This window comes from Buteo buteo, chromosome 4 (assembly GCF_964188355.1).
Source record: "Buteo buteo chromosome 4, bButBut1.hap1.1, whole genome shotgun sequence".
NCBI lineage: Eukaryota > Metazoa > Chordata > Aves > Accipitriformes > Accipitridae > Buteo > Buteo buteo.
The window spans coordinates 4883599-5170388 of NC_134174.1; the positions used below are offsets into that span (position 1 = coordinate 4883599).

The 286790-nt window shown below is 43.4% G+C and overlaps 5 protein-coding genes across 22 annotated transcripts; 4 read left to right on the forward strand and 1 right to left on the reverse strand.

The window, feature by feature from the left end:
- Positions 1-5610: 5610 nt before the first annotated feature.
- ITIH2 (inter-alpha-trypsin inhibitor heavy chain 2) lies at positions 5611-33304 on the forward strand. Its single transcript, XM_075024621.1, has 21 exons — positions 5611-5801; positions 7374-7448; positions 12331-12366; positions 13093-13265; positions 13979-14083; positions 14414-14576; positions 15863-15970; positions 17176-17304; positions 17954-18070; positions 19317-19485; positions 20886-21011; positions 21889-22070; positions 23216-23401; positions 24421-24560; positions 25119-25291; positions 27272-27403; positions 29438-29551; positions 30343-30541; positions 31238-31410; positions 32167-32278; positions 32736-33304. The coding sequence occupies exons 1-21, from the start codon at positions 5718-5720 to the stop codon at positions 32881-32883; spliced, it is 2844 nt and encodes a 947-aa protein (XP_074880722.1). The 5' UTR covers positions 5611-5717; the 3' UTR covers positions 32884-33304.
- Positions 33305-34950: 1646 nt separating this feature from the next.
- Positions 34951-51023, reverse strand: KIN (Kin17 DNA and RNA binding protein). Of its 5 annotated transcripts, XM_075024624.1 has the most exons (14): positions 50845-51023; positions 48300-48394; positions 47375-47418; positions 47122-47244; positions 45977-46158; positions 44502-44550; positions 44123-44180; positions 40488-40611; positions 39944-39994; positions 39199-39267; positions 38021-38120; positions 36894-36994; positions 36736-36789; positions 34951-35919 (listed from the first exon to the last, which is right to left on the reverse strand). In XM_075024624.1, the coding sequence occupies exons 1-14, from the start codon at positions 50956-50958 to the stop codon at positions 35857-35859; spliced, it is 1227 nt and encodes a 408-aa protein (XP_074880725.1). In that variant the 5' UTR covers positions 50959-51023; the 3' UTR covers positions 34951-35856. The 5 variants fall into 5 exon arrangements, with proteins under 5 accessions (XP_074880725.1, XP_074880727.1, XP_074880724.1 ...); XM_075024626.1 differs by lacking the exon at positions 36736-36789 and having other exon boundaries at positions 40488-40608; XM_075024623.1 differs by having other exon boundaries at positions 34951-36789; positions 40488-40608.
- A 27-nt stretch (positions 51024-51050) lies between these two features.
- ATP5F1C (ATP synthase F1 subunit gamma) lies at positions 51051-58382 on the forward strand. Of its 3 annotated transcripts, XM_075024627.1 has the most exons (10): positions 51051-51160; positions 51733-51767; positions 52726-52857; positions 53504-53708; positions 54173-54316; positions 54713-54777; positions 55401-55556; positions 56701-56797; positions 57641-57678; positions 58220-58382. In XM_075024627.1, exons 1-9 carry the CDS (start codon positions 51117-51119, stop codon positions 57645-57647), a joined length of 885 nt encoding a protein of 294 aa, XP_074880728.1. In that variant the 5' UTR covers positions 51051-51116; the 3' UTR covers positions 57648-57678; positions 58220-58382. The 3 variants fall into 3 exon arrangements, with proteins under 3 accessions (XP_074880728.1, XP_074880729.1, XP_074880730.1); XM_075024628.1 differs by lacking the exon at positions 57641-57678; XM_075024629.1 differs by lacking the exons at positions 57641-57678; positions 58220-58382 and having other exon boundaries at positions 56701-56801.
- A 4690-nt stretch (positions 58383-63072) lies between these two features.
- On the forward strand, positions 63073-184292 carry TAF3 (TATA-box binding protein associated factor 3). 5 transcript variants are annotated; one of them, XM_075024631.1, is made up of 7 exons: positions 63073-63327; positions 75203-75445; positions 153981-155797; positions 160753-160835; positions 177381-177636; positions 181313-181419; positions 182175-184292. In XM_075024631.1, exons 1-7 carry the CDS (start codon positions 63162-63164, stop codon positions 182287-182289), a joined length of 2787 nt encoding a protein of 928 aa, XP_074880732.1. In that variant the 5' UTR covers positions 63073-63161; the 3' UTR covers positions 182290-184292. The 5 variants fall into 5 exon arrangements, with proteins under 5 accessions (XP_074880732.1, XP_074880736.1, XP_074880733.1 ...); XM_075024635.1 differs by lacking the exon at positions 63073-63327 and adding an exon at positions 122152-122273 and having other exon boundaries at positions 75223-75445; XM_075024632.1 differs by lacking the exon at positions 63073-63327 and adding an exon at positions 122152-122266 and having other exon boundaries at positions 75223-75445.
- A 23012-nt stretch (positions 184293-207304) lies between these two features.
- GATA3 (GATA binding protein 3) lies at positions 207305-236286 on the forward strand. 8 transcript variants are annotated; one of them, XM_075024636.1, is made up of 6 exons: positions 207305-207489; positions 216466-217072; positions 219830-220366; positions 223334-223479; positions 229026-229151; positions 235214-236286. In XM_075024636.1, the coding sequence occupies exons 2-6, from the start codon at positions 216832-216834 to the stop codon at positions 235496-235498; spliced, it is 1335 nt and encodes a 444-aa protein (XP_074880737.1). In that variant the 5' UTR covers positions 207305-207489; positions 216466-216831; the 3' UTR covers positions 235499-236286. The 8 variants fall into 8 exon arrangements, with proteins under 8 accessions (XP_074880737.1, XP_074880739.1, XP_074880738.1 ...); XM_075024638.1 differs by lacking the exon at positions 207305-207489 and adding an exon at positions 213579-213839; XM_075024637.1 differs by lacking the exon at positions 207305-207489 and adding an exon at positions 215408-215876.
- The last annotated feature ends 50504 nt before the right edge of the window (positions 236287-286790 follow it).

The following is a 286790-nucleotide window of genomic DNA, read 5'->3' on the forward strand; positions in this document are numbered from 1 at the left end:
AGAAGGTGGTGGGAGAAAGCTGGAGGGAGGCTGGGGCAGGATGCTTCAGGCTCCCAGTGACACCCCAAATGATTGCTGTGCTGATCTGGTCCCTGCCAGAAGATAGTCAAGGCATTATCTTGAGCTCCTCATCATTTCAAAGGGAGATGGAAGAGGGCTCAACCATCCAGTTGGGAATCAAGAGAGACTTCAAAGCAATGTTTCAGGCTGAGACCTGGTTTAAGGACACACAAAAAATGAAGTATTTTTCATCTGGGTCCAGTTTGTTTCAGCTCCTGCATGTCTTGTCTAGCTTAGACACAGAAGTGCACTGCAGTAGCATAATAAGTAGGGCTGCAGTCTCCTGTGCTCTCACTACTGACAGTACGGTGGGCTGCTTCTCAACCTGCCCTGTCCATGTTTCATTAACTGGGGACATGGATGAATAAAAGTCTTGCAGCATATGCTTAGAAATGCTGGAAATGGGCATTTAAAACAATACATATATGATGATTTTCCTCCTGTTTTGGAAAACCTGGAGGAAACCAAGGCACCCCTGTAAAAGCAAGTCAAAACTACCCTGCTAATCCTAGAAGTAGCAGTAGTTCCTGGGCAGGAATGGGAGATGTTTGCCAGTTTGAATGACCATTGGGCAGTCAGGAGGCATTTGGAAAAATATCCAAATCTCACAGGCTATCACTCTGCCTCCTGATCAGTATTCAGCTTGTTTCAACAGCCACTCTGCTTCTCCCATTGCACAGGCGAGGAGCTGAGGGCCAGAGTAAATCAAAACAGTGAGACAGTGCAAAGATATTGCAATGAATCTGCTCTAAGCAAAGCTGGTGAAAGGAGGATATTCAGACCAAAACAGGATCCTAGACCAGGTACAGGATGGTATGAGAGAATGAGCTGGGGAAAATGCTGCCCTTCCCAAAGTGATTAGGAGCAGCCAATTCTGCTCATGCTCTCCTCAGCAAGGGCACATAAGGACACAGCATGTAGCTAAATAAGACCAAGGTGTATTTTAACATAGTTCAGATGTGGTTAGGTTCGGTGAGTGAACATTAAGCCTGGGGCCTTGATTGTTCACATCATCCTCTCTTCCCCCTCCTTGGAATACAGCATCCTGATTTTGGGGGTAAACATGGCAGGCACTGTTCTGGGGATGCTGTTGAAGACCAAGATAAGCAGTTACTCAGGTGTGTTCACATTAGACATGTTTGATGCTGACTTTTGCCGACTCAGCAAAAGGAGCAGCTGTTCTTTGGGTGGGAGCTCAGCAAATTAAATTGCTGGCATAAAAACTGGCATGCCTGCGGCCAATATGAGCGGAGACATTGGTGAGAGGCATGATCTGACAGCTGAGCTTCCACACACATTTCACCTGGAATTGATCATGTTATATCAAGGAATCTCTCTGTGTTGGCCCACAAACACATGCACCTTTGTGATGCTCTGCCTTCACACATCTGCATCCCCCTGTTTTTCCATGCAAGGCTCATGGGTAGGACTAGTCTTCCTCATTTTCACCATAAATAAACCCTGTAGGGAGTGTTGAAGCTAAAGAAAATGTTGGCACCTTCTAGCTCAAGAGCAGGGGTTTTCCAGACTCCAGACTGAAGCTGAGGGAACAAGATCAGAACTGCATTTAGTCATAACATCAGTGCCATGGCTGCATGGATTCATTAATTAAAGATTTCCTGTTCTCTGTTCTTCTAGGTAGAAGAACGGGACACCAGACACCCAGCTCGTGCAGAGGCACCTACATTAAATGCCCAAATAGAAGCATCTGAACCAGGAACTAAATCTACCCAAAGCACTAACAAACTGTAGAATTTAGTGGCATTCAAAGCCAGCAATTTGATCAGGAAATTGGTAAGAGTCCCAAAGGATTGCACAGGCATAGACACAGATAAATATCCAGAGGTAAAATTAATTACGGTGAAGTTCAGGGAATTACATTAAGTATTTTCTTTCAGGTCTTAATCTAACCAGTTTCCTCTGAAACACCTGGATAGGACCCGATGGTCCCAAGTTCTGACACTATTTGGGGGGTGCCTGTGTTTCTGAAAGTTCTTTTCTGAGGTCCCAGTGGCTGCTGATCTCCCTGTTCCCATTAGCTGTTCTTACCTGTATCACTGAAGATTTTCAGATAAGAAGTTCAATATGGGAAGGGGAAACTGCCTATCTCATAAGACACAGAAATTGTGAGCATCTCTCCCCGGGTGCAAGCCAAGTTAACACCATTTAATTATTCTAAATTAAATTGCTGGACTCTGCCCAGCAGTAACTCCAAGTGCTTCAGGGAGGACAGTGCATGAAATCTTCCTTCCAGGGAATCCCAACCACGAGAGGACAACTCATGAAACAGCTCAATGGACACATACCACAAAACATCTTACTGACATGCTGTCCTCCTCATGAAATTCCGGGGGAGTTCACCTAACCTGATAGGAAATAGTAGGGCTCTGAGCATCCTCAGCACCTACTCCTCCCATATATTTTTCTGTACCTTCTCCTTGAGAAATTTCAGCTTTTTGGACTCTTTTGGACAGTATATTTGAGCAGTTTGTGCCATCTAGTGGTCACACTGATTTCCCAATCTTGTTATTTTTACCAAAAAAAATTAAGCCACATTTGGTGGTTATGAGAGGACAGAAATAAGGGATTACAAAATTAAGGTTTAAATTAAATTCTGTTCTAAAGGGACTTTTTCATCTCTTCAGAACAGCAGTGATTATCTTCCCAGTCCAGGGTCCCAGATACCTCGAGAAGAGCTGTCTTAAACTTTATGTTTCTGATGAGAAAGGGCTGGTCACTCTGAGCTAGGGGAACATATGTGAACAGAATTCAGCTTAGACAGAAAATTCAAGTTACAGTAGATACTGTCAACACAGCAAAGACTGGGTGCCCCATGCCTGCTGCTCTTGCAGTCCTGGATAAACCCTGTCATAGCCAGAGCTCCAAATGCAGTGATGGAGGTGTTCCTAAGCTAACTTTAAGGTAGCTAACCCCCCCAGCAGGGGCAGGTTTCATCATCCCATTCTATGGTGCGGCAGGTAGTTAGTCAAGCACCATATGGTCAGAAAAAAATCTCTTTATTTCCATGGACTAAAAAGGGAGACAAAGATGTACAGTAGGGTAATCCCTTCCCTCATTACGCTACGTTGGTTGACAGCCAGCTGAATATGAGCCGGCACTGTGCCCAGGTGGCCAAGAAGGCCAACGGCATTCTGGCTTGTGTCAGAAGTAGTGTGGCCAGCAGGAGCAGGGCAGGGATTGTCCCCCTGTACTCGGCACTGGTGAGGCTGCACCTCAAATACTGTGTTCAGTTTTGGGCCCCTCACGACAGGAAAGACCTTGAGGTGCTGGAGCATGTCCAGAGAAGGGCAACGAAGCTGGTGAAGGGTCTGGAGCACAAGTCTTATGCGAAGTAGCTGAGGGAACTGGGGTTGTTTAGCCTGGAGAAAAGGAGGCTGACAGGAGACCTCATCGTTCTCTACAGCTACCTGAAAGGGGGTTGTAGTGAGCTGGGGGGTCAGTCTCCCAAGTAACAAGTGATAGGATGAGAAGAAATGGCCTCAAGTTGTGCCAGGGGAGGTTTAGGTTGGATGTTAAGAAAAATTTCTTCTCCGAAAGGGTAATCAAGCATTGTAACAGGCTGTCCAGGGGAGTGGTTGTGTCACCGTCTCTGGAGGTATTTAAAAGACATGTGGATGTGGCACTTAGGGACATCATTTAGTGGTGGACTTGGCAGTGTTAGGTTTTATGGTTGGACTCGATGATCATAAGGGTCTTTTCCAACCTAAATGATTCTATGATTATTCAAAAACTCTGCTCCCATCCTCCACATTCTCCTCTTGTACACTCCCCTCCTCTGTGCACACCACTTACCCTCACCTCCATGGGAAGCTGAAACACAGAAGACGATCTGGAGTAACATCGGGGAGGGGAAGACTGGCCAAGTCATGCCAGTTGGGCCTGAGGGATGCAGAACTGCTTATCAAGTGATCTCTGCATTCAGAAACTGTCTCTTCAGGAGAAGCAGTGTTGCAGGCTCTACATGTGCACCGTCTGAGAGCTGAACCAGAGCTTAGAAAGTAGTAAATAGGTGATGTGGGGAACCACTGTGTGGATGGATCAATGCAAAAGCAAGATGCATGTGTTGTGAAGGCTGTGTACTAGTTTGAGTACAGCCTGCAGGCTCCTAAGCTTTCTAGCAAACCTGGAGCCATGTCATCTCCAAGTTCAAGATCCAGGATTGCCCAAAAGATTGTGGGAGAGGGCAAATTAGGACTAATTATTCAATGCCTCTTCCAGCATAAAATCTGTAAAATGGTATATGGAGCTATCATGTGACAGGTTCAAAGCGATGATCAAAAGGCCATGGTTCATTCTATGTACAGTTAAGGCATGGAACTTCTTCTCCCAGGATGCTATGTATACTAATTTTTTATCCAGTCTCTTCAGAGGAGATGATAGGCTTTGGGAAAATAAATTAACTAAGAACTGCTAAATAAATGCAAACCATCTCCTGATCAGGATGTACCATAACCACAAGTAGCTGGAGACTAGGAGGGTCTTTGGAAAATACCTTATGTGCTTGCTCCAGTTCTTACGTTCTCTCCTAAGCAGCTTTGGGAGCTCTTACATGGCAGTGAGCTGAAAGGTCACTACTCTGCTTGCGTTCCTTGTAAACCTCTGAATGTAGTTTCAGGTCTCAGCCTGCGAGACAATCCGTTGAAAAGATGGAGGAAGGATGTGTGACAGCAGACTGGTGCTGAAATGTAATGTAACATAGGGTAAGATAACAGAAGAAAAATAATATAATGCAGTTAATATAATATAATATAATATAATATAATATAATATAATATAATCTTCACTGCTGTTTTGTCCCAGGGTTCACATAGTAATTCAGTCTTTTCCATTGAGGTTGCTAGGATGTCTGCAAATTCCCTTTCTTCCTGGAAGAGTGGAAGAGATACCCCAGCTCCTTTTGCCAGAAACCTGCTTCCTCCCTTTTTTCCCCCTTTTGCTTTGCTGGCTTACTTTATCCCATCTCTTGAAGTATCCAGAGGCAGGGAGGCCAAAACAGTTTCAAAAGCACCCAGGAGCCATACAACATGCATCCGAAAACATCATCGCATTTTTTCACATGACTAACTGAAAAACTGGAACTATCCCACCACCAGCTATGATTCTTTCCCAGCAGAGTGGAAGAAGGGTATTTGTGTGGGTCAGGATCCAACCCAAAGGTATCTGCCAACCCCTGTGAGACAGCTGGGTGGGACAGCACTTGGAGAGGTACAATTTTGCTGCCTCCATCGCTCTGAGAACCAGTCTTCACCTCATTTGCTATAAACAAACAAGCTATGAGTGAGTTCTTGCTTTCATCTTTTGAAGTTTGGGATACTCCAAGGTCTGCGCCTAGCAGGAAATTAGTCAAACATCATGGGAAGCTACAAAAGCAAGAAGTGAGCCTATCCAAACCTGAGCTGTTATCGAGGGCAGAGGCGAGTGAAGACACTATTTGGATAACCCTTGCTCAGGCACCACAGCTCAGACTTACGTTGCAAGGCAAATATTTACCTATGGCCTAAACAAAGTCAGCGTTTCAAAACTTTGTTCAAAATACTGCATAACCCTGAGCTGTTTCCTTGAACTTGTCTCAGAGAAGGAAAAATCTTGCGTCTACTACCTATGCGGGCTGTTCTCAGGAGACAAGAAGGAAAAAAATGAAGCATCTGATCTACTTCCTGATTTTGTTACTTGTTTCTGGAGTAGGAAGCTTTGATCTTGTCATCGACGAAATCCCAGATGTGAGTATTTCAAGGCAGGGCCTAGGTCTCCCTTCCTTGCTGATGTCAATGTTGGAGCTGCAGCTGGCTTCGGTTGGAGCAGAGCTGGGTCATTGCTTTAGAGCTCTGCTTGTATCTCAGGAATTCTCTTCTACTTTTAGCTGTAAATGGGATGGTTCTGATAATTGGGTTTCACCTGTGATTCATAGCATTGCTTTTTTAATATTATTAAAGTTGGGATAGTATGGGCATAACTCCAAGTTTCTTTTCAAGCAGGATTCATATTTTTGCCCCAGCTTTGCCTTTTCTGGTGGTTTTAACCTTTAAACATTCACGTGGGCTTGTATGCTCAGATGTTCGGTGTATTTTATATCCTGTTTCCCTGGAATAAGTAGAAACAGAGCATCAAGATATCTGTGTGGACGGTGTCTCCTGTATAGACCACTATGAACTTCAGCAAAGCTTCATATGGTCTCAGGTTTTTGTTAACAAGAATTCAAATACAGAGTTAAGATCCTATTGACTACACTTCCCTCAGCAGAGGGATGATGTTATTTATAGAAGAGTTTGTAATTTCTTAGGATAATACAGTGATGAAATGAAGTATAGTTATATCTTTGACTCTGAAGCTGAGTCCAAATTTAAACCCCCAGACTCAGGTGAATTTAGATTTGTGTGTCTACACCCATTTCCACATTGCCATACTGCAATATTTCTGTGAAGTCAGCAGGGATGGTGTGAAGCTTTCTTTTCCTATGCAAGATTAATAAAAAGAATTAGTGAGCCAGGATATCTTCTTTTTCATTATTCATATAGCACTTTTTATACTGAGTTTGTAATTCCCAGGAAAGATACTCCAGACCTGTGGTCCTTTCTAACCATAGATGCCATATCAGTTTAACACCAATGTGTTTAAAGAGTTTAAGTTAATTTTGTGCAAACCTTTGTGTGTGTGCTGTCATATAAGTTGTAGAGCAACTCATGTACTTAAACTTCTTTATTGCCATAAATTAAACCTCTAACAAAATTTAATTAAGAGTTTTGCTGTGGTGTAAGAACCACGCTTCCAATTGAATCAGTGCAGCTTTGCATTTGGAAAACACCTGATGTTCCTTTACTGTCAATGGGACAAATTTAGTTCTCAGGTATACTAGTATAAAACCAGAGACAATTTCTACTGGTTTGAGCAGAAATTCTCTGAACTTGCTGGTTTAAATGAGATCAGTATCTGAAATGCTGTAGTTACCATGGCTAGACCCATCCTAATGATAATGTGCCTCTTGCTCTTTAAAGTCATTTCAGCGTGTTAAACATTACTCCTTGTTTCAGAAGGAAAGGTTGTAAAATGATGGTAAAGGTCATGATCTTATAAGAGTATATAGAGCTAGTTGGCCACAGAGGGAAACTGAATGTGTGAAATGCAGCATTTTGGTCTGAGATGGCTTGTGCCTCTGCTCCCCATTTGCACCAAGGGGAGGTAAATTGCCTTTGGAACTCTATTAGAGTGCTGATCAACAAAAAAATCAAGTGATAAATAAAACAGTAAGGCAGCAGAAACACCTCTTTCTTTCTTTCTTCTTCTTTCGCCTCTAGGAAGTGGAAAACCTGATTGACCTAGAAGTCGATGGATTTCCTTCAAGCTCCAAGACAAGAAATGGCAGGTACCAGGTACAGTACCCAGAAATGCTTCAAAAGAAGGGAAACAAGAATGCCTGGGAGCTCTCGCCAGGTGGTTTGTTCTGTGTCAAGGGTTGTGAGTGTGCAATCAGGTGGGACCAGCAGGTCCTTATATGCATTGAGACCTCCGTATCTCTTGTTGGGATAAGAACTGCTACTCTTGTTTATGCAGTACCTAGCACAACAAGGTTTTGTTCCATATCTGCGCTCCTAAGGACCATAATACAGATGCTAATCAATGGAGATACTTGTGTGTCTAACTTCATGTGTGGGAAAAATCCCATTGATACTGGTGAGGCTTTTCAACGAGAAAATGGAAAAGTACTTCAGATACTGGCAGTGTAGGCTGAAACCTTTCAGTCCTGCAGGTAGTCCATTCATTCATATTTAACTCAGCTCAAAAGAGTGCAGCACATGTCACACGGGTAATGAGCTGGTGGAGTCTGAGACCAGGGAAAAAAAATTGTTTCCAGCATGCTGATGGGTTGCAGATTATTATAGTCTGTTGGCTTCTGAAACAGAAACATTTAAACCAGCATTGCGGGAGTTTTCTTGTGACTTACCCACTAGTAATTAAAAATAGTAATCATGGAATCAGTTTTTTGAAGATATTAACTTTTATTACACTGCATGAAAGAAATGATCAGAGTGGACTTTGTCCTCCACCAAGCTCTGGTGCTGCCTTTCTTGAGCTTGTTCAATATAGTGAAAACAGAAGATCCTCTTGAGTAAAGTTGGATTTCCCAGCATCTTCGAAGTTAAGCACAGGCAAACATGATTCTTCTTTATACTAAGGCTTTTTGAAAGGGGCCTCACACAGAGCGTAAATGTGACTTACTGATACCGAGAGCCCCCATTACACTGCAAGAAAAATGGAAGATTTCAGCATAAATATGAATCAAGCCAGCTCACATTTGCCAGACCAGTATTTAAATAATTTAGTCATGATCTAAGCAGAAATCCCCTCTGGCTGCACTTCTTCAGGGCATCTTTTCTTTCCAACATATCTGTATTAGTGCCATATGTATTATGTTGCCTCTGTTCCCCAACTTTCCAGATACATTGTAGTATAGACAAATGCATGCAGTAATTTGCAATTCTACTAGTGGTTTTATTATACCAGTTATTCCTTATATTCCCATATATTATTTCTCATCCTTTACCTAATAAATGAGTCTTTACAAACCAGGAGAACTAAGATCTCAGCTATAGGATGAGCTACGCTTATGTTAGTTGAGTCACAATAAAATATTAATAAATGAGATTAAACTGAACTATGTGAAACATCTTGAGACAGTAGCTCTTGGCCAATGGTAGCACACAGTTACTTACTGTTAATCACTAGAGGAAGGCTGTCTTCCAAATTACTATTTTAGCACTATGGTTTTCTACAGTGAGGTCACTAGCCCATTGGCAACAAGACAACAGAACTCGGCAGACCCTACTGATTAGCTCTAAATAGAAAGAACTGCTTTCTAGGTCCAGATCAGGTATTCTGGTGAAAAATATTTGCTCCTGAGTAATTCCAAAACCACTGTGTCTCAGGTATGTGAATGGTCCTCGTGACCACAGAAACAGAGCGCCCCATGGGCTGGAATGCAGGTAACCTTGTGAACCTCTATATGATGGTGCACTGCCATTATCTCTGTTTTAGAGGTAGATAATGGAACTTCTGTCTAGACTGTGAGATGGGATGTTCTGTAGCATGCCTCCCAGTTTTGGTCCTGATCTCTGGCTGTCCAGAGCCAGGTGAGATCACACTTACTTCCTTACTGCCTTGCCTGCATGGTTTCCTCTCCATGAGAACCAGCACAGGAAGAAAATATGGAAGAAGAGAGAGGGTGGCATCAGCTGGCTGGAGAGCCCCCCAGCTCCCAGGGTATAAATGCAACCAGAGAGACCAGGATCTATCTGCAGAACTGTGAAGACAAACTTTGCCAAGCTCTTAGGTTTGAAATGGCTCTTCTTGCACCTCACAGTAAGGATTATGATCCCCAAAATGAGTCTGAAGAGGCTGCAATGAAATTGTGGTGTGCTAAAAACTGCTTAGAAAATGAATCTGTGAGGAAACAACACCTCAATGAACTGCGAGGAGATGCCAGGTAGATCCCATCTTCTTTCTAGTTTCTCATGCTGGGCATCTGCTTTTCAACCTTTTTCTTGCCCCAGTAGAAAAGTAATTTCCTTCAAATGCAGTATAACATCTCTGACTCTGCTTTCCTTGTTTTACTAAGTCACACCTCAGAGTAGCCTGTGGACTGCAACTTGAAAGCAATGGTAAGCTAGATGATGTAAAAACTGCAAACTCTTGTAATGCATCACCTCTTGTAATGTGTTCCTCCCTTAGACACCATGGCTTCTTCCTCCACAGACAGGACAGGAGGAGTCAGGGCCAGCAGCCCTGGATAAAAGTTAGCTTGAAGTACCCAATATTTTCTTGACTGTAGAGTGCATAGTAGCAACATTCATGCACAGTGATTTGAACAAAGATCGTTATGGAGGGCTAAATATCCATAACTTGCTCAGATGTCAGGGGAAGACAGGTCTCAGTACCTGAAGATAGCGCCCAGCATTTGTGAAGACCAGATCCTTAAAACAGTTCCTGAGGCACTTGTTGTCTCCACCCTAATTAACAATTTGCCACACATTAGCTATTGTACAAGATACTGTTTCTATGCAGTGCAGTCATCAGCAGATCTGAATGTGATTTAAAGGCAAGGATCAGCCATGAAATCCTCACGTGAGAAATAGCATGAGTCTCACGTGCCACAGAAGCCCCTACAAAGCCTATGTTCTCAGTAACCACACCAGCACTCAAACTTGATGTATAGTTATCTACAGCTCTGTCCTCCTGACCTGTTGGAGTGGCTGCCCTCTGCAACCTTTGAGATCCCAGCAGGATGATTGGCTTGCCCCATGTCTGATCTCTAAAAACAGCAGTGGGAGGCACTACATGTGCAAGTGATAAGCTCACGTCTCCACCAGCGCCTCCCCCTTCTCCACCCTCACAAAAACAGACAGGAAGAAAACCTGGGCATCTTGAAAGCTTTAAGCATCATTCATAAAGTGAGTCGGGAACTCTAAGCTCATCTGAGAACCAGAAAAGTACCACAATAAATCAAATTGCCTCTGTGCTAAGGTCTTGGTCTTCATCTTTTCAAAATTAGATTCATTTCAGCTAAGGTTGGTTTAGTCTTAATTGCTATTCATGCTGGTGATGTTTCCTATGCCATGGGTATGTGTGGGGACAACAGTCATTCTTCATGGTGTGGTTCTTTATCAGATGTGAAGGGTCCAGTTCACTGTACAGTGATGTTTGTGGGGTGTCGGGATGGACTGAGCAAGCATCAGTCCATCAGGGTTTGCAAAGGGGCTCTAGAGAGCCATAAACCTCCATATCTTGAAATCCCAGACGGAATGTTTCAGATGGAGCCTGTAGAGCTAGTGAAAACCCACATTTACTCTCAGGCAGGTGGAAATCCTGCAGTCTCTCTACCTGGCTTTAAAGGATCCTTAAAATCATCTCATTAAAATGATCTTGCTATGACCTGTATCATCTCTTATGCAGCCCAAGATTTTCCTAGTAACAGTATATTAATTAGCTTCAAATGAACTTAGTAACTGTATAGCAAGCCTTATATGTACCATGAAACTAATGCAGTTTTCGTGAGCATCTTCTGTGGTTTTGGGTCCCCTTGGATTCAAGTGCTACTGAAACCTGAGATGAGATTGGTATGTTTTGGTACATTTTTATAATTTAGCCATCAGTAGCTGAACTAGTCTCCCTAAGTTCCTGCTCATCAGCAGTGGAGTTGAATAGCTCAGTTCACTTGCCTCCGTGTACGGATCTAGCAGGGTCCAAGACATCTTACTGGGTGCCAGATATCATGCAAGACCTACAAGATCCTCATGATCTCCTGGAGCCCCAGCTGAAGGCCAGGGTGGTAACCTTGGGTACCCACTCCTCTAATCAGTACAGTCAGCATGGTTTAGGGCAGGACTCATTCAACCAAATGGAGGTATCTATTTTCAGATGAAAGGGGTCACTCCATGGACTGTGAACAGCTGAGCTTGCCCAGCTGTGATGATAACACCAAAGTAGATATCTGCATTAAACAATTGCACCTCCCCCTACAACTAAGTGAGCCAAATCCCATCCCAGGATTACTTATGCAAGTTTAAGTTTTAGGGAATTAAACAGAATGATTCAAATGGCCACAAGATGTCACCACCTTTTCAAAGATATTTCCAAATGGAACTATTCATAGGCCAAGGGAAAAAACCGACCATTAATGAGCTGTATCAGCTCTTCTAAACAGCGCATACATAGCTAATTTTACATATATACAAGTATATAAATGTAATATTGATTACACAATAGGGGGGTTTATATATACATGTTGCATATAATATGATAATATATATTCTAAAATGTAAATGAAAACAAAATGAGCTAAAAAGGTTTTTGAGTTTTTTTCACTTGTCCCAGAAAAAAAAAAGATAATATTTCTGTTAAAATAAAGGGTTTCTGAGTATGACTTTTTGCCAGCATGTTTTGCTTTCAGGAAGAATGTTTTTGTTCTAGAAGAGAATGTTTTCTAAAAAAAATAAAAGAGAGAGGAAGAGAGTTGTCCTTCTGGTTTTGATAGCCTTGAAGTCGCAGCTGGGAGATCACGTGCTCCAACATCCCATGTCTAAATACGTAAAATAAGACAAAAGGCATATGCAAAGTCTGAGAACTCAAAACAATTCTCATGATCTTGGAAAGCAGCTTTTAGATGTTTGTTACCACTGTCTGATCCCTGTCTTGAAACAGCCACAGTCTGTGTTCTTAGCTTTGCTGAAATACATTCTCCATATTTTTCTTTTCCAGAGAAGCACATCCGACTGGGGGTATGTTGGAGATCTGGTGAGTTTTTTTCTTCCTCTGTGGAAAATAATACTGAACAAAGTGATTTTCTAGTTAACCATTTTTTGGAAATCAATCCTTTTGTTTGTTCAGTTCCTTGTTTTTACCACTGGTTGGGTATTAACCTATTTTCTTTAAACACAGCACTGTTTGCACAATGCTGTTTATACAACTGCTCATGGAGGGAGAAAGGTATGGCAAATATGAAGAAATAAGCATCAAAAGTGATTAGACAAAGACAGTATCTTAATATACCGGTTTAATACTGTTCTCTCGCTGCCATGGTTTAATCATTTACAAGACTAGGTCAGTAACCAATGCTTCAGGTCTCCCTTATTTAGGACTTCTATTGGAAATGTACGTGCTCTCCTCCTCAGTATATGATGTTGAGGATTACTGTGCACCCTTCTATACTGGATTGCACCGATAGGGTCATTCCAATGACTGGTTGCATTGTCAAAAGCAAGGAAAACATTCCAGCTTAATAAATTTCATCTTTCAGCTGAAATGTTATAATGAACTATATTCACATGAGTACCCTGCCACAATTGCCAGGCAAAACATGGAGGTGTCCTGAACTTGAGTTTGTGTCCCATCTAGCTGCCATATTGTAAGGAACAGCACTTGAAAAAAAGGCACTGAGACTATAAAAGGAGTTGATATTTCCCTCTAGGGCACATTTTCTAGCTGTGTCCTAAATTTATAGAGTAATTTTCTCAATTACAGGTGGAGGACGATGACAAGATAGGTCTTTACAGCTACAAAGTTCAATCCACTATAACGTCACGGTTGGCCAACACAATGATCCAAGCCAAAATGGTGAATAACGCCAAACGGTCCCAGCACATATTGTTTGATGTACAAGTCCCCAAAGGAGCCTTTATTGACAACTTTACTATGTAAGTAGCCTTGTGGTCTAGCAGGGTTCAACGTGGTGGCAGAATGTGGTGGGAGGGAAGTATTTGTACAAGCAAAACACCTCTTATTATTTTCCAGGTTCAGTGTAATTTTAGCAGACTTTCTCAATGAAAAAAAGCTCATGTCATCATACTGTCTGTCTGTCCATCTCTTCCTTTCCAGTAATTATTGGGCCATTGGCCAACATCAGCAAAATTTGACAAAAGGACAGAAGTCTCAACTAGACTAAGCTCCTAACTCTCTTGTGCAAGTTGGCACCAGATCAAAGGAGAGAGAGAGAGACCCAGATAAGAGCCCTGGCTGAACAAAAAGGAACTAGCCTCGTTCACTACACATTCAGAGAAGAAGCAGCCAGCAAGCTGGTCAGGAGACATGTCCTGATCCATGTTCCAAAACAGGCATGACATCAGTAACTGCCTGCTCTGCCCATAGAATGGGGAAAGTGTGAAGGAGGTGGGGGAGAGCAGATCCTCCTCAGAGTACAAGAGTGCTGGCTACTTGAAATAAAAAAGCAGGTAGGGAAAAAGATACAGATCTAGTGGAAACCAGACTTCGTTACTTTGGGGTTAAACAAGAGCCTTATTATTTCATTTCCCACCAGCTTAGATTTCACTGATGTTCTTCTAAAGTGAAGAAACAATCATCAATTGTAAAGTTGTTTCTTTTGCAAACTGACTGTGCTTTTCTCTCCTAGGGACATCAATGGTATAACATTTACCAGCAGAATTCGGGAAAAATCTGAAGCCAGAAAAATGTACTCTCAAGCAAAAGCCAAAGGCAAAGCTGCTGGAATAGTAAGGTATAAAGACTTTGGCATATGGGTATTGTACTGAACTTATTCATAGGAGAACTGAGGTGATCCAGCCCAGGAGAAGATAGATGAAGGGGGAACCCTGGGAAGGAAATGGGTTGCTTGCTTACAGCAATTCTGATACTTAATTGTCAAGGACTTATCTTGTGTTTCTGCTTTCAGCTTGATAAAACATACTGTGCTAACAGACAACAGCAGTTCCCTGATATAGGCCACAGTTAGAATCAGACCCAGCAAATGCATAAATCTAAACCAAATGCAAAGAAGCTCTCTTTCTCCATGTATTTTCTCAAAATAACCCCACAGCTGACTTTTCAGGAGCAATGCCTTGGATATGGAAAACTTCAAAACTGAAGTGAATGTGCCCCCAGGAATGAAGATCCAGTTCGAACTTCACTACCATGAAATGATTCGAAGGAAACTGAGCTCCTATGAGCATGTCATCTCTGTGAGGCCAGGACGCTTGGCAAAGCACATGGAGGTAAAGTAGAGCTGGTGTGTGTAGGCAGCACCCCACAGGTGAATCCTCACTGAAAAAGCAGCCAAGGTTCCTACAAGCCCCACAGCAAGACGCTTCATCTACAGCTCCTTCCTTTCATATGGGCTTGGTACAAAGAGCCTCAAGGTCACTGTGTAGACCAGCATGAAACACTTCAAACCAGGAGCCATGTAGCTACATGAGTGAGGAGCAAATGTGTCCTGCCTCGTCTTGTACTAACACAGTTGGGCATCTCCTGAATCGTGACTGACTCACGTCAGAACCACTTGGACAAACAAGCTTTGGCCTATATATACCCTTGTGTAAACTTGCCTTGACTGAAGGAAAAAAAAAAACAATGTTTGCTATTTATTTGGAACAGTGCTTTTCACAATAATCCCAACTTCATGAGACAGTGTCCTATGAGAGCAGATGTTCTCTGAATGACAGTCCCTCCACAACTGTCTGCCAGAAGATGATTTGTCTTATTCTTACCCTCTTTCTTACACTTGCATATGCAAAGGTGTCCTCTGACATCCATCAACAGACACAAGATACAGGGCTAGCTGGACATTTCCATCTGGCCATTCTTATGTTCCTGTTTCATAAATATCTTCTTCAGCTTTCCATGGCTTCAGCACAAGCTGTATATGAAAGTTTGCTGCTCACATTTCCTTGGTGCAGGCTGTGATCTGCTTCAAGCTGTCCAAAGGCCTGAGTCAGCCCTACTGAAAAGGACACCATGTCCTGCCTCCTAGTAGTCTTACGAACTATGCAGAAACACAACCAGAAAAAGGCCTTATCTCAGGCTGACAGGATAAAACCTTTATTTTCCAAATAACCTTGGTTAGCCAAACAAAAGCAAAAATACTCTCTGTCCTGTCAATAGCATGAGTAGAGAGGGAGAGAACTCATCACCGAGTGTTCCCCTGGCCTCCTAACCCAAAGCAGCACTGAGGCAGAGTCACTTCATGCTTCTTTTGTGATTTTAGCCTAAACGATGATATCACCCTTGACTCCTATCCCACCACTTGCCCCAGAGGGTGAAAAAAGAGGAAGAATGAGCATTACCACCAAATTCTTTCTATTCTTTGGACACTTTTTTTTTTTTTTTGGCCTTTCCATTGTGGGGTATTTTCAGCATTGCATGGATCCCCACCACAAATAAGGCTAGCCTTACTGGCGCGTTCTCTCATCCCCCAGCTGGAGTTTGCCTGTGGAGGGTTCATAAGATCCTAGTACAACGCTGGCACTGCTCCATACTAAATGTCCTCCCTTCCTGCCTTTAGGTGGATGTCCGCATTATTGAGCCACAGGGACTTCGCTATGTGCATGTTCCTAATTCACTAGGAGATCATTTTGATGGAATCACCACCATCTCCAAGGGAGAGAAAAAGGTAACAGACACAGACTGGAAATAGCATGAAAACTTCCGGTTTTACACTTGTTCTTATGCAGTCATGGCATTTTTTCTTACCTGCTGGAAGCATGCAAAAATATGGCAAAAAATATAGTGTCTTCATTATTGATACCTAAATGTACAAGATGCTCAAATACTACAGTGACAGCAGTATAGAAATAGTGTGTAGTCCATTCATCTTTGTGCAAAGCTTTTAATTCGTAATTCTGAAAGAGCAATGCACTGAGATTGCTGAATGTGAAAAAGGTAAGTGAGTGATGAATATCAGGTGGAATAACCATTCTGGAATAACTCCACAATCTCAGTTTAAACCGAGAATATCTGCATAGGGACTTATTTTAGGACTGCTCTTTTCCTTAACATTCTTACCCTAGCTTTCTCCGGCATAGCTCTTGAGTATAAGTAAACCCTCCAACAGTAGAGAAGTTTTTCTCAAGAAACTTCAAGCAGTGACTCTGGGAGGGTACACTTCTTCTCACTCTTACATAGACATTTAATACAGGATATGTGAATCAGGCCCAAAATGTCTGTCTATACTACTATAATAATATATCAGACAGTATTGTTTCTTAATATCTAGGCTCAACTTTATGTGTCATTCACCCACATTCCTAGTTCAGCAAATTATTTCAGAGGTAGTGTGTGACTATATATATTATGTCTTATCTTCTCAGGAAATTTCAAGTTATACAGTCAAAGCAGAGAAATAATGCCATAAAGTCTGCATAACCAATCATGTGACTAATGAAAATGATTCCTAGTACTCAATTTACAGACAAATTACAAGCTTTCATTTGTTTGAGAAAAAAATCAATTAAAAAGCTATTTTAAATGTTGATAAAATTATGGATAGTTTCAAGTAGGTAAATGTTAAATAAGCCAACATATTACTTACTAGAAATGCTTTGCACAGCTCTAATTGAAATATTTGGTGCTCTAGATGGGTCATCTTATTTGTGCCACAGTTGCTACTACTGAATCAGCATATCCAGGCAAACCTTAATGCTGTTTTCCTTTTGAAGTGACAAAGTCCATTTTCCACTTAAACTAAGAGTACAAATAAAGAAAGAAGAAAAGCATTCAGTGAAATAAGATATTTCATGAATAGATGAACTCCTTTTGTTTCAATGATCCAGCTTTCACGCAGCATCTGACTGACCGATGATCACTTCTCATTTCAAGGCTCATGTTTCTTTCAAGCCAACGATGGCTCAGCAAAGAAAATGCCCCACGTGCTCATCCACAGCAGTAGATGGAAATTTTGTGGTGCAATATGATGTGAACAGAGAAACCACGGGTGGAGAATTGGAAGTAAGTGTTGCTGTTTAACTGGGATGGGGGATCTGTGAATAAAAGAATTGCTGTCATTAAGCAAACTGTGCTAAATAAGCTTCATCGTTCAGGAGAATAAGCATGAGAAAGAGCTCTGTATCCAATTGAAAGAACAGAGAGGTTTTAAGTGGGCAGAATGGATTTACTTCATTTATGGCTAAGACATGGTCCTACATATAGTCAGGAGCAGATTCCTGTCTTGTCCAAAATACAATGTCTTTTATACCTAGCAACACTCTGGTGATTTAATGATGAATCAGAGGACAGAGTCATTGGACGTTGTACCAACACATCACAAGGAGACAACCAGAACATCACTATTTTTATGTAAACATGAAGCAGAATTATGGTGTTGAATTATTACAGACAGAGCAGTCTTTTTTAATATGTTTTTCATTCCTCCCTATGCTAGTGCATGGCAGTTGTCTGAGAACCAGGCTCTGCTTTCCTTGAAAAAAAGTAAAGACTGTGGAGCATAAATGGTGTAAGGCTACAGAGACGTGCAGAGCTGAAAGTTAGAATTAGCTCATAAAGAAGAGTAACATTTTCTGCTCTGTTATTGTCCTGAGTTTTCTGACATCTTTACTATAGCTCACTTTACTGTGAATATTTTTATTTTATTTTGCAGATTTTTAATGGCTATTTTATTCACTTCTTTGCCCCGGAAAATCTTGATCCTCTGCCCAAAAACATTTTATTTGTTATAGATGTCAGTGGCTCGATGTGGGGACTGAAAATGAAACAAGTAAGTGCTTGACCTCTATTGCAAAGTGAACCTCCTGCCAACTTTTTCCATGTGCCTTACCATACAGTTACGTAGCAGATTGGCACTCAAAATTACCAGCTTAGTTCTTTACGCTTCACTCCATCAAAAGCCTCACTGAATCTGAAGAACATTTGGTGAATCAAAGACTTCATGATTTTACTCTTTATTTGTAATGCTCCTTCCATGTTGTAAGGAAGAAGTGATGCCATCAGAACACAGATTTTAGCTCTAAATTAAGATTTTAATTGACAGATCACAAAACATTTTGCAAAGGCTCTGATCCCCTTTTTCTCTAATCTCTCCTACTGAATCCTGGGAAAGTCTCAGTGGGGATACTACATCCCTGCTTTCAAAAAGTTGTGGACAAATTGTTGACAGCCCACTGAAGAGCCGTAAGAATTGTTTAGACAACATAACCCATAAGGGGAAAAAAATACAAAAAATAAGATGTTTTAGGCTGCAAAAGAAAAGACTTGGAGAGACATAATCAGCCTCCAAATATGTGAACAGTTGTTCCAAAAGGGAAACTCATCAACTGACATTCATGCCCACCCAGGGTAGAATAAGATGGAATCAGATAGATTTCCAGTGGGAGAGATTTATATTAGATATTAGGAAAAACTTTGTAGTGCTGAGAGGGGAGTTCAGGAGATTTTAGATCATGTGTCACTGAAGGTTTTTAAGAACTGGCTAGACAAACATTAGCTGGGAATGATCTAGGTATATTTGAATTTCCTTCCAAGCACAGTACTAAGGTGTGGCAGATTGCTTCCTTGGGGAAATCAATGCTGCAAAACTGTGGTACAGGCTAATTGTCACTTATTTAAATCACACATCTTCAAACAGATGCTACGCAGCCTGAAATGCCAGCATTGCAGACAGAGCTAAGTCTCCTGAGCTGATATAAGCAATTCCTCTCTCCTGAACCACAATGTCTCACAAACTGCTTCTCTTTCTCAACTTACTCTGTGTTAGCAGGAGTTAAGCAAAGATGGGTTGAGTCACATGGGTTTGTTCTTGCTAATTGCATTTTTTCTATGTTTCTTTGGTGAAAAGTTCAACTTTAGCAAGAAGTGCAAAAAAAGAGAGATTTGGGTAGCAGATCCTATTTTGGATTCCAGTGCTCATGTTCTTATTCATTAGAGGCATCTGCCTGTAGTCCCAAGAAGATGCTTTCAGCAACTGGAAGCATAAACTCATCTTCTCTTAAATTTCTTCTTCTCAGACCATCGAGGCCATGAAGGCAATATTGAGTGAGCTCCGTGCTGCTGATCAGTTCTCCCTTATCGACTTCAACCACAATGTCCGGTGCTGGAGAGATAATCTAGTCTCAGCCACCCCAGCGCAGGTTGAAGATGCTAAGAAGTACATCCAGACAATCCATCCCAATGGGGGTATGAGGTTTTGATTGCAAGGTTCTCATGGTAGTTAGATATCACAGGAATGGGTACCTCAGACAACCTTCAGACTGGCAGAGTATTCCTAACAAAAAGTCTGATTCCCAACATGGGAAAAGTGTGCCCTGGGGCTAAAGGAGAGCAAGGATTCCAGTTGATTGTGTTAGGGGATGAGATGGCATTTTCTTCTACTGAATAAGCTACGACAGATAGAACATAGATCATAGAACAGCTGCCTTTAATACATAGGTCCTACCTCCAGCCTCACAGATCCCAAATATCCTTGAAAGACAAAGGCCATCTCATGCCTTTGCAAATCAGATCGTACGCAGCCCAACTCCAGGGTCTCCCCTGGCTATAATTTGTAGGCTACACCATGATCTACTAAATGCCACCCTAGGCAAACTGTTCATCCTTTTCGTGCCTTCATTTCTTGTCTGATAAAAAAGGACAGTTGCCTTTTTCAGCCTTACAGCACTTTGGATGCTTCATTTGTTAGTGTTTGAGCAATTTGTACAGAAGGGGCTCATGATCATTTTAATCTACTGCTCTCTGAAGTGCAGTTCTGGTTTAGTTGTTCAGTTATTTGTATGCCGATAGTGTGTAGAGGGTCTCCCCAACCTCAGACCCTTCTGATGCTGTGGCACCTTCATTTCCAGCAGCTTTCACTGGCAACATGTAAGGTAGAAGCAAGGTGAAGTTATGGACTTGTCCAAGATCATCAGTGTGTTGGGAATAGAAAACCATGTTGGATAAATGAGTGTCTCATAAGCCTGACTTTGTTATCCCAAAACAATTGAGAGATAAGCTAAGAGACCTGTTCCCATCCAGCAAAGCCAGTTTGCAATGCAGCATTTTATTATCCTGACTCTGGAGCCACTAATTTTTTTCTTTCTTGACAAAGAAAATACCCAATTTTTTGACTGCTCAGCCTTCCTACTCCTGTTCCTTTCATATCAATTTCTTACTCTGTCCCTTCTGTGCCACAAGCCAAACCTTTAGACAGGCTCAGTAAACATACACCTCTTCTTTTCCAATCAAGATGTCCAAGGAAAAGGCTGATGCCAGAAAAGAAAGTTTCATCATGCTCTCATTCAATCATTTGCCTGCAAACCCACTACTTCTCCCCACAGCAAATAGTTCCCAACATCACAAATGGTCCCACTGGAATTAGTGAGGGGGAATGGGGGGGGCCACATGAAGATGACAGCCTGGGATGAAAAAGGGAACCAGAGTGCAAGCAGATGTACTGTAAGCATCACAGAGGAGGGGTTTTGCTGCCTTGATCTCAGGCCTTGTCCATGCTGATTAATTCCACTAGAATCTCAGAACTGATCTGGATTCAACAAGGGGCTCGACAAGAATCAAACTTGTTTTCTTCATTGTGTCTTTGGCAGGCACAAATATCAATGAAGCTCTTCTCCGAGCCACATTCATCCTGAACGAAGCCCAAAACTTAGGCATGTTGGACCCTAACTCAGTCTCCATGATCGTATTGGTGTCTGATGGAGACCCGACAGTAGGTAAGGATCCTGCTTTAGGTGAGAAGAAAGGCCTGTGGGGTTAGCCTGAGAAAAGCATGCAACAAGTAGACGCTTTGACAGTAAGTTAAAAAAAATCTGTTTCCCTTTCTTCCAATGCCTGTCCTGCTTTTGCCAAGTGCTATAGGTGCCATGGGGCTTTGCACAGAAGCTTTCAAAAGTTGAGCAGTTCATGTTATACAAGTTATGTACTTCTTGCGATTACAGAGACGCACAAGTCCTGTAGGAGAGGTAATCACAACACCCTTAGAAAATGTTTCCTCTTCCAATGACCTTAGCCCAGACAGACCTACACAGCCCCAAGTGTAACATCAAAATCAGGAAAATAAAGTAGAAAGCAAATTAATTTGGATTGTATTTGGTACTGGTCAAAAGCAATCGTTTACTGCAAGATGCCATCCCAAAAAAGGCTGCCATTAAAAATAAAACTGAAAAAAAGTCAGTTCCTATGGTGGCAGAGAACATCTTAAGTACAAGAAACAAAGTAAAACCTTTATGAAGATGTCTTAGTCTGCAGACACCTTGAAGCAGTAATTCTGGGAGAGGTCTAGATGTGTTACAAGTACAAACTCCCCAAGAAGTTAAGAGCCCTGGATATACAAAGAATATGCATCAGATAAAAAAAAAAAAGAGTTCAAAGGAATCATCTTCAGTGGAAACAATTTGTTAATCTCCATCCAGGAGAAGCTCAAATGTCACTGTAGGCACTGCAAAATGGAGATTTGGCATCTGAGCTAATTGTCTAGATTTCCCTTATATTAAGAGAGAACCAGAGACACTGGAAGAGCATGAATGCATCTACCTTGACGGAGACCTCCTCCGTTGCTCAGATGGATGTCACCCTTTATGTGTCTCCAAGGTGAGCTAAAGCTGACGACGATCCAGAAGAATGTAAAGCAGAGCATAAAGGACGAATTCTCTCTCTTCTGCCTTGGGATTGGGTTTGATGTAGATTACGATTTCCTGCAGAGAATCGCAACTGACAACCGCGGCATGGCCCAGAGGATTTTTGGAAATCAGGAGACTTCTGCCCAAATGAAGGTGCGTTTCTGGCCCATTGCCTCTGAAACTCTCCAGTTCTGTTCACAGCTGTGGAGATGGGTAACTCCACTAGCAAGAGCAGAGTTACTGTAGGTTCACAGGGGTGGTCATGAAAAGTATCATTTCTTCTGGAGAGTCCTGCAAGATGACTATCATGTATTAGCTTAAGTGCTCCTAGTTACAATTTTTGTAGTATCTATAATACATACTTTACTGCTCTTTGTGGCATTAATATTCTATAAAAAAGCTCTAACCATAAAAAAAGATTTCCTGAATTAAAATTAAGGCCTGGATTTTATCTCAGGCCTCTTCAGCACTAACAAAAAGCATAGATATAAATGCTAAATGATAATCCATGCTTTCCTGGTGTGAGAAAAAGTTCAATTCTAGGAGGCTCTGGCTCCAAATCTGTGCAGCAATTGCTGATGAACAAATTCTCACACCCTTATTCTGTTTCTATTCATCGGTTTCATCACCTATGCAGGCTTCTCATACTTCTTCTTTCCCAACACAAGTGTGATAGGACACACACAGGTGTGCCAGGACACACTACATGGTGTTCTGCCAAACGGAGCAGCTCTGACAGCGCAGCCCCTCAATATGAGACAGCCTCCATCCATAGCACCATATGGGTACCTGTTTTCACTCTCTGATTCCATATGCTAAACCCAGCTGTGCACACATCCCAGTTCACACCAGCCAAGTACAACAGGGTCAGAAAAGGGTAGACAGTCTACAGCATAGAAGCAAAACCAAGTGAGATACAGGTCTAGGTTTTGGCAAGAATTAGGTGGGAAGCAGCTGTGTGGCTTATACAGTAGCCAAGAGCTAATCCACCTGATAATAGATTCAGGCCCATATACACCTGTATTAAAGCCTTTTAAGTCTAGGAGGAACACAGCCCAGGGGTTTCTGACCATCCTTTGACTTCCACAAGATTTGGGCCAGACCTTCTTGCTGTACCCTCTTACAAGTGTACTAGAGTCTAAGTATAAAGGAGTTTGCTTTCTCTGGGACAAGGGAAGTCCTACTTACCCATTAGGGCTCCAGGTTTTGTCACCTGCTGTCCTTTCAGTAAGAGTGACACATGTGGAAGGGTTGCTTTGGGTACAACAGACTCACTTCTTTGTCTCCTTCCATCTCAGAATTTCTACAATCAGGTTTCCACCCCGCTCTTGAAGAAGATTCAGTTCAACTACCCCCAGGAGTCAGTGTCAGATGTCACCCAGAGCAGCTTCCACAACTACTTTGGTGGCTCAGAGATAGTAGTGGCTGGGAAGGTTGACAAAGAAAACCTGCAGCACTTAGAAAGCATCGTCACAGCGACAGCAGTGAGTGAAGGTGTCCCTCGGATACCTTCTCCTGGGGTTTGGGCTGGTTCATTCACTCATGTGTACGGTCTTCTTGGGGGGTTATTGCCAGCAGAGTGCTTTGTCCGCTTGGGTTCTGGGTCGGAGCATGGGGAAACTCACGGGGGGGGGGGGGGGGTGTCCAACAATGTTTCACAACAGCTTCAAGTACAGTCACAAATAGTCACTGCCTGCAGCCTGCCAGAGGAACTGCCTTTTAATAAATGTACCGTACAAAATTCAGTTGCAAGCCAGACTAAGACTATGGAGTCCTCCTTCACGCTTTGTGAAGGTGCAGGGGAGACCCCCTAAGGTAGCTCCTTTCATGGCTGAACCTCCCATTGTTGGGGAGTTCAAGCTGGTGGGTCTACAGTGTGTCAAGTCCTAGCCCTGTCCTTTCATGCTCTGCCTTGTGCCATATGTGATGAGGCTTTACCCGTGTTTTCAGGACTGCTCTTCCAGGTGGAGTGGGATGGGGTGGGAATACTACATCTAGATCCTTCTTTCTGAGGAGGAACTGAAATATCCACACTCTTATAGGGCTTAGGAGTTGCCATGTGTTAGTTGCTGGAAAAAAATCAAACATTCAATATTCTTTCCTGCCAAAACACAGTGCAGTCCAAGGGTCTGTGGGAGAAGTAGAATTTGGTTCCTGTTCCTCAGTAGGAATTGGATGTGAAAAAGCCTGAGGGGAGGATGGCAGAGCTCTGTTAAGAGCCTCTTCTTTTGGCATGTGGTAGCACCCTCTTTGGCTACTGCTGACAGCTCCTTTACCTATTTTAATCCACTGTCACGAAAATGTCTTTAACAGAAGACCCTCTTGTCACAGCTCTCCTCCCCATGGCAGTCAGGCCAATGGTGCTGGGACTTTCTGATCTAGAAGTGACCTTGGCCAGAGCCAGAGTGGGGCATTAATGACAACCATGCTAAGAGGGGAACTCAAAGCCACCCCATTCTCCTGGCTTACCCTCCATTATCTTTCTCTCTCGTTGATTGCATAGGCAAATGCAGAGCTTGTCATGGAAACCCTGCGAGATGTTGAAGAACTGGATGGCTTCATGAAGAAAGACAAATACGCAGATCCCGACTTCACTAAGAAGCTGTGGGCCTATCTGACTGTCAACCAGATGCTGGCAGAGAGGTGAGGACAAATGTGGTCTGTGGTGGGAAGGAAGAGAAACTTGAGAGCGATCTGGTTCTCTCTGAGACAACAGCTATGAGGCTGCCCTCAGGGTTTCAAATGTGTAAGGTAAAAAAATCAAAATATAGGTAGGTGATATCTTCAGCCACATTCCTCCTATTTTTAGCACTCGCAGATATCAGGGAATAGAGTTTGGGAACAGTTAATTAGAGGAATAAGGGTCAAAGAGATCTGGCTGTGCGGTTGAATGAATGAAATGAATGGGAGATTTGCCTTACAGAGCCTGAGTAAAAGCTATGGAAAGGTTCAGGATGAATCCCCAAGCAGAAAGATGTCTCCTGCTGAGACCAGGAGATAGACTGGGCTTCTTCGAGTCCAGGCCAAAGCCCATAGAAGCCAAGAATAGTCTTCTTAAGGAGAGTGCATTCACACAGGCCCTCGGCCTTTCCTTTTTGCAACACGTACCAGTTTGGCTCTATGACAACTCTGTGGAGGATTTGTCATGGCAGCTGCCCTGTAGAGCTGCTAACCATGCCTTCTGTTTCATTTTCCACCCAGAAACACAGCCCCCACTGCAGCTTTGAAGAGGAACATCACCAAATCCATCCTACAGATGTCTCTTGACCATCATATTGTTACGCCCTTCACAGCCATGCTGATAGAGAACCCTGAAAAGGATGAAATAATGCTGGCAGACCAGCCCAAAGACCCCAGAAGGGGCTGCTGCCCAGGTTAGTGTCTCAGTCTGTCCATTATTCTACCTCTCTTTTTTACTTTGTTCTTCTTGTGTTGGAAGAACAACCATGTTCGTTGTTCACTCCAGGTGTTTGTGCTTATAGGATAACCTGTATTTTCAGTGAAAGCTGACCAAACCTTCAGCCAGTTTGAGACCATCCTGTTACACAAGTGCTCTTTGGAGCTATTGGCTTCAGTGAGGACTCAATGTGCCAACATCGCAATAATGAGGTTTCCAATAAGCCTACAAAGTCACAGATTGAATGTCTTCTTACTGGGACAGATAGGTCTAGTTCCCTGCACTGAAGCTGTAGAATTGACTGAACTGTGTTTTATCACCACTTTTAAGCCTTGGAAGCTTCCTAAGATTGTTATCAATCAGCCACCAGCCCACACGGGATCTTTGTTGTAACAACAGTCCCTTATTAATTAAACTTCTAGATTTAAATCTGTTACTTCAATATGTGTTCCAAGGTCCTTGCTACAGCCAAATGAAGCAGGGTTGGCTTGGTCTGGCATCATATGGTAGAGTCAGTCTCAAAGCAATAGCTGTCGACATCCGTGGGTGTCTAGTGTATCCAAAGTCATCCCTGCACAGCCATGTGCTTCCAATGAAACTTAACAGCAGCTAATGTGCGCCCTCACCAGTCAGCGATTTGGAAAAGCACAACTGCTGCTGTCACGAAAACGTTGCCAGTGCGATGCAATGGAAGCACTGAAAGTAAAAGATCAGCTCCTTGAACAGCAGAGTCTGGTGGTTTAAAACCTATTAATAAATGGCAGAGTTTACAACTGGTTGTGAAGGAAAGAAGCAACCTACATTACACCAACAGACAGCATCATCCAACTGGCATTTCACACTGGAAGTGATTGTGACTTTGCTGAAACTCCAAGCACGTGTCCTGCCTGCTCAGTTCTCATGCTCCTGGATAACTAAAAAAAAAATGTCCTGGTGATGGCTTAATGAAATGGGGTTCTTATGTTTATTAATAGTTATTTTTAGGTTCATTTCTTCTTCCTTTCAGTTTTAAAGTCTGCAGCTGAGACCCAAAGAGAAATTAAATAGTTGTTATTTATACTACAACTCACAACTGCCAAACAGTTCAGCACAGAAATAGCATATATTGCATTCGTGTATAATGAATTCATTATACATGGCACCAGCTGACTAATTCAGACCATAATTATGTTGATTTAGATGATGCAGAGGATTTAAGTGATTTTAATATAGGTTCTTGTGTCTTTGTGTTTGATGGAATAGTCAAAACTTAACAACACTGAAACCAGGGTCATGGCATCTATGGATTTCAGGGACAGTGGGATGTGACTCTTGAACCGTGGTAGAGGACAGAGCTTGTAAAAATAATATCAAAGTAAATCTGTGCTTAGGATTGTGCAACACATGGGCTGTACCAAAAAGTTTGCATATACAAGGCATGGAATGGGTAATCTGAAATAGATTTTTCTGTCTGTCCTTATACAACTTTCATCAGAGCTGCACTGTTTTCATAGACAGAGACCATGTTTCTTCCACTGAAATCACTCCTCAAAGGATTGTCTGATTGTTCTTTTATCATGACAGACTTATTGCAAAACTGAGGAGCCAAGTCAGCAAAGCTTTTACTACCTACTAAATTTTTAAAATTCAGCTTTTTATTTGGCAAAACACTTAAGCCCTTGCATTGGGGGCTTTGCTAAAGTGGGGCCTGTTTGTATGAATAAGAATTAAAAAGTCAGGCTTCATTTTTCACCAATAGCTTATAGTTAGCTCAGCTGGCCTGGGAACTCGTATTCTTCTGGTAGAGACACTGGAGTAAATCCATCCTAGCTTCATTATACAAGTCTGTCTGTTGTAAACGGTGTTGCGCCTGCTTTACATTGGTATAACACCAAATGATCTGCTGCATTACTTTAAAAATTACACTATAAAATATGTCAGCACTAACAAAAACCTAATTATGACTGTCATTTAACAGGTACTCTAGGATTAACTCCAAATGCACCTAATAATAACAAAGGTATCCCAGCCTGGGCCAATGACACAATTGTACCAGCCAGTTTGCCTGAGCAAAGGAGTCCTCCTACGTCCTCTCTGAGCATAAACAGAGGTAAAAGCTACAGTATTGTTCTTCAAAGAAACGCCAGACAGCAACACTCCTCACCTAATACACAAATAAATGTGATATAACCAAAGTTATTGTGCAATTTGGGAATTTCAGCTTCTGTGACAAGATGCTAAACCCAGTAATGATGGAGGAGTCTATCAGTTGTCCTAATTTTTCTTGTTGAGTTTTCTGAATTGTTGTAAAAACTGTATCTTCATTTAGGGGCTAGTCCACAAGACAATACATCAACTGCTGTGACTAGCTGATGAAGCTACTTCACTGCTGTTGCAGAGGACATCAGTGTGAAAGGTCCTCGATACAGCCCCCGCTGAAGGTCTGAAAAATATCCTCTAAGCTACAAGCATGAGACTAGTTTAGATCCTGCTAGGCTCCCAGCAACCCCATCTTCTGCTGTGTGCTTCCCTGAGGCTGAGGCTGCTCGCTGAGCTTACATTTAGCTTCTCTGCAGTAGCAAAGCTAATGTAAAGTTACTGCCATTGTAAATGACAGATGAATGTTCTGTGGTAGATAAAAATCTCTGAATGCCCTGATGACTGATGGATCCTGTTAATGCTTGGGCCTTTGCCACAGTTTAGTGCCTACTTAAACAAACCAGCTGTGAGAACCATTGCCTATAAAAGCAGTACAGCTACAATAACTCTGGGAGTGTGCCTGTGTGTGGATGTGTGTATTTACGTAGCTATCAAACAAAGAGCTATCAAACTCCTTCTCAGCATAGCTCAAGGGTTAATCCAAGACTTTGGATAGTCAAGAAACTGCTTGGAAAAGAAGGTGAGCAAGGCGAAGTTACCTGTCTAACTTGTACATGTATTTCACACTGGAAATTCTTTTGTTCCTGGAAATGTTGAACAGAGCAGGCCTTGGCATCAAGTTGAGGAAGATCAAGCAGTTGATGAGAACAAGAAAAAATGATTGAGGGCTGTATCTAAGAGACTCAATATATTCAAAGATTCAAGACATTCAATAGCTTCTTCACCCCTTGGATGGTACCTACCCCACCATTTCCTGTGAAGACAATCCTGGTCAAGGGTCTAGGATTTGTCTAGTGCACAAGAAGAGTTAAATACTTCCAAAAGATGAGGAACACCAGTGAATGACTGGAAGCTGGCCTGGCTATCCCCATAGGCATGGGGCATGTCTCTGAATGTTGACAGGGAGATGCCAACCACCACCAAACCAGCAAGAGCTGGGCAGTGATTTGAACTTCAAGATGAGACTGGAGGCAGCTGCCTTCAGTGACTGGCGGAGGTGTTTGGCTCATTTGATGCCAGTTTTAAAGAACATATGACTTTCAGAGGGACCCAATACTACCAGGCTGTTAAACATTCTGTGAGAACAAGTCCTGGACTGTATTCCTCAGGGGAGTTCGTAGGCAGGATGTATCTTTACCCAACATCAGTATGGTGGTTTGGACTTGTAACGTGTCTGAGACCTTCTTAGTTTCAGAGAGTCATGTCCTGGGAGTGTGTCACTTCTAGAATTAGGCAACAGCTGGGCATGGGGGGTGTTGGATATTAGTTTTAAACAGAGGTGTCACCCAAATCCTGCTTTCCATGCCATAGGTCCTTTCCCGAATCTAGGCCTCAAAGATGTGTCCCTGTCTGTCTGGTGTCCAGATGGGTCCTTGGTCTCACCTGGAGGCTGGCTTCTATCACAAAGAAATAAAACTCAGCTTCTAGAACTCCAGGTTGAGCCTATGGCACCCTAGTGTGCAGCTGACCAGTTAAACCAGTAGTTCACTGCCCTTGGTAGTGTTCCACAAGCCAATAATGTCATATCATTTCCTTTTCTTAAACAGGGGAAGTATATGAGGAGAAAGTGTCTGAGAGGCTTTTGTGAGGAGCATCTGAGAACTTTCTTAGCTACTGCAGGGGTAGAAAGGGCCCTGGTCCTACTCTGAGGAGTCCCAAAAAGTGCTTGAAAATCCCCCGAGGAAAGCGTCTCAGTCTTTATGTCCCTTACCTCAAGGGCAGGTACTGGCCTGCTTCTCATGCTTGTTTCTTTTCTATGTTTCAGTTGACAATGACCCACATTTCATCATACACCTGCCCAAAAGCCAAAGGAACATCTGCTTCAATATCAACTCAGAGCCTGGAAAGATCCTAAACTTGGTTTCTGACCCTGGTACTGGTAAGGAAATAAAACGTGGTTTACTTTACAGCACACTTTTCTTCTCTCAGGTGTGAAAGGTGTTCAGAGGGAGCAGGGGAATAATCACCTAATCAAAAGGTAAAGATGGAGCCTGACACATCTTCAAGATGCGTAGCTAATGGACAAGAGGCAACAGAAAAAAGTTGCAACAGGTGAAATTCAGAGTAGGAGTGGGGTACTAGGAAAAACTTTTTCACTGTAAAATGGCCAAACCCTGGGAAAGGAGCCAAGATAGGCGAGGAAATCTCCATGATAGGTGAGGATTCCCCTTTCTCACTTGTACTTTTAAAGAACAAAGTGGAAGGTAGATACAAAGAGAAATAAAACTGAAGGCATTCCTGGTGGCAGGCAGAAAAGATGCGTAACTACCTATGAGCATTTCTTTAACTCCTGGGATATATGTAAAATGCAATGAGCATTTGGAAGCAGGTTAAGCGGGGCTGGAAATGCAGTACCATTCCTCCACTGCCCATCTGCCCCATGCCTTTCATGGATAGTGAGGGACTGAATGCCTTATGAATCAGATTATACTACCATCAAGACCTAACAACAATTCCCACCAGATTAATATCCTAAGGAATGAACAGTGACATCAGGAGGTGATTTAATAAATTATTCTCTTCTCTTGGCTGGCAAGATGAGAAAAAACAGAGGGGCAGAGGGGTCCCTGTTTCTGCTGATCCCATGGTACTCCCTGCTGAGATCAGAACTCCAAGTCTCTAGGTGGTGTGCCAAGATTTAGGCAACGTCTGCTTCTCTGCTCTTCACAGGAGTTGTGGTCAATGGGCAGCTCATTGGGGCCAAGAAAACAGAGAATAAGAAACTCAACACATACTTTGGCAAAATTGGTTTTTATTTCAAAAACAAAGGCCTGAAAGTGGAGATCACCACAGAAACAATAACACTGAAAGATGGATCTTATGGCATCACACTGACCTGGTCTGACACAGGGCATATCATTCGGAAACAGTAAGTTGCTGAGTATTTATTGTCTGCCCTATGGAAACTGTTTGCGACACAGCATTGGACTGACCCAGCTATGGGTGCGATTCAGGTCACAGGGTGCCTACATCTGTGCCCATGAATCTTAGCTAGATATCTGGGCTCTTGTTATAGTTAAAGAAATTAGGCAGTAGGGCCAAGAGAGCAATTCAGTTGACTAGACACAAGTAGAAAGAGATGAATTCCTCTCCGTACTGCAGACTGCATTAGCTAAGACCAGGATTCAATTGCCTAAACGCAAGCACCTAATGTTATTTGAGATACCTTCCGGGTTCCTGACATGATGGGAGACATAACTCACAACATCCAGGAGACCTTCACCTGCAGATTAACAGCTAGCAGCCATGTTGGACACCCTACAGCACTAGACACCTGTTTAGGCAACAGGATCACTTCCAAAATCTCCATTCACTGTAGCAAGAGCTTAAATTTGTAGGGCAAGCTTTGGTTGCCTGAACATGGCCATGAAGTGTCTGTCCTATTAGGCACCATCCTGCCAGACCCCTGGGTACCACTGCCAAGGCTGTGGGTTTCCGATGGATCCTCTGCCGTACCTGCCATCCCCGTGTGGGTGTTCTGGGTGCTTGAGAGCATCTCAAGGGGCCTGAGAACTTAATGTGTGGGCAGCTGAGCTGAGCCCTTCCTTTGGTTCATCTCTGCTAGGCTTCTCATATCTGTGATGAAAGAAAGCAACGTTACTATCACCGTGGGTGAGGAGATGTCCTTCATGGTTTTGCTGCACCGTGTGTGGAAGAATCACCCAGTTAATGTTGACTTCCTGGGAATCTACATTCCCCCTGAAAACCAGTTCTCTCCTGCAGCTCACGGGCTGATAGGTAAGGGCTGCGGGTCGGGTGGTGGGAATGGTGGGGTACTAGGGAAGGTTTTTTGCTAGATCTTTGAGTGAATTCATTGGTGTGTGTGTCCTGATGGGAAAGGTGTGAAAATTATTCAAATAGAAAATGGGGGAGAGTCCTGCGATGTCCTGGAAGCCCCAAGGACATTGTAGAACATCAGAGACCAGGAGATTATTCCTCGTCCCAGCTGGGGAGGGTGTTTTCAAAACAGGCCTGACTAGGTGACACTGCGACAGGGCTTTCCCAGCCTGGCCAATCCGCTGCGGGTAGAAAATAAAAAGACTGAATGAAACAAACGCCTCAAACCTTCTTTCTGAGAAGACTTCTGTGCAAACAGTTGTAATTCAGCTCTCCCTTGGATGACAGCCCTTTTCTGGCAATGATATAAAACAAAAGCAAGGGCTCAGTTCATGGGGAAAACCAGCCCTCCGAGCCCTGGACCCACCCAAGGCTCCTTTTAAGATGTGGGAATCCTGAGCAGCAGACGTTGTTTTCCCAAATACTCTTTGCAGCTCCAGTCTGCTCTCTTAGAAGAAGTTTTCTGGCTCAAAAGCAGAGCTTTTTACTCTCCAGGGTGGGTGATGAGATAGCGCTGGAAATACGGTGCCTGTGATCCGTGCAGGAGGGGTTTGCCTGCTGCAGCTAGCTTGATTTTCCAAAAGTGCCCGGCAGCAGCTTACATGAAAGCCTCAAAGGTTAGGACGTGTGAAGAGCTTTAAACCTCTCTTTGATCAGGTCAGTTTGCATCTGAACCAGAAGTGTATATCCACCACCAAAGACCTGGGCAAGCTCCAGAGAAACCACAAGCCACCATGGAAGTGAAAGGCAACAAGCTCACTGTTACCAGGTAATAATGTGCTTTATTGCTCTCTTTCTAAATCTGACTTCTTTTTCTTTTTAATGACGTCAATGACTGTAAGCTTATTAACTCTCAAGGATCTCAGGGGGGGGAAAAAATCCCTCTGTTTGCCCTCTGCTAATAATCTGGTTTTAGCAGTTGGCAAAACACTTGGGACAAGTTGGGTTCTTTCCTATTTTTGCATGAACAGTTCTGACCGTATAGCTGCCCAGCATCTGACCTTGGACAGGCTGTGTAAAAGTGCCTGGGACTCCCACAAAAGGGCACACGAGGTCGTAGAACTGTAAAATTCACTGCATTTTGTGGTTGTTTGCACTCCCTGCTGGTGGAAGACGCAGATCTCGCCACTTTGGCAGAGCAGCGCCATGAACAAGCAGGATTATCGATGTCTTCTTGTCTACCTGTCATGCCGTGACCTTCCTTTTCGGTGGCCTTTTCCTCACAGGGGATTGCAGAAGGACTACAGGACAGACCGCGTGCTTGGGACTGATGTGCAGTGCTGGTTTGTGCACAACAGCGGGAAAGGTTTCATAGACGGGCACTACAAAGATTACCTCGTTCCCCACTTGTACAGCTTTCTGAAGAAACCCTGAATCTCCAACATGGAACCAGTTTATTACAAAAAATTCTTATCTGCTCCTTCATGCCCAAACAACTCTTCCAAAGAGTAGCTGTCAGCCTATCAAGCCAGATCAACTGAAGGTGACTTCACCACCATTTGCTTTATAAATGATCAGTGTTTCAAAGCAATGTAACTCCCTTTTCTGTTAAAAAATGAAATCTGTAATAAAGTGACATGCTGGGCTGTAGTAGGTATCTCGCTCTTGCCATGTCTGATTTATTGGATAGTAAACTCCGTTAAAAATTTCAACTGTTTTATAATATACATTTCAATAGTAGACTTGCAACAGCATTGTGGCTCCTGCAATGTGGGTAAGACACACAACCAGATTTAATACTTACACCTTTGCTCTTTCAGACCGCTGGGAAAGTGTAAGTTCATATACTGCTGGACTGGGCAAAAAGGAGCATGTGCATTAGATGTAAAAGAAATTTAACAGAAAAGGAACATGGACTCTGGAATGGGTATCGTGGGGAGTCTCCTGTCTTTAAGGGTGGGTTAATCAGTGGCGAGGAACGTCCTTGAAATAACTGATGCTGCCATATTGCAAGAAAATCAATTACATGAGTCTGAGACAACCTCCAGCCTATTTTTCGTGAAAATTTCAACATCACAGTGAAGTTCACACACAGATACACATTTGGGAAAGCAGGAAACATTCAGACCGTGTAGAAATCACCACCAGTAATAAAAGCTTCCCTTCCAGTGGGATTAGCTCCCAAAAGATGCCTTACTCTTCAAGAGTATTCAGCAATGAATGAGACCAGTAGTGAAACAATTATGCATGCATATGTATCTAGAGCCAGATTTAAAACTCTGCTTTCGGCAACCTTAGAAAAAAAACGTTGGCCAAATTCTTCTCAGCAGCCCTAATCTGGGAAGGGGGCTCAAGTAATCTACTTGCCATTCTGAACTTTAGTTTCCTTCACTTACGAACTAAAGGCTGGTACGTGATCTTTCCTGCAGCCACGGTGTCAGGATCAGTGTGTTTTAGGTGTCTCTTCAAAGTAACTCTCAGAAGTGCAGGCAACTTCCCTACAAACCATTCACCGTTTCTTTGAACTCTTTTATTAGCTTTGGGCCCAACACCCTGCAGCAGTGAGTTCCCCAGTTTAACTAGGCCATGGGGCTGGGGAGGAGAAACCCGTCAAGTGTGTTTTTAAATCCCCCAATCAGTAATTCCACTGTCTGTTTCCTAGCTTGTATGTGAATACAAGCAGTGAATAATCATTCTCTGGTCTTCTCCACACAATTTGTAACTTCACATGTCTATTATATTCACTTTAATTTTTCAGGCTCCAGAACGTTAAGTGCAATTATTTTCAGTGATACAGAAGCTGTTCTGTTCTTTCACTTATCCTCATTACTCTCCTATGTACCTCTCCTCACTCAGTACCTGTTCTCTGAGAAAGGGCAGAGCTGTTTACACAATCTAGGTTGCACAAAAGAGCCTGAATTTACAGACAAGTGTGTCTTCTGCCTCCAGTTCCCTTCCTCACAATTCTCCATTCTCTAGATGCTGCCTTACTGCTCGACTCTGCCTTGCAGAGAGCCATTTGATGTCCTGGTCCTGTGTGAGGTTATTTCAGGCTACTCCAGACAGCAGCTGTTCCACCAAACCTCTGCAGTCTTTCAGTTTTCCTGCAGGGGTCCCCTGGAAACCACAAATCACAAGACAGTGAACCTTTGAGGCAAGGAAAGGGACATCCAACAGTGAGGCGACCCTGAACTTTCAAACTGCAATGTGACTGATGTGCACATCAGGACGGATCCTGCCCTCTTCAGCCCTCAGCAGAGATCTCCTCTGAAAGACACGGGGGCTATCGGTTTTCTTTCCATCAGGTTCCACAGACACACAGCCTTGCCAGGGGCAGACTGGACCATCAGGTGATGGTTTGTATTTTGCCTGGGACGACTCACATCCTTCTTTTACACAAATAAGGCAGTGCACCAGCTGGGCGCTTTACTGTGCTCTTTGGTGGATATAAACCAACAGACGCCTCACGCGCTTGAAAGGTTGATAAGAAATACACTCACCTAAGAAAGGTTTATGTTTATTCCTGAACTGCCTTAGAAATTAAACATTGTACAAAATGTGACTATTTTTAAAAAATTAAAAAGTAATGTTACATCATTTAGCACAAGTAATGTTACTCCTGTAGCAGAGCAACAATGGAAGCATGAACAAAGGAAAAGGCTTTGGAAAACCAAACCAGCAATCACCAATTTGTATCTGCACACACTTCAGCTGGCATCCTAGAAACCTCACAAGTAGGAGTCCCTATGAAGACAAATTGCATATTAAATTATTAGGAACCCTGACAAGCAAGATGATGGAAGAGTGATGACTTGCACAACTCTACTATTGCTGATGTGCTAACCAAAAGTAAGTTGGTGACAGCACTTAATAAACCAGAGCATTCTTACAACGTGCAGGAAAATAATCCCTTGCAGCACTGTTACCTTCCCGCTATTCTCTTAATCCCTTCCCTTGTTTCTGCAGCCAGAACTCAATTTTGGCTGCAGATTGAGAAGTGTGTTATTTAAACTCCACTGGCTCCGACACACACTGCCTGCCTCAAGCAGCTATTTGTAGGTTATTCTCTCTTTTATAGAACTGCTAACATACTTCAGTAAATAAAATACTCCAGCTTGCAGCTATCTGCTTGTATTTTACAAAAGGAAATTGAACCAAATATTGTAACTTTGATATAGAATCAGATGAAATATTTCCACTGATAATATTTCCACAAACACTTTATCTAACAAATCCGTAGTGATCTTTAAATAAATCCAGTATGCTTGTGGTTAATTTCTATATACATTATAAATACACACACACACACAATTAAAACCCTGACATGGTAGAGTCTTGTGTCTGCCTGCAAGATGCCAGAAAGATGTTTTGGGGAACCAAAATCTTCTCTGATCCATGATTAGCACCTCAGGCGAGTTTGGAGATGTCTTCGTACTGGATATCTTCAACTCGACGTCCTTTTAAAGGTCCCTGGAGAATAACGTAGCGTAAGAAATAAGATCAAAATATAAACTTGTTTGTTTGTTAAATTCCCATTGGGGAGTTTAAAATAAGATAGCTAAAGGGACTGTACAAAATCTCACCACGTTTTGACATTTTTTGAGAAGCACAACCAAAGTGAATAGCACTGGAAATCACAGGCATTAGCGTTTTCACTTAGGCTGCACACAGTAAAAGCACAACAACTACTTCTCTGTTTAGCCAAAGCTCCTTCCGTGGTTAGGACATCTGCACAGTTTCTTCTCAAGTAAATTCTCCAGAATCCAACGTGGGCTGAATTTCTGCAGCCCTTCTTTTAATGGGATCTTATCAGCGTCTCTCTCCTGCAAGCTGTTTTAAGAAATTTGACTTTGACCCAACATCCTCTCTGCCGTATCAATGAGTTTAAAGATTGGTTTTGCAGAGGAGAACAAAGAAGTAGCCACACAGACAGACATGATGACATGGCCTAATTTTAACCCAGAGAAAGGTGATAGGTAAAAAGCCAAAACAACAACAACAACAACAAAAGAACTGTAATTGTTAACCATGAACAAGACAGCAAATAAGCACATAAGCCCCACATTCAGTCTGGAAAAGGCAGGAGAAAAACCACCTCCTTGCATATTTCACATTTTTTACCTTCCCACAAAATAGTACAACAGCCACGTTCAAAATAAACATACAAAATATTTTGCAAGTCTCTTTCAAGTCCAAAACTTGGTAAATTCAGCATCCTGGCATCTTTTTAAAGGCAAACAGCAGAGCATTAGTCTGCAATGGGGAATTATGTGGCTGTTTTCCTACCGGTTGGGAATAGGCTGGGGGTGACCACAGCACTTTGCACACCATAAATCCCACCTGTAAGACAGGATTAATGATACCATCTTTCTTTGTGAAAGCTCTCCAATGTACAGATGAAAAGCGCTCTACGCAAAGGAGATCATGCAGTGTTTGATACTTACAGAGTCGATGATTATTGTCGCTGAAAACCTCTTTTCGTTGATAGATTCCAAGATGCCTTCATTTCCCCTGTAACCACCATTTAACACCATCACTTTCTTGCCTGAAATGAGAAATAGGAAAACAGTTACACGACAGGGCTCCCAGCTTCTTTTGATGCAGTAGTGTTCAACTCCACCGACAGCTGAGGAAGAGCAGGTTTCTCCCAGCAGCTCCAGCAAGCAGCACCCAGCTTTGCCTTACAGCCCACCCACTTCCAAAGCGCACCTCAGTTTACCGCCCCAGGCTACACTGACACTGCAGGCAGAAGCCACTGAAACTACATCAGGGAAAGAAGCCAAAGCTGTTTCTCCCACATCCCATTCCCCATGCTAATGGCTCAGTGTACCTCTTTTTTCTCCTTCTGCCTCACACAGGCAGTCCCCTCAGAACATCAATTCTAGTGCAAGGGTGGGCAGAGCTCACCTACAAGTACCATTACGCTGAAGAGCACCCACAGACACCATCAACCAGCTCTCCACCAGCTGCAGAAATGCAGAATGCATCATGTCTGCTGAAAAAACTGTGAATCCCAAGATGCTATGCCCTTTTTCCCCCTACGCTGACACTATTCTGCTTAATGCTACTCTGACCATTCCCTGAAATACTGATCACATGCTACACACAAACATTAGTGTGTACCAGCCACAGAAATGCCAGTGAACCAAACAGGAGACGAGGTAAGCTTTGCCAAGTGTGCACAGCTATTTGAGGCATGACTTTGGAGGGAAGATACAGGATAAATATGACCAAGGGCCCTGTAGGGCTCCAAGAGATGCTTCCTGGCAGCTGAAGGGAGATGCTTTCATCTCACCAAATGAACTGATTCCTAAAGCACTTCTATCTTCTCAGAAAAGAATCTAATTCTTACAAGAAGGGACTGTGAAGACTCAAAGCAGAAGCAATTTAATAATTCCCTGGAAAGTAACCAGAGGTTATTTGGTAAATGATCAGACTAGCTTACAAAATGCTGTCCCAAAAGCAAGAGGGCCCTTGTTATGGTACTTTCAAGTGGATGAATCATACTTTAGAACTGAAACATAAGTTTTGCAGTGACAGCTGAGCTGAAAAACAAACAAAACAGCTATACCTGGTGCAGGTATTACGGTTTCCAGATGCGTCTGATCAAGCTTCAGTTTGTCTCCAGAATCAATCATCTTCACAACTGCTGTATATTTGTCAATCACTTCCTGTTGTGAAAGGTAGAGGCCAATCAGAAAAAAAATAAAATTCTCTGTATTTCAAAATCAGCGAATCAGGACCACGAGTCTGCACCTCTACATTTTCAAAAGCAGCAAGAACTTCTGAGCTGTCCTAAAGGCACCCAGCTTTCACAAATTGCCGACTGGCCCTGCTCTGAAGCTAAGGCTAGATTAAAAGGGTTCCTCTTGAACATCAATGACTGGTCTAACCGACCACTAATTTTGTTGGTCTTGTCTGAAGGTTTTGTCAACCTTCAGGTTAGCTATCTTAGCTATTCTCTCAAAGATGGAGAGTAAATTAGAGGCTTCTTTCCCCCATGGGAGGTTAAGCTGGCTGGAAGCCACACAGTGACAACTGGGATACTACCTCTCACTGAGGCGAAATGTCACTGATCATCTTTGTGCCTAGCATAAACCATGTTCAACCTCTCATATTCAGAGCTCAATGGAAGACAGCTGCTGGGACTCATAAACCTGCCCAGATGTCTATCAAAAAAAGCTGTGATTCTGAGCTCTATACACTCTTGTCAATTATTCAAAACGCACCTGGCTGTTGTCTTTGGCACTCTTGCCAGAGACTGTTGAGCCCTGGACTACCTAGTACAACATCATTTCACTGGCAGTGGCTAAAAGAAAGCATTTCCAAACAACAGAGCAAGGCTTACAGCTTGAAGATTTTGTACGCATTTAGGATCTTGCTCAAAGGCAGCATGCTGCTTAAATATCAGTGCAAAACTGACTAGTCTTGAGATCAGAACACAACTGCACTGCTCTTGGTCATATCACATTGACAAAGTGACTGTTCTCTAAGGTGGATGTTTTAATAGGGGCAAAATATGCACGACAAGACCGTACTTAAGAAAGGATCACTGAGTAAATGACATTAAACCAATTCAGAGATTCACCCCCTGCCCAGAACAAGTCCCAGTACAGTTAAGGTGACATTTCAGCCCCTGTCAGTGGTGACTTAAGGCTGAACAACTTCCACAATGAAACAAAATTTCAGAAGGCATCTGATACCAGAAAAGCTTAACCAATGCCACATGCTTCTATTTGCACCCTTTACCTTAACAACTGCCTTCTTCTTGTGGTACTTCTCTCCAAGCTTTTTTGTTACAATTTTTACAACGATTTCCTGAAGATTTGAAAGGAGAAAAAAAAAAAAAAGCCAAAATATAAACAACTACACAACGTAAACTAAGTGCACATTCAGTTCGCTCTGACTCCAACCACAGACTGTACAGCACAGCCCAGGAAGCAATGATAGTATAGACTCGGCTTTCAGGAATTTGTCTTTATCCTCGAATTACTGCCTCGAAGCAGCAGCTCTCAAGACTTTTTTTTGTTTTACAAATACACTTACACTTGAATTCAGATATAATGTGACAGCCCACAATGGGCCAAGGGCAGGACTTCTTGATCTAGAAGTCCAGTCAAAAAGTAGAAGCTGAGATGAGGTCTCTCAGCTTAAAGGCTGATGTTGAATTTGACACCTCTATGAGAGTCAACTACTGTGTAGAAAGAAGAGGGCTGTAATACCATGATTTAAACATCATCACAGTACCAACTCTTTAATTAGAGGATTCCACCCCATCTGAGATCAGGCATACGATGCTTCAGACTGCAGATCACGCTCAACCAGAAGAGTAATTCCTCCCAGATACTGTAATATTTCACATTTGGCAGCTTGGAAAATAAGAGTGAATTTAGTTTGGAATCTGCTTTTGGATCTTTACACAAATCAATAGTGGCTTTAGAGATGCAGAATTGGTTGTATTTGGTATAATAATAATAATTTTTAAGACACTTACAGGCTGCAACCAGTAGTCTCTTCGAGATGTTCTTTTCTTCTCCTCTTCAAGCTACAGAACAACAACAAATAATCACCATTTACTTCCTCCTTTCACTGCAGCTTTCCCATGCCTTTGAAAAGCTGAATCAATTCTCCAGGCCCACATCAAGCGGGGAATAAAAAAAAATACAAAAAACAAACAACTAAATAAGAGTAAGTCAGTGTGTGCTTGCTGCATAAAAATCAATCTGATGAGATCCAAGAATCCATGGTAAAATTATGGAGATTTGTATTTGGTTTTGTCAAGTGTTTCTAGATATTTTCTTCTCTTCCAAAATCTGTATTTCTTTACTTCCAACATCTCAGTCGTCTGGGGAATAGGCACAGATGAGCAGAAGAAACCAGTTTTAACAAGGAAGTGAAACCATTTTGCCTGATAAGATATGAAAGTCTGAATTCCACATGAACCGAAGGTCTGAGGTCACTTCAAAGGGACGCCCTGGTAAAGTGGACATTGCCATAGGCATGGGGTTACAAAGACACAGATCCTGCATGATTATTACCTCCATAATCTCATCCAGTGCAGATTTCTTCTTCTTCTCTTTGGACTGACCAGAGCTATGAGCTGATTCTTTTCTTTTAACCGCCCCTTCCACCATCTTCAGTGCATTTGGTCCAAGGACACTGCTGGAAGAGTAAGATGGTGTTTTCACAGCAGACCTTACATTGTTTCCTCTACCAAGATGCATCTGAAGAACTGGTTGTGCAAAAAGGCCTGCTGATCTATTTAATTTCAGTTGTGCAAGTCACCTTCCAGACCCTGCATGCCTCCTTCTCTAGGACTGCATTTGGCAGCTAGAACTGGTCTCCTTGAGGTGTAAACTCCATGTTCACTGATGTTCGCTGCTAGCAGTCCAGCAGAATGAAACAACCTAACGATCGGTTCACCAGTGCAAAAATAAAGAGTTGATTGGGGACTTGAGTTCAGTGGAGAAGACAAAAGCAGGTCTGCAAATACGGTTTTCAAATTCAAAAGGACAAACTTGTGGCTTTAGAGAAGCCACCTGGACAGAGCAACTCTCAAACGTGGTAGATGTCTAGAACTCCTTCCAGACAGAGATATTTAACCTATCCGGCAATGGGAGAAAACACATGGGAATCTGTAGAAAAGGGTTCCACACCCAACAAATAAAAACCATCTTCACAATCATATTCAAAATAGGCAAACAGCCTACAACTTATGAAAGAAAAGAGCAATTAGCACATAAAGTTACCTCTCAGGGATCAGGGAACATCTAGGTAAAGTGAGAACTGCCTAAAGGCAGCTTGAATTAAGCCATTTTTATAAAAGACATTTGAATGCAGTAAAAAAATTTAGGTGTTGTCTCATCCAGAAAGATGAAGAAGGCTGCTGTGAGGTGGACAGTAAGGTAGTAGTAATATGGTCTTACAACAAATCGCATGTTCTGCCTGTGGTGAAGATGTTGGATATACTAGCAAAGGGAAGATATGTAATGGGAATGAAGATACAGAAATGGCAGTAGAAGCAAAACTGAGAGAAAAATTGTATTTCAGAGGAAGTCTGGATAATCTCCATAGCAGAGTTCTAGAAGAAATAGCACATTAAATCACAAATCAAATAGCAAGTACTTAAAATAACATCTCATAAAGGGTAATGTACAATTGAAACATAACTGCAGTGCCTATATTTAAGAAGGAAAACATATCTAGCTGTGAGGTTACTAAGGGATTCCTGGGTGTCAATACTAAAACAAATCTTATTTAACATATTCAGGGACAAAGAGTGAGAGACCACCAACGCTGTTTGGGTGTGTCATCAATATGGAGAACACAAGAAAGAACTGGATGCCAGAAGGGACTGGTTTATCTTGAAAACCATGTTTTAAAAAGCACAAAATTCAACAGCATGTTACGCAAGCTCACATACTTTGGAAAGTTTACTCTGATTACCTTCTATCTACTGGGAGCTGTTTAAGAACAACAAAAGCAGAAAGGGGTCTGGCTATAATCACAGATGACAGCTACCAGTGTGGACCAGTCATGAAAGAGTCAAATGCAATCCTAGGAAGCATCAAGACAGACAAGCATTAGTGCCTTGTATAAGCCATGGTGACATTTCATTTGCAGCATGCACAAATTCTATCAGCTCCCCTGTTCAAGATTAGCTGAAACTGGAACAAGGACAAGGAAGGGATATTCAGCAGATCAGGGGAATGGGGAGATAAGGCCAGCACTGTGCAGACCTGCTTGTACAGTACACTGAAGGCTGGGAGGCTAAAACTTCTCTACAAATACATTGTCTGAGAAAGCAAACACCAGGGAGAAAAAGAACTATTCATGTTGAACGCCCCTACCACCACAAAAGCAACTGGTATAAACTGGCCATGACTATGTTTACCTGGGAAATCACAGACAAGGTCCTAACCATCAGAACAAACAGGTTTTGAAGGATGTTCCCTTGGGATTATAGGACTAGGGAGACCCTAACTGGGTACAATGAAGGCTGATCAGTGTGCAGACAGGACTGTACACTGGTAGACTTGCAATACTACAGACAGGAGTCAGTGACCTTGATAGTAGCTTCTGCTCATTCCTTAATCAGAAGTAATTCTAATCTTACTTGTCCACTGAGTGAGTTAAGCAGGGATTTAAGGATGTAAGCTCTCAAGGGAAAAAAGTAAGCCCAGGGCTCCCAGTTTGCTCAAGGGCAGTCAGCATCAGAAGCCGCGTCTGCAGCAGCAGTGGTGACTCCTAGCTTCATGTCAGACACAAGGATTTTCAAGGGAAGGCACACCTTCCCTCACCCTCCCCTTTCAGCAAGGCTCCAACTCCATATCTGTACCCAACTACCAGTATCCCCATGCCCTCAAAACTCTACCATCCACTACCTATGATCTCCTGGTCCTAATTCTGTACTCTGCTCAGGAAATACAGGTGCCAGGTTTCTGTAGCTTGTGCTGGGAGCATAGAAGGTGGGAGGCCAGGAAGTCCTACTGCATGCTGTGCTGGGGTACTGGACATCAGGTTGAACTTAACTGATCCTCAGTAACAGCCAGCAGCTGCAGAACACACCGTTACGCTGACACAGGGAAGCAGTTTCCATATACGACTCTGATGTGATTCCTGTATCACCAGTGACATTAAAGTCACTGTCTGGTCACTTTAACATGAAGTGGGTATCCTAATTTTGCTTCTACACTACTATTACAAAGTTTACAGACAAGTATCTCTCATATGCTATGAGAAAAATTACACTGCTTGATATGTGATTTCACATTCAGCCAAATTTTAACAAGCACCTTAGGTATTCCTCACTGCAACTATTCAGGCGAGCATCTGAATTAAGTTTCAGACTCATCTTAAGCACAACTCAATGCTTAGGGATAATTTACAAGTCTTCCTCAAAGCCTGAAATCTGTATCTATTATTGCAAAGAACTACTTTATTGTCTCATTTTCTGCCTGGCATATTTCCCATCAGATACCTTATCTAAGAGCTGAGCCTGTGATGAGAGGAAAGCTTTCGTTTTACCCGCAATACATTTAATTACAATATTGCCTCACATGAAAAGAGGTACTGCTCATCAAACAGTTTCACAGACTGCTATAAGTCAGTATTGTTTGCGTTATTGATCCCTTTTGTCCTGTGTTGCTTGTGGTTATATGACGACAATTAAATTCATGAACTTCAGAAAGATTTACATCAGGTAGATTCAGCTTCTTAAATGATGATCAGAGAAAGTATTACCTCCAATTAGACAAGGCAATCAAACCTTTTAGGAACCAAAATTAACAAGTCATGAATACCCATTCATAGAAGGCAGCTGGAACTAGATGGCATTCACTTCAAATACTTTGACTGGATCCCTTATCCACCCTTTGATATAACAGTATCTTAGAAGAACCTATAACTGCCTATTACTTTATGGGCATCTGCCACAAACCATAGAAAATTCAAGAAGGCTCCTCACAGCACACATTTAAGATATACCCATTCATCCATTTTAAATACAAAAGGAACTATGAAGTCACCTAGCAACCCCTCCTGAATAACATGACAGGATGAGATATCAGACTCCACATATTTCAGGACAAGATATATTTTCCTGCCCATACAAACATCATTGTCATATAAGAGCTTTGCAACAGTAAGGGTTGCCCTTAAATTCTTTTCTCACCTTGTTTTAGAAGATGCTGCTATTGAAGTACTTGCTCCTTTGTTTAAATTAAATGTAACTAAAAAATAAAAAGACATTACTCTATTTCTATCTTTAAATATAACTGCATTGAAGGATGTTACAATTTTTAAAATCTGTGAATGGAAAAGATCATAAATTTGAAAATATTTCTTAATCCATGTTTTGGTTCAGCTTTTAAAATAAATTACATTCAGCATTATAAGAAAGAATATTCTGTATTTCCATATTCCAGTGCTCTTTATAACTGATCTCAAAGCACTTTATGAAGCACTGAGCAGGCCTCAGCGCTCATCTCGTTTTAATCACAAAATCAGCTTCAGTAGATTCTAGAAAATTACATACATCAAAATCTGGTTACCTTTTTCTTCTTCGTTTTCTCTGCTCAGTTCAGTATAGACTGGCTTTTCCTGCCAAAAGAACACAAAACACATTTCAAGAATCAAACAGAAAACTGAGCCAAGATATCATTTTTTGGTGATCATTGATTAGCTCAGTTTTACAGACTACTGTGAGATTATTACAAGGAACTGTAATATTCAACCTGGCTTGATTCATAAGAAGATTATAAACTGAAAACATTATCTCATTACAGGCTGCTGTGCAAAATTCTCTAATTAACACTCTCTACAGAGATGCTGTCTAAACTTGCTTGATTCCAGCATGAAAGGAAAGTGGCCTTACTGTAACAGTTTTCTCTATTTGAACCAGCATGATTAGACTGGTTTCTGGACAGACTGATAACCCAAAGAAGGAAATTCAGGAATCTTTCCAAATTTTTAGCACCAAAGGCTCAGACCATTTAAATTTCAATTAGTTTTAAATTAAGAGAAAGATAATTGTTTCCAACAGCATTTAAATGTACCTATCAATACCCAGGACCAAATGGGAGGTTCCAGTCCCAGGCAACAACATGTATGGAAGTCATGGAATGACACCAAATAAACAGATCCCAAATACCACACCCACACTATCAAAATAAAACTTTTCACTATGCTGATTTGATTATGTCAGCCCCTCCTGGTTATTCACCTCAGCCTCCCCGTTGTACAAAGTATTTGTTATTTGCCTCCCTAAAAGCTGTGAAATACCATAAATGAAGACACATCATGCTGGTTACTGTATTGTTTCCTTTCCTTTCCAAAATTGAAGAGTGATTTTTGCATCACTAATCACTTGAAAAGCAGCAATTATCACTCTTTTAGTACTAAAGCAAGCCAGGTACAAAGTAACTGCAAGTTTTCCTCCAGAGCAGCTTATAATCTAAGATAACTGTATAGCAGAAAATTCAGAACATAAGTGATGTGGTGATTCAAGTATGGAAGAAGACAGTCTAAATCAAAGCCTGAAATGGCCAGGATCAGACACTAGGGCCACAGGATACTATTCTAGTACATTTCAAAATCACATCAAATCTAAAAGGAGCTGAAACCTTTGCTTTCTTTTGGTTTTTTTTTTATTTTTTTGAAACTGTGATTCCATAGAGGACCTTGCTGTTCATCAGATGTAAAAACCACCAGCAAGCTGGTTAGTCAAGGAAACGTAACAAGTTGCATTTTCAACAGAAACAAGTTACTCAAGGCTTCTATCAGAAGTATCTGCAAGAATACTATTCCTTGTGGGTTAGAATGAACAGCAATGCAGCCAAATATGCCCACTGTTCCTCAGTTTGAACTGGTGATGAGCTTGTAACCTGAAGCATGAAGCTTACTCATCACCTTCTACTGATTGCAAAGGAAATACCAGTGCAAGGATCCCAGCAGCGCTGAATTCACCGTTAACTTAACCAACGAGAGTTTTGAGCTGAAGGTTGACATACAGTGCAATTTTCCTCACCAGTTCTTTCCCCTCCAGACCTCTTCTAACTTGTTGTTCAATGAATTTAGCAGTTTTTTCTTCATCGTCAAGGTCCTGTTTCTTCTTCCTCTCTTGTTCTTGTTGCCTGCGAATAGTCTCTGGGTCCCTATCAATATATTGAATATACCAGCCTTTTGGAGTCTCATCAACCTTGCAAAGACCTAAAAAGTCAATGCAAGATAAAGTCAGATTAATACTCACAAAAGCAAGTAAGGGACAAAGAAAATATCAAGACCATTTTCATGTACAGTCCACGTTCACTGTAACAACACAGATACTTTCCCAGAAACAATGTACCCCTTACTGGCCTGGTAAAATTGACTTTGAATCATCTTTAGTATGTGTTTCTGCCCTTCAGCTAGCTGGTTCTATTTGGAAATAGGCCAGAGTACATAATAAAGTGGACGGAGTGTTTTACAACACTTTCCTTATTAAAGAAAATGTTTCCTTCCCATTGTTTTAACAAGGAAGAAAACAGAAATCTAACATATATAAACAATACACACTAAGAGCATCATACTAAAGGAAACATTACTATGCTACGCTATTGTTACTATCTCTCACTAGAGTGATTTTTCAAACACTGTATGACTCATGAATGTATCCTGTAAGACACAGGCAATCAGGGCCAAAGTAAACTTTCTGTCATACCACAGTGCCATTTAATCGCTCTTCCTCTCACTGAACACAAAACTGCAGATCTCAAGCTTTAACCCTTTCACTAGGCCAGGAATGAAAATGACTGCTCACTTCTTGTCACCTTAAATACGGAAGGATTCTGTAGTCATAAGAAATGTTCTATCATAGTTTTTAATTTTTAAATGGCAACTGTTGGAAGTTGATTTAGAATTTAGCAATACCTCCACTAAATATAGACCAAGAGATGAAACAAGGAAAGGTTCATGACTGATGCATTTATCCCAGACTTCTGACATTTTTCATAAGCAAATTCCTAATGGTTAGCACAGAAATACATTTGGACATCTGTTAATATATATACAGGAGGGGAGGGGAAGAAAGAAAAAGGAAATGGGAGAACTAACGTAAACATTTACTGATCACTTATCAGCAATCCAATTACCCAATAATTTTAAAACTTCCCAACCCCGAGCAAGTACATTTACCTTCTCTCCCCAGCCATTTAGTAAAATCAGTCAGTGTCTCCCACTGTGTGGCATTCATGTGGATGTGTTCTCGATGACTGATGTATTCATTGTACACAATATTGTTGTGGACTCTTTTTGTTCCTGAAATGCAGAATTATTATTACTAAATATAAATACTGGACCTAGGAGAAAGCAACCAAAACGTCTTGCACTGGACTAATAAAAGACATTAAAAACAAACAAACAAGCAAATGAACAGTAAAATGTTTACCAAATCGCCTCCTGAGCAGTTCTAGGAAATCATTTCGGAATTCCCTTAGGGGATAAAAAGAAAGTATTTCAGTAAAACTTTAAAAAGTACAAAGTAATTTTCTATTGTCATTAACAATTAAATATCTGCAGTATAAACGAGTATTCTGTTGAACTGAGCATGATGAAATTCAGACAGTCATTTCCCTTTTTCAATAAAGTAGCATTAAACGCAGTATGCATGCACAAAGAAACACAATATGGTACATGCACAGACAAGTTAAATCTTCAAAAGGATAATACCCTTTCAAAGGGATAAAATGGAAAGAATGAAATCTAAATACTTCCCACTAATTGCTGGTATTTCATTACCAGGTATCTTCCCAGGTTGACTGACACAAAACACAGGGCAGGACAAAGGGCAGCAGTGGTAGATGGGGTAGATTGATCACTCATCTCACTGCTAATTCAAGGGCTTGATTATAAAGCCTCACTTCAGGCTCGTGCTGACGACAGCTCCAGTCAACCCAGCTGTCATGTAGGTCAGCTGGACAAAAGACTGGGGAAAACTGCGGGACATTAGTCACACCCCTGACTTGTTATCTCTCTGTAATGGTTCTTTTTTGCTCTCTGTAACTCTGCACGTGTGGCAGTCACTTAGCTGGGGCAAAAGGGTGACGTACTTTGTAACATAGAGCAACTTAAAACGGGACTCAGACTCGGGATAAAACTGTCAAATTTGATTGAATATCATGGCTCCCTGAAACTTCTTACATATGTTCAAAAGTGGCATTGCCTAAATTTTCAAATTGCCATTGAAAAAAGAGCTGACACTAAAATGTGTCAGAATAAAGTGTCTTCAGTGGGACATGCTGAGCCTTAGAGGTATGGCTGTGCAGATCTGATACAGGAATGAAGATGTGGGTAAGAATATATAGCAAACTTACTCAGAAAAGTAATCCATGAATTGCTGAGGATTTTCAGAAGCCAGCAGCAATTGCCTCTGGTGGGACTCAGACATGCAATGACATTTGAAGCCATTCTATAAAATAAAAATAAATACTTTGTCTGTCCTTGCCTCAATTTGCAACACTCACACAACTGAAGAGTATTAAAAATAATGTTTTGCAAGTGAAATTTCTTGGAGGCTCCATAGAAAACAGCTTAACTCAGCCACAGCCTACACAGAGTAGTTATTCCTCCTGACCAGACAAGCTAGAAACAAAGCTCTTCCCAAGGCCAAGAGCCTCCAGATGAACCATGAAAAGGGTTACGAGATAGGACATTCCAGCAGTCCTCTTCATCCCTTGTGGAATGGGATAGACAGGGCACCACCCAGGTCCACTCAGGACCCATCCAGGCGCTTCTGGGAGAGCACTGAAGTATTTGCTGGCTCCCTACCAACCAACACTGACACCAAATGTGTGTAAGGAAAGGATGGTGTGCTGGGAGCGCTAAAGCTATGGACTGTGATAGTTTGGCCACCTCTGGCACAGGGTTGAAGTCATCAGAGCTTCCCAAAAAGCACCCAGATATAGGACATTTGACCGCATCCTTTTATTGCCTAATGCTCTTTCATCACAGTATGATTAAAACTGCAGCAAATTTCATTCCGTGGGAGCCCCACCCCCCCTTACAAAAAGATCTGGTTGTAAAGCAGTGAAGTTTTTTTCCTTGTAGTCACTGGGAAGAGAATAGGATTTGAGCTTCTTGGGTGAAAGGGAGAGGGGGGCAGAAACAGCTGAAGAACAATACAATTAAACATCCACAGGATGCTTTACTTCCCTAAGGCACATTAAAGAGGCTATTCATGGAGAATGGAAAACTAAAAGCACAGTTAGCCCAAGTGAAGGTACTTTTGGAGCACAACTCAGGTGGAAAACACGAAGAGGACATTCACATCCCACAGGCATCTGAGTCCAAGTGAATAGACAAGTGAAAAGAAGAGGGGGAAGCTTCAGAGAATAAACATCTCATCATAACAGGAGAAGAGGAGAAGAAGCCAAGCCAGAATCAGAAGGAAGGAGTCATCAGTACAGGAAAGACATGGACCTGTTGGAGCAGGTCAAGAGGAGGGCCACAAAGACAATCAGAGGGCTGGAGCACCTCTCCTATAAAGACAGCCTGACAGAGCTGCGGTTGTTCAGCCTGGAGAAGAGAAGGCTCCAGGGAGACCTTATAGCAGCCTCACAGTACCTAAAGGAGGCCTACAGGAAAGCTGGAGAAGGACTTTTTTACAAGGGCATGTAGTGATAGGACAAGGGGTAATGGCTTTAAACTGAAAGAAGGCAGATTCAGCCTAGATATAAGGAAGAAATGTGTTATGACAAGGGTGGTGAAACCCTGGCACAGGTTGCCCAGAGAGGTGGTCGATGCCCCATCCCTGGAAACATTCAAGGTCAGGTTGGATGAGGCTCTGAACAACTTGATCTAGTTGAAGATGTCCCTGCTCATTGCGGGGAGGGTTGGACTAGATGCCCTTTTAAGGTCCCTTCCAACCCAAATCATTCTGTGATTCTATGAAAACAGACCTCACAGTGCTCCTGACATGCATCCCCTTGTGCATGTCGCTGCACCCACGCTTCCCCCAGGGAAAATCATGGCTACCCTCAATTCCCCTCTAAGGCAGATGGGAGCCACCTAATTCTTAGCCCCAGTGACCTCTCAAGGTGTGTCTGAAGGAATCGCCCCTCTGGGGGGTTTGGGGCCACCCTGTGCTCCCTCTCACCCTGGGCTGATCAGTCATTCTGCAGGGGACTGAACGTCCCCAAAGATGGATCAGGGCCAATACACTTCCTCGGAAGTGAATGAGGACTTCTCCCATGGGGGTCTGGTGATCCCAATAAGATTGCCCCATCCCCAGCAACTGGGAATCCTCCCGGTCGCACCAATCCACCCCCAAAGGGACTATGGTCCATACAAAAGTTAGCGGGGATCCCCAAAGGAGAATAAGGGCCCTCTCCAATGCTCCCCTAAAAAAGAGTTGGCTCCCAGCACGTGAGGCCAGGATGCTCCCTAGAAGCATCGCACCCCACAGGTGGGATCAGAGGCCCCACAAGGAGACTGAGGACACTTACAAGAGGAATCTGAGCGAGCCCTATACCCCCCACAAGGGAGCTGGGGAACCCTACAAGGTTATGAAGCCACATATCCCCCAATGCGATCGCAGCCCTCCCCCCGGAGGATTGGGGACCCCAACAAGGGCGATCGGAGCCCCTCCGTGTCGCCCTCAATGGCCCTAGGGATGCTTACAAAGGAGATGGGAGCCCTCACAGGAGGACTGAGGATCCCAACCCAGGGGATGTGACGCCCCCCCCCCCCGCGTGTATCTCCCGCGGATCCACCCCCCTCAAGGAGACTGGGGGTCCCCACAGGAGGGTCGGAGACCCCCGTGCTCCCTCATGGAGGATCGCCAGCCCCCCCCCGCCAAGGGATGGGGACCGGCCGCGCTCCCCCCGCCACAAGCCCAGCCACCACCGGGGCGGTCTTTACCTCATCGCGGCACTGCTTCTGGCACATCTGACAGTACCAGCGCAACTTCTGCAGCCCCTTAGACTTGATGCGGTTGGCGATGGCCTTGGGGCTGAGGAAATCCGACTTCCCCATGGCGGCGACCCTCACCCTCCGCCACCCCGCTCCCTCACACCCCTCCGCCGGAAGTGACCGCCCGCCTCCCCCCGGAAGCACTTCCCGCCGGGCCGGGCTGCGCGCATGCGCGGTGCGGGCGCGCTGACCTTCAGCCGGGCTGTGGTGGAGGCGCCGCCATGTTCGCCCGAGGGGCCGTCGTCGCGCTTTACCAGCCGCAATGGTAACGGGGAGGGAGCGCCGGCCGGGGAAGGGTCCTGTGGGGATGTGTCGCGGTGGTGGGGGCGAGCGGCGGGGCTGGGGTCGGCACCGGGGTGGGGAGATGGGAGCTGGTCGGGAAAGGGTGCTCAGCCCTGGTGGGGGGGGGGGGTGAATGGGTGAGGCAAGAGGAGTAAAAAGGACAGCTTCGGAGGTGACAGGCGGTGCAAGGAGAGTCTGCTCTTGTCAGGAAGTGGCGTGGCCTCCTCTGCTTCGTTTTAAGCGTTTTTTAAACAACACGTTTTTGGAAGGTCGGACCCTTCTGATGCCAGGCTGTCTGGCCTTCGCTTACATTGCACTGTTTTCTAAGGCAGCGGATAATGTGTTCAATGATACATGGTGTCATAGGAGATAAGGAGAAAGAAGGAAGGTCTGGATACAAGGCATGGTTTAGAGCGCCTTGTCCCTACTACAGATGTTTTTCAAGAAACAGCAGTTCTTACTTTGTCATCCCTCTGAAAGGGACCTGCCCTTGACAGATGTTGGTTTGCTGGAGAACTAGTGAACTATCCTAATTTCTCCTGCGTTCATTTTTAGGGGCCAAGTCAGGAATATGGCAACTCTAAAGGACAGTAAGTACTGCTTTTGTTTGCTCTTGAGAGAGGGAGGGTGTTGCAGGAAAACCATAGGTTAAAATATAAATTTGGTTAGCCTCTGTTGGATGAACTGATTGTGATACACCATAACATTGATACATGAGCCTCCAGCACTTCTTAGATTAAACAAGTGTCCCTCAGAAAAGGCATTGCTTAAAATGGTTTTAGCGCTAATTTAGATGTAATTTCAGCAAACCAATATAGTTTAACTCAAATGTATTTTAAAAATAACTTTATCGTATGTGCTGAACCAGATTTTTGCTCACCTTTAAGAATTAATTTATTTTCTGTTATGTTTATTTCCCTGTGTGTTTCTCCAACATTGGGGGAAAGAAGGTTGACTGTGTGGTTTCAGTTTGATAAGCTGTTAAGCCATTCCTCATAGGTTTTTATACAGGGATATTATCTTGGAATTGTGCTTGTCTGTAGGACACCTATTTTGTTTTCTTTTTACATCAGTATTTTTACGAATCTCATTTTGCCACAATCTAAACAGAAGAGGAAGTTTATTCTGTCTCCTTATACTACGGGGTCTTTCTTTTTTTTCCTCCCCTTGTCATCTAGGAAAGATGATAATATATCTCAAATGATATATCTGTGAAACGTGTAGAAATGGAAAGAAAGAGAATAGTAAATAGATCTTATGTTGGGCTAAATATTAAATAAATGTTATGTCTGGGGGGGGGGGAAACATACCTGTTGTAAAGATAAATTTGGGTTAGCCAGGTTACTACTCTTACTGCTTTCTTACTGTAAATACTAAGGGTATGTCTTTTATGAGGTTTATTTGTGCATTGTTTGTTTGGTTTTGGGAGTTCTTTTTTTGAGGAACTTGGCAAGATATTTTTGGATGGCAGTTGCTAGCATTTTATTGCTTGTTTTTGATGTCATTATGCCCAGTACAGCCTATGACCTTCAACTATTAACCTTGTAGTTACCAGGCGCTTGAAGTCCATCAAGAACATTCAGAAAATTACAAAGTCCATGAAGATGGTTTCTGCAGCAAAATATGCAAGAGCTGAGAGGGAGCTGAAGCCTGCTAGAGTCTATGGAACAGGAGCACTGGGTGAGAGAAGACTCTTGCACTGTGTGATGTGGGAACAGAATAGGAAGGCTTTCACGGTGGTGATAAAATGCCTAGACTTTTTTAACCTTTTTGGTGGCTTTTTCCAAAAGAATTCGTATCTCTAGGCCAATGTCACCTTGAGTATTCCTTATAAGTCATTTACAGAAAGTGATTTTTAAGAGTTCTAATGTGAAATTTGTTATGATTTCCAAGTCCTTTTTTAACTTTGTGTGGTTGTTTTTGTTAGTCATAAAGACACCACATCTCAGAATTTCTGGCCTGCCTTTATCTGTTAATGGAATTGTGTCCTATCTGTAGCATCTCCAGCTACTGTCAAACCTTCTTGCACACTCTTGGGCTGCGCATGCTTCCGAGGCAGTGGACTTGCACAGTGAACTTAACTAACTAATGATACTAGTTGTGTGATACCTGCTGCAGAGATGTGTCTTGCTTTGAACTGTTTCTTTGTCACCTCTGGTCAGATCACATGCAAACTTGAATGATTGTGTGGGAGATAAAATTCATCTGGCTGTGATTTGGAACTCTTCTAGAAATTGTTTTAGTCAGAATAATTCAAAGATATTTTGATATGACGTATTTGCTCCCTGGCACCCTTGAATGAATAACTTATCCATCTTTTTTTTAGCTCTCTATGAGAAAGCAGAAATAAAGGCACCTGAGGACAAGAAGAAGCACCTTCTTATTGGTGTGTCCTCTGATCGAGGTCTGTGTGGTGCTATCCATACATCTATTGCTAAAACCTTGAAGAACGAGATTACCAACCTCTCAAACGCAGGGAAAGAAGTTATGGTGGTTGGAGTAGGTGACAAGATCAGAGGCCTACTTCAGAGGTAAAAAGGAGAAAGAAGTGTTTGGTTTGGTGGTTTTGGTTGTTTTCTGTGGGAGAAATTTCAAGACTGTTTGCAAAGCTGTGTGGCTTTCACAGGCAATTGCATTTAATGAAATTGCTAAATTGAAGTTCCTTTTAAAAAAAAAAAACAACAACACCCAAACCTGCAAATGTGCTAAGATGGCTTTTGGTTATCTGGACATTTATGAAACTGTTGCACAGTATTACTATATTTTTGGAATAAAAGTTTGAAAGCTAGCAACACTAACACTGCTACAAGTGTGTGTTTATCATGAAGCTATCATAATTTAACTAAAAAAAAAGCAAAATTTATCTCAGACCCTAATTCAATAAAATGCTTAGTTCTGAACACTGGTAAGTTACTGGACTCATTGCCTGTTGGTGCCACATAGTTGTATATTAGAGCATCCACTTGATTCTAACACAGATTTGACGTTACTGCAGGACACATGGCAATTACTTGCTGCTGACATTCAAAGAAGTGGGACGGAGACCTCCTAGCTTTGGAGATGCTTCAATCATTGCTTCAGAGTTGTTAAACTCTGGGTATGAATTTGATGAAGGCTCTGTCATCTACAATCGGTTCAGGTAAGATTAAACTGAAACTGCACTGGAAAAATATTGGGTAGAAGGCTTCAATCAGCATGTTGGCCTGATGAAGTAATACGAAAACTGACTGTGACTTGTCATGTTTACTTTATTTCTTGAGGAGTGAGTGCATTTTGTTATGTGTGAAGAGCTGTTGTTTTTCTGTTTTTTTTTTAATAGTTGTGGTTGGAATTCTCTTTCTACTTGTATAGCGGGTGCTGTTATATTTACAGTCAGCACGTCATTATGTCCACGTGGTATCTGAGATCTCTTCATTGGGATTATAGCAGAACTTTGTGGAGTTTGAAGGCCAGAAGTTGTCTATTCTAATTTGATTTTAAGCATTCCATTTAGGGTTAGTTGAATCGAAGAGCCTATTACACTGTTTTTATACAGGTCTGTCATCTCCTACAAGACTGATGAAAAACCAATCTTCTCCCTTGAAACAGTTGCTGGTTCTGGTAAGTAGTGAACTAGAAATCACCAGTTACGTGAAGTGATAAATCACAGAAGTAGTACCCTGAACATGGCAATGTGGTTTTAAAACATCTTAGTATGGTGCATGTATCATAAGTTCAACAGCTTGTTTTGTCTTGGCAGTCTAAGGCTGACCTATCAAGGTGCTGTGGAGCAAGGAGGTTAAAACGAACGGTTGTACTAATTTTGATTTCAGATTCCCTCTCAAGCAAGAACTAAGCATATGCAGAACTCTGTGAGTTCCAGTGTTTTCAGCACTGAAGAGCATGGGTATTGAGTGACTTTGCACTATTCAGTAAAAATACCCCAGTATGTTCCTGCAGCATTGTATGGGAAGATTAAACATAATACACCAGTAATATATTTGGCCTTCATCAGAATCTGACTTTCCTAGTGTTAAATTGAATGAAAAGATGTAAAATACTTAATCTCTCTGCTCCTTAAAATTTTGTTATGAAAGTACACATGGTACATAGAGAAAATCCCTTCGTGCTGCCTTAAGTGGAGACACAGGCTAGCCTAGTAGTCTTTCATGTGGCATTATGCTGTTTTGCTAGGAGTAGTATATCTTGGATTTCTCATAAGTCTGCTCTTTCATATTTTACAGAAAGCCTAAGTATCTATGATGATATTGATGCTGATGTGCTGAGAAACTACCAGGAATTTACACTAGCAAATATTCTTTACTACTCCCTGAAAGAATCCACCACCAGTGAGCAGAGTGCTAGGATGACTGCTATGGACAACGCTAGCAAAAATGCTTGTAAGTCTACACTGTGGGCTTCCCAGAACTTCAGTAGTTTAGCATGAAAGTGCTGACCTCCCTTTGTGTAATTCTTACCTTCCAAAATGATAAGAAGTGAGTTGGTTTCTCTATTAATTCCATTTTGATTCTGGTTATTTTGAGCCAGTTCAACCAGGATTCTTTTCTGAACCTGTGAACCTTATTTAGTCCCTGGAAGAGGAATTGCTGTCAAGTATATGAGAAACAAGACTAGGTAACTGGAAGTGAAATAACAGATTCTTTGATAAGAATATGAAATACTAAACTAATCTTTTAACGGCCAAATACTCTGTACGGTCTTCTCCTGTGGCTGGTCTGAGGATTTCCAAAATTTTTATAAACCTGTACCTACTTGTGAGCCAAATGTAATTAGTACTGCACCAATTTAAAGGTGAGGAAACTGAAACAATGGTTAAATACTTTACCACCTGTCATGCAGCAAGTTGAGAATATACAGGTATTCCTTGGAAGGTGTCCAAACTGAGTGCAGTGCAGAGAGTATGCAGTTGGTATTAGTGGGAGACAGCTAATAGCTTTTAAAGTGGCATGGCGATAAGACTGCAGCCCTTAAATGGTAGTGTTGCATGAAGGTTACTGGTGACTGAGTGAAGCTGATGGGATGTGCAGTTGGGCTACCTGGAACTGCAGGCATGGTGCTCTGCTGACTGCCTTATCTTGAGAGAAAAAGGTGATACTTACTGCGTTTTTAAAAAAAAAAAAAAAACTTGAAGAAAAAAAAATTTCAAAAAAATCTGGCTCCCTTTGCCAGAACAACAGTAACTTGAAGGAAGTACTAATGTAGTTAATTGACAGTGAAATCTAATTTAAAAGCAAATAATGTGTACTTGTGTGATGTTAAAATAAGCTATGTCATACCATGGTATTTACTAGTCTGTCAGCTGTTCTTCAGATGTTTAACTCTGATGCCTCAAGGCAAATTATCAAGTTTCTAGATTGTCTACTAGTAGCGTTATCTGTAGGGGGAAAAAATGAAAAGTGCAGTAAGCCTCTTGATCGTTTGCATGGATTTACAAGACTATTTGATCTTCCGTTCATACAGCTTCTCTTTATCTGTATTTGAATACTTACTATATGTTTAAATTCCAACCTTAATTTTTTCTAGCCGAGATGATTGACAAATTGACCTTGACTTTCAACCGTACCCGTCAAGCTGTCATTACCAAGGAACTTATTGAGATCATCTCTGGTGCTGCTGCTCTGTGAGTACCTGTACAAACATGAAGTAGGAGTTGTTGCAAAGTCATGTAATGCTTGTACGTCCTGCTTCAGTCAGGTTAACAGGGAAGGTTAGGGCACGTAGGTCCTAAAACCGAAGGGAAGACAATCCATGGCATGACTCCCAAGATTTTCAGCTTGTGCAGTTCTACTAACAAGTGTGAAGTTGGCAGTCTTTTTTGGCCAGATAAAGTTAAAAAGCTGGTAAAATAGATCTTTAGCCTCAACACATATCCTTGCCTGAACAGGCAGTGGTTTTCCTCCGTTTTGGCTTTCAGTGGATTTCCCCCTCCTCCCTTCTGCCTGGGCTTCTCCTACTCTGTCTGCTCAAAGAGCCCCGTAGTGTTGGGTGGGGGAGAGCATTTAAGTTATGCTTTTTGGATAAATCAGCCTTTGGTGGTCTTCAGAAGCTGAGAGTTTGGAGGTGGGGTTGGAAGGAGGAGAGAGTTTCCAGATTCTGTTCATACTGAATGTGTATTTTACTTTAAGTTCAGTATTTTGTTTATTTCCTTGAGAAAGAAGTTTTGTGAAGGTGTGTATGGCAGGTTACAAACGTGTGGGCTTAGACCACCATTTGTAAGTGCGTGTAGCTAATATGTATTACAGCTAACAGTTAAAAATCTGTGCTATACTTGGATGCAAATACATGTGTTAATATCCTGTGTGTTTACAAAATGCCTGGAATACATGCCATAAAGCAGTTATGTGCTGTATTGTGCTCCTCACAATACATTTGCGGTTATAAATACATGCATAGTTTTGCCTGAATTTGCATGAGTTGCTTCCTAACCTGCTTGTTCTGTTTTTTCTCGTAATACCATAACCAGGGATTAATCGGAAAAAGCGGTTCAGCCAAATCCAAGAGGTAAAGTTATGACATAGAAACCAGATTGGTTTTTAAAATGAATTAACACGGATTATCTTGAAGTCAAATGAGGAAGTCAGAATTCAGTGTTGGTCAGACAAACTGCTCTTCCCAAAACGCTGGGACAACTGTCCATTGCTAGTTTGAATCTGTCTGAACAAGTTCTTAAGTGTCAATAATTTTATGCAAAATAACATCCATGGTAGCGTACATCCACATTTGACGTAACTTTCTGTGGTATATTCTGGGTTATTGGATTAATTTGCAATTAGTGTTTTAATATTTTCATAGTGCCCTGACCTTATGCAATGACTTTAAAATGTCTGTATGTAAGATGTTATTCCTAAAGAGGTTTCTCCTGCAAAATAAGCATATTCAAAATTTAAAACTTCAAGGAGAAATAGACTTGATGAAGAGTTTGAGGAGGGGGGGAGGGCTAAGGAATATTAGTGAGTTGAAGGATTCAAATTGGAGTAGACAAAAGTTTTTTAAAAACCCAAATAATTAAAAGGGATTTAATTTGCTTCAATTTTTCTTACAGGTGAAGAAGAGCTCATCTGAGCACATGGCTTAACCTGCCTGTGTCTATGTTAACAGGACTGCTCTGTTATTTTGTGAAGACGTGATAAAGCCCCAGAAATCTGTAAATTCTTAAAATAAACCACCTACATGAAAAAAGTGTTCTTGGTTGTCCATGGAGCAAATGAGCTTGTTGTCTAAATATCTGGATTTGACTTGGTTGCTCTCTGAAACATAATTTTTAAAAGCTGTGCTCTACATTTTGTAATGTATCTGGCATGCAAAAATACGTAAGCGGGTGTTTTCTTCATTTGAAGAGTGCAAGAGATTGCGTGTCTTCACCTTGTGTTTAAAAGTGTTGGTCTGTTTTATGCACGTTGTACGGTGTGCTGAAGGAGGAGACTGGAAAAACCTCTCTGCGTTGTGCAGTTGGAACACTGATCTCATTTGAATACCATATTATTACTATTTCTAGATGTTCATATTCTAAAATGAACTGATCTGATTACATGAGTCATTTTAGCGTTTATTTAGAATGCTTGCTGTTTATATCGTGGTCAGTGTGTGTGTGTATATATTCTATCTGCATGCTATAAAATACAGTAACGTCACAGTTCTAAGCCCTCGCTGGGCATGACAGGGATATGAGAAAGGATAAAATGTGGAAAAATAAGAGTCTAGCAGAAGTGTAAGAAACAAATGCTAGTGGTGCAGTGCAACCATAGAAGTAGAAAGCTGCCCCTCCCGTGTGTGTACATCGAGAGGTATGCGTGCGTAAGGGAAGCACTATCACCCCTGAGGTGGGATTCAGGGAAAAGGAGAGAGAGTCTCTTGGAGCAGATTTGTTACATACTTAGAAAACACTTCCAATGACTTCTTTTAAGGAGCTGTGGTTCTAATGCTGCTGTTACGCATGCAACTGGAGCGGCAGACTGGTTAGAATGGGTGAATTCAGGGAGTACTAAAACATGGGAATACACACGAGCCACTGGATGTTGTGATAGTGATCTATGCAATTGCCAGTTCTCATAATCTGAAGCCTGTAGTTCTTCAAGCATAATTTTTACTTAGAACCCCTTTTAAGTCATGGTTTGTCTTGTTTCCTTTTCTACCGAAGTGTAGGAAACACTGCTTTGAAAGCGCAAGCCTAAAAAGACAGTACATTGTAATTTACTCTGTTGAAGTTGAGAGCTAGCCCCACTGTTTAAACAGCTTCCTTTTTTTTTTTTTGAGGTAATCCTGACGATTTATGTTGCCCTTTCCTCTTGATTTATCCACTCTCTCTGTTCTCTTCCATGTGAAATTACATCCCCGCTAAGGAATAATTTAAGGCTGCTGCTGGCTTTCTAATGCAGTTCCCACCACGTTCCTGACCTGATCGCATGTGAACCAAGGGCCATACCCCTAGGGCCAAAGCTTTCCCACAGCATCTTGAGGTTTTTGTGGCTGCCTGGCCTGCTGCCACCACCTTGCAATGCAGAGTGTGCAGCTGGTGGGCTCAGCGGGACTGGCAGCTGTCTGTTACTGTCGTCCCAGATGAGAGGGATGACACATGTAACACTGAGCATAGAAATGCTGCTCTGTGTACTGCCTGGTCCGTCGGGGACCCTCCTGCTGTCCCCAACCCATCTGACTGTTCCCTTACCCCACACACAACATCTCCTTTAATTCCTCTCAGGTAGGCAAGAAAATCCTTTCTGCAACGTCCAGCGTTCTCTTCTTCCCCCTTTCAAGACACAAAGGCGTACCTCGCATGCAGCCTGGGCCAGGTCGATGTACCTAAGGAGTCACGTGTCCACAGAGGGAAGTTCTTTCCAAGTCCTTGAATCCTATGTTCATAGAATCATAGAACAGTTGGGGTTGGAAGGGGCCTTTAAAGATCATCTAGTCCAACCCCCCTGCAACGAGCAGGGACATCTTCAACTCGATCAGGTTGCTCAGAGCCCCGTCCAACCTGACCTTGAATGTTTCCAGGGATGGGGCATCGACCACCTCTCTGGGCAACCTGTGCCAGTGTTTCACCACCCTCATCATAAAGAGTTTCTTCCTTCTATCTAGTCTAAATCTACCCTCTTTTAGTTTAAAACTATTACCCCTTGTCCTATCGTAACAGCCCCTACTAAGAAGTCTGTCCCCATCTTTCTTCTAAGCCCCCTTTAGGTGCTGGCAGGCTGCTATAAGGTCTCCCTGGAGCCTTCTCTTCTCCAGGCTGAACAACCCCAGCTCTCTCAGCCTGTCTTCATAGGAGAAGTGATCCAGCCCTCTGATGGCCTTCGTGGTCCTCCTCTGGGCTCGTTCCAACAGGTCCGTGCCTTTCCTATGCTGAGGACCCCAGAGCTAAACGCAGTACTCCAGGTGAGGTCTCACCAGAGTGGAGCAGAGGGGCAGAATCCCCTCCCTCGACCTGCTGGTCACGCTGCTTTTGATGCAGCCCAGGGTACGGTTGGCTTTCTGGGCTGCGAGCACACATTGCTGGCTCATTGTCCAGCTTTCCATCCACCAGTACCCCCAAGTCCTTCTCCACAGGGCTGCTCTCAATCCCTTCATTCCCCAGCCTGTATGGATACCGGGGGTTGCCCCAACCCATGTGCAGGACCTTGCACTTGGCCTTGTTGAACTTCATGAGGTTCGCACAGTCCCACCTCTCAAGCCTGTCCCTCCAGCACGTCAACCGCACCACACAGCTTCGTGTCACCTGCAAACTTGCAGAGGGTGGACTTGATCCCACTGTCTGTGTCACTGATGAAGATATTAGAACAGCACTGGTCCCAGTACAGATCCCTGAGGGACACCACTCATCACTGATCTCCATCCGGACATTGAGCTGTTGACCGCTACCCTCTGGAAGCGACCATCCTACCAATTCCTCATCCACTGAACAGTCCACCCATCAAATCCATACCTCTCCAATTTAGAGAGGAGGATGTTGTGGGGGACTGTGTCAAAACTTCAAGTGAATTCCCTTAAGAATACTTGTGAAGTTTCAAAAAGGGGGCTTGTGCATTTACAGCTTTCCAGAGCACTCAAAAAAATACGTTTCTAAGATGGGAACTGTAATGACAGTTCAAAACTGCCCAAAGCTTCTCAGTGGGCTGAAAGGAGTGAGCAAAGACCATCCGCCTGTCCTGAAAAACAATGAGCTGCAGGGTTTTGTCATGGGTCCAGCTCCCCTCTCAGGTTGCAGACTTGAGATGTGACTGATAGAAGAGACCAGGCTGTTTATTGACTAATCAACACACTACTAATGGTCTAATAAATCAAAGAGCTAATTTGTGAACTAATTCACTTCTAATAATAGACTGCTATTATTTACAATTCTGTCCTTCACGCTCTGATTAGTTACACACAATTACAGAGTTACAGTTTAGCACTTGTGTTATTAGTGTATACACAGGCACAATTAAGTAACAGCTCTCTTGCTCTTCATTCTACTTCCCACACCACTCAGTGACTTATTTTTGTTTCTGGATCCTCCTTTTTGCCACCATAGTTTCCCCCTTTCCCTGCTTGTTTTTTTCCCCAAATAAACAACTCGCCCATAAACACTTTCTCCTCATTGTTGCCAATTTTGCTACACCTGCTCCCAAAGCTGATGTTTCTACTGCCTAGGCAATCTTGGCCTTATATGTAATTATTTATATACCTGCCTACATACAGGTGACCTTGCAAGGTTCTGCTTCCCTTAAAGATCCCCCAAACTTCCCTTCAATTTGGCTCATACTGGCTCTCAAAAATGATTTTTTTGTGTGTGGTTCCACCACGTGCAAAAAACTGCAGCTGCGAAAGAGATTCACAAAAATGGTCTTTTCCTTAGCTCTGGAGGAATTACTGAAATTAGGAGAGAAATGTAACAAATCAGCCTTTTTTTTTTGCTGCAAAGGAGAAATATCCCCTACAAGTCTTCTGGCATTAAAGTCAATATTGTTTTAAAGTGTCTTAAATCAGCGCCTTCCCGTGTCCTTGAGAAGCCTCTCCACTGTCAAAGGAGTCTCTCTGTTACACCAAAACGTCCTCTCCCATTTCTTAGATTCCCATTCCTCACAGCACCGGCCTAATCCTGCAACTTCCACGTGAAGACAGGAGGTTGCTCCAAAACCAACCTGATGCAGTGTTGGCCATACGTGTGACGCATACGTGTGACATGTATGGCAACATGCGTGGCAAGGCTGTACAGCTGTAGAGTGACGCAGTGCAACCTGACAGCCCAAAACTGCGATCTCCAAAAGTGACCGAGATGATTAGTGTGAAGAGTAATTAAAGGGCTTCACCCAAAAGTAAAGATTTAATGGCAAGGTCTTGACAGCAAACATTTGATGTCTGTGGGTATGAGCCACCTGAGGATGCGCTGGGTCCCACAGCGGAAGGGAAACCCACTGACAGCGATGGCTGCAGACATCCCACTCCTCTGCCCAGCTGGGAAGAAAAAAAAATAAATTTAAAAATAATCGAACAGGGCTTCGGTTAAACCGTTTCGGCGAAGAATTTTCAGCTTTCTGGTAACACGTGGCACTGCTGCTTGTTTAAATGAGGTGCCCGGGTTCTGCTCGCCGCTTTGGGCCTGCGGAGGTGAGGGGACGGCGGTGGTCCCTCGCTCCCGGGGAAGCCCAGCCCAGGGGGTTCCCGGAGCCCCCCGACACCAGCTTTTCCTCACACCGTTGTAAGAAACCCCCATTTTGGCGTGGTTTTTTTTGGGGGGGAAAGAGCTCGACGCGCTCCGCTCCCAGCCCGCCCGCCGCCGCCACAACCCCTTCGCCCCGCCCGCCGCCTCCGCCCTGCCGACGGCCGAGCGTTCGATGCGCCGCGTCCCGCTGGCGGCGCTCGATGCGCTCGGTGGTGGAGCGGCGCGGCCTGTGGCGGGCGGTAGGGAGGCGCGGCGCCAAGATGGCGGCGGCGGCGGGCTGTGTGTGAACCTCCCTCGGCCCTCCCGGCCCTGGGCGGGCGGCACCGCGCCGAGCCGAGCCGGCATGTGCGAAACCTACTCGCGGTGGCTGCTGCGGGTGTCGGTGGCGCAGATTTGCCAGGCGCTGGGTTGGGACTCGGTGCAGGTTTCGGCCTGCGACCTCCTCACCGACGTGCTGCAGCGGTACCTGCAGGGGCTGGGCCGGGGCTGCCACCGCTACTGCGAGCTCTGTGAGTGCCGGGGCCGGGCCGGGGGCTGGCGGGCAGTGCTGTGGGGAGAGGGGCTGCGGCGAAGGAACGTAAGGGGTTTGCCGCCTGGAGGCTGTGCTGGGAAGCCGGCTGCGGGTGGCCCTGCTTGCTGGAGCAGGGGGGCTGGACCGAGCGACCTCCGTAAGTCGCTGCCGGCCTCGGCCGTTCTGTGGAGGGAGGTTGCGGAGCGGTGCTGTAGGCCGTGGGGAGGGGAGTCGGTCTGTGGGGTAGCGCCGTGGAGGCGTCAGGAGGGCAGCTGTGGTTGTGGGAGGCTGTAGGGCGGTGCTGGGGGCTGAGGGGTGCTTTGTAGGGGAGATGCGGGCTGTGGGGCAGTGCAGGAGGGGATGGGTAGGTGAGCTTTGGGCAGCGCTGGGGTCTGTGGGGTGGTGGGTGCGAGGTGTGTGCGTGGGGGAGATCAGGCTGTGGGGCAGTGTTGTGGTGGTGGGGGGAGGTGGCCTGTGGGGCAGTTCTGTAGGGAAAGAGCGTGGGGAAGTGGGCTGTGGCAGGGAGGCGAGGGCAGGGGGGAGATCAGGCTGTGGGGCAGTGTCGTGGTGGTGTGGGGAGGTGGCCTGTGGGGCAGTTCTGTAGGGAAAGAGCGTGGGGAAGTGGGCTGTGGCAGGGAGGCGAGGGCATGGGGGAGATAAGGCTGTGGGGCAGTGTCGTGGTGGTGTGGGGAGATGGTCTGTGGGGCAGTTCTGTAGGGAAAGAGCTTGGGGAAGTGGGCTGTGGCAGGGAGGGAAAGGCATGGGGGAGATCAGGCTGTGGGGAGGTGGGCTGTGGGGTACTCTGGGTGGGGGAAGATCAAGGGGAGCTGGGCTGTGGGGCAGTGCAGGGGGCCGAGAGGATGAGGAGGTGTCGTGGTTTAACCTCAGCCAGCAACTAAGCACCACGCAGCTGTTCACTCACTCCCCCACCACCCAGTGGGATGGGAGAAAGAATTGGGGGAAAAAAAAAAAGTAAAACTCGTGGGCTGAGATAAAAACAATTTAATAGAACAGAAAAGAAGAAACTAATGATGATAATAATAACAATAATAAAAGGATTGGAATATACAAGTGATGCACAGTGCAATTGCTCACCACTTGCTGACCAATGCCCAGTTAGTCCCTGAGTGGCGATTCCTCCCAGCCCCACTCCCCCCAGTTTATATACTAGACATGATGTCACATGGTATGGAATACCCTTTTGGCCGGTTTGGGTCAGCTGCACTGACTGTGCCCCCTCCCAACTCCTTGTGCCCCTCCAGCCTTCTTGCTGGTTGGGTAGAAGAAGCTGAAAAATCCTTGACTTTAGACTAAACATTACGTAGCAACAACTGAAAACATCAGTGTGTTATCAACATTCTTCTCATACTGAACTCAAAACATAGCACCATACCAGCTACTAGGAAGACAACTTTATCTCAGCTGAAACCAGGACAGGAGGGAAACCATGGGGCAGTGCTGGCGCACAGGGGCCCTAGTGTGAAGAAGAGGTGGGCTGTGGGGCAGTGGGCCTGGGGTGTGGGGAGATGGGGCTGCTGCCCTCCTTTCTCTGGCTAGAGCGTGCAGGGTAGTAGGGTGCATGTGTACAAGAGGGGGAGATGGGACTGTTGGCCCTGCTGCTGGGGCTGTAGTGTTCTGAATCTGGGAGGGGGGTGTACTGGGAGGGGAGAAGGGGCAGCAAGCCCTCTTGCTGGGTGGGATGTGTACATGAGAGGATGTGATGCTGCTGCTGTGTTGTCCTGGCTTATCTCTGGGTCAGGGTCTGTGCCCTGGTGCGAATGCTGAGGAGGCCGTAGGGGTCCACTGTAGGTGGGGATGTGTGTGTAGCGTCCAGGATGTGGGCACAAGGGGAAGTGCTGAAGCTGTAGGGCACAAGGTTTGGGCTGGGTGTATGGGGCAGGGAGGCGGGAGGTGTTAACCCCTGCCATGGGAGGTGTGTAAGGAGTAAAGAGATGGAGCTGCAGTGTGTGGGGTCTGAGAGGTGTGCCTGGGGGGAGTGGAGTCACCTGCATGGGGAGAAAGAGATGTGGCTGGAAGTGCTATTGCTGGAATGTTCTGGGTTGGGTACATATGTGTAAGGGGGCAGTGGTTTGTGGGGCTGGAGGTACATATGTGCGAGGGGAGGTGTGGGGCTTTAGTGCTGGCAGGGAGTGCATATGTACTATGCTGTGTGGGGTCAGGGATGTATGTGTATAGGGTTGACATGGGGCTGCGGTGCCTGGTATCAGGGATGCACATGTATGGGAGTGGCCAGGGGGCTGTGGCAGGGATTAACACATACCAGGGCAGCATGGGGCCATATATGTGAGGCTGGAGATGTGTGCATACAGGGGGATCTGATGGTATTGTGGGGCTGCAGTGTGTGAAGGCAGGGATGCATTAGAGTGGTTTTGGGGGGAGACAGAGCTGTAGTGTGCAGGATGTGGGAAGATGACGGGGCTGCACGTGGGAAGTGTGGAGTATGTGTACGCAGAACAGGAGGGGTGGGGCTGGGGATAATTTTAGTGCATGTGGCATGAGGCGTGAGTGTCCTCACGTGGATGCAGTGGAAGAGGTTTGGCTGGGTATGTGGGGGACTGGAGTTAGCCAACACTGCCATTGAGGGGGCATGTGCAGAAGGAGCTGGGAGTGATGGTAGGGGACAGGATGCCCAGGGCCTCGCTGGATTTGGGGAGGGAGCATGGAAGGGGTGGGAGCGTGGAATGGGTGAGTTTACACCAGCTGGAAGAAGAGAAAGAAAAGAGGTCTGGGACTGGGAGGACTGCTGGCTGGGTCACATAGGAGTATGGAGTGTGCGTGGATGGGATGGGGAAGGGGCAACAAGTATCACTGCTGGGTCTGGGTGTGTGACAGGATGAAGTCGTGTGTTCCTCGGGGTTGTCTGCATCCCTGCAGAGTCTGCAGTTAAGGTTCTGAGGGGGCTGATGACCTGCTGGTACCTGCAGAATATGGGGTGAGGGAGGATGGGATGTCCAGTTGCTTGCTGGGTCAGTAATGCCGACTGGGGGGTTGAGAGGGTGGAAGGGGTCTGCTGGGTGTGGGAATGTCAAGAAGGGGGTGCTGATGTCCTGTTGGGTCAGGGAGGGTGTTGGGACCTGGCAGTATGCGGGGAGAGGGAGGCTGTCAGAGTCACTGCTAGGTCTGAACACAGGGAGTGTCGCCGGGGGTGTGGAGCAAGGCTCAGGCTGTCAGTGTGGTTGGAGGGTTGTGAGTCTGTGTGTGGAGGCCTTTGCTGCCCTACGTGTGGGGCCAGGAGGGTGTAACATGGTGGGGAGGACAGCAGTGATGTGTGTGCAGAGATGGGGCTGCCAGTGCTGCTGCTGGATCTGTAAGTATTGGGGGGGGGAGATGGAGGGGACATGCACATAGTGGAGAGGCTGGGGGGAGCGAGGGTGCCCTGTAGAGGTGGGTGTAGACTGTGTGTGCATGGAGAAACAGGGCTGCTTTTGCCTCCTGTGCCAAGAGGGACATGTTCCCCCTTCCTTTGGTGTGCTGGGGGGCTGTGGGCTGCCACTGCTCCACTTGTCTGTGTGTACTTATGGAGGGGGAAGTCCTGCAGAGCCCCTGGGGCAGAGGTCAGAGCCGCTGCAGTTGGGTCTGGCAGCGGGGAAGGCGTTAAGGAGGAAACAGGGGTTGAAGTTGGGATGGATAATGTGATTGCTCGCCTGAAGTGCTGAGTGAGGAGAAGGTGACTCACTGATGGTGGATTTGGGGCTACTGTAGCCACCACCAGTTCAGAGAGTGTGCTGGGGACTGTGGGAGGTTTGGGGAGAGGTAACAGGGATGGCAGCCCCGAAATGGAAAAGTTTGCCAGCACTTCTGTCCAAGTTGTGGGAGCTGTGCTAATGAGGGTGTCACAGCCATGGATGAGAGGAGTATCAGAGGCATGTTGCTGTCAACTGGTGGTGGGTGCAGCCTCAAGATCAGAGGAACTGTGAAGACTGGAGGTGTCAGCTTCCCCTGCAAGAGTGAATCTGGAGTGTGTGGACCAACGACCCGTGAGCTGAGAAGCACAGCATGATCGGCTTGGTCGGGAGAGGAGCAGCCATGGCCTGAAGGTGCTGCTGCTTGTGGTCATGTCCCTTCTCTGAAGCAGAAATTCTCACTGCTGCCCTGATAAAGCAAAGTGATGAGCTGAAGGTACCTGATACCTGGCCCTGCCTCTGCTTTATCATTTCAGGAATAACTGAGATCGAGTCTGGCACTGCCAGTGTAACTGAACTTAGGGGAGGGAGTTAGTGATATTGCTGCAAACTCCTTGGATTTCATTTCTAGGTTGAATAGGTTTCCTTGTACAAGTTTTTCCCAAATTAGAGAGCTAGTTAGATGTCAAGCTGTTTATAGTTAGTGTGGGATTGGGACTGTGCAATATTAACCCGTATCTCCCAGCAGCACAAGTGCAGCTGCTGCACCTCTGAAGTCTGTATCTCAATCCAAACACAAACTATCTGTAAAGCAATTAAAGGGGACAACAGACAGAGTTTGGGAGAATTGAGTTATGGGGTGAAAGAGGAGCTAACCTAGGCTTGGTCAGAGCCGTCCTTTCATATGGTTAGTACAAATACTAGGGAAGATGCTTTTGTAACTGGATCACTGCTTGTGCAAGAGATGAGTTGTTGAGCAGCATTGCCCCCCTAGCTCAGCTGCCTCTGCCACAGGTACTGCAGTGTTAGTAGGACTTGGAGGAAAAGACACAGAGATGGTGAAAATACAAATTTTTCCTGTTGGTGCTTGAGGAATTGGAAATGCGTAGAACTAAGCTATCCCTCTCTTGCTTTGGGTGTGTTTACTGAAAGTGGGGAAAGCAATTTTTTCTTCCCCTCTATGAACAGAGAAGGAAGTATAACAGTCTTTTTTTTTCCTTTTTTCTTTTTTTTTTTTAGGGGGGGAGGGAATATGCTGTTTTCGTGCCAGTGATACGGTATTTTTTGTATTACCTCTCTTAAAATGATTCCTGTATTTCTTTCTTTAAACGGTTTGTAAAAAGACATCTTAATGCAGAGCTGATGTCTCCCTGCTTTTTCAGAATTGTTTCCTTTTGCTCTTAAAATAAGTTACTGTACAAACCCAGCTCTGGATGAATGAGTTGAATTTTGCCATGGTTTTGCATAAGTAGAATTAATTAAATTCCAATTGTAGCATCTTCATTGTTAGTGTGTTATCTCGGAGTCAAACCAGTGGGGTTTGAGTTAGCAGGGTTGTCAGCTGGAGGGACATAATCTTTGTATTCGAAACTGAATGGATTTACTCTGACGTAATTGAGACAGTGTGGTATTGCTCTGAAAAGCATGTCATTGCTGTTCACGTATTTTCTCAGTTGCAAAAGAAAATGATGGCTTTCCCAGCTGTGTTAGATCTTTGTTCCAGCTGTTACATCCCATTAGGAGAGCTACATTCAAGATTTTCCTTACTTTTCTGCTGTTGTTTCTTTGCATTTGCAGTAGCTGTAGTTGATGGGAGCTTCTGTGGCTGCAAAGAGAAGGCAAAAGGATTTGCAAAGCGGGCTTGAGAAGTCTTTGATGCTGTGAAATGCTTCTGAATACTGTGTTGGGGGTGGAGGAGAGAGTGAATTTACAGGGGAGAAAATAAGGGTTTTCCTGTTAAAGTACACCACATTATACTGTTCAGATTCATGGAAAGCTTGTAAGAGGAAGGCTATTCAATATGCCGCACACTCCACACATGTTGTTATCCTAAAATTTAAATAAAATATTTGAAAAACAGTGTTGGAGTTAATAATTAAGTTATTGAACTACAAAACAAACTGACGTCATGTGGTTTCTGAGAGCAGAGTTCTACATTTTTGTTGTTGCTGTTTGTTTTAAGCAGAGGTGAAAAGGGAAAAGTTCTCTGTTATGTCCACTTCATTTTGCACTCACCTTTCATGTGGTTCGATAGAGCTGGTAGCACAGCTGGTGCTTTGGATTAACTGCTCTGGATTTTCTTGTGTATGTTGGGTTTTTTGTATTGGGGAACTGTCCAGTGAAGACAGACTGGTATCTGCTTCATTTCTGATGAGTTTAGCTAATGCAGCTTGGCAGTGGGAGGGTTGGTTATAGACAGGCAGAATATGTCACACTTTACCTCTTAACTTAGCACATCCAGTAAGAGAGTTTAGTTTCCAGTGTATTTATGTGGATGGTGCAATTCATGGGAGGGCTGAGGAGGGGAGTCATGGTTTATGCCCCCAAAAGCCTCATTTTTCTGTTACATTGCTTTAAAAAACAATCAGGTAGAAGCTACTTAACTTTAATCAATGAGGGCACCTGGGCATATTTCAGCAGGACAAAATTAGATTATCTGCTGCTAAAACTGGAAGTGTAGTAAACTAGATAATTAACTTTGAGGTGTGTTGGCTCTAGAAGTGAGTTTTTTAGTACTCTTTCTGTGAATTTTCAGTGTTGAGCATATGCTTGGATATGTTGTGACTTTTTTATTTTTTCTGCTGAGATTTCCTACAGTGAGGAAATGAAGTTTAAAAGTTGCTCTTTAGCTTCATATTGTGTGACTGCTTTTTTGAAGATTATTTGTATGTAACCGTAGAATCATAGACTATCTCAAGTTGGAAGGGACCTGTAAGGATCATCAAGTCCAACTCCCTGCTTCTCGCAGGACTACCTAAAACAAATTTTATATATATATATATATATATATATATATTAAATATAAATAATATTCTGTATTAAAATTGATTTTAATAATGCAACTGTATTTATGTTAAAAAGGCAGGTTCTGATCTGGTGAACACGGCATTGTAACTGGAAGCAAAATCTTGCAAAATGTTTTGTCGAGATAGAGCTGGCTCAAAACCTGCTCCAGTGTCACTGCACAATCTCCTGTAACAGAAAACTTAACTTCATTACAGCAAATCTTTTCTTTGGAGAATGCAAACAGCACACTAGTATTTTCATTGGGAACAACCACAGTGGAGACAATTGACCTGGCATCAACCAAATTTTTATTTCTTTCCAATTAAATGTCAAATTTACCTCATACGTTTTTTCACTGATGTTCTTTTTTTTTAGTTACTTCACTCTTATCGGTATATAATAATAATCTCAGTCAAAGTGTTAGATTTTGATGATCAGTCTAAATGAGCTGATTCCCTATACTGATGCTGAATAACTGTTGTAACAAGTATCTATCCAGGGCCCATAACATTTGTTATAAGAAGTGTACCTCTTTATGTCCTGATGACCTTAAACATTGATGTTTTTTGAGCTAATTAACTTGTTACTGGCTACCCATAAACAAGGACAGCTTGGTTTTTTGCTTAACGTTTATGAGGTTACCAGGAAAAGGAGCAGACTTTGAGCAGCAATAGCAAGGAGGTGCTTTCGCCTGACTGGTGACTACATTAATAGGACCTTTTGTCCCCCACTTAAATGCACTCAAGTAAGGCATAAATACTTATTTAATAATCTACTGTGTATGCTTCTGACTGTTCTTGTGGATGCTGGATGGAAGCAATGTGTTACCTGCTAGAAAGAGTTATCTTGAAGTAACTATTCAGTGTAGATGCGCGGGTATTTAATGCGTGGCAGGGTTGTGTCATGCGCTGGAGCACAAGGAATCTGTTGTAGAGCCTGTTATAAAAATACTGAGGAGCTATACCTAATAATTTCCTGGTTAAAATAAAATGTAAAAAAATCTCTTTTAGAGCAGATATGAGGGTGAATGCTGAGCTATTTATAATAGACTGTACATGTTGCATGGCTAGTGACTCATTAATTTTTCTCAGTGTATTTATTACAGAGCTGCAGTTGCTTCCTTTAGAAAACCTGGCATGAAACTAAAAGCTCCTCTGTTCTGTACTTACTCGCTTGCTAAATTTTCACTGATTCATACGAAGTTTGGGCCAGGAAGGAGGAGGTGATGGGGGTGAGTTTGACAAAAGTAAATCAGCTATTCCTAAAACTGAATTTAAGGAAAGATAGTTTTTCCCTAACCCCTGCCCACCCCCTCGCAGTTTCTTTGGGTGACGTGAGCATTGGTTAGCTTGTTTGCTGGAGGGCTGGAGGAATTCTTGTGACTTTTGCAAAAATAACTAGGCTTTAGTAGCTTCTAAAAATGCCTTTTCCCTGCAAACCGAAAGCGAGCTTTTATTGCTTGAAGGGGAGTTAGTGCAGTTATCTGCAGGTGATGCTGAGGTGCAGGTTTGAGGGCTGCATAACTTTCCACCCAAATACTTGGCTCTGCATGGATTCTGTTTACCCATAGTTTCGGTGCTGTACTTTTTTGGGGATCCATTTCTGTGTGCAGATTCCTCCTCTTCTGGTGTTTGTTCTCATGCCTAGGGAAGCTGAGAGTATCGTAACTGCACGGCCATTCCCACAGGTTTCTGGTGAGCTGTTTTGAGACCGAATGGTCTTAATTTAGTTCTGCTGTTTGCCGCAGCTGTATCAGTTTCGGAGCACAGTTCCCATTCAGGGAGACAGTACAACTTAAAAGCTCGTGAGAAGGATATTTTCTTAGTTCACTGTTTGCGGGGTAAGGAGGAGAGTTGTAACTTGCTGGATGAACTATTCCCGCCTCCTTCCATCTCTCCCCAGTCCTGGACAACAGATATTCTTTGAAGTGTCGTGGTACAGGGAACAGCAAGAGGCTGGACACCAGAAGTTCCAAAGCTGTTTGCGGTCTGGCGCTAACTTGCTGTGTGACATTGGATTAATTATTTCACTGGGAGGCTTCAGCATCTGAATTTTTAAACTGAGGATAGCACAAATATCTGAAGAATATTGAGACGTGTTCAGTATGCACAAATTATTTTTTTTTGCGTCATTTACTTACAGAAAAAAAGCATAAGACTAAATGAAAGACCAGGAGAGAGTGTTACATGTTTGTCAGCATTCTTTTTCATGTGTCTGGCTTCTACCATTTTAGTGAATTTTTATTAAACCAGAGAGAGGAGAGGAATGCTAAACTGTTCAAATAAAAGTATAAAGCCTTGATTTGATGAATCACCTGAAGTTACATTTAATGCATTTTTGTGCTGTGTATATTTCCAACTGATAACTGTTTTGATTTAAATACAGACATGAATACAGACCTGAAACTTTTATTGTACACTTTTACCACTGAGGAAACACTGTCTTAAAAAGAAGAGGTTAACTGATCAGTCCTTTCATCCCTCTGGCAGTTGCATGTTTAAAAATTTTTTTAGCTTTTAATCAATCTTATGACTTGGCATTGTCTCTTTGGAGGCAAATGTCAAAGATATGGGAAAATTGAATCTTCTTCAGGGTTTTTTTTGGTTACCTTTTGAACCTGCTTTCTAACACACACAATTGGTTTTTGATATGGTTCCTTAAATACTTCCATGCTTCCCTTATGCTTAGTAGTTGCTTCTCTGCCATGTGTTTGTAATAAGCACTTGTAAGAAGTAGTCCTTTTTAGTACTCACCACTTGCTAGTCACATCTGTACACATTTTTGGAAGTTAAAGAGATCACATGCAGATCTAGCAAAAGACCTTTTCCTATCGCAGTGATAAACTGGACTAAACTTTTGCCCTGAGTACGTGACAGTGCTGGTGTCAAGAGGTGCACACTGAGCAAGGTACTCAAAACACCTCCACAGAGCGCCAGTAAAATGGGGTAGATGTTGTGGTGCATCTTGCAGTCCTGAGCCCCAGGTTGTCCATCTGGGAAACCTATTGCAGCGTTTTCCCTGCCTGTACGCTTGGTTTTTCTTTCAAGGGAAACCGGACACAAGCACGGTGTGTGTCCGTGCCTGTCGGTATGCTTTCCAGGTCTAGGCAATGCACACCTGGGAATGAGTGCTCTGAGGCTCGCCACGAATGCCCCTGTCCTGCAAACAGCACAGCCAGTGATTTCAGGAGTGCCTGGGGAATAAATATGCTGTACTTCTGGGCTTGTTGAAAAGTTTTCCCCAAGTTTTTCTTTTTAACTGGCTGTCTGACTTGTATCTGTTAAGTCTTGACACCTTAGAAAATGGTTCAGTAAGTTCAAAGGTATCTTTGTAGTCTGAAGAACAACTACAAGTGACAACACACAATTTCTCAGCTGTGTCAATTATCTAAATTTAATTTTTTAAGGATAAAACACTCTTCCGCCTGCCTAATAACTATAGAGGTCTCATAACTACTCCAGGGTGGTGATATCCTACTTTAATTATGTTTTTGTAAGTCTCCACATTTCTCTGTCCCTAGAGTCTGCAGGGGAAACTAGTGTTGCACTTGTACTAGATATTATACAAACACAAAATCCGAGATGGTTCCTGTTGTACGGAGTTCACGTTCTAAATACAGACGGACAAAAGAGGCAATAACTTGGTCTGATCTCCCTTTTAGCTGTGGAGAGAATTAAAACACAAGCGACTTGCCCAGAGTCACACAAGAGGCCAGTGTTACGGAGCTGAGAATCAAAACCATAATCTGAGTATTACCCTTATCTTCACCACAAGACTAAGAAAAGAAATTCTAGAACAAAATTCTTATTTTCTAAATGTACCTGCAGGCGTAAGTTGGCTGGGGGTTTGAATTCATCCAGTGATGTGAGAACCAGCCTGCTCGACTGCTTCGGCTTCAAGATAAACCAAGAAGAGATTAGGTTAAAGAACAAACAAAAGAGCATCCCCCCCGTTCTCCAAAGCTGAGGCTTCACAATAGCGTTTGTGATCCTTCAATAAGCACAGGCTAGTTTTCCATAATTACTTTTTAAAGTAAATCACAGCTTGTCATCATGTAGGGATGTAATATCTTCATAAGCCAACTATACAGATCTTCAATAATTCAGTATAATTTTATTGAATTAAAAAAAAAAACAAACCAAAAACCCAAACAAACATGTTTGGGGTATAAGGCATCTTTTTGTGTGTTATTGTTACTACAAAAGGTTAGGATGAGACTCAAAGTGGTGCCTTGGCTACCAAAGCCAGGTGTCCAGTTCTCCCTCCGGAAGCCTTCAGAGGGATTTCCCTCTGTCAGGTCAGGGAAACTGAGGCACATGGAGGACTTCTGTGCTGTATAGTTTAAATCTTTGAGCCAAATTATATACGTAGAACAAACTGCATCCTCACTTGGACTGTTTTCTTGAAGGTCATATCAAATAAAGATCCTGACTGCTTTGCCAGTGGTGTTTCACTATACTTTTTGTAAGGAAAAGAAGATTTTTGCTGTAGAGTCAAGCTTAAATTGCACCCCAGGAAATCAGCCCCTGAAGCTTAGTATAAAATATTTTCTTCTCATCAGACTGCTACTTAGTATTCCTGTGTTTCATCCAGGAGATACATCTAACCAGTAGGTAAAGTGACTCATAGTTTATGAAGCCTGTAGATTTCTTCTGGTGGAAAGATATTATGTGAAGTATTTTTGTTATCAAGAGATACACTAGATACCTTCTCTTTTTGTTACCCATAAACTACAGTTGGTTCAACAAAATGAAATTGTTCCTTTTCTGGGTTGAAAAAAAATGTTTGGTCTGTTACATGCTGGTAAAGGGACACTTTCTGCATATTAAGGTCTTGTTTCATTCATTTGAATTTACATTATGAAATTGAAAACTATTTTAAGTGGTGTTGCATTATGTTAATTGACTGTTGCCAGCTAAAGCTGCCTGTTTCTGCTCCCTAGGTTTTGCTTGATTTGCTTCTTGAGGTGCAGTTCTTTAATGGTATGAATAGAAACAAAGTGATACGGATCAAAACAAAATGCTTTTAAATGAGAACATGTTCTTAGCCTGAAATGTCGTGTAGCCCGATGAACAGTAAACCTGGTAGAACTATGGGGCAGTAATCTCCGTTACAGGTGGTGAGCTGTGGTAGATTGAAATCTCTAAGGGTAGATCTGCGGGTCAATTTTTTTAAACTGGATTTTTGCAAAAACGTTGTTCTTTTGTTGTTTTTTTGTTACAGATGGCCGCACAGATCCAATTTTGGATGATGTAGGTGATGCCTTCAAGCTTATGGGGGTTAACCTGCATGAGCTAGAAGATTATATACACAATATTGAACCTGTCACTTTCGCACATCAAATCCCTTCGTTTCCTGTCAGCAAGAACAATGTCCTGCAGTTTCCCCAGCCGGGAAGTAAAGATGCGGAGGAAAGGAAGGAGTACATCCCTGATTACATGCCACCTATTGTCTCCTCTCAAGAAGGTGCGAAATTAATCCTTTGCTTTAAGTTTTGGTCCCTGTGTGTTTGCATATTTGTTTGCATCCTCGAGCAGTTTGAGTTGTGTTGCCCCATAGCAGTCGCTCAGAAAGGACCCACTGGGTGTTACACAAGCATGGTTTCAAAACAGATAGCAGTGCTGTGGCAAGTTTATTTTCCACTCTTTTACTTTCCTCCAAGATTAACTGGTGTCAAAATACACTGCATCAATACATGTTTCTATAATGCATTTAAATTTTAAGTTTTCAGATAATAATAGAAATTAATGCTTTACATTACCTTTTATGTGTTAGCCTCCCTCTTAGATATACTGCAAGAGTTTACATAATTTGGTAAAGGTAGAAGAAGGAAGGCTGGCGAGACTGGCACAGCATTCCCAGCTCCTGACAGCTCTTTCTCCTTCCTTTGAACAAATTAAAAAAAAAAACAACAAAACCAGAAAAAAACCCACCAAAAAACCACCACCAACCAAAAAAACTCTTCCAATTAAAATGAAGTCGGATTTAAAATAAGGAAGTAAGAGTCGGTTAGAGGCACAGTGGTTGCTTTTAATTCTCTTTGCTAATGTTGCTTGGGGTTTCATCATTACTGTTCCAACTCCTCTCCTTCCCTTTCTTGTGTAAAAGTCCGATGGAGGCAGGGGTTGAGGATCACTGTAACAGTGAGACCAACTATACAAATGCTACGAGCTGCAGTTAGCCTGAGAATTTTAACAGTTGCAGTGGAAAACGCAAAGTCTTTTTTTCTATTTTCAGCTACATGAGACTTGATGGCTAATAAGATAAGCCTTTAAGAAATGCAACCTAGTCTAACATACCCTTTGAATAGCGAGCATCACACAACTATACTTTGTGGGGGAATAAACATATGTAACTTTGTGGACCTGGTACAAAAATCCCAGACAGAAGAACTTTATTTTCCAAGAGAGTGTTACAAACAGGTGCAATCCTCACAAGATACTTACTTAATTTATAATTTCCGTGGGGACAGAATGGATGTCATGTTCTATTATGCATATTCTTCTTTTTTAAGGACTAAGGCCTCAAAGTCTGAACATTGAAATATGTGTAAAAATTCTGCCCGGTGTAAAGATGAACATAACTGACATCACCTTATTGGGTGAACGAAATCCATTGCTGTGCTGCTACAAATGTCGCATGGTGCAGTTTTTCAATGATTTAGTAAGCTGTAGTAAGTGTAGGTTCAGTCTTTCATACATCATGTTTAGCTAGATAGATGCAGTTACTATGTGCTCCAGTTAGACTTAGTGAAATTATAATCAGTAACAGGTATCTGAAGTGTAAAGGGCTATCAGACACAATGGTTTCAGTGTGTTCAGAAAAAATAGGCTATTTCCAGTAACAGTGTGAGGACTTACTCATACTGATGTATATTTCTCAGGCTCTGTAGACCTGACTTTTCTGGTTTCTTTAATTGCATAGAATACATAGTTATTTTATAGATCAATAGCATTTTAATGTCTCTTGCCTTAATATAACCCAGGAAGTGAAACTGCTGGGTTTCAGTGAAACTGCAGAAATATTTTATTGGATTGATAAGAAGGTACTAAAATCTCCCCTTTGTGAAGTTTGTTAAAAGGGTTATTTTAAAAATCTAAAAGTGAACTCTCTTAAACTAGGAAGAGACAAACAGAATGTAAATATCATATATGTAGACAACAAGAAAGAAGTAAAGAGGAAGAAGATGTTGGTAAGTGAATAGGGATTTTGGCTACCCTGTTCTGGCTGCTTTCTTGAAACATGTTAGCCTGATTTTTCAGGAGGTAAACAAACACCATTCTGTCAGAGAAATCCAGCATCTTTGAAGTGTAACAAGTTACCCGGCAGTTTTGTGTTTTGGGGTTTGTTTGGGTTTTTTTTTACTTGGAAAATCATACTTTAAAATTATGCAAGAAAGATCAAATTCAACAAGGCTGAAAGCAGCTGTAGACAAATATCTAAACATGAGGAGTGAGAGATGAGAGTATTACAGACTCAGTCTGGCGATACATGACATAGAAAGAGAGGCTAAAAATTGAAATGGGGACAGTTGTGTGCTTTTTTTGTATGTAACTTTTTATACTCTTTCTCTTGCAACTTAGATCCAGGAGTTAGATTTTAGCAGTCCTTATAAATAATGTATGAATCCTTTTAACACCTGAAGCAAGAAGATATTATTTCCAAAGTTGGATGAGAACCAGGAAAACTTCTAATGCCTAAAGCTAGTGTATCAGAAGACCTATAGACACAACTTCAAAAAAATGAATACAACATTTTTTTAAATGGAAATTTAAAGTAAGCATTAAATACAACTGCTAAATGCAGGTTTGTAATAGTTGATTTAAAATACTTATAGTTGAGGACATTTTAATTTTGAATTAAGTGTTTTCTGAAAATGCTCTTTGTAATTTTGTGCCCTACGGGTTTTTTTAGAAGGGGTGAGGTGGATCAAGAAACTCTGTTGTATGTGTTTTGTTGTAATTTACTCCAAGTAAAATTTGGAAGAAAAACTTACTTTTGCAGATTAAAGGAATGTATTGTAAAAATACTCAAGAAGTGCAGAAGTTGTTTGAATAGTTTTCAGATCTTTATAGAGTAGAAAAAAAAAGTGCTGTACAAACATTGTGCAGTTCATAACATTTGAGTTGCTTTGAGTAGGCAATGAAGATAATTAGTCAGTAATGAAGGAAGGCTTCATGCATGTTACGATGTATAATGTAAATCTTTCAGTCACTTAAAGGAACTGTCAGGAAGACTCGTTATGTCCCATTTTATATCGAAGCCTAGAGCGCAGCTCATGTTATGAATATTTATTTACTGATGTGATTCAGAAATTACTAGTGCTGATATATTTTAGCAATAACATAGCCATGACGGTCCAAGGGTATGAGCAGAACAAGATTTATTGGGAGAGGTAATATCTTTTAATTTTATCAGTTGATCTGATTAGATGTATCATGTCTGGTGACAAACTGACTTTGCAGGTAATTTTAGCTAGGTGCTTTAATAAGAAAAAGGGGTTTTTTTTATTGTTCATTTGAAAAAAAAAAAAAAAAAAAAAAACAGTGTTCAGTATGCACCATGACCAGTAGGTGTTGCTAACCTCCTTCTCAAAATTCATCTAGTTCTGCACATGTAACTAACTTATTTCCACTTACTCTAGAACTGGTGCTGTTGTGTTCAGAGTATACAGTCTACCCAGCAGCTTGTGTGATGTCTTAGTTATCATTGCCAAAGACTTGATAAGAGCAAAAAGTCCTGTCCAGCCTGAGAGGAGCTGTTTCCTTCATATGTACTCAATAGTAAGAAATGCTGAAACAGCTCTCCGAATGATTTCTGAAGTTGTTGGGGAAAAGGAGGAAGGCAAATAGGTTTTCAGGATCTGTAATTTGTGTCAGTTGGAAGTTCAGTTCAGTGGTACAAGTTTTGTTCCAAGAAAGCAGAAAATGTTTTCTTGCCTTAAATATGCTGTGCCTCAGTTCAGTAACATGCACTAACTAAATGATCTGGTGCAGATTCCAAATGCTTGCACTGCGAGGATCTGCATATAAAAATTATATATTTTATAAAACAATCTGACTCAGTGTTGCCATGGCAAATGTTGGGTTTTTAGCAGTATTTTTACAAAGGACACTGAAGGGATAATTCTATGCCAATGTATCATGATGTTCGCTGTCTGCCTAGTTTTAATTAGTCTCCTTTTTGTTTTTTGAGTTATTTTAGCGCTCTTGTCACTAAAATGTCATGGTAAACTTGTAAGATAGATTAAAAAAGGAGAAAAAAATAAATTAGTTGCAAAACATGATGGTCATGCTTTATTTCTTGTGCTTTAATGTGAAAGAACATACATTTTGCAATAATACATCGACTTCATAGAATTTGTTGATTGCATTTGAAACAAAACAGTACTGTGCTGAAACTAGGCCAGTTGAGAAAGCCCAGATGCTTTTCCAGAGCTAATAATAATTATCACTGTTACATTTTGTGATAATGTTGAGAGCCCTGGGTCCTGATGCTTTAAGAACATGTCTCATTCTCCATAATTAAAACAAAGAAAAGTGAAATGTGAATCCTACACGTGCCATGGTAACCTTATTTTTAAGCTTCCTGGAATGAATTTCTACCTGCACTTGCTGCCTCTTGTTATTACCTTTTTTTTTAAATAATAATAATGATTTTAAAAAAACCAAACAATCAAAGAAAAAACAAGCCATATTTTATGTCAACTGCTTTCTTTTTCTGACTTTTTGAAGTTACAGGTAGTCCCTCCCTGTTTCTCTGACTGGAAGACCAAAGAAAACATGTTGCTTCTGTGTATGCAATACTGTTCATAGTATATTATATTTGCATTAGACCCTCATTCCTCTCTCACACTGTAATTGTGCTGGGGTACATCAGAAGGATATGAGGGAAAAGACATGAGAGTCTCTTCCCAGTAGTTGAGATTTTTTGTGGGGAGGGGGGAAGCTTTTAAGGAGTCAAACTTCCTCCTCAATTCTTGCTTCATCTTTTTTTTGTCTTCTGCTTCATACCACTTCACTCCCACTTCATAGAGGTTCAGCTCCTTTTCCTTAAAGATGATCTGGAAACAAATGTAGTTTTTACCGGGCATTAAGTTTTGTGGTCTTTCTTTCCTGATAATGTGTGTTCAAGCCCTGACATTGTATTTCTGATCATTGAGTCAGGACCAGTTCTTGGCACAGCATACAAATTCGGATTTATTTGTAGCCTTTTCTGTCAGAGCATTTTATTTCCCTGGCAGATCAAAGCACAGAATCGTTGATCTTTTTACAGTCCTGCCTTTTCCCCTCTTTGCTGTTTTTGTGATGTTAGGACCTGTTACCCACCAAAACCTGATGTCTGCAGCCACCTGGAAGCGTGGAGACGCAGCTGTCAAATTATGCATAATCTCAGAACATCTCTAGTTTTCTCGTACAGTGTTAGTTGCTAAAAATCACATTTGAATTGATGAGAATAGAGGGGTGGGGGGTGGTGAAGCAAGGTGCTAATCAAAATAACATGATTTTTGCATCTGATATCTAGGGTCTACTGGTGCTAGAATTGTAATTGTATAAAGCATTAAGCATCACGGTGGTATAAAGCATTAGTGTCTAGCTCCAGTGGCTAGATATATCAGATTTTAAAATTGTCACTGGCCCCTCGGTCTAGCAGTGCTTTCTTTGGCCTTGGTCCAGAACTGGATGTAGCAAGTCTTGGATCTCAGACCAGCGTCATTTCAGTCTCTGGTTTCCTCAAGGGTTAAACAAAGCCAATACCTCTTTCTAAATTAGTGCGTGATGGTCTTTAAAAAGGATACTGGGATATCGACTTTGCCATTTTGACAACAGAGGTCTCACTGTTGTCATTTTTAAGCCTTTCTGCCTTTCCCCAGATCTAGTTTAATCCCACAGACTAACTCTTCTTCACTCTAACAGCTGCACCAATGATCTTTTCAACAGAGCTTTTCCAGTATACTTGGTTAGGAAACCACCACCCATCAACAAACAGGTACTGTGTAGTCAACCAGTTTGAAGAGTTAAACCCCTGCCAGACTGTGAACACTTTGCTCCTGGCTGCTAACCGTGCCTGGTTGCTGAGTATTTGCAAGCATCCTTTAGCCGTCCGTGCAGTATGCTGAGTGTTAGACGCTGATTGCTTTTGTGCGAATGAGTCTTCACGTATGCATCAGCCTAGCAAGGAAGAAGCAACAAGAGAAACAGACAAAATGAGAAAGGCAGCCAAGCTTGAGATGCAGACAGAAGAAAGGCATTGGGAAAGAGCCAATAGGAGAGGCAGGTTTCAAAGAAAAAGGAAAATATGAGACAGGAACAAAAAAAGTGTACAGAAAATGTGCCTGGGTTAAATCTTGCCATTAGACAGAAAAATAACTCTTTTATAGAAGGCATGCCGATAAAGCTGTAATTGGGAAGACAACTGTATCTTTACCTTTTCTTAAGAAGTTGTATCATAATCGAAAGCATAATTTCCAGTGAAATACTGCAAGAAAGGATTTAATGACGAAGATTTTTTTTAAAAAGCTTAAAATGTGAAGCTAAATAGACTTTCACCGAAGAGCTTCATTTAATTTGCAGCACTTGGGGGAAAAAAAAAAAAATCAATGTAATAAGTGCCATAGTAAAACTTTATCCATGGCAGAAACCGAATCACATAGCTGGGATCCATAGACTATGGAGGCAGAAGCATACACTGTTTTATATTCTGTAGGAGACTAGTACCTAACTTCTCCTAATCATTCATGTCTTTGGAAAAAAAAAAAAAGCCTCTTGCTATTTTTGTAAGAAGCATAGTGGCAGCTGGAAGTGGGGAATGGAGGAAATGGATTAAAAGTGTTTGCATTAGTTATGAGAGAGAGCTTGTGATGGGTTTTCAAGTTTTTGTTTGTTGGGGTCTTTTAAGTGTTGTGTCCTTCAGAACAAATAAACTAGCTGGAACCTGGCTGTACCTGAATAAGCAATCAGAAAATATATTTTATACAGATGCTGACTCCAGTTTTTTAAAAAGTAATAGCGAGGAGTTGGTATTACTAACTATAAAAATTCAGCATTGTGAAAATGTATTTCTTTAGCTTCTTTAGCTATCTAGTTTTATTCTCTGCATATAGCAAATGAAATGAAGTTAATGTGACTTTTCTTCAAGGGGATATCATCCTTTTAAAACCTTCCCACAAAGATTTTTCTGTTTTTTCAGACCTGTTTAGATAACTTACAAGTTGTTAGTGATTCTTAAGGATTCAAAATAAAAACGGCACAATGCAGAAGTTGACTCATAAAAGCCAGCCTTTTGCAGTAAATTATTTACATTGAATTGGAACGAAAGTCATGGATTCTTTCACTGCATTGTGATGTGCAAATTGCAATTTTGGCTATAATAAAACCAGAGGAGAAAATGGGACTTTATGATAAAAGGATTGTATTGTCTTCTGTATTTAGAATAGAAATGCTGTCATGATTTTAATTTCCTACTGATCCTTTTTCAGCAAAACTTTTGTCACTTGTCTTGACTCGTCATGTCAGATCAGTTTTTTCCCTTTTCTGACAATGTATGACTTTGTTTAGCGCCTGTGTGGCTTCCTGCACTGTCTACTGCTACGATACTTGAGGATTTTATTTCATCTGCATCATCAGACACCTTTGTGCCTTTGAAAGCATAAGTTTCAAATTAGGTTATCGTCTGATAGTTGTGTGTTACTGTTCTCAAGTGTTTCAGACTTTCCCTTACTGCACTGAGTATTTTTGGTGACTCTAGGGGAGAGGGTGGGAAACGGAAAGTCTAGCCACCACTTAAAGCAGGATAAAAGAGAAGCACAACTGGCCTATTTTAAGGGCTGACCTTGTAACTTTATTACTTTTCAGTGCTTTTGCCTCATGCAGGAGCCTTTCCTATTTTTCTTATCAACAAATGCTTTTATTTTTTTCTCTTTGACTTTTGCCACCAAGGATGCTTTAACTTAATAAAAACATTAAGGATTACTACCAATTCCTGGCATTTAAAAAGCAAATAAAAATTATTTTAGCTACTAGGAGCAAAACCACAAATTTGATTGTTACCCCCCTGTGCAGGAATTTGTGCCAAACTTTCTGAGAAATGGCTCGTAACCCAAGCAAGCCTTCATGTTGTACTGTATTTGAGAGAATCGTTTGTGAAGGACGTGGAAGTAGAACATGCTGGTTGAGACCTCGTATGTATATCTGATTTTGAGACATGGACTTAAGTTTCTCCAGCAATGCCAGCATCCTCCTGCTGCTGATTAACAGCTGTGGCGTGTACGTGGACACAGGGAAGGGTCCACGCCTGAACTTCTGGAGTCAGCACTCCAGGTAGTTGTTCTGAGTAACACTACTGTCCAGAGAAGACTTACTTGCAGAATAACTTCTTTCAGTTAAAACACTTTTGAAGTGTCTGAAAGATTTCTTCCCTCCTGTGAAAAATATCCATGCTTGGAGCTCTTCAGGAACACACATTGCATGGTGTTTACACGCACATTTTCAGATTTAGCTGAGTCTAACCTCGATCTTAGCATCAGAACAAGCTGTTGTCTACACAAAGATCACTAGTGGATTACGGGACCCGTATCTCTCTTGCATTAATCAGGTGAATGACTCATTACAAGCTTCTGCAGACAAGTATGTGGTAGAGTCCAGGTTAAGACCAAGGAACTCTGCCTTCTAATTTTTAAAATTATGACTAAGAAAGCTCATTTGAATTATTTGTCTTTTGCCACACACAGATAAGCACTACAACTTTACCATACAGCTCTAACTTCAGCGTCTTCTTCCAGTCTTCACCTTTGGTACACGTTCCTGTTTTCTCCAACTCTCAACTAAAGGGAGTATTAGTGAGTGGGTAAGTCATTAGGAAGGGATAACTCATTTTTGTGTGTAGGCAGTTCCACTTCATTCTGCAAAAGCCTGAGAAATGTGAAGTTGGATGGATAACAGGGAGAGTTCAAATTAGAAAGCATTTGGAGACATGATCCTGGTTCATGTAGCAAGATGCTTGGATAATTAAAGTTCATCTGTAACTGACTGGTTTTTCGGCATCTTTCATTTTTGAATTGCAGTCATTAGAAACAATAATGACTTTCTGATGACTTGACAAGACGGTATTTTTATATATTTCTTTAGTTTCTTTAGTTTGGATTTTTTTCTTTGAACAGCTGTGTATTGCGTGACTAGGTAAAATGTAATTCTGTGTGCATGTTGTGTATAAATGTATATTGTTTGGATTGGTTAAGCAAAAGCTACTATAGCATACCTGTGTTTTTGAGAAGCAATGTCAAACTTGAGCAGGGCTGGATCTGGCTTGTATTTAGCCCAAGGCTGAAAAACATAGGGTCTTCAGGTGGTAACACAGTAAGTCACAAATTTCTCTGACTTGGTTTGAGATTAGTGTTTCAGTCATGGTTATAAGTGATGACGCCACGCTGCCAGAGGTGGTATATTATATGGAGAGATAAATTGAAGTTCATCCCTGCGTGTGTGTGTTTAAAACAGTCTGATAACAACTTAAATGGCCTTTATTCTGGCCACTTTACAATCTGCAGCATTCTGCTTAATTTATTTTTCTTTGGTGAACTTGTTTGCCCTCTGCATTTGCACTGTTGATGTCTGCTGCTTTCCCATTCCAAAGAGTTGTGTTAAAGGAAGACTCTGTGTTTCATGTGTATTCTTACAGTTGGGATGAAGCATACTTTTCTTCAAACGTTATGAGCTCTTTTCCCTGAGGGGAGGAGGATGGTACTGATTCTGTGCGTCTGAGAGGTACAGCTTAACAGATTGGCCAAATAATCCATCCTGAATTGGAGAGTGAATAATTTTAATACCCCTTATCTTGCATAGATTTTTGTGGATATTCATCTCAGCAAATGAACTTTGCATTTCTAAATGTTTAGAGCAGCATGTTCGTTCAGGTACAGCATACTTGAATCTTAATATTCTCCAAGTTTCTCCATGTTTCTCCAGGTTTCTGTACATGTGGGACTTTAGTTCCAGGCATATTTAAACAAATGTTTTGCGCTTGTGTGCGGACAACGCTAATTACCTCTGACAGTCACAATTGGGAATAGCATGGAGGAAATAATAGTTCTTGACCAATCGGTAAAACACAGGAAGTCCCGGTGCCATAGGAAGGGAGAGAAACTCACTTTTCATTTCCTTTTGAGTCCAGTGTGTTCAGAGTAACTTTAAAGGGAGCTGAGATGCAGCTCTGAGGATTTAGTCTTCAATCGTGTGCTACCTATGTGTGGAGCCCATCTCAGCAGGCAGTTAGTCACCAGCCAGAAAAGCTCTCATAGTTCAGCTGCTGGGTATCCTATTGCAAATTAAATATGAAACAAGGATGCGTTTGGTTTTGCATGAGAAACTTTTAACACATTCATTAAAGAGGCTTTCTTTCTCTTCTGAATATTTTAAATGACAATATTGCTGAAGGTGATAGCTCATCTGTAATCTCTCAGAGATAACTAGTTTCTTTTGCTATTTTAAAGAGAATTGATGGATTTTTACCATTCTTATGTGCAACAGTTTTAATTTTACAGGCTTTGCCTGTTCAGATCAGCAAGGTTTATTGTAATTCAATTACCTTTTGGGGGGTATAAAATATACTACAAACAAATGTTTGCAACGTGATCAAAAACATGCACATATATTCATTTTAATTTTTTTTGAGATAAAAACTATGGTTAAAATCACGTATCCTTGTCCAGGGAACTTGAGTTGGGATGATTTTTTTAAGAGGCTTTAGAATTACAAGTGAAAATCTATTTAGATTTTGGTGAGATTTAGCCATCCATTTATCCCCCTTTAGCATCATACTTTAACTTTTTTTTCAGAGTTCTTAAAAACATGATACAAAATCACATTGGTTGTGATGAGCTGAAAAATCAGGGTGGAATTTTATTGTTACTATAGTGTTGCTATATAGTTCCATTACACTTACAAACTGCAGCATAGGAAGGGCTTAGTGCAATACTGCATGTATTGACACAATTTGACGTATTTTTTTTAGGACTCTTGGGGAAAGTAAACTTTATGTGAATTAAAAAGTGGTAAGTATCTTAATGCTTACGTTGCAGGTAACAACCTTCTCTTAGATGAGCTGATTTTCACAGAGTACAGCTTATGCATATTATCTCTTTAAAACTTAAGGTGATTCAGGCTGAAACACTGAATTTCTTCAAAGCCTCAGTGTAAACCTCAGTTTTATAAATGGCCCATCTGTTTAAGGAGTTTTTCCTTCACACAGACATTCCTTCTCACGTGAGCTCACCAAGCTGAGCTCCTTGCATGTATTTTTGGTCCGTCCCTGCTGTGCAGAGGCAGAGAGCTGGGTGAGGCGAACTCCCAACACACCTTCTAGACCCCCCGGTGTAATTTCATACAGATGGGATGCCGGTGTAAAGCTGCGGTCTTAAAAAATCTAGCCCTGCTGCCTGGTCAGAGACAAAATGCTTCCACTGGTATGGGAAGTGAAGAATGTTAGAAGAAATTGGCACTTGAATTTTGCAGTATCAGTGGTCCATACATCCTGTGTGTGGGACATCTGTCCTGTGCCCTGCCATAGCGGGCTATGATTTTCCTAGGTCACAGGCTAAGCCAAGCAGGGTTGCTGCAGTACTCGTAACAGCAGACATCCAAGGCAATCCGATGAAGCAAGAAATAGTGTTGATTAGTAGATGGCATTTTATAAGAAGCTTGGTCTGCTGTTGAGACTGGCATATTTCAAATGAGATGAAAAATTAAGTCCTTGCCACTTGTGGTGATTAAAGCCTCAGTGGCTCACTTTTCAAGAGCAGCATGTTAAACCTGCTGGCGTGGTTCCAGTCGGGTTATAGAGTTCTGCCAACCTAAATGCCCTGAGCAGTTTCAAATTCATGGAGGAGAAACCGCTCAGCACTGTTCTGTGCCACTGAATAGCCGCTGCATCCTCCCACCAAGATTACTGCATTTCAGCGGTAGTTGAGGTGATGCTGAGTTGAGGCCAGGTCCTATTGACTGAATGCATGCAGCAAGCTTTTTTTTTTTTTCCTTTTTTAAGGGTAAATCCAGCAGTGCATGCATGTTTTCTAGGTTAGCGTTAGACCCGTATGCGTGAATGATGATAAATAAATGCAAGGTCATTACGCTCTTCCAGGGTAGGGGGTAGAGCCCATCCTGGTATCAAATCTGTGTTTGAAGAGGAGAGAACCATATGTGATCTGCAGGTGCTGCTAATCTACTGAAGAAACTCAGGCAAATAAACAGAAATGTTGATTCCTTTTATCTAAATAGTTTTCTTCCTTTCACACGCATATGAGGGCTGCTTTTGTGTATAATATAGATAATAATTTCCATGCAGTATTTTTAGCAGTCAACGTAGAGAAAAGGTGTGCAGGCTGTTAGAGTAATTAGATGCAAAGACCCAAGAAGAGGGATAACTGGTTATAATCTGCTGTGAAGGAAAGGCACGTGATGTGGGAAGGTGATGCTGGCAGTGGTGTGTGTGCCACCAGAAGAATGCATGTTGGGGTTAAATAACTTACAGTAGGATTTTGTAAAATGGAATAATTCTTATCAGCCCCTGGTAAAATGGCTAACACTTGTGCTGCTTTCAGACACCAGTGTTACACATGTGCTTATTCTATGCAGTAGCTATTGGCCTTATCTAAATGGAAAAGCCTTTCCAGCTTGAGAACAACTTAGCAACTTTTTAATATCAAAAAGAGCACATTATACACAACACATGTACAAGACTCAAAGGAACATGTATGCTGCCTAAAGTTTTTTGAGCTAGTGTGTGTGTACGCTAATCTCCTGAGAGTTCATTGCTCCAAGCTTTTATCGAGAGCAAAGGGAGTCAGAGCCGAAGACTTCTGTGCACTGCCACTCCATCTGAAAGAACCAGCTCCTTTTTCCTTAGTTCAAGGCAATACGCCCAGAAGTATGTGTACATCATTCCTATCAATGCAGTCACAGGACTCTGACTTTCTTTTCAAGTGAAAATAAATGAAAATATTTTCATTCTGTATTGTTAAACGGCGGAGGAGGTTTCTGCTGCAGTCTAATTGTCTTAGATCTGTTTCTCAATGCAGTGCATCTTTGCATTAAGCTGTTATTACCTTTTAATGTTGTTTAGAAGAGATGAAATAGATTGGTAGTATCTCAAGGGAAAGACTAGATGCTGGTTTTATGAGGAAAAGCTTAGATGTGGTTTAAAAACCTGCTTTCTTCTGGTTGTCACTGCAGTTCAAACTACTCGGAGTTACTGCAGCCCCTAAAAGTCCAGTTTTGCAGTTTCTTTTCCTTAATTGGTGTAAGTTTTGTATTCCCAGATAATCTTTTATGAAAGGGCAGTGAGATGAGGGAATAAGCGAGCTTCAGAGTGAGAGATCCCATCAAGAAGTCGTGTTCACTTAGTATCGTGTTAACAGGGAGAGAACACACGAGCTATCAGATAACACGCTAAACACTATTCTCCAGAATTAGGTGACTTTGTTTCCTTTCCTGCACTTAGTGTCCCAGCGTCCCGCAAAGGTCGGGGTTACTTTCTGAACAGCCAAAGCTGCTTTAGTGCCATTCTTTTTCTGAAGAGTAGTTCATTTCTTTCTCTAGCATTAAGACAGCAGCTGTAACCTTTTCATTTTAATGAGCCAAAGCTTTGTTAAACCAGGGACCTCTCCTGGTCATAGGTAGCATGGTACATGAACATATTTATGACAATTCAATTTCTGTAAGAAATGGTATGCAAAGAAAAGTCTTGCTTCCTCATGCAAAGAGCCGGATTCCTAATTACAACGGAGTTGACAAAGAATGACATTTGGCAAAAATCCAGAGCAATACTCAGCCTTGTTGCCTCTTGTTGCAGTGTGAGGCACCTTAACTGTTCAGTTGTCACACCTTCTGATTTAATATAAGGGAAGTTAGAAATATAAGTGGAGATTTTCAAGATTTCCCCCCACACACACTTCTATTTGAGAGCATATTTAATACTGTACTCATGAAGGTTTTACACTTCTTTAATATTAGCTATCTGGATTGAGTCATATCACACCTACCTTCACTCTGCTGATGCAGTATCAAGGCTGAAACTTTATTCTACAAAACCCAAGTCATTTCTCTCAAGCTTTTATTTTGCCTTTTATGTGCATGTCTCATTTACAGCATTCATAGCAAAATATGTGTTGTTAAAATAACAGCAGCATAGTCTGGTTACATATGGCAAGGGAAATAATATGAAGAATCGAGGCTTTCTCTAATCTGAGTCCGTATAGTATCTTATATTGCTACATGTTATGTGGCTATAAAATGCATTGCACAAGTGGAATATTTTAAGCATTGTGTTAAAATTTGCAGTTTTTAAAAATTTAGCATCACTAAAAGACTAGTAGTAATGTTTACTGCATTTTAATTAAAATTAATTAAATGTGTTTATTCCTAAGTTTACTTGAAATTGCTTACTACCTCTTTCTACTACCTCCTCTTTTCTTGCTCAAAAACAAAACAAAGGAGCATATATCCAGAGAGGGTGATTGCTTGTACACCACACGCTGGCTTTCAGGAGGGAAGCTGAGAGAAGCAAGACGAGCAGATGCAAAGAAAATTAAATGTTTCAGGCCGATCTGAGCAATGGAGAACGGATAAGGACAGTCGTGGTGTATCTTCTTGGAGATTGTAGGAGTAGTTCCTATGCAGTAATCTCTACTAAAGGACAAGAGCTGAGTGTGTGGTACACCTGGCACAATTTGGAGCATGAGGTCCAGCGGTTTGCTCCTAGCGATCTCTGTCCTTGGGAGATAAAAAAAACGAGACACCAAAGCAGTCTGGCTCTAGCAGTTGGTATAGTTTGGGGGAAAGGGAAAACAACTAAAACACTATCCACGCTAGTGAAGAACATGTTCTGCCGTTGAGTTGAACCAGAGCCATCAGGGCACACCAGGCTGTCAGCAACACCATCGCCATTCCTGTTGCAGCTCTGGGAAAAGCACAGGACCACAGCCTGTCTCCAGTTGCACCCCCCATCAGTTTGAGGTGCTGAGGACATGGTGACGCTGGGGGAAAGGAGTTGACAACTTGGAGGGAGCCAAACCCTTCCCCAAAACTTGTTGTGGTAGTGTCGTTCTGGTGTATAACTCAGAAAGGGGATGTTTTTGTGAGTGATGTGAAAGATGTAATCCAGGTCTTGAAGTGTGTGCCTAAGGTCTGTTGCAGTGACAGATAATGGTGACGGTGCTAAACAAATTGGCGTGGGTATTAGAAACAGCAGAGCGATGTTAACAGGACACTTTATACGGTTGACTGTCAGGTCAATTTATACTGTTGAGAAGAATCTAAGCCCAGCTGTGCTTGGCAAGCTAACTTCTGCTTAGACGGGTGCCCTGTATTGGGAGCGCTCAGAGAATGCTTTGGATCAGAACTTGCACGATACCCTTTTATGATGCACATGTGTAACGATGTCTGCTTGAAGGACTTCTTTATTCAGAGACTATATCCACGTCTTTTTGCTTGATGTTCCTTGATGGATCCGTCTAAGGAAGAGCAGAAATCCTTACTGAGAAGCAGAATACATCAGTCCAGGTGGAGTGCAGCGTTGAGGGACTATACTAGCTCTGCTAGCTGAGCAAGGTTTTGAGATACAGGTACACCACTCTCAACTGGTTCTGAGATGTCCTTTCTCCCTGCAAAACAAGGGGGTCGGTCAGTGTTAGGAGTCTGCTAATGAGCCAATTGTACAGAAAATACATGTTCCGCTGGTTTTTCTCTTCATCAATCTTCGAGATATCCTGGAAAATTAGATATTTTCATCTTCCTTCTTAAAAGTCAATCAGATGAGATCAAGTGTTTTCCAATAACACAGCTGTGGTTTTTCACCATAGATATCATATCTCATTTGCTGCTTAATGCAAATTTGATAATCACATTGGTTCAGACTTCTACACTGACTGCATCGGTGTGTTTGTGACAGTAATATTTTACAAATCACTGCAGAAATGTGTAGGTTGTACACTATTTTCAGAGGAATTTCCAACTTGAAAGCGTGGTAAGCTTTCTTAATATTAGCTAGAAAATCCTGAGGTGTAAAAGCCCAAAAGGTCTATATCACTCTTCTCCCTTCAGATACCACACGTGCAAAAATTTTATAGCATCGTTCCAAGCCTCAAGTTGGGAGAAGTTATGACTTAAGGCTATTGAACATGTAGTTTTCAGACAGCTGCAAGTTCTGCTATTTTTAAACACTTCTTCACATGCATCAAAAGCTCTAGTTATTATGTGCAATAATGTATTCAATAAAGTTTGATTTAAAACATTTTTTATATTTTAGCTGCGTTTTGCTAATAACAAAAGGAATGTGGAAGGAAATATTTCGTGAACTCCAGTAGCTGAAGTCGTATGGCAACTTTCTCACAGAAATTCAGCTCCTAAGTGGAATCCATGCATAAGATGTTGTATTTCTAATAGATACAATTGTTCTGGGTTTTTTTCCCTGAGAATTATAAATGTCTGAGCCATGATTTAAAATGGAAATAGCATTGTAGTCTTCACCATCGTGTCACTATCAATTTGCTACAGTTAAACCATTCGGGGAGATAAAATAGATTCAATAGAGCTATCAGATAGTATCTCATAGTCTTTTTATTTAAATGCGCTTCACTCAACGCAAAAGAGAGCATGTATATATGTGCCTATATATGTTACTGAAAGGGACTAAAGAGACTTAAGTGCTGTTGGTGCTCAGTGAGTTTTGGTTTTCTCTCTTAGCGAGTTTTTTTGCAGAGCTCATATACTCTTTTCCCTTATCTCAAAATTTACATATGTATTACTTTGCTAAACTGGCGTTTTTAGGAATTAATTTTTTCTCTCGCAAAGCTCAGTCTTTCCAGCATTCTGGAATTTTAAATTTTCCTAAGCTCCTTCTAATTTGTGTGCCATTTTCCCAGCTGGAAATGGAACCTGGTTTTGACAAATGGTTCTATACTGTTTCCATGCAGTGTTGTGGGTCTTCTAATATTAAGACTGACCTAAATGCTATGGTCAAATTTGCTGTGCCTTTTCTCTCTGGCAGTGCATGCCTCTTACTTGTAGTTACCACTCCTAAGTATTCCATGCTTCTCTTCCTAATTAACAGGTTTCTTGAAATGCATTAAATATTTTTTTTCTGCCTGCCGAGATCAGCTTACATGGTTCTAAGCATAAGAGTTTATTCGTGCATATATTTCTCATAGCTGTTGTTTTCCATGAACGTTTGTGCCACACTTTCAATGTTATACTTTCTGATAAGTGTCATTAAATGGGATCGTCCTTGTTTTTAGAATATGCCACAATAAGAGCATGCCTAAATTATATTCTTTTGGTTCCTTACTAGATAGCTCTCTCCACTTGTTCATTACCACTTGTCTGCATTCTTTCAGCATGTTTAATTTTTTGTCCAAGACTTTTCAAGTAAGATTTCCTGATACTGTCAGATATCGAACTTTAAAGCTTCTATTATACTTTCCAGTTATCTATTATTTTTGTAGTTCTTTCAGAAGAATCTGAAAATTGATCAAGTTATCTTTTTTCTTTTTTTTTCTGTCTAATCTTGCAGTGGTTTTTTTCTTAATACGTCCTAATTCTGTTATGGGTTGAAGTGGTAGTTGTTAGGGTCACTCTTTTGAAGTATGTGTATATTCTGGACTTAATGATAATATTAATTAGATACATGTAATAACAAGCAGCTTTAGGAATTAGTGAACTCGTGATAGAGACAGCACAGTAGTTTGAGATGTGAATTTTCTCGAGCAGCAAGACAAAATGATCCAGGTGCTCCTTGTTTCAGTATCAAAACAATGCTGCCTGCTATGTACAGGTTTCTTGAGTTCGGGATACATGCTGTTTGGTACCGACTGGCTGTTTGTAATTCTGGAATTTGGTAGTGATGGTTACAGTCTGAGACTACTCAGAATGGAAAAAAAAAGCAAAACAAAAATATGTTATGTGGGTTTTACATCACTGAAAAAGCTTTCCTTCTGTACAAGTTTTACTATAGAAATGTGAAGATATTATTAAGTGGGCAGAAGCAGCCAAAAATGGAAACTGCCCAAGAAGTTAAAAAAAATCAGCATGAAGTACAGAGAAAGAGAGAGGCTTAAAGGGTTTGCAGTTTGTATTTCCATCCCTGTTCACCTTCCTGGAAACTTGCCCTGGGTTCATTCTTGGGACCAGCTGCGTGTGGTAGCTGATACAGAGATGTGGCTGTAACCCATGGCCACCCTGACAGGCAAATGTTTGTCTCCACAGTTCTTGCTAAAGGATAAAAACAGAATAATTTTCAGTCTTTTCTTACTAGAGTTTCCTTTTGTTTCCCTAGTTTGTGTTCTTCTGAAAAGGCAAAAAGGTTTTCCTTGCATAGCTGGACAGTGCAGGAGTCTTTGAATGTTAATTTGGCTGGCTGGTTTTATATCCAAACTCAATGGCTGCTGTGGTGCAGATTTAACATGTCTTAGAGGTTTGAATGTTTGTCCCCTTAACATGAAAAAAGTTTTGACATGTACCTTGACACTGTCACGTCAGTGCTAACTGCATTTTTTTTAAATCAAATAGAAGATTTGCTATTATATGCAATATTTTTCCCTATTAAATGTGCTTGTCTTGGCTTACATACCCCTTGTCCTAATTGTCAGTAAGAGTCTCATCTATTTCCTTATAGGTAAAGCCTGGTGTGAGATATTGAGGGTACAAGGAACAGAAGTAACAAGGAAAAATGACTGAAAATGCATAAAGTTCACTTTTACCGGAAGCACATTTAAGGCAGCAAATAGTTTTGTGGTTTTTTTAATGAACAACTGGCATAACTTTTATAAACAAACTTTTGTGCAGATGTCTAAAAGACAACAAAAATTTGATGACTTTGCTGGTGGAGCAGCCTGCTTAATCACCTTGATCAGATCCTAGGGGAGGTTTCTGAAGCTTAGGTAGTACAGTGGGCAAGAATGCAAAAAGCTGGACATGACCATCAAAGGTTACTTTCACCCCTGGTGCTTGTGATCTTACTGAGCATCTTGTTGTCTTGCTGTTCTCGCTGCTTTTGCAGAGCAGCGGTGCTGTGAGTAGGTCCATCGAATGAGCAGACTCTATTGTTAACAGTATTTGTTACCATGGTGTATAAATCTAAAGGAACAAATATACTAATAATATTAAGGTACTAAAAAAGTAAGATGTTCCCTATAGGTGTCTTTTAGCAAAGTTCTCACATCACATTTAGTTCCTTCTTCAAATTACTTCTTTATATTTGTGATGTTCTTCTCTGTTTTCTCAACTTTCAGAATTTTTTCTGAACCTTTTAGAAATCTGTCAGAGGAGAATGATGCAATTTTGATTTGTTTGACACCCATCATTGTTTGGCAAGAGCCTTCTACGTATATATGCAAATTATTTATACTCTGAAATGAGAAATTTGGGGATTATATTGTTTCCTGAATTTGGCTAACACTTTAACTTGGAAATAATGTGCTTCTCTTGATCCTTTTCATTAGGTGTCCTGGTTTGGCTTGGGTTTTTTTGGAGGGAGGAGAAATCAGATTTCAGTGCATTTCAGTAATTTTTAAATCACCCAACTTAAAGCATCTCTTTGGGCTAATACTATATGTATACAAAAAACTTTGTTTCCCTTACCGACCAAAGTTTAAATGTGCGAACTCCATTAACTTTTGCAGGAGCGATCCATGGGTAAAGAGTTCTCAATTTAGTGCTTTGTTAGTGATATGCTGTTTTGGAAGATGTCTCTTGTATTTGTTTACTGAATGTAAAAAAGTGTGCCTGTAAGATCAGATCTAATACGCTATCACTGATTTTCAGGTTGTGGAAAAAGTAACTGTAAAAAATTAGTTTGAGGCAATGCATGGTCTATGGTAAACCCATAAATTTACTCTTGGAAAAAAATCTGCTTTGCATATTTTAGCCTGAATTCACCATCATAATAAATAGTAATCACAAAAGAATTAAGACATGCTTTCTGATTTTCATTGAGCAGAGAGCTAAACAAATCCTGAGCAAGTGCTGAAGAAATGCTTTTAGGGCAGAAGCCAAGATTTTTGTGATTTTGGGAAGGCTACTTTGAAAAGTTACTGTTGTATGCTGTGAAATCTGTGCTGTAGGTGTAATAAAGTGTGCTGAGCATGCAGAGGAAGGTGGGTTTATACTCTCCATTTTTAGCTTGCTTTGACATCTGCACATCCAGTCTGTCTTTCCATATGAATCTGTGGACAGATTGCTTGTGAGTAAAGTATGGTTTCAGCTTTTTTTCCCCTGGTTTAAAAAAAAAAAAAAAAAAAAAGTTTGTTGGGGGAAGGGAAAAAAAAAAAAAGGATTTGTCCCTGAAATGGGCTCCCTTATTCTAGAAACAACTTGAATTTGCACAGGCAGCTTTCCAGTTTGTACAGGCAGCACTGATCGGTTGCGGGGGAGGCAGGCACTCCTGCGTTACTCTGCTTCGCCTTTCCTCCCCTCTGCTAGCTCCAGCCTTCATTTTCTCCTTATTGTAGTGACTGACAGCAGATACTGGAGGAGGGAGAGAGCCGAGAGCCTGGTCTCTTCTGAGATGGATCTCACAGATCAGGGGAAACTCTAGAAAGTTATCAGTGCTTAAACCCCAGGTGGCAAATTTATTTGCGTGGCTGATCTGTCCTTCTGTGGCACCCAAATGGAGAATTCCTGAAAAATCTGCATTTTCAGATGAGTGAACAGATAGGTCTGTAGCAAATTAAGGATATGTATTCTCTTTATTTGTCTGCCAGTTTAATTACCCTAACCTGCTTAAACTCTCTGTAGGAAAAGAAGGTGGCCTGATCTTCCCATTTTTAGCTTCCACGTCTCTTTAAAAAACTTCAGTTTAACACTTAGAGGAAGAAAATACTTTTTTGCCTTTATTGCTTGCTGGACATCTGTAGCATTTTGTCCACTGAACTGTCAAACCTCTCACAATTCTTCATTATTGTGATTATTCAGAAGACTATGCAATCATCTTTTAAGTTTTGTTGACAAGGAGATTAGCTTGTGCCAGGGGACCTTTGTGAATTACAGCCTGTTGGATTTTCTTAGAAATACACACTGAATTTAAAAGTCCCCCTTTGGGGAATGAAAAGGAATAACTTAATACAGTTAGTCACTCCTGGCACTACCTGTCTAAAACACCTGGAAGGCAATGGATTGAGATTTTTAGATTGTACAACTGTCCTGCAAAACTAACGCTCCTTTCAGAAAGGCAAAAAGCAAGCCACAGGCAGATATTGCATTAAGGCTACAGATTTAAACAGACAGCAAATGGACCTTTAGGATTCAACAATAACAGTAAATCTTCCATCTTTTGCATAGCATTTTGAGTAAGCAAGTGTTAAATGTTTTTGTCTAGCTTGAATTTATGGGAATATTACACATACTTGATATTGCATTATTAATATGCTTTTTTTTGTTGTTGCTGTTATCACACTGATGTGGCTTAAAGTAATTTTATCACCTCCATTCAACCTCTGGTGTGCATGAGTTTAAATGTATGTCCAGAGGAGGCTCACCTGCTGTGATCTGTGCAGTGGTCTCTTGCGGGGGGGGGGGGGGAGATAAACTTGTGAAAATTAAACTCACAACACAGATTTGAAATTTAAATAAGTGGTGTGTGAGGACAGGTGCTTGCCTCCTCAAAAAGACACACTTGATTTCAGCTTTTTCTGTACTACTGTGTTTAAGCAATTAATTTTTCAGGACACAGTTAAGCAAAAGTACCCCAGCTTTGCTGATGTGAAACGGAGGCAAAAGAAAGGTAAATCTGGATGCAGAAGGCCCAGGGCTGGTAACAGTATGTAGTAAATAAAAAGGCTGTCAGGATTACTGAGAACTCATATCTTTCTTTGAAATTAGCAGCACCTGTAGGTACTCCCAACCCTGAAGTTTTATACCTAGTTTTAGCATCCTGATTTCAAACCATCGTGCTTGATAAAGATCGCAGGAGACGGTGTCCATATCAAAGCCTGCGCGAGCATCCCACGCTCATTCTCCAGCATCGCCATCTAGATGAGTGTCTGATAGATTGCCACCTCTCAGGAGGCTTGCAAGGTGGTGGAAAAGTTACTGTAATCTGCAGTATGTGCAAAAAAACCTCACTTCAGGACTGCCAGCCTGCATATGTGTTTTACGCTGAATGTTCTCTGTCATTTTAAACCACATAAATTTACGATTTCTCAAGAATAGGTAGGATTTTTGAATTCCTACTTTTAAAAGGAAAACAGGAAGATCACCATTTCCCCCGGTTTTATCAAAGGTGTCACTAAGGTAGAAGGATGAGAGTTTTAACCGAGTCTCTGTTTGCCCCTTCGTGCCGTCCATCCACCTTGCTCCTCTGCGTACCCGGCGAGCGCAGTGTCTGCAGTGGAGAGGAGCCGAGTTCCAGGGAGCTGCTGGTAGGAAACGGGCTTATACAATTCATAGCCATTTTGGCATCGTGTGCTTCCTGCAGCCATAAAATTTGGATAATTTACAATCTAATCTAAAATATCTAGGTGCTTTCGGCCGTTTTTCTCACCTGCAAAAAGCTACTATTTGCAAATTAATAGTTAGAGAGCTATTGAATAACTAGTGAATTTGGGGAAAAGGCAATGCTCAGACTTGCAAAATTGTAGGTCATTTCTGTTAGTTGAAATTCTTAAAACTTTGGTCAAAGAAAAAAAACCCCACGAAGGTGGAAGCAAATAGCTCTTCACTCTTTTTATTCTCCCAGATGAAGGTAGGAAAGCCAAGGGGATGTAAAGGAGGGTCTTCTGCCTACCTCATGTTTGCAAGACGTCAGTCCTGAGAACTTCCACTTTTATAGCTATAAAATTGTGCTGCTGCAGTAGTTTCCCCAAACACATAACATTAGAACGATTGCACCAAAACCAGATTATGAAAATCTACTCTCTCAGGAAAAGTTTACTTTCATTTGGTCCTTTTAAAATCCCAGTTGTAATGGGAGGGGGGGGGTGGGGGGGTGGGGTGTGCTTGTTTTTTCTTTTTATTTTCTTAAGAAAAAGGAACGGTGAGGGAGTTGTCAGAAATCTCTGTGCTACTCTTTTCAGTCTTACTAAGATCCTTTGCCTCCCATTTCTGTTTCCTCTTTCCCTTTTCCACTTGGCCATCTGAAACTGGAATTTTGAAAAACACCGACCAGTCTCCCCTCAGTGCTTAGGATGGTGTTTTGTTTGCTGGTTTACTGGGAGCCAGACAGCAGTATTTTGGGGGTAGTTACCATCCAGAAAAAAAAAAAAAATCAGTTCTGTTATTAAAATGTATTGAATAATGAAACAGATATTTTTTTTAATTTGGTTTAGGTTATTTCGTAGCCTGTTTGCTTTCAAGGTGTTTCTAGTATCATCTAGTTGTATCTGTTGTAATGCATAAGCAAATGAAGTTGGATCTTAAGAAAAGCAGGGTTTTAGTACGGGATCCTAAACAGATTAGTCTTTGGGAATATCCTCGCTAGATGGATCCTGTGAGTGAGAACGAAACAATTCAGACCTCAGACATCTCTTTTTAAATGTCTTTGAACTATGACTGTCTTTGAAAAGATTAGTTGCAATCTCATTGAAAAATGCATGCCTACCACAATGCCACGCTGGCCTATTCATCCTGTGGAAAGTTGGCTTAATTTGATTTCGTGAGGATGCCTAATTTTAAGCAGAAACGATCCCGAAATACCGATGCTTGGTTTTGTGTCCTGTTTGGTGTTTGTGCAATAATTCAGCATTATTTTGATCCCTCAGCAGAGGGCACTGTTGTAGCATTAAAGGCACTTGAAAGTCTCATCTCCAGCTTTTCTTGATTTTTTTTTTTTTTTTTTTTTTTTTGGAAAGTGTTTAATGTTCTCCATGTAATTAAATTCAGTTCCCTGTATAATTAGCAATGGAGCCTTATTCTTTGTGCCACTGCTGTGGATAGTATTATTTTTGTCTCTATTTGCCTTCAGTCAATGCAAAATACCGTTGCCTATCAAAATGTAGAAAGTTTTATTGCTATCTCTCAAAGCTAAGCAATATTTAAAGGTGGAAATATAAAACTGTGTAGTTACTTTCATTTAGTTGCTCAGAGTAAATAGGAAACCTTTAAAATTCCTGGTCATGGCTTGGGAAATAGCAGAGTTAATGCGCCATAATAATTTTACCTTTGTATCTGAATGTGTACTGTAGTATTTTTGGATTGTCAGTACTTTCAGGTTGTTAAAAATATATACGCAAACCCATAATATTTAATTATGTGGGAAACCTATTGATTTTATTTGGCAGATTTTTTTTTCCCCTCTTTAATTTGTTTTCCTCTGTATCTTTTCAAGAAGTTGTACTGTATTGGTGCAGTTTAGCATATTGAAATATTAATTACAGAGTGATCAGGCATAGTTATTTTTCATTAATTGCAAATGCAAAGTAATTACTGTGACCTAGAAATAGTTTGCTTGTCCAAATACCTGTAAACATCCTAATTTTTTTATAATTTATGAAGACTAGCTACAAAACATTGTGTCAGAAAGAAATAATTTTCTGAGGTACTAGAGATCTTAAATCTTAACGCTTACATTACATTAGAATGCTTTTACAGCTTGTAAAGAGAAGATATTTGGAAGATGGAAGTCTATTAATATTCTGATGTGTTTGGCTCTTAAATTGGCAAATACATACAGAACTAATTACAAAAAACATGTTCTAGTTTTCTTTCCGAAAGTGACTCTTTGTCCGTAACTGGTTGAGTTACACAAACAACCTGGAGAAGTTTGAATTAAAGATTGAAGGATACGCTCTGCCGCTGACTGGCAGGATACTCTTACATTCATTTAAAAATCAACCACAAAAGACATCTCCAAAAATCTCCGTTGCCTTAGAAATAGTGGGGAATCTTTTTTATTTTTTTTTTTGGGTGGTTGAAAATGTTAATTAAGTTATCGTCAGCTAAACACAGTCGGGAGGATTGCGAGGAGAGGAGCACCCAAGAGTTTGAAACGAAAGCGTTTGGTACGGCTCTTCCTCCGCTTCTGGGGCTTCCATGGGAAATCCTGGGGTCGGGGCCCGATCCTGCTGCCGACCTGGTACCCTCGTGGTCTGTAGGTTCTCCGGGACCGGAGGGCCCCTCGTTTTGCAGGATTTGTCCGCAGAACGCCCGGCTGCCTGCAGCAGGGTTCGTGTCTCAAGGCCAATGCCGCCGTCTGAAGTCGGCGCTGGGATTGCAGCTGGAAACAGCAACTTGAGATAACAAAGGCAAAAGTTGGTTGGGTTGCTTTTTTGTCGGTGCGGTGCCATGCAACTGGCTTTTACTTTCACAAAGAGAGGCGATTGCCTCCCCCCCTGCCCCCTCCCCCCCCAAATAATAAAAAAGCATACTCAGTCATATTGCTGTGCAGCGGGTTGTAACGATCTGGTGTTACATATGTTCTAAGGGGACTAATATTGTGCCCAAGAAGACTCTAATTAAATGTAGGGTGTTGTTCTTTAAAGCTTTCTTTCATATCATTTCCTACTTATTACTGTCTCCTTACATCTGCTCGGTAGGCTAATATTCAAGCAAATTCTTGTTTCGACTGAAACATTAATACTGATGTACTGCTCCTGTATCATCTCTGTAGCTGTTATCTGTTGTATGTTTTCCCCATGAGAGGCTATCGCAGGTTTTTAGTCCAGACTGTTTGTATTCGACAAGGTCAAGATAAGTTTTATCTCTATAGATAAGTCAAGTGCATTAGGATCGATACACTTACAGTAAAATACATTGGCAATATTTATTGCCAAGATCCTAATGAATTTTTAAAGCTTGTAAGACTCTGTCAGTGTAGTGTGGATGCCCTAAATGGCTGTTTATAACGGGGCCTATGCAATTATAGAGTTAGGTACTTTTTAAAAATGAGGAAAACCAACTTTCTGTTTTTTAACGGGGATGGAGCTTTATGCTCCTCCTCCCCCAAATCCAAACAGATTCTTAGGACACAATCAAAATAAGTGTTTACTTTCCATTCACTTGGGTGTCTGTATAGGGATTTATGAGGCTTATCCCCAAGTTACCTATTACGATTATAAAGTTGCTCTATTTTGGGGGAATTTTACCTTCCATTTCTTACTGACAAGATAATTGTCTTTGTTTTGGCTTTGACAGAGTGGCTTAGGCCAGTTTCATTTGTGATATAAATTTCCCTAGGTACATATTTATGCAGTTAAATCAATAACTATTTCATAATCTCACTAAATACTTATGTAACTTAATAATTCCAGCCATTATGATGCATCTACTTAAATATGTATTTTATGTAGGGGCATTTAAAAATGCAAATTATAGGGATTATTTTCCTTCAGGCTTTGTATTTTTCTGTTGCATCAGATAGAGAGTAAGAAAATTAACCCACAAAAAATCCTACTAAAGTAATAATGAAGATCTGACTTATATCCGGTAAAGATAATTTGTTGATAAGACTGCATGGCTCACTTGAACTCATTTTGCTTTCTCTGTTTTCTGTAGTTGATCTTTTAAACGCAGCCATGGTAGCATAAGGACTCAGTTAGGGAGAAAGTTTCCACCTTTGCCACAGTCACCTACTTTTGGGTCTTTTCCTAATGACGCATTGTTGTCTTTTGTAGGTACGTTTTCTACCCCTCCTGGCTCCAGAGCACCCAGAGATTCCTTCTTTTTATTTTTAATACTTTGAAATTCAAAATTGGGATTGATAATACTGTGTTGGGAAGCTGCTGTGTAGCTTCTCTTCGTCTTTACCACGGAGGTTTGATACCTGACACTTTTAATTTAATTTAATTAGGGAGGCAGAACCCCATCTTGGTGTTCATTAAGGGGATTATTCATCAAAGTTATTGCTTCCTTGATGGAGAATAACAATATCACTCGCAATGGCTGATGTTGCTCTCATAATTATATTACTTTCTACTATTTTTCTCTCCAGGGCTTTGTACTTAGTCTCTTTATTTGAAAATTTTAAATTGAGGGAAGCGTAAACTTCTGGTATAGCAAATTCACGAGGGCCACATTTATTTTAGTCTAGTAGCTTTATGTCGTGTAAATGCTGCGTAGAATTTTTTTTTTTTCTGCTTTTTATTGGTTCTCTGCGCTGTCTTTAAATATTTGTATTTCTTTCAAGCTTAGCTGCACTTCGGCTCAGGGCCTGAGGTTTCTGGCTGCCTGTTTGCTGATGTAGCTGAACTCTGCCGTGCTGAAATCCTGCAGAGCTCGCTGTAGTAAGGAAGCCTGGATGGAGCAGGGAGTCACCATGGGGTTTGCTGGAACAGAGTCGAAATCTAATGTAAAATTAATAAGGGGGGGGAGAGCAGACTGTTTGCAAAAGTTATCTTTTGTAACGCAGCCCTAATCAAATATTCAGAAAATGACAGCTTTAAAAATAGAACAATTGTCCTTTTAAAACATGACTAGTTTGGTTAATTTACCCCCAAGTATCCGGTGTCTGTGACTCAGAAAAACCCTTATCTACTAAAGGGGGGAAAAAAGAGCATTGCAGAAAAGGTGACAAGTTTTCACCTCTTCCCTCAGAGAACATTTTAATTCCACTTTAATCAGCCTGCCAATAAAAGAGTACTTGGCTTTCAAGGGGAAACAAATCAAAATATGCATTTATCAGTCATGAGGCAGAATTCAATCGCTCACAACTGATGAACTCCAAAAGGAATGAAACTAGTACTATCACGCTGCCTTGGTGGGTTGCTTTGTACTATCAAAGAACTGGTACTATCTTTTTCTGCCACATCCACTGTTTGTCTGTCATCCCTAATTATGGCCTTTCAAAAGAAACGCTTCATAATTGCTGTTAATGGTTAAAATAAAAAATTTTGCATCTAGATAACTAAATAACATTCTGGTGTGTGCAGATTTGTATGCTCTGCAGCTGCCAAAATAACTAAAGGAAAAAAAAAAAATTAGCCAGAGATGAGGCAGAGGAAAGAGAAAGAGGTTGCAAAGTGGTACTGTCAGTGTTATCGTACAGGGCTCCTACAAGAGCATGTCACGGGCCTGTCTTATTAAAATAAAACTTTATTTTCTACTAGAAGGGGAGACTTCAGGTTCCCGTAGTGCTGCACAGGTGGGCTCTCATTTCAGACTCCTCTCTGCGGCTCTGGTTAAGAAAGAAGAGCCTGAAGTGGAAAGCAGTTGTGGGGTTTGGTGTTGTTTTGGGTTTTATTTTTTTGCATCGAAGCAAAGTTGGATGCTGTTTCGCGTATGGGTGTTTCTAGGTTGTGGGAATTGGTTGCTCTGGGTTTTCTGCTTGTTTAGCATGAGGCGAACACATTGCTCATTTTATTGATATTAAACAGAGTCGTCCTGATGGTTACAGTAGTTAGACTACAGCATTATACACAAAGCTGAATCTTTCTGGTGAGAGAAACTGCATTCTTTGAGCTTATCTTGCTCCCTGCGCTGGAATTTACATGCGTAACTACCAGTGCATCAAGATGAGTTTTTCGCCTTTGTGTGGTTTGCATCTCAATGAGGGTGGAGAGGTGCAGTCTGTTTAGCTTTCCTTCTCCCTGCCCTGAAAAATGGTTAAAACTCACCTCATACTTTATTTATGCTTTGTTCCATCCGACTTCTCTTCTGCTAGTAAGGATTTATGAGGCCAGAAAGCCAGAGCCAAACTGCTCTTCTGTTTCATTTTCTCCATTTCTCGTCCTTGTTTGCTTTCTTTTCGATTTTTTGCTCCCTGTGCAGAACACGCTTTCCCCTGCCTGACTGCGTCCCCCTTCAGGGCAAGGCTCGGGCACATCCCCAGACGCTCGGCTCCCCTAACACAGCACCATGCCTTGTCAAAGCCCATGCCTTGACTCCGGTGTCCTGGGATCGCAGCCTGAAACTGGTTGGGCGAAATACCAACCTTGGCGTGAGTTTGATGTGCAAAAACACCGGGATCTGACCTCTGTTCTCTCCTTTTCCCCTTCCTGTGGTTCCACAGTATCTCGCTTGTGTTGCCCCGGTCTGGGGAGCTTTCTGCTCTCCTCCGTCCCACTGAGCTCCATCCTCTCTTCGGATCTCACCTCCTGACCTCCTTTTTTTTTTTCCCCGGGAGTCGATTAGACAAAGGAGGTACGTTGTCATGTGGATGGTACATACAAATAAATTGCATTGTATTTTTTCTCTTTTACGGTTGATTTTAATCTTGTGTTTCAAAAGCGTGCTAGTAGCAGTTGCAGATAAAAGAAATACAAAGTAGGAGTGTTAAAGTGCCTGTTTGGGTCACGCATTTGTGAAAATGAATGTGTTGATACTGCTTGAACAGATAGGACAACCTGTGATACTCTGAAATTAAAAAGCGAGGAGAAACAAGGTGGAAACGCGATGGTGGGGGAGAAACTTTCGTCTCTTCCTTTCGAGAGTGCTTACGTCAGTCGTAGGGTAGTAGGAGTAAAGGGGTTTGTGTGCTCAGCTATTAATTTCAGGACTGCTTATATTTAATTGACGTGAAACCAAGTGTGCTTGATTTAAAAGATATGTTGCACCGCTTCGGAAAATGAAGTTTAGGAAAACCAAGTCAAACTGTAAATAAAAATAAGTTTATAAAAATACTCTTATGGCTGCTGATAAATGATTTAGGATTATAACTTGCTGTTGCTTAAATAAACAATTGACTTTACAAACAACAGATAGTACAGAAACAAAAAGTTTTCAAAATAACCTTCATTTTTAAATGAGAGCTCAAGGAGAATCATAAAGCCTTGCATGGGGCTTCTTACATTTCACTTAGGCATTTGCATTCATGCTTTTGTCGGATAGACCTTCGCAGACTTCGTGCTCTCATACATGTTGCTTGAATTCTTGCCCCTGTTGCCCAATTTTCTGATAATGTACTGCACTCAGGAAATACTTATATGTTCACTCTGGGAAAACATGGAAACATTATTCCTCTGTTAGGTAATTTTGCTCTAGAAGTAATCTGCTGAAGGTGGTAGTGTATTATGTATCTGAACCACTTGGAATATTGTATATACAGGCTACTAAAGTCTTAAATTAAAATGTTCTTACTGCTATGTGTGAGTATAGATAGTTCTGTGTTTTCCAGAGAGCTGATGATGAGAAAAATGGTAAATCATTAGTGCTAAGGAAGGTATGTCACATGAAGCTTGGAGGAGGAGGAGGAGTACTAGGTAAAGGATGAGTCAGAAGCTGACAAAGTTCTTCAGAATTTGGTAATTAACAGAAGTGAAAGTAGGAGTCAGCAGGAGCTGGAATGACAAAGGTCTCTAACTTCTTTTAAGAATGCAGAAATCCAGGTGTTGTAATGTCGGGTCTGTATCCTGATAGAGGATTTGGTTTGTTATCCTGTGTGTGATAGGTAAATGCCAAGTATATTGCAGAAAAGTGTGAAATGTCCTTTGGAGGACCACTGTAAATATCTTACCCTCCCAAAAAAATGTGGTTTCCCATACCTCTCTCTGTAAGCCTTGTGTGCTGAATCATAAGGACTTAGAAATTTTCTTTTTATTAGAGCTTTGGCTAGTCTTATTAAATGTATCAAATTATGTCCAAGTTTTAACGAACTTTAGAGGAGCTTAGCAACACAGTTTCAGCATTTAGTGGTACACTTTTGGGATGGGGGAAAAAAGATGCATTTTTATATTGTCGTATTTGGCAATTAAATGCCTGATCTATCTTTACCTTCTCTGTGCCTCTACCTATACAGCTTTTCTCCCCCCACCCACCCCCCTTTTTGTTTTTTTTAAGTAAGCATGTAAGATGACCAGGTACTTGTGTCACGACTCTGGCCAGCGAATTCTGCCCTTGCGGGTCTAATTAGCTGCCCTGTTATATTGCCATATTATGTTGTATGGCATGTAACAGCCACCTATTGTTATTATTTTTTCCTGACCCTCTTATAAAGGGAAACCACAGTAATTGAAGGGGCCTCTGATTTTGTAGCCCTTTTGCCAGTGCATTTGTGTATGTTACTTCAGTATTCTCAAGCAATTTTTATTACTCTTCTCATGGCCAAATCTTGTTCTCCATAAGATTGGTAGGAAGTGTCCCCTTTATTTCTTTGGGGGCAGATTTTGTTACTGTGCATTTATAACTTCAAAGACAGCAATAAAGAGCTGGTCCCTGTCGTTGGAGCAAAACACACTTGAGTGAAAGGTCAGAAAGAGGTAGCAATGCTAAGAAATGTCTCTGAATGTCAGAATTAATTAAAATATTACTTTATTTAAATTACTGATTTCATGGCATTATTCTAATTCATGGAGCCTTTTAAAGCCATGAGTTCTTTTTGGTAATATTAGCACTAAAAAGCACTGGGTGCCCAAAAGCTGTGGGTTTGGGAGTTTTTCTTACTATTTTTTTTAGGAGATGAGTAACTTGGAGTCTGTCTAGTTTACGAAAGCATAGATGTTAGGCATGAAGGAGAGATTGATTCAAGACCCTTTCCTTGCTGCTTTTTAATCTTCTGGAATGACTGTATATTCTTAACCTTATAAGTAAATGAAGTTGGAAACTCAGCTATCCCTTAAAAAAAAAAAAAAAAAAAAAAAAAACAACCCACAACTTTGATGCGTTGGGTTTCAGTGAAAGACGCCACCGCCATCGCCTGCAGTGTGGTGGTAACCTAAGGGTCAGGAGAACTTGAACTGCAGCATTAGGTCTGTCGTTACGTCTATCAAGCTTTTCCTGTGAACCGGCGCTCCCTGCACCGCTGACTCGGGCTCGCACGCTGCTGCCGCCGCCGCCGAGTTTTCAGAGCAGCTCCTTCCTGGGGTGTTTGGCACGAAAGAGAAGAGAAATATGTATCGTCCGCTGGTTTCGCCTCCTCCGGTCGGAAGGAGCTTTTACCTTCCCATTTCGCTCGCTGCCGAGAACTTCGCCTGAGCTATTGTGGTGGGAAGTAGGGCGATTTAAAGAGAAATATGTTTTGGCATGCCATGTTTATCTTACGATAGGAGTTGTTAAGTGTCTAGCATGCAGCTTGTTTTTACCATGGACTAAAAAACTCAATGCAACATTTCAGATTTTATTTGATCCAGCACACACATTTTTGATGCTCAATGTTCAAATCAGTAACAGCAAAATCCAACTTTCCATAAGTAACTACTAGCTCTTAGCCTCCTTTTTCAGATTGTGTTGTTCCATACCGCTTTAAAATATGGTCTAATCTTTGTAGGAATGGCTCTGTTGTAAGCGTTCATATACTAAGCATGTGCTTCATTCAAAAGCTAGTTTAAAAACCTAGGTGGTAGCTGACCTGGAGGACAGACAGGTTGCCTTTCTAAGAATTTCCCCAGTGTTGTTATTTGGGTTTGCTTAAAACTTAGTACTTTCCAAATTAGACAAGAATACCAATTAAAAAAATGAGTTTCGTGAAATAGTAGCTCCTGGTTTTGAGCATTACAAACCCAAGGAGCCATTTACACTTTGGATTTTACAGTTGTGATGATGCACAAGATGATTCAACCAGACTGAACCTCCAATCAGTTTAATGTATTCAGGGGTTTCTTTTTTTAAGCCAGAGGAATCACTATAACATTTATTTCAACCCTCAACATAATAGGTAATAGATTTCTCATTGGCTTGCGTTGTATGGAGTCTGGGATGTTTGGAATTTTAAATCTTATTTTCCCCTCTAATATTGCCTGTGTGCACCTCTTGCAGCAGACAAATGCTTTCACTGGCAGGGCAGGCTAAGGAGCACTTACTGATAAGGAAAAGTGACAATGAACTTCAAAAGAAACAACAACAAAAAAAAAACCCAAACCTAAAATACACAGTGTTTGAAAGCCTGACCTCTGCTAACTTGACCGTCTGTTTCAGGGCATTTTGTCTGTATTGGACGCGAAGGGGTGGCTGCGCGTCTGCAGCGACACAGCAAGTGAGCACCGAACCCCATAACTGAAAACTCAGTGATTGAGACTTCATTATTGGAATATCTTCATTATAGTTTTTATTATTTTGTTCCTTTTGATTTTTTTTTAACTTCTAGATGTGCTTAAAGCACACTACATTCATAACCGTGAGAACTAGAAAGTGTTTACAGGGAAAGCCAGGTCCACTCATGCAGTCTCATGGACCTGCACATAAAGTCCAGAGAGAAACACAAAATACCTCTTTTTTTAAAAAAAAAAAAGTGGTCAAATTTAGAAAACTTCTAATATGCTTTTTTCTCCTCTGTTATTTCCCTTAGCTTCTTGGATTAGGGAATTTACTTGGGAGAACTATATACGGTTTGTATTTTTAATATTCTCCCAGACCATTCATGCCCTTCCAGGGATTTCTCAGGAGTTACGAGGGGACACCCCCCCAGCATGAACAAAGCGTTTGGTTATTTTGGGAGAAATTTCTCATTCCGACAGTTGGAGCAGGAGCAAGACGTGGGCTTTCTTGCTCTTGCTGCCTTTTTTCTTGGCAAGGCGGGGAAGGACCAAGAAGGAGGGGGAGAGGGAGTACCTGGTGGCTCTCAGGTGGTGGAAGCCGGGGATGGAGATGCACGATATCGTTAGGACCGTAGGGAGGTGTTTGGATCTCAGCAGCAGATGCTGAACGACAGCACCGGTCCGGTTACTTCTTCTGCCTCACTTGCGTGAGAGAGTGTCTTACGCAACAGTTTGTTTAAACGAAAAGGAGAGAAACATTTTTGTGAAATGGGGAGAAGAGGTAGCACGGTGTAGCGGGACATCGTAATAGAAATTGTCTTTTAAGTGTAGTAGATAAAGGAAGTGCTGGGGGTGCAGGTAGCCTAATCTGCTGGAGATCTCGGTGAAATGCCAGTTGTGTTTGGTTTTGTGTTTGTGTGTATGTTCCCTGCATTGTTAGATGGTTCTGTGTCTGAAGGAGTGCTAGCTGCTGCAGGAGCTTTAGAGAGGTATGAAAAACATTCCTTCTAAAAATACTGGGAAGCTCCCTCCACCCCCATTGTTTATTGGAAACTTTTCCCCCCTCTTAAGATATTTGATTATGGTGTAATGCAGCTAATTTAAGCATCTGTTTATCACTGCCTGGCTAGACTGAATGTGAAATTTCAATTGAATTACCTCCCAAGAGAGCTTTGAGCTCTGAGGGTAAAACAAATCATTTTCTCTCCGTTCCCCTGGGACTGTCAATAAAAAGAATTCATCTAAATAGTTTACATGCGTTTTGAAATGTTGCATCTACTAGACTTGGTTTTGTTGTTAGTGGAAAATTGCCAATGTGAGTAGAATATCAGCTTTAACTCGACTATGGCAGTGTTATAGCATGGTAGTACAGTGTCTGGAAAGGCTACAGCTGTGAAAGCATTTGCATTTAAGTAATTCATATTTGATCAATAAATGTGCGTGCTTTATTTTAGAACAGAAGATAGTGTATAAACCTGAGCTTACTGCAACCTCAGACATAAGATGCCACCACCCCAGTAGATTCTCCAGCTCTTACAGTTGGCATGTTACAATAAGGTGAATTATTGCTGCGGGCTGCTGGTGGGACTCTGAGCCCCTCATCACCACCGCAGCTTTGTCTGCTCCTAAATATTTGTGTGTGCACACGTTATTAAAAATATTTCCGCTTCCACAAGAAACAGTAGATTTTCTCTTTTATTTGTCATCATGTCAACAAAGATCTGGGAGAGGGCAGAGTACAGGTTTTTCTTGCTCTGCAAAAAAACTAGTTACTAGGTTTACATCTTCTCTGTCATTTTGGTAGTGGGAAGAGAGGAGATTTTTCCTTCTAGTTTGCCTTACTTAGATTTGAAGTGAAACCTGCTGCCATCCACATGCAGAACACCTGCAGATCTGATTTGTAGGTGCTTTTACCCCAGACTGGGCTTCTCTGCTGGGGGTCAGGTGCTGTCTTCACTCAAACTGGGACATGTGGACATGTCTGTGAGCTGCAGGCAGCAATCCACGTACTGGTGATGCCCCAGTGTCTCCCCGCTGCTCTCCCTGGAGGACAAGCAAGTTCTCCTCCAGCTGAGTTTGCTGACTGGGAAAGAGCCCTAGACTATCTCAACATAAATAACTGTGGGCTACATTTCCAGATGCAAGCGAGGACAAAAAGATTGGGTTTCCTTATGGGAATATCCACGCTAACCTTTGTGCCCGTCACCTGAGTCTCACCAGTGGAACACCACTGTACCCTTCAGCTCGGACCTTTGGGCTTACTTGGAGCTGCAGAGTACAGGTTGAGGGTAATTTTATTCAAGCAGGAAAACCACAGTCCCAAGAGTAATAAAATTGAAAGGCGTCATGACAGTGTGAATGCTTGTACCCCAGCTATTGTACCCCAAACCAGCGTGCAGGTAACCTAGACAGTGAGCAGACCGCAGGGAGGTGGATGGCAGAATTTGTTTTGCTAACACCTCTCCTGTTGCCAGCAATTCCAGCTAAGAGTTAGAAGAAGGTCCAGCTAGCAGTAGCAAGATGCTTCATCAGCGAACACCTTTACACCAGTTTCCCTTTTATGATGTGGATAGTTAAAATTTGCTCTTGTACAGGTATTCAAGCAGTGAAGAAAAACTTCTTTAAAGATCTTCTAGTAGTGGTAGCAGTAAGAAGATTGGAGGTACCCGTGCAGAGCGAATGCCTGTTGATTATTTTGGAGTGGAGACATGTTCAGACGTGCAGGAGCTAGCCCAGGTTAGCAGCTAAACTCGTGTCATTGCCCTGTTACTCTTTCAGTCTTCTGTCCTGGTTCTATTTTTATTGATTATAAAAACCATCTCATTATGTTAACTGGGATCATTTTAGATGGCATAGCAGTTGGGATGACAAAAATCAGAGTCCAAAAACTGCGCAAACTTTTGAATAAAATAGATGAAAGCTTGTAAGAAATTTTAAGAGTTGTTCAGGAGTTTGGTGTTTCTGCGGTCATTCAGGTAGTTGGTCATGTTTAATGGCAAAGCCTAAGGAAGTTAAATGCCATGTACATAGCCAGTATATTTTCATGACAGCTGTCAGCCGCAGTAGTTTCTACAATCATCACAGGGAGGGTTTGAAGAGAGGGTCACGATATTGCTTGTTTACTTGTCAATGTTTTCTTTAGTATAGGGGATTGACTGTTTAAAGTACTTGTTTGCAGAAGCAGTAAAAGTTATTCACAGATTGCAACAGTCTACGAATGATTAAGGTTTTAAATTATGTCAATATTCATCATGAGCCGCAAAGGCGTAATCATGGTAAAGACCATTCTGGCTTTTTATTCCAAAACAGTAGTAGACCAGAAGTCTGTGGGTACGTTAAAGCTTTGGCCCATGTTGTGAGATGCTAATAGTCCATATTTCCTTTCTGGCTCTAAATACGGAACTGTTTTGACAGTTTAAGTATACTTTAAAACGATTAATCCTGACAGGGTTGATAGTAACCTAAGAAAAATTTTTTTAAACCCCAAAACTGCAGTTTATCATAATGAGTAGCTCACACTGTCAACAGCAAAGTCCCGTTACTGTGTGTAAATGGGGTTTAGAGACTATCACGATAAGAAAGGACAGGTCTTGTAATTTTAAAGTACATGACAAGAAGTAGAGTTAGCCCCTTCTCCACAGCCATCCATAGTCTTCCAGTGTGCCCCCAGCCCAAGGTGCTTCACCTGTGCCTCTCTCACCTTGCTTGTAAAACAACATTAGGAACAAATTTATTTTTGAGATCCTTGAACCAAAGTGGTCTTTTAGGAGAGGTGTGCAAAGATACCAGCTGCTTAAGATAAAATAGATACAAGAGTTTGTGTAAAGTTAAAAGCAAGCAGCTACGTGGGAATAGTCTTGGAGTGTTTCCAAATACAAATGAGTCCTGTGTCACAAAAAGTCAGAAGTCTCCCTTGAGTGAAGATCATTACCCTCAGGGTGCATGTTGGTCACTCTTTAAAATTCTTATAAAAACAAAGAAATTAATTATCCAGTATAAAAATGGGGCATACGTCTCCTGGCAAACATTCAATTAACTTTTTAGTGCTTGCTACTTAATGTTGTGTTTGACCAGTCGAGCATTGAGAACGACTTTCCTTTGAAGGGGAGCTGGGGTGGAACGTGGCATTGCGCTGGAGCTTTGCTCCGGCGGCCAGTTGTGGCTGGTCATCGACATTTTTCCCATGATCGTTGAGTGTGGAGCTAGTTATATTTTACTTATGCATGTGAGATGTAATTTGCTTTGGGACAGGTTTTTTGTAGGCTGGATGATGTTTTATTGAGAATATAGTTTAGCTAGTTTTGCAATCATAGACTGGATTGCAGTGGTAGAGCATGAACTACCAATTAAAAGTGACTGTATAATACTTCTAATTCCCATGACTAATGGGCTGAAAATATGGAGCTCTTTGACCTGGATCCAATCCAAGCTAAAGATGAATTATGTCACATAGATCACATTTTGTACTGTTAAAATGGCAAACGGTGCAAGTGTAAACCCCAAAATTTAAGAAATATTGACTTCCAAAGGATGAGGTGACATGATGATGAATATATTTTGAGAGTAATGCATGAAAAATACTTGAAGAACTATTTTTTTTTTAACTTCTACCTATTTGTGTACCCATCGATACCATTTATAATCTCCTTTCACCATTAATCTCCTGCTGCTTTGCTAACAAATGATTGTGTACTGAAACAATTGGAAGGGAAAGATTCTCTGGGGTTTTTTTTTATTGAGTGCCCCATGTCCTTTAGATTGGCAGTATAAATCTCATTGTCACAAGATACATCTTTTTTTTTTTTTTTAAGTGTACCCTGTATGTAGAGATTCTCAAATTGATCTTTGATCATCATATATGTTTTATATTTTTTTTTCTTAAAAGGATTGCTTATACTGTTAAATTTAGTGTTAAATCCGGTAATCTAAATAGCCAAGTTTTGTTGTTCTTGTAGCAGAACAAAATTAAATATCTGTGGGTTACACTTAAGGCTGGTTGGACTGCTAAAAGCTGTATAAATATGCAAGGCGCCAGAGCTTATGTGAAGGAAAGTGCTCTGCTCGTCAAACGAGGGAGTGATTACGTGGCAGGGCAGTAGGAGTTCTCTTGGAAACAGGGGAAATTATCAGCGTACCAGGACAGAATGCAAAGGTCGATCTGCTGAATACAAATAAAGTATTGAGCACCAGGTTCTGCCTCATGGAGCTGGCGCTTTTGGAACCGCTGTGATAAATGCACTGATAAATTCGAGGGAATGAGTGCTATTGCAAAAGCCTGATGAAGGCTAGAAAGTGTCCAGCTAGTAGGAATTGCATTGCTTGGTCAGGCACAATGAAATTAAATAGAATTTGCTTTAGTGAAATTGCATCGAGGATGATTAAAGGTGCTGCTGGGAGAAGGTGGTGATCACCTTTCACTAAAGCCACTTCAGTGACTCCGTCACTTACTCCTTATGTCCGTTTTGTTTTTTTCTCCTTTGCTTATTTTCTCGAACTTCAAGGCTCCTCTCCCTCTGCTGTTCCCTTCCACCGTCGTGTTGTGCCCCTGCCCGAGCCTGGAGGTGACACCAAGGCAGCTTCAAAGAGCAGGGAGCTCGTCAGCACCGTTCCCTGGGATCGTGAGAGTTTGCCCAAATGCGCCAGGTCCTGCGCTTGCCCCTTACCATCACACAGCGTTCTGCATTCCCCTGTTCTTTGATAATTGCGTTTTGGGTCAAGATTTGGCTTTTTAGCTTTGCTGTCAACAGCTCCAAAAAGCTGATCTGCATAACGCAACACCTTCTTACCTAGGTGAGCCCGAGACGTGCAGGTTGGAGCTGCTCTCCGCTCCATCCACAGCTCCGCTGTTCGGATCTGCGGTCGGGATTCGAGTCGGTAGCTCGTTTCCAGCTGAGTCACCGAGCGGTCTCTGATCCCCAGCTGCTAAAACCACCTCTGGTGCGGTATTGCGCGCTTCTCGCCTCTGGGGCTAAACTCCTCTTTGGATGTTTTCTTGATGCAGAAGTCTGCAGAAGAGTCCAAGTCAAACTCCTGTTGGTTTTGCTTCAATATTTTTGCATTTTGCATTACTTTTTAGGGGCCTTTGGCCTCATGGGTGTCGAACAATGGATTGTAAGAGAATTCACATCTTTCCAGTTGTTTTCCTTCCCTAAAATATGATGGCAGAGCAGTGCCCAGCAGCCGCAGCTCCGCTGTGTTTGCGGGGGAACTGCGATACCAGGAATGTGAAATTTGAGTGACTTGAACTGGGTTTTGCCCCAGATGGGCTGACAGTGTAACCAGCCTTTTAAGGTAAAACAAAACACATATGCACGCAGAAATACACACACACATATATAACTACGCGTTGTTACCAAGATGAGACAGTATCTCTCTGACTTTTTTGTTTCTGTTTTGATATTTAAATGGTCCTCTGGCAATGGGGCCGGAGTTACATACTCTAAATAAAGACACCTTCAAACTCATATAAGAAGACCTTGGTACTGTAAGTGGAGCCTATTTCCTCACTGTATGTGTTTTCTTAAACAGTTTGACGTTGTACCTCTTCTGCTGCTGGTTATTGCTAGACTAAGAAGTGTAAGGAATATTTTTCATGATTACAGTTGTTGGAGCAGTGCATGCAGAGCTATATTCGGTCATTTATTCCCTCTTCATTTTTGTAACAATTGTAGCATGAACTAATTATTTTCTCAGCTTGAGATGTATGGGAGTTGCGTTTGATAACTGTTTACTTTACAGACTCTTTTTTGAAGGAGTGACCTAAGCGTGAACGTGGGGTCTTCTGCTCTGTTCCCTTCAAAGGCGTAGGGAAGATCAGGGGCTTTGCCGAGGGGAGAAGAGCTCGGGCAGTAGATTGGTACGCTGCCTTCATCCACGTATGAATATCCAGGTGAAAAGTTAATGCTGCCACTAACGGGATTATCTTCTGCTCCATGCTGGCACGTCCCTTGCATTGCCCAGACAGCAGCAGGGGTAGCCAAATGGAGCCGCGTGGCTCTGAGGAGGTGGGGAGAGAGAAAAGCAGAGATGTTTCAGCAAAGAAATCAGCACGCCGTTGGGTTTAAACCGTTTCTCTTTGCTTATCCCGGGAATCGGAGCCACCAAAATGCTATCTTCTTTCTGCCGTTGACTCCCTTCCAAAGGATTTGCTGTTGGCTGGTACGAAGGAACCTCACATACACTGCGGAGCTTGAGATTTGCACCAAAATGAAGCTGTATTAATAATAATAATAAAAGAGTTCCAGTTTCCTAGAGATTTAAATTGGCTCAGTAAATTTGACACCACGTTTAGCTTCTGAGGTGATAATGCATCAAATTACACTGTGTGGTTATTTTTCATGGCATGTCAGTAAAATAGAAACTAATATTCTATATTGGTATTTCAGAAGATGTTTCTTCAGAGGGGTAAGCTTTCAATGAGGATTTAAAGACTGTTAATGTAAATGTGACCGTTCTGTGTATTTTTCAATTCAAGCAGCCTACTTCTATTATGGAGAGAATGTTAACAACTTAATATTTTGGTTTAGAGTTATAGATGGTAGAGTTTTAGAACATAAACAGATGCTCTGTATGGCAAAAAATATTTGAAATAGCCCTTGAAAGAGTTCATTATCTTCATACTTCCATAACTTCATTAGTTCCCTAGCTTGCTTAGTGCTCAAGCAGCACTTGCTGGGTGCTTCGTATGCACACAAAGGGGCAGTTTTTGCCCTGAAAAGCTCAGTCTTGGGGCATCAGATGTAGCATTTGATAATGCAGGAAGCAATAAACGGTGACCAATTCTGTACAGTTTTAACTGTAACAGATGGTTAAAAAAATTCGCAAGCTATTCTTTAACAGAAGATGAGGTTCTCAGTTGCGCTAATACTTTTCTTGAAGGGGATTTTGCTTTCTGTAGAAAACTACCTTTTTGTGGTAAACCAGAAAACTTTTTTTTTTTTCCTTGTAGGGAAGAGTTCTTTGCAGGAAACCATTTTCTGACCAGCTTTAAAATACAGAGATTGCAAAGACCCCTTACAGTTTTTTCTCATCATTCCTAAGGAAACTAAATGCTAAACTATCAACATTATGTAAGGTTTACTGAAAGCAGTAAACGTCCTCGCTTTTTTATCCTTTTCCTATATCCCAGAAGAGGAAGAAAATAAAATAAAATATAAATACCAGGGTATTTTTGCCCCCAAAGTTGTTATTGAGAGCTTTAGCTGCTTCAGTGCTTTCCTGTCTTCTCTCCTCTGAAACTGTGCTCATTGGTCCCGCTTACAGCAGCCTGCATGGCGATGGCAGCAGCCTAAAAATTTAAAAATGTGTGGGACGAGAGGAGGGAGAACAGGAGGAGGTTACGTTGGCTTTTTCCTGGAAAATGTGACATTTTCACCAAACGTTGATACAGCAAAAGCTTCTCAAGAGAGAAACCAAAGTTTCGATTTGGAAATGCTGCTGTAACACTGCATGGAAGTGGTCTCTGGGTTGACTTTTGTCCTTTCTCTTCCTGGTTTGGGTTCCCTGGGTGGACTTCGGTTTCTTCATCCGAATAACTGTGTCTTTTCATTAAACCAGAGAAAACAGTCTGGTTGGAAAGTTGCATGTATAGAGAGCAGCAAAGAGGGGGGGAAAAAGAGGCACTGAACTGCAATGCCTGTGAGATACAGGGACGGTGGCTCTAGAAGGCTACATTGGGTTTTCATCTTCTAATCAAAAACCAACCTCGTGCTTGCTATACTAGCACTTAGTGTTTGCTGAATTGTGTGCTTGCCTGCTAAGCTTCCTTTACCATACGTGCAACATCATTTGTTGGTATTAAAGCAAAACAATGTCAGAAGGTACTTCATTAATATAATGATGGGTCTCTTTGGATCACCCTATAAATATTTGTCGCTTCAATACCAGGTATCATTCATCATCTTTGTTGCTGCAATACCAGGAATCATTCCCAGACCCTGCTGCAGCAGCTTAGGTCAATTTGTGTAGCAAATCAGTGACCAGACTAGTGTTGGCACATAAGATTTCTTGATTCCTGGCCTCTTACCTGACCTTAAAGAGCAGGCTAATAATTTTGAAACAATTGGTGTTTTTTAGGGTTTTTAATGAAAAAAAAATATATTTGCATATTTTTCATTTTGGCAGTCATCTGTTCAGAGGTCTCAGCCCAAACAAGAAAAATCAGAGTTATGATAGATGAATAAACGACTTTGTTGATGTTCGCAGTTATTGGCAGTTGCTATAGCAATAGGCTGCCACAGATTCCCGTATAATGGTTCTGGTACGTGGCTGCTCGCCACATCAGTCAGGTCGGAGGTGCATCCTCCTTGGTAATGGAGATGGTAAAAATATCTTAGCTATGCTTAAACCATAAAATTGGGTTTTCATGGTACTCAGAACGGTAAAAGTTGTATGCCCGTGTGTTTGGGGTTTTTTTCTGTAGCAGTACAAAGCACGAATCAATTCCCAGAAGTTTGTCCAGTGGGGTAACTCCAAGTGAAGTATTTTTTTGTTACAGCATCCTTGTGCTTGGTCTGCCTAGTGCCAAAGCAACGCAGCTGTGTAACTGTGGTGGAGGGATCCCGTTTCGCAATATGTTTTTAAGACCTTAAAACTTTATTTGAAGGGCAGGAGCAGAACTCTTGGAATGTACTTCCTTATTCTTAACCTCAAAGTCTCAACTCCATGAGCGGTTTGATGGCATGGGATGGTTTCTTCTTTCTGGCTCTATACAGTGGCTTTTCCCAGGTTCTAGCAAGTTTTTCGCCAATTCTAAATTGTGTATTTACAGGCTGCTCGTGGTGCATATTTCCCTCCTCACCAAATGATAGCTTTTCACGTAGCAAGGTGTAGCCCTCTGGATCTTCACCTCCAGTGTCATGGGAGCGTGTTTTTTGGAGCGCTCAATGCATCAAAATTTGACCCAGCTGTGTTTATTTCAGTGTGTGGTCTTGTACAAGGGTAAGGACATTCAGACATAGCCAGTGCCTTCATTCGAATCTCACGTTGCTCGTTCAAATGAACTGTGCCGTGTCTGAACGGCTGATCAATAGCAGGTCGGTCCCTTCCTTAGACAGGAGGAAATCCAAAGGAAAAATTGATTATTAACACGATGCAGTAGAAATACAAGGACAGAAAAGGCAGAAAATCAGGCTTGGGGTTTTGGTAGCTGTTTTAATTCGGCTATGTAGTCCATAAAATGTCCACAAATTAAATTATGTGCTTTGGTTGTAACATGAATATGGATTTTGGTATACCAAACTCTGCATGCATGGGAAACCTGGGTTTGGCCATGGAAGAGCTGCACACAGAGCACAAAACACTTGCGATGGATAGATGGGGATATGCTGCCTGTACAGGAGAGTTTATGTCGAAATATATACTCAAAAATAAACCCAGAACAAAGTCATTTCAGCTACAAAGTGTATTTTCAGGCCTTCATATGGTTGCTTGACTATAATCTCATTAACTTTTTTTTTTAATTGAATATGAAGGCAGACTTAAGCTCTGAAATTTAGGCCTAAATATTTTTTTTTTTTTTAAATCAAATCAAAATTGCTTCTGTTGAGGGATTTGGTTCAGGATCCACTTTATGTATGGGCATATTCACACTGGCTAATACAGGCTAACACAGATATGTAAGTTATTTGACAAGTGATTACAAATAGGAATCAAAGATCCCTATAAAGCCATTGAACAGACAGACACCTCCAGGAAGATGATTCAAAATACTGGGTATCTAAACTGGATGTCTAAACAAAATTGTATAAATACCTCAGATTCTCCCCTATTTTCCTCCCCACCGTGTTCTTCCAACAGAGACTTGTACTAATCCATTAGCAAAAAAAAGGCTGTTTCCCACTTTGTTTCACAGATTGTTTTGGCCTTAAACACAACCCAATCTACAAAAATGCAATGATTTAAGTTTTCATTTTTAATGTAGCTCGTCATTGCTAAATTGAAGAACCGGGGATTAAAAAAAGCACGTAATGTGAATTAAATGTGGTGGTGGACAGTGAGTGTTTTTGTTACAGCAATACTATCACAGGTTCATTTCCTTTGTATATCTTACTTCAGTTTTGCAAACTAGGATGGGGGTTTTCGAGCTTTTTCTGTATACTTTTCCAGGGGCTTTTGTTTCCAAAGATGTAAATTGAAAGGGATGACATTTCCACGCAAAGAGAAGAAATGTTTATTTTAAGAACACACAAGTACCCAGTTACAATATAACTTGTTGAATCCTCGATGCCAGACTGGCCTTGCTTGGAAGATGAATGTGAATTCGAAAAGGACCCTGTCAAAGTAATCGGACTTTACAGCTTACTCCTATTAGCCAAATCTTTGCTTCACGCTCCTCTGTCTTTTAAGCATGCAGTAGCAACTTCTAAGAAAAAAAAGTTTGCAGCCTTGGTGCATGTGATGAGGTATTTTTCATGGTTTAGGTACAGTTCGTAAGTATGGACCAAGCCTTCCCCTCTGCCCCCTCCCTAAAAGAAGGAAAGAAGCACCCATAAAACTCGATACAAGCGAAGAGAAGCAAAATGAGCAAAACCTCAGAGGAGTTTTGGTTAGAGGGTCGTTGGGTTTGGTTTTTTTCCCCTATGCCGATGTTGCTGATTTGGTGGGGACGGAGATACTGTCCCTGGGCACGGCAGAGATCGATGCCGACTCGATCACGCTTTCAGCTTGCCTGGAAGTGGCAACTGGTTGTTTAAAACAGGCTACCACCTTTTCGTCATGCCTCCTTTCACTGCCAAAGTTGTACGGGTGCAGGGAGTGAGAATATCCTCCTGCCACCTTTCCGGAGGCATTTTTATACCTGTACTTCACTGTAAATCAGAAGAGCAGTAAAACAAGGGAAGGGGACAGTGTAAGGATCAGCTGAGCTACAGCTGTCTCTTCTTGGGGGTCCTTAACCTTGCATATATTATTTTCTTTTTGTCTAACTGTTGCATAGGTATCCGCAGAAAACGTGCTGTTAGAAAAATTAGAAGTGGGGATTAAATACTGTGCTACAGGGTGATAGGGCAAAGCTGAGGATTTCTGGTGTAACTTTGCAGAAACGTCCTGCTTTCCACTGATCTTTTATTCAGCATTTAGAGATGTAAGATTTGCAGTCCTTTTCCTGGCATATTTTTTAATACCGGTATGCTTCTCGCACTCTACTTTCCTGTTCGGATTTCTATATTTCTAAATGTGATGTGTATGGACGAGGGTTCATAAATATATATGTTCCTTGACGGTTTCAGTTCATGCATGCGTATATGAATATATATCCCTCGATGGGGTTTCAGTTCTGCTGCAGACGCGATGGATTTCTCCCTCTTTATCAGTGGCACCATTAGTAGAGATAGAAATGGAAACTTTTTCAACTAAAACCAGCTGGGATATCATTGATCAAGATACAGTCTAACCCAGGAAAATGGGGTGTAAGTAGTAATTGGAGCTATAATGCAGTTGAAATTATGTTTTTCTTGCTGTTTGTTTTTAGGATATTTCATGACCCATTCATTCATTCATTCATTCATTCTTGCTCTTTTCCCTTAAAAATATAAATTTCTCAAAGATAAAGACGGTTTTAGGGCTGCTGAAACAACAGATAGAAAGGTTATAATTTTGTTCTTTCAGAAAATATTTAATAATATATTAGAAGTTTATAGAAGGGGAAATACGATTCTCTGAGGAATTTTCAAATCAGTGACATCTTTTTCCTTTAATGTGTTATACTTAACATTGCGGTTTAAAAGCATGGAATGAGACTTCATAGGTTTGTGGCTTGTTTTTTTTTAAAAAAAAAACCCAACAACAAAAAGCCAAACCTTCCCCAGACACTGGATTTACATTTTAAAAAGAAAACACGTTACAAAGACCCTGCCGTTAACTGTACAGAAATGAGCATTTGATGATGAGTTTCAAAGGAAACAGATTAAGTGGTTAGCAAGTACTGTGGCATTTGGCACGTGTGCAGATTCAAGCAGTAAGTCAAAAAGACACAGATAAAATATTGTCAGGGAACTGGCTTTGTTGCATCTGTTTTGATGACAAAGATCTAATTTTGAATTATTTTGACAAATTAGAAATGCAGTTTACACCAGCAAGTATTTTTCCCGTAAATTTCGTGTGCCAGGCAGACAAAACAACTTGCCTTGACTATTTCCTTTTCAATACTTAATCTCCATAACTAAGTTCCAGAGTCAGCTCCGGAAACTAATTTACTTTCCTTTCTAAAACACATTTTAAAGACAAAAACTAAACTGTATTAAATATTTACATGTCATCAGTCACTGTAATTACCATAGTGTTTATATTCTGTTTGCAGAGAGTGAGGGAGGTGGTCATGCAACATCAAGAGGCAGTTGATATTTGGGAGACAACTTCTATCGTAGCGTGATCACTGTGAGGATACTTTGAGGCAAGGAAACACTTTTTCCAATCAAATGCATTTTATTAGAAGATTCAATCATCAATCCTGCCTTGCAGTCCTCCTTTCGCAGTTGGCTGCGTGGACATTATTAATTTTCACTACAGGTTAGCCCAGATATGGCTCAAATTTTACCAGTTTCTTCCCTCTGTAATTCTTTCCATTCTCTCCCTCATCCCAAGTACTTCTTCCCAGCATATGCCAATCGTTTTTATACTCTTCTTTGTAGGAAGGTGATACTAAAAGAGTATTATAGCAGCCCGTATTAAATGTGGAGTCTGCGTGTATTGATTACATGGGATTAGTGATTGTAGATATGTATACACACAAAAATAGTTGTTATATATCTTTGGCCATTGACCTCACTGCTGATCAGTCTCCCTTTGGATTTCTAGTATTAACAGCTCTGTAAGAAATTCAGAAAATTGCTTTTTTATTAATTAGTATTCTGGAAACAGAGAAGTTCTCTCCTTTCTTACTCAATTTTTGAAAGATCCTCTGCAGTTCTTCCTCTATAACACACCAAAGCAGCATCCATTCCTAGAGCAGTGTTTAGGTTCTGCGTACCATGACAGTACATTATCCCAGTTATTCGGAAGGGGTATGGTGTACCAAATTTTAGCTTCTGTAGCTCATAATTTGTCTAACAATGTTGATGTACAAAAAAACTGTTTCCTTTTAAATGAACAAAAATTGTAACAATCCAAGAAGTGTTTCTGTCCATTAGAAGTTTGACAGTAACACCTTGGCTGTGAACAGCTAGAAGAAATTTTAAAAGGTCCGAGTCATTTTTATAAAGCTGAACTATAATCTTTATTTCTAAATACGTGCACACACACATACGCATCACAGTTGTGCTTCAGCTTCTAGCTTCACCCCCTGAAAATGCAATCATCTCAAATCGGGCCAGGAAAACGGTTATGCAGGTATTTTGTATGTGCTCATTTTCAGACATAAACCATGCACGCAGTATCTTGTTTTTGTGCTGCGGGAATCCTGAAGCATCTGAAAAGTCACACCTGCATGAGGCTACATGAAGATGCAGTAGAGCCATCTCTCGTGAAAGGTAACAGGTAGATGATTCACAGCCCTTTGCCTAAACTTTGTCCTCCCGCACGACAGCATGAAGGACTTTGTCTTACACACCCTAGTGTTGTGAAAATTGCAATAATAATTTAACATCTGAGCAGAGTAAGAAAGCTTGTTTATTTTTGCCTTATTTGCAGTCCCTCCACTCCTACATAGATGCATCAAGCTCCACAGCAGTTATCTTAAAAGGATGAAAAGCAGGTTGGAAATCCCATTAGGATTCCGCACAAGGGTTTCTGAGCACTCCGCATCTGCAAAAAGATTGAATGTTTCATCCCATCCCTTAGGATTGGAGAGGTAGCACCGCTCCTTGCGGTACAGAGATGCTTGTACTGTGAGTTGCTGTTTTTTCCACCTACCCTGGCTGCGAAGTAGTGAGAGTTTTTGGCCACGGTACACACAGAGCCATGAGACCAGATAATTGGCATTTAAAAGTATTGCCAGGATCATGGAAAATTGTGTTTTATTTTCTCATCATTCAGGAGAGTTGTTTATTTAATTTTTTTGACGGTGGCAGTTATAATAAATGTGCTAGTGTTTCAAAAAGCATAATAATGCATTGTTTTTATGGGGAAACAGAGCTCCAGAGGAAATGATGGTTTGATTTTGTGCATATTTTCTGCACTAAACATTTTTTGCATTCCTCTTTTTTTTCCTTTTTTTTTTTTTTTGAATATTTTTCCTGCTTGGTTTAATGCAGCATAACCTCCTCTAAATTTAGTGGGAAGTGTAAACGTATGTAATGCTTTTTCTGTGGTTAGAAAATACATGTAGCATTAAGTTATTAAAGCTTGACTTTAAACTATGTCTTGGGCTAATGATTTTACAGTATAATTGCTTTAGTTAATTTGAAGGCAGGTATACATACAGCTTATTCCATTTTGGCACTATAAAGTTTGCCATTGGTATTATACCTCATTTTTTATATGATTTACATAATTTGTGAAACAGATTTAATATTTTGTGTGTGAGCTAATTAGTTTCTGGTTTAGAGCCTTCATTGTATGTTCACTGGGTTTTGAACACCTTTTACAGTAGCACAGAAGGTCATTGTTGGATCTAAATTCTTTGTAGAGCAATCAATCCTGTTTTAATAAAATAAGTTGCATAATTTTTAATGTAATTAAATTGGGTTACACGGAATTGTTTTCAGCTGTAAATTTGCTGAATTGGAAGAAATACGGTAGTGATGTGTTAATTACTGCGCTGTGCTCTTTCTCTCGTTACGGTATAGTTAGAGATTACTGGACTGTAGATGAGCACAATTTTACGTGCACCTCCAAGGAGCTTTTAAGGGGTGTCCAACTTTTCCTGGGGGGGGGGGGGGGGGGGAAGAAAAGGAAAGTTTCTGCATAATCTTTCTGCATAATTTGCAGAAGATTCAATGCTAATATGTCGCTAGCATTTCTTAGTAACTGCCAGCTGACTGCAATGCCAGCACTTGCCAAGCACTGAGCTCTTTGGCAGGTGGCAGCGAGGTTGGGTGGCTGAAATAAATGTCCCTTTTCCAGTTCCAGGGGCGCGCCGGAGAAATGGAGCCTCTCCGTGCACAATAAGCATCTTAGAGTCACGTCACACGCCAGCCCAAAAAAGTTCTTTTCCTCTGGTATGTGATTCCTACATGAGGGCACATGCTGGCTGTTTTCCTCTCCAAGGAATTGTTTTCTTGGCTGCCGCCATCCAGTGTTTAACAGTACTGTGCAGCTTTAACGGCTCCTGGCTTATTAGGAGTCTAAACAGTCTCCTGTATCCTTTGTGTCAAAATGAGTGAAAGCGTTGGAAATCATTTTGGGATTCATTGGGCAGGAAAAGGAGTTGCTCGAAAGAGTCAGACCCTGCAGAAAGGCTAACTTTGCAAGTTAAAAATGGACAGTAACAATTCCTTTCCGAAAGTTTTTTGCGTCCATTCCTTGTGCTAACTCAACCTCTTGACTTACTCAGATTATTTCTGAACACAGATTATTTCTATTTTGGATTTTACTTGTCTGTTGCTACCTCTCTTACTACCTGTGTAGCTCACACATGTGTGCTCATGCTTTTTTTTCCTTAGTAGAATAGTTGCACTTAGCACAGAGATAAATTAAAGTTAATGAGAAAGAACCAGAACATGGTGCAGGTATTTCCTTTCCCTCTGTTTGTGTGCTGTTAGGAACTGGTTCTGGGATTAAAAAAAATAAAAAAAAATAAAAATGCAATCGGCCACAATGCAAGTCCGTATCTCATGGGACAGTTGCTGTAGGTTGTACCCTGTGTATAACCCTGGATCTGCTAAACACATTTTGTGGTAGAAGCAAATATTAACAGTTGCCTTCGTGCTCTTTGCAAACGTGCATCTGATTTCATTTAACAGCGTAGATGAACAGTCTCTCATGCAGACACGGCCATAGATGTTTTTTGATTATTTCTAACAACCTTGAACGAAGGCTGTGTTTTTCTGACATGTTTATATGTATACATAGCTATAAAAAATGAAGAAAAATAAAAAGCTGACTTTTTATTGTTGTATTTGCAGCCGTTCTTGCTCAGCGTAGAGTTGTTAGACCTTTGCAATACAATTATACCAGTGGAAGCCTTTAAGGCATTTATTTCCAAGTGGGAATACTGTTTCTCCTACTTTAAACAATTAGATGAAGTGTAATCTCACTTTCTTCCTGTGGAATGCCACACTTTTATTGCTATCATTTATCAGTTACGAGATGTAAATAAGACATAAGCTTAGGAGCCTGGCTCAAATAAAACCAGATTGTATTGATTCTTGTGTGGTACAGAATGAAATGGAAAATCATCTGACATCCACTCGGTGTTCATCGAAGCAATTTTTAAAGAATAAAGGCTGAATACATACAATATAAATTTCTTATCTTGTTTACTTGATATACGCATGCAGTTCGAAAGTCAGAAACCTGATAAAAATCGTAGCTAATTGTGTGAGATAGCACCTATTATTTTCATTATAGGTGTAAAACGTGAGATGTCGTGGCTTAGTCTAAAAGCAGCTTCAAAGTATGCAGAAACTTTGGAGATGTGCTGACAATTTATTGATGGACGCTGAAAGACAGGGTGAAAAAAAAAACAAACACAAAACTTTCACATCACTGACAACAAATGAAACGGACTGAAAAACTGAGGTTTTGTCCATGCAGCAAGTTAATGATTTTCTTTTTTTTTTAAAAAAAAAAAAAACCAAACCCTTTCCCCATCCCCCTGCACTGCCAGGGAGACAAGACGGCTGCTGATTTCTTAAAGCCTTAAAGTTAGCTGACCTCCTAGCTGAACCCGACTTTAATGTAAACATTTTCTTGAGATGGTTCGTAGCAGGGCCAGCAAATCTGGAGAATATTAGTGGCGCTGTGTTTGCGGGAAGCAGGAATCCCTTGGTAATTCTCGGGAGCTCTTTTCCAGGCCAAGGCAGCCTGAGACGGAGTTGTGTTTTCAGTTTTGCAGGGTTCGTTGGTAATGCCCTGTGTATCTTTTAAAAATATAATTAGTAAAACACATAATTAGTTTTTGCTTTGAAGTCGAGTTTTTCTTACTTGCTTTCGCTCCGTTAAAACTCTTTATCTTCCCCCACCATAGGTAAATAATATGATAGCATAATATTCGTGTTGCTTTAGTCGTCAACGTTTTGGCGTTGGTATACGAACCTAAACAGAAGAGAGAAATTAGAGCAGGGCTTCCTTCAGATCGCCTCTCTTTGCAAGAATATTAAGTTCCTTTAATGCTCCACGCTTAAGTGAAATGTGCGGCTGCTGACTCGACCCCAGTATTTTGAAGAAAAGTTTTATATTTCTTTGGGTGTTTGTTGGCACTTTCAGCATCTTCTTGTGTGCCCATTCTATACAGTATGAATTGGTTACAACATCTGCGTGGTGCATGATCATGTCAGGTATTTTGCAGGCAGAAACTCGGGGCTGAATTTCTAAATATTTCTTACCTGCATGCTTTTTTTTTTTTTTTTTTAAGATATATTGTGTTTAATGTAAGCTTGAGCTATTGTTGAAATGACATGCTGAAATGGGATATAACACTTAGCACTTAATTCTTGCTTTTCAGCTTCAAAGCATTTTTCACACATTTATTGATCTCCCCAACATCCCAGTCTGCCCAGTAGTTGCTGCAGTACAGCAGCATGCCTGGACTGGGTGCACTGGTGGGCAAGAGTCTGACGGACATCAGTCACTTGTACTTATTACATCCTAGCATATGCTCTGTGTGGTATTACACCAACTATAAAAATCTTAATTTTACTTGCACAAAAAAGCATGTTTACCCATAAGAAACCTGTGCCTGTTGCAGGCAGTTGATTGCTGTCACTGCATGTTGCATGTTACACTGTACTCCAAAAACTGGGCTTAATCTGTTTACCCATTAGGTGAAAAACCTTGATAGAATAGACAGATTGATGGAAAGAAACCGTGTGTGTAGTTGATATTTTTTTTTTTCTGTGAAAAAAAATACAGCAAAATTGCCTTTTTGATTCAGAAGGAAACCTTACAATTTTTCTATTATAGAGTGTCAGAAATCCAGTTTTCACTTTCAGCACAGGGCGGCAGAGATGGAAAACTCCCTTTAGATCTTTCATTTAAATTACTGAGCAAACTTGCAGAAAGGAGGGGCGGGGAAAAAAGCTAAAGACTGATGTTTTCGGCTTATATTTTTTTATTTTAATTTCAGCAGTATGTACCGTTGCTGTCTTGAGCAAAACTGCCATGAACAGCACAAAACCGGTGCTTTTGCAGAGTTAGAGCAGAACCCAGGCAGAACATTACCAACATGTGCTGGTTTTCCGAGATGAGTTGCATCAATTAATTGTTCTTCTCTTGCCCTTCTACCCCAGCTTTCTGTAGTCTTTGACTGTGCCACGCATTTTCTGGAACAAGGTTTCACTTCGTTTATCTTTTTTGTAGGTTGTAAGGTGCTTTGAACACTCTGGACGCTAGTTGGAGCATGTGTGACTTCCTGAAATATAAATAATAGTGTAAAGGGTTTATGTTATTACATAATAATTTGATTGACGTTTCTCAAAGTTGGGGTTTTTTTCAGGTTTTGATCGCATACATGTTTAATTGGTGTTAAAATTGGCTGTTGTGTATGTTCATTGTCATGGCTTGTTTAATACCTCATGTTTGCAGTTGTCCTAGTTTTACCATCTTGAAAGATGGTTTCTATTTAGTTCCCTTAATGTTTTCCACAGTTTGTTTTAAAACCCACAAATTTAGCTGAAGTGTTTGTTTTTTTACTTAAGAATGTTAACTTTGGAAATAAAATATTTCCTGTTTATCAGCAAAAGTGTTTCTTCCCACTTGCTGGCATGATTTCGAAGATGGATTTTTTTATTTCCTTCTCTTACACCGCCTGCCTTTCTTGTGCTAAACATAATAAACCCTGAGCAATGATAAAGCTTATTTAACCCAAATATACCTGCCTCACCTCAAATAAATACAAAATAAATTGGGCAAAAGAAAGAGATAATATTTTTGAATCAGTACACAAACATTGCTCTCTGTAAGATATTCATTGTACTGCAATAAATGGGGAAAATATATTGAATTTATGCACACATGATTGACTTTTCATACAGTGAACCCAGGTTAAACATCTTGAATATGGAATATGAATAGAGCTAACATTTTCATATGAAGCAATAATGAAAATGAACAGAGCTCCATTTCGACTGATAGCAAAGAACATTTGATACTCCAAGGCATAAAATGTGTTTAGTACTTGGGTTTTGTTAAGCTTGACAGAAGCCAGGAAATGGGACGGTACAACTGCTGCATAAAGGCTGCTTCTATACCCGATGACAGGCTTGAGGATGTAACTGGGTAAAAACAATAATGCCACCCGACCGCTCTTCATTCCCTACAGTAAGAGGAGAAGGTATTCATGGCTGCCTGTCGTCAATGGCTTCGCCTCGGAAAATACCGGTCGTTAGGACGTGGGTTTTGTTCCCTGGACCGAGCCTGGCGCCAGGCTGCAGGGAGAGGGGCGGGAGAGAAGGGAAGAGCAAAACTCCTTTTCGTGGATTTTACAGGGTGGACAATGCGTGTGAATTTTTTATTATTATTATTTTATTTTATTTTTTTTAATTATTTTTTTTTTTACTTTGTTTTGTTCCATAATAGCCCTGGATGGAACAGGTTTTAGTCCAGGTAACGGGAAGGCTCTTCTGGTGCTTTCCTGGTTTAGTGAAGAGCATGGCTTGCAAACCAGCTGCGGTTTAAGAGTTACCAGCATTACTTGCTCCGGGTTCCTAACCGTGGTGGTCCTTTCTTCTTCCCCATGCCAGCATCTCCTAGTCGAGCAGCTCCGACAGAGGATAACAAGCCTGTATTTTCAGGATTTTTTTCCTGCGGCGATTTCAATCCCTGATGAGCTTTACTTGTTGAGCCTGTGTGTGTTACCGTTTGATAGGCAGAAAAATCAGAAGTCAAAATATGCAGGTCATGCAAGAACTACCCGAAACTTTCTTTATGTTCCCTTCCCTGCCCACCTACCCCTTTCACTTCTAGCAGAAGCTCAAATTGCTTTTCTCTTGCAGCTCTATAAAGGCGCTTGTTTCCTTAGCTGTAACCCTATAAATGCTCTTGTTTAACATAGACTGTGTTTGAAGAGTTGACCTCTTATTTGTTTTTAGTGTTTTAAATTAAAAGTTTAAAGGTACCTAAAAATCAACTTAAAGAAAAACTTGGCTCACAATTAAGGTTTGACGTCTGAGTCTCTCCAGCTCCTGCATACAAGCAAGGAAACTTTCCTGAAGAGTCGCACAAGGGAGAAATTCGTCTGATCAGTGGATACAGAGCCCATATAGCTCTGAAGGAAAGCTTGGCTTCCACTCAGTTAAAATAGGCTCTTAATTGATCCTGTGCTAACCCAGAATAGGAGCTTTTTGCTTTTTTTCAGAGAGATGGAGGCAAAAATAAACTAACAAGGACACCTGTCGGCTTCCAAGCTCCGGGTGTTTTCAGACTATGTCTGCTGAAAGGGCGTTGCGATGCTTATGGTTTAATCATCATCATGATGATTTACATTAGCGGCTTAAATATATAGAACTTCCCAGTGAAACCAGAACTAAACCTGTACTTAAATTCTTTAGGACTGCCCTAAAATATCTTGATATTCTGTATTTTAAATACAAATGCCGTATCAGCATCCAGGAGAGTTAAAGAGTGACTGGAGGGGTGGCTACTTCTGCACTAGCCTAAAGGTGACCTGTTTTACTGTTCTTCAACTTCATCAGCTTCAGGCAGTGGAAGTTGAAGGTCTTGGACCACTTATCTTTGCAGTGACTGTTTTCTGTATTGTGGATACTGTTAAATGCGTTTTAAACGGGTTTCTCTGCACATCTTGCAAGTTCATGATTGTGAATAGAGAGTCCTATTCAAGAGCTCTTTGAATTTGTGTCGAGCCTTCAGCTGATCCAGAGAACAGTCGTATTGTGTCATTTATTCTCGGTTTGTTCACCTGTGAAATGGGTGTTTTAATCACTTAGTGTGATGCAATTCTTTAAAAATGCACTTAATACACCAGTATAACCTGCAAATAAGTAGAGTTATGTATAGAGAACTTGCTGCTGGATGGTGGGGCAATGCTATATGCTAAATTTTCTGGACACAGAGGGTGAGAAGGCAAAGTACAGTTCTGGGTTTTGAGTATTTCGTGAGAATAAAACATTTTAGTCCACCAAGGAAGATCCTGTACCTCATTTAAAAAGTCCTTTGAGATCCTGCACAGACTGTTGGAGCTCTATTTTCCAAACCAAAAAAATTGAGACAAAATGGCAAAGGGAGAAGTCAACTGAAGATTTTATCTTCCTATCCTTAAAATTATCATTGTTGTCTACAGCTGTAAAACTGTTTTTGTTGCCTTGCCCGACAGGAGCCCTGAGCTCTCCTGGTGCAGCATCGACCTTGCTGTGCCAGTTCCTCGTCTCAGGAGGAAGATGAAGAACAGTTTTGCAATTAGTGCAGTGGACTGGGATTCGGAAGATCGGGGTCAGACTTGCTTTGTGACCTTAGGTAGGTCACTTCCTCCATAAATCAGTATTATTACAGTAATATTTCCTGTCCTTCATCTTAGGTATGTCTTCCGTATTTGATTTGTAAACTGTTCTGACTGAGGGCTTTTCAGGTTAAGTCTGGACAGCATCTACCACAATGGAGTTCTGTTGTTAGCTGGGGTCTCCAAGATGCTGCTTTATTAAAAAGAATCATAAATTCAGTGCTACTACCATGTTACATCTTTATTTTAAACATTGAGATGTATGAGGTTATACTTGTTAAGCTCAAAAAAGTCAGGAAATACCAGTGGTGAGGTTGGACAAAGAATCTTAACATGTCATTGCCCCAGTGTGTTACCGTCACAACTTATTCCTCAAGTGCACGATGTCATTAATACTTGACTGATCAGAACTCTGTAAACAGGAAAGGATGCAGCATGAGGTTGTGCGCTCAGAGCAGTGATTTACTGGAGCTTGGTTTGGCAAATCTGCATCTACAAAACTACAATATATTAGTTTTGCTTGATATTTACATCTGGGCACTTAGTATCTAATTTAGTCATCGGCGTATAGTGTTGTAGGTACTCGTCATTGTGTATGTATGAGATTCTTTTCTGCTTTAATTTTATTCACTTGTAATATTATACTTGACATTGAATATTTCAAAATCCAGAGGAGCATTTTAGAAGAACAACAAAATTTTAAGCAGTATATGTCATGTGAATGAATTTACAGCTGAAGCCCAGTACAAGTGATCTGTGTACGTCCAGCTTGTCCAGTGCTTCCCAGTTTAAAGCTGACTGTGCTTTCGCAGCCCAGCCTGTGTGCCCAGGAAATCCCTGCTCATTTCTGAGCAGACCTAGGAAAAGAAAACAACGGGAGCGAGACACCTTGGCCAGGGCAAGTCATTCAGCCTGCTCTGAATTCCCAGGTATTCCCCAGACGTGCTGCTGTAGAAGAGTGGGCAGCAGATTGGTTTTTCTGTTCTGGCAAGACGTACACAACCAGCAGATCATCTCTCAGGTCCATCTGCACTGTCAAAGATATGGAACTCAACTCAAAGCACTTCCAGTCTTTTGAGAGTTGGTAGGCATCCCTGTCACTGTCGCAGGATGGTTTTACGTTAAATTTTTTGGATATTTAAAAGAAAAAAATAAATTAAAGGATTAATTTTGGCTGCACGCTACCAGATTGGTCTGTTCTGTACGTGACCAGAGTTGTGCCTTGCATCAAAGCTTGCATGGATGGGGAAGGGGGTTTACTGCTGTAGGAGAGACTGTAAGTAGAAAATTGAGGTCCAGAAAATGCTGTCCTAGATCATTTCTGCAGAGTCCAGTTTTGTTTGCTTTTGCTTGATAAGGAGTGAGGCAAAGATCTAAAAGCCTTGACTTGTTTAAGTAGGAAACTTAATTTGTACTTGTGGAAGTAGGGCCGATTAATTCACGTATATGCCTGGTACAACACAGCTTCTCGGAGGATGGTGTCCCTCTGTTTCACATTGCTTGGACAGCCATGTAAATTCTCACTTTATTTTATACTTTATTGAATGTACATGTGTGGTTTCAATGATACTATACCTAGTTTTCACCAAAAAATTCCAAAGCACCATTAAAAGAGGTTGCTTAAGTGGTTTCCACCTCTTCTCTGTCGCCCGTGGGGCAGCAGAACTCCAGTTACTTTTAGTTTTGCTCTACTTTCCCATGATTTGAGCAGGTGTAAGCAATATGTCCTAAACTTTTTTTTTAAAAAAAAGGTTATGACAGGCCAGCCCTGATAAATTTTAGCATCATAGGGAAAGCTATAACCTGCTGAAAATGGGGGTTATAATTAAAAAGTGTAGGCACCCTGAATTATAGCTGTTGTGAGTGTTCCAGCTATAGTAATAATTGAAGACCTTTTAATAATTTTATATGTTCTTTTTCTAGCTTGGCCTTGAGCTTAGGCAGGACTTCAGTTTCAAGATAATTTTCTTGTCTTCAAAAGTTAAATTGCTTTCTTTAATATAAAGCATACAATAAGGAGTGCAATTGAAAAGCTGCATGCCTACTGAACCTGCTCTTTCAGCGTGAGACTCCACTTGTTAGGAGCAGATCCAGAGGAACAAACACTCTTTTATTATTAGATGATAAATCCCTGATGCCGTATCACTGTTTTGGCTTTCAACCTTATTGAACTTTCAAGAGAAATGCCTCTGTTTATACCATGAACTGCCCAGTAGCATCCAAATATCTGTCACTGTACTATGGACTTGAATTTTTATTCAGTAAACTGTAGTGTGCTGTGTTGTTAATGGCATGTCTGATACTATATGACTAGGATCTGGCTTATATCCTGATGAAAAGCTGTAGAATGAGATGTGAGGTTTACCATTTTTATTACAGAATTTTCATTGCAAGTTAGAACTTCTAATAAGTTTTAATTAAAGGAGTTGGCATATTAAGGTAGGTTCTTCTGAGTGCCTAAGAAATATAAAATAGTATTTCTGCTGAAAGTTACTGGGATTGTTACTCCTAGACTACTGAAGTGCTGCTGAGAACATGGCCCTGAGTTCACAAATATCTATGCTGAAGGCGAAAACCCATGTTCCTTAGAAAGTATTATTTACAACCATGTAGAAATATCTAAATTAATAGTAATACCTCTAGCGTTACTTTTCTGCATTGTTAGACGCAGAAAGCCTGTTGGAACGGAAGAGCAATTGCATTTCTGCGTGTGTGCACATACGCGTGTTTAGTAAATTATGATTCCGTGAATGCACAGTTCTCAGGTAGGTTCTGCGGTCTCTAAAATTGGGGAAACTGAGGCAAGGCTCTGAATTTATTTTGCAGGCAACTTAGTTTAGAGGTATCTGTGGCAAAGCAAAGATAAAAGTTGAAATTCACTGCCTGCTGCATCGGTGTCTTAGGTGCAGGGTTGCCTGTGAAATTTGCTTCCAAATCATTTCCTTTGAGATACCCAGCATGTTGCTTCAGCAGGAATCTTTGCTTTTGACACAGCAGTGATATATTATGCCAAGAAACATTTTTATAATATTGATATCTTAGCCCACAGTACAGTATTTGTTTAATATTTGGTAAGGGCTCAGCTGCAACAGCCAACTAGCAAAAATTTTCTTCTCATGGGAGCTTTCTACTGAGTTCTAGTAGAGAGTCAAGATCTGGTATTTTATAATGCCAAGAAATGTCATTAAAAGGCCTTATAAGCTATCAGGCTTTAAGCAGTGTTTTCTGCTGCAGAGTATCAAATTGATAGTCAACCATAATTTGGTTTTTAAGTTTGTCTGTTGAATGAGTACCAATTTGTATAGATAATATATTGTGTGTTAAAGTGAGTGCTCCGCTTTTGTACATTCCCTTCCATTAAGAAGATGAGACCTCGGATAACTAGGAGTTTCAGATAATGTGGAATCAAATACATTAGCAAGTCATACTGTAACAAATCAGCACAATGACTATTTTATGTTTGAAGTGGAGATCGTGTTTGGAGTGCCTGTAAATGCCTTGTTGGAAAAATCAATTCTGAGCATCCCCTTTCTTTGCGTTTTGATTCATTTTACCTCAAATGTATTTTGACACTGAAAGTTTCAGTCCGCTCACATGCAGGGCTTAACTCTCTTGGCTTTTTTAAGCTTAGTCCAGATTTACACCAGGGTAGCTGAGAATAGTGTGGTCTTTTGAAGGGCACATTAACCAGTGCTTAATTACTGTATCTGAATGGTAAAACAGTATAAGAAAAGCATGCACAGAAGACATCTGAAGAAGAAATCAAACAACATATCACACTTTTTGTTTCCTCAAGACATCTCACTAGACCTCAAACTCCTAATATTTTTGGACGTCTCCATTTTTTTGGCAGACTTGCACCGTATAGAACAGTAACGCTATAGCATCCTGCCCAGTAGGATTGACAGAGCTTGTTTCATTTGGGGCAGGCAAATGAATAAATAAGGCTTCCTGGTACACTCAGAGAGCTCAAAGCACTTGGGGAAAAATACCAATAATCCCCATTTGATAGAGGGTGGGAATAAGGTGCAGAGCTGTGTCTTGTCAAGCACTGCCGAGCTGGTCACTGGCAGAGAGGGGCCTTCAAATCTGCTTGAAATAGGAAAGTTGATGAGAGAAAGAGATACGGGAGGGCTATTCCAACCGGCCGCATCGGAGGAAGAGGTTTTATAGAGAGATGTAACGTGTTCCTTAGTTTGATTTATTTATTTTTCCTCTCTAAGGAGAGAGTCTGCAGTATTCCACGTTAGATAGTCTTTGCCCTGGGTGCAATAAGCTTTTGCATTTTCTGAAGGGATATATTGGTAGTATTGTGAAAATGTGGCTGTGACCTATTTAGACGGGTTAGAGTGGGGTACAAATCTCTGCACTAGGAAGAAGTATCATTTTCCAGCTGGGCAGAAAATCGCATTTCTTCTGTAATAGAACACAAGAGCTCATTGAACACCGGAGTGGAGTGGCTGAGCTGTCAGCGCTCCGCCGGGGGAATGAAGTCTCCGCTTAAATATTCCATCAGATAGCAGAAATCCTGGGAGTCCGAAGAACAGAATTACTGGCTTCGGCAGATGACCAAAAAGTTCTTCTTTTTCGCAGGAGAGACTGCTCGGCTGCGGCAGGGCATTGTTTTTAGAGGAGCCACAAGATGCTTTCTGTATATGTTTTTCTTGCTATTTGTCAAGGGCTGAAAATAAAGAGGAAAGTATTATACATAAGCGTAACCCTGGACTGGCAAGAAGACCATGTTCTGAGATTCATGCACATTTAAATGAGCCTGTCTTAGAAACGGGAACTTTTGAATCAAAGGCTTCTGTTTCTCAGAAAATCCACTATTTAACCTAAACGCTCAGAAGCTGGGTAGGGGGACTACCCTAAATTATTAGGGGTGGGGCAGTCCAATATTTGTGTTGATAATGTTGCAGCCAGCATCAGAGAGTTTGTAGGAGGAGATAGTATCTCCTCTTAGACCTCCTGTTGTGGTCAGGAAAAAAAAACAAAGCAAAAAACTTTCAAGCACACAAGCCTCTGTCCTAGTGAATAGCTTGTGCATCCAAAACTACGTCTATTTTTTCCATTTCTTCTTACTAGTCTAATAGGAGATTGCTTCTCCTTATAAACTTAGACTTTGCTGCCTTTCTTCAAGAATACTTAAAGATGGTGAATTTCTAAAATTTATTTAAAGAAACTTCACAAATTCGCACTGTAATAAAAATATTAACGTGCAAGACTTTGTGAATTTGGGCGATGTCACGTCATTAGGTTTGTGCAGGTGCTCTGAAGTGCATCACAGTTATTAAATTTCATTGTGCGAGATGGGCAAATCTTATCTTGGCCTCATGCTAGCGTCACAGCAGTAAACTTGTTGAATTCCCCTAAGTTAGGGAAATATCTAGTGTAGAACCTAAACTCTGTATTACAAGTTTTGACACAACTCTGTTTCAACCAATGGGGAACATATATTATTTTCTATCCTTCAAAGCTGCTTTTCTGTAGAGATAACATTGGCAAGGATAGCTTCGAAGATAGGCGCTCACTCAGTGGAGGAACATTTCTGTATTACTTGCAAAGATAAGGCGGTATTAAGAACTTCCTTGGAGTTCTTACCAAAAATCAATTCTATCTTTTATAGTTCTCCAGAGATAATTCATCCCTCTCCCCATCCTAATCCGCACTTGGCGGTGGGGGGAGGCAGGGAGAAGGATGTACTACAAAATGTGGATGTTACAGTCTCACAGACCTTTTGCGATGTATTTGAAAATTTAAAACTATACCTTTTCTGCATGGGGCATTAGCCACCAAGTGATGGTCATTCCCAAATCGATCATAGCCCAGTGACCAAAGTAGCTAATGAATTGCAAGAAATTAAACTACTCTTTCTGCCAGAAGAAACTACAAGCGGTTTCAGTGGCAGGAGCAGCTTGTCTTTCCTAAGGAGAGACACAGGATCATGCTGCAGATGAACAAACACCATTTCCTTTTTTTTTAAGGTATCTCCCCTAATCTAAGGAGTGAGAGATGGACTCTTTCTCCTTCTGACTGTATAAAAAATATCTGATTAGCCAGATTACACCTTCTCTTAAGTAAAAGGTGAGCTGGTAGATTCAGTGTTAGATTTCCAAACTCGTCCTATACTTCTAATTTTCAGCTCTGCCACCAGTATTTTGTGTGACAGTGACTATGCATAAATAGTTTGTTCTTTCTGAGCCGTGTTTGTTTTTTCCTGTGTAAGATGAGACCCCTGATTCCCCTGATTTTGTCTGTGCAAATTCTTTGCCATTTGTGGATGAAGAGCCTATAAAAATATGTGACCATGCCATGAGCAGGTTGTCCTGAAATATCTGGTCTTAGTAATAGAAAATTCTCAAAGCAGTGGCTTGGCAAAAATATTATTCCTGAGCAAAAATGAATTTAGACTTTTATTCTGAATCAGGTATCTTGTGTCTCTAAATACCTGCTATTCTTGAGCAGTCATAGAGCTTATTAATCATATTGCTTATGATAAATGATACTTTTTGCCACTCTGTCATTCAGCATGTCTGGTATATGTCAAGGGTAATACTCTCTCACAGTGGTGTAGCATATTGAAAATGGAAATAATGTATTTACAGTTTCTCAGGTGTCCTGACTAAAATTGTTACCTGTCTTTTCTCCTCCCAATTCTTTATGCTTTTGACCATAACTGACTATATTTTTTCTTTTGTAATTTGCAGAAGGCATAGATGCGAGTCGTGACAACACCTTTCTTCCTCAGAGGATTAAGAAGGTGTCCTCGTTCTTGGTCACAGATTTTATGGTTAGATTTCTTCCTCCCTGTAAGGCACCTAGATTTTTTAAACAGTTTTCCATGCAGATAGCTGAGTAAATCTTAGAATTTTGTAGGAAACCTTTAATAGCCAGAGCACAAGATATTTATCCTATGGTAGCAGATGTATCTTAGAGACCCATAAAGAATTTATGGCAAAGGGAAGCAAGTAGTTACTGTATTAGAATTCCTGATGCTTTATTTTTCTTGTTACTTCATCCCACAGTTCTGGAGGTCATTGTGATTGAACTTAATGAGTTCCTGGGTGTACACAGGGTGCACCAATGTTTTGTGTTTGTTTCTCTAGCCTAGAAATGGTGGAGGAGGGGGCAGAAGCTCAGAAATAAAACAAGAATTTGATGTCCGCCAGGGTCTTATCAAGCACTTGAAACAAACTCAAATAGTTGTGGTCTGAAATTCTTTTAGCTCCCTGCAAAAGAAGTGGTGGCAGGTCCTTTTTGTATGTTTCAGTGATATTTCATCTTTGAGAGGGATTTCTAGGCACTATCTGAAGTTCTTCTGCTGTCTGTCTTTCAGCTCTGAGTAGTGACAGTTCTTCATGGGAAGGAGAGAGGGAAGTGTTTTCCTTCTCGCACTTTATTAGGGAATAATATGGTGTAAAGAGAGGGAAACAAAACAAGGTAAATTGAGGAGCGATCTCTGCTGAGTGAAAGATGCCATTCAGGAAGAATAAGTAAATCTCCTGCCCCAGTTGGAAAAAGAATCCTCTGCCTTACTGCAAAGTAAGAGATCTGAATAAGTCTTCTCCTGAACTTTCTCCATCTGCAGCGAGAGGCTGAATCTGTACACAAGCATCCGTATCTACCCTTAAGATGAAGGAACCCCTACCTCACCTGAAAGGACTCTTAAGTCTCCTAAAATACAAAAAGCAAAGTTAGCAACCGAAATCGTGTAGGTATACTGTGATACACTGACCTTGAACGTTGTGTTTTCATCGTGTGCCGTTCTTTTAAGTCAGAGGACTGATAGCCCCACGTCTGACGTAGGCTGCTGTGTGCTGGGTGGAAGGTTTATCTGCTGTACCTGTGGAATACGACCAAGAGGAGCAGGCGTGCTCCCATCTCTGGCTGGTCATTTCTCCCCCTTTCCTTTGAGTTGGTTAAGCAAATTGATTAGGCTAGAAGTTGTTTTTTTCAGGGAGGAGGGAGAGGAGGATTTGGCTTTTCCTTCAGCTCACTGAACTGATCTGCCCTGTGGCTGCACAGCCACTGGATGCTGGGGGACGCGTGTCAGAGCATGGCTCTGCTTGAAGCAAGGGTAACGTGCAGTCACGCTCTAAGGTAGTCTACGTGAGACGGTGTCGGTACCCCGTGTCCCAAGCTGCTGATCGTTGCAAGCAGCTTCATCCTCTTGAGCATTCTATTAGAAACCAGAAAAACCCAAGAGATTGTAAGCTAATTCATCTTGGCTGTAGTGCTAGACAGATGTATTCTCATGGTTTGGCACGGTGACACTGAATTCACCATTTTAAGCAAGACAGTCTGTAACTTAGTGACCAAACTGGGATTCTTCAGCTATTCCTGGTTTCTACTATAACATACAACATATAGCAGGATCTGCAAAAGTTATATATCTAAAAGTTAGATATCTAAATCCCTTCTGAAAGTAATGAATGCTTCATGAGAATATAAGGTGTATACTTTTTAATAACTGCTGAGATACGTCACACCTGAACAGCTTCTTATCTAAGAGTATCCTCAGGCATTTTTTGTTTTTCTGGATGTGCATAAGAAATGAAGCCACAGTACCTGCAGTGACAGGTGTGAGATGGAAGAACTCAGGAGTGAAGAGACTTCCCCTAAATGAGTGTTCGAGGACCAAAACTTGCAGGATTTAGCATCATGTGATGGAGAAACCCAACTAGCAAGTGATTGCTGCCCATTCACATTCTGGCTTGTTCCACAGCCACTTTGACTATGCATCCACAACATTCTTACTTGTCCCATCTTCCTCATTTTGCCCCTGAAATACTTCTTTAGTGTAACTCCTCTTTATCTCCTCTTCCTCTTCTTTCTGCTTCTTACAGTCCCATGTTTCATGGGCTTCCTGGATGTTTTGTCCTTTACTCTTTGCTTCAGTCTTGCCTTTGGCCACCAGTCTCCTTCCTGAAAATATCCCGAGTGACATGAAAAGCAAATGTGTTCTTCCCTCTTCTAGTTTTTATCTTTCTGCTAAATGCTAGCAAAAGAGGAAGCTTAGAGTGAGAGCCAGGAAAAGGCAGAAAACCTGTAAAAAAGGGAGAAAAAACTAGTATTTTCTGGGTTTTGGAAGGGGCAGGCAATGAAGACCAATCAAAAGGAGGAAAATGCAAGAGAAAATGAGAGAAAACAGAGAATCAGAACAAAAAGAAGAAACAAAGAAATGGGAAAGAAAATCTTCAGTGCTGTTTTTGTTCATTCAGCAGTGTGGGTGAAGGTGTGGGTGAAGGTGATGCTTTACAAACACAATTCAGGTCCCTGCCCCGTGAATTTGCAATTTGAACGGGGAGGTGGGAGAAATTAATGCAGAAAACCTCCCGCATCTCAATTTATTTCTCTGTAACGCATCCTGAAGCATATTTCATTTTGGGGAGAGGAGGTAACGACAGATTGTTGTTGCTAATAGGATTTGGGTCAAACTGCTGCTTACTATTTGGCACGTAACTAGATTAATAGGAGGGTGTTCTTAAAAATTACATGCCACGGCAGGAAGATAATCCCCTCCCCACCGAATTTCAAGTCCCCTTCATCAGCAAAGGTGTTTGGCTGAGCGTACTCTGCAACAATTTATCCATTAAAACCCAAGCTTCCCTACCACTGGCTTTAATCCTAGCTTGGAAGGAGCTCCCTCGCCACAGCTGAGCACTCTTCGTTCTGCCTGAATCCCGAGAATACCAACAGTTTGTGCTCACTCCCATAGATAAACCTCCCCTCCACCCCCCAAAACTCATGAAGACAGAGGTGGTAAAGGTCTGAGTTTATGGAAGCCATGTGGAAGCTTTATCTGCGTTAGCCAAGAGCTGGAAGACAGTCTCTGTCTAGAAAATAGCTTATACGAGGTATTACATGAGATCTGCTGGAGCTGGAAGGTTGATGGGCTTTTAAAAATAAAGGCTCTAGGTTTGTTTGACAGTGGCAGTTTTAAGAACAGGGGTTTAGAAAGTGTGGCAACAAGAAGATCAAATAGTTACAGATTAATTTTGCATCAGCTGTAAATGCTTTTGCGGCGTTTGATAGCTGAGGGAAGTTTTGTATCTCAAGATGAAAAAGTTGTCTTTCGTTTGTGGCTTCTTCGTGGGTCTTTGTAGAGCATCGGCTGGTATCCCAGGGAATTTCAGTTCTCTCCTGTCCAGGAGTCACCTGGTAGTGTACCACTGTCAGGTCCCTGAAACAGGAAGATTACATGGGAACCTGACAACTCTGAAATGAAGGATTTTTTTTTTTATGTCTTGAGTGGAAAGTTAATGTTACGTAAAACTGCCTACTGAAGCCAATTCCTTCACTAAATTTGTTTTCATAGGTTTTTTTCATTTCTCCTGTGTGTCCAAGAAAAATATTACTTAGCTAAAAGACATTAATTCAGTTTAAATCAGGGTATCAAGCCCTCCGAGTCTAGTACTGATGTGTGTGCACCAGTTTGTTTAAATTAAGCCTGCTGGTTACTGGCTCTTTGTTTGTTTCTCCACTATCCCTGCTTTCCCTGTATTCAGGATGCTTATCTCATAAACTGCTAGAAAACTAATGGCTGAGTACCATTTTTTAAATAATTCAGATGGAAAAGCAATATCCTGCAAAATTTCTGTAATCAAGTATGTATACAATCCAGCTTGTGCAGAACCTTGATCAAAATAGATCCTTAACTCCTAGTTAAGCCTAATTAGGTTTTTTTTTTAAAAAAAAGCAGAGTTCAATACAAAACCACTTCTCATTTTCCTTTGCAATCAGCACATCATTTTTGTTTTGTTAAAGGACACAAGTTGCATCCTTTAGATATACCGCTTGGGCAAGCTTTGCAAAACAATTAGTGCATCTTTCACACAGTCTAAACTTGATTGAATAATTACTCAAATAATGATGGTCAGTAATGGAATACATAGGGTTATCTCGTGGCTAATCCTCAGGTAATGGAGTTGGTGTATCTCTGATTTTTCTCTTAGCAGTTCCCAGTGAACGGGAGACTGAGACAAAAGTGATTATGGGAAGTATAGGGAGTCACTGGAGGCCAGCAAGGAAAAGGAGGCCTTATCTTAAGCAATTAATCAAGAAAACTCCTATTGTGGGACAATTATTCAAAGCTAATTCTAAAATAGCTTTAGAGCCTGAGGTCCTGAAGGTTTTTTTGTGTTTTTTGGTTTTGTTTTTGTTTTAAGAATTTTGCCAAGGTCATTGGGAGCACTGGGGCAGACCTTGCATCAAAATGAAGCTGCTGCGGACTTAAGAGCGAGTTGAGAATAAAGTGCAGCATCACGCAATGTTGTCTTTGAGGTGATTGTCGGAGCTGTAATTTTTTATTTCAAAAATGGCTTGGAATGTTTCTAGACAGAGACAATATTTTGAAACTTGCCTAGTGTTTCCACAAAAACCATCCTCTGTTATTTTGCATCCATTGCAAGCGATACCGAGAGGAGGGTATCACAAATCATTTCACCTTCGTGCCCAGCTCTCCTAGTGTACATGCAGGACTCCGATATCTCTGAATCTCTCTTTTATTCTTTTTCTCTGAGTTTTTTTGCACTGCTTTTTACTTAGCTTAATTGTCCTACAAAGGCTTGCAGTAAGTGCAGAAGCGTAGGATTGTTTCATGGCTGTGGCTTTGCAAAAGACCATGAGGTCTTTTCAATTGTCCCCCAGAAAAGCTCTTGTACAGTGAGAGCATCTAGCAGACTCCTTTACTCTGTTTTTAGCCTGTGAGCTCCCTTGGAAGTGAGATTTATGTGAAGATGTTGCTGTGATCCATGAGGTCCTATGGAAAGAAGCAATAGATTTTAGCAGCTGTCCCTGAAAAATTATAAGGTCGCCGGAAAAAAAAAAGCAGAGGTTTTAAATTGGATGTGGTTTAAATTTTCCTACAGCCTCACGAACTGGGCTCCTTGCTGGAGTGGAAAGCCGCCCGCAGAATTATTACTCAGCACAGTCACCCCGTGCTCTCCTAGCACTTCTTTTCCAGCGGTGCTGACAGCAGCATTTTGAACCCGCCGTAGCGTAGGGCTGTCCGATCCGGTTTCAAATGGCTGTTGAGTGCCGCCCGAGAAGTGCTGCTGTGTAGGTGATCACGCTGCCCTGATTAGTTTTCTCTCTGCCTATGGGCACCTTTTGCAGGGCAGGGTTACAAGGAGAGCCAGGGACACACATGTGCTCCCATACGGAATAAAGCAGAGAGGCTGAAAGACAAAGAGAGTCACTAATTGGATTTGTAGCTGTAAGAAAAAAACCTCTTAAAGTAAACATTTTCCTCTCTTTAAGTCTTTCCTTGGCTTCTTTCGTGAAGACCACTTGAAAGTATCTGTTTCGGGGGTGAACCCTTCCCAGCAAATTTAATTTTGAGGCTTGTCAAGCTTTATTAAAGCCTTCTCATCAGTGATTTCCTTCTCTGCTAGATCAAGAAGATTGTATTTGTTATGGGATTCATATTGTATCTCAGAATTCTTCCCAGCAAATGTGGGTTTTCACATATGTACCAAGACACACCACTACCAAATCAGAGTACTGAAATCCCAGGGTGTGTGTTGTCAGCACATATTTGGGAAGACTTTGGATGCTGTTCAGACAAAGTCATAAGCTGGAACTGCATTTGTATTTCTGAGTTAGCAATTGTTTGAATAAACGCATCACTCTGGACGGCAAAAGAATTCCTAATTGCCGCTGGTATCCTTAAAGAAATGGGCTGATTCCAACCTATTCCCAACAGTTGGAATACTTGGTAAACACTTTCAGATATGGTGTGGTGTGCATACATATATTAAGAGAGAGGGTGAATACATGCCTTTTTTTACTTTGAATATGTAGTAACTCTGTTTGCATTAGTGGGAGTTTTCAGTCAATGTCAGGGCTTTTTTTTTTTTGGCTTTTTTTGGCTTTTTTTTTAATTAAATTTCAGCAAGTTATGTTCATTTGTGCCACTGTGGATAGATACCGCAGATCAGGGTTTGCCTAACAGTGTAGACAGACTTTTTCCACTTTATTCTAGAGCACAGGATCTGGTTGACATTTTTATACATCTCAATTCATATATTAAAATGAACTTCTCCCTCCCCCCCTCTTTCTCATTGTTATAAAATATTTTTTGTTGCTGACAAAATGCTTAATTTCCCTTTCTTATCCAATGAAGACAATCAAATAGATGGAAAAGTCTCTAAATAAGCGTTCTCTTGTTTTGGTTTTTTTTATAGTGCCCAGAAGTAACCAAAGCACTTTGAAAAATACAGATACGGTTCTTGCCCTGAGCAGCTTATCATTTGGTTTCGAACGTGCCCTTGCAATTGCAAGTAATGCACAATAGGAAGAGGAGAGGAAAGGCAATTAATGGCCAAATGAGTTGTGGAACTAAAAAGTTATTTGAAGGTGATATAAACACTCACAGCCTTTTTATGATGGCAAAGGTGCATCTTTGTCCTGCATAGCAAGAGTGATGATGGTCTTTAAGTTGTGTTGAGCCAGAGCTTCCTTCTGATAATGCATTTTTGCAGAAGCTCCATCACGTGAGCAAGTATACAACAGATTAATACCCAAAATAGCCCAGATTTACTTTCAAGGGAGTAAAGCAAGTCACAGGCAGACACAGGTAATTGTAGCTGATTGCAGACCTTGTCAGGCAGAGGTGTTCTCTCTCCACGTGGATTTTGTGGCACACCTAGCACAGCGGTGTCCATGCTATCCTCTGAGCTTTGAGATGAGCTAATCATTCAATAGGAGACCACTGTCTTTGTATTCCCATTTCTTCCATGCGACCACTTAGATGTCAAATATCTTCCCTGTGCTGATCAGTATTGCCGCTGTCTCCCCTGCCATCTCTTCTACCTTTGCCACAAAACCAATCAGGTCACTAATGATCGCTGGGCTGAAGGGCATGTTAGCTATTTATAGCAGCAATATAAATAGAAATATGCTTATTAATACAGTCTAAAATACCCCATCGTGCCACCGTGTCTGTCTCTTATTTGCTGTCTCTGAGACTCCTGAGAACAAGAAATGCAACTCTTCAATTCTAGTACCTGTGCCCTAAACCTCAGTTCTGCTGCCATGGGTGCATTATACAGAAAGCAAAGCTTTTGGGGTTTAAATTTTGAACTTTTGCAAAGGAAGGGTGAGGTCTGAAGTGATATGGTAAAAGAAATACGTGATGTCTATGGGACAATGATGCCTTACTATTTCTGGGGTTCTTTAGCTCTGTTACAAAATAAGATATTAAATAATCACTGTATTTTCTTACTTCCAAATCCAAGTACCTGAATGCGTACGTAGGTTGCAAATCTGTGAAGGACAGACAAATTCTGCAATGCCAGGTAAAAAATATTAGTACAGCAGAGGTACAGGTACCCCAATGTAATAAATACTTAAGTTTGTTCCTCTGCTAGGAGGTACAAATAGTCGCTTCCTAAAATATTTGTAGAAGTCTGGGGTTTTTTAGCAGAGGACTTTATTGAAGGTAGAATAGTGTATTTTCTTGTACAAGACCATACTATATAAAAGGAAAGGCACTGTAAAATCCTTCCAAATGTTTATATAGGTTCAGTGGTTTTGTTTTTAGTAAGATTTGTGATACTTGAAAAGCTGGTTTGGAAAACTCAGCCAGGAAGATTAGATATGGAGGTGCAAAGTGAGAAGACTGACCATCGGCTTTCCTTTTGTCAAGAAAAATACATATAAACCCCTCGTATTATATTTGAGAATCATTAGATACAGATAATACGATGTGGATTTTGAGTCTTTAGATCATAAATTCGATCTTTGCAAGAGGAGCGGTGCCGAATCTTAGTTGTAACAGAAATTCTCATCCAGAAATACTCCCGGGAAGATTATTAAAATACTACAGGTACTGACATCAGCTACAAAGATCTACTTGTGCATATTTCTTTAAAGGGGGGGAAAAAACACCTTAATACACAGTATTACCATAGCTAGGCTCTATTATACTATTGTAATCATAGCTGAAGCAAGAACGGTGATTAACGATGGCAATTTATTGTATCTGACGAGGGGAGAAAATAGGAGATGTTGTCGTTATCATAAATCATATCATAAATAACCAAAGAGAAGCACTCAGAAAGCTTGTGTGGTGTCAGCAGCAAGCCCTTTCAGGCACGTTAGCCCAGGATGTAGCCATAGAAACCCCAAAGTCATATTGTTATCTTAGTCTTGCTGCAGTTATGTGATACAACAGTATTAACATATAGATTAGGCCATTTATAATACTAGGTGTCATTTCAGGTTGGCTTGCTTATATAGCATTTTAGTTTTTTATTGTGCCGAATGTTAGGGAAATGCTGCATTTTTACAGGTCAGTATAGAGCCATTTATAACGTATCGGCTTCACACCTCTGTCAGTCTTGCTAATGTACTCTGTTATTGATTGGTTGTACTCTATGAATTGTCATTGCCTAATTACCTTGTCTTTGCTAATAATTTCATTTTTTAGAAGTCAAAATGTTCCTTTAAAGAGAAAACCTCTATGCCCGCACGCATACTTCGGGGCGAGTTTCCAATTCTGTTAAGGATAGTACACCCCAGAGGGAGTAAAAAGTATCATAAAAAGCATGTAGATTTGTCCAGATTTTATTACGGAAGGTTTCTGTCCCTGGCTGTATGTTTTGATCAAACGGCGGTGGTTTTCACATCACACTCTGTTCTGCAGATTTCAGGAGAGAGACTCAATCACGGGTAATTCAGAGCAACACCAAAGTGACTGAACCAAGGCTTCCCTGCTGATAAGGAGCTGGCTGGTTCTCACGCATCTTCTCGCTCGATCACTTCCTAAAGATGCTTCTGTGGTTGTTTTTACTCTCCATCCAAAGTCTGCATAATTGCTCCAGACACATTAGCATAGCATTGCCACGCACATGCATTTATTTGTGTAGATACCTGTGATCCACAAAAACTGTTGAGCCGCTATTAAAAAGTCAAAGCAAAAATGAAGTCTCCCTCTTTGTATTTAGACAGAAACACTTTTTTGCTTGCTATATGCAGTGCAAATGCAGGACTGGTATTTTGTCGGGTCAGAGAGAGTTTGCAAGTGTAGCTGATAACAATCTGCCAATGCTGTTTTTCTGTCTTCAGCAGGAAGCTGGGTGTGTCATTTTAAGAATCCTGGGTAGTTCAGCTTCATAAACATTGCGTATTCTAAAAAGTATTATAATGAGGACTGCCACTAGTAAGTATTTAAAAGTGTTATTCTCATGGCATCCAGTATCCTAAATCGGCACTGGAAGCCCACGTTGGACATTATACCCTAAGTCAAGATCTGATGCCTGAAGAGTGATGCTCCGCACCTCTCTCCTCTTCTTTCCCACAACCTTAGGCTTGCGTGATCCTGAGGTGGGTTTTTTCCTTTGCCAACTGGACAGAAAAATACTTTCTCTTTTTTTTTTTCTTCCACCCCCACCTTCCATCTGAGTTAACCCATTAATTCACTTCACTATGGAGACCCTTCATCCATCTTCAAGATGATGATATATAACAAAGGAGGCGCAGGACTTTCCTCTGGCTTGTTCTAGCCCAAAAGTTTGAGTAGTATCATGACAGACCAGATTGGTGATTTGAGTTCAGACTAACAGATAATCTTTCTTATTTTAGCCTTGATTAGTTCCCCATTCTGCACAAATGCTTGAACCCGGACAGAAGAAAGGATAGGGCAGTTTCTTTTTACAGCAACTCTGTGATGTAGAACTACAGCTTTAGTAGTTGTGGTTTGTTTCTGGCAAACTATCAATATCATATTCTCATGCTGGTGTTCAAAAGTTCATCTCTGTTGGTTTCATACCAAGAAATGCCTACTCAAGAGTGTGAAGCAGTTGTTCAACAGGGTGGAGAGATAACTGAATTGGTCTGGAAGTTTGTGAATCCTGAACCAGATTATTGCTATCATCCGTATTTCAAGATGGATGGATGGATTTTGTCATTAGGGATGGAGGGGAGGGTTGTTGACCACTTGTATCTTCTTGTGCAGGTCAATAACTACTTCTGGAGTGATTGATAAATGTGTACACCAAGTCTGTCAGTCCTGTTGAACACCTCCAGGTTCAATCCTAGCTAATAGCAATTGTTGAAGGCACCAGCCAGCCATTTGGGGCAAAATTTTCCAGTGTGACTAACAAGTCTGGATGCTTAACATCAGGCACCTTTAACATCCTTGTTACAGTGTTTCAGTTATGTATGCAAAATCACTAGCCACACCTGAAAGCTCTTTTTTTTTTTTTTTTTTAATCTATTTGTGGTTTCTGCCTTTTAGAACATACCGAGAAGGCACTGGAATGAACTTGCTGGCAATGTCAGTCAAAAAATTTGAGACACATGGAAGATGAGCTCCTTGATGGTGCTCTCCAGCTCTCTTGCCATAGAAAGTGTCAATTGGAAAATGTCAGGGTTTGGTAATAGGTTGGCTGATGTCCAGTGAAAGAGAAATCTGTTGGTGTATCACCTGTTTGGTAAACAAGTCACATCAGTGATCACTTGTGTTCATATGGAAGAGAAATTATATATATAATTATATATATAATGGAATATATAGACACACATACCTATATAAAACCTGGCATTTTAAGCTCAAGTATTGCAGGTATCATAGTGTGGGGTATCAGGATATCGGCCTGTAGGATATCCGGATTGAATTTTGTCATTCTTCCATTAGTTTCCTTTATGGACTACAAGCACACTTTCTGTTTGTTTTTGGAAAAGGCCATTGTTATTGCAAGTTAAAGAGATAAAACCTATTATGGCATAAGAAAAAAACTTTTCACTTTTAACAGAAGTCGAAAGCCCCCACTTAGTAGGATATGATAGGGATGTTAAGCTCTTGACTTAGTGACTTAAAATTTCCCAAAAGATATCTTTGGCTTAATCTCATGCTTTATCTAGACAATAGGAAAATTATTCTGGAAGTCTGCAGGAAGTTTTGTTTGGGGGTTTTTTTTTTGCTAAAAAGATTCGTATGTTGGGTGGGAACGATCACTTCCCTTCTTGCATTTGAGAGGCTGAGCTGGCTCGTGTATAAAACCTTCAGCTCGATATCCATGTGGTCCTAAGGAGCATATGCTTGCAAAGAAGGATGGTTTGAAGATTTCAATGCAGGCACTGCCACATTGTTTCCTTTCATGCGTCCTAATTTTCCTTTAAAACCCTGACCCTTTCAACTTCCATACTTAGCCACTTGGTAGTATGCGGTGCAAAGGAGTAGAGAGATCTGATATGAGCAGAACTATGTGTGAAAGAAATGCGTGGTCTACTGATAGATTTTTATTTGGCCATTTTGCATTCCATTAGAAAACAAAATGTTCAAATCCTATATAAAAAGGAAAAGGTTATGGAAGAAATTTAATTGCTGAAAGGAGGCCTGTATGAGTTGCATGGAAACATCTGCTCATTCAGAATTGTATCCTTAATGGGTTTGCTCTGATAGCTGATACTGTTTATCTGCCGTACTAAAGTTAATATCAAATACCGAATGCCAAAATCTTGCATTATTATAATAACAAGAGTTGGCTTCCGCAGGAACTGTTACCTGCCAGAGCTTTGTGCAATTAATATGTTAGCCTTTGCATCGGAGGTAAGAGGCTGCTGTTACTAACGTCACATTATGCTTTCTTCAGCAAGTGGTGTCCAGCGTCAGGCCAGCATGTCTGACTCTGCTTCATCTCGTACCTAAGAAATACTGGTTTATTCTTAGGTCTCCAGGTCTTAGCCAGATGGTTTTATCCCATCATCACCCTGTGACATAGGGAAATATTCATCCAGTTCCCAGAAGAGAGACTGGAACTTTGCTTAAATTAAATACCAGCCAACAGACAGCATAAGTTTTTGGCAGGACCAGGAGCTGAGCAGAGATCTTGTCTGTCCCAGTCTGTGCCATGTTCTCTAGGACATCATCTAGCTGTAAGTGCTTATGCTGCTATCTCTGAAGCTGCCAAGTAAAAGTCTGGTAATGACCAAGATGATGACAATTTTGGTTTTATGTATTTATAGACAGAGATATCTGTATTAAAAAAATAGGTTTTCTTGTCTGAAGAATGCCTGTATGTAGGTGTCTTTCTTTTCGATCAGAAAAGTTTTGTATCTGTTTTTTCCTGCCTTCGCTTTCATCTGACGTGTTCTTGAAAGAACAGTGTGTGCAGCCGCCTCTAATGAGACAGCCAGGAGAGCACGATAGCGTGGTATGGGTGATTGCACTTCTTTTTCTGCAATAAAGGCAGAATTTCTGTTCCTGTGTACCCCTGTGTCAGTTTTAGGGACAAATAGACCCTCAATCATCGTGAACGTGGAAGATCATTACCGAAGTGTTGAGTATTGCTGTTCTGAAACTGAGCTGTGGCCAAATTAAGAAGGTATATATTCAATAAGCTGTTGGTTTTGGAGTCCCTGCTGTGCTGCAGGAACATGATGTACCAAGAAAGAAATGATGTGCTTCTTTAGTGGGTTTTTCCGTAAAAAGGTGCAGGAGTTTCAGTTTCTTGCCTGAACTCTTCAGCTTAAGAAATTTTCCAGCATTTGAAGTGGTGACAGATCCCCACAGCTTGCATTTGGGATTCTAATGCTTTCTGTCCAGAGATCCCAAGGAGCTACGTATTTATCAAGTTCAGGTTTTTACAGCATCCTCTGTGAGATGAAGTTATCATCGCTTGTCAGATGGGAAGACAGGAGTACATAATGTGACCTGCCCAAGATCACACTGCAGACCCGTGTCAGGAGAGGAGCGGATTCCTTCCTCCCTTAACTTCAAAATCATCCTTTCATCAAAGTGAAGAACTTGCCTCGTTACATAGACACAGGCAACGTTACGCATCCTAAGATGCTCCAGTAAGAAACCCTGTCTTAACAAACAGTTTTCTCATAAGCAGCAAGTTAACAGCTGTCAGCTTGTTTTATTTCGGCGGTGGACAAATTCACCTTTGGGGCTGCGCTGTGATGGCTGAACTCATCCCTCCTGGAACCTGTGCATCATCTGAACCCGGGCCCTGCACATGGGGCCGGCTGACATAATAAACAATTGCTCTGTATAGCTTTAGTAATGTGAGCATTAATATTGATCCAGCACAGACTTCTCTAACAACAACCAAAAAAAAAAAATGTATCTGTTATCTTGAGAAACCTCCCAAACAGCTCTAGTCTCCTTTCATTACAGGAGAGAGTTATTAGGGCAGATGGCCGAGGTGATATCCATTTGACCTATAGATGCTAACTCAAGAGTCGGATCATTAATAAGGTGGCCGGAGATAGGGAGAGATGGCAGTAAAGAGAGTTAAAAAGCAATCCTGTGCACAAAGGATTGCACGTCGAGAAGTGCCGGGTAGCGAATGAGATGGACAAAGGTGAAAAAGTGGCCACGCGGTTTTAAATGCTCATCGCCAAGTCAAGCAGATTAAGCGTAAAAGCTGATGTTTTCCCATATTTGGTTCCTCCTCCTGTGTGAATCCTTCTGGAGGAAAAAGAGCCTATGGCTCTTGAATGTAAGACAGAGATTTCACTTTCTCTGATTAACCCCTCCCCCCCCCAAAAAAAGTGCTTTATTGTTTTCTGCCACGGCCACAGCTGCGGTGGCTCAGGTTTGAAAGCCGCTGCCTGGCAGAAAACCAGTCCTCGCTGAGGATCAGACCGTGGCCTTGTTCCAAGAGAAATTTGGATTTCATTTGACCACGATAGGATTCCAGATTGTCATCTGAGCATGTCTGAAAAGTGGTGAATGTGTGTCAGTAGTTAAGTGCTCGTGAACTTCCTTAGTCCCTGGATTGTTCAGGACTGACCCAGGCAATTTTTTCCAGATGTTTTGGGGAATCCAAGTCCATATAAAAGGGATGGTAATGCTTCTGCTTCCTTACTAAGTTGTCTTTGTGGCTTGCAGGAATGTGCATGAAAGCTGGAGCCAAGACACCCCAATTTCTAGTCTCACCTCTACAAACTGCACTTTAACCTTTTCTGCCCTTCCCTGGCTTCTCCACACAAGATCACAGAAACTTCGTGGGTCCGGTGCAAACTTTACTTGGCCTTATTAAAAAAAAAATAAGCATTGCTCTTTTTTTATTGTACAAAACGCCAGTCCCTGTTCTCCAAACCTCCTCTGAAATTGTTTTTTCGCCTTTGATCCAGCAGCTGCTGGTATTCTGCAATCCTGAGTAGGTAAAACATGAGAAGCACCTTGGGATGGGAAGGAGTTACAAAAATATGAAATATTGCAGTGCACTTCCGTGAGACACGGTATAACAGAGTGGCTCTTTAAGTGGACACCAGGCAGAAATCTTTAGCAAATAAATGTTCTGATTTTTCTAGTAAATGTAATTTTTTTACTGTTCGTTGCAGTCGTTTCTCTTCCACTTTATTGACTCTTTTTATCACTGTGTTTTTTATATTAAAATGGTTTATGTTGCTGTCTCTAAAGTCTGCATGATCAGACCCTGTCTTTCCCAATGTTTGAATTTGCCTGCACTTTTCATCTTGTAGCCGAGGCAGAAGACTTCTCTAAATCCCAGTTTTAAAGTATGGTGTTTGTTTTAAATTTTATCCCTCTTTAAAATTTTAAATGAAAACAAACTCTCAGTGGCGAACTAGGTTGAATGGAGCTGGGAAGGAATTGCTCGGTAGCAACCGGTGCTGTATGACATCCGATGAATGCTAATTCTTCGTCCCCAAGACAGTTTTGAGCAGATGAAGGCAGCTGATTTCTGCAACAACTTAAACAGAGATTGAAATGTCTTCCATGATCTGGAAGCAGATTTCCTTCCGCCCCATAGCAGGTGCGGGCTCGGTCCACAGTGATTTCTCAGTTATACTCTAACTTTGCAGTTTAAAAAATTTAATGTCAGTGCCCAGCCAGGCAAAACCTAACTCCCTAACATTTCTGTTTTTCACGGAAGGCTAAGACTTTATCCTCAGGCAAAGTCTCCTCTCTGGGCTGGCTGCTGTAAATCCTCTGGGCCCTGGCAAAAGCCAGAGTTGCTAGCTCATTTTACTTAATTTGTGATGCTGGCAAGATTTGTGCTGCAGCCCAGGGCTCTTGACTCAACTCTCCTAAATCAGAGCATTGACACATTACAGTAGAGAAACACCAGCACAGAAAACCTGAAAATAAATGCCTTGAAAAGAGATATTTCAGAAAGATGCTGTCTTACAAAGCTTTAAATGATGTTAGTGTAGCGTTATAAGTTTCTCGGTGTTTGCTTCTTTAAAACCACCTGCTCATTAAGAAGTTGGGGTTTAGCTGCTGTCATAATAAATGTTTTTTACTACGTATTTCATGTGAGGATCTTAGGGCACTTGATATCTTTCCACAGAAACCCTGCTAGACAAAATGTCATGCGTTTTTGCAGATGGGTAAATGGAGACATGGAGTAAAGTGAAATGAGGTTGTCTATGCAGGAATGTTAACCAGCATAGGTGCAATGATGTAATTACAGCAAATGTAAGTGTGTCAGGTTAACGCCAGTGTGGACGATCTTATTCCAGACTAAGAATCCTTTTTCCTGCTTGGATAATTCCATTTTGAAAGTGAGGAAGTGTATCCAAGAGGATAAAGTGCTTGACTGTGGTTGGGGAGATCAGAGGTTCTCTTCTCCTCAAACCTGCCATGGATTTGCCAGGAGATCTCAAGTGAATTTTCCCCTTTCTTTGCACCGTCGAGTCACATCTAGGACAGAAGATGGTCATATATGTAGGGAAGAAAAAAGTAATTGCTATTAAACAGAAAAACAGAGCAATCACACAGGTGATGTCCACGCTGGCTTGAAACAGTCGGTGCCTGATGTCCACACTGCACATGTTTCAGTCTTTATTTTATTTTTAAAAGCTGGTTTTTTGGTCTTATAGCCCAAATGCCCAGCTGCACATTGAGCGTGTTAGGTGTATTCCTCTGGCAACACAGCTTTCATTTTGGTTTCCCTATAGCAGGAAGCCAGCATATGCACTCCAGGATGGCTCCATGATGCAAACAACACAACAGTAAGCGGGGATGATGGGGAGATACATTTCAAAGGTGTGCTCCTCATCCAAACCAATGCGCGCACACGCGATGCTGGGGTGTTCCCATATAATCATAACAGATAACGTCTGTGTGCAGCAAGCTCTTAAGATGGTATCAGAGGTAGAACCTGGCAGGTTGAATGGGGCTTAGTCCTCTGCTTTAACCTTCAGCCTGTGCTGCTTCAGGAAAAACAAACCAGGTTTAGAAAAACATTTCCCTAGTAGTTAATCTGCAGTCAAAATTGTGTGATATACAAGCAAGACAGCTAATTCCAGTGAATTTTACTTTGATGTATGCTTTGCAGTCCACGTTGTTACAGAAAAAAAAAGCTTCAACCTCTCTCCCTTTGTTTAAAATGAGTGCAGCAGCAGGTTTGTGTTACTGTAATCCCAACAACTGCAGTAAGAAATAATCGGGATGTTTTTAGGTAGAACTGCCACTTTGGGCCTGCCCCACAAGGTCTACCGTCCTTGGTGAGCTCTACCCTCCTATCCTCTGCTCATGGGTTTGACGTTACACTGGGACGAGGGCATCTGCCAGTTGTGATGGTGGCTGATGTGAGGCAGAGGAGATGCCACTCTTTCCTTCCAGGTAGACCAGTAAGAAGCTGTTAGGTGGCCAGTTATCTCTTATGGGCTGAGATGCATGTGAACATTTGCCCTGATGCTTGTTTGTTTCTGTAAAACACATTTTTAATTATCCTAATGCTTTTTTAAAATGTTCTGTGTTACAGAAGAGGAAGAGGAACAGGTGCCTACCGATGGAGGTACATCTGCAGAGGCCATGCAGGTGCCACTGGAAGAAGAGGGAGATATGGAAGAGGATGAGGCAATTAATGATGAGAACTACTTGAGCAAGAGACCGTTGGAAAGTCCTGATGCTGAGGAATTTCCACCTGTGAAACGGCCAAAACTATCTGTTTCTAAAGGGGACACCTTGGACGGGGCTTTGGAACCACGTGAGCCTCTTAGCTCAATAAATACTCAAAAAGTACCACCAATGCTTTCTCCAGTTCACGTTCAGGACAATACAGACTTAGCCCCTCCTTCACCAGAACCACCAATGTTGGCTCCCATTGCAAAATCGCAAGTGCCAACCCCCAAAACTTTAGAGGCAAAGCCGTTTGTGCCCAAAACAAAGTCCAAAACAAGTTCTCCAGGACAGAAGACAAAATCACCTAAAACTACGCCCTCGCCAGTGGTAACTGGAAGTCCCATACGTTCACCAAAATCTGGATCCAAAGAAAAAAAGTCACCAGGTCGCGCCAAGAGCCCAAAAAGTCCTAAAAGTCCAAAGGTCCCTGCTCATGTTCCCCAACCACCTGTCAAGCCTGAAACACCAAGTAGAACCCCTCTGGCTGCATTAAGTGACAAGATAGGAAAGGAAAACATTCAAGTAAAACAAGGACAGACACCACCTGAGCCTGCCACCAAGCCAAATATTGAAAACCAGACTAAGAAAGTACCAGTAATGGACAAGACCATTGATGATTCAATCGATGCTGTGATTGCTCGTGCATGCGCAGAACGAGAACCGGATCCCTTTGAGTTTTCCTCCGGCTCTGAATCAGAAGGGGAAATTTTTACCAGTCCTAAAAGACTTTCTATTTCAGAGACTACAACTCCTAAACCTTCTGTTTCTGCCAATAATGCAAATAAGGCAGGAGCAACTCCGATACCTCCCTCGGGTGGGACTTCAAGTTCAGACATTTCATGGACAATGGATGACTCAATTGATGAGGTCATTCGAAAGGCAAACATGGGGACACCTTCTAATCCACCTACCAACTTCACTTATTTCTCCTCTCCTTCTGCTTCACCACCGACTCCAGAACCTCTTCTCAAAGTGTATGAGGAGAAAACCAAGTTGGCTTCATCGGTAGAAGTGAAAAAGAAATTGAAAAAGGAGCTGAAGACAAAAATGAAGAAGAAAGAAAAACAAAAGGAAAAAGATAAAGAGAAAAACAAGGAGAAGAACAAGGAGAAGGAAAAGAACAAGGAGAAGGATAAAGACAAGGAAGGAAACAAGGAAGCAAAATTTCAGTGGAAGGAACTACTCAAAGATGATGATCTTGATCCCTATAAATTCAAACTAAAGGACTTTGAGGAAGCTGACACAAAAGTAAAGTTGAAAGATGGCAACACCAAAAAAGAGAGAGAAAAACATAAAGATAAAAAGAAAGAGAAAGAGAAAGGCAAAAAAGACAAGGATAAGAAAGACAAAGAGAAACTTAAAGATAAAGGTAAGGAAGATAAGATAAAGGCTCCATCAGCACCTCTTGTGTTACCTCCCAAAGAAATGTCTTTGCCCTTGTTCAGCACACCAACTGCCATGAGGCTTCCCAGCATGTTACCTTCCTTGTCTCCAATGCTTCCTGAAAAACTGTTTGAGGACAAAGAGAAACCAAAAGAGAAGAAGAAAGACAAAAAAGAGAAGAAGAAAAAGAAAGAAAGGGAGAAGGACAAAGAGAAGGAAAAGAAGGAGAAGGAAAAGGAGAGGAAAGAAAGAGAAAAGAAAGAGAAAGAAAAAGAGAAACACAAACATGAAAAGGTAAGCTGTTTAGATAAGTTGAGATGGCATACTTGCTTGAAAAATGCTTATGGATTCCTATATTTGCTGCTGAGAGTTGTTTAAGAGCTTTGAGGAGATGTGTGATTACAGGTTTGGTATTTTTGGAAAGTAACAGCTCCAAGGAAGACATCCCCTAAGAGTTTCAGGGATTGTCCCACCTTTTTGGAAGACAAAACAATGGAAGTTCAATTCTGTGAATTTGAAATGTGAGATTGTCCTGGTTTTCCTCGACTCACTTTTCACTTTGAAAAGCTGGGGCTCAGACTCAACAGCAGCACACACACAACAAATGTATGTAGTATTGCAAAGCGCAAATTTTGTTCTGTAGATTTCCACCAGTAGGGCCAGCAAACCTAAACCTTTCATATAAACTTTAAATTCCGTTTCTAAAAGTCTACTGTTTCAAAGCTTTGTAGAAGCCAGTAAATTACTAGGTGGACAGAAATGAGGAGCAGACTGCCTTCAAATAAACAAGTTCACCAATTATCTCAGATGTTCAGAAGAGCTGCTGAGTCCTCTCTTAGCAAGCCCGCCCCCTTGTTGTTCCAATGTGTTTGAAGTAAGAAAATTGTTTTCAAATTTTGCTCTAAATGTTCAAATGTCACCTTTCGTTTTGAGTCTTATGCTTGAGAGAGAGAAGAGGAGAGCTAGTTTTCAAGTGGGTTGAGCTCCTTCCACTCCTGCAACTCTTACTGATTTACATCAGCCAAAGATAATTTCTTCTTTCCACTATCATCTACTCTTGAAAATATATTTAATATTTAAGAAATGAAACCAGCATATTTGCACGTTATCAGATTTTAAATCCCATTAGAAACAGCTCCCCTAATTCAGGGTTTGCTCTAATTTTTTGTCACTTCACCTTATAACACGCCCTAAATTGTTAATATTAAAAAAAAGAAAAAAAGAAGAAAAAAGAAGAAAAGAAAGAGATTGTCTTCATATGTGATAACCTTGAATACAGGATTTCCTAAATCTCTATCCTTAGCATTAGGAAGCACTGTATAAGTTCTGATTTTACCAAGATGCTCTTTACATCCTGCTTTGAGTGCAATACTCAGTTTGTACAAGCTCACATTTGGGACGTTCCTCACTTTCCTTTTTTGCCACTGTACCTTGTTATGCTACCTGCTGGACTTGAAACAAACTGCTGACTTCAAAACTTGCCGTATTTTTTAAGTTGATGAATGGGTTTTCAGTGCAGAATCTGGGTGATCTGGAGAACTAGCATTTGTCTGCTGTGGATGAGGCGGTGATCGACAGGGTGGTGGTCCAGTTGTCCGTGTTAATTTAATGTCTGATTTTAGACTGCAGCAACACTTTCATGGATTCCCCATTTTGTCTGTCTGCTCTTCAAGCCTGAGATGTTTTGTCAGTATTTCACTGAGAATTTCTGCAGAGGTTTCTTTTTCAGTTAAATATGTGTGTGTATATAAAATAGAGACAACGAGTGGCTTGTTTCTCATACATTCAGTTTTGCATTTCTTCTGCAAATCTCTGTATCTAGTTTGCTTTAGAGCAATGTAACAGATACACAAACAAATACAAACTGGTAAAGCTTTGGTATAGACTGAACATATATATATATATATATATTAGGAAAAGGAGTTCAACAGTAATAAAAACTTGGACAAATTAAATTGACAAAGCTGCCCATTACCTTGGCAAAAAGTCCCTGTCAAAAGAAACTTTAAAGCTAGAATGCATGAAAGAGTCCCCAGATAGAATTAAAATTTAAACTGATTCTTGATAGATAAGCTTTTTTTAAATCCACCTCTTTGCTGCAAGTCAGGATTTTAAAAATAAATTTCCCCTTTAAATCTCTTGAGCGATTTTCATTTTTTGCAAGGCCGCACTGCTGGTGTCCTGGAAAAATGGAGAGTTAGAGCTTTATCAGTTGGTGCCCTGAGGTATGTGGCAAAGAAGCTAAATCCTTGAAGATTAGCAAAAAAAATGCAGCACATGGCAATAAGGGGCTTATATGACTACTAGTATTAGTTCAGGTGAAAGAAGTATTGCTTATACATAAAACTGGACAAATCCACTGACAATGTATTTTTAGTTAGCTACAAAGGAGTCTTATATTGCTGGACTTTACCTCTTTGGTGATTTGGGAAGCTTAGTAATCCACTGTAAATGCTCTTCTGCTGGCCCCAATTCCCAGTATTACTCCAGAATGCTTCTCTTTCGTTTTAACCCCTAAAAGTACACGTTTCCTTAATTTAGCTTTTAGATCACACAATGTCTTATTTAGCCAGCAGTCGTGCCATAAGAGTAAATGATCGAGTTACTGCTCGGACACTTAACCTTCCATGGCTCGTCCGCTTCGGAGGCATATGTGCAGCCTGAAGGATGAGTTCGTGGGCTAACTGCAGTTTCAGCTCTTGACAGCCAGTAGAAAATGCCAGATTTCTATTTCTAATATTGCTATACTTAAACAAAAGAGCGACTCAACGGTAATGTTTCCATTTTTGAGTATCGTTATACTTATTACCTAAGCGTGCATCCCATCCCGTTGGGGAATCGAAGCTTTTTGATCAAGTTTTTCCCTGTAATTTTGCCCCGAGCTACTGGAGGACACAGAACAGCAACCAGTATTCTGCATAAATGGCAGAAAGCAGAAGCTGAAGGCTGCGTGCTGGAAGCGTTCGGTGGTGGCACCGAGCAAGAGAAGCTTTTGCACTGGGCTTGCCTGAAGCTCCGTGCCCCGCAGTAAGTGTTGGTTGAAGCAGTTACACCCCATTTCTACTATGGAGATTACCGGGCGTGTTGTAGGAGCGACTGAGCAGCTCACGAAGCAGCTGCTGACCCAGTTTCAGCTAACCTTAATACGCTGAGCTGTAAACTAAAGGAGTTGAGGTACTGCTTCATGAGAAATGGAGCCATCCTTGCGCTGGGGCAGGGCTCAACGGAGCTGCCCCAAAGCAAACGGCCCTTACTCGCGAATCAAAATCCTATCGTCGATGTCGAGGAAGACCAGGCTATGCAGGATATCACTGCGAATGCTCCTTCATTTTCTCTCTGCGCTGGTCATGCAAACTCTCCGCGCAAACCCGTGTTGCAGAAAGATGCTTCCTCTCCTCTTGTATCAAAGGATAAGATTTAGGATTGTCGTGGAGCCCAGTTTTCCTCTCGCAGCAGACTGCGATGTCGGTTATCTGAGCATAAAGAAGTGTTTTATGTGCTTTTCTGCTGCCACACGAGCCCCCACCAGCATTGTTTAGAACATCTTGGTGGGATACAAATAATAATACAAAGGACCTTTTTACAAAGGACGGATGACACGGGTATCTTTCTGTGCTGTGTGCTGGAAGCTAAGCAGCAGTGCCTGTCCTAGGAGCTTTGTATTCCAAATAGGCACCACAGGAGGAGGAACCCGCGGGAAAATAGGTAAGATAATCTGTGCAAAGCCCTGTGCCCGAGCCTCCTGTACCCAGGGTTCAATTCCGTGTCTCTATCCAGTGGACAATGCTACAAGTTGCTACAAGGGAAGGCAGTTAAGAGACTTACCTGTGGAAAGCGGCAGTGAAATTGTTGCAGGCCTTAAGAGCTTCAGAGGAAGAAAGCTCTTGCAACACTCCAGGGGAATGACGTAACAAAAAATGGTGCTATATAAACAAAAGAGGAGAGAGGGACCTGTGAAATAGGCTAATGCACATCCATGGAGACCTTCATTGAAAAGCACGGTTAACTGCGTCGAAACAGAAATACTACTCAGGCTGCAGCCCTTCTCTCTCTGGAGTAGACATCTCCCGATGACAGCTCCAATTCTTTGGGCAAGGTGCACGGCACGGGACTCTGTCATTACCGTTCCTCAATGTAAGTCCTAACTGAGTCCTCCCACTCTGGCCTGCTGTCTCCGGCGCTGCTTTCTGTGCTTTGAATTGATTGTTCGCCCTCTCTTTCTTTATGAAAGCTTTTTAAAACAGCTTTCTCCCACTGAGAGTTGCTCAGGTTTCCGTTTAGTGTATGCAAACTATCTTCGTCTCTTTAAGTTCCTGCACCAGATTCAGCTAAGTGGTTGTTTTATTAAATATGATGATGCACGTGCTCAAAATGAGATCAGTCTCCCTCTCTTTCTGTATATATTCACATATATATATAACCTATATACACTTCTCATATATATGGATATAAGTGGAGCAACTTACGTATGGAGAATCATTACAATGTCAGCTGTAAAATCTGATATGATTCTGTACAGGTTTTGCAAAGCAGTAGCTTCATGGGAGTTGGTAATTTTGGCAGATACTGGTTCAAGGAGGTTAAGGACATATTCAGGTGGTCTAAACTCCACCAGATACTGCGGTTGGAAACCAGGCCATTTGAAAAATAACCATTAGAAACCTCAGCCTAATTGCATTAAAAAACAGTGATTCTGTTATACCTATGTGGATAAGCGCTTTCATAAAGTATTCAGTGTTGGTGCTTGGGGTTTATTTGCTTCCTCTGTGTCTAATTTTTATTCAAGAGGGTCACAGTACATTCACATGATGAACCTGGGAAATAATTTAATTTAAATCTCAGAAAAAGATGCAAACACCACTGGGCACCTACCAAGTTTGAGTACTAAGGTCAAAGTATTTCACGTCACTGTTTAGAAACATACTGGGGTTTTTTGTGTCTCTGGGAAAATACTAAATCAGGAAGACCTGTTAACAAAGTGTATGAGCAGGTACAAATGCAGTGAAGTTTCAAGTTGATTTTTTAGTCTGGAATTCATATTTGTGATTTGCTATGGCTGGGAGCTCCCAACAAACTCTGAGCGCCCATGCCACAGCACGAAGCGTGAGAGCGGTGATCAGTCTGTCATAGGTCTGTCTCATTAAGCCAATATACTCTGTTTGGTTAACTCCATTGATGCTTTCATGTAATTAATATATTTTGGGAGTCTGCTTGCAGTCTTTGACTGATGATTGTGTTCCCTTGTACAGATAAAGGTGGAACCAGTTGTTCCGGCTCCATCACCGGTTATTCCTCGGCTGACATTAAGAGTGGGTGCAGGCCAAGATAAGATGTAAGTACAAATAAATCCATCTGCAAGGTGTACGCTTACCACAGTTCATCCTCTGTCACTTGTGGTAGCTCTTATTTTCAGTGGGAAACGCTTAAAAATTAGTGGCAAATGACATCCATACAGCTATGACATCTTTTGACTATGCTGATGAAAAATCAAGCAGAATGCTTACCAATAGAAACTTTTTGGACATTTTGCCGTTTTTTTTCTACTCTCCAAGCGGGACCCATCATCTTCTATCCTTTCTACTGTATTTCTCACTCCGTGCGTTTCGAGGGCATGGATTACAAGACTCCATCTAGAGTCACATGATGCCTCCAGTGATATTTAGTGAGGTTTCCATAATGGACGGTTATCCCTAGTGTAACCTACAGCTAAGTTTCATAATGTTCTTCAGCTAACAAGTGTTTTATGCTTTAAAACATAACAGTTGAAATTCCTTTATACGCGTCTGTTTTATTATAACTGTTGATGATTATTCATGAGTGTACCTAACACATTTCAAATGTTGGTTCATTAGCTCCCTAATTATTGGGTGCTGTTGTACAAATAATAGTTACTTTGTACTGTATGAGTGTAAATAGGATGATCCCTATCCTGAGATCATACAGCATAAACAGGTAGCTGGAGAGGCTGGGGAAACCATGCGTCACTGGGCTTTTTAGGCTGGTCCTGTGTTGTACGGGGAGGGTTTCTTTTAACTGGGTTTTTCATGTTTTTAATGGCACAGAGCACACTTTCATGTCTGATGGTAAACATGAGCACCAGATTTTTTTTCCATTCATCACATTAAATATTGCTAATGTAGTTGCTTTTCTTTTGTAGCCATACTGAACTAAATGTCCTAATTGCTAATTTTTCTGCTTTATAAGTTAAATTGCATCTTTGACGATTATTCTGTTTTTTCTGTGCTGACCTACTCTTCAGTAGGTGAGTTTTACTAGTTTGAAGTTGCTACCGGACTTTAGTCATTTCTTGGTTTCTATGGGACAGCCCCACCCCAAATATCAGGGCTTCTTCCTGCTCTTCAACCGTTTCTGCTCTTTTCCTTTCACAGTATTTGAGTGTGATCTAAGATTTCTGTGCCTCAGAGTGCTGTAGGAAAGCTCCTGCTTTCTCAGAACAGTTGTCTGTCCTGCTGTGCAAATTTGAATGTGCACGGGTGGACAGACTGTCCCTTTAAAGCCCACAAATCCATTTTCCTCCTTGAGGAGCTATGGATACTTTTAAACTCCTCTTTTTCAAGGACAGTACTAGTGTTTGTTTGGAGAAAATTAAGTCATATTTTCAAGGCAGAGCTTCTAAATTAAACTTCTGAAGCCATATTTTAGCACCAGAGAGTTGGCTTTGCTTCCCGTCTTATCTCACCCCAGTCTTTCTCATACCCACACATATTTTGAGAAGGGACTTCAGACTCCATCTGCTTGCTACAAATCATATGGGTACATCATCGTCAGCCCTGCCAGCCCGTGGTGGGTCAGAGATACTGAAATCTTGTTTTATGGCCTTTTGGGAAACTCGCTTCAATCCCGGTTTCTTTTGTGCATCTTTAGTGGCACCCTGACCTCCATCTGAGGACCTCAAGCATTGTGATCCTTAGCACAGCAGAGCCTAGAGTTTAAACCCTGACTCCAGGATGGGAGATACACAAAGCTGACTTAGCTCAAAGTTTCTAGGCAAATTAGGGGAGAATTAAACACCAAGGCTGAGATCCTCAGGGGCGGGGGAGTCCTGGAGGCAGCTGGTAGGAAATGCTAAAAAGTGGTTTTGCTGCAGCTCCCTGCAGCATCTGTACTGCGTCTAGGAGGGGAACTTCATCTTCTCCACATGACGCTCGTCCTTGAGATTGCTGTAGGATGCATGACCAAACGAGGTTTGAGTCATTAGTATTCCATCTCTTTGCTTACTAGTTTCCCTTTTCTACCTTAAATATCTCCTCACTGCCCACCATGCTGGCACCCTAAAGTTCTCCCAGTGTAATGGCTGTATCACCCAGTTGCACCTTCTGGCTGATGGCAGACAAGAACTTAAAAAGCTTTTTAATAGCTTTTAGGATTTGTCATAGTTTTCCAAGGCAAAATCCAGGAAGAAATTTGCTGTTATACAGTTTGCGCCACGTGGCTCTGGGAACTGTTTTGTGTTGTGTGTCGATCCAATGTCTAATGTGGCAGGGCTCACAGTGGAGCTGTCCTACTCTAATACTTTGCTTTCATGCTCAACAATTAATATTCAGCCTGAACTCAGAGCATATTTTAATTTTCACGTGTTGTGATTGTTATGAAAAGGACTGGTGTGCCTCTGAGGCAAAGCATTACATAGCTGCCTGTGTGGCTTGGAGCTCTGAAGTAATACCAGAAGTCTCTGCAACCTCTATTTAAAGTTATTAGTTGAAAAGACCATAGTAGGATCATCAACCTTTTAAGCAGCTGGTAACAGGCAGAAACAAAAGCTTTTGTGACGTGTTATGGTAAGGGAAAACTAAACTTACGTTTCATCTGTGTTGGTAATGGAGTTCTGAATATCTGGTAATTATCATATAGAAATGTTGTGTTTCAGTTAGCATGTCTCTGGAGTTCACTAGCACGGGATTGTTTGAGAATACCATGTATTGCCATTGTGGTGGGTTGACCCTGGCTGGACGCCAGGTGCCCACCAAAGCCGCTCTATCGCTCCCCTCCTCAGCTGGACAGGGAAGAGAAAATATAACGAAAGCCTCATGGCTCAAGATAAGGACAGGGAGAGATCACTCACCAATTACCGTCACAGGCAAGACAGACTTGACTTGGGGAAATTAGTTTAATTTATGACCAATCAAATCAGACTAGGGTAATGGGAAATAAAACCAAATCTTAAAACGCCTTCCCCCCACCCCTCCCTTCTTCCCAGGCTTAACTTCACTCCCAAATTCTCTCCCTCCTCCCCTCCAGCAGCGCAGGGGGATGGGGAATGGGGGTTGGGGTCAGTTCATCACACCTTGTCTCTGCCGCTCCTTCCTCCTCAGGGACAGGACTCCTCACTCTTCCTCTGCTCCAGTGTGGGTCCCTCCCACGGGAGACAGTCCTCCATGAACTTCTCCAGCGTGAGTCCTTCCCACAGGCTGCAGTTCTTCACGAACTGCTCCAGCATCGGTTCCTCCCCCGGGCTGCAGTCCTTCAGGCACAGCCTGCTCCAGCGTGGGTCCCCCGCGGGATCACAAGTCCTGCCAGAAAACCTGCTTCAGCGCAGGCTTCCCACGGGGTCACAGCCTCCTTCGGGCATCCCCCTGCTCCGGCGTGGGGTCCTCTCTCCGCAGGCTGCAGGTGGAGATCTGCTCCCCCATGGACCTCCCTGGGCTGCAGGGGGACAGCCTGCCTCGCCGTGGTCTTCCTCACGGGCTGCAGGGGAATCTCTGCTCCGGCGCCTGGAGCTTCTCCTCCTCCTCCTTCTGCACTGACCTGGGGGTCTGCAGGGCTGGTGCTCTCACATCTTCTCACTCCTCTCTCTGGCTGCTGTTTCTGTGCCTGCTGCATCTTTTTCCCCTTCTTAAATCTGTTCTCCCAGAGGCACTACCACCATCACTGATGGGCTCGGCCTGGGCCAGCGGCGGGTCCGTCTTGGAGCCAGTTGGCCTTGGCTCTGTCGGACATGGGGGAAGCTTCTAGCAGCTTTTCACAAAGCCACCCCTGTAGCCCCCCTGCTACCAAAACCTTGCCATGCCAACCCGATACAGCTGTGGAGAGGTATGAGAAAAGTTTTGGGGGATTCATAGAATTTGATGAGTAAAAACTAGATGGAGTAATGAGTTATTTCAGTTTCCTCTGTTAGAGAGAAGAGCTGTTTGGAGGCTTTTGGAAGTACTTAAGTACCTATTCAGCTGGAGGTTGGTTTGTTTGGGGGAACTTCACATAAAATATTGTCTTTAATGGAACTACTTACAGATCTTGGTGAGCCCATGAAGTCTTTTGGGTATCTGAAGAAAAAGTGTCAGATTGATGGTGCTTGAAATGGAGGTTCATGTCATACCATAAACACAGCACAACAACAGCAACACAAATTTACTCAAATAATGCAGCAGTGGTGAGGAAAATGCCTTTGCAGTGTAGCAAACTGTTTCTTCTCTATCATTTTACTTCTTGGCTCCTCTGCTTGAACCAACGTACAAAGTAGTGATGGTAGTGTCAGAGAAGTCTCCTTCTTTCTTGTTTCTGTGAATACGAGTCCATATTGCTCCTAGCTTCCAAGTGATACCTGCATTCGAGCTTGTCTGGTGTGCAAATATTCTTACAACACACATCAGTTCAAAAGAGACGGCTATTAATAACGTTAGGTTAATAGACACAAAAATGTACTGTTGCTGAAAGATGGATAAACCCACATTGGAAAAACTGTTCTACTTTAGGTTTTTTTTGCCAGTGTTTTAACTGCACAGTAAAACATGAAGAAAGTAGATTATAATCAAAGCATTTCCATCTTAGTTGTAAACAATTACAGCAATACTTGCATGGATGCCACATTAGAAGAAATTTACTGGATTCCATTCTAATGCAATTAGAGCTAATTTTGTTCTTTAAATGAATAAAAGGTCAGCTAGTAAATCTAGTTTATCTCAAGTCCAGGCTTCAATAAATTGTTTTATTTAATTTGTTGTAAAAGATCTTATCCTTAATGGGCCTAGCTCTTATTGGTTTGCTTGGGTTCTAAAATATTTATGACCACCTTTTTAGATATGATTTGAATGATATGTTGGAAGGGTTTTTCACTGGTTTTTTTTTTCCACTCCAGTGTTATCAAGGTAGATTGCTAACTGAGTTAGCATAGGAAGGAACTAGAGATGCTATCTTTTTTTAAAAAAACAAAACAAAACAAAAAACCACAGCTAGTATAGACTTCTAAATTTTAAATCGACTGCAAATGATGAGCAGAATTTAATACTTTTATTCAATTGCACCATGGTTTCTTTTTGTCTAGTTATTTTTTCTTAAGCACAATCATTTTTTATACCCATAAGTTTTTAAAAAGCATATCTATTGATGAGGTGTTGACATTCCAGCTACTACCACAGTTGACATAAACTTCAGCAAAAGTACGTGCTGTAATTTTTAATACTTCAGATAAATTGATTCTACATTTAAATACAGTTTTTAAGAAAAAAACATGTGGCTTCTGACACTAGTGCCAGACCACAAAACAGAGTACCACTCACCGGTTGCTGTTTCAGTGCTTCTGTGACTTAGGAGCAGGATATATATTTTTTGTGAAATCAGGTCTCCAGATCTACCTTAAAATTTCAGGCTTTTCTCCAGACTTGTACTGCATCATATCATAGCTCTGCCATCAGCAGGGAACCGGGAAACAAGACATGAGAAGGGGAAAGACAGGTCTTTTAACAGTGTTTAACTTGTAAACCTGACCTGCTGCTCTAATGAAGTTGCCCCTTATCTTACATATTTTTAAAGCGAGTAGATACGTGACTTTCTCCAAAACCAGTTCGCACACATGCTCAGATACGTATGCGTATGTGTTTATAAAAAAATGTATATTAAATAACCTGTGGATTGTAAAATAAAATCCTAAAAGGATTAAGGGATAGAAAAATTTTTGTTATCCAGATATTTAATTGACTCCACTAAAGCTTTTTATCGCTTGGTAGGATATTATCAGTCCAAAGCCTAACTTACATTCGTTTGGAGGCTCACTCGACTGCATGATATCCCCACGACAAAAGGCACCAGCATAGCTAGCTGACATCCTTTGTAGGGAATCTCAAAGCCAAGTGGCAATATAGACCAAACCAGAACCTGTCCTGTCGCTTTCTGTTTTATTACACCGAGTTTCTGTGATCGTCCACCTGAGAACTTCTACTGCAGTAAGGTGCTCATGGCACGTAATTTTATAAATAAGCAAAATAGCATGCGTCTGAAAAAATGGAAGCCTGAAAGGAAATGCAGCTTGAGAAAATCTCCACATTGAAGCTATAACTCTACCTGAAACACAGCTGGACTGTTGGAGGAGTTTATTTTTCATAAATTTACATGGTTTGGGTCATCACTGCTACTTGCTCAAGAGTTTGTTATTTTAAGTGCAACCACAGCTGGGCAACAGAATTGCACTAAAACAGTTCTTTATTCATACTTTTTGAAATTCTGTAAAATTTCATTATCTAACCTGCAGCATGCAGAGTACCACCAAGTTTATTATAGGGTAATGTTCTCCAAAAACCAGATGCCTAAATGATGGATCTTCTATCTGCAACAAGCTTTAATTTATGTAAGAGTTGAGCTGCAGACTCTCCAGAGAGTGAATTTTCTTGGGAAAACTACACACACACATACACAATCAGACTTTATAAAGGTAATGGTACCAAGGGAGGAGAGAAGACGACGGTATTAGCAAATCCATCAATAGCTTTTTATTGACCTGGTTGAAGACAAGAAATTAGACAAGGACCATGGTGGTATTCCCCTAAGCTCACTGGGGATCTGTAGTTGCTGCTGCAACATGAATATGTATTTTTTTGAAAACTGCTCAAACTCCCTGGGGAGTTGTGAAAAAAAGCTAGATACCTAAGAAAGGACTTTGCTATTAGCTTCAATTAAACTAGAATTCTGCCCTATGTAGTTTCCAAGAATGCATCTTATTTTTAAAGTATCATCTTTGGTGGGTATTCAGGATCTTTCATTTTTAATAGGGTTGTTCTCGTACAGATAAATCAGACCATGTGAAGAAACTTTGAACTTTGAGTGCTATTTAGTGGAGAGCTACTCAGACTTTGATAATTTAGATGACTGTCTTCATAGTGTTTGCCCACAATAGCTGAATAATGGGGTTCATTAACCTTCCTGTGTAGGCATACCCAAATTGTTTGCCTCTAGCCTTGGCTCCCTACGTGTGGCTGGGGAGGAAAGGATTGGCTTTTTATTGACTTGTCAAGCCGTAGGTTTGCATTACTGGCCAAGTAGCTCATGACCCATTCCATTTATTTCACTGTTTTGTGGTGGGGAAACAGGTAAAGGAATCCTGCTGGAAGCCCCTCCTTCCGCACGTTTTTATGAATAAGAGCAGTGTTTGGAGCAGTTAAGGCACCGTGACCAAATCCTCCAAAAGACGTAATGCAAGCAGCATGGGGCTATTGTGGGACACAGCTGTGGGCGGTGTTGGTTACCCTGCGAGACGTTGCTTATTCAACAGAAAGCTCTGGAGGAGAACTTACTGTGGAATTAAAGAGGAGGGAAAAAGTGATACTTCGGGGAGAAAAATGTAGAAGGATAAACCACTGCTTGGAAAAATTAAACAATAGAGTCTGGGCAGCAAAAGTCTGTGTTTATTGCAGTACTAATGGGTATCCCAATTATTTTACAGTGTAGCACTTAGCAGACAAAGACTGTGTTAACCATGCGTTAACAGAATTAATGCTCTGGGTGTCAATCCAACTTTTGCTGTAAGACAGAAAAGAGCACGTAACGGTGAAATAATTTTTTTATATGATCAATAGACCACCTAAGTGAGGGGGCAAAGGAACGGGAAATGATCTTGCTCCTCTGCAAGGCTGCAGAGGTGTGCGTAAGGAATTCCAGTGATCTTTACAGCTTTCATAAATCTTTGTGTGTGTTTGTGTGTGTATATATACATACCCACATTTTTCTGTTCTGTAGTCTTTTAAATTGTAAGAGCTGGAGGACTGATTTTCAATGCCTTTTTAAATGCTGAATGTATTTTAATGAAGATATTGTCTTGGGTATGATTCATATCCCCTTCCCAATTGTTCTTTTTTAGTGTAACATATTGGCCCTGATCCTGCAGTAAAATCCCCATGTGTGGTCTTGTATCCATCCAAAAGTCTCCTTCACTTCAGTGGAGGTTCCCCAGCCTCTCCCTTGCTGCAGGATTGCAGCATTTACATGCAAAAAATGAAGAATACCGTATCCCTTTTACCAAAACAAGTAAATGATCATTTTTGTTTATATTTCTAGAGGTGATTTAGAAGAGTTTTTTCTTCCTTGAGTGTGAGTTATTTCCAACTTCAGATGTAGTCCTTAGTTTTTTTCTTCTTTTTTTTTTTTTTTTAATTACTGAAGCCACCCCAACTAATTATTCATCCTGTTTATTGAAGGTGGTAGGCTGTGGCAAATTATTTTCATTTTGCTGCTGGCCACATTGGGTGATGACTCCAAAAGTGAATCCGTAAAAAGGCTTGAGTCATTAGAAAACAAAACAACTTACTGTGAGATTCTTTGATTTTGCTGCTTATTGCTCAAGAGTAAAAAAATTGTACACTGTATACCACAATTAAAAAAAAAAAAAAAAAAAAGAAAAGAAAAATACTTCAGGCAGGTTTAGACACATAAGCAAATTGCTTGTCTAAATGGGCATGAGCAGCTGCCCTTATAAAGCACAACAGAAACCGACCAAATATGTGTGAAAGATTAGAAAGGCAGATGGGTATTTGTTTAAAAAATAGGATTTGCTCTGTAGAAGATGACTGCAAGAGACGGATTTGTTCTTGTCTTTGACAGAGGTGCTTCTTTTTATTCACTCTTTTCTTGAAGTTTTTACACAAAAGTGAGGAAACTGTACAGACCCACGGATTCATGTTATAGTTCCTGGGAGCTGGATGTGGGCAAGAGAGCCGTAAAGAAGTAGCCATCCATAGACACAAAGAAAAAGGTGGTCCTACCTGAATTTAGTAGAGTTGTCCTGTGAGCAATTGATCTCTAGTTGTACGGAGCCTCCAAGTTCAGGACTGACCGGCTCGCTTGGTTCTTTCAAAAACACGTCTCAGTAACAAGCTGGAAATTACAGTTTGCTGGCATAATTTTGTGGTAGTTAATAAAATTTGTATTCTACACTAGCTCTCATTAAAGAGAGTAGATGTAGGATTGGTTTATGGGCAAGCTTCTAGATCATGCATCCCATAACATAGCCCAAAACAAATGACAATAAAGGGCACTTTGCAAGGAACACATAAGAGAAAGTTTGCAAAGAGCTCATTGGCATAAACATGTTTTACCAGCTTCTGGTTTTGCCGTTGAGAGCTCAGCAGAAGGGGATAATGCCAGGTGGTTTTCACATTGAAGCTCTGAGCAGCTTGTTATTGATGATAAGAGAGGAAAGAAGATGAAAGATACCAAGACGCCACGCTACCAGCTCAGTTTTGTTTTGTCAGACTGGCAATGAACCATCCGGAGATGTAAGTCAGAATGGTGAGAAAGAATGGGAGAGAGATTTAGGAGTCACCGGCAGAAGGGTGTTTGTGGTTGTTGGGAGAAATACCCTGCTGTAACAGATACGGAGGGCGGAGGCCAAGGGCAGAACTCTGTTTCACTTAAAGTAATGGAAAAATAAACAGTAGAAAACCTGTAATTCAATTTCAAGAGTGCAAATGCCTATAAACCAAAGGAGTTACCTAAAAATGTCAGCTGGACTGAAGACCTAATGGATTCAAAAGTGGTGTTTTCTGCCTGTGGGAAGGGGGCACTTGTAGCAAAATGACTACAGAGTGAATTGTGTGAATAACTCCTTCGAAAAGGATGTTAGGAATAAGCATCATACCTCTAGGAGAAAAAGTCTGTTAGCAAAGAAGTTACGTCTTCAAGGCCAAAGACTGTGGAGGTGAAGTCAGGCTTGGCAGAAGTCAAGCTGAATTAAATGTTGTAAAGGATATTGAGCAAATAGGAAAAGAAGGGAAGAAGATGGACCATGGAAATGAAGACAGGGAGAAGATGAAGGATGATATCGGTATGAGAAAAGAACAGAAAGAATACTTTCCTTCTGATCCTATGCTCATTCTCTACTGAGAACTGGGACAAGATGGATAACAGAAGTAGGTTGACAGTGGTGGAAATTACCATAATGAATTGGGAAGTAAAATATAGGGACCTTTATGCCCTGAAGTCAAGGAATGGGATAATCTTTCTCCCAAGTTCTAGAAGAACTGGGTCATGAATTTGCAGACTCAGTGACAGGTAATTTTTAATATATTTCTTTTTATTTTAAAATGCAATGTTTGTTAGATCTATTTTTAATAAATAATGTAATAAATAGAAGTGCTGAAGAAGGGAAGAAAGGGAAAGTGATTTAGACACCCGCTGACAGCAGTGCACATAATTATAAAACAAATTTTGGAGGAAGAGCTGATTAAAGGCTTGGAAGTAGTGGAATAAAACACAGAACGGAAGTAAACCATGCCAACAGGCTTGATACCAATCTTTGATAAGTAACTGATTTTCTAGGCTAGCCTAATCCAGTTGGCAGTCCCTGCAAGAGATGCAGCTGGCAACAGCTGATTTTTTGCCGTGCATCTTGGGTATTTGTTTCCACCACCAATGCTGAGAGCAGCTACCTCCACCTCCCAGTGTGGAGTGATTTCTTCTGGACTGAGGAAGCCGTCTCTGGGTGCAGGATCAAATCGCTTCCCTTCCAAGGGAAAGTCGCAGCTGCGGTGGAGAAGAGGTGAGACACTGGCACGTGAGTAGTTGGAATACAGTTGACATCTGTCCTACCATTGAAAGAAGGAGTGCTCTCTTCTGGGTGAATAGAAGCTGGCAAATTCGAACTGGATTTCAGGAAAATGTTTAATACTATCATGCAGGACATTCATAGTGAAGCTGGCGAAGATGGGATTAGCAGAGGAACTGCTCAGCAGTAAAGAACTACCTCAAAGGAAGGTAGTAACTGAGAATTGTAAGAGAGCTTATATGACCGGAGAGGAGGTTACTAGTGAACGTGCTCAAGGATGTATTTCAGGACTGGTTTGATTTAATAATTTCATTTAAAATTTTGTCACAGAAGGAGGTAGAACACTGAAGCTTTTTGTTGGCAGTAAGGTTGAAGGAGCGTGTCAGTACAAATGAGGATCTGATGATTGTCTGGAAAGAACTGGATCCCCTTGAAAGGAAAAATGGTATTTAATTCAGTAAATGAAAAATTGCCGTTAAGGCTTTGCATTTGAAGTGTACCAATAGAAACTTCAGCCAGAAGTAAAGAGCTGATCGGTAGGTGTATCGCTACGGTAGGTGCATTAAGTGGGTGAGGGATCGTTAGTTGATCACAGAACGACAAGAGTTGCCAACACGATACAAGTGTGACCGTAGGATGCATTGCAAGAGGTAATTTTAGCAGAGACAGTGAAAGTGTCCGGGCCATCATATGAGAACCTGTTGACACTTCATCTGAAATGTTATATTCAATTCTTGAAGGCAGCTTGTCTTCAGGAAGGATGAATTGGGAAGAGCAGGTGCAGAGGAAGGCTTGGAGCGCTGTTAGGGGGAGCACAGGGGAGCCCGTGTTAGGATAGGAGAGGGGAGCAACTTTGTGTGTTTAGTCTAGCACGTGAAGAGGGGATATGATTGCTGGCTACAAATACCTTAGGCAAGTAAACATTTTGGAGGGAGAAAGCAATTTAAGCTAAAGAACAACGTTGGCACAAAAAACAAACGGGACTTAATTGACTATGAATGTAGGCTGGAAATTAGAAGTTGCTCTGCCATCAGAGCGGTGAGATCCTGGAACAGGGTAATGGTGGGAACAAAAAGCTAAACTGGTTTTAAGGTGAAGCTCAATAAACTTGCGAATGGGATTAGGTGACACGATGCCTGTAAAATCACTAGACTCATTTGCCCGGGAAGGGATGTTTGCGGGGTTTTGCCGTAGTGATGAAATGGAGAATGGGCTGTTGAGCTCCATGTGCACCATTGAAGGTCAACACTCTTAGGTGGAAGTTGTGCCGTTTGTGTGAGACCAGGCAGTGTCCACGAAAATGGATGATATCTTGGAATAAGTGTTCAAAGTTTATTTTCCTTGATAGAGAAGAATATCACTTTGCAGGCAATTTATCACATGAAAATATTTATATTTTTTTAATTTCAAGCTTAAGCACTGAAGTCTTTCCACCTGCAAAATTGCTAGGGGCTCCACTGGAGGTTTGATACATTTTGGCACTCTGCAAATGCATGAGTTGGTCATACCGTGTATTTGTGAAGCTTGTATTTGCTAATATGACCTGTTGGCACAGAATAAAATATTCAGCAGGGCATAAGCGATAAAAACTAAATTTGCCTTTCTAAAAGTAATATGGGAATTAGCCTACATTACAGAGCTTAAATTACACTGATTCTTCTCCAGGGTTGGAATAAAATTTTCAAAATCACCTCTAATCTGTGAAGAATCGAAACCATATGGAAATCTTCCTGATTCCCCTGGGTGGTTTTGACACTCTTACCCATAGGTCTTAGACTTTTCCATTTTTTTCTGGTGCAACAATCTCAGTTCCAGGTGTGAGACTGTTGCAGTGATAAAATAGTTACACCACTTAACTTTCTAGCATTGAGGAACTTACATCAAAAAGGGAATAGCAATACTAATAGATAATAATACCACTCGTAACAATCCAAGTGAGTTGTACCAGTTTTGATTACGTCAGTGCAGTGATGGTGTCATTTTCCTACATACAAAGACCCCTTTAGTTCCTGCTCCTTACTTAAAAATGAGTCATGGGTTCAGAAAAGAATTAGGACTTTTCAAATGTTGGTTTTCCTTTGGGCAGAGAAACAGCTTCTTTGGAGCTCTGCCTCTGAGAAACAAAGATTCCTGTGATTTTTCACTAGACCTTTCAAAGTACTGATACAGCGGTTTTTTGGAGCTCATCACCCGTAGCAATCACTCAGCCCTGTGGCTCATATCCTATTTTTGAAAAGCCATTTCCTTTCGGTGCACATGTCTTTTCCCTGTGTTTATATCAAGCAGTCAATGGGGCTTTCAGCCGTAAGGATCAGAATGAAATCAAATAAATTACTTCCAAAGATAGGAAACCATTTCACACCTTGGAGCCTCATTTTGCTCCAGATGTAACGTGTTACGGCTCATGCCAGTTAGAACTGATTATAAACCAACTGACCTTGTTGCGACACTTAAAATCTTGGTAGAATTTGCACTTTGCCTGCAAGTCGACACCTCATTTTCATCCTGTTTGGGTTTGGATCTGTAGCTGTGAACGGGGTGATTGCCCCAGAGTAATGATTAAAATAGGTTTTCATTCACCCTATCGTTATGAAGAAGTGCATCACTACATGCGTTCAATTATAAATGCACCGAGGTTCTGTAAGAAATACAGTTACTGCTAGCATTTAAGAAGAAATCCAAAGTGAATTTAGGTTGCACACAACCAGATACACAGTGTTTACATTAATTCTGTTTTTTTCTTAAAGGGAGTGGTAGCCTTTAGTTATGATTTATAGAGACTTTTATTACCACATCTATTCCAAGGGTTCTCTCACACCCCTTCATTCTGGAGGAACGATTTTGCTTCAAAAACAACTTTAATTGACTTTTTATCTTTTGGTGTAGAATGTGTTTGTGATATATTGTCAGGCAAGCAGCCTGCAGAGAAGTGTAATTCTTGTCTCAGGCCTCTGAGTGTGTTGATGGTGGATGATGTTCATTTGTATTCGCTTACCTCAAAAAATACTAACCCAGCCTCAGTTTTAGAGCTTTTGGATTAGGGGGGGAGGGAGGTGAAATTTTGTCTTATTTAGTATTGTACTTACAGACTTTTAATATACAAGTGGTGATTTTGGAAGCATATGAAAAGCATACTTGGGAAAGAAGGTAACAAGATACGTATGGTGATGTCCAAAAGCAGAGTTTAAATCCTAGCAGGGACCTAGGTACCAGGAGGATCGAAGCTTTGCTGTAGTGAGTACCGCCTTCTTGCAGTGTGCTCTGTGCCTCACTTTTCCTGTCTATAAAATAGAGCTCATAAATCTTGCCATCATTTACATAGTGTTTTGATATTAGGTTTCTCTCCAAGTCTGAAGTAACATTAATTATTAGTCGTGGGACTGCTACTTCCCTTTGATTTCTCCCCACCTCCATATTGCCGTGTATGCAGCCCCTTCTTTGGGACAGAGGACAGGCTAAACCACCCTCGCTGAGATTACTCCATCACCTCTAATGGTGTAGCACAAAGCCATTCATTTCTCCACTCTGGAGTCTGAAGTCTCTGAACTGTATTAGCCCAAGGGAGTGGTAGGCCCAAGCGTGCTCCAAAATGCCGATCTCCTGTTTTGATAACTGAGCTCTAAACCTAAGATAAACAAGCTGCCCTATATACTGAACATGTCCTAATTGCACACTTCAAGCAAACCAGCCAATTGATGAGTGTGTGTCGCCCGCTAATGAATATTTGTAGTTTTGGAAGTTGTCGTATGTGTTATACCTTGTAGCTTCTGCAGTTGTTAGCAGAGTGGCTTTGAAGACCCTGTCAGGAGAGGAACCTGCCTTTATCTAGACCAAGAAACTGTGTAATTTAATTTCATATGTTAGCTGGGCATGGTCACTCTTATTCAAATTGTATTAGCTAATACTGCTTTTAAACTGTTTACACTGTGTGCAAAGTTGTGTTTAAAATCCTACTAGCTAATACATTTCTTAGTCTAGACTTGGGGAGGGTTGACTCCCTGAAGAACTCATAGCAGGGCTGTTTACTTGTAGGGGGTAGAAGAGTGAGGCGGGGAAAGAAGCAGTAATGATGTTTGAAACCGTCCAAATGACTTCTGCTGCGCCAAATATTTTGCTGTCTGTCCTTCTCCTCGCTTTTATTATTGCTAAGACTTTTTTTACTGAAAGTTGGCTCTCAAGTCGTGAGGGTGACTTTGCAAACCATGCTGCCGACCAAGGTCTTAGGCATTCAGCGTTGGGAGCCAGGGCTCTCTGTGGGAGCAGTGGAAGTAGGAAGGCACAGAAGAAACATCTGAGTTGGGGTGGCCAGGCTGGCAAGAGCCCCAAGGAGCCTCCCACTAGGACTTCCATTGAACCAGAAACGCATCGTGGACATGAAGAGCCAGAGAGAAGACTTTCTTGGTGGGAGAGAACAGTGGGTTTTCAGATGTATCCCACTAACAGGAGAAAGAGGCTTGATCTGATGTGTAGGTTGCTCCCAGGATGGCCTGATAATAGGACTTCCTTCCTTCTGCAGGTCACAGACAACCTAGACTAGGAGTCCTGTACTTTGACTCACAGTCTAGCGCGTTACTGACACGTAGAGCCTGACCTCCCAGATGAGGTACCTGACGCAATCACTAGGACATCAAGTGGTGTGAATGTCTTCAATGTTGCTGATGGAAATTCATCTAAAGCCTTTTAGATTCTGCTCCACTCTAAGTTTCTAAACTGCCTTGGGTTTGGTTTTCACCTAGTCCTCATAGTAGATCGTGGGAGGTAGGTGTGATGCTACAGTTGGCAGGTTAGGCAGGAGTACCAAACCCAGTGCTGTTCCCTTTTACTAAGTCTGGGTTTACTATAACTTGCCACAGTTCTGATTTAGTAGTGCAAGTGGCATATCTTGGGAGAAAAACTCTATTATCTCAGCCAAGCATAAATACTGTATAATTCCAAGCCCTTCTCAAATGATGGCTTGGATTATTGACTTGAAATGCAGACAATGTCTCCGATCATAGTGGTGCTGCCTTTTGAATATCATAAGAGAGTTGCAGTAAACTCTCAAGTTGAATGTAAAATTCCCATTGACAGTGGAGCTGGACTTTCCTGGTTCTCAGGAGTTGTTGGAATTTGATTTTCGTCATGGTTTTCCTGCTGATGTCTCTGTTTTTTTGCTTTCTTAAGATAGCCTCTTCTCTGGAATGTCTAACCTTTCTTTAAATCACCTTCTTCCTACAGTCCCATCACAAATCAATTGCACTCCCACAGTTATCATTCAAATATAAATAAGTTAGTTAAATGATTTATCAAAATGTGGTAAAACAAATAGACCTATCCTGTGTTTTGTTTGAGGGTTTTTTTGTTTTGTTTTCTAAAACATCCTTTTCCTTCTCTTTATGTTTCTAATCTAGAGCCTTATAGTAAGGGCTTTTTCTGTCTTGTCCGTTAAACTGCATGCACATCAATAACGCTGTGTATCAACATTCGTTAATAAATGTTGGGTCCTCTATGTATCCCCCTTCCTGGTCAAGATTATTCTATACTGTGTATTTACTAGAGCTACATCCTGTCTACTTCAGCTACTCAAGTAAGTAGCAATATTTTAACTGCTGAGTATATAGTGTGCGTCATTTATTTGTCCTGGCTAGATCCACTGCTGATTTCATAAACATTTGGGGAAAGAAATACCAAACTAGCAAATATTTGGAGAACCCCCTAATGTAGGAACTTAAGAGGATGATACTGTCTCTCAGTTTGAAGATTAAAATCAGTGCTGTTCACAGCTGATTAACTTTCCTTTCTAATATTTCCCACAAATTGAGCTAATGTAGTAAAACTTAACGAAACAAGGTTTAGTAAAGCCACAGAGAATATTTATATGACAGAGAGCTGCAGAGCGGTTCAGGCTGTGCTGGCGTTCACTTTGTAATGGCTCGGTGCTTCATCCTGTCCCATGGATGGATGTAGCAATAACAACAGTCCTTGCGTTGGATTGAAACCCAGCCTCTTTACTGACTGAAAGGTGATGCGAATTAGCTGCACTATATTTTCTTTATGTCTAGTCAGTGATCGATCGTTGCTTTCTTTCCCATCAACTCTTAACAATCCTCATTTTTGGTCTCATTTTGACAGAGTCATCAGCAAAGTGGTGCCAGCTCCAGAGGTCAAACCTTCTACTCCCGTGAGCCGGCCCAAAACACCTCCGCCCGTGCCATCACCAGTACCAGCTCCCGTTCATGTCACCCCTCCTCCAGCTCCAGCTCCTCCTCCTCCACAGCCCACCGTCTTGCCGGTCCTCATCCCACCACCCTCTCCAGCCGTCTCGGCAGCCGGAGGCTCCAAAGCTCCAGTCAGGAGCGTGGTGACCGAGACCGTCAGTACTTACGTGGTAGGTAACACACACTGCCGCGTTTTGTCCCGGTGCCGGTGACGTTCATCTCTTGGATGGTTGAGCCCCTGGGTGACTCATCCTCTCCAGCTGATGGTCCCTGGATTCGTGATGTTCCTCTCTATTTAGCTACGCTTTATTCGGCCCTTGCTTCCATGCATGTGTTTTGAGGGGTTAATAACTGGAAACACTACTTCTTGGACTGAACTTTTTTCTGTGTTCCCAGTTCAATATTTAAGTTTCTTCTAACAAGTTCAGTTATATCCCACTTGGTATTTTCTGCTAACTGAGCGAGAGCATTTATTTTTGGAGGTGGAGATTTTTTCATAGATGCTTTCAGAAGTGCTGAATTGAAACCTCAAATGTCAAACTCACCATAGATTTTGCTGTCAGTCAGGTCAAGTACAAAACCCTCATACAACATCAAGAATTTGACTTAGCCCTCATTTGAAATGTGGAGAGTCCGCTAATCTCTTTTCTGGGTTCCTCAACATACAGAAATTGCAAATGTTTGTGCACCTCAGGAAGTCTGTAGATAGTTCATTAGTCTGCAGTTCATTAGTCTGTTTGACATACGCTCTGGACTTGGCCCCTATCTGGCAGCATTAAGACTTCTTCATTCCTTTAGAAAAGTCTCCCATCCAACATGATGTAGGAACAACATTCTCTAAAAGAACATGGACGTACCTCTGGGCAGGACTAGGATTGCTGTGCTACTGGAAATTTCTACTTTGGATGCAATGTAAAATGGAAGTCTGTTTCTGATCATTGAAGAGCAGCAGATACCATTAAGAACAGGAGCAGTGGTGTTATCCTTCCTGACCTGGCAAAGTTCCAGCATGGTTGGTGACACCTTGCTTATCTGTAGTGGGTAGCAGTTTAAAAATCTGCATTTAGAGCATTTAAAACACCCCAAACTTGCTTTTATGACAGAGTTTCCTGTGCTTTAATTGCAACATATGCATAATTTTTCTCCTTTTTAATTCCTGTTTTTATAATGGTTCCTAGTGTAAATCTACCTCTCCATTTCTAACGGAAAAGGTGCTCTTCTCTTGCTGGACTTAAACTGTTGTATCATGTTACTGGTCACTATTTAAACAGCTGCTACATTTCACTCCTGAGTTACTTACAGCACGAGAGGACCTCACATAGGCTGTGCATATCTTTAGGGCGCAGGATGCACATCCTCACCTTCTGTCTTGCAGGCATAAATGCAGTGTCACTCTTAACGTATTACAGTAGTGCCCAGAAGCTTGGAAATTCACTCTGAGAGAGAAGCGTTTCCAAAATACTGTACTGCATCCCATTTTCTCCAGTAAACATTAATAGCAAATAACTTAGAGATTATGTTAGTTTAAAGGAAAACCTAGAACTTTGCCTAGGTACTTCTGGTGGCAGCACTCTTAGCACCTTATGGAGGATTCAGAGGACGGGTAGGCTCCAGTTTATTTCTTTCTTTTACAACATTATAGTTGAAACCAGGGCTTTGCTGCATTAGGATCCTACAGGCAGAGAGATTCCTCATGTAAGACATTTGTAAGTCAAAAAGCTGAGAGAGAGAGGCTGGGGAAGAAGGGAATAATTAATAACTATTAGCCTCTTGTATGAAGGGAATCCAGGACACAGAATGATGAAATGGCTTTCCCCAAGTCGCACGGGAAAGCTCTTCTAGAGATAAGATTGGAGCCAGTGTGACAGAGGTGCGCAACTCCCTTCTGCAGGGGAGGACAGGAGGATGATTTTATAGCTTTAAAAAAAAAGATATGATGTGGGATCTCCCTGTAGGATAGCATCTCAGCCAGTGTGCTCAGATCATTAACTCTCAGCGGTTTGTACTAAAATAGCATTCAGCAATCACGTACTGTCCCTCCTTCCAGGACCCTTGGCTCATTAAGGAATGAGAAGTTAGGCAATATTTTTAATTTAATTTAATATTTTATCCTCATTCAGCAGCCCAAGTTCTTGTTTAACGAACAGGCAGAGGTTTCAGTGATTATAGACCACCCTACCCCTCTCCAGCCCCTGAAAGCCTGAGACGGGTATTCCACAGACAAACATCCTCCCTGAAAAAAACTAAAGTTTGGAAAAGTCAGGGTATATGTCTCTTCTCGTGGGACACCACGAGGCAGCGCTGCCTACACCTGGCAGCCCAAACCTGGATGGGATGCCTGCCAAGTGCCGGCACCCGCGCCGGAGGACGCTGCGGGCGCAGCCAGGTCGCTCGAGCGGGGCGCGAAGGGCTGTAGCTGTCAGCCCCACCGTGTTGCTTCTCTCCAGCACCCTGGCATGGCAGGATTTACCCCACAGAAAGGGCTGCTACGGACCTTTTCACGCCGGCTGCGGACGGTTCACCCGCGGAGCAGACGCTTCTCTACCAACTTAAAATGACTTTGCCAGATGTGAGATTAGATGCGTAGATAGGGATGATTATTGCAATCAATCAGCTTTAACATCGAGTTTGTTATATGACATTGCCTCCTCTGTATCGCTGTTGGGAAGGGGATTGTTCCCTGCTTAATATTCCTGGGCTTTGTATTTTCCAGTTTTAAACCACAAAAAAGATTCAGGGCTTTAAGAGGAGTCAGTCAAGAGTGATGTGCTGGTTGCAGCTCTGGTACATTCCTATTGATTTTTCAGGAAGTGGTGTAAGATGTACAGACCACCGTGTAGTGTTTGGGTTTTTTTTTCCTAAGAGCATTTGGTTGGGGCTTTTCGTCTACTTTTTAATATCATTTTTCTAAGTTGTACAGATAGCAAAAAGTTACTGCCTTAGATACGTGTAAATGCACAAAAGCTGAGAACAGAACAGTTTGTATTTTTGAGATTCAGTGAAAAAGTGCCAATTTTCATAAAGAAATGACAAAATCAGGGTAATACCCCAGACGTTTTGTACTTTGTATTGTTAATTGCACTTCTTTGAGTGGATTTCGTGACATTTCGCATGTATGTTTTTACAAAGGAACTGTTAAAGAAACCACTTGAAATTTAAAAATACAACTAATGGGTCTGGCAGGATATAAACATAACAAAATTTCATAGAGCTCTGATTATGGTAAATCCAGTAAGCAGCTGCCTAATATTGTAAATGATCTGCCTTTCTCGTTTCATTCACCCTTTAGTAAATTGTACTGCGACATAAATGTCATAAGGGGAATGGAAAGTTACTCAGTAACAACTTTTTTTATATCCTGATCTTATCAGCTAGTTGAAGTTGAAGACTTTGGCTAATAAGTAATACGGCAATATATACACATGGCACTGTATATTTTACATGCATATAAAACTGTTATCTTACGCAGGAGGCTGCTGTTGCTCCTTCTTGCCATTAACAGGGTAGAATTTAAAAAGTCGCGATAGTATAGACAGAGAAGGAATTGTGTCCTTAAGCCCTGGCTGCTATATGTGAATACCTGTGCTTAGGTCGGGTGGTATAACTGGCTTTACTGGTTTACAGGGCCATACAGAAAAATGCATGCTTTTGTCATCATGTACAGTATAGGAAAATCAATTAAACGTAAGGCCAAGCACTTACGATTGGAGAATTCGTAAATAACAACAGTGACCGCTGAATAGCTTTGTCGGCTAAGCAAGAAACTTATGTTAAAAAAAAAAAAAAGTCAATTTTGCTGCCTGCTTAGCCCTGAAAACCAGCTAACTTTCCTTTTCTTTGCACCAGATCCGAGACGAGTGGGGTAACCAGATCTGGATCTGTCCTGGCTGTAACAAGCCAGATGATGGCAGTCCAATGATAGGTTGTGATGACTGCGATGATTGGTATCACTGGTAAGTTGCTCTCATCCATCCTTTTCTGCCGTTCCCTGGCAGATTGGGGCTATATTATTAAACCTTTTCTTTTTTTCTGGTTCATGACACTGGGAATATTTGAATGGCTTTGCTATGTCCAATTTAATAATCTAGAAGATATTTTTATCTCTGTTTCTCTGGAATTTGAAAAAGGAGATTTTAAGCTGCAAAGGAGAGTTACTTTTTAATTAATGGGCACTGGTGATAACAGTTGTTTTTGAAACTGCTGGGAAATATTGCTGATACCGGTAATTTTGTGAGAACCACAGGATTATGAGCATAGTGTATACAGATAGACATTTCAAATTATGAAGCATTGTATGAGCAGTAATATAAATGTCAGCTCTTATAAAAGGGTTGGAAGGAATTAATCACTTTTTAGGCATTTTCTTAAACAGCTACATAAAATCGTAAGGTTTTTTGCAGATGTGTTGAAGAAGCATTTGAAATTATTTTAAATCTAGCCTATTATACCTGAAAGTGTGCTTAGATTTTCTATTAAAATAACATTTCTTATCGAGCGTCCTTTTAATATTTTTTTTTGTTGTTTCAAAGCAAGTGTTTTTTAGGTTTCTGTTCGACCATTATATTCGTTAAGATAATGATAATATAATTGCTGCATTAATTTGAAGGCCAGATCCTGTCTCCCACCGGAAAGTTTCGTTTCTTTGGCTAAGAGACAAAAGTAACATTACTCTACCGAGATGATACGATATTTTTCCCGTCCTTCACAGGCCTTGCGTCGGGATTACAACTGCACCCCCGGAAGAGATACAATGGTTCTGCTCCAAGTGTGCCAACAAAAAGAAGGATAAAAAACACAAGAAGAGGAAGCACAGGGCGCACTGAAGCTTTTGCAGCGGACTGAAGTCGTGCTTTCGCCGTGGCACCTTCTGCCCCGACCCTCACCCTCCATCGCCGGCTGTTGGGGTTGTGACTCCGGCGTGAACCGGGGGCGAGGAGATGCTCTCTGTCGGGGACTGTTGTGTTTCGCAGACCGTCTGAGCCCAGGGGGTTGGATTTCGGTACATTCTGATGCTGTCTTTCACCTACCGAGGGAAATTTGCACAGAGCGCTATATGAATGAAGACTTTGGTAGTTGATGGTACCGCTCCCGCTCCTGTGGCTCGGCAGCAACAAAGATGAATGTTGTAAATACAGATTATCTGTCCTATTCTTTCTCAATTTGCTATTAATCCCTCTTGAACCTTTGCAATAAGGTGCTGAGAGGAGGAGAAAATGTAAATTGCAGTAAGTTGTAAACTAGAAGACCTTCTGGAATGATTTCTGTAGTCTGGATACAGTTCAGCCTCTACTCCTGCTGAGCCAGATAATCATAATGTGGAAATAAAAAGTGGCTGGTAAATATTTTTGTGATGAGAATATATGAAGCTTTTTTCCTTGATTTTTAGTACTGACATAAAATAAACACGTTCAAGCTTTTGTGATATATCTTCTATTTTTAAAAAAAAAGTTTCTATTGTGTCAATTTTTTTCTTCCGTGTGAATTTATTTCGGTGGACCTGTAATATATTTTATACTTTGGTTTTTGTTTTTTAGTCCTTGTCAATGTACCTTTTCATTGCTTGTACATTTCATTGGTGTGTAAAAACACTTCCCATTAAAAGATTTTCACACGTGTAAATACCTGATATTTATAAAGTACTTTTTTTTTTTTTTAATTATTTTTTAGGGCTTGAGGATTTTTATTCTCATTTGCCTGAGAATACAAACCTAGCAGCTATTAAAAGCCCGTGCGACATACGCCTGTCCTTATGGCTTTAAGGGATTGGCGAGATCTGCCCCAGTGGTGCGTGCACGAGGAGTCGGCCAGCACCATAATTAGGCCTCGATTCAGATACTTAAACATGTGGTAACTTCTTAAGAAGTGAGTAATCCTATTGCCTTCAAGGAGCCTGTTCCCACACTTAGTTATACAAGTGCTTAAATGCCTTCTGAATTGAGAGCTTAGGCCAGGGGGCTCTGCACTTTTAATGGTAGCTACAGTGTGTTAATCTGTAGCTGGAACTGAGCTTTTTTTCTTTTTCCCTTTTTTTTTTGTCAACAAGTGGTAGTGAGTTTGCCAAAACGATGGAGCTCGTGTTTAGATGGAGGAGATGCAGAATGGCGTCGAGGCTCCAAGATGCGTTACTTTGCTTTGTGTATCCGCTTGGAAAGACCGATAAAGTGAATACGAGTTGTATTCCCCGCTGAAAATGAGGGGGGAAATTGCAAAGAAAAAAAAAAAAAAGGCAGTATTAGATATTGTAATGCAGTGGGTCTTAGAGCTAAATAAAATACAAGAATAAATCTGGAAAAGAATTTATACCTTTTGTTTCCAAAGCAATTGCAGACTTCCTTGGTTAATTTGGGGATATTTCTACTTTAAACCATACAGTGAGAAACGTCTGATGTTTGAGAATATAGCCCTTTAACCTGTTGCACAGATATTAAGATTTATTTTTTAAATGCATCCAAATTGATATTAATGAGAATGAATTAGTCATGTTTTTAAAAGTACCAGTCTCGTTAGGGAAATGAGGCTTTGCTGATAGAACTGTTAAATTGCAAATCAGTGGAGATATGGATGAAATTGGTTTATTAAAAGTGCACTGTTACCTTCTTTGTTCATGCCACCTCATTTATATTCTGTTCCTGCTAATTACCAGTCAAGAAAGTTCTTGGGTTGGATTTTTCTTTTTTAATTTTATTTTGAATTGTTGAATGTTGCAAACCGGATTCTTGTTTTTCTCCACGTGTAATGTGCAGACATACAAAATACACAGTCTTTGGTCATTTCTGGTCGCAATAATAAAGAACTAGCTTTTGGTAAGTTGTTTATCCATTTCCTCCTCCTCCCCTCCGTTAATCAGAACTTCTCACATTTAATCAACTAAATTATTCAAGGTGCCACGGGAGGGCTGAACTTTGCCGTTTCGACGGCTGTTCAGGTACTTCTATGCGTGCTTGTGCGTTGCCTGCCGCCGGGTTGGTTTCCTACCCCGGGTTTTATGATTTTATAAATGACCCCTGTGGCAATAAAACCAAAGCATCGTTTTCAGGAGGCTTGTGTGGCTGACGGGATTAGTAACGGGAGAAGGGACCCTTCACCTCTGGGTCATCGGTCTGAAGCCAGCCTTGGTCCGTAGCCATGCAGAGCCTGCCTCCCCTTTCACTTACACTGGTGGGTATCAGGAATCAGGATAAAAGAAAAATCAGCTTCCAAAAATAGTTGCCCCCCAAGCAGCCGTGTGCCATGGACCTTCCTTACGGGCCCTCGTACCGCCCAATGCTGAGCGAGCCCAGCTGCTTCCCCAGATGTTTGTATTTGCTGCTATAACTTCACGGGTTGCGTTTCTTCGCCAAAAACTCTGCCAGAGTTAGGGCTGCTCCCTTGCTTCCCTGCTTCATTTTATGGTTGGGCATTTGTGTTCTTCTGAATCCTTTTACGATTTGGGTTTTGGACACCACCGTCCCTGGGAAGAGGGCACAGCGGGCGGGTTGCAGGTTGGTTTGCTCGTTGGATGGCATGGGAGAGCATCAGTGTCTGGTTTTCCTGCCTCGGAGGGCAGCTTCATCCAAGAGGGAGGTCAGCTGTGAGCACGGCCTCTGGAAAACGTCTTATTTCCAGGGGTAGTTGGAGCAGAACTGGTTCAAAGTTTAGAAAGTAAAGAATGAAAAAGTTTTCAGTGAGGGGAAGACAACTCGCCGTCTGCCCACGGTATAGAGAAGACGGGATGCAATTTTCCCCCCTTTACTATTGCACCATACGTAGTGGATTTAAGCGGTACGATGAGTATTGGTAGTAAATATTCAAGAAAAGAGCGTAAAAGCTATTCCGTGAGAAAAGCTTGTTGAATCCTGCCTTTACTCTGGGGCCAGATGATTATCTGGAGTCAGTTGGGAGTCAGTTGGAGCTGTGTCAGTTTACACCAGCCCAGGAGCTGCCCGCTCGCACGGCCAACATCGGGGCTGGGGAACAGCTCCATTTATTGTGAAACGAGGCAGGGTTTTTTTATCCTTTTTTATCCTGTAAATCCTCCTTTAGGGCAGCTTGTGCCTGCAGGTCGCTGGAGAAAACGGCAGTGCTGGGTGCTCGCTGCAAAGCGTGTTAGTCATTAGGTAAAATTGCAATTTGTTATTGAGTTTTGCGCCCAGGAAAAACCATGATGTTAGTATCGAGACAGTAAGCACGAAGCTCAGAAATGGAAGAAACTCTCTTGACTACTGATTTTTATTGGAGGGCAGAGATATAAATGCAGAGCATCCATCCCCGGAGTAATGGGGATGCACTTTTCCTGAGATAATCTTCCTTAGGGGCTGTATGTCGTGCTCAAAGCATCATTTCTCTGCTTGACAAGGTGTTTCTCTTCTGAAGGTGTCCGCAGCTAAGTACAGTGAGGATCTTTATGCTCCGCAACTGATTTGTGATTCCAAATGTCCTGGAAGAGAAAGGGAATTAAAAAACCCGAATCAGAGGGTATCAGAGCCTGCTGACTTTGTCTGGGCTTTCCAGAGATAAAATATAGTGTATTACTTCACTGTATCACCTAAACCTTCTTTGTTCTCCTTTCAATAGGACGATTAAACAAAGACCTACTAACCAAATTAAAGTATAAAATGAACACTGAGATATGGAAACCTTGCCAGGAAGAATGTTAATGAATGAAGTTCACTAAAGGCATGCTGGCTAAGTTTTCAATACAAATAGTTTTATGGCCAATCTCTTTAGATCATAGCAGTTTTCTTTAGAAGTTTTAAGTCTCAAAAGTAGATGAGTTTCCTTCGCTGGGGAATGAATTAGATAATGCTCTGAATAAACTCCCTCTTCGCAGTCTTGTCAGTCATGCTACTTAGGAAACTCTCCCTTTCTTCTGGGGACTTTCGGATCAGCTGTAACCTAAAAAGTAGAAAGCTGCTATTAATCCATGTGTGCTGTATGGCAGAGGGGGCTGTAACGGGAGATTTACGGCCGGCAAACAGCTCGTACCTGCCTGATGTGAGCAGAAGCCTTTAATCGTGAGCTGTGGCAGCTGATCCTGGCGTGCTTTCCCTCGAAGGTGCTGCTGCAGCCTGTTGAAGGTTTGCGCCGGGTGGAGGGGGGACAGACTTTTTCACAGAGCCTGTAGCGCTACGGCAAGGGGTAATGGTTTTAAACTAAAAGAGGGTAGATTTGGGCTAGATCTAAGGAAGACTTTTTTTACGATGAGGGTGGTGAAACCCTGGCACAGGTTGCCCAGAGAGGTGGTCGATGCCCCATCCCTGGAAACATTCAAGGTCAGGTTGGACGGGGCTCTGAGCGACTTGATCGAGTTGAAGATGTCCCTGCTCGTTGCAGGGAGGTTGGACTAGATGACCTTTAAATGTCCCTTCCAACCCAAACCATTCGATGATTCTAAGATGCAGCCCTTCATGCTCACCAAGTCCCTTTTTGCACCAGGACTTTAAATCCTGTGATGCTCTCCGGAGGGAGTGAGGAGGAGTGCTGGGGGCTACAGGACCACCGTGCCCCCTTTGGCTGTTCCCCCTTGGCAGTCTCCTCCTTAATTTTCTTTCCAGTCCTTGTTTGCTCCAGAGACCCCGACCCTTAACTCAGGTTTCTGGTGGCCGGCACCAAAACCACAGCAGCTCGGTGGCTGTTGGGTGCTTTGCACAGATGGAGACTTGCTTTTAAATGTGGTGGTGCTGATAGTTGAGATTTGGTGGAATATTGCTGCCTTGAGCTACGGCCAAGGAGGCCAATTTTTCCAAAAGCAAAATGTCAGGTAAACCCAGGGTGGGTGGAAGATCTTCCACGTATTTTTTAAAACACGAGGAGAAAGTCATTTCTGATGAATACAGAGCTCCTGGCTGTGTTCTCAATGTGAGCGTTACCATAAGAACTTTGAAACAGATTTACAAAATAAAACAGAAAATAATTAGGTGATTTTATTGCCTAAACAAGGGGGTGAGGGAGAAAGAGACTTAAACCACATTTACAAAAATTTAGGTTTTGTCACCTGTCACGAATAGGAATTTGGTTTATAAATTAGAAAGTCTTGCCTGTCAATTCCGCCCTAAGCCAGCATGGTTTTGACAACTTACTGTGCCTGTCATTTGCTTACTGTGGGACTAATGACAAGTGTGATGGGGTGTCACTGTCCCACCACCCTGGTGTCACCCAGGGCCTCCAGTGCCGCTGCTGCTTAGCTGCGTGCAGGAGACCTTCAGGCTTCTTCCTTCAACCTGATTCCTCCCCAGGTGTGGGTCTGGGCACTATTTGCCATGGATTTTTTAAATTTGGCATCCAAATTCTAAAAAAAAAACTTTTTTTTTTCCTTATACAGGAACAAATTAAGAAATAGAGCAGGGAATAGTGTGCAATTGTTTATTTTTAATTGAGATGTCATTTACAGCACTTTTCTAATAACTGCTGTAAGAATTCTCATCTTTAGGGAATACATCTGCTCCTAGGTTTTGTTGTCCACATGGTAACCATTGCACGCATTCAAAGGGAGAAACATCGTCTTGTTATCGGGGAAAGCTGGACACGGTTCTCAGCTCTGTCGTGGCTTTACTGGTGCGTTTGGGCACAGGATCTGTGCGTGTCCCAGTTTCCATCCACAGGAGGAGGATAAAGTTTCCTGCTCTGGCAGCTCTGCTTCGGTCTTGGACCCAGGTGATGCGAAGCTTGTAAAGATAGCCCAGACCTTCCCACGGGTTAAATAACTAGAACAACACCCTTCACACGGCGTGGATAAAACTGCAGAGCTATTAGGAGTTCCCCCAGTGCCGAGTCTGTCCCTGAAGCTGCTCCTCAACTGAGCCTTTCTCTGCACTTCTGCACTCGTGATTTCATTGAGGTTCAGAGCTGGAAACCATCTACTACGCTCCTGAACCAGACCGATCCTTCGGCTTTCCAGGTTTTAGTTGATCCTCTTCCAACAAGTTTTCCAACATGAATGCAACTCTCTTCTCATCCGCTGATTTTGAGCCTTTGTGTGGAAGGAGCCTCTCTGGGCTCACATTGAGACCTTATTTTGCTACTAGCTCTTTTTTGCTTCCAGGGATATCTGGTAGGGTTTATCTGAGAAACAGCTTCTTGCTTAAAATTAGTTCAGGGACGTCAAAATACACCTCTCATAATTCATACAATAGCTGCCTTCTCTGGGCTTTGTGGGCTGTGAAATGTCTGAGTTAGTGCTTGGAGTTGGCGAGTATTAAGATGCTGAGGATGAAGTGATGCTGTTGTTCTCTATAATTTCTTCAAAGACAAATGCTCAGTCAAGCCCAAAATCCAGGCCTTGGCCTCAGTATCTAATAACCCAGCCGGACCATTGACTTTTAGTGCCACCTACTTTCCAAAAGGCTGGATTTGCAGTGCCACAGCTCAGGAGGGAGCACGTCCCTTCAACCCTCTCACTTGCCACCGGCCAAATGCCACTTTTATTTGCTTTCAGGATTGCTTTGGCCTGACCAAGGAAAAAAAATAATAATCCCAAAGCAAGGCTGTTCAGCAATTTTGTGCTGAGGATCCCGCTGAAAGTGTCGTAGCTATCTAATATAGGAGATGACATTTGGGGAATACAACCATGACCTAGGCAAAGTCTTGAGCTGAATCAGCAACAGAGTCCCTTGGAGATGCTCTGGCTGGTGGACAGTTTACAATGGAGAAATGTCTTTCAAATTCACTTAACCTAAACTTCAGGTGTCATGCGTATGTGCTGTCTGGGATGTTTTTTAAGTCCACCAGGAGGTTTCGTAGGAAACATGGCAAAGCCATGAGCTCAAGCAACCACTGCAGGGAATCTGCTTAAACTTTATTCAGACTCTATTTAGTCATTTTAACTCAGACCACAAGGGATCTATTTTGCAAAACCCTTGCATCCCTTAGAGCTGGGAAAAACATCTCCTGCCTATGAACTCCTTTGGAAACTGGTCCCACTCCATTTGATTCTCTACATCTCGTGTTTCTGTACTCTGCAAGATTTGGCTACGTGACTTATGGGGGCCAGAAGGACGGACCATTTTTGCCCTGTGCTCCCAAGTCACAGTGATTCCAATTCAAATGTGTTTAAGATGACTATTTCGCTATTTTGAAGACAATAGATATACCTCCCCTTTCAAGCAAGCATGCATCTGGGCCACAGACAACAGAAATGTACTTAGGAGCAGCACAGTGGAGGCGACCGATGGCAAGTTTGTCCTTTCTGTGTAGCTTCTAGATTAGCAGCTGCTAAAGCAAAAGTGCCTTGAAAGGGGTAAATCTGAAGTGTATTCAATCTTCCACCAATCTTCTAGCACACAAGGTAGCATGGCTATGTGATGAAACCAATACTCTGGACCTTGTGGTGCCTTTTCCCTCTTTATTACTGTGGTAACAAAAGTGCAGGAGAAACAGTTCTTACGTTATCCATACTGCTGGTTTCAAAGTCTCAGCTGTCCTCTGTATACATTGCAGTGACCTTTCCATCAGTTTGAGTCTTTTCTCCGCATCCAGCCAAACACAGATTCTTCTGTACCACTAAGGCCATGGACCTATTTTTCTTAGCACGGCTTCTGCGAATATAAAAAATGAGATTCATTTGTCTTTAATGAATCTAATCATCATGGGATATTTTCATTCTTTTGACAGGCTTGGATGGGAAAAGGATGAAGGAGCAAGCAGAGGGTGAAATGTTATAAACTACTGAAAAAACCACACAGTTTCAGTAGATCTATTTGTCCAGCATAAGAACAGCTCGATTCCACCCTCACCCCTCATTGCCTGCATTGCAAGCTTTGGAGTTCATCCTTTGCCCAGTGCAGGTCCAGCTCATGTCTGTGCCCAGGATCTCTGGAAAACTTAATTCTTCCAATCTAAACCAGACACAGTTTGCAACTTCTTGCAAGCCCATCCAAGGGCAGATCTGCTATTGCTAACAGTGGTGAGGGCCAAGGTGAGCTTTTGGCAGGTATCAAATCCTCCTTTCAAGCCAAGAAGTTCCCACTACTAGAGAGCAACGCTATGGTCTACTTAAGTTTTGTAAGCCGTTAATGAGTCACTTGATATCAGCCAGATCAGTTCGCTTACATGGAAAGGGCTCCTATTTCTCCTGGTGGCATTGACTTCGGTGTGTAGAGCAGAGGAGCGCAGAGCTCCAGTGACTGATCCTTCCTACAGCCGCTTGCACAAGGGTACGGCAGCGTGATGGACTCATCTCGGATTCCTTCGGGAGGTGGTGACAGAGCTCCACCTTAATGAGTTCATCGCCCTGCCAGCATTCTTCCCACACCCAGGTGCCCATGTTGGCAAAGCTACGCTCCACCAGCCTGCTGGAAAAACGTTCCCCGGGTTTTTAACAGGCTACAGATCTTGGGATGCCCGCCCGACTCCTCATTTTCAGTTGGCCTCGGTTGATGGTCCGGTTGTGTTTACAAGCAGAACCAAGCGTGCTGGTTTGGTGTCGGGGAAGGAGGGCGGTGGGGAGACGTGGGGGGACAAGATTAATTGCCAGGGCTCCCACTAGGCCAAGTTTTGTACAAATCATCCAGCGTGCAGGTGGGTGGAGGGAGGAGCCAGTGCCTTAGCCCGTGCCCGAGGCTCCGGTGAGTGTTCTACCAGCTCTGTTTACCAAAGCCGTGCTTAAATGGCTGCAGACCTGCATCATGTCTTTGTTTTTCTTCTCGCTTCTGGATTGCATGCACTGGTCATGGAGTTGACACTTACCAAATAGTATTACTCCAACTTCTGGTATAAATCCAGCCTTGGATGCACACGTTGCAAAATAGTTTCAGAGCTGAGTGCGCTCTTGGCATTGCCTCCCCCAAGGTACTCCAATTTTCTGCAGCTGCTTAGTAATTTAGCTGTTTATCTCCATTTTCAGTTATCCTTATCTCAATCAGAAGCACCCTTCTGCTTGCCATGGGTCCCTCACTTTTCCTTGTCTGACACTGCGTGTTTCCCCTCTGCAGGACAAGTGCCTGTTGTCGTCTTCTGGAGATATATCTTCCACACCTCTGGTGTCCAGGAGCATGGAAGCTGCTGGAGGTCCAACCTCTGCAGATAGCAACCCACCTCTTCCCTGCTGGCAACACACCCTACAGCTGGGGAACACAACTGATCACTTTTTATATGAATTTAAGACTTAAAGGGACCTCCTGAGACATCTAGTCAAATTTTGCCATCATGTTGCAACACGTTCCGCCATGCCATTCCTGTACTTGCACGCTTTTGGGCAAGGGGGTGGGTGTCCTCAACAGTCACTGGGACAGGGTAATAAAAACAGGTAACTATTCAGCGTGGGTATTAGTTTAATGGCTTAAGGACTCAAAAGCTGTGGTAGTTCCCATCAGATGTGCTTGGAGAAATCATGGGGCCGGGCTAGCGTCACTCACTTTCTGCGAACAAGGACCGATTTGTTTTCTGCTGGCGTTACGAACAGCGAAACCGAAGCAGGGCGGCGAAGTGATTTGTGCCAGGTCACGGAGCACGTCAGGGGCAAAGCCGAGATGGGAACGGGCTCCTCCGAGCTCCCAGCTCCCCTCGACACCAAGCAGACGAGGCTGGTGCTGGAGCCGTCTGAGGCCAAGAGGGTCAGCATCTGCCGAGAAGAGTCACCTGATGATACAAGAAAAGAAACTTTCTTCTGCTTTCTAAGCTTGAGGTCCCCTCTAGCAGCTAGCCCTTGCTTTAATAGTGCTACCTGTTGCCAAATACACCCTTGAGCCTCCTTCACCCTTGGGTACGTCTCCAGGTACTTTTCCAGGCACCTTTATATGAACCTATTACTGGGGCACCAGCTTGTGTTGAGTTTTTATCCCATAAGCGGGTCTCGGCTGCCAAGATCTCCATATAATAGACGTGCAGAAGTCTGGATCCCTCTGCAAGGTCCTTCCAAACCAAAGGCATGGGGAGAAGTCTGTACGTGGGCTCCCCCCGAGGCTGTTTGACGCACCTCCCAACCACAACTGGGACACAATGCAAGGTGAGCTCAGCAAAGCACTTGCAAGAATTGGGCAGGAAGTGGCGATTTTGGATAAAATCAGGTTCATTTCTTCTTGAACCGAAAGGTCCATCTCTGCAGAGCCCCCAGTTGCTTTGTCACAGATGTACACGTAGACAAGCCTGTGGTCTGGTGAGCAACCTGGAAATGAGACTCTCCCAACTGGTTGCGATTAACTCTATCAGCCAGCAGGCATCTGAGAAAGGCATTTCCATTTCTGTGGTCCCAGGTCAGGATAATGTGTTTCTAAATCCACACTTGCTTTTTCTTTAGCTTATTGCCTGGCATCTCCAAGTTGAAGTGGTTTAGCTGCCTCCACTGTAATTTTCCACACCTAGCTTCTTTGGATTTCTTTTTTTAAGTCTCACCTTAACTCTAAATTTATTCGGGTTTGTTTTTGTTCGTATGATAATCACAACATTCTTTTGATACACTTTTTTTAAGCCTTGATTTACTGAGATTTGCTTGCAACCTTCGTTCCAGTTTACCATTTTTTCTGCGTGGGGATATTTTAAATGAATATAATTATAGTTAATAGCTTTTGCAGGTACTAAAGCATCTTTTGATTTGAGTCCTAACTTTCGTTATTACCCCACACACACATACACACCTTTTTAGATATTCGCTGTTTAACCTATGCCTAGAGATTAATTAAAGTGTCATTAAAATGCCTTTAGTACGTTTTGTGTCCTACATGCCTGGAAATATTTTTTTCCCAGAGTCAGAATTGTTGTGCTTGTACCAACAATAACTGGCATGTGGCTTGTTTTGTAGATCACCATGAGATATAACGAACACTCCTAATTAGAAGAAAACACATTCATTTTTTGGATGCCTGTTCAAAGTTTTCTCAGGAAGACCCACTAGGTTTTCATTTACATCTCTCCATCGCTCTTGGCCAGCTCTGATGTCGGGACCGAGCGCTCGCTCAGGAGCACAGCATGAGTCCCACATTGCAGATGGTTGCGAAATGGAAATTTAGGATCATTCCAACCAGTTACGGGGCACAGTTTCTACCCCATCCATACATTTTCAAGCTTTGAGTGTTTAAATGTGTCTAGTCCAGCCTTGGGTAGAAAGTCTCCCTCCTCTTTCAGTATTTCTGCTTGGGGAGAACCCGTAGCTGGAAAATAATCTGGACTTAGAGCATGTATGCCAGTAGGTTTATCTACAGCTAAATCCTACAGCTGCCCTTGCAAAAATGGAGCTGGTCAGAGGATGGGAATGGATATGCTCGATTGCTATCGATGACCAGAAAAACTAAAGTAGGCAAAAAAACTCCAAAATTTGCTTTATCATCCATTTCTTTCTTCCTTCATCCTTTCCAGCCGGGTTGTCCCCTGTGAGCTGGTTTGCTCAACCAGAGCAGCTTCGCATCAGCACCATGGTGCTCACGAGGACCCGTCGGATGCGAGATGCTGCATGAACACCGGATCGCTATCGCCGTCGTGGCAGGAGCAAGCTTTGCCCAACAGGCCGGGGTCTTGGCACGGCCCTGGCGCTGGATGGGAGTGATGTGCATGAAGCAGGAGTAGAAATTAGGAGCTCTTGGTATCTCCCTGGGCAAGAAGCGGTGCCGATCTAGATATTAACGTAAATAATTTGGGATTCTACACAAACCCAGTTCAGTGCTTTCTTCTCCAGCCTTTTGCATCTCCTTAAGAGTATTAAAAAGTCCCCAACAAATAAACACACAGGTGAGCGGCTGGGACAGAAAAACAAAACCCAGACTGCGCAACCTCCCCAAGGACCCATTTCATCTCTCAGTGACACCTTTAAGTGGAAACCAGGATTCTGAGCTCCTCATTCCTGGTTCCTAGGGAGCAGAAACATGATGTCAGGTCGGGCGTCAGGCTCTCGTGCAAAGTCAGCACCAGCTTGGAGGTGCCATGGCTGCTTTCTGGTTTCACCTCCGTCAGAAAAGGAGCTGAGACTCCCAGCATCCCAGAGGTTTTCAGCCAGGGATCCAAGCTTGGAGCCCTCCTCATGCCCTTGCTTGGCAGAACGCACCAGGAAGGCATCGACCCAAGGGTCATGGATGATTTTAGCATCACCCCGGCACAGCTCCTGCAGTCTCCTCTCTTAAAAGACACGAGAAGAACAAAACAAAAAATGACACGAGAGGAATAAAACAAAACAACGGGAGCAAATTACTGACTTCTCGAGGAAGATGGTGCTGAAGATAGGGTAATTATGATCCCTTTCAACAGCTGAGAGGAGTTGGGGTGTTTCATGGCCTGACTTCTAAACCTTGAGAGGTTTTGCAGCCGTAGGCTTTGGAAAACCTCTGCTGAGCAACTCTATCCCTGCTGGTAACATGTCCCCGGCTTAACATGAGCCTTGGCCTCGCAGGCTGGCACATCGCTGGGGTCATCCTTGGGAAATCACCAGGGAGCATCGTGGGCAGACCCCGTGGCCCCTCTTCTCCTCCTGTGACTCAGGGCCAGGGCCACTACATCGCCTCTTGATAACAATTCCATCTTTTGTAAGAGGGCTGACAGCGACCCACCTTGCAATTAGCAGGTTGTTTGGGGAGAAATGCTAATAAGCACCCTGATGAAGGCGAATCTGGGAGGGAGGCAGACGCTGAATTGACTCAGCGTCCTCCTGGCAGCGGGGGAGAAGGATGCTAGGGATCTGCTGGACATGATTTTGCGACACAGCCTTGCTCACCCTCCATTTCCAAAGACTCTCGGAGCATCCCATCCTGGATGAGCCAGTGAAGAGCCCTGGAGAAAAGGTCACCTCTGGTTTTAGACTGGGACTGTCCACTGCCACCCTCGCCCTGTGAATTTTTGCAGCCTCTCTCCCTTTCTGCTGCCACAAACGCCTTACTGCCAACAACCTTTTCATCCCTTGATTTTTCTGGTGGGTACCGCTTTGCAGGAGTGTTGGAAAAGCCTTAGCAGACCACCGTCAGTTCAGAAACAAGGAGTCTCCGCCCCCTCCAAAATCCCAGGTCTTCACTCCTGTAACCTTCAACCCCTCCATCCCCTCTCACAGGTCAGTGCCGTGGGTTATAATCTGTGCTACGGTCGCTCCAATCAGGTCTTGGGGTATTATTTATCGCATTTAGTACCTGCCATCAGTCATGAAAACTTAACAAAGACCCTATTGGGTTTATCTATAGGCAGCTAAACAAACGTATCTTGCTCTCCCGTTATCTTCTTGTTAACAAAACACTATCAGGATGTTCTAAACATCAGCATTTACTGCACAAGAGCCCTTTATCTGGCATGATATATAGAGAGCCCATCAATTAGTGCAGGGGGCTTGGAAATACCTGCCACGCTTCGCTCAAAAGTCCCAGCACCATCCCGGGGCTGCATCGCAAGTAAATATCCTTGTGCGTTTCCTGGCCTTGAGCATCCCTGCATGAGCCGGAAGAGCTCATTATGAGCAGAAATCATGATAAATGTATTTTTCCACTCTTTTTTTAATATCAAGCCAGGCAGGCTGGAGACTTGCCACGGAAGGAGCGGTGCAAGAGCAGCCAGGGTGCTGGATGGTGCAGGGGATGGGAAAAAGAGAAACAGGCTTTTATTCAGAAAGGCTGGACGTGGTTTGGGAATACAGTGAAAAGTGCCATGAGACAGGGCATCCTGCTGACAGCAAGACCTTGTCTGCAGGATCAGTGGCCCTCAGGTCCCCCCACCGTAATGTCGCTGTAGCGGAACAAGGCTCGCTCTTGCTCACCGTCAGCTCAAAGGGATGGATGTGACAGGTCTTGGGCACCAACCGCCGAGGATCCAGGGCAGCTCCTTTCTTCAAACACCTCTGCTAAATCTGCACGTCAGCAGAGGAGCTACTTCACCCCACACCATAAACCACGCTCCTGTGTGTCAGCTGGACCGACGGTGTTTCACCCTCCTCCGCGGTGGTTGCATCGCAGTGGGAAAGTGATTCTTCAGATAAATGGCAGATCGGGAGGTTTAACCCCAACTCGTGTTTGTCTCCGATTATTTGAATATCTTGCAAAACAGAAACTTTGTAAACAAGCACACGGCCTGGTTTGGAAACCACTGCATCTGTCTCCGAGTGATGGTTTGCTCTTGGGAGATGTTTTCCTCTAGATGGGTCTCCAAGCTCGGGACTTACTTCATGCACTTGCAGAGGGTGGACTGGTGGACTTCCCAGTCATTTCAGTGGCTCCGTGTATCCGAGAGAAGAAGCTGAATGTTTAGAGGTTGTTAATTTTTTTTTTTTTTTTTAATTCCTAAACTAAAAATAAAGGGAGAAACAGAGGAGGAGCTGGGGCTGGGCTGACCTCTGCCTGGCTTTGAAGAGGTGGCATCAAACATTTAAATGAAATAGGCGATAAAACCAGTGAAGCCAGTGATGGGAGTCAGAGAGGGCAGATGGGATCAGAGCTTTGGGCCAGGTCGGTGCAATTAGGAGTGTGTTTTGCACCAAGCTGAGCAGGACACTGGAGGTGGGAGGCCAGAGAGGTGCAGCAATACGAAGAGATAAGATCCCGGAGCAGTGCTGGAGCTGTCTGGACAGAGAAGAGTAGGAGGCACCATAGAAATTTCCTGGGAGCTTATCACCGTGGGCCATCTTCTCCTCCTCTTTCACATCTGCGGCAGACCTGGTGCCGCAGGACCAGCCCTCGCCCGTCCCTGCTGCCGTCAGGCATCGTGGCTGCGAGACCCATCGCCGCAGGGTGGGGGTCTCTGTCCTGACGCGGATGGAAATTAGGGCTCCAGAGATGTTTAGCCGCCTTAAAACAGAGCCAGAAAGAGGTGGTAAATATCTTCGGGCCAAGGACTCGTGGTCCCAGGCACTCCGAGGTGGTGGGGCTGGTGGGCAGCGGATACCGAACGTGGACATTTGTTGAAGTTGGCTGCGGTGCGAAATTCAGGAACCCACGAAAAAAAAGCATTTGTGCCTTTATCCGCGCCGTTCCCGGTGGGAAAGGGCTGCTCGCTAAAAGCCAGCCCAAAGCGACGCATCGCGTTTGGTCTCCAGAGGCGAAGGATGGGGTTGAAATCAAATCCAGCAGCGTGGCCCCATATGGGCAAAGCCTCGCTGGTGGGGAGGGAGCACCTCAGGTTAGCGGGGGCCCTTTCCAGCAGCGCATTAACCCGTTGTCCTCTTTTAGCTGGAGCTGGCTTTTAACACCCTTAAACCAGCTCCTAACCCCACGAGAAGGACCCCCTACAACTTATACCCAGAGCCAGGAAGTCGAGGTAAGGAGCCAGGTAGAAATTGGACTTAAAAAGAAAATCACCCCAGCGAGGGGGTGGTCATTGCCGATGGTTATTTAGTTATTCGGTTTGGGGAGGTGCTTGGTTTTGCAGGGCGAATCTCCACGCGGGTTTTACATTCAGATATTCACCTCACACTGCTCTCATATCATTGCTGTTGGCTGGTTTTTTTCCTCCAACTGCTATTAAAGTTACTATTTGATAGGAGAACAAAAGAGAAGTAGGAATCATTGGTGCAAAACCTCACCATCTAAGCATGAACTTTCTGGACCAGGAACTCTGAGCCCCTGATCTGTGTGATATATAGTTTGGGCACAATAATATCTGCTACAGTTATTATTAGCTATATTACAAAGATCTCAAAAAAAAAAAAGGGGGGGGGAAAGATTGCACACGTGCCGGCTAGTTTCTCTGTTAGGGAGAGGGGAAAAAAAAAAAAAAAAAAAGAATAAAAGTTTAATAAACGTGTGCTGTGTTGTGGATGACTTTGTGGCGACCTTTGTTGCAAATGGCCTATGCATGCGGAATAATGGTCTCCGTGCAGAGAGGGAAATGGCTTAGTGCTATCATCGTTGCCTCGGTAACCATCAGAGTCTCCATCTAGCAGAGAGAAATGAGTTATGAAAAGGCTTGAGTGAAGAAGGGATTAACACATGATCCCAGGGACAGCATGTCAATCAAAATCAGCGGAGAAATTACACTGCTCTATTTGAGAATGTCTCCGGAAACGCAACCTTAGTGGGTGTATGTATGTGGATGTATGCAGGCATGATGGAGAGACGTACAGCTCTGAGCCTCATATGGAATGTATAGATTTATATATATATATAGCGCAAAATACCTGCGAGCACTGGCGTGCACATGCATAAGCACCCCCTGAATGCACGCTACCTATATGTTCGTGTCCAAACACACGCACGAGGCACCTCGCCATAGGGTCACACCTTTGTGATGCCCATATGATGCGCGGCCTCGTGCTCCCTGGGCTCCAGGCCGCCCCGAGCAGCCAAGCAAAGGAAAACCATATAGAATAAAAAAATTTTACAATAATCCAAAATGCATATTTGATCCTGAAATTTGCTCATCCTCTCTCCCATCCTCACCGGGCTTCGTTAAAATGTCCCCTCGTTGGCATCCCTCGTTCCTACAGGAGAACTCAGCGGCTGAACCCCCTGAAGTCCTTCGTGCACCTCCGAAAGGGAGAACCGAAGGAAACGTTTCCCCTCTAACACGCTCAAAATGCAAAAGCCAGGGCAATATGGAGACTATAGCTTTAGACTGAGGACCTCGATGGCTTCACCTGAGTATCTTCCATCAGCGTCGCAATCCTGAGCTCTGCAACTTGTAGGTCAAGGGCATGGGAACTAAACCCATGATTAACTCCCTCTTGGTTTTAGCTATTGCAAACTCTCTGGTAGTTACAACCCCCGGCGCTGCTCAGCCGTGTGTAGCTGTGCACACATTTCCTATGGCGATTGTTTGCCTTGATTCAGCTGACGAGCTTTACATTACCTGGGACCAGAGTGAGTTTTCTGCTAATGTCGGGAGCAAAATGTGATTGCTGGGAAGGGAGGGTTTGTGCGGCTTCGTAGCTGAGGAGTGTGGCTGCAAAAGGCCTTGAGTATTTGTTCTGTTCATTGGCCACTTCAGTAATAGAAAACTTTCTCTTCCAGGAAATTCTCTCTCTCTTTTTTATTTATTTTTTTCGAGCAGATAATTATTACAGGGAAAGTAAAATTTCTCTTTGGTTTCTTCGCTGCCTGCTGAGCCGCCCAGCCCACCCCCACGCCGGGAAGTACAAGAGCACTCGGGGAGGGGATTTGCCCACTGAAAACATTGCTGGATCACCCAGCAATCCACAGTCCCAGCTTTTCCCTGTGCTCATCTCAACTCCTCGTCGCACAGCGTGGGCCCCTCGCACCCACGGTCCTACATCCCTGCGTGAGCCCCCTGCCCAGCTCACCCTACACCCGCAGCTCGCTCCCACCTCCCCCTTCAGCTCCAGGCGTGGTTGCTTTACAACCGCCCCTATATATTCCGTACGTGCCCAGGCTCTTTACCTGCCCCCATCCTGCCATACCCCCATCACCACAGGCAAACGTTTCCATACATCCCTCTCCCCTCCTAACGCACAGACACAGGCGGCATCTCCCGAACCGCCCTTATGCCAAAACACGCGTGCCCTGCGTCACCCCCAGACCCCCAGACCCGCACCCGGGCGCTCAGCCCTCCCGGCCAGCCCGGTCCTCACACAACCTTTGCACCAACGCACCTTCTCAGATGCATCTTTGGGTTTTCCCCTGCAGGTAAAGACCGTGTGACCCCTCCACCCATCCGCTACAAAGTCCCCCCCCCGTCTCTTCAAACCCCTACGGCTCATCTAGGGTGCACCCACCCGCACCCTGCAGCATCTCATATAAAACACGCAGAAGCCCAGCTGTAGATGCCATCAAAACACATCCATCGCCCAAATGCTCCCAAACACATCCCCCCTCCCTGATGGACAAGGACACCCCCAGCCTAGTCAGTAAACCCTCCACCAAGGGTTCCCATAGCCCTCCACCACCATGAAACCCTTGGCCCTGGCTTTTTGGGGCTCTCCAAGCCCCGCATCTCTCCCCACAACCCCATCCTCTTCCTTCCCCTCTCCTTGCTTTCCTTTCTCTCGGGTTTATTTCCCACTCCTTCCCCCCTTTCTTTCCCTCCCCCCCCCCCCAAGTCCCCAGCCTCCCACACAAGTTTAAAGCCATCAGCCCAGCCAACGGTTAACCAAATCGCCTTGACCTCTCTGCTATTTGATATTCGCCTCCTTGACACTCATTTAGGAGCTCGCAGCGGTAAAGCAGACATTGGACAAGTCCAGCCTGAAACCAAAGCCCTATGAAAGGAGGAGAGAGATCAGAAGAACCTGATAGCTAGGAACTTGTTCTCTCCAAAGGCTTTCTGGACATTTTAGCCTGGATCAGGGGTCCGTGGAGCGCCAGTTCGTCGCCAAGCAGGGTGTAAACGTTAAATGTTAGCTATTTGTTCCAGAGATTGGCATGAAGATCGAGCCTTTCTGCCTCCTCTCCCCCCCTGGCCCCCCTCCCACAGTCTCTCCAGCCCGTCCAGAGTCTCACAGACACTCATTCATTAGCGGTTTAATAACCCTCCCGACGTGATAACATCCTTTACTCCCGGCTCTGCGAGCGGAGGTGACCCTGGGGTGGGTGGGGGGGGTTGCAGGGATGGGGGGGGTGCTGCTCACTCGAGATGCTCCAGGAGGTGGGGATGGGGATGGGGGGGCTCAGGGGTACCACCAGCCAGCATGGGCTGCCCCTTCTGCAATTGCTGGGGGAAGAAAAGCATCCCCCCTCCCCCCAAAAAAAACAACACCACCCCCCCCCAAAAAAAAACCAAAAAAACAAACAGAAAACCACACAAAACCCCCAAAGTTTGGTGCTCAAGTTCCTAAAACTCCTCGGGACGCCTCCCCCCGAGGTCCCCAAGGGGTTTTGGGGGGGTCAGGGGGGGACACACAGACGCTGCCCCCCCCCAACTCCGGTCCCTGCCGGCGCCCCCGCCGTGTCCCCAAGCCCGGGCTCCGCCGCCTCCTCCCGGGCTGCTGCAGGGATGCTGGCGGTACCTCACCTGATCAAGCCCTATATTTTTTTAAATGCCTCTAATTTCGACATTTAGCGCATTTGCCCCGTCACTGCGGATCCAGGCATCTGAAGCAACCCTTCGAAACTCTGATTAGTTCAGCTTCGTTCAGTGCCTTTTCCTCCTTCTCCTTTCTCCCCAGTTGTTTTGGGTTTTGGGGGGTGGTTTTTTGTGTGTTTTTTTTTTTTCCTCGCTCCCTTTCTGCGCGTCTTTCATGCGCTGCAGATAAGATATAAAATACTCTATCGGGATACTGTAATATTAAAGATCAAAAGTGGCATCAATTGAAGACCAAACGCACGGAAAACAAAGGGGAAGGCTGGGAGATGTTCATCAGCTAATTACAACTGCAAATATTATGCAAATTTATCTTGGCACAGAAATGGAGAAAGCGAGTTTAAGTGCGGAGATAATGCTGGAATATTGAATGTTCAGCTGAGGGTGGGACGTGGTCCAATAAATTCATCTGAGGGAGAACCGGTATTATATATATGTATATTCCTATCAAATCATCTACACTTCAAATTGGGGGGATCAAAAATTGCGGTTATAATTGATACTTGAAATTCCTCGACAAATATTGCACGGAATAGACGGTGGAGGAAGAGGAGGGAAGCAGAGATTACCCTTTGGATGGGATTTGTGAAACACCGCATATAAAATGATGAACCTATAGCAGGGAGACGTGCATTTGGAACACGCACACGGCGGGGGGGGGGGGAGAATGGTTCCCCCCCACTCAAGACCCCCAGGTGGGAGCCTTTCCCTTTAGGCAAAGGGGAAAAACAAGTTATTTTTCAACCTCGTTTCAGAAGCGTCTCCCGCTTCCTGGAAAAAAGGACCGTGCTGGACCTGGTTAATGATTAAACACCGTCCCTGTGCCGTGAGAGCCAAGAAGGGAGGAGAGGGAGCCAGGGAAACTTAAACCAAGGCAGAACAGAGCTGCCAGCACCTGTCCCCAGAAATTTTAGCATCAGGAGTGCCTGTACACAAAGGAAAAAAAAAGGAAAAAAAAAACAAAAAACAAAAAAAAGAGATACCCCCCCCCCAAAAAAAAAAATCGAGGCGCAGCAAATTGACCACGACGAGGATTTCAGGCATCATTTTCTCTCCGGTGCTGTCCAAGAAATGAAGAGGCAGGGATGCTCTAACGCCGGGCAGGAGCATCTCCCAGCCTCTCGGCAGGTTTTGGGTTTTTTTTTGGGGGGGGGGTGGCTTGAGCCGTTATCGGATTTGACCCTCGCGGTGCTTCAGTCCAGATGAACTTTTGGGCTGAGTTGTTATTGCTGTGGGAATCCTCCCCCCCCCCCTCCAACCCATCCCTTAGAAGCGGGTTATTCGCCGCAGAAAATGTTTGAAATGCATCTTTTCCTTGCGCAGGTGAGGAGGCAGGCACCGGCTGCCGCTTCCCTTCAAGGATTCAAACGAATACATTCAAATCCAGCAAAATCTTGCAGATCTTCCCCTCCTCAGGCAGAGGAATATCAATAATTTCAGGTGAATGCCCCCCTCCCTTTTCATTTCTACAGCCAGAAATACAGAGCAGCGTTCATTTGCATACAAAGCAACCCGCGGAGTTTCTCCAGTTTATGAGAAATGCCTTAAAAAAAAAAAAAAAAAAAAAAAAAAAAGGAGGCAGAGACACAGGGAGAGAGAGGGGAGAGACTCCTAGCAGAAATCTTATCGATTTTTTGCTATGCATGTATTTATTTGGCAACGGGGCGGGGAGAAAAATTGAACATTATTGGCAGCCCTCCCTTTAAAAAAAAAAAAAAAGATAAAAAAAAGAGAAAAAGAGAGATGCAAATTGTGTTTTATTTTAACCTGGTTCCATGCTTTATTCAATGTTTATGATGCATTATCTCCCCCTTAAATAAAAAATAAATAATGTAAAATTGGGATCTCGCCGCCACCGAGAGGAGAAGCTCCGGTCGATTTTCTTAATTTCAGTCTGAAAGTGACACACTAATTAAAGCACCTCATATCCACCCCCCCCCCAACTTCTTTTTATTGTTATTATCAGATTTACCTTTTATTTTCCCAATTAAAAAAAAAAAGAAAGAAAAAACCCCCAAACCTACAAAAAAAAATCAGTTTCGCTGCCCCCAGGATAAAACTCAACTAAAATAAGGACCCCCGGGTTTTTTTTTTTCCCCAACGTTGCCCATCGCTTTCCGCCATCAGATTCATTGTGATGTATTAGATGCAATAAATTATCCCATGTAACAAAACATTGGGAGCTGAAAGGGTGATAATCTGGAAAGCAGAGATAAGGATTCATTATTCCGAATCATTATGAATCCAACGTTGCCTCTGACTTCTTTCTTAATCAGCTCCTCTGATCCTGGATATGTGAGCAGCACAGATAAGGAAAGAGTCATTTATAATTCTGTACCTCGTCTAATATTTTAAAAAAAGTCAGAGGCAAGAAAACGCTATAAAACACAAGCAAGAGGCGGGCTCCGAATGAAATATCACTTCGATGTTGTTAGAGCCGCAGTAAGATTTAATTAAAATTCTCCACTTCCACGTGCTTTATATATTTGTATAAATATATTTTGCACCTTGGCTGTAATGGATAGGAATTTGCAGCTGGGGCTATTTGTTGGGCTCTGGATTTGACTTTATTTCCTAGTCCCTGTTTGGGTGAATGGAAGAGGTGGATGGGGCGGGAGGGGGGGGATGGATTTTAATTTCCGAGGTTTCCCCCCAGCCCCTCTCTCCCTCCCCACCGTTCACACAAAGTCATTAGGTCGATCCCACCAATGTAGGAGGCTGCGTTTAATGGAAATCGTTTTAAAGCGAATATACTCCGCGCACACAAAGCACAGGATCAATGCCAAACCGGCTGATTTGGGGAGATCAAGACAAGAGGGCTTTCTCCCCCTCCTTGGAAATGAAGATGGCAGCGACGATATTAAAAAATAACCTATCTGAGACCGTGTTTTCCCAGCCGGGGAGGGGGAAAATATTGATTATTGACAACTTTTCTCCGGGGTGGGGGCAGAGAAGGGTGGGTTTTCTCTCCAGAGCAGACAAGGCAGTTTAATTATAGCGAATAAAACATCCCTAACCTCCTTTCTGCAGCCGGCGGAGCGGTTATCACTAACAATAACGTATGGATTATATTTATGGAGGGTCCGACTGCAAATCTTGGTTCAGGCGGAGCCGAAATCGATTGTGTGTGTGTGTGTGTGTGTGTAGGTATTTATTTCGATGGATACGCGTCTAAATATGTGCCAGGAGAAGAGCAAGAGGTGGGATTAGCCACACGCACTCTGAGAATCACAGACTACCCCAGTTACTTGGAAAACACGAGGAAAAAAATAGAAATATATATATATTCCATACGGAATATAAATATACACACACCTCATATATATATATTCCACATATATATATTCCGTATATACACACACAAACAAGGAAAAAATATACATGTGTGTATGTGTCTATATATGTATGCATGTATTCATTTTTTTAAATGACCTCTGGCTACCTGACTGTTGCTTTTAACGTATATTCGGACCTAAACTGCAGGCATCAAGGAAGGTCTGTGATATTTATGATAAACCCCGGGTGCCATTTAAAGCCTCATTAGTTATGTTTAACCTTTGAATCACCAGCCATCATAGCTGGAAATGAACTTTACGGTGCGGGGTGAATGCGGGGGGGGGTGAGGAGGGGTATGAGTGTGGATGCGCCTGCGCCTCTGCCCAAATTCTTCCCCCCCTCCCCAGTAAACCCCAGCCGGTGGAATGGAGACAATAGCTCAAGGACTCCATCTCCGTGGGCTTCCCAGGAGATTTTTGCAGGAGGATCCTTGATTTTTCGTTTCCCCATCTCGTCCTCACTTCCACGATGTGCTCAGCCATCCCAGATCCAGCTCCCTCACCCTCCCCTTTTCTTTTCTTTTCTTTTTTTTTTTTTTTTTTTCTGGGCAGTTTTGGAGGGATCCGGCAACATCTTCTTCCACGTTGATCTCGCCCCCCCCCCCCCCCAGCACTATTTGGGGGCGGGGGGGCGGCAGCAATCGTGGCGAGCAGGTTTCCCAGGGATTTTCCTGTCCGGTGATGGGGAACACACACCCCGAGTGATTTTAGCTGTATTCTCCTTTTTCTTTTTTTATCCCATACCCTGCAAGGGTTTAGCCCCGGTTTCTCCACTCGGCTCGGTGCAAACCACACAAGCCTCGTGGCTCTAAAATACTCATTTTCGAAGCTTTTTTCCCTAGCAAAAGCCACATTTCTTGGCGAGGGGAGTTGGGTTCAACCCTCCTCCCCCCGCTGTTGGGGTGCCCGAAGTGTTTCCATCGGTGTTTCGCGGCGGGAAGGTTCCCTTCGCAGCTCTAATGAGCTTTAAGTTATTACCTTAATTGAATGTGTTTTCTAAAGATAGAATTGGGAGGCGATCGCGTTACCTTTCACCTTACAGAGTCACTCTAGAAGCAGAGATAGCGAACCCCCAACGTCAGCAGAAAAAAAAAAAATATATATCCAAAAAACCCCAATATCCCTCCAGGACAAGGAGGGTATATACACATATATTTATTTTTTCCCCCCTAAGTGACCAATTTTCGCCCCCCTTTCTAAAGCGGCGGTTGCGCCAGCGCTGCCGGGATGCGCGGGATCTGCGCCGGGTACCGCGGAGACGGGTCGGGGATGGGGGGGGGTCTGCATCCCCCCCCAGCACCAGTGGGTCTCCCACTCGTGAGGCCTGGGGACTCCTGCCCCGCACCTTGTTTAGCTCTGGTAAGAAAGCTCTTCTGGTTTATTCCCGTGGGGAGCATTTCACCCCAGGGGTGGATGTGGGGGTTGATGTTAAATGGGGGGGGGGGGGGTTCTCCCCACTTTTGCTCCCCTTCCCACTTCTTCTCCCACCCTGGGAAGTGACTGCACACCCCGGTAGAACAGCGTGGTCGGGCTGGTCCTCCGGGTCTTGGCCGGCTTTGCTGGGAGGACACCCCCCCCCCGGGGGAAGGGGGGGTTTGCAGAAACGAGCACCCACCCTTAATAATAAAAAAGAACATCACCCAACCGCGGGGAAGTTTCCTTGCAAGCCAATCTGCCGGTGGATCAAGCCGGGGGGGGGGCACACTGAGGCTGCAGCATTAGATTTTTGGGAGTGACAGGAGGGGGGGGTAAATGTGGAAAATCAGCGCCTCCCCCCCCCCCCCCCGCCGGTCCCTCCATCTCCTTATCGCTGCAAGATTTGGGGCATCCCCTGGGCAAGGCTCCCAGGCTTCTCCTCCGGCCCTACAGCAGTTTTTTTGGGGGGGCTATTATCCTCCCAGCCCTCCCGAGCCCTCGAAAGCCCCCCAGGTCTTCATAGGGAGGAGGGATTGGGGAACGGGCGGGGGGGCTGCAGGTGAAGGTGGGGGGAGAGGACACGGGGGACAGTGTCTTCATGTGTGTGTCCCCCCCGTTCTCAGAGTGTCACCCCCCCGGTTCTCAGAGTGTCCCCCCCCCTCGTTCTCAGAGTGTCAGGGCATGCGTGTGGGTTTGTTTTTTTTTTTTTTTGTGTGTGTGTGTCCAGATCCTGGAACCTTAAACTGACACACATTAAAAAAAAATTAATAAATAAAATAAAGAAGAATAAGGTCAAGAAAAGTCCCCCCCCGAGGAGGAGGAAGGACCGAGGAGAAGAAACAGCCCCTGGTAGCTAATGTCACCGCTTTTCCTCGAAAGCTTTCGATGCGAGCGGAGCGAGCCCCGGCGTTATTTGTATGATCTTACGCTTAATTATTAATTTTTTTTCTCTCTCTCTCTCTCTTCCCAGGCGTTGTAGGCTCCCGGCAGTGACAGTTGCTCCCGGGACGGCTTACACCACACTTACACCTCTGCCAACCCCAGTACCTGCCGCATCCCCCCGGCCCTGCCCCTGTCCGTCCGTCCGTCCGTCCGCCCGTCGGTCCCCCTCCTCCCCACCCCATGTGATTCCCGGGCTGGATGTGTAAAGAAATGGCCCATCATTTTTCTCTCACTTTTTCTCTGCCCTTTCCCAACCCGGAAGAGCTCTGATCTTCAGCCCAGCCCGGAGGAGGAGGAGGAGGAGGAGGAGGGAGGAGGAGGAGGAGGAGGAGGAGGGCAAGGGTGGGCGTTTGGAGGATGCGGCTCCCCCAGGTTTTCCCCCTGGGTGGGAGTTTGCGACATGCCAGCAGCCGCCGCTCCGCTCCTCCCGCACTGCTGCCCTGAGAGCTCCAGCGGAACGGGACAAAACCAAAAGCATCTGCCCAGGTCAGTGAATAAATACTCCGATTTGTGTGTCTGTAGGTCCCCTCCACCCTTCTCTTTCTTCTTTTTTTTTTTTTTTCCTTTTTTTTTTTTTTAATTCCTTCGCCTCCTCCTTCTCCACGTGGAGGGAATTAAGATGGGGAGCTCGGCTCAAAGGGCAGAAACTCAACCCGACTCCCCCCCCCCTTTATTGTTTTGGGGGGGAAGTTGAGTTTTCCCGGTGACCTTGGGGAAAGGCATCCCCCGACCCGGGATCGAAGCGAAATTTGGGAAGAGGGTGAGAAAAAAAAAAAAGGTGTTTCCCCCCCCCGGGTGTTAGGAGCAGAGGAGTGAAGCTGGGATGGTCAGAGGTGGGAGATGGGACACCGATCTGTCATAGCTGGGATGGAAAATATTCAGCTCAGGGAAGGGATTTATCTGTATAGGCGGGATCGGGGCCTTTCCGTGCCCGGCTTCCTACCTATATGCCTATACGTTTGTGGATGCAGAGCCGCATAGGCGGCTCACTTCTATTCGTGTGTACAGCGGCTGCGAGCAGCGGGACGTCTGCGTTTCTATACTGTCCCCCCGTATAGGACTCACCCATGTTGATTTTGATGCTGGCAGGTCCATCCGTGCTGCACCGTGCCTAACAGACACTATATATTTCGCCCTATATATGTTTATGTTCAAACGCACCTAGTAGATAATCTCTAACAAGCATACCGTGCTTCTAATAGGATCTAATGAGGGCGATCTTCAGCCCCTTTCCGCGGATATTCCTCTTTTTATACCTCGTAAACCCAAACCCACCGCTACCCCAGCCGCGGAGGAGAGATGTGCCGTTAAGGCAGGTTGAGATGAGGAGGGGGATGGCTCCGATCCGGGCCGGGACCCCCCCCCGGGTCCCTTCCCCGCCGCCGGGCAGCTTTTCCCGGAAGAAACCGGCCCGGCCCGGGCTCCGGCAGGACTCGGTGCCGGAGGACGAGAGGGGAGTTTCTCCTCTTTCCCGGGATCCCTGGATTTAGGGCTTTCTCTCCTCCTTTCCCCCTTGTAGGAAAATTTTCCACTCTCCGGACTGGGCGGAGGGTATTTCGGGAGGGAGCCTGGAAATGGCTCGGGCTGCCCAGAAATGCGCGTTAGCTGTCATTGAGCATCTTTAAAACAGAAAAAGGGAGAAAATATCCATCCATCCATCCATCCATCTATCCATCCATCCACCCACCCACCCACCCACCCCAGCTCCTCTTACCTTCACGTGTCCGTACACAGGCAGCGAGCGCCTGGTGACGGATTTTTAATGCAACCGGATAATTAATAACTACCGGCCCTGCTTGTTTTCTCTCTTATTTATGGGCCGCAGGTGCGGAGCGGGGGAGCCGGGACTCGGCTGATGCCTTGGGCAGGGCCGGGCGGACACCGGGGTGTCCCCCCCCCGGTTGAGTTCCCCGGTCACCTGGGCAGACAGGGGGGACACCGAGGGTCCAGGCAGCGGCGGGGGGGGCAAGGAAAAGAAGAAATAGGCTTTTGGGAAGGAAGGGGGGGGGGAAGAGAAGGAAGGGTTCTCCCCCCACCCCCCGGCACTTTGCTCCCGGCTGGGGCAAAGCGCTTCCTTCTCCCTGGGGATGTTTTTTCTTTTTTCTTTTCTTTTTCTTTTTTTTTTTTTTTTTTTAATTTGAGTCCCACATTTACGGTGTGCCACTGTGCCAGGCGGCCGTGTCGTGCCGGTTCACACCCGGAGTTGGGGAGGGGGGGGGATGTCTTTGGACCAGGGAGGTTTATTTATTTTTTTTGGGGGGGTGCTGGGAGTGCAGAGACAGCTCTAAACTAGCGGCAGCCGAACGCTTCCCGGAGTAAATCGCTCCGGTTTTAATGCCGGGAAGTCGGGAATATGCCCCTGCACCTCGGCAAGGAACTGGTGTTAATTCTACCGCCTCTTCTCACGCTAACCGCCTGGTCATTTGTGTTTGTTGCTTTATCTAAGTCTCGGGGTAATTTCTGCTTTTGGGGAAAAAAAAAAAAAGTCATTAAACGCGACGGCAGCTTCACCTTCTCCGTGGGGTGCGAGGAAAACGGCGCGGCTCGGGTTTAAAGCCCGCAAGATGCTTTGCCTTCGCTTCAATCCGCCTTCAAATCTATCGCCCAAAACGGTCCTGGGCGATAAAGCAAAGCCGAGAAACCCGAAATAAAACGACTCCCCCCCCCCCGCGCCTTCCCCCCCCCCTTTTTTTTTTCCTCTAATGCGCATTTCCTTAACCTCACCTTAATTTGGAGTGGCTGTTCAAGCGGATTTCTAGGTTGTATTTTTTTTTCTTCTCTTATTTTTTAATTTATCGCCTTTCCGGAGCGCTGCCCGACCCATCCCGACCCCCGCGCCGGGTGGAGGGAGCGATGCCCGGTGCCGCGGCGGGTCGGGGAACCTCTTCCGTCAGCTTGGAGAAACGGGGTGGAAAAAAGAGGAAGAAAAAAAAAAAAGAGTGGGGGAAAAAAAAGGGAGAAGGAAAACCTCTTTTTCAAGCCACCTCTTTGCTGTCTGAGAAAGAGAAAGGGGGGGTAGGGGGAAAAAAGGGACTTACCGGGTTGAGCGTGAAACCTGCGGAGGGAAGGAAGGAGAGAAGGAAAAAGAGGGAAGGAAAGAGGGAGGGAAGGGAGCTGGACTCTGCCTCCCATCCCGGAGCAGGACAGGGCACTGGCAACAGGGGTGACACGGCTTTTTTCCTTCCCCCCCCCCCCCCCCTTCTCCCCTTTGCCCGGCTCCCCTCCGCGTCTCTGCCGCAGTTTGGGGAATGTGTCGGGGGGAGAGGTCGCCTCTGGGACTTGCGGAGCCGGTTTTTGATCTTTCTCAGACTTTTTTTTTTTTTTTTACTCCTGTAGTGTCCCGGGGCAGTCGCCCTCCTCTCAGCTTCAAAGAAGGCGGGGGGGGGGGGGCGGGGGAGGAGGGGAAAGAAAAGTTCCCAGTTTCTCTCCTCCCAATTTTAATTCTTCGAATTTCTTTTCTTCGGCAGAGCAGGGTTTTCCCCCTCTCTTCCCCCCCCCCCCCCCCCCATCAAATAGCATCATTTACGCTGAAAAAAAGTGTGTCTGTCGGGGGGGGGTGGTGTTGCACGAAGGGAGAAAAAATTGGACCCGGTGTAATCAGACGTTGATTTGTTCTCTCTGAATTTGCATGGCTCGGCATTTCTTTGTGTGCGTGTGTTTATGTTTCCTCCCGATCTTCGCGAAGGAGAGATAAATGAATTACTAGAAGAGAATGGAAATATATATGCATGTATTTAAAAAAAAAAAAGGAGTAAAAACAGAAAAACCACCCATGTGGCTGGTTTCGAAGCGGAGGGGAAAGCTCACATGGGATGAGAAAGGGGAGACGCAGAAATGTCAGTCTAGTGTCTCCGTCTCTCTTTCTCTTGGACTATTATTATTATTATTATTATTATTATTATTATTATTATTATTATTAATTTTGCCAGCCCCTAGCTGGAAGGATGCTGATTATCTTTTTACTGATAAAGAGAGGGGGGGGTGGCCTTGGGGAAACAGATCATAATTCCTGCCTAATTCACGAAGGGGAGGGAAAAAAAAAAAAAAAAAGAAAGAAAACAAAATATTCCCTCTTCTCTCCGCCTTTGTTTAACCCGAGATTATCTCAGCAGCGTTACCAGGGCCCAGCCATCCTCACACCGGAGGCTGTCCCGGGGGGCTGGCAGGCTCCGTGCCCCGGGAGGGGCTGCCCAGCCAGGGAGATGGCAACGGAGAGGGAGAAAGCAAATTGCTGTATACAAGGGGGAAAAAAAAAAAAATAAAAATAATCTTCGGAGCTCTGCCCTGGGCCGTGTCCTCTCCATAACCCTCCCATTCGTCGCTCCCGGCTGTTTGTACAGCTTTACCTGTACTATTCTGGTACCCTGTAAAAAAAAAAAGAAAAAAAAAACCAGCCCCGCAAACGTAACTTAATCCGCTTTCAGTCAATTGTCGTCTAAAAGGGGGCTAAAGGAAAGGGGGGGGGGGGGAAGGGAAGGGAAGGGGGGGACTTTTTCTGCCTGTCCCCCGAGGTGCCAGTCGCAGCGGAGGGCACCGGTGGGGACGGAGGCAGCGGGTGGCCCCGGGTCCTGGCACCAGAAAAACCTTCCCGATATCTATTTTAATAGGAAGACCTGGAAGAAAAAGAAAAAAAAAAAGGGGGGGGGGGAAGCAGCTTTAGTGCCCTTTGACTGCTCATTTTTAGGGGAGGGGTAGTCTGGGTAACCGCCCCATTTCCCTGAGTTTGGTTTTTATGTTGTTTTGTTGATTTTTTTTGGGGGGACACACACGACTTTCAGTGACTTTTGTCAAAAGCCTGTCCTCTAACCTTTCAGCGCCAGAGCTAGCCCCATTTCCCCCCCCCCCATCCCTCCCCTAGCTAGGAGGGATGCTGGAGCCCCCCCCCCGAATTAACCCCCGAGCCCCCGAGCCTTATCTGGCGGCTGGTGGCGAGCTTGGGGCTAATTGCTCCAACAATGGGCTCCTATTAACGCCGAGCTGTCACTGGAAACCCTGCTGGGGGCTGCCGGGGGGGGGGCGAGGTGATGGATCTGCAGCCACAGCCTGGGAAAAGGACGGTCAAGGCCAGCGCAAAACCCCCGGGGATCACAGATTAATCCGAGGAGAGGGGAAAAATTATGGGTTTGCTTTTTTTTTTTTTCTTTTTTTTTTTTTTTGAGGGTGTGTGTGTGTTTTTGCCCTCCCCACCACCTTTTTCTCCCGGCTGGGAAGGGAATAGGAAGATCGTGTCTGTGGAGGTCTGGGTGAAAATGCAATGGGCGAGCTGAGAAAACTAGATTTGAAAGCGGGTGTCCTCCTCCCGAAATTGGGGCTGTGGCTGCGAGGGGCTGGCAGCCCGCAGGGTCCCGCCGTGGCAGCCCCTGTCGTGCCCCCCCCCCGTCCTGTCAGGGCAGGACGGGGCCCTCAGGGCTGTTGCCACTTCTCTCCCCCCCCCCCCCCCACTGACCAGACTTGGTGTAGCTATTGATATTTTATTTTATTTTACTTTATTTTATTTTATTTTACTTTATTTTACTTTATTTTATTTTACTTTATTTTATTTTACTTTATTTATTTTATTTTACTTTATTTTATTATTTTTACTTTATTTTTATTATTTTTATTTCATTTCATTTTTTAACTTTATTAATTTTATTTCGCATTAAACCTTCCACGCCCTCCAAACAGCTGAAGGAAAGCGGTTTCCCCCTACCCCCGGACAGGGGGAAAGGCACTTTTTCGCGATGGCTTAGCAATTTTCTGACCTCTAGATGGAAATTCCCCTCCCGTGATCCCACGGCTGTAGGTCCCAGGGCTGTAACTGCAGGAGGGGGCAGGTTTGGAACTCTCAGCTCACCTGCCCAAAGATCTCAGCTAGGGACTCAGACACCCCCCCCCCTCCCTTATCCAGATGTTAAACCAGATTTCTTTTTAAAGTTACTTTTTTTCCAAGGGCTGGAGACCACACCCTCGCCCGCAGGGTCTGGAGAAATTTGGGGAGCGGGGCTACAGGGGCAAATCCCGGGGAGACACTTCGCCCTCACGTCCATAAACCGTTTAAAGCTGGGGCGGGGGGGGGCGGAATTTGTGTTCTTGCCTACAATTAAACGCTTTGTAGAGGATGCTCCCCTCTTCGCTGTCCTCCTCCTCGCAAAGAAATCCGCCCCCCCTCAAGGAGGAGGGGTGGGCAAGGGACTTCTGCCTCCCCCGATGCCCGGGACAGTCCCGGGGGGGGACCTGCCACCCCCATCCCGGTTTGCCCACCTCTGCCCCCCCCCCCAGACGCTCCCAACCGGGCACGTTTCCCCGGTTCCCCCCCACCCCGTCTGGGCGCACCGAGCCCAACGCTGGTTCCCTCGCTTTTATACCTGCCTCGGCTTTGGGTTTTTGGGTTTTTTTTTTAACATAAAATAAATAGATATGTGTGCATCCCCACCGAGAAAGCACGAAACCTCAGCGGTGCTGTTCTGTCCCCACGCCCAGCGGCCGATGGGCCGTACCGGGGGGCTTAAAACCGGGTTTAAAATGGGCTCAAGGAGCCGGAGCATCCTCCGTCGGGGAGGCTCAGCTCGTCCGTCCGTCCGTCCGGGAGCGGAACGGAACGGAAACGGAACGGATCGGAGGGTTTTCCAGGCTGCAGGTCGTGCCCAGCCCGCGGGGAACGGCGCTGGCCCCGTCCACCGGAGACCGGAGACCGCCCCGGCGGCACCCGGCAACGGCAACGGCGGCCGCCGCGGCGGAGCCCCGGGTTTTAATTAGAGCCCCCCCGTATAAAAACTCCTGAGAGGCGCTTCCTCCCGCAGCCGGGCAGGCGGTCTCTTGCCGGCGTGCGGAGAGACAGCACCCACGGGCACCCCGTAAGTGACTTTCGCTAGTTCTTTTCTTTTTCTTTTCTTTTCTTTTCTTTTCTTTTCTTTTCTTTTTTTTCTTTTCTTTTCTTTTCTTTTCTTTTTTCTTTCTTTTCTTTTCTTTTCTTTTCTTTTCTTTTCTTCTCTTTTCTTCTCTTCTCTTTTCTTCTCTTCTCTTCTCTTTTCTTCTCTTCTCTTCTCTTTTCTTCTCTTCTCTTTTCTTCTCTTCTCTTCTCTTTTCTTCTCTTCTCTTCTCTTTTCTTCTCTTCTCTTCTCTTTTCTTCTCTTCTCTTCTCTTTTCTTCTCTTCTCTTTTCTTCTCTTCTCTTCTCTTTTCTTCTCTTCTCTTCTTTCTCTTCCTTTGCTTTCTTTTCCTTTTTGTTCCCTCTTCTTTTTTCTTTTCTTTTTACTTTTCTTTCTTAATTTCTTTTTTCTTCTTCTTTTCTTTTCTTTTCTTTTCTTTTCTTTTCTTTCTTAATTTCTTTTTTCTTCTTCTTTTCTTTTCTTTCTTCTTTTCTCCTTTCCCTTCCTTTTTTTTGTCGTTTTTCTCTCTTCTTTCTTTCCTTCTTTTCTTTTTCTTTCCTTCTTTTCTTTCCCCCCCCTTTTTTTTTCCCTGTCTTCCTGCCTGTCTGCCCACCTTTCCTTTCTCTCTGCATCTTTTGTCCTCTCCCCCCCCCCCTCGCTCCCAACCCTCCCTTTCCCCTTTTCTCTCTCTCTCTTTCTCTGTTTTTCCTCTTCCCTCTCTCCCCCCACTTTCTCCCTTCCTCCCCTTCTCCCTCCACCAGTCTCCCTGTCCCGGGCTTGTCCCCAGCCCGGTGTCCCGGGGCGGGGAGCCCAAGGCCGTACCGCACCGTACCGGGCCGGGCCGTACCGGGCCGGGCCTGGCCGCGGTGCCGGCGGTGCCGCTAGGGGATGCCCTGGCTCAACACAGCGGCCGGGCCGGGCCGGCGGGGCGCGGGCTTCCAGCCAATCAGCTCCTCCCGGGGCCGGCGCCCCAGTTCCTGCTCTCCCCCCATTGGCTGAGGCGGCCGCGGCGGCGGCCCCTGCTGGGCGGGCGGGCGGTGCTGCGGCCGCGGAGCCGGCGGGGGGTCGCCGAGGCCGGCGGGGGGGGGTCCCCGGGGCCGGAGGGGGGGGTCCCCCCGCCCGCAGCCCCACCTCGGCCGGGGATGGGGGGGGGGGGGCTGCCTCTTCCCCAGCCTCCCCCCCCAGCCTTTCCGTCTCTGCTTGCGCCCCACTGGGACCCCCAGTGGAACTGGTTGGGGGGGGGAACCCCCCCCCCAAAGCCGTATCTCGGCCGTTTCTCCGCGCTGATATCCTTCAAAATCAGAAAAATGGCTAAATAATCCTTCCTGAGGCGGAGCAGCTCTCCACCCGCCGGTGGAGGAGGAGAGGCAGCTTTATTTCAGGTGCCCCCCCCCCCCCCCCCGCCCCGCAGGTCCTGCACCTGCCGGCGCATCCCCGGCCCCGCTCCTGGGCTGGGGGGGGGGCTCCGGTCCCTCTCGGCACCCCCCCGCGGGTGACAACGGCAGAACCGATCCGCTCCCCTCCACCTACGACTACTTCCCGAAGTGGCCACTCGGGAAAAAAAAAACCAAAACAAAACCAAAAAACCAAACAAACTTAATTTTCCCCCTGAAAAAAAAAAAAAGAAAAAGGGGATGGGGGGGGGGAATGGTTAAAAGAAGTGGGTAAAAGGGGGTTCCCGGGGGTGCGCGGCGGGGGCGGCCGGCCGGTCCCCTCCTCAGGCGGGGACAGGCTCCGCCTCCCCCGGGCTTATGACACTGGAACCTCCTTAAGTTGCGTCTCGCCACAGCTGTCTGTAAGCACTGAGCCGGCTGGCGCCATCCTGCTCCTTTCAGAAAGAATGCCTTCCCTGTAAAAAAAAAAAAAAAAAAAAAAAAAAGGGAGAGAGGGGAAGGGAAAAAAGAGAGAGAGGGAGGAAAAAAAAATCGGGGAAAAAAATAGGGCGAGCGAGCGAGCACAATCTGATCTGATCAAGCACTTTCAGCTTCATCCCTCCTGGGTCACATACTGCTTCTCCACCAAGGTTTGTGCGGAATTTCTTTAGCAACTTGTCGCTTTTTTTTTTTTTTTTCCTTCTCTCCTCTCCCCCCCCTTTTCTCCTCGCTCCTTCCCTTCACCCCCACCCTCTTCTCCATCGCTTTACCCCCCTCCTCGATTCCCCCCCCCTTCTTCCCCCCTTTCTCGGTTGCATAATAATTAATGAGCAATCAAAGTGACTCTGGGCTGCAGAGCAGCGAATGGCACAAGTTCTCACCGGCTTAAGCCGCTGGAGCTTCTCAGGTGCAAATGGAAAAAACAAACAAATAAACAAACAACCGCGAGGACAAAAAAAAAAAAGCCAAAAAAAAAAAAAAAGAGCAAGAGGAAGAGCTGAGGCGGCAGGAGCGCGGTTAGAGCTGCTCGGCTCCGGAGAGGAGAGAGCGAAAGAGAAAGAGGCGCTGGGGAGAGGTGGGTCCAGGGCAGAGCAGGCGCTTCCCAGGGCTGGCTGCCGAGGGATGGGATGGGTTTTCTCCTGCCTAAAAAGTCAGGTGCTAAAGTTCAGAACTTCTCAAGCACGTTTCTCTCTTTGCCTCTCTCTCTCTGCTCCTTCCCTTTCCTCTTTCTCGTTACAGGTGATCAAAGAAGAGAAACATCTGCAAAAGAGCGGAAGATACTGAGGGGATCTCACTTCGTAGAGATTTTTTTTCCCTGAGTTTGTTTGTTTTCTTTTTTTTTCCCCCTTTTTTATTATATTCTTTTTTCCCCTTTTTTTCCTCTCTCTTTTTTTTTTTTTTTTTTTTTTGGAATCGATCGTTTATCACCATACCCCCCCCCCTCCACTTCCAACCAAACCTAACCAGAAACACCCCCAAACTCGCCGAGCACTTTCCCCCCCGCATCACTCCAGCACCGTCTCCCCCTCCACTCTCAAGCCCTCCGCGCCTTGCTGAGGAGGAGGAGGAGGAGGAAGAGCAGCGGCGGAGCAGCGAGCGCGGAAGATGGAGGTCTCGACGGACCAGCCGCGGTGGGTGAGCCACCACCACCCGGCCGTGCTCAATGGGCAGCACCCGGACTCGCATCACCCCACGCTTGGCCATACCTACATGGACCCCACGCAGTATCCTCTCGCCGAGGAAGTGGATGTACTTTTTAATATCGACGGACAAGGCAACCCCGTCCCTCCGTATTACGGCAACTCCGTGAGAGCCACCGTGCAGAGATACCCCACGGCCCACCACGGTGAGTGTGTCCACCGAGACCCCCGGTCCCTGTCCCCGTTCCCACGGGTGGCCCCGCTCCCGGTGCCGGTCCCGGTGGCTCCGCGCTGCCCCGAGCCCCGGCTGCCGTCGGGCAGACCCTCTCCTGCCGGCGGGGAAACTACGTCACGGGTGGATTTTGGGGTTGGCTTATTGGAAATAATTCAAAATCCAAGCTTCCTTCCTTTCCTTCTCTGTTTCTTTTTTATCTTTCTTTCTCTTTCTTTCTCTCTTCCCCTCTTTCCTGTCTCTCTTTCTCTCTTCCCTTCTTTCCTTTCTTTCTTTCTTTCTTCTCCTCTTTCCTTTCTTTCTCCATTTCTTTGTCTATCTCCTTCTTTAGACTTCTTTCTCGCTTTCTTTCTCTTGCTCTTTCTTTCTCTCGTTTCTTCTCTTTCTTTCTCTTGCCGTCTTTCTCTCCTTCCTCTCCCCCTTCTCTTTTCTCCTCTCCCCCCTCCTTCTTTCTCTTTCTTTCCCTTTAATCTTTCTCTTGTTTTCTTCCTCTTTCCCTCTCTCTTTCGCTTTAGTCCGTGTCCCCCCACCTTCATTAGGTTAACAGTTAGGGTCTTCATACGGTGTTTAGTTTTTTGCACGATTAAGCTGCTCTGGAGAAGAAAAGCAAGCTGGAGAGCAGGGGTGTGAAACCGACCCTGCTGTCCTCACGCTTGGGCTATTTTATTCGCACTTGGTGAGCTCGTTAGGCTTGGGTCGAAAGTTTTTGCACATGCACCCAGGGCCGCACCACGGCATGTGTTCAAAATAAGAAAAAAAAAAAAAATAATCCCTTGGTGTAATGAGGTGTCAGACCCGGTGCGTTTTCCTGAGGATCCTGCAGGAAGGTATTGATCCGCAATGTGAATTTTGTTCCTGGGTCACAGCTTTTGGAAAGGAGGTGAAATACCTGGGGCCGATGGGGCCCAGGTCCACGGAGGGATGAGTGCTTTGGGGCCATCTTTTATGAAGAATCGGAGAGAGCCAGTATTTGTAGCTGGAGTTTACCTGTATGGTTACAAAACAGGGAAAAGAGAAAAATTAAAAAAAAGGAGGCAAAAAAACCCCAGATGCTGATTTGTGAAGCCGGACAGTGACCTCTGTCGTGGCGAAATCTAAATGCGCGAGGTTTGCAGTGGAAATCAGCCCCAAATCAAGGAGAAAAAAGTGGGACGAGGGAGTGGAGATGGAGCCGAGCCGGGTTCAGGGGGCTGCTCCCAGCCCTCAGCTACTTGTTGAGTGCGAGTCTGCATTAGGCTCCGCTCAGTAACTGCATTGTTCTGCTATTAGTCCCTTTAAAACAATTATTTCTAAGGATCAGCAGCCTTTGTCCTTTCCTTCTTTTCTTTTCATTTCTTTTTTTTTTTTTTTTCCCAATATATCAGCAGAAAGTGGAAATGCGGTCTCTCTGATCTAGCCTGAATATTATTTACTATGCTACTTCCTGGAGAAGATAATGAATCTTGACCCTTTCTATTCGTATAACCCACCTCCCCTTCCTTTCGAGCAGTTACTTTCAGTATTGTTCACAAATGTCTGGTACGGTGAAAACTAGCTTGGAGATTTTCTAGACACACACAAGCTCCCATGCAAACATACATGTCCACACTGCACCAGCTCTTTAACTCTCTGTGGCTCTCTAGATCTCTGTTTGCATCTCTCCTTCTGTATATTTAGCAGCCTCTATACACGTATCACGATACCTACAGAGGTTAAGGCTCTCCAGATGTCAATGCGTTTCCAGGGCTTTATTAGCAGGCACTAACTTGCTCTCTTCCAGTTGAATAACTGTGTTTTTCAGCTTACAGCGATTTGCTGAAGTTGCTGTGGATTTGGGTAGATTTGGTTCTTTGGATATATTTTTCTTTTTTTTTTTTAGCAAGGGCAGTGATTAATTTAAAATATTAGGTGCCATCCATTTAAGAATGTTCTAGGCAAAGAAAAAAAGGTTGGACTGCGTAAATCTAGTGGTTTGGGTTTTTTTGGTTTTTTGTTTTTTGTTTTTGTTTTTTTTCAAAGTCCAGGTCTGTGTTTTAAAATACAAGTGAAGGGTGTCTTGCCATAAGAAGGGGATGGAGAGTTTCTTTTGAGACAGTTGGTACTCTCTGCGTGTGCCATATCGCCACGAAAAAAAGCCGTCGAACATTTACGTGCAGCCTCATGGAAGAAAAAAAAAGCCAAACTGGGCGGTTTGCAAAGTTTATCATCAGCTCTGCTGGGAGGGTTATTATCACGTCTGTGGGCATCTTCTGGTCGTCTTCGTTCGGCCAGAATATTCCCAGGGTTTGTAGCCTACGGCTGCGCTCGGGAAATTATTTTCCAGCTAAAAGAAAAAAAAAAAAAAAAGATTTCTGCAGCCGGGGCTTGGCAATTTCACGCAGGATCTTCGCTTCAAAGTCCGCGTGGGATTGCCTGGAAGAGGGAGAGAGCGCAGCAGGGCTCGCCAAATTCCGTGTCCCAGGGCTGGCAGCCCTCCTCGGGGGGGGTCCCGACCCGGCGAGCGGTTCCCGAGCAGGATGGGGGCTGCCACCTCGGACTGTTGTAGCTTTTCAATTTTCATTTTTAAAGGGGAGTGGGCCTTGGCATCAGGTGCAATTTCGCCTGCTCCCCCCCTCTCCCCACTCCTTTGGGAAGGAGGAGGAGGAGGAGGAGGAGGGGAAGGGGGGGTACAGCCCGGCACCCCCCCGGCGGGTTTGCCGGGGTGGCGAAGGGAAGGTAACCGGCTTTTTTTCGCTGTGTTTTCTCCGAGCAGGGAGCCAGGTGTGCCGGCCCCCGCTGCTGCACGGCTCGCTGCCCTGGCTGGACGGGAGCAAGGCGCTGAGCAGCCATCACAGCGCTTCTCCATGGAACCTCAGCCCTTTCTCCAAGACCTCCATCCATCACAGCTCACCGGGACCCCTTTCCGTCTACCCACCCGCCTCCTCCTCCACTTTATCCGCCGGCCACTCCAGCCCACACCTTTTCACCTTCCCACCGACCCCTCCTAAAGATGTATCCCCGGATCCGTCCATCTCCACCCCCGGCTCCACCGGTTCCACCCGGCAAGACGAGAAGGAATGCATCAAATACCAGGTGTCCCTGGCCGATACCATGAAGCTGGAGTCCTCTCACTCTCGGAGCAGCATGGCCTCTTTAGGAGGAGCCACCTCCTCCGCACATCACCCCATCACTACCTACCCACCGTATGTCCCAGAATATGGCTCTGGACTTTTTCCCCCCAGTAGCCTCTTAGGAGGATCGCCTACCGGCTTCGGCTGTAAATCGCGACCGAAAGCACGGTCAAGCACAGGTAGGGCTTTTTGGCTTCTTCATCCCTTTTTTTTGGGGGGGGGGAGAGGAAGCTATGGGGGGGAAGGTATAGGGCTGCGGCCCCCCCCTCCCTCCTCCTCCTCCTCTCCTCAGGATGCTCACAAACAGCCGGGGGATGAAGGCAGCGGGGACTTGACCCCCCCCCCCCCCCTTGGCCAACCCCAAGCACGCCGGCTCAGGAGCCCAAATCTGTGTGTGTGTCCCCCCTCCCGCCCTTCACCGTTGCCTTAGGGCTCCTGCCCGGTTGTTGGGGGGGGGGGGGGACGACACCCGTCCCCCCTCCGCCACCCCAAGCGCCTTACGATGCTCTCAGCTGCGGCGCCTGAGGAGGAAGCGAAACCGAGGGAACCGCAGCATTAGTGTATCTCTCTGTATTTTAATACTGGTACTAAATCCCGGCCAACTTCCCTCCGCCTCGCTCTTCCCAGGGCCTCTTCCCGCAGATGCGGGAAGGATTTTCCCTGGGGCGGTGGGAAGGGTCTGGGGGGGGGGGGGGGGGGGAAGAAACTCGCCCACGCAGCCCCCAGCCCCATCCAACTCCTTCCCATAAGCTTTGACCACCCTTAATGCAAGACCCCAAAAAAGCATCCCCCCCTCCTTCCCCGGCTTGGGGGGGGGGGTCCCAGGGCTGTGCGCACCCCGCGGAAAGGGGGGAGCGGGGTGAGGGGGGGGAGTTGCGCGGCTGGAGGCTCCGGGTTTGGCCGTTTGTGTGCTCCGAGGGGTAGTGTGTGAGCCGAGGTTTGTGTATGTGTGTGTGCAGGGGAAAGGGCGATTAGTCAAAACTCTTTTTTTTTTTTTTTTTGTCTCTTTCTCTCCTTTTTTTTTTTTTTTTTTTCCGAGGAGGCTGCTGCAGGGTTGCCTGGCATGAATGAGATCAGTTTTCAGGGTTTTTCCAGGGTGACATTTACTCTGTCTGTCTGAGCAGGGACTGTCTCTATTTAGCTGATATGTTTGAGCTAATCCAATTATTTTCAGACTGCTGCACGCGACAGTTGCATTGTTTATCCAGCGCCAGGAACTTTAATAGAGTCCGGATGCGGTTAGAGTGACAAAAAACCCAGACCTGTATGTTTTGTACATGAAAGCAGGAGAGAGAGAGAGATGGAGTGAAACAAAAGAGAGGGACAGAGACTCAAACAGCCCCGGAGCGGCTGTCCCGTTTAACCGGAGGGGAACAAAACGACCTGGGTATTAACGGGAGCGGCTCCCCGCCTGGCCCCGGTACGGACCGGGTGCTGTGGCAGGGTAGGGACCGGTTTATTTTTACCCCCGGTACAAGCCGGGGGGGGGGTGATGCGCTCCCCCGGCCGCCCCGGTGCCCGCCGAGGTACCGGCTGCGCGGTATTTTCAAACCGTCTTGCCCCCCCCCACCCCCCCCCGCCTCTTGTTTTCCTTTTGCCACTTTCTGTTACTTTACCTTCTAGAGAGACATCTGCGGTTCCTGATAAACCAACCCCAGCAGCAACACCTTTTTTTTTTTTTTCTTTCTTTTTCTTTTTTTTTTTAAAGTTGATTTTAGCAAGCTGGGAAGCTCGCAGACAAAGAGGGTTAGTGCTGGAGGAAAAGGAGGGAGGGGGTGTTTTTGCAGGATGAAAGAGGGAGAAACGGCTGCGAATGTCTTTTTTTTTTTTTTTTTTTTTTTTTTTTTCGGTGTTGGGGTGAGAGGAGAGGGGTTTAGTGCAAAGGCTCTGGAAAAACGGTTGCCGTTTGTGGTTAGGGCGCGGATGCCTCTCGCTCGAACACAGCGCGGGTTGGGGCAGCGGGGAGCCAGCTCTGCGCTGAGTTAGCTCTGCTCTGGCCAGCTGAGGTCTTCTGCTGCTCTCAGATGGGCCAGGAGTGTCATTAGGTGCAAGAAAAAAAAAAACAACCAAACCAAAAAACAACCCAACAAACCAAACACCCAACAAAAAACCACTGAACCCTCTGAAAGTAGCTGAGAGGCATCCCCATCCCCCCCAGTTCCCTCCTCTGAGCTGGGAGCTGGTGGGCCGGGGGACACCCCCCCACCCCTCAGTAGCCAGGGAGAGGATACAGAGGTGCCAAAAAGGAGAAGAAGAAAGAGGGAAAGACCTTAAGCAGGGCTCAGGCAGGCTCAGGGGCTGTTTGGGATCCCAAATATCAGGGATGGACCATCCGGCTGCAGATGCGATGGGGAAGCCAGCGGGGTTTCCGCAAGTTGGGTGGTGGAAGCTTAATGGCAAATTAATCGATAGCGGATATTGGCAGAGAGGTTGCGTATTGGCTGGGGCCGGGGAGGTGTTTTGATTGTTGATCTGTGATTATTTTGGGGGTCCTTGATGTGGTTTGACCTGAGGCCAAAGGATGAGACCCCCCCCCCCCCCCCAGGCTCATGTACCCCCATGGGAGTTGGGGCAGTGCTCAAGGAGTGACCCCAGGGTCCTCACACCCATCAGAAAGGGGGGGGGCATGGACTTAAATTTGGTATCCATCCATCTGGGGAGGGTTGGAGGCTCCTTGCAAAGCCTGCCAAGGTTTGTCTGGTCTAGCGACATGGGGTCTGGAGGGCTGTAGAAGCCCTTAATCCAGAGGTGAGGGGAAATTTTCCAACCCCCCCCAAAGGAGGGACCTGTGGGAGGGGTGAGAGCTTCTCCAGGGAGCCCCTCGAGCCACCATGGGGTTCGGGTTGTCTTTGTCACCATCCTTCTTCCTTGCTGCTGGCACACAGGCCTGATGCTGCCTGTGGGGGGATGCTGGGGAGGGGGACAGGATCAGGCCCCACCAGCCCTGGGGCTGTCGCTCAGCCATGGCCTTGGACCCTTGCTTGGACATCCTGAGCTTGGAGAGGAATGACAGGGTCTGGCATGGCTGGGTCTCTTAGGGGGGTGGTTTGTTTTGTTGTTTTTTTTTTTTGGGGGGTGGGTAGGGTGTCCCCAGCCCCTTTCACCTCCACTTTCCCTAAGTGAACTATGTGCTCTCTTGTTTCCAGAAGGCAGGGAGTGTGTAAATTGTGGGGCTACCTCAACCCCTCTGTGGAGAAGAGATGGCACCGGGCACTATTTGTGTAACGCCTGTGGACTCTATCACAAAATGAACGGGCAGAACCGGCCCCTGATCAAACCCAAGAGAAGGCTGGTGAGTCTCCTTTTTTATTCTTTCTTTTCCTTCTTCTGCAACTTTTTCTTCTTGTCTGCAGCTCGGGATGGACAGGGAAGCTCAGCCAGCTCCGAAATCTGGTCCCGCTGCGTCAGAGGGCTGGGAGGGGGGGGATGCTCGGAGAGATGCTCCCAGCTGCTGTGGGCCTCAGTCATCTGGTCCTCTTGCAAACTGCAAAATGGGTTAAAAAAAACAAGATCCAGGGCTTCTTGCAACCCAGAACTGAGTTTTCTCCCAGGTCGCAATGGGGCAGGTGCCTCCGCACAGCGCTTCTGGATGGCGACCCAAGGATGGTGGCTCTTTCCAGGGGCTAAAGGGCAGACTAATCCTTTCTGAGTGACCAAAGAGATTATCAGGAGAACAGAAGATTTCTCCTGGGCTCTCCACGCTGCTGTCCTCCCCTTCCCAAGTGTGTCTCCATCCCCTTTGGCTGGCAGCGTCATAGAGGGGGGACCCAAACTGGGTACCAGCCGCCACTGGGACATCAGCTGGACCTTGGTCCTGCAAAGGACTTGGCTGATGGTCCTGGTGCTGCTTGAACCTGGTGTGGTCATTTGTCCCTGAGCCGTGTAGGTCTCAAATTGTGTCATTCCCCTCCGAGTCGGTGTGAGTGAGGGCACAAGGCAGGGGTTGGCAAAGCCCGGTGAGTGTGCAAAGCCGAGCGTGTGCCCGGGGCCGCAGGAGTTGGAGGAAGACGAACTGTGTGGGTAAATATTTGAAATAATAGTTGCAAGTCTCGCAACTGTACTACGCACAGGCAGTACGTTATAGCATCCCCAGTGATCTATTTATGAATTTCCCTGGAAGCCACAAAAAGGTCTGGAAGCTGTGGGCATGGCTAATAAATGCGTTGAAGTATATTTGGCAAATAATCAGGCAAACCACAAGGGGAAAAAATATATCAAGCAGGGGAAAAAAAATATGTTCCCTGCTTGGGAAGTTATTGAATGTTTCGAATCAAGGCACGTTTGGTTTCGTTAGGATTAAAGACGTGGACGGGCTCCTGGGGGCTGCTCAAAATGCGGAGGAAAAGCGGCTCTCGCCTCTCCGCGGAGTTTCTGAGCTGATGGATGGATCCGGCCGGTTGCGTGAGGCTCGTGCCCGGCATGGCCGGATCCTGCGGGCAGGAGAGGGGTGCTTCGCTGCCCTCGTGTTCTCTGTGAAGATGCTCACGGCCTCTGTCCGGCAGCTCTCAGTCACGGGTTTCAGCTTCCTCACCTGTGAGATGCCCGCCAAATTGGACCGGCTTTATCCCCACAGGCACCGGGAAGCGTTTGCAGGATACGGCCCCAGGAGGGGTGACGCTGCAAGGGGCAGCGGCGTCAGCTCTGTCTGGCTGTGCGGGTTTTGAGGAAGATGCGGGTTTGCTCCTCTGCCCCCAAACTTCCCACGGGTGAAACCTCTGCATGCCTTCCTATATGGGCTTTTCCCATATAGGAAAATGTTGGTCTCCCTCACCTCTCATAGCCTTGTTAGAAAAAAGGAAAAGCTTTCTAGGGAGGGAAGTACGGGCTGGGATTTTAATTTTTTTAGGCAGCTCTCTTGTTCTCTTCTCCTCCTCCCCCCGGCCCTTCTGTCTTAAACACACACACCTCGTTTGCTTTTTTATTTTTTTTTTTCCTCGTTCTCTCTTTATGTGTAAAGCTAACTTCCTAGGAAAAAGCTGCCGGATATCTGAGCCCTGGAGATAACTCCTAAACAACAGCTCCGTTTCCCCAGCCCAAACACACAGGAGCTTGAGCGTATCCAAACAAGCGGAGGGGGAGGCAGAATAGGAAAGCGGCTGGAAAAGGGGGGGAGAGCTTTCAAAAAGTGTCTGATGGAACCACGAAAGAATGTCCCGAGTCACTCTCAGCCCGGCACATGTAAAATGAACTATATAAATAAATACATTGTAAAAGGTCATTCTTGAGGGGGGGAAAAAAAAAAAGAGAAAGAAAGAAAAAAAGTAAAGAGAGACCTTGTCTTGCACAATCACTCCAATCTTGGGCATTTTAGTTTAAGTTACAAAAAGTTCCCGTTCTTTGAATGTGGCGTTTGCTAAATGGGAACTTTTGATTTATCTATATATTTTTGTTTTTTTTCCAGCACTGCAAAGAGAAACATTTCCAATACTGTTTGCATCTGTATTTATTTCCCTTGCTAACCTCCCCCCCCCCCGCAAAAAAAAATCAGAAGGCCCCAAAGCCGGGCCCGTGTTTGCATTTCGTGTGCATAGATGTAGATGTGCACGCGTCTGTGGCTTGACTTGATCCTTCCTGACTTGTGAAGGCGAGCGGGCTGGGGAAGGCAGCGTGTGGATGGAGGCTCAGGGTGGGGATCCAGTGCGTGGTTCTCTCCCTCTGCCCCAAGTTCCCTGCGTGACCTTGGGCTGGTTTTGTAGGCTCTGATCCCAGGCGCGCTAATGAAAGGACTCCGATGGGTTGGAGAGAGAAGGCAAATAAATCCTCAGATGCTGAGAACCCAGCCCAAGCCTTTTTAAATTCAATGGGCGTCTTTGTAAGGGCTTCTTTTAGGGGAGACGGCTGGAGCTTTGCCGGCCGAGGGGGCTCAGACAGCTCTGCTTCGTCTTGGGGGGAAGGTGGAAGGTCTGGAGATGTTGGCAGGAGGATCAGGAACAGGCAGGTGGTCCCACACCACCACTCTGCTTAAAAGGTCTATGGCCCTCTCGGAGACCGCTCCTGTCCCCGTCGAAGCCAGCGGCAGCCAAGTCACTGAAGTTGCTGAGATAAAACCTTCCTTTGGGTTTTCTTCCTTTCCCCTGTCCATGTGGATGCAGAGTTCTCTGTTTCCGTCTCCAGCCGTGCTGGTTTTGGAAAGGTTATGGCCAATTTCTCAGAAGGCCCATGCACGTGCAGTCTTATTTTAGGAAGCTAATGCTTGCAGCTTTGTGGGTAGCCCATGTAAATCCGGACGGTGAAAATGCCCCTTAATTAAGCATCGTTATCAGTGCTTGGTTCCTCCTGTGCCATCCTCGATTCCAACTTCTCATCGCTGCCAGCGCTTCTGAAGTTGTGCCCTCGCTCACATGCAACTGGGCCACGGGGTCTGGTCCTACAGATGATATGGGGCACCCTATTAGTCATCCCATTACTTACATGGCCAGGTTCGGGTCGGTGATTAGCGTCAGTGGATGCCATTGCTGGGAGCTTTTACAATAGCGTTATTATTCATTGTTTCCTGCCCGCTGCCGGTGTCTCCGGTATAAGTTGGTACAGCATAAAAGGTACAGTCTGGGACCGAAAGAGCACAGAGTTCAAAATATTCAGCTAACAACGCTGAATTTTTGTAGGGGAAACGCGGCAGATGGAAAAGGTTTCAGAGAAGACAGTGGATGTTGTGATTTATTCGTTTATTTAATGTCAGAGTTTGTTTGAAGGTAGCAAGGTGGTGACCAGGCGTGCCTTTTAAACACACTTGCCGTAAGAGAAATTACGGCGAGCGCCGTGTAGAAACCCCAAATATCTTCAAAGGGGATGTTTCCCCTGTGTGGGCTGAGTCAAATATCACTGGTTTTTAGAAATTTCCTTAGGCTTGATTTTTGGGTCTGATAAGGGCAAAGCTGCCACCGAGAGACTCAATCCAGCCTCTGAGCCATCCGTGCTGGCCGGCGGGGGCCGAGAGACCTGCGGGCTCGTCCCCTGGGTCTTGGCGAGAGCCCGGCTCTACAAGCTGTTGTGTCCGTGCTGCGTTTGAAGCACGCGTATTAAACCCGGTGGATTTTGATGGGAACGAAATTTGGGGCCGTGGCATGGTCCGGGGGAGGACGGGACCGAGGAGTGTTTGCGCATATCTGTTGGGGGCTCTGCCGTTCGTGGTGGGATGCTTCAGCTTCTCCTGCCGGCACCGGGATTTTTGCAACCAAAGACCCACGTGCCGTTCCCAGCTCCTGCTTGTCATCAGCACGGAGAAGTCAGCTAGAGGCCTCATCGGGCTGGAGATCGGCTTGTTTCACCGTGGGTTGTGGTCAGGGAAAATGGAACTGTCCCCACGGGCAGCTGGTGAGAGGCCCTTGCTGTCAGATCAGGAGCTCTGTGATGCTTCCCAATGCTCATGGGCATCGTATTATTTATTTTTTCAGACAGTCCTTTTTGTCTAATTAAAAGAAAAAAAAAATGCTACTCTACCTAAAACAAAACCAACCCGTCCTCTCCCCACCTACGCCACATTCAATTATGATTAAAATTGCAACATGACCTAACAAGAGTTGGTATTAACGCTAGCGCTGTGCCAGTGTCCATGTTTGCATTTGGGGTTTGTTGTACGGTATCCAAAGATGCGGTATTTTTTTTTTTTTTTTAAATGTTGGATGTGCTACAGTGTGCGGCTGTGTGGGGTGAGGGGTAAATTTGAAACAGTAAGAGCACAAAAGAGAGCATTAAAGGCTCAGTTCTGCAAGGTGCCAAGCATTGCTATGATCTGGCAAATCGCTTAAGCACATGTTTTAACTTTAAGCACATGAGCAGACCCATTGAAAGCAACGCATTGGGATGAAATCAGAGCTCTGGGACTGTGTCATATTGATGAAGAAGAGATAGGACGGGGATCTAAAGGTCTTATTTTTAGGAGCTGTAGGCACTTGCAGATATGCAAAGGTGCATACGCGTTCACATAGAAGACTGCAAACTCCTTCTCCTCCCTCAGTGGCAGAAGGACAACTTGTTTGCTAAAGTTACAGTTTTTAAATGATAAGCACAAATTCATCCATGTGAAAGAAGAGCGACTTTGCTAAACTTGGCTTTGCTAAATCGTTATCGCAGCTAACAAAAAAGCTTCTGTATACACCTTGACACGTAGACTTTTTTTCTTGTTCCTCTTCCTTTATGAAATGGTAAATTCTTCTTTCAGGCTCATTACCAATCCTTAAATAAACATGAAGGTTTAGGCTGCAAAAGGGTGTAATTAAAAAGTTGGGATTCTTGCTCTTTGCCACGGTGTTATTTCCGATCTGGAGCCCGTATCCTTTGAAGCGGAGCTGAATTTACGGGACCGGGCTGTGCTTGCGGTCGGACCCGGCGAGCAGCTGCCCACCAAACTCAGCGTGGGTCTCACCCGGCGCTCGCTGGAGCCGCTGTGACTCATGCCGTTGACTCCGACAATTATTAGTTCAGGCCCTGACTGCAGAATTAGACCCCTGGGGGGTCTGAGAGAATTAAGATGGAAAGACATGTTGGCATTTAAATAATATTTTCCCCTCTGGAATGGGCTGTGCCAGCACTGCTAATTTTGATGAGTTCTATCAGAGGTTTAGCACTCACTTTTAGGATGCCCTTTGGCACCTGATTCAGTTCATATATAATTTGGGATTAAAGTACCTCGGGGATTTTTTTCAGAACTATTATTTGTTCTCACAAGCCAGTTTCTGGAGGCCTCTGCCGATGTGCGTCAGTCTTGCAGGGTTGATGTTTTCTTTCTCAGCTATTTTGCTGATTGCATCTTTTTTTTTTTTTCTTTTTTTTTTTTAACACGGGTGCTTTTCTCTCTCTCCCTCCTTCTCTTCCCCTGTCTCCCCCTCCTTCCCGCAGTCTGCAGCCAGGAGGGCGGGCACGTCCTGCGCGAACTGTCAGACCACCACTACCACCCTGTGGAGGAGAAATGCCAACGGCGATCCCGTCTGTAACGCCTGCGGGCTCTACTACAAACTGCACAATGTAAGTGTGACTGTAACACTCAATAACGGGGCCTCAGTTGCGGTGCTCGGTGGTCCAAACTCTTGCTTGACTTAAGGATTTCCAGTCTTGGGTGGTGTTGAGATCTCCCTTATCCCTTTGGGGACCTTGGGGGTTGGAGCGATGAGTCGGCGTCCCCTCAAACGTAGCTGATCCGACTTGGGGAGGTATAAAAAGGGCTGTCCGTGGGTAATGTTAGAGCTTTCCCATGCCTGAACCAAGAAAGGAGGGGTGCACCACCACAGAGAGACATTATCCGCTGCTGATGGGGCTCAGTGCGTTGGAAAAGACAACACGCTGTCCTGCAAGCCGATACCCCTTCTATGCGTAGCTTGGTTCCTCCAGCAAATACAAAATCCGGAAAAAAAGCAAAATGTGCCAGCAACTATTTAGATCTTTCTTGCGTTTGTGGCTGCCTTTGTCCCGTCCCTCCACCCGTCCCCAAAGATGATTTATTTAGGTCTCGTGTTTGCCCCGGTTGATGCAAGCGATTCGTAAAGCAAAAAGGACTTGATTTAGCGGGTTGCAGAGTCTGCTCAACCTGTGATGTGAATTTTAAAGTGTCTGTCATGGAAGGGAAGGAAAAATGAAATGAAATGGCTGGCAGATTTAATCTAATATCTCCATGCAAAGCCAGCTTGCAGGAACCAGGAATATGTGCCCCAGGGAAAGAGCTAAAGGGATCTGAAAAGTCTTCTACTGAATAATACTGCTAATAAAGGAGTCTTAAAGCTACTCCTGTTACTCTCATTCCACATGTGGCATTAGAATAATTATTATGTCAGAAGAAGGAAAAGACTTCCAATTTCTCTGCTTTGATATCACTTTTTTTCCTTTTTTTTTTTTTTTTTCTAGTGGTCGTTTGCTTTATGTTTGACTTAGAAATCTTGGGCTCTGTTTTGCCCTCATGCCCACCCACGCAAACACATCAAAGACGGATCGGGTTTCGTGGGGCATCCAACCCTTGTGGTGTCTCAGTCCCTTCCATTTGTTATTTCAAGCTCTTTGGTTTCTTGGGATGAGTAAACAAGTTTGGATTAAGTAGGAAAAAAACCCCAACTAGGCTAATTTTTCACCTGTTCTCTGAGAGGCATCTCTCTTGGAAAAAAGGAAAATGTGTTTACCCTTTAGTGGGCAGGCGTCTCAGCACGTTTTGAGTCCTATGTAGCAAGCAAAGCTTGTCATCAAGCTCTCAGTGTGATCACTGCAAACAAAGGGGTTGGACCTGGAGTGAAAGCTCTCAGAATATCACAAGAAAATGTTCTGTTTGCTATTTCCATGGCAAGAAGAGAGCAAGGTCAGCCAACTTCACTGGAGGAACCTACGCTTGTGCCATGTTTTTATTTTGGCCTTTTATTTTGGCCTGGTAGGCACCAGTGGTAGGACTTAAATCGCATAGCTTGGGAGACCTATAGGGAGATCTATACCTGAGCTGCTCCCCCTGAACCCCAGCAAAGCCCTTCGATGAAAATAGGCTCTTCTCGGGTGCCATTGGTCAGACCTGATGGAGATGCCTGTGTTTGCATGAGATGACTTGTACCCTTGAAGACGGTGTATTTTCTCCCTGTGACAGCAAAAGGTGGCAGGATGATGAATTCAGATGTGTCTACCTGCAGTGTAGACATCTGCCTGGAGGAATCCCCCCTGAGGTGTCTAGAAAGGTGCCTGGGTGCCGGGGCTCTCCAGAAATGTGCCTGCAAGAGGTCATCCTTTTCTTTTTCACACTAATGTTGTGAACCTAGTTGGCCTGAACTGACCCCTAGATCCAACTGTTTAGGGAAACTCCGATCCGGCTGTGAAATTTGCGACATGGGGCAGGCCTTGAGCACATTGGAACCATTTTCATGTTCATTAAAACCACTGACAGCTGCTTAAAAGCTCAGCACAGCTACTTAGCAAAGTCAAGTAGTATCTTGCCTTATGAGCAACTCGATTAATGGGACCTGCTTAAATGAAACCCCTAGAGGACTGAGATACTGTGTGCAACAATAGAACTAGGCAAGGATACTAAAATCTGGCTATGAGTGGGTAAATCCTTTTGTTTTTACCTTTTTAAGGTGATGCTTAGTTATTACTGCAGTGAGAAACAGGCAGCATCGCGGCTGATTGTCCTTGAACATTCCAGCCTCAGCTTTAAAGGTCCACAAAGGCAGAGCATTGGAGCGTTATTCTGCAGCCCAAATGGCTTTAGGGGTTGTGACTGGGAAGGCCACATTGTGCTTCGGAAGCTAAGTAGGAGTGAGTTTTTTGTGACCGGTGGTAAGGCAGTGGTAGCTTCACAGAGATGCCTTCTCTTTTTGGCTGCTGGGACGCAGGACCTAGGGAGCTGTGCTAATTGCCTGGTGGGTTGCACCAGCATCGTCCTTTAATCAGCTCAGGGCAGGGAGGAATTTTGGTGCTTGCAGGTGGACAAGGTTCCTTGGCTGATACAAATTGGTCTGGTCTGTTAAAGCGCAAGACTTTTTTGTGTAGGCTGTGGTCCTGCTCCCTTTGTGTATCTTATCTGCATCGGTTCTCCATCAGGAGAGGTGTCAGAAATAAAGAGGCTTATCGTAGCATGTCCCTCCCAAGCAGCTGAGTGTTTCAGCACCGTCAATGCCAGTGGAAGGTCTTCGGTCACCTGGAAGGTGCCTTCACCTTGTTTCAGGCTAGTTTGTAGCAAATTCCTGGCTGCTTTTCTACATCTTCCCACCCCCTCTTCCCTCTTTTGTCTTTTCTTTGGGTTTAATGAATTTTTCTTGGACCTTCAGATCATTAGGGTATTTTAATGGATTGATCTGAAGATGAAACTTATCTAGTTTTTAAGTCCGCACCAGGAACGATTGCAGTAGAAAGGCTATCTTTTTCATGGGGCTATATCAGTTTGTTTTACTGTTGATTCCCACAGCTTAAGCAAACCCATTTGTCAGTAGGATATAAGCAATAATCATAATAGTCTTGGGGTGCATTTAGTGGAGCTGCTGGCATTTCTCCCACTGACTTCAACAAGAGCCGGCTCCATTAACACCAGTATTAACAATGACTAATATTTCACATTGATACGGTGCCTTTCATCCTGTGGCATCCCAGAGTGCTTTCGAAGATACAGCCAGCCTGGAAGATTAACCCAACATTGTAATGACTATGTCTGAAGGATAAATCCGCTTCAGTGACAGGACCTTATTGAGGTCAATGGCAAAATCCCATTGTCTTCAGTCAGAGCAAGATCAGGCCTATAATGTTTAAGACTATCCCTTGGATTTGATCTGTTGAATGTGAGGGTCTTGTCCTTGTTATTTTAGTCCTTCTTAGAAGCGGGATGAGCCTTCACTCACTTCAGGGATGGGTGGGAGTGTACCTTGCTGTAGGTGCACAGAAGATTGGCCTGTGCCCATAGAAATGAGTGAGTTGCCATTGTTTTTGGTAAAAGTCCTGAGAAATGGCCTCTATTTCACAATATCCTAAAGCAGGGCTATGCGTCCCAAGAGCAGAGCAGCTGGTACTTTGCATACGATAAAACAAAGAGCATAATTCCTGCCCATAATTAATTGGCTCCATCTGAAATTAATGAATTTCATATACATGCATTGGGCTGGTTTAATTTTAATTTAGCATGTGTTTGTCATTTTTATCATAATGAATTTTCATGGAGAAGGTCTTCCCTCTGGGTCTCTCATTTCTCTACCCCAGCAACCAAGATGGGTCCATGGCTTTGATGTTTTGGAGATCGCTTCAACTCTGCTGTGACTGCCCTTTGAAATCACTGGAAAAATTTGACTTGACTGTGCTGGTCTCACTCTTCCTGACATTTATTCATGTCCTTATCTGTTTGGCACTTGGGTCAGGTACTTGCTAGGAGGGTGAGACCACGCACGCCGGGATGACGTGTCCAGCTAACAGCTTGGATGGCATCTCTGACCCCGGTTGCGGGGCTGGCCATGGCTTTGTCACCATTCTGAGCAAAACTGGTATTCCCATCCTTAAGTTTCACATCAAATCATGGCCTGGGGCAATCTGTTCTTAGTGACTGACTTTTTGCTGCTTCACCTGGAAATCAATTCTGCCTGCCCCTGAGCCTTGGTGTCACGATGCAAATCCTCATTAGGAGCTGGGGCTCCTGTGTACCTCCCCGGATCTGAGCCGGACTCATCGGGGATGGAGACTTCCAGGTCTCCTCTAGCGTCGCTGCCTGCTGGGGCTCACCTGGGGCTGCCTCCTGCCTTTGAACATGAACAGCATGTCCCTGTTGGCTGACTTAAAACAGGCCAGGCACAGATTTCCCAGCCTGACCATCCAGCTGGAGGAAAGGGCCCTCCTTGTGTGTGTATCCCTATTCCCTCAGCGAGGACGGGAAGCCAGGCAGGCGGGTGATGGTGTTTTTAAAGCCCGTGACGTTTGAGGTTTTTGCTTGTTGCTGCCCCAGGGCTGTTGCTGGGCTGCGCATGGGCAGATTCTTCCTTCCTACCTTTAGCAAGCAGGGCTGATCCCTCCGGTTCCCTTTTTCCAGAGGTAGAGGAATCAGTCTTTTATTCACCCATTTTCAGGATGAGGTGATGTTTCTTATCACTGCTGGTGCAAAGAGCTTGGAGTCACTAATTCGGACTGGGATGATGAACTTTGGGATGCGTAAACCGGAGCAGATGAGCTTGGTCCTTCCTCTCCCCGTGCCTCCATCCCCACGTGTAACAGGGAGCTATTGTATCCCTGCCTCCCCGGGGAGAAAGATCCGTGAATGATACCCATGCTGCAGGGAAAGGCACCAAGCAGTGGCTGATGAGCAAGAAGTGAAACTTTGCTGAGATCTGGAAGAAGGGAGTGCTTTGTCCCTTGCACTGATTTAAGATCTTATGGCTGAGGATCTGTTCAGGACCCTCGCAGGAATCTCTTTTCATTGTCCTTCACCGGGGTTGAGGCAGTAGTTGCCAGTGGATAGCAGATCCATTTTTTCTCCCTTTTCCCCCTTTTGCAGAATATCCACCAGCATTGCCGTGTGCTCACATTTATTACAAAAAGTGATGTTCAGCCCTGGGGGGTTTGCTGGGCTCTCCTGTCTTCTGCTGTGGGTGAAATTCTGGAGAGGAACCAGTGCAAAACTTGTGTAACTCCTCATGTAGGCTCCCAAATCCGGATTTTTAAGGATGTTTATGGATACTGGATGCAAAAACCCCTTCCCAAGTGTGGTCTTCAGGATTTCACGGCACTTGTGCTGATGCATGTTGTGGTGCTGGCTCCCTATGCAGCAATAGGAGTTTCTTACAGGAGGTCCAACAGACCTTTTGCTACCATTTCCTAACCCCAGCGGGTGTATGGATGGTCATTGCTGCTGTGTATATCCATGCAGGAGAATTTAATACTTAGGTTTTCTACAGATATGCCTGCATGCAAGTAGAAAATGATCTGCTGGGCAGCACAGATACCTGTTTCAGGCCCTGCCAAAAAACCTGGAAGGCTTTAGAAATAAAATCGCATTGGCTAAAGTAAACCTGCAAGGAGGATCAGAGCAAAATCTTTCCAAAGAAGAAAAATAAGACAAATACCTGTCGCTTTTGTGAAGAGTTTGCCCAGCTCCCTAATGCCACTGTGAGAGTTTGAGACCCCTTGTAGCACTGAAATCCCAGCAGCTCTTGCAGCTAATGGTTTTAGATCAGTCAGGAAGCCTCGGGGTGAGACTGTGTCTGCAGGGAGTATTTCAAGGTGATAATGATTGGTTTTGTTCCTAAACACGGTGCAATTACCTAATGTGCAGATAGCTGAAATTTTTCAGCTGCCGTGAGTTATCTGGGTATGTTTTGCTCCTGTGAGGCTCTGCCAGCAATTTTATGTCACGTTGTGTTCAGAAATTTCAACGGAACTTGGGATTTCCTGGTGGGATCTGAATTTTGGGATGGGGGGAAGAGTTTGTGTAGCCATGGCACATGGGGTGTACGGGGGGAGGAGGGGGGTGCTGGCTCTTCAGCTGGTCCTGGGCACATCCCTGGGACTGCCCGGGCATGGAGTACACGAATCCCGTGGTGATTTGGGGACAAGGGATGGAAGCACAAAAAAAATAATTGATTTTTGTTTAGATTAACAGACCCCTGACTATGAAGAAAGAAGGAATTCAGACCAGAAACCGAAAAATGTCTAGCAAATCCAAAAAGTGCAAAAAGGTCCATGACAACCTTGAAGACTTTCCCAAGAGCAGCTCCTTTAACCCCGCCGCCCTCTCCAGACACATGTCCTCCATCAGCCACATTTCACCTTTCAGTCACTCCAGCCACATGCTGACTACACCGACACCGATGCATCCTCCATCCAGCCTCTCCTTCGGACCTCACCACCCTTCCAGTATGGTCACTGCCATGGGTTAGCGAGAGACTCCCCTGCTGAATGCTTACGGTCTCAAAATGAGATTTACTTTATATACTTGCATTTTTGCAGGCGTGTGGTTAAGGGTCTGACGTCCCGAATCAAATGGGAGGGGGAAAAAAACGAATTTAAAAAAAAAAAAAAGTTATTTGAAGGCGTAAGAGAGAAAAAAATAAAAAAAAAACCCAGAAAAAACTACAAAAAGCACAAAAAAGGAAAAAAAAAGAAAAAAAGAGAAAAAAGTTTAAAAAAAAGGTTTTAAAAAAGTGATGTTTGCCACTTTTTAAAGGAACTCACTATGGCGTCTATGTATTCTTACCCACTGAATCTGGATACCATTTGTGAATAAGCCATTCAGAACTTGCATTCCCTATTGGACAGGATCTCTAGTGCTGTGAAAAAAATAAAATAAAATAAAATAAAAAACGCTGAACATTGCATATAACTTATATTGTAAGAAATACTGTACATTTGAGGAAGACTTTATTGCATCTGGGGAGCTGTAAAGAAAAAGGCATGAAGGACTCCGAGAGATTTTTTTTTTAAAGGAAAAGAAAAAAAAAAGAGGACGGGAGGACAATTTAAAAACCAGAAAAACAAACAATGCAGACCAAGAGGAAACGCGGTCTTACGAACAAATGGACCAACTGCCAGTCATGTCTTCTCCTTTTATTTTATTTTTATTTTGTTTTATTTTTTTGGTTTTTTTTTTTTTTTCGGTTTCTTTTTCATTTCCGGGGAGGGGGAGGGGGCTGGCTAGAACGGTTTTGATGATGCATTAACTAACTAACTAACTAACTAAATAACTAAATAAATAAAACCTGTAGGGAGATCATTCATTTCGGGCCACAGGCCTTTTACATAGGAAGTACCAATGGTGTCAGGCAATCAGTGTTAACATGCGGACATTGCCAACAAGGGGTTTTCAGATAGCCATTCTCCAGGTCTATATGCATTGTGAACAAGTTCCTGTAATTGTTGTTTGTATGTATAATTCAACGCACCAAAATAAGAAAGATGTAGATTTATTTCATCCTATTATACAGACTGAATGGTTGTACAAATTTATTTACTGCTAGTGATAAGACCTGCTTTTTTTGTTTTGTTTTCATATTTTTTCCTCCTTTTTTTTTTTTTTTTTTTTGGAGAATAAACTAGATTAAATTCTGTTGACTTAAAAGTGTTTTGTACTTGGGGGTGGGAAAGGGAATATGTTTCTTTCTTTATTATTATTAATATTATTATTATTATTATTTTAAATTTGTTTTGGTGGTATTTATTACATAGTTACCACGGGTATGGGAATGTGTGTCTCTGTGCTCATGCTGACAGCCAAAGCAGTGTTTGCGGTGGTTTGATTAAAAAAAAAAAAACCAACAAAAAAACCAGAACAAAGGAAAAAAAAAAACCCTCAAAAATAAATGGACTGCATGTTAGTGTAACCCCACTGTCCGGTGTGTGCTCCCTGTCCCTCGAATTGCAGCCCAGCCGCTGCCCCCGCCTAACGTTGGGCTTCCACGTGGGATTGGTCCCTTTTTGGTCGCAGTCAACCACGGCCACCGCGGTGGCAAACCTGCGTGGAGGACAATTTGGGACTGGGATAAGTGCAAAGGTACATCAGGGTCCTTATGATCCTGGCTACTTTTTGGGCAGTACTAGGAAAGACCTCGAGACTTTAGCTAGGAGCTGGAAAAGCGCTTTCTGCTCTGCCCCATTGGGTACTCAGTGGTATAATTTGATGGTCTACAGTTGAGCTCTTGACGTGAAATCGGGATGGAGCAGACCCTGTCCCTGTGCTTGGAGGAACGGGCAGAGCCTGTTACAAAAGGCTGGATTTCATGGTAGATGGAGGACAAGTCCTCAAAATTCAAAGGCCATCTGCCAGCCCCTTCCTGCAAGAGTTTTCTTTGAAATAATGCCATTTGTGTTAATATTATTATTGTTAACAGCAAAGTTTGGCTCTTATAATTTGCTTTCTGATGGTTTAATCCTTAGGAATCGGTCCTCCTTTCAGTTTTCAGTATTTACTCTTCTAGCTTCTTTATGCCATCAAAAGGGTTGGGCATTTACTTTCCAAACGAAGGGTTAAACTTCTTATCACCCCACTCCATTTGCTGGAGATTTAAGCATGGTGTGATAAGACAGAGGTTGCCAAGGCTGTGAGAAAATGCTTAAAAAAGGCCAAACAAAAACCTGACCCCCAAATGTAAAAACCTCCACAGACATGACCTGCAAATGAATTTCCTTTTTTTTTTTTTTTTTTTAAATGTGGAATGAAATAACTGAGTTCCTTCACCCAGAAATATGTGTACTCCTGCCTTTCAGTGCCAGATGGATGGAAAAATATCACCATACCTGTCAGACGCTATTTTGAACCCACTTTCTCTCGTGTGATAACCGGAGAGGGTAACAGTGGCATGGTCTAATCTTCTGCGGGATGGCTCACATGAGTAAGGAAGTTTCATGTAAGAAAGCCCACTTTGAAACTTTCAGGATGATTCTACAGAGGTCAAATAGTCATTTGATTTGGGAATGGGGGAGGAAGGGAAAAGGATTGACCTTTATCTGGGCTTTTTCTCCCCTGTTTCAAAATGAACCTAGTTAAACTATGTCTACCATAAAGGAGGATTTAACAGATGTAAGCAGAACAGGCAGTAATCGTTTTGTAATGTTGTATATTCTTTCCTTTTTTCTCTGTTGACAAAAATGTGTAAAAAAAGTCAGAACAAATGGCACACATTTAAAATCTTATGTTAATCACCTTTCTGCTTTCTCAATGAATATTTTAAGCATAAAGACTAAATGTCGAAATAAAACAGAGTGAAGAATTACTGAGATGCAAATGAAGATCTTGTTGGCTCCTAATTAATCATCTGCGAAATATAAAGCTATTTTCAATTAGTCTGACAAATCAAAGGAAATAATCATCTTTGCTGATATTAAGCTTGAGAGATTATTATTTTTTAATTCGTGATGCTACAACCTTTCCCTCCTTTTGCTCATCAACAGATTGCAGTTGGACTAAGATACTGATTCCAAGACCTCAGCAATGATGAAAATTAGAGGAGGATTTGCAAGGCAGAATTTTGCACTCATCTGTTACTGTGGTTTTATCTTTCCATTTGCTTTAGAGGGAACTGGCTCCTGAGTTTCTTGCTCTAACTTTTTTTTCCTAAAAACTGGAAACACCTCCTTGCAGTTTCCTTCTGATGTTGTTTCTTAGGTTTTAGGGGCATTGAGTGAGGTGAAGCAGGATTGGGGCCAGATCAGAGAATGAGCATCCAGAGAAGGACACAAATGGAAACACTCTGTCTGCATATACTCTAGGAAACATACACAGTTTGTCTAGAGAGTTCTTACATCAATTATCTTATATTCTGATGTCAGGAGCAGAAATAATAGGATCTCTCACATCACATACCCCCTGATTACTGCCTGAGGTGCTAAATTAACATGAGTGGTCTAGCAGTTCTCAGTTATATTTTCTTTTATTTTCCCAGAGCAAATATTCCAGAATTTTAATGTCTTGAAGGGTTTTGTTTGTTTGCTTTTGTTTTTTTTTTTTGTTTTGGTTGGTTTGTTTGCCTTTTTTTGTTTGTTTTGTTTTGTTTTGTTTTGTTTTGTTTCTTTCTTTCCCTTTAACGCAAGAAAAATCTGGTTTACAGAAAAGACTGAGAACTGTTGTTCTTGGGCAAACATCTTGTGAGTGGTGACTCTGCCTTTCTTTATTTCTGAAATTGCAGGGAAGAGTTGATGATAGGCAGGTTGGAGCGGGAAAGTCCTCTGAGTCATGGCTCTACTTCGATAATCTATATTGTGCAGAAAACACCATGGAAGTCATTAGTGGGGTCAAATCTTGTGGTCTTTTTGCAGGTAAAATGCCTCCTGGGAATGTGAGTGAGTAATAGCTGCTGTGCTGATGTGACCATGGTATCTACATTTTACTCATGATCCAAGCAAAAGTCCGTTAACATCGGTAGAAAGATTCTTAATGAGTAATGCAATAAGACTTGAATCAAGACCTCCTAAGTATTAATTTCAGTGTTATCACCTTGATTTATCTGCTTTAGTTAACTTTTCAGCTGCATTGGTCCTGTGTCAGGACACATGTGTGCACACAGACACACGCGCGATATTGAAGGGATATTTTTAAGACTACCAAGCTCAATGCGTCAAGGTTGAAGAAACGAGAAATGCTGTAATTAACACAATTTGCAAAACTTTAATTTTTCTCCTGTGCTTTTGAATTATAAGTTGTCTTAGGATGCATGCAGACCTGCATTTATGTTCAGATCAGCAGTGTGTTTTTGAAGTGACTTCCCAACAGTTCCACCTTAGGGTGATGAGATTTTACCTTGTATCATGGTTTCCTTGGACTTCCACCTAATGTGCTGCTACACTCTTGGGAATTCAGGCCACAGAGCCAGACGAAAACTACCCTGAAGCAACCCCCCAAAATATGGTCTTTGGCTCCTCAGCACAGATTGTTTTTCCCTCCAGAGTCACCTCTATTGCTAGTGCACACATTGCCATAAACCACATGTTCTCATACTCCTTTTTGGTCACTGAGACTCCCAATTCACTCAGGACTGGCTGTAGTCTGGGGAAGGATTGGGTGGGTGATGACTGGACTGGAGGGAACCTGTCTTGTTTTTTGCCGAATTTGGGAGGTGTTTGGGATAACAGACCAGAAGAAGTTTTTTCAGAAAAAAACTGTAATCTGAGCCTTAAAAAGTGTCATATTTATCCCTACCTCTTTCATAGGGGTTCTATATGGCATTGGGAAACTCAATGCAGTCTTGTCACATGGGGACAGCCACTAATTGTGGGATCATCCTTTTTGGGGATGCCTAGTTTCACACCCTGAAGTCTGCTTTGCAGTCATGTTCAGTGCTCTCAGTGGTATTTTAAGCCAGAGGATCTCGTGCCTGTATTAATCCTGCAGAATACCAAATTCTTTAAAAATACGGGGATTATCTCAACCTGAACTGCAAATCCAGTGCTTCATTCCTTCCGCCTCCTCCCATCCCCAAATCTGGAGAAGAGATAATAACTCCTTCTCTCCTCAAAGATGTGTTGTGAAGATAAATCCATCACTTGTGAAGTGCTTGGATGCAGGTTGATGAGCATCATGGAAAACCCGTCAGCTTCAGCAGGTCTGCAGGAAGGAAGGCGTGACGAGTAAGCAAAATAGAGGTCCACTGCTCATGAAGGGCAATGTCCTCCCTCCGCCCTGAATGAGGCAAAGGAAAAAAAATTGGCATGATTGTCATATGTAGAAGGAGCAATGGAGGTGGAGGGAGGGTGAATAATTCATTCTGGTGTTTCCTAACATTTCAGTGGTTGATTTTTTATCTTCACACTATCTTTTTAACGCATTTTTTTGAGCTGCATTCTTCGGTAAAAATATACACGTATAGGTAGAGATGGGTGCTTATTGGCGGTATGGACTCCATACTTTGTCAGCAAAGGAAACGCGATGTGTGTCATGCCTATGCGTAAATATGTCTATACCCGGAGAACAGGAGGGTGCCTGTTGTCACCTGTCAGTCTTCATTGGTTGTGGGATGTTCTGTGTGTGCCTGTGTGGATATCTAAGCTACAGCTCTACAGAAACCAAGGCACAACACAAATGTATAGCAAATTTATACCTGTTTCACACAGTTCCCTGAGGCTATGCAGACTCCTGTGTGGATGTTGGATCACTCTATCTTAGAAGTATATTTCCCTTGTTATAAGTTTAAATTAAGGCTTTGACCTGAAGCTCAACTCATTTTTTTCTCTCAAGGTACAAAACACCTGGTTATTTAACCTGTCCTTTTACATTTCCACTCTGGGTTACTGTCGACTCCACAGGCACTGAAATAATTCATGAAAACCTGTCCTCTGGGAAGACAGAAGTGACTGAAATGCTCAGGGAAAGCTTGTTTGTGAGCCTCGCAGGTTGGTGCTCATGCTAACATGGATAATTAGCCGACCTTCTGCATGCGTATTTAGGCTTAGCCCATGAACTGTTTTAGTTCCCAGTTAATACTGTATTGCAATATTATAGGGCAATCGTTCGCTTAACTATTTCTGTATTAGAAGCACATTAATCTTCTTACACTACTTGACTGGATAACTCTTTTCTCACTGAGGCACAAATCACCCAGTGCGTAAATCAGGGTGGTCCCTTTGGCTGCAGGGAGCACTGCTGTCCGCAAACCTGGGTTGCTTTATTCCAGGTCAGGATACAAACCTTCAGCTCCAACTCTACTTTTAATTACACTCTTCCCTAATATTCACCAGTCACAGAAGAGCGTCCCCTCTCAGCTGTGATCACTATGAATAATTAAGAAGTCAGAAAGCAATATGAACTGCTGTGAATGCAGGGGGGGTTGATGACTGTTGGCTTCTTGGGACTTTTCATTTCTTCCCCCACGTGCCAAGACTGTCCATGGCCAGGGAGGCCAGAGGACCCCTCTCTGCAAGAGGTGAAGTGGTCTCACTTGCAAAACCTCAAGCTAATTGCAGAAGGTCATCCCTTTTCTGCATGCATGCAGAAATGATTGCTGATGAATTTGCTTCCTGCGGAGTCGTACTGGAGCAGATTTATAGATTCTGTGATAAATTTTAAACTATATTTAGGGACTCTGAGGAAACTGTAATGAATAGGCACAGGTCCTGAACTGTGATTCTTGATTGCAGCTGCTTCATAATAGACTTTTAAAAAAAGTACCAGTATGGGACAGGAAGTGGAGGGGAATATAAAATTATGCTGAGCCTGGAGAGAGGAGGATCCCCAAGTAGGAATTGAACAGGACCCATGGGAAAGCCAAAAATAAGGAAGGAGGGACTGAACCTATGATGGATTTCTGAACAGTCACCCAGGGTCTTTCCATTAATAGCAGGCAGGATGTTTTCCTTTATGAAAACCTGATTAAGTGTGTCAGACACTGATAACCTTTCTATAAGAATTTTCATACTGTGCGTCCTGTCTATATGTACATAATAGGGATATTGTTGTCTATTAATTTCCGTAGGGTGGCTTTTCTATAAAATCCTGTACATCAACGAAGAGTTATGCTTCCATATGGGCCTGTCAACCTTGTTTGTATTTAGTAGACCTTTTCCAAAAGGGTCATGGGAGAGGAAGGTGAAAGCCCATGGATCTGATGAGGTATATCTGTCCCGGTTGTGTATGCACAGGTGTTTCATGGTTGCCCATGATACAAAGGAAATCTGATCAAACTGTTCCTGACCTGTTTGAGTGGAAGTAGCTGGTCTCTGGGAGGTTTTTTTTTTTTTTTTCAGGAGAATTGAGTTGGGAGACAGGTAGGAGGCAACAGGCTTTCCAAGCTTTAAAGTGCTATGTCTTCATGCTTCCTGGCTTCTTGAAGACCTCAGGCTGGTCAAGCACATAAGTGCTTGCTTTACTTGAGTATGATGGATCAACATAGAGTGTGTCAGCAGCTCAGACATGATTTATGATAAGGAAATCCTGTGTTTTCACTGAATTTTCTTTCCATTCCCTCTGGTCTACTTGATCCACATCTCTGACATGTTGTCATGCATCTTTACTGTTTATGTAGAGTGAATAACCCTTCATCTCAAATCTGCCTTCAAACTTTGAGTATCAGGTCTTCATCCCAGTGTTGCTAAAATCAATTGCCAGGTCTCATTCTCTGCTCAGTCCCAGGAATTACTGGGTTCCTTTGACTAAGTTGTCCTTTCAGGCCATTGGATACCCAAATTTTCTCTGTTCTCCACCATAAATCTCCTGCTGGGTAAGGAACAAGAACCATTTTTCCTTTAAGGCAGTGGGAAGTCTGGAGTCAATGAGAATTCATTGGCATGGAAGGCAAATCATCTGTCATGCCTATAGAAGTTTATTGATTTTGATAAGTGCTTGGGCTAAGATTAATCCAGGTAAACATATTCCTGCTGTTGCAGGATAATCACAAATATTTCTAGGTGTTTTTTAGATAGTTCTGTAATATATATTAAATGTTATCTTTGACCATCTTTCAGCTTGGTGACTGACTATGGCTTAGGAACATGGGTGGACTGCATTACCTAAATGGGGGATGTGCCCTTTTCACAGCTCCTGGGTGTAGAGAAATTCATGTCCACACTGGCTGCAGTAATGCATCAGGAGCAGCGATACGTGTGATAAATTCACAGGCCTGCAGGAGCTCCAGCACATCTCAGCATATCAGAGTATATGTCAGGTGAATGAGCACCCACAAATATAATTGATGAGATTGACCTGCAAAACAGCTTATTCTGCATCCCTTCTGTTAAACCAAAGCCAACCTTTTCCTATGTATAAAAACGCATGATCTCATTTCAAAAGTCCCCGCACTCAAGTGTCTGCTCATTAATCTGTGACTCCATTCCCCTGCCTTATGTATTCCAACCTTAAGGCTTTCCCATGGCCTGTAGCCTTCGCCCAAGCAGTGATTTGCCATCTCAGCAAAGTAGAGGCAGCTTGCAGCAATAAGTGCAGCAGGATTGATTCAGTTGAATCGGCAGCTGATTCAGAAATCTGAATCAACTCAGATCCTGATCTTCTGGAAGAAGTTGCTTCTGAAAAGGCCCTCTCCCCTCCCTTGAGGTACATCTCCAGAGCCAGTGGGGTTGATGGAAAGCCTCCCACCTCATTTGTCGGCTTTAGATTAGTCCTGAGTGAGGGTCGGATGCTGGATTTCCCGGGCTGTCAGCCATTCTTGGTCCTCAAAGGAACAGACAACCTGTCAGAGGGGATCAATAAATGCCATTGCCTGCCCTGGAGTGTGAGGCTTTTCAAAAAGTAACTCCCAGGAGGAGATTCAAGCCTGGGACGTAATCTTGACCACACTCAGTTGATATTCAGTGAGGGGTGGTTATGATGGTGGCGGTCTTCCTTCAAGATCTTCACAGCACATGTCCTCAAGCAATGAAAAAAGAGATGGAAAAGAGGTCGTCTGATCCTTCTCTGGCACTGCTTTTTTATACCAGTATCCTGGCACATTTATACCTCCTTTACACCCAAGGAAGGTGGAGTTATACCTTATTTATACTGGACTGGGGCCAGCATTTCGGCTGGGTCCTTTACATTTTTAGGTGGTCAGGAAAAGTCTGTCTCTGCCCTCAAGTGCATCAATGTAATTGATTTTGGTGGTGTTAGATCTGTGAAACTAAGGCTGAAATTAATCCAAAGAATAAAATTATGTCCTGAATTACTCCCACCAGTTGAACCGTGTGAAATAGGAACAACATTTGCGTTCAAACTGTCTTTGTAGTGAATATCTAGGAACAATACTCCTTTTTCTGAAAAATGACATGTATGTAGAGTCCTCTGATCTCTGAAACCTGCACCAGTGTCTATGGGAGCTGGCCAGTGACTCACCGTGGACACAGAAAATAACTGAGTTTTCCCCCTGAGGTCTCTCACGAGAGGTTTCTGACTGTGCTTGCTGTGTTACCCAGCTCATTTTGCATGTTCCTCTACCTCCTCATGCTTGGAGTTAGGTCCTTAGACTAGGCTAAAAATCCAGCTGAAGAAATGCCCTTTTCAGATATATCTGGTCAACTATCATGTGTCATCAGGCTTGAGGTTCTTCCCAGACAGAGAAGACGTTTGGACCCTACAGAGAAGAGGTTTTCTTACGGATAGTTGTCTGGAGTTTCTCAATAGTAAGTGGAGAGAAAAAGGCACTTCTAAGGTATGAATCTTATACATAGTTTAGACAGTCATTTTAGGATGTCAGCCACATGCTGGAAGCGCCCATTTCTTTCCACTGAGTAGCTCTACTGAAGATATGGGCTTTGCCAGTACCTGGAGGTAGGAGAGGTAAGTAAGTCACAACCCTTGCATCAGTGCAAAATTTGCAAAAATTGTTTTCATACCAGCCAAGGGTGACTTTGCTGACCTTTGACCTTCGCAGAGAAGATTTTCTATTCGGCTTGAAAGTGGTCTGACACTACTTCATAGCAGGAATTTTCCAAGGAATACAGTAGGTAGAGTAGAAAGGAGACTCATATCACTCTCTACCTAAAAACCTCCTCCCAAAATGGCATCCCAGCAAAGTCTCTGAAGCCCAAACCTTTTCAGATCTGGATGTCTTTGTTTTTATGTCAGTGTTGCACTTGGTGCTGCAGTGAGTCTTCCTTAGCTTTATTACAATCAACTAATTTACATGAACCAGGTTTTCTTTTTTGTCTTAGACGTGGTATCAAAACGGCTTCTGGCAGCAGCAGCAATAATTATAGACACAAATTGTTTTAATATTTATCTTATCTAAACATCTGAGCATGTATTTGGAGGGCACCCAGACACAGCAATGATGTTAAAGGAGCTTGAGATGCCATTGTATAAGTAAATAAACAAACACATGAATACTTTGATTCTCAGCTACATAGAATTAATGCTTCACACATCTTAAGGGGGTGTTATTTCACTGTTAAAGCACTGTTAAAGCACTAAAAAGTCAGGACTCCTGAGTCCTATTTTAGCTAGTACATTTAACCAGTCACAAAATTATTGTCATGTAGACACAAATCTATGAAGTAGCCCTTAATTAATTATACACATTTTTTTCCTTGCCCATATTACCTTTCAAGAATTTATCTGGAATGGTGGAAGAGAGGTTTAGGTTCCAGTGCCTATTTGTGTAAATTGTTAGGTTCTCATCTTTTTGTATATCTGAAAAATGAGGCTAATTAGCCTCATGTCATCAAACATTGCAAAAGCATTTGAGATGCAAAGCTTTGTATCTCCATTATGCAAGAATAACAATACATTTCTGCATGTGATGTTAAAAGCTTCAAAGCTAAAAGAATAAAGTGGCTGCCATAACAGCAGAGACCCTGGCCAACTCCAATTAGTGACCTCAGAAATGCCAAACCCCCTTTTACAATACACCTACTTAATATTACAGTACTTTGCCATGGCAGGAAATAGGCGATGCTCTATCTGAGAAATACTGTTTTCTGAGAATAAAGTCCTGATGATAGATCTTCTAAATCTGCAAGCATGCCATCACACAAACCACGGCAGTGCAAAAATCAGTGGGTTGTTTCAGTTGCCAATTTTAAAAAGTTAGAGATTAATAACAAGAAAAATAATTCTGGCTACTAAAGATGGTGCCAGATTATGGCACTGCGTTGGTTTGTTCTCACAAGGACTAAGTTCCTGGTGGAACAAACATTTGTAATCTCCTTGCAGCTGGGTATTTTTTTAAGTTAGGTTTACTAAAAAATAGCTTGTGAAAGGGATTGAGACACATTTTAAAAACTGGTCTTGAAGCTGACTGAAAAAAGCTGTGGCGAAATTAATCCCCAAATGTATATTTTCAACATTTTCAAAATGTTTCACTTTTGGAAATGTATTTGCTTTCAAGTTTCCAAAGAAAAATATTTCAATTTTTTGTTTTGAAAAGGCACCCTCCATAAAAACCTGACTTACCTTAAAAAAACATAAACAAGAAAAATAAATTAGTAAGGCCAACTAACTTAAAAATTAGAGGGTCAAGTTGAACAAAATATTTTGCCTTGACCTAGAATTCATTTTTAAAAAAAAATTCATCACAAGATTAAAAATGAATGTTAACTCTCTTTAATTTTTTATTCAGTTTCTGAATGGAACCTCTCCTCTCCTTCTAGTGAAGGGTGATTTTTTTTTTTTTTTCCAGATCATTCTTGGGCTTAATCTGCTCTGTTTGTGATCAATAATCAAGCTAGGCCAACACAGCCTGACTTCAGAAATCCCATCATTAACAGGGATCATGATATTTTACTGCTCTCTTTAGACACACTATAGAGATATCCAGTGTAAGAAAAGCTTTATTTTATCTATGAGTGACATATTGACCAGTACCCATGAATGAGATTGCACATTTCTGTCCAGGCAGAATGATGAACAATAATAATGATGCTGTGTAAAAACAGCATACACACACACACACACACACACACACACACACACAGAGTGAAGAGCTGGTCTTCTTGGCTGGGCATATAAATCTAAAGGCTTTCTACTACATAGTTATCAATTTAGCTGTCAAATAACTGGAACCATTTCCCACTGGATTTTTGGCATGAAGATCTCTGAGGCCATCTTGCCAGAAGAACACTAACAAGTAGAAGAGATGAGAGTTTGCCTCTTCTCCTCTTCTTCTCTTCTTCTCTTCTTCTCCTCTTCTCCTCTTCTCCTCTTCTCCTCTTCTCCTCTTCTCCTCTTCTTCTCTTCTTCTCTTCTTCTCCTCTTCTCCTCTTCTCCTCTTCTTCTCTTCTTCTCTTCTTCTCTTCTTCTCTTCTTCTCTTCTTCTCTTCTTCTCTTCTTCTCCTCTTCTCTTCTCTTCTCTTCTCTTCTCTTCTCTTCTCTTCTCTTCTCTTCTCTTCTCTTCTCTTCTCTTCTCTTCTCTTCTCTTCTCTTCTCTTCTCTTCTCTCCTCTCCTCTCCTCTCCTCTCCTCTCCTCTCCTCTCCTCTCCTCTCCTCTCCTCTCCATCTTTCTCCCCATTCCAGGCAGGGTAGACCTACATGGGCCTTCCCCCCAAATGAACAAAGGAGCACCATTGCACCATTGCTTTTCCAAGAGAGTAGCTTATCTCAGCAGAGAGACCCCAGGGACAGCACTAGGCTCTGTGCAATACAGGGAATCAGTCTAAAATGGTTCCAAAAGGCTCATCCTGAAGGGCAGGTGTCTTGGCAGGTTCATGGATTGGTCGTTGTTTTAGTTTGTTAGGACAGATTTTTGGAAGGCTGCTAAGGCATGGTGATGCGTTGGATTCTTCCAAGGCATCGGGTACTGGTCAGGAAAGAGAAGGGGACCTAGATGAGCCAAAGTTGTGTATTTTCACAAGTCCTTCAGCTGCTCCCCTATAATCCAGGAACGTAGGGGTGTAAATCCCAATCTAATATCTTAGTTACGTTTGATCTGCTACTAATAATAGCTCCACCTACTTGACATGGGGCATAACTCACTGACATTTGTAAGGCCATCTGGGTCTTACAAGTTAGATAGAGCATGAATCAAACATGCTGTAATAAAAACAGTGCTGACATTACCCTTTCATTTTAATTTTTGCTCACGGGAGCCTTGCCAGCCTGGAACTGGGGGTTCCTGCCATGAGAACCCCAGCAGAGAGCCCACAAAAATAATTTTCTCATGTTGCCTTTTATCTCCCATTTCTAGAGAGGCTAGCACAAAAGAATCCAACCCTGGGAACATACCCAGGCTGTGCCCAGAGTTTAATTTAAAGGGGGGAATGACCCATTGGGTCAAGAGAAATGGTTAACTGCAGCAGTGCTCAGTTACCTCTGCGTGACCTTCCCTGCAAACGCGGACGGGAGTCTCTCAGCGGTGCCGCAGATGTTGGATAACTCTGCTAGGGCTGTTGAAAGACAGGGGTGATAAATAGCGTTTGAGCCACATTTCTCCCCTCCTTCAGGCAGAATTTGAGAATCTCAGGTATACGGCCTTGGGAGAGTGATTCACGAGGTACCACTAGCACCGGCTTCCTCCGAGGGAGAAAGCTGACACTTCCAGGACACTGACCTCAAGCCTGTATGCATTTTAAATGTTTCAGCACCCTCAGGAAAACCACAATTAGATGTTGCCTCCCTGTATTTAACACCAAGAGATGAGCAAAGCACACGGCTGGGGAACGAATGTTTGAAAAACAAATGTTAGAGAGAAAAAAAAAAAAGAAAAAAAAAGAAGTTCTATTTTAAAAAAATAATCTCTGACACCAGTTGGGTGAACTTGAGCTTGTTTGGAAGGGAGCTGAGTACCTTTTTGCACCTCCCCACACAATCACCTTGCAGAAAAACAACCCCTCAGCCAAAAAAAAAAAAAAAAAAAAAAAAAAGGCAAACCCACACAGATTTTGCACTTTGTAGAGGCAAGATGGTGTTTCAAATTTGCCTTCGTTATACAACTATGTCTGGCCAGGCTGAGCCTTGCACCCGCTCCTCATGTTTTCCCCTCCTGTGCAGCACACGAGCTCTAGTCGTTGGCAGCTGAGTGTGTAGGCAGGATCTCAGATATCATGGCAATATAAATAAATAGAGAATGATGAGATAAAATATACAGGCAGATAGAGGTGCTGATAATGAGATAGGCTGATAGGGTGGTCAGGGTAACTGCGCTTCAACACATGCATAAATACGTGGGTTGTGCCCCTTACCCTAGGGGCAAAATATCCAGCATCCAACATGACACACATGCGGCCATTCAGCCAAAAGTACTCCAAAGCCTATAGTAAGAATAAACCTTCTCTTGTGCAGTGTGTTTAGAGCAACAGCGCTTTCTATAAAACAATCTTTTTTTAATGGCTTATGTTCATAAGTGGGACAGGTACAATATGACCCCCAAGACTGCAAGAAAAAGTTAAAAAAACCAACACTCCAATATTTCCCCTACCCATCGGCACCCTTTTAGGTAGGCAGATACCCAGATACTAAGCTGAGAGCTGCTTCTATTAGGAGAAATGTCCAAATGGCCATGGGAGGAGTGATTTTTTGTTACATCTCCAAACTTTCTGCTGTGAGGACCACTAGGGAAAATGTGAGGATCATGGGCTGTAGCCTTTTTCTTGACACTTGACCAGCTTTTCAGTGTGCAAACTTTATTGTAGACCCGTACAAGCTCAGTGGTGATCCTGAATTTCTGCCTGTGGGCATCACGCTGTCTGTGAGCCCCTTCACTAGGCTAATGGCCACAAACCCCGCTCTAGTTATGGTCTGGTGTGATACAGAGTCTGTTACTTGCTTGGGTATTTTTATCTTACCTGGGCACTGGTGATGATTTGGAACATTGTCTTGTCTCATGATTACTTACTAAATTCAGCTTTTGGTAATCAGCAGTTAGCGTTTTTTACTGCATGGTGTGGAGGGGAATGTATATATTTTAAATAAATTGTACATTTTTACTGGGGACCAAAACACCAGTTGAATTTGCTGAAGAAATTTGTGACCAAAATAAATAAGGGAAGTGTTTAAAAATCATGACATGTAGGTATTTTTAGGGTAAAATGTTTCCTTTATGGAAATAAAAACTTGATTTGCCTTTTTTAAACTGAAGCCTTTTGCATTTTTCATTTCCAAATGGCATTTTCTTTGAAGGATTGACCTAATTTAGGAAAAAAAAAAGATAAGAAAGAAAGAAAATTTTAAATTACTTCCAAATGATACTCAGCATTTCATTTTCAGATGAAGAAAATGTTTTGGGCTGACTCAAATGATTTTTTTTTGTTTGTTTGTTTCATTAAAACCAAATGAAAACCTTCAAACTTCCCATTTTGCTTTGACTCTGTCATTTTTTTTCCTCTGCAGTTATTATGCTTGGCCACACCACTGGAAAATGCAGTAATTCACTGAAGTGAATCACCACTGGTGACCTCTTTGAAAATACTTTTGGTGATACACCTCAAGCATCTCCAATCTTTCACGTCTTTCCTCAGGTCTGAGCATTTGTTAATTAAACATTGCCACACAGTGCCGAGGGAAAAAGCTATTACCATAAAATGAATGCAGGATTTTATGTGACCTGGCTGGAGATATCAGGACCATCGGTTTTCCAGGCAAGGAGAAAACCTGACTTTCTTGGAGTGTTTCCTCTTCGAAGTAAGGTAGGCAATTCTGCATCGCTGCTGGGGTTATCTGTCCATGCAAAGTGGCCGAGAACACAGTCACTGCAACAACTAGGTAAATTTGGCTAAGAAGTGATGTTTTTTTCTATGGACAAAAGACATGTTCCAAGCCCCAGTGTTGCCTTGTCTGGGACATTACACAAAGGGTAATCAGGCACTGGTGCAAAAAAAAAAAACAAAAAACCAAACTGAACTTTCTGTGGATGTGCAATGCAAACAAAACCGCAGCTTTGCCTTCCCCACCCTTGTACCAAAACTATGTTGAGGTTTTGGAAAGTATATTCATATTTTCATTTTCACTCCTCCAAGGTAGGACAAGAAGCAGGATGTGCTGAAATACCGCAAAGGGCCGTCTGGTCTGGGTAGGTTTCCAGCACACTTCTGCAGAGCTCAGGACGGTTCTTGTTTGTGAGTGGATTTGGAGGTGGGGCTTTTCCCGTGAGTCGAAACCTTCAACCAGCCTCGTCATCCTAGGTGTAAAAATTGAGTCTTCATTGTGGGTGACTGAGAATGATCCTGGCTTAAGGATGTAAAGAGGGCAAAGTAAAATCTTCCCTCCTAAACTAATATTACAGTTGAGCCTTGTCACTAGGCAAGTCCCTATTGAGGCTGCAAAAATTTCTGCTCTCCTTGAAATCAAGGTGAATTTTACCCCCATCTTGAAACAGAGCAGAGGTGGGCCAGCAGATAGGGACCGGCAGCGGAAGAGTCAGGGAGAATAAAGCAAGATTATTTAATAGGAGAATTACAGTCTTTTATTTGCATTGTTTCTTTTCCCCAGCTCCAAGCTTTGCATAAAGCTGTCTTTGTTAAAACATCTTGTTGGGCTATGGCATTGGATTGACAAAAAGGCATTTACGCTGGTGTTTAATGCAGCACAGAAACAAGGTATAGTTGCTTTAAATGAAAATCAAGAGTAGGCAGCCTCCTGAGAGCCTCAAAGTTTAAACAAATTACGAGAAGTATTTCTCAGGTGAAATTGGAAAGGGTGCTCTGTGATGCAGAAGAGTGGCCATGAGTCCTCTGTGTTCACACCGTCTCGGGTATTGTAAGGAGCTTTCTTGTGAAACTGTTTGCCAAATCAGAAGTCCTAAATTGAAATGTGTTGACAGAAAGACTCTTACTACTTATTTATAATTTAAATACATCTTGAGGCGGGTTATGAGATGATGCGGGTAAGTCATAATCCACCCTCCTTCTTTCCTCCCCGCGTCCTGGTGCTCCTTCCAGCACCGGCCGGGGCTGCCAGGGCGTTCAGCTGGGCACCATCCCTTCGCCCTGCGTTTCGGAGAGGGGGGAGAGAGCTGGGAAATTGGCAGGATCAGGCCCTTCACCTCATGCAATCCTATGACCCCAAGGGAGCCCACACACAGATTTGTTCCGTAACACATAACAAACAACTTCGTTTTACTTACAGGGAGGGAGATGAGCACTTTGAACAAATGATGCATTAAATCAGGGCTGCCAACTGCACCTTGATGCGAGTGCTTTATGCCAAGATCTGTCTATCTATCTATATAATCTTTTATATTCCCAGCTCTTCCTGCTCATCTATCTATCCATCTCTCTCACTCTCTCTCTGTGTATATCTTCCTTATTTCAAACTCTTTCTGTCTATCTGTCAGTTAATCTATCTACTTATTTTGATGGCTGTCATCAGAATAGCATCTATTATGGTATTTTAACTGTGCTGGCAAAGGACACATTGCAATTCCCCTGACAAAATTACAGTTGCATGGAAATCAAGCCCCAGTTTAGTTTGACTGAAATCAAATGACAACAGCAGTTGGGTGGCAGGTTTTGCTGTCCAGTGGTCAGAGCCTGGAGCTGGGGTTTAGGAACTGTAGGATCTAGTCCATGGTCTGCTGTGGGATCGGCTCCTTGCAATCTCTCTCCTGCCTTCATAAAGTTTTCCTCCTTTTTCTCATTTCTACACTCTCCAGGCCTGCTGTGGACTTCATAAACAGGTTTCTATTTTTCACCTTAGAAAACCCACCCATGGGCTTTGTGGCACATGTAGATGTGGCACTTTTAAGGACATGGTTGAGTGGGACTTGACAGTGTTAGGTTTATGGTTGGACTTGATGACCTTAAAGGTATTTTCCAACATAAATGAATCTGTGATTCTATTATCCCTAGGTGCTACTGAAAGGAAAAGACCTCTTCTTTTCCCCATACTCTGACCTCACACATGAGAGGTACCCTCCTGCTCTCTTTAAAGGCATCTGGGGCGGGGAGCTGCCATTTTGAGTTTGAGCTCAATGCAGTTAATCAGTTGTACTCTCTCCTCCCAAACTATCAAAGTTTAAGGTTTTTTTTCTATTTATTTTTTTGCTTTCTGTCGTCTGAAAGAAAATGAATCTGACCTTTTCTCTTCTCCGCCCCCATCCCTTCTCTCTCTGTTGTCCCCACATTTTACTCTCTGTATACAGTAAAACACATGCTTAGCTTACTTGGATTGTATTCACATGTATTAACTTCTACAGCCTGCAGCGAACAATGAAAACCCATCCTAGTAGGGAAATAACAGTAGCTGTGCATTGGCTGGTAAAAGCAGAGGAAGAGTTTCAATGTACACAAGGAAATCGAACCTCCGATTTGCATAAGACTAGACTGTGCTAATTTGTTAAGTGAATAGATAGGTGAAAAACAAAAACATGCCTTAAAGCATGCACGGATGGTTACTGCAGAAACCAGTACTCGAAATGGGTCAGATCCAAAAGGGAAGCCGGCAGAGCCCACTGGCTGCTGCTGGAGTTGGTCTTGATCAAAGGGTGAATAAAAAGCAAATATTCATCTGCTCCATGAAACCGCAGCCCTTGCATTTGAAAGGCAGCAGGGAGCCACCTGGCACTAAGGGATGCTCCAGAAGTGATGATATATCCAGGGATGTGTGCAGGATTTCCTAGGTCCCCCAGAAACCTAGGTTTATTATTTTTTTTCAGGGGTCACCATCCGTATCAGCCTTCCCAGAGTTTGGCAGAGAAGTTTTGCTGGAGAAGCAGAGAGTGAGGCAGATGGGAACACGATCCCATTTCCTCTCCTTTCCCAGTGAAGTGCTTGCCACTCTTGCAGACAAAACTTAAATTTCCCAAGGGAAATGAAATAAATGGAAGTCTCTGGGACTTTCCCTCTTTGTTACCTATGAAAGAGACAGTCTTTAGGTCTGTACTCAAGAAACATGATCACCTCCAGCAGCAAAGAGAGAGACATTTGGTATTAGCCATCACATGAATGTACACACACCTATGAGATATATATATATATATGTCTGTGTATGTGTACATATATGTGTGTGTATATATATAAATCCAGCTGAGTAGGTTTTCCATGTCAAATAAATACCTGGGATCCCCAGGATCAGACAGTTTGATGAAATACACTTTTGCTAAGCATTTGCTATTTTCTCCACCAATTCAATTTATTTAACTAACAATAAGGAGTGATCTCGGAGCAAGAACAAAAATAATCGTTTCTCGATGCGAAAAAGCTCTAAAATAATAAATGCCAAGAGCTCGCTGAGATGAAAGACCTGAGGTGGTTGTTTTGGAGGAAGGGAAGCTGCTTTGTGGAAGTGCAATAATATTTTCCTTGCCTTAAGACTGTGAAGGCTTTTCTGTTCAAGGTTTCCCCTGGAGCTTTAGCAGGATACGGCCGTGTTATTACACCTTTGATAGCGCACAGCCAGGCGATAGCTGCATTAGCAGGTGTGTTAGGGGTTGTAGCGAAACTTTACAGTCAGGGCTTGTTTTCAGGAATCCGTTTGATTATGTCTTTAAACAGTACAGCTAGGTGGCAAGAAACCGCAGCAAACTGGTCCCTGTGGATGAGGTCCTGGGTGGCTCAGAAACATTGCCGTGTTTCCAGCTGGAGGTTATGTGAGACTCCCGGGTTGCTGAGCTGGGTATCTAGGAAGGCTGTTGCCTCTGCTGCCTGGCTGATGCCACTGGATGGGGAGGTGTTGGTCATGATCCTTCCAGCGCTACTGAAGGGTGTCTGATAACACCAAAGGAAGGTGGTACTGGGACCTGTAGAGAGCAGAATGGAAGTAAATACAGTGTTTTCCTGGAAAAGTAGCAAATGCAGTAATTAGCACAGGAAGGAACTTCAGGGGTGGGGGAAATCAATCCCTCACTCTGACCTCGAGGTGTCTGAAGACAGGTTCAGCTATACTCCTTATGGGCTGATATTTGCCAGTGGTTCTTAAAACCTCCTCTTCCTGTGATTAATACACTCACTATTAGAAATAATTTCTCTCATCTTGTCTGATGTCTCCAAGGAAAAACACAAGACTTCATCGTATCCCTAAACCACCAATTACTTGTGAGTTACATGGCAAGCCCAGGAGATCACAAGTTGCCCCTTGGGCAAACAGCCGTTACCCATTATGGAAAATAATGATCTGACTTTTGGATAACTGAAAGGGGAGGATCATGAGCGAGGTGCTCCATTTGTCAGAGAACTGTCAACCATTTCATAGCTGGGAATGGCTGAGAAGGTATCTCCTTTGCTGGCAAACCAGAAGGGAAAAATATGCAGCTATCAAAGGCGTTCGTGAACCTAGATACATCGCTGGGGTTGCTACTGTTCCACTGGGCATTGGCAGCCCTCTGGCCTTCTCCCGTGTGGGATATCCAACGAGGGCCAATGAGGTATGAGCTCTGAATGTGGGTGAAGGCTGAGAGAGGACTTGGATCTTCAATAGGAAGAACTATAAGCCTTTGCCTTGTCGACAGGTCTATGGGTATTACCTTAGATCTTCATAATCGTATTTACCAAATTCATTAGCTATGCAAAAGAAGCTAACAGGCATCTTTGCTCTTGCAGATCCATCATATCCATGAGTGTCTCCCATTTCTATATGTGACTTTTGGCATGAACATGTTCTGTGTATCCTCTCTGCCCATGGCGTCCCAAAGAGAGGTGGCCTGTCCACTTGCTTGTTTTTCTCCTGAATGTGGTGGTGGTGTGCTGTCCTCCTCACCATGATGTGAACATGTGCAGTGGGAAAACCCATATCAACTGATTTTAGTATATTACATTGATATCCCTGTTGACATCCTTTCTGATTCTTTGAAATAATTCCCTAATTAACTACGGCACTAATGAACACAACTGGGCTCAGTAGAGTTGTAACCCCTTTTGTAGCATGTTATCCAAAATCCCCTTCAAGTCCCTAGGAAAATCCTTGATGGCTCTGGATGGGAACTGCTGTCTCTGCATGCCCTCTTCCTCACTGAGGGGAGGTCCTGGCTTAGCTCAGGGAGCCTGAAGCTGATTAGACTATTTCTTCACCGCCTTTCTTCTGTACCCCATCCCACCTCTTAAACGGAATTGTTTATCCTTCTTCAGATGCTCCTGCTCCCCTTTCTGCAGTCTTCCTTTCCTCAGGGCCAGATCCCAGCAAGAAAGCTACTGCTGACTCTTACTGTGTAATACATGTAGCTGTATATTTAGGGGAGTGTTTGGAGTAGGAGATTTGGGGGGTTAAATGGCTTCACCATTGAATGCCCACCTCAGGGTTTTGTTGCTAAGCTGTGTCTGTGGTGGATGAATGTGCAGGATGCGATGAGTGTTTGTGGCCATGGCCACTGCTTGTCTGTCCATCCACCTAGTCCTCATTGGACTCTTTCGGAAACCTCGGCGGGTGAAATGCCCAAATATCTGAGATCCTCCTGCATCCCTTCTCCGAAAACGTCCTGCCGACTCCAGCCTTCCCCAAGCTCTTGCTGCAGCACCTAGTCTGGCAGAGTCCTGCAAGCCATTTTGTAGATCTTAATGATTGTACAGCCCTCATTTTGAAGGCTCCAAAGTGTTTGCTTCAGGTATGCCAAAAAGAGAGGGTGCGGTACAGGCTTCGGTGAGTTGGCACCCACTGACTTGAGTCAGTATTTTCAAGCCCTCAATTTTGCAGACGGTGGAACCTGGAGCACTGGCTCTGCTTGTGGTCCTCCTCCTTCTCCTCCTCCTTCCTCTCCTCATCAAGGAGGCTGGCGCACAAGTGCACGGCGTGCTGACGGGAGCCGTCGTGATGGAGACCATCTTCGTTGGCAGGGTGACACACGAGTGGGGAAAGGGGAACAACACCCAGATGGAAAGAATAACCCAGTGCTCCCCACAGCACTGGGATGGCCACTGGGCCATGCAAGGCCCTCATCTCTGAGAGGACATCATGGGCTTGAGTCATACCACTTGGCTGGGAGATATCTCCACTTTGCAAACGTGACGTGATAACCATCTAGAGCTGTCTACACGCGTGCAGGGTTATCTTTGGCAACAGAAAGTGTGGAACCAACAGCAATGAGATAATACAGTGCCATGGCTATGTATTATAACAACTAGCGATGGGGCAAAGTTGAGCTCAGACTGAACCTACATATCAGAAAGGACCTTCTTTGCAGTGAGAGCTTCTGGGCAGTGCAGCAGTTTTCATAAAATAGTGAGGACTATGTCATATGGAGTGTTTAAGGCTGGGAACATACCAGTCCCACCTCGTTGGCTTGCCTGACCCAGCCTGTCTTTTCCCTCTTTCTAATGTGTTACCTCACCCAAGATCACCCAGATCTCAGTGACAATAGATCGGGGAGCCCATGTAACCTGGCCTCCGACCAAGGCAGGATTCTTCCATCTGCCCTGCCTATACCACACACAACAAAGAGATGGCTGTTAGTTCACAATCATTTCCCCCCCCTGATTTTTTAATCCTGAAGTAAACAGGCTGCAGCTACAAGAGGGGTGGTATGCAGACACCGGGCCAGGGCTGGCTTCCACCACGGTGGTAGGAATGGGAATTCCACTGCAGGCTAAGGGGAAGGGAGAACCCTCCAAGCTAACGTGATGTGGGAGGTCTAATTCCTACCATCCCAGGCCTGATTAGTAGGCAACAGATTATTTCACTGGCTTTCACGATGTTTTTTATATCTTAGGTTTGTTTTTTTGGTGGCGTGTTTTTTTTTTTTTTTTTTTTTTACATGAAAGCAGGAGTGTGTGGATTTTGCAGGTAAATTATAATGAAAGCTGATGGGTGCTTGTGTAGGCTTGTAGAGGGTTTGTGCACAGAAAGCAAGCAGGGGCTGGAGGGAATAGCTGAATGCCCAGGGAAGGTTTAATTAGCATATAGTGAAAAATCTAAAGGTTATACCTAGCCCCAATTCGGTGAAAGACAAAAACTGACTGTTCTCAGAACACAGCTCAGCAGCAAGCCCTGTCGCACCTGATGCAATGCTTCCCTCTTGGGCCACCCACCTCCAAGACATGATTATGCAGTGAGAAAGGAGCAGCGCTTTGCACTTTCTGTTATCATGGTCCTTCTTAATTATACATGCGTAAGCGTTCAGACACGGCCGCAACGAGCATGGTACACATCCAGGGGAAGTGAGATACATCTGAGAATCTCCTACCGCTTGGCAAGCATATATTAACTCAGCCTCCCAACACCCCCGTGAGGAAAAATGTGTCGAAACCCATTTTCAGTATTAATTTAAAAAAAAAAAAAAAAACAACAAACTTAAGCAAGCAAAGTGATTTGCTCAAAGCCAAACAGCAGGTTGGTGTGAAAGAGCTTGCCTTAAAGACCCGGAATAAGGGATTTTGCCCTTCGTCTCTTCACACGAGGCCATGTTCCCACGATGCTCTGTGGTTCTACAGAAACTACAACGGGGGGTCCCGCTCTGTAATTCAGGGGCTTGGTTAAAATCCAGCGAGCGGTGTTTCCATGAGTACTCCTCCTTTATGTAAAATGGCCCTTGTACAGGCTCATCTTGCTGAGCTGTTTGGCGCTGTTCCTGGGCCTGACTGCTACCGTGGGGTAGGACTGCAGGATCGCATTTCCATTTTGTGAGGAGACGCGCTTTCTCAGGATGCGCGGAGGCCTGGCTAATTTCAATAGGAAGTCTGCTTGAACCAGAGCTGCAAGCTTAGATCTACTGCATTATTATTATTAGCATTAATATTCATTGCAGTAGTGCGTCGAATTCCTAATCAGCGATCAGAGCTCTTGTGCTAGGAAACAGTAATTGTCCTCAGTGATCTCAGGTCTAGATCCACCAGTTTAACTTCTAATTATGTGCTAGGGTCCACAGGTTTTACTGGGAAGCTGTAAGTTGGGAACAAAACTAGCTTTGCAGACCTTGGCCGAAATTTTTGTGATACAACACCCTTCCTTGGCATCCCGGTGCAAAACTACTCTCCACGTGAAGGGCAGCTGGCTGTGTGAGAACCGGCCATCCCGTGCGTGCTTCATATTGCAGGATCAAGGCCTCTATTAATGACAAGGCTTGACAATGGGAAGAGACCTACAAAGAGAGGGAGAAGGAGGTGCCGAGGGTGTCTTGTGATTATGCGGTTAGCGTGTGTTTCTCCACCATGCAACAAAAAGGGAAAGAAAACCAGCTAGACTACAACAGGCATCCTTGTGTGGCCTCCAAACTGCAGCGTCATTCACAGCTTCACTTGGAAACCCTTGCAAAGTTTTATTAACATCTGCTCCTCCATGAATAGCGATATTTTATGCACAGAAACTCAGCTTCACCTCCCTCTTCTACGTTTTTCTTTCTTGTGTGTATGCTGATTCTGCCCTTTTTTTTCTCTTTTTTTGGTGGTTGCCTAGTAGCTAGCAGTTGCATTCTGCCTTATCAGATTATGCCTAGTTACAATCTTTCTCTATGTGCCGAGGGCAACCCACCATAAGAGCATATGGAATATTTTAGCGTGTGTCTGTTGGTTTTTTTTCCCTTTCCGTTTTTATGTTGGGTTTTTTTTTAATAGACTTCGGTTTTATTCCCAACGTAGTTTAGTTGCCATTCAGATTGTCTTTTGTCTCTGATAAAAGCTGACATCCGCAGCTTGGGAACTATCAAAAGAATCAGGTGAAATGAGAAAGGTGGTAAGGTTTGATGGCTTTGGGGCCCTTTTCAGCTTAAAAAAAAGAAAAAACCCCCACATTCTGAGCTTGATTCAACCCTCCTTCCTTCTAGCCTCTGACTGAGAAGCCTGTGTTCAGTCCATGTAACATCTGAATTGCCTTTGGAGGTGCTTACATTTCTCCTAACTGAGAGAGCCTCCAAAATGTGGTCTCTGAAATTCAGACTGTGCCATATCAACAGCAAAAAGCCACACATGTAGCGTGCTCTTCCAGTTCTGTTTTACCATGCTGGCTTTGCTGGATGGGACAAAAAGGGAAAGTCAATGACACCTCTTGATTCAAGCTAGACTCTTCTTTCAGGAGCGACAAAGGAAAGCAAGCTGCTTTTGGCAAGGCATGACGCACGGGCTAAATAGGGGCTGTGGGGCTGCCTGTTGCTGGGCTCTTTGCAAAGTCTGATCTTCAGTGTGGGTACAGATCAGTGTTTCACACCTGGGATGCGAGCAAGGGGGAGTTGGCCGTGTTGCTCTCATTAGGCTTCCTTTCCGATGGAAATTTGGCTCATGAGATCATGCTCTGTGCCAGGATGCGTGTGCATGTCTGTGTGTCTGTCCGCCTGGTAACTTTGGAAACCATTAGCCAAATTCAATCACATTTGACAGCAGGGCTAGAGATTTAAAGATACACAGTAAGTTGTTGGAAAACAGGCAACTGACTGGAGCTGGAGATTTTGTTGAAAGAAAGGCAGCAACATGAGGTCCACCCTCTTTAGACATTAGAGAATCCACACAGGAAAGATGTTTTGAATGCCCTACCTTGTTAGGAACAGCTTTAATCAGTTTATGCCCTATCAGACACCACAGAAATCACTGCCTGTTTCTGTTTTCTCTGTGGAATCTAATAAGTCACAAACACATGCTTAAGCTTTCTTTCCTTTTTCTTTTCTTTTTTTCCCTTTTTTCTTTTCATTTATCTTTTCTTTCTTTTTTCCTGCCTTCCTTTCTTTCTTTCCTTTTATGACTAATAAGGGAGCTCCTGCTGCAACCCTATTAGAAGTCAATCAACCATCAGATAAAAATCACTTGGAGACAAGCTCTACGAGACCTGCTGTCCACTTGCTATTTTTTCCCTCTTCCAATGTCTCGGAAAGGGAGTTCCAGAAGCTGGAAGAAACACTTATTAGCTTATTATTTGAGGTAAATCTAATCAGCAGGTGATCTATCATAATGATATTTCTCCGAACATAAGAGGAGAAAAGGCCTGGGGACATGGTGGTGATAAGTTTCCCACCCAAGACAAACCAAGGTGAGCCCTGTTGGGTCAGAGCGTGACTGATCACTGTGGTCGTACCCTGTCACATATCTAGCAAGGAAGCTCACATCTTCTTGTGGGTAGGTTAGTACTGTTTCTCATTATTAATATGGCTCTGTAGGTGTGCCAGGCCCTTTCCAGACTAATTAAATAAAAGGTCTCTGCCCCAAGGAACTAACCCAGCAAGGGATGACAATAAACAACAAGAGGAAGAGGGTTACGCAAGTGAAAGATCATGAGATACATCTCATGTTGTACCAGTATGTTGGGCCAAATCCTCAAGTAATTACATAAAGCCCAATTTTGCCAAGTTGTTCATTGTTAAGTTACTCCACCCTCACGTAAGAAATCCCATTGAATTCACTTAATGAGAAAAAGACATGGAGCTGTACTGAGAGGCAAACAATCACACCTCACAACCCAAGAGAGTGGATCTGGTTCTGAAAACAGGGACCTCTCATCAGGACATAAAGAGTACAATAGAGCTTTAAGCTGTTATCTAGGCAATATATGGATATTTTGTTTTATTAAGCATGGCGACAAGGTAGAGCAAAGGACTCAGATTCCCTTGAAATTAACTCTTTGCAGATTCAGTCATTATGACTGGATCATATAAGGCACTTACGAATCAATGGGAGACAAGTGTCTTTTTGAGAATCTAGCTTCATACCTTTAAAACTGGATCTTCTGCATCAGCTATCAATTCCTATCTCTCCCTCAGAAAGACCTTGTCTGAGAGGTTCCCTCCTTCCCGAAGCCACAATGACTCACGCTTACAGTTGACATTCAAGGAACAAAGAAGACTTCAGCATCTATCTTGATGTTCGTTTGGGCCAAGATGGCAAGTCACAATCTGCCTTGCTTTGAGCTTGGAGAGAGAGGGGCTGATGTTGTAAAGATCAAAGGAGGTCCAGATTCCCCTGACGTTATTCTGCTTAAATGTAGGGTTTGGGGATAATTCCCAGCTCTAGTTCCAGGGAAATCTCCTAGCTTTCAGCTGTGAGTCTCGGTCTATCAAGGAGGTGAATGCTCCTGTACCAAGAGAATCCAGATCTATGGCAAACAACGGCATTGGTCCTGGGAGATCTTTTTTTCTCCACTGGATCCAGGCCATATACAGCTGAAATCTAATTCTGAAGGGTGGGCAAACGACTACAGGGAGGCAGTAGTTGGGAGTGGGACTGCGTTCAGGTACGTAGGTTGAAGGCAAAGGAAGTTTGTGTATGTTGGCTCTGAAGCCATGTGAGGTAGAGGGTGGTACAGAGAAAAGCTCAGACGGTAGCTCACCTCCTTCTTCCCCTGGGGGCAAATGCCTTTTTTTCAGTTAGGAATGGATACATAATAAAAGAGCCAACTCTGTAGCCGTCATGATGCAGAACCTGGCAGTGCCTGTTTCAGAATGCTGGCTTAAGCATAAACAAGACCACATGAGAACAGGGAGAATGATGATGGACCCAAAATTTGTTAAACTACTTGTAGAGCACACATTTTGCCTGTGCTTTGGTAATCAGCGCTCTCCCAGAGCTTCCTTGGGTCCATGCATTCCCAGGGGACTTGCTGCTCTCCGTGAGCAAAGGGAGAAGGCTGCTGTGACTGCATGGTTCCCTTTTGGCCAAGGTCAGCTCGCAGAGAAGAAGGAGCAGGACATCAGGGATCCTAGCAAGAACCTCAAGCTAATGTGGTACCCTGTGAAAAACCAGGGACTTGCATTTGTCAGTCCACTGTCCCCACCTGTCCCAGCTCCTGACCAATGCTGTTGAGCCACATCCAGCCCTGACAGGGTATATATATATATGTGTCTGCAGGAAGCACAGATGGATGGATGTCTGCTCAGCAGCGTCAGGGACTTGAGTTACCCTAGTCTCCTGTTTGTGCTGCCTGTCAGAAGTGAAATAACCCGATGGCTCAGGCAGGGGACTCGGAAGGGAAACTGATACAGAACAGTTAATACAACACCAGTCCTTTACACTGAGGATGAGCCAGTCACTTCTGAGCAACATAAGAAAGCCACTCCAGCTGAAGAGCATATGCTTCTTTTCTCTTTACAGCAAAGCTCCCATTTCAGGCGCAGGTATTATTTGTTTCTCAAAAATCCCCTTTCCTGTGTCTGCTTCGCTGACCCGATCATCTGAGAGCCCTGAGAGTGGTAGTTATCCCTTCCTACTATTGTTTGCTCTCAAGACCAGTTTGGAAGTGCTGTGTGCATGTGTGTTTGTTTTGTTTCTCCTGCTAGTTGTTGGTGTGTTTTTTTTTTTCTTCTTTTTTTTCCAGGCTTAGATGTACACAAATGCAACAAAGAAATCAGAAGCAGGAGGACTGTGGCATGCAAATCTGTCAATGTGCTATTCAATTAGTGTATTGTTACAAGTGAAACACCAGCAGCCTAGTGAGAAAAAGGAAGTACCATGTGCTAAAAGGACAACTGTACAGTTTTCAGTATAGCATACCAGACAGGTTTTGCCCTCTTCAAAAAGTTTACTTGTTCTTTCTCTCATACAGACCCGTAAAACTGGAAGGCACCTCTTGAGCCTCTTAAGTTGTATCTCTTCTTTCTTTTGATCCCTTCCATGAGCTGAAAAAGGTTCATGGGGAAGGAAGTTTCTTGTCTGTGTGTTTTTGCTCCAGTTACACTAACTGGAAGCTGTTCAGGTCTTTCACACTAGTCTTTCTTCCACCAGCCTGTGTTTTTTTAGTTTCAATTTATGCCATTTGTTGTGCCCATGCTGTGTTTTAGTTTAAATAGATCTTTTTTTCTCCCTATTTACTCTCCTGATGTATTTATATAAATCAGTGCTGTCATCTCAGTCTTTGCTTTGTTCAGCTAAACAAGCCAAGACATATATTCTCTTCCCATGACATGGGTTCACCATTTCCTGATGCATCCCAGTACTTCAGCTTTGTCCTCTGAGTTCATCTTTCCTAAATATAGGCAACTCGGATTGTTCTCTACCTCGGAATTGTTCTGGTGCTTTGGAGGATGTCCTCCATGTGTTTTGTGCAGATCAAGACAGAAGTTTCCCTATCCATGTTGGAAATACCTTGTAAGACACATTTTTGACAGCTATGTCACATGTTCTCTTCTCATGGTTGATCCATGTATCCCACTTTTCACACCTTTTTTAATAGATTAGCTTCAAAAACTCTCATTAGTACCTAATCTATTAAGGTGTCCATCCAGCATCCATCTTGAATGTCTGTAGGGTTGTTGTCTAGCCCAGGCTGATTGTCAATGGTTCTTCTACAGACACAGGAGAGAAAATAGGTATCATATCCTACTATAAGTGTCTAAAAAAGACACCTTCAGAGGCTGATTTATCTACTTTTACCTTTACTTGAGTATAGCAGGAATTTAGCCAGCTACTTTGGACCACATCTTCAACGTAGCTAAAGTTAGGTGAAATGCATGACTCCTTCAGTACTGAACCTCCAGTTCTCAAAGGCATGCAGTACATCTTATATGATAACTTTATGCTCCTAGGCACTGACAGTAGTGCCTTCTGATTTTCTGTTAGCAGCAAATTTTAATAACACTGCCCTACTTTTTTGTGACAAGGACATTTGGCAAAATATTAAATAAAATCAGTCCCCAAACTGATTTCTGAAGAACTGCAGTTGTAACTTCCTTCCAGCTCAAGACTTCCTCTCTCAACGCCATCTGTTGTCATTTCCTTTGTAGTGACTCCCTTTTCCATCCTAAAATTCTTCTCCTAATCTCCATACTCTACCGCTTAATAATTTCCCATGAGGTACCAAAACAAATGCTTTTCTGAAGTCCAGAGAGATTAGATCTACTGTATTTCCTTTCATTAGAAAATCAGTGATCTTATCAAAGCAAACTATCAGGTCAGTTCAGAATGATTTATCTTTGTCAGAAAACATGCTGTGTTTTATTGCAGTTTTCATCTACATCCATGTCTTTAATTATCCTTTAATGCTGAAGGTGTTCCAAAGTCTGACATTGCTGATGCCAGCCCGCATTTTCTGGATCAACTCTTTCAGCCTAAGATTTGATAGACCTCAACATTATTCACAGTCAGACGTTGTGCCTATGTTTAGACAAGTAAATCAAATGGTCCAGGGCTCATGCTCTGATCCCAAAGACAAATGGCAGGGCACAGCTTGAGACAGTACACCTAAACTCTAAAATCCACCTCCCCAGCAAAAGAGTGGTCCTGTGGGTACTGTGTACTGGAAATGATGCCTAGCACATGATGTCTTCTGAACCATGCCTCAGCATGCCAGATGCCACAGGACAAAACTTGCTAGGGACTCAGCTAAGAGCAGGGCAATCACATGCCCTGGCCTCGTTTAATATACTAGTATAGGCAAAACTAATGATTCTTTGTGCCTTTTCTCTCAGACCTCTGTAGGGAGATTGTTTAGCTTCCCCTTGAGCTGATGGCAATTTCAAGGAGGCAATTCCTACTCCCATCCCCTCTTTCCCATTAGCCTTTATGCCTCCAAGCTCATGTTCAGTATTCACATCCTTTACTGGAAACTTTTGTATTTGTTTGAATTTCCTTTGCAAATTCTAACTGGGTTTGACTTGTGGCAGTTCTCCCTCTTGGTGCATTTGTTTCAGTCATCGTACTTCAGCCCTCAAAAAGTTCAGTGCCTAATTTGGGAAGTGGTGAATCTGTCTCACTCCACAGTGTATGGATGACCTGAAGCACTGATCTCCATTCCAATCCTTTAGAATTTGGGGGAGATAAGTCTCATCCTATATTTGAACATCCCTCTTTCTCTTTCTCTTTCTCTTTCTCTTTCTCTTTCTCTTTCTCTTATTCTTGCTACAATGAACTACTAACCAGAAAATTGAACGTTGTAGGTGAGGTCTTCAGCGCCTGTAAATCTAAAGCCAGCTCTGTTGGCTCGACGGTGATTTTCACCAGCTGAGACCTGCACCCGCAGCTTGGTGAACCAGGATGAGAACAGTTTGACGCCATTTTTTCCTACATAAGTCAGACACAAATGGGATCGTTGCTCCCATGCAAAGATTTTGCTCCCCACCCCTGTGACGTGAAACATAAGGTTGCACATTTCAGCTACTTTTTGGATAGAGGCAATAATTTCCTAATTTGCCCTGAAGGGGCACGCGCAAAAACGGGGAGGAAAGAAAAAAAGAGCTTGTGGAATTGATTGGAGGAGAGATGCATCTTGTTCAAACTAGAAGTGAAAATATATTCCAAAGGAGAAATCATTAGCATTTTCATTAAATGCCAGAGAGTGTGACTATTAGACCTACCTCAGGCAACCCTGGGGTTGAAAACTTTTCAACAAGATTTAATTGATCCAGATGGGTTGAGGTTGTTTTTGTTTTTTACCCCTTCCACCCTTCTACCCCCTGCTTAAATCTCTGTACTCCATCACATGTGAGAAAACCCCAAACCGAACCAAAATAAAATAAATAAACAACGCCTTCAGCCCACGCCCTGGAATGAAAACTGCAGTGTAATATGAAATGTGTCCTGATTGTCTTGTTATGGAGCCCAGTGACTCACTAACTGTTACAATTGGGGTTAGATAAAATAAAGGGATTATAATTAAGGAGGCAGCAGGAGGATGTTAACTGGGCAGTCAGATGGAAGCAGGCCCATTCCAGATCCGGGTGTGCTGGGGTTTGGCTTGGCCGTTGGAGAGCTGCCAGGGATGCGCGGACACACGCGGCTTTGCTGGGTGATTTGCAGCAGAGGGTCTGCTTGAAAAAAAACCACAAGAGGGTTCAGTTTGGCTGAGCTACTCCAGCATACTGGAAGGAGGGCTCCCAGCTCCCGTTTGTCCTTCTGTAGGTATCGCCCCAAAATGCCTGGTTCCCAAGCTAACGTGAAGATGGGTGGTGAAGACCTCACCTGCCAGTCCCGGTCAAGGGAAGTCATGGGCCCCTTGCTGCAGTGGTCTGAGGGTTGGGCAGGATTTCTGGGCAGGATTTCAACCCTGGACCTTGGTGTAGGACCCTCTTTCCCTTAAAAAGAAATCTGAACCAGTCCTCTGGACCCAGCACAAACCCCAGCTCGGGTGACTATCAGTAGGTGCAGGCACCGTCCTCTATGGCAGCAGGGAGCAGATGGAGGAGAAGACAACAGCTTGGTGGCACATGGCTATTAGGTTTAGACTACATACTTGGCACAGTGGCAGTAGTATTTTAACCTGTTGGATACGAGGTCGTGCAGCGGGTAGGCAGGTTGGGTCTTCCAATGTCTACCATACCAAGAGAGCTGTTTTTTCTCCTCATGTTCCCAGCTTGCTTTGCTGCTTCTTGGCGTCCTGGAGGAAAATGACTGCAGAAATAAGTCTGTTAACATCTTCAGTGTATTTAGCATCTTACTTCCAGCAGCCTGAGTGAGCCAGCCTCAAAGTCCCAAGGCCAGGTGGATCGTACGATGGTGTTTCACATGTCAGCATGCCAGAGCAGTGCCACAAATGATCTATGGCCAGTGCAAATGTTTCTTATGTAAGCCCATGCAAACCATTTGCATGGGTGCAAAGCACCTAATGCTTCAGTTTGGGCTAGCTTAATACCTCCAGTAATTATCCAAAGGAGTCCTGAACACTATCGTGACTAACTATCAGGTTGGAACTGGACCTGAGATGGAATCTGTGAAAATGCAGTCATGGTTGGAAAGGGCTGCAGGAGTCATCCGGGGCTGTGACCGCACTACCAGAATATCTTGGAAGGAAAAGTGCAATGATTTCTCTAGTGAAAACTATAATGGGAGTTTCGGTTGGATGTTCTGTATTATTCCCCAGCCTGGAGTTTTGCCAGGGCACGGGAATTTATGTGCCTGAACGCGATGCTTCCCCGAAGGAGTCAGTAGCTGGCTAAGCCCGAAGCTATGCTCCAAACTTCACCCCTGAATCAGCCACACGTGTGTCCCCATTTCCTCATATTCCTCTGTCTGCCTGTATCTGCCTGTTGTCACTCATCTGGCACTTACGCTGGAAATGCCCTGGGGCTGGCATCCCCTTTTTGTTCTGGGCTTGCACAGCCTCTTGCACAATGAGCCCTGTGGTAATATGGCCAAACAACAACTGCTAAGGGTGAAAGATCGCCAGGTTATAGATGGCAAAACCAGTCCGCAGGACTGGCTGTGTAATAGAATAACAACAACAACAAATTCATAATAATGATGGCAGGAATAATGAATGGGTATATTCAAATATTAGCTAGCTAGAGCTCGTCACTTGCCTTTTCTGCAGCTCCTATAAAACTCATTCTCCTGGCTGAACATGTATTTGCCTGCACTGCCTATGTGCTAACTCTGCTCCTCACCATTTTTCCATTTGCCTTGCTGTATCTTTCTCAATTAAAAAAAAAAAAAAAGAAATAAAAATCAAATCATATGGCATCAGAGCTTCATCAGGAGGTCATTGCATCAAATGCTGCCGCTAGTTTAATAAAGGAACTGACTAATATACTCATTAGTGGTGCTCGTTGCTAATGCCTGATCAGATAATGAAATTGAAATATCGTGTTTTAGGGTGTAATCAGGATCCCTGCAGGTGCTGGGATGGAATTGCCCCATAGGTACAGCATTACACAGTTAACTAGGTGTGTTACTTGACGGGGGTGTTTCAGCTTCCCAAGCCTGCGGGTAGGAAGACATGAGGAGGACTGTCAGCGTAGCTAATGAGAACGAGGAATTGTGTTAGAAACAAGGGAAAAAAGCCCAGGTGACCTGGGTTGAAGGGGATGGAGGCAGGTAGGAGCAAGTAGCAGGTGTCAAGCCACCTACGGGACCAGATAGGACCGGGTAGATGTGTGGAGGCACGGTGCTGGTCCTTTGGGAGGACACGTCAAGATGCCTGCAGATGAGGAGGTCCCTGGCTTGGCTAAGCACTGGTGGGTGTGTGCAGAGAAGCTCACTGAAGCAGGGCTCCAGGGAACATCAAAGGCTTCATTGCCTCCCTGGCATTTGGAAAGTAGAGAAGAAAAGACTAGTGTGGACGCAAAAGACCCGTGCGTGGAATCGGAGGTAGAGGGGACCTGTTAGACCACCCCTGAGCGGGGATGCTGGGCTGCTTTTAGCACCGGCTCTAGGCTAATGGCAAAGCCCTTGGTTAGCAGGCGGTAGCGAGAAGGGATGCACCTCGCTTCCCTGGGTCTGCAGTGTCACCTACACAAGGCTTTTAACCCCCGTGTCCTGGGGGAGCTGCAATTGCAATTTCATTGTCCGGGGATGACAGACAAGCATGTCAGAAGCCTAGCACCGGCTTTCTCTTCCCCAACTCAAACATCTGCCTCCTAAGTTTTCCAGCAAGTAGCTAAGTCCAAAGAAGTTAGCAGCACTCTTTTTTAATTGCATTTTTTTTTTTTAAATAGAAAAAATGAAAACATTAAAAAATTCAAACCCAACCCCAGTCTAATCAATGCTACCAGACTTTGGGTAAACCGGGCTGAATGACAAGAGTTTTCCAGAGGAATTTGTTCTGTATGGAAGTTAACTTTAAACACTTTTCTTCATTGCCAGATGATTTAATACTGGATGAGCCAATGAAAGACAAAACACTTCAGAGACGCTCAAATTACTTCCCAAGTTGCTCACAGAATATGTTCTGCTGAGACAACACCAGGCTAGAGACTTCAGTGGGATTAGCAGTAAAGCAAAGTTTTGTTTTACTACAGAATTTTAGATTGTCTTCCAATCTTTATTTCTTTTTATTTTTCTCCCTCCTGCTCCCAATTGCTTAATAATAACTTACATGTCAATAACAACCCCTCCCGGCTAGTGTCTCTCAACAATTTCTATGTGTCCTTCTCTTCCTTCAGCATCCCAGATCTTCCTCCTTCCACCTTTTTTCATGCACTCTCTGGAAAGATGGTTCAAATCCTTTCAGATGAAGGAGTGAGCTCACCCAGTACTTACACATCCGCTGTGAGGTCCTTCAGAAGAGGGATAAAAGAGGTGGGGAAGAGGAAAGTGCATGCCCCTTGGGTTTCTGAGAGAAAAATCTTTGCTTAACTCCAGGAGAGGGGTCAGGGCCATGAATCCTCTGGGAAGGGAGATGTCCTCTTGCCGCCCAGAATATGGTACCTACATCCTAGAGGGAGGCAGGATTTAAAACATTTCATTTTTTCTCTTTTCCCCTTGGTGTTCTCTATTGGTTAGTTTAGGCAGGCCCCTGAGCCATGTGCAGACTGCTATGAAACCTGTTTTTAAGTGCATTCTACAGGGAGATCCATGGGAATTAGGTCCCTAAATAATTACACTTAAGCACCTAAAGCTATGGCTGTGTTGATAAACTAAACAGGGCCAGGGCTCAAGCCCAGGTACTGGCACATGATCTTCCAAACTCTCCAACCCTTAGCATGGTCCCTGGCTATGGTTTTGTCCTGTTCCAACTAGCACTCTCCCAGACAATGCCTGGGCACGGTCCAGGGACAACCCGGGCCAAGGAGCATCACCACAGGCGGTTCAGATGCAGCCCCCCGGTTTTGGAAGGAAAGACGCTTATCAGCAAGGACGCAAGTTGGTCCATGCCAGTTGGCCTCTGGGCCAAAGAACAGCCCCATGCATGTTTTATTTACTAGAATAGATGAAGTTAAATGCTTTCAAGAATGTAGCCTGAGATGCTAAATAGGGACTTGGGAGCGTAGCTGGGATCCTAGCTCCGAAAAAGGAAGGGGGATAAAAGTGGTGCTTGGTTTATCCAAATATTAACTCATTCCTTCCTACAGATCTGCTTTGCACAGCTTCATTTCCAGAAGACCCCAAAGGGACCAGATTCCTCATTGCCCTTTTCTGCTGCCATTATTCTCCTGAACCCTCAAGCCACTTGTGGCCACTTCCCAGATCTCCCAACACTATGAAACTCCTGAAGATGGGCAACCAGGGCAGCAAGTCAGGGTTATTTAATACCAGAATGGAAGTGAAGTTTTTAGCAGGAACAAGGTATTCTGGTGTTTTCCTTCAGGTTCTTGTCAAAAGTGTCTGACGTCTCTGTCATAACTTGATGAAACAAGATTTTTCTCTCCCTCCAGTATGTGCCAGTGCAAAACTTGGTAGAAGGTGGTAACGAGACTTCAGCATTTGTGCTGGTGAGAATAAATCTGGGGAGATGACGCTGGCCTGTTCTCACAGCACAAAATGAAAGCTGGCATATCTGTGTCCCTTGCCACGAGCACTCAGCCGTCTGGGCGAACAATGGAGCCTGTGTTTGCGCAGCACCTCACGGAGGGGTGTCCTCGTCCCCAGCCAGCTCGCCGAGCAACATGACACCGTGAGCACTAAACCCAGCAGAGCATCCACATGCTTCAAACCGCGGGGCTCTGAACATGCTGCTTGGAAATTTTTGTTGCAGTCATCTTGGCGTTAACATTTAGGGGAGTTTCGCAGCCCATTGGTAATTCACTGAATTAGACAAAATAGCTGTGAAAGGGAAAAAAAAAAAAAGCTTTTAAATTCTGACTTTGAAACATATTTTGGCTTAATCGACTCCAATTTCTGCCTATATAAAATCTAAGTTTTTTGCATTAGACGTGTGCGTACTATAAGCAGAGGTGCGTGTAACAGATGTGTATGTGCATTCTTTATCCCTGGATGGACGTTTCATGTTATAATCCCTGATTCCTGTGGCAGTGGAGACCCTGTTTAAAACCGTGGTCGTGCTGGGCTGGACATTTCGCTGCTCAGTGACTGGCGCCCAGGTGTCAGCAGCCATCTAGCTCCAGGGGTGAAGGATTAGCCTCACAGTCTCTTCTCAGGATCCTGCTTCCTCATGGGCATTTCACTCTGGTATATGTGTTACGAGGATGTCTGGAGGCAACGTCCCCACTCCTGTATGTGTCATTTGGGTGTCTGGAGGTGACACGGCTGAGGTCGGAGAAGAAGTGCGTGGCAGAGCTTAGCTAAACTCAGCCTGCCGGAGTTATCGGTTGTGATCTTAACTAGAAGGTCCTTTTTCTGCTCACTTACCCTTGCACACACGCACATAATTGCAGTGTGAATTCATAATATAAACCATGATGTAATAGACACCAACTCAACTCAACTTAATTACTGTACAAATGAACAACAACTTAAATCACAAGCAGAGTCCCATTAAAAGTAATCAGATCCTGGGTGGGGAGATGGTTAAAGGTGGTGTTTGAACTCCAAAGAAAAATATGCTCTTGTTTGGACATAATTGGGTTTCTTTTTTTATTGTTATTTTTTCTTACACAGTGTATTTTTGCTCTCTCTCCCTGGCTCTCTCTCATTTTAATTTTTTCAACCCTTTCCTGATAAACCAAACTAGTCTAGACATATCTTTTGAAAGCAAATGTTCTCTAAGCTATGTTCATTCCTTGTGAGTTTGTACGTTAATCATTAAATATAATTAATTAGAACATCTTGTAATTAACTTGGAAAGCAAAATTATACAAGGGAATGAGTTTGTAACCACATCACATTTGAAATAAAAATAAAACTTTGACTAAAAGGAATAACTGCTCTTTGGAATTAGATGAGTAACAATGTTGGATTGGCTCCCCCGAAGCTGTAATGTTGGCTCTGAACTCATTCACATCTATTAGCCATACTTCACATCGATACACGTGTGCGCACACATACGTGGGCGCACACACACCATAGTGCCATAGTCCAGAGTTAGCCACTACAGGGATGCTTTAAGCCACCTTTTTGTCTTCTTGGCTCTCTGCACTGCGGAGGCCACATGGGACTGGGCAAACATGCTATCGAGCAGCCTTAGGGTTGCTCTGACTTGTCCAGACTAGTTGTGATGGCCCTTTGGGTATGATGCTGGCTGGAAATTGTGGCATTTCATGGCAGGCTTTCCTGCCAAGGCAGGAGGGAGCTGGCAGGGGGTGGCAGACAGCTGGCCGTTGGGCTACCCCCCAGCTGGAGATTCCTGGTCCAAAGGAATCCTCACGTACGTGCTGGGACCAGTTCTCAGGTCCACCACGTCTCTAAAAAGCAGACTCTGGGCTGACCTGTGGAGCACAGCTAATGAACCACCTTAGCTGCCTGCTCCAAATAAAAGGGGGAATAGAGTTTATCTCTTCTTGCCAGGCAATTGTTCCCATCAAAAGTTAAACACCGCAATCATTTCCTTGTATGTGTGGAGAGTTCTGCCATCCCTGCTTGACTGAATAAGTCGGGGATGTCCTGGAAGATGGGAGCATCACTGTGCCCAGCAGAAACACACCTTTCCGTGGCATCCCAGGGTGAGATCCTGGGCCTGGGGGCTTTGGGTCAAGAAACCCCTAAGGTCTGTAGGAGCAGCACTCCTGGGGATTCCCCAACTGACTACCTAGAGGGTGTTGGGGAGGCTAGCAGTGACTGTACAGCAGCTCCTGGCGCTTTGCTGAGCTCTGCCACTTGCTTGCCGTATGGCCTAGGGCATGTCATTTCACCTTTGTTTCTCCTTCCTCTCTGCCCTTGAGTGCATTGTGTTGGTGGGGAGATCACCTTCCCTTTAGCTATCGGACAAACGCTACTGCTAGCCGAAAGGGCTCTTTCACCACTGCCACATCCCAGTTGGGACCATGCTTTCCCCAGCAGCTGGCATCTGCTCGATCCTGCCGGAGAATTTCACTGCTCTAAGCTCGCTCTGCTGAATTTTGCCTTTCACTCTTTTGGCAAGAGGAATGGCTAAGCCTCTCTCCAATTAAATTTCTACCCTCCACAGCCAGACAATCGCTCGGCTGTGTTGTTCATCAGCACCTAGGCACAGAAACTTTCCTTGCATTTTTGTGGTCAGTTTTTGGGCCGACAGGAGGGGAGGCAGCCGGGGAGGAGGGGGGCTAAGGTGGAGAAGAGCAGAGGTGGAGAGGGAGAAAGGGTCCTCAGAAGATGGGGGAGATGAAAGATGGGATAGTCTGGAAGTCCCAACCCTGGGATGTGGAATCCTAGTGAGTGGAGAAATGTCATAAGTGACTCTAGTGAGGCAAGGTCCTTTCCTCTTGTGGGGTCATAGCTGAGTGACCAGAGGACTTGGAAATGTGGCCTTGGATATCCCTCTCCATTCATTAGGGCATCCCCGCTTGGTGCCAAGCTCTCAAACTGCATGTTGACCCCCTTCAGTGGTTCCTTAGGCTGGAAATCAGCTAAGAAGCCATCCCTCAGCTAAAATTTGCTCAGGCTGCGGAGGGTTAATTAATTTCAAGAGGCTCAAAAATACGATCCCCCCACCTTGATGAGCGAATGAAACAAGGTGTGGGTTTGCAGGGCCGGGTTGGAGGGGGAGAGGCACTAGGAGCATAACCGTGTTCTGCTCGCCTCCTGCCTCCTCCCTGCCCATGGGTAGCATCCTGCTGCTGGGGCAGGCACCAGGGGTAGGACACAGCTTGCCAAATGTTGAGCAGGTTGATGTTAGACATCTGGGGTAAACCAGATGGGTCGTAGCACCTTCTCCAGGCAGCAGGGAGGGACAGGCACCTCTGGGACAAGAGCCTCCTGTTGCAACAGAGGGCTAAGGTCCACCCAGTATAGATCCCTGGGGTGACAAATGAAATGCCTATCTTGCTCTTCAATGGTGACATGAATCCCACACCCAAAAGAGGAACTGGAGCTGGAGTTGTCTCCCTGGAGGGGAGCTCCACTCTGCCTCCTACCCCCATTTCTCCCACTCTCTCACCTCCACCTTAGCTGCATCCGTCCTTCCCGACCTCTTGTCGTTGGCAGAACTTCCATTCTGGAGCAAGATAAGATGGCCCTGATCCTGACATGTAAGAAAGGGTCTGCTCTATGTGGGACAAGACATCTGCCCATGTTTATTGCATTGCAGATACGGGGTGCTGTGAATAAATGAGAGCGCATGCATATTCCTAAGGAACAATGGCAGTGAACGACAATTAAAAAAATCTAAGAGAGATGTGACAGTAGTTTTGAATAGAGCTGACACCGAGCAAACACTTCACACAATGTGGAGGGTGATATAATATCCTGCCTTTTCAGAGTGTCACTGTGACGCGTATTTAACATTCATTGGGAGCAGCAGCCCGGCTTGATCTTCACACTGCAAGGTGCTGCGCATATATCTAGGAAAAAAGAAGATAGTTAAAGAGATGCACCCAGTTCACTGCCCTTTCTTATGTGGGTGTGAATCTGCCTTAGTGGAACCCATGGGAGCTTTACTACTGACTTCAGTCCCTATTAACCTCCCTGATGAGTAGTAGGAAATAAGGCATGCGTGGAGGGAAGGGTGTTTATGAAAAGCAAGGTTTAATGAGAACCCGGTTTCAGAGTTAATTATGGAACAACTATTGCCGCTCCCTAACCCAATACTGCGCCTGATTCTGATCTCGCTGCATGGGAAAGCGAGATACTTTATACCCATGGGGGCTCTTGGGCTGCATATGGCTCTTGAGCAATTTAAGTGCATTTATGCTTGGGTGATATCATGTGATCGGCAGTGGGACTGCACCGATGCGGGGCTGCTGGGTAATCTGTGGGATGAAGCAAATCAGCAGGACTTGCCAGGTCATGCCCAGCCCCATCCCATCCCACAGCGGTGCAGAGAGACGGAGGAGAGCTGTTGTTATCTCCTTGGCGAACCACTCCTGCTGCTCTCCCTCCCTCCGCTCTCTGATGTGCCTGATATGTGTCCTCTGTCTCTCAGCTGAATGAAAGGTGTTGGTGGATGGTTTGTAAGGTCAGCAAGATGGGCCGGCGTCGGGATCAATTGAGTTGTACCCGCGTGTGTATGTAATCAGGATCTGGCCCTCTGCTAATTAAAAAGCTTAAACAAACACAGGCAAATGAGACAGATATGAACACGCAGGTGGATTGCTGGAAACAACACCCTCCACTCCTCCAATCGAGGGGGCAGCCTGTCCCAGCACTCCCTTTTGTTTTGTTGTTTCCACAAAAAAGCTGCGTCTGTTGTGGGGAAGTTTCCCCTTGGTTGAGTTCAGCGCGTATGGTCCTGAGGCATAAACAACCTCTTGTCCCATGACACACGCTTGCCCTGAGATTACACACAGCTTGTCAGAGATGGCACAAAACCCTTCACTGGGGGTGTAAGGAAAAGCCACTTTCCCATTTCTCTTGGCCTTGCATTTGATGGGCTGGGAGCCTATTCGAGAATGAATTTCAAATGGTTTGCAGCATGTGACAGATTTTTCTGGGTCTGATTCTCTTTTCCACGAGGCCATTTTACATAGCAACCCTGGGAAAACATTCTGGGAAAGATAAATTTCTTGCTACGAGAATGGTGTATAAAACAGGTACACAGGTGACAGCTCTGCACCCGTTAAATCTAAATCAAGATGCAGTTGATCATATTTTTCAGTACAAACCAGATTCTGGGATAACTTTTATAAATACTTACACTGCTCTTGTCACTGCACTTCCAGAGTCCTTTGAGAATAGGGATTTTTCCCGCTAACATAAATGGTCCTTTGATAATGGAAAATTTGCCTGAGTAAAGGCTGACTGTTTAATGCTATGGTTAAGTCATTCCTTTAATCTGGCATAGCTCTTGAAAGAATCTGCTGGAAAGAGTTACTGGAGGGGTCCTTTGAGTCCCCTTTTCCCTACAGCCACTCATTCCCTTTGTGTTTATACTAATGTTCATGGGCCATTGGGTGGTGATTCAGATTAGGGAATTGATTTGGCCATAAACACACTTGTCCAAAAGAAGAAGAAAATGAATAAACAAAAAAAACCCCCAAAATAATAAAAAAAAGCGCTTGGTTTTTTTCATCACTGTCTCAGCATGAGATCCAGTGTCAGCCAGAGGGACATGATAGGAATGAGAGGAGGTCACGGGTGTGATTGAAGTGAGCCCCATCCATTGCACAGAGTCAATAGAAAAGTGCTAGAGCCATGGAGCACACTGTGCTGAAGACCAACATCCAACCCACTTTCTGGCTTGTATACAGGATAGCTAATATCTGCTAGATGCCTGACATACTTAGCAAAACTTATCCTTGAAATGCTCCAGCCCAGGCTGTGCATCAGGGCTGGTCACCTCGGAGTGGAGCGTGTCATTCTCCAGTTTGATGCCATAAATGTAACTTGGTAAGAAACAAAGTCAGGGAGAGACCTACTCAACACATAATCGCACATCATTTCTCCATGCCCCCATGGTTGACTTTGCTCTCTCTACTGAAAATGAGTCTATGTTATATTTCACTTTGGGTAGCACTGAATGCAGAAAGAACTTCAGATCTTTTTCTCCAGTTATCCTTTTGGACATGACTCAGATATCTCCCATATCCTCTTCCCCCTGCATGGCCTGTAAAGGACGATTGTACCAAAACACCAAAAAAGAGTCGCACTAGACCTAGGGGCACAATATTCCATTTGATTTCATGTATTTTTAACTTTCAGTAGAACTTAGGCTGCTCTAAATCTCTGTCTAATATTCACAGGCTGGGGGTTCGGCAGAGACGGGCAAAGTGGTGTGTTAATTTGTTTGGTATAGCCTTGTCATGTGGGTTTTCATTTTGCAACTCCACAACCAAAATGAAGGGTAGCTGAGATCAAAGTCATTTACTGTTTAAACTCTAACGCTCAGGGGAAGGTAGAGGTGCTATTTCAGATAGGAAGAAGTCTCTTATTTCATGTCATTAAATCCGTATGTCTCAGTTCCTGAAAGCACATAAATACACTTATAGTTGAGCTTAAAGACAGGAGCATATGTAAATACTTTGATAAAGCAGAGGTAGGATTACATGAAGTGCTTCTTGCTCTTGTATTGACTTACTTGAGTTAGCCAATTCAGACAAAAAATGCCATATAGGCATAGTAACTTTGCTCTTAACTAGATTAAAGTTAAAAAGAACAGATTAAAGCATAGAGGGGGCTTGAGTGCTGAACATGAATTACTAGTTAGAGTTGATCTCAAAATGCCCTTATCTTTGATCAGTTCAGAAGTAGAAGTAGATTCAAATGGAGAATTCCAGCTCATATTGGAAACTTTCACCAAGAGTTTGATTATGGGAAGGGCCTGTGACAATCACTCCCTTACAGACAGTCTAGATAGAGATGGGGGTGCTTTGTTTCCAGAATTTGTTTGTGGGAGTGTCTAGAGCCACCACTTTTTCATGTTTGCTTTACTGAATCAGGTTGGCCATGCAAGTTAAGAATGCTCTTCTTTTTTTATTCCCACTGAAAATAGACCTTGAGACGTTGATTGAGTGTGAAGTTTTGGCTGAAATCCTTGTTCCAAGACCTTAGTGTCAACAACAGATTCCAGATTCCTGTTTACTTTAGTTGTCTTTGCTTTTAGCCACAAGTAAAGATTGCAAAACTCAAAGGCATGGAATGGCTGTCCCCTGCTTCCAGTGTGGGTCTGCATTACTTCTTTTTTTTTCTCCCTTGGGCTTCTTATGCGAATGTGCTTTTGAAACCACTTGAATCAGGAATTTTGTTTTCAAGTGGGGACCTAAATTTAGGATCCTGAATCCCTATTTAGAAAAGGATAAAAATAACAAAAAGTCCTTAGTGCTGTTCTCCATGGAGATTGCTTGGCCCTGAGAACTTTCAAGATTTTGGATGTGGAATATCATACTTATCAGCATAAAGCCTACCAAAACTTTTCCAATCATAATCTACAGCAGAAACAACAGATTTTTGTTTATATGTTGCTCAGTACCACTCAGTGAGTATGCTCACAGCATGTGGGCGTAATTGGTGTGCACAGGTATGTGAAAAAATATGACAAAAGCCCTGATTTTCTAAAGCAGAGCACTCAGTGATACCTCCCAATGTCATGGCTGAAGTTAACTCTTCAGGAAGAACCATCTGATCTGCTCTCAGCACATCCCTTATACCTGAGAATGTTTTGGGCTGGGATTTTCCAAAGCACTCAGTGTTGGCTGAACTCTACTATCAAATTTACCAGTAGTGATTCCCAGTAATTCATTAAGAGCAGAACTAGGCCAGATAGTAGACCCTCTGAAGAAGACCACTGTGAGATCCTGTCCTGAGGCGTCCATCTGCTGAAGAAGGTCTCCTCCTGGACCTTTTTATCGGTGGCTGTACAGAGAAATGCTCCAAGAAAACTGGAACAGTGCACCTTGGTGGGCAAACAAATGCTATTGCTAGGAATCTTTTGCAGTTGAAGCTGATGAAATTCTTTCTGAAGAAGTTATGAAAAGTCCTTCTTATTGCCCAGTGCACTGTGTCACCCCATCTGTGAGCTAATCTCTCCACACAACCTGCCCTCCTAGCTGATAGACCTGTGGTATCTCTCCCACTCTGCCTGTGGTTTTGAAATGTTTCTTCTTTCCACACTGGGGTGTGATAGACAGGAGATGTGTGTCCACCTTTGCTGGACACCTTGGTGTGATCTGAAAGGCAGAAAATTCAGGGAAAGCTCTCCTATCAAAATCCTTTAGGAATTATAAAATGTGAAACAACAGAAAGCCCCAGTGCAGGTTGGAGACCTGCAGCCAAGGATGGCCAGAACAATAGTGAAAAGCATCTATCAATCACATTGTCTGCCTCCCTTATTTTCTATCCTTCTCACAAGGCTCCTTCCAGCCTCCTCCTCACTTCATGATCCCAGTTCTTTTATCCTGGATGATGGTGGTAGTAGGAGATAGATAGCACATTTGGACATATTTGCCCTCATGTGGCTTGTCCTTCTCACCCCACCCATGCTCTGGCTGTGATGATGCATATCTATGGGAGTCAGTGGGAGACCTTTTCACAAACACTCACTGTGTGTTGTGTCTCTTGTGGGCAGAGATGTTGCTGTGTTAGCCATCATTATTTGATCTGCCTCTCTGACAAGATTGCTTTAAAGCCTAAATGTTGGTTTCTGTTCTTAGCTGGGAACATGCTATAGTTATAGTTATAGCTTTGCCTGCGTGGCCAAGTCCAGTTCCTCAGCTGCGTTGGGATTGCCTGGCACTGTGGAATGGAAACTGTGGAGAACAAAATCTGTGACAAAGAGTGCTGCATGAAAGAAAGGGAATACCATACTGGCGTACTTTGGGAGCAATATTTTTTTTTTCCTAGGGCAAATGCTAGTACCCCAAAATATGCCTCAGTTGGAGCTGGAAATATCCACTGAAGTCAATGGGATTTCAGCGAGTTGGGTGGGAGAGGGGGAGAAGTATGGATTCTACCTTCAAGTGGTAGAGGTGGAGTCTAAATTCAGATTATAAACACCTCTGCATTTTGCACCCTGAGTTACCATTTTGCCTGTTCTATAGAAAACAGTAATTTATGTAATTTTCATTTTGGAATAGAACTGGAAATTTGCCTTGCTCACCAAAGTCAAAAGCTGGAACAGAAATTCACCGTCATTCATCGTGGTCTCAGAATGCCTTCAGCCATGAAAACAAAGTACCTACTGAGGTGGTAGTCATCTTCTGATCCCTCCATTGTCAATGGATTGAAAGAGTCACTTAAATCAATAAAACTAAGATCTAAACCATCTGCCAGTGGGAACTCCCTCTCTGGTTCCTAACTGAGGTATCTCTCTTGGGACGTGGAAATTGAATGGGATGCACCTGGGTTAAAGTGCTTCCCTGCGAAGATGCTTCTTCCCAACGGAAGACGAACAGAGAGCATGGGAAAACATGGTTGAGTGAGGGTTAGGCAGGGAGAAAATAGTATCCTCTTTAGGACAGAAAAAACTATTTCTCCTTGGGAGTAGCATAGGAGCACAGGAGGGATGAGATTTCCCAAGGCAAGACTTGGGATTTCTTTGCACATGAGCATATTTTATGAGATTTCTATAGTGCTTAAGGCCAATTATCTGTCTTTGGCCCAATATGCTACTCTAATATCAGCTCTAGTTTTTGATGAATGTGGCTGTTTTGAACAGTTTTCTAATCACTATGAAAGAAAGCTTCAATGAAAGCTGTCACTGCATCTGCATGGGCCTGGCCCTACTGCTGCAGAAGACAGTAGAAAAGGTCCTGCATACTTCAAGAAATTTATGTATGTTGACCTTTCTGGACAGAGATGACCTTTCAGAATGGACTGGGAAGGGGAGAGGACTGAAAACCAATGCACTGGAGTAGCTGAGTGAAGCTTGAGAGGGGACAGAGAAAAAACAGAGAAGGCATTTCATTTTTCCACAACTGCTTTATGCAAGGTAAGGGCTGTGATGGCATGGCAAGATCTGTGTGTGTTAGAGAATGAAGGCCACAGAGATGAGAAGAAAAACCTCGACCAGTGTGAACTGGTGGGATGCCAGGAGGGTGCGATGCAGCCGAAGGTCTGGCTGGATGCAGAAGCCCACGTTTGCCTGGAGTGCAGAGCAGGAACCCTTCCGGAAAAAAAACAAGAGAAGTTATTGCATCTGTCCAGGGATTTCAAAATACTGTTTTGTGTGGAGGGAATTGTGGGAATGAGGTACTGAAAAGCTGGGGTGTAAAAATAGGAACAGGCGGTGTGACCTGGCTGGGGGTTTGAGTGGGGTTTGGTATGCTTGCTCTCATCTCATCGTGATGCAAGACCAGGCTGCCTTGAAGCCAGCAGAGCTGGGTGTAGATGAGAAACAACAGAGATCAGTATAAAACCTCCAGCAATTTTGGGGGTAACAGCTACTCTGTGAGTGACATACTGGAAACAGCCAGGGGGAAATCGGAGAGAAAAAAGATAGCTGTATTTCTCTGGCCAGTGTCCTCAGCCAGTTTGCAGGATTGCAGATTAGGTCCTTTTCTCTGGTTTCTCTTGCTGGTTTCTCTGTGCAAGTGCCACAGGGCTGTGATAAGGAGAAGGTCAGAATGGCGCTTTAGCTACACGGCATTTTTTCACATGCAGCAGGATACGCTGACTGAAAGCAAATACGCCTGAATCCTTCCTCTGCTTGTGGCTCTTTCCATCCAGCAAAGCTGGGATCTGGGGATATGCACCAGGGGGAGGAGAGAAGGTCTATGGGAGGGCTATGGAAAGGGATTTGGCACCCTCTGTGCCAAAAAAACCTTCCTACAGTTCCAGCACGGGTCTGCATTTTGCTGCCCCAGCGTGACCACTGCACACTCACGGTTGCAGCTAGACGGTGCCTTGTGCTTCTCCCTCCAGCCATCCCCTCCTGCGTGGAGCACCCCAGGGCTCACCCCGTGTCCTGGGGGGGTTCGTCACGGGTGCAGGCAGCTGCAAGCAGCTGCGTGGGGACAGCAGGTTGCCATTTCTTTGTCCTGTTTGCTTTGATGACAGCCCCGTACAACCTGCTAGCCAAACCAACTGTGTGGGTGCTTCCTAAGTGAGGTTGGTGTAGGCAGCTTAAATAGCAGGTGTTATCCAGGCTGGAGCGGGCGAGGATGTTCGCAGTCAGCCGATGGAAGAAGGGAACACCCATAGGACAGGGGGACCGTGACAAGACAGATGGGCACGGAGATTTTTTTTTTAGCCAGCACGGGTAGATCTGGAACTGATTCTGCAACCAGAATCATGCATCGTCAGGCAGCAGCCCTGACCCCAGCCCTTTGGGGAAGGCAGAAAATGCAGACTCTTCTGCATTTTCCTGGGAGAGGGAGGAGCAGGGCAGGTTTCTGCCCGGGGATCCAGTCACCCTGGCAGCAGAGGGGTCGGGGGTGGCCTTCGTGATGTTTCTTGCAATGTTGAGTCAGGGCTATGATGAACTAGCCTTGCATAAGCAGGAATGCCATTGCCAGTGGTAAGCTGAAAAATGCCTAGCTCTATTTTCAAAGACAGCTCAGAGGTTATTTATGTACGGAAATGCTCCTTATCTCTTAATTCCCAGACTGATGGGTGGAAGATATGCAAAGAGTGACTTCTGTCAGAGAGGAGCTCACCAGCACTGCTACTGTCTTGGCAAGAGGGGAGGGCTCTCGCTGCCTTCCCTGGTAGCAATGCTGACTAAGGGCCATAGGAATCTTAATTCCTGGCTCACAGACGGCAAGCCAAGCTATCTGATGGGCTGGTTGGCTGACAGTTAATATCCTGTCGCAGAGAAGTAAGTATTCATGATATAGCAGGTTTTTTTTTTTTTTTTTTTTTTTGCACCTGGAAGGCCAGAGTGGGAAGACCCAACAAATTCTCCATTTTGTGCTTAAACATCAGATCTGTCCTGCAAGTGCTTAAATCAGACCCATTCTTCTATCTTTCAAAGACTACATCAAAACTCCTTGGTATCAAAAATGTTATTTTTTTCATCATGATTAGTCTCAGAGATTCAGGCTGGAATCTGAAATTCAATCCCATTTCCTTGTGGCTTGAAGATTATTAGTAGGTAGAAATTTGCAACTGGAAATTAGTTAATGATTCCTCTGTAAGTACAGCAGGGAATCCAGCTTCTTTTCCCTGGCTGCACTGGCACTGGCATGCTAACTAAAAGTAGTAAAACATTTATTAATGAGTGGGGTAGGAAAAAGGAAAAAAAAAACCTAGAGCAATGAACACAGGTAATAGGGTGTCATTATTAAAGAGCTATCTGTCGCAGTAGGACATGCATAAGAATTAGGTGTCCTGGAAAATGCTGTGAAAAAATATCTCTACTTCTGTTTGATGGAATCAAATTTCAATTTTCATGAACTTTTCACAGACTAAATACATTTGTGTCTAAAGAAATCATATCTCTTAACAGACAGTAATGACAGCCTTATTTATACTGAATGACATTTTTCTATGAGACCAGAAAGAATGAATTCTTTTCCTAGTGTAAGGACAAAAAACCCCTCATCGATAAATTTTTTCTTAGTGGCGGTGTATTGTGGATCATGTGAAGAGTAAAAAAAAAACCTACTGCATAGGATTCATAGCGGATTTATAACATAGAATAAAAGAAAATAAAAGAAGTTGATTTTTGCATAGGAAGGGATTTTCTAACATATCCCTTTTGGGAGAATTGGATGGAAGGTTCTGGCTGCGTGGCTGCCTGACTCTTGAGAGGAGCCTTGCAGGCAGGGAGGCTGAATTCTCTGTTTTTCTGCTTTGCCTGGCCTCAACCTCTGTTTGCTCTCCCTGATTCAGGCTGCCAGGCAGACAGCTGCCAGTGAGGGAGCAGAGGAATCAGTCGTTGCAAGAGCAGAGGAGGCTGGATTGCCTCGGAGAGGAGATGGGGGACTAGCGGGGTGCATGACTCCCCACCTTCTGTGCCAGGGTCAGGTCGGCTTTCCGCAGCAGAGCTGGGGAGGAATGGACGTGATGCCCTGGGGAAAGAATGTGAGGGGCTTGCTCCCTGCATCCCACCTGAAAACCTTGAAAATAGCAACTGAGGCTGTCTCTGGGTTCATGATGGAAATTCCTTTCCTTTCCTTTCCTTTCCTTTCCTTTCCTTTCCTTTCCTTTCCTTTCCTTTCCTTTCCTTTCCTTTCCTTTCCTTTCCTTTCCTTTCCTTTCCTTTCCTTTCCTTTCCTTTCCTTTCCTTTCCTTTCCTTTCCTTTCCTTTCCTTTCCTTTCCTTTCCTTTCCTTTCCTTTCCTTTCCTTTCCTTTCCTTTCCTTTCCTTTCCTTTCCTTTCCTTTCCTTTCCTTTCCTTTCCTCCCATCCCTTGTTGCAACCCACAGAAGAGCATTTCCAACTGGAAAATCCTTCAGATGGCAGGATCCTGAATAAGCCCAAATCACTACATGTCCACAGACCTTTTGATCCCAAGGGAGCTGCTGGTACAATAAGAGGCTGCTGTGCGTGACTCAAGGTGACCAAATTAAGCCCTCTGCATGAATAGTGGTTCAGGTGCTGATGCATCGTTTCTTTTCTGTAGTGAGAAATTGGATGAGAAGGTTCACATGAGCTCATTCGGTCTTTATGGGCTTGAACCAGCTTCCATTGGAGTCAATAGGAATCTTTCCATTGACTTTAATGAGAGCTAGATTGGATCCTAAATTAGTACCTTCATCCTTCAAATTGTTTTGCAGTGCCTATCCCCATCCATAATTAACATAAACTGGCTGCGATAGTCATCAACAGGAAAATTATACCAAAATGTCCTCAGTAGGTTTATTCCTGCTCTCACTGAAGATGATAGGAGTCTCACAATTAACTTCAAACAGGACTGGTTGTCTGTGTATCATGATTATAAAATATCTTGATATATTTGTAAGGGAGAGTTCAGTTTGAGCAACTTCTTAATTGCATGTCAGGACTAAAAGGGTTGGCTGTGACCAAAGACAGCCACATTGAAAAATCAGGCAGTATTAAGGAGCATGATTTGACTTTGTGGCTACATAAATCAGTATTTCAGTTTCTCATTTGGTATTCACTGAAACGAAAACATAATCTGAGTTAATTGCTCTTCCCCAAGGTGCCTTGTTGCGCAATGTTTTATAAAATTAAAGCCTGTTAAGTACACACGAAGAAACATACTTTAGATGCAGAACATAAAATACTAGCACCTCTAATTCTGCTGTCATGTATGGTTGATTAACCTGGTACAACAGAAGCCTTGGGGAGAGTTTCTGTGCTGTTAGAAAACATATTTCCACTTAAGGGAATTTAGACAACAAAGGGATCTCACAAATCCCATTGTTGGAGACTAGGCTGACATTCAGGGCATCTGAGCTGTCTCACAAAACCATGGAAGACCAGGGAAAAAAAAAAAAGCAACTTTCATCCCACTTACGGATAGTTATCTGTCACCCCAGTGCCTTCCACAGTAATTAACAAACTATTAATCAAGCCCTATATCCCTCGGTCAGGCAATGTTCCTGTTGGCTTCAAGCAGGAATTTTGCCTGGGCTCAGGGTGAGTGTGGGGGGAAGAGTGGGGCACGGCGTGGGCAGCGGGGCACGAGTTTTCTCGGGGACCTGCGGAGAACAGCGGGAAGGTCACCGTGCCGCCACGCTCCTGCACCTCACCCACCTCCGAGAAAAAAAGCCAAGACTAGAAGGTTTGAATTTCCTGAGCCCCCAAATGCACAGATGTAACACAACTGGAGAAAAACCATGAGAGATCGAGGAGACTGAGCTGGAGAGCGGCGTGGGGGGTACCCGAGGGGAGGATGAGGGGGTCCAAAAGTAACAGAAGAATCCCGTATGGAGACCTCCCCATCCCCAGCTGCTCCGGACTCTGCTCCCCGCTTGGAGATGCGTCCCTGGGGCAGGCAGGGAGCTGCGGAGGGCAGACGGAGCTCATCGGCAGCCGCCTGTCGGACCAGAAGCATGTGGGAAGATCAGGAAGGCTTATCAGATAGTTTGCAGCGGCAAAACTGCCTAGTAAGGGATAGTGTGGGAGATGGGGGTACCCGGGTGAGGACCAAGCTGGGAGCTCGCCAGGTGTGCGTGGTTTGAGTGAGGGCGAATTGAATCTTCTCCCAGGATGAAAGCGAGCTTGTGTCTTATAACGAAACCAGCTGGTGTTTCAGGTTGCTACCTGCTTCTGCTCCTGACCTGCCCTGCGTCTCGGCTGCCCTTGCAGCTGGCCCAGTAGCCCACACCTCACTCTGAACAGGACCAAACCCTCAAGGGGAAAAGACAGAGGTGAGATAAATAGGGCAGGCTCCCTGGATGGTTATAAACCTTGTGCTCCTCTTTGTTTTCTCTAATACACTGTGTTTTCTCCATACACACTGGATGGAGAAAGCTATTGTAATAAACCCAACAGGGCCTCAACACTTCAGACCCATCATCTGCGGTGTTTGTTGGACATATTTGGCCCACACCAGCAATGTCCAGGCTGGTGAACGCAATAGTGTTTG

Excerpts from the sequence above, each read along its gene's own strand:
- ITIH2 (XM_075024621.1), top strand. The coding sequence starts at position 5,718 with ATGAAGCATCTGATCTACTTCCTGATTTTGTTACTTGTTTCTGGAGTA. Across the intron at positions 17,305-17,953 it reads CCACGGGTGGAGAATTGGAA|ATTTTTAATGGCTATTTTAT; the intron begins GTAAGTGTTGCT and ends TTTATTTTGCAG. Across the intron at positions 21,012-21,888 it reads TGATGGAGACCCGACAGTAG|GTGAGCTAAAGCTGACGACG; the intron begins GTAAGGATCCTG and ends TGTGTCTCCAAG.
- KIN (XM_075024622.1), bottom strand. The coding sequence starts at position 50,958 with ATGGGGAAGTCGGATTTCCTCAGCCCCAAGGCCATCGCCAACCGCATC. Across the intron at positions 44,551-45,976 it reads GTCTGGAGGGGAAAGAACTG|GAAAAGCCAGTCTATACTGA; the intron begins GTGAGGAAAATT and ends TTCTTTTGGCAG. Across the intron at positions 40,612-44,122 it reads GCAGCATCTTCTAAAACAAG|CAGTGTCCTTGGACCAAATG; the intron begins GTGAGAAAAGAA and ends TTACTCTTCCAG.
- ATP5F1C (XM_075024627.1), top strand. The coding sequence starts at position 51,117 with ATGTTCGCCCGAGGGGCCGTCGTCGCGCTTTACCAGCCGCAATG. Across the intron at positions 52,858-53,503 it reads CTATGGAACAGGAGCACTGG|CTCTCTATGAGAAAGCAGAA; the intron begins GTGAGAGAAGAC and ends TCTTTTTTTTAG. Across the intron at positions 53,709-54,172 it reads ATCAGAGGCCTACTTCAGAG|GACACATGGCAATTACTTGC; the intron begins GTAAAAAGGAGA and ends ACGTTACTGCAG.
- TAF3 (XM_075024631.1), top strand. The coding sequence starts at position 63,162 with ATGTGCGAAACCTACTCGCGGTGGCTGCTGCGGGTGTCGGTGGCGCAG. Across the intron at positions 63,328-75,202 it reads CCACCGCTACTGCGAGCTCT|ATGGCCGCACAGATCCAATT; the intron begins GTGAGTGCCGGG and ends TTTTTGTTACAG. Across the intron at positions 177,637-181,312 it reads AGACCGTCAGTACTTACGTG|ATCCGAGACGAGTGGGGTAA; the intron begins GTAGGTAACACA and ends TCTTTGCACCAG.
- GATA3 (XM_075024636.1), top strand. The coding sequence starts at position 216,832 with ATGGAGGTCTCGACGGACCAGCCGCGGTGGGTGAGCCACCACCACCCG. Across the intron at positions 223,480-229,025 it reads TCAAACCCAAGAGAAGGCTG|TCTGCAGCCAGGAGGGCGGG; the intron begins GTGAGTCTCCTT and ends TCCTTCCCGCAG. Across the intron at positions 229,152-235,213 it reads TCTACTACAAACTGCACAAT|ATTAACAGACCCCTGACTAT; the intron begins GTAAGTGTGACT and ends ATTTTTGTTTAG.